General features: G+C 45.5%; 1 pseudogene; it reads left to right on the forward strand.

The window, feature by feature from the left end:
- Nucleotides 1-75,186: 75,186 nt before the first annotated feature.
- Nucleotides 75,187-75,304, forward strand: LOC126475873 (5S ribosomal RNA; annotated as a pseudogene).
- The last annotated feature ends 213,054 nt before the right edge of the window (nt 75,305-288,358 follow it).

Consider the following 288,358-nt stretch of genomic DNA (forward strand, 5'->3'; position numbering starts at 1 on the left):
CATACGAGGCGTGTTTTTTAAGTAAGTACCATTTTGAAATTAAAGAAAGACATGCTATCTCTACCTCACAGGCTTTAATACAGTGGATAAGGGCGAAAAGTGCTATACATGGCAGTAAAATAGAAGTGAAACCGCAGAAGACCAAAAAGGAAGGCACAAGGAAATGTAACATGCTGACCACTTACAAAAAAAAAAAAAAAAACATGGGTGAGCCATGCATCACACATTGGAGGGTCGTCAGGCTGGAGTAAGAATCCATGTGTCATAGAGTTGTGGCCTATGCTAAACTGAGTAAGGAGGGCCTTGTCCCATCAATGTGGATGGATGGAAGTAGGCCGCGCCTTCATTCTGGGCTTCATGAGATGGAGTTTATTGTCTGTCACTTCCAACCACACATCCTCCCATAGGCGCAAGATTCCGTATCTCAACAGCAAGGCTATGGCATGCAGGGGAATGGCATACTGAAATAACTGAAGATCGTGACACACCTCCTTTGCTGCTAGATCCGCAATTTGGTCCCCGTAATACCCATGTTCCCTGGTATCCAGCAGAAAGACACGTCCATCCACAGCCACTGTAGTTGGAGGAGGGTGTCCTGGATATTCTGGATTACTTTATCTGCTGGGTAAAAACATTGTGGAGAGTGAAGGGCACTCAGAGAATTGGTACAGACAAGGAATGTCTCATCTGTTCCAGTGCCCACAAGACCACATATAATTCCTTGTCGAATACAATAAAGTCTTGAGGTAATAGGACCTGGCCGCCGAGTGAGATCACAGGTATTTTCTTCGTCCGCTAAAAGAACTTATTTAAGAAGAAATAGTGTCGAATTTAAATTTTCTTTGTTTCGTATACTTGCTGTAGTGTCCGTTCTTGTCACATAACTGAGAATTAGCGTCCCAGTAAAGCTTGTTCTTGAAAAAACTTCGTGTTCGAAGTCCCGATAATGGAGACATAACCCGATATTTTGCGTGACATAAACAAAAAAATTGTATTCAAGCTTTCTTGATAGTCCAAAATTCGTTAGAAAAAGACAGCTACTAATTTCATCAGTGTCTATTGTCGCAATAAAAATGTAATTAAACGTTTGTAAATCGTTTTTAACTAACACATTTCGTATTGTTTACTAGTTAGATAGATGCGATCTAGGCCTAAATGTTCCAAGTCGTAAACGTTTAAATACCTGACCAAACACGATTGATACGTAAATTCTCTAAAAGCTAAGTAATTAATAATTCATTCTTCTGTCATCGTATCTCTAGATTAGTACAAAAACAACAATCGCACAAAAGACCTTTGTGTCGTTTTTTTGCGTATATACAGCCAATCTCGCTTCCTTGACAAATATAAAACTTTCTTTAAATTTAATTCTTCTTTCGAAACTGACCATGAATGAGAAATGTGGGAGCTGTTATAGGGTAGTAAGTAGAGGGATTTGTTGCCAGTTCTGTAGGGAGAACAGAAGAGGCTCTCTTCTGGAGCTGCAGAGTATGCAGAAGGAACATTCTGATTGGAGAAGAGGAAAGGAAAATCTGTGCCCTTCAGGCACAGTTTGAGGAAGTAAGGAAGGAACTGATAAGGATCAAGGGAGACAGGGGGGTGGAGGGTGGTTGGGAACTGGCAGCTGGTAGGAGGATAGGAAGAAAGAGAACGTGATCTGACAGTTTTATTGTATCTACCAATGCCAGATCTAAGTGGAGAAGAGCATCAGGTAGAACGAAGAGCAGAAAATGTGCAGCACACTTCAACCACGGCCAAGAAGCCTAGGAGTGTACAAAGTGTTAGGAAGAAGAAAGAGCTGCTGCTAGGTAGTAGCTGTGGGCGAGGCATAGGCCCTCAGTTACAGGAAAGTTTAGGGGCAGCGTACCAGGCCACTAGTATCTTCAAGCCAAATGCAGGGCTAAATCATGTGATAGAGGACTTAAGGTCTTTACGCAAGGACCTTACAAACGAGGACCATGTAGTAATAGTGGGTGGAGTGGGAAACAGTTTGGACAGTGATGGGGCATATGACACAGGTGGTGACCTGGACAACATAGCTTCCTTGACTCATGACACCAATGTACACTTTGTTGAGCTGTTCCAGCATCGTGATTGGCCACACCTTGATGGAGCTGTGAGACAAATCAATGTGGAGTTAGGGATGGTTCTGTGGGCAGCCAACTTTGCTCATGTTACTCTGGTGCCCACCGGGACTGTCAACAGATGGGGTTTCACTAGGCATGGCCTACACTTAAACAGGACTGGGGAGGGAAAATTGGTACAGCTGATTCATGAAAGTATAGGGGGTGGAAATTGGGCCACACATGGTCAAATACCTGTTGTCATGGTTAGGTTCCCCTGCCTAAAGAATATCTCTAGCAGTTTAAAAAATACTGAAATAATCACTCACAAAACAGATTTTAACACTCCAAATATCACACGTACCAGATGTCACAAAGAAAAACAAACAATTGGAAAGAGTAACATGGGGCATTTCACAGAATTACCAATCCTCCATCAAAACATGAAATCAATAAAAAACAATATACAAATATTAGAAGTTTTGCTCCAGTCTTTGAACTGCACAGTAGTTTGTGTTACTGGACACTGGTGTAGAGAGACAGAAATCCAACATGTAGTGTTATCATTTATGAAAGGGCAAACTCTTACTGCAGAACTGCCTCAAGTGGTGGAGGATCATGCATTTATATCAGAAAAGGAACACAGTTCAAATCAAGACATGACCTCAGTACAGCAAGTAAAGACAAACACTTTGAAATATCAGCTATTGAATTAACATGGCTTGATATCACCAAGAAATTAATCATTTTATGTTTGTATAGATCTCCCAGTGGTAGTGTGGACACTTTTTCAATAAATTAACAGAAGTCTACTAAAGTCTCAAGTACAAAGGTCAATGTAATTCTGTGTGGGGACATTAAAATCAACACTAATATCATAAATGAATCCAACAGCACCCTCATAAAGATTCTTCAAAGTTTTGGCATGTCCCTATAGGTCAATAGTGGAACAAGGGTTACTACAGTGACTGCATCAGTAATTGACCATGCGGTCACAAATATGGACAAGGAAAAATGTGATGTAGGTGTAAAAGAGCTTGGACTATCAGACCATCTCTGTCAAATAACAACAGTAAAATCAGGCACCGAATCATTCCCTAAACTACAAGCCTACAAATTACATCTACCAGAAATCAAAATAAAAGATTTTTCAAAGTAACTAGCAAAACAAAGCTGGGATGAAGTGTATAAGGAAACCAACATGAATATGAAATTCTCTAAATTCAACACATTATTTAAATTGAACTTTGAAAAGTCATTTCGAAAATATGGATGTCTGTATAAATACCCCACAAAAACAGATGGATAACAGCAGGTATTAAGAAGTCCTCCCAAACACTTAAATACCTCAGTTCCATGAAACAGAGTTGCAATGATCCAGAATTCTTAAATTTCTATCATAGATACAAAAAGGTCTATAAGAAAGTGCTGATTGCTGCAAAAAAGTCATTTAATGACAAAATAATATATAATACAGAGAATAAAAGCAAACCATCTGGGATGTTATAAAAAAGGAAACAGGGAGAGGGAAACAAACTCAGAATAACATACTACTAAGGGAGGGGGATAAGGTAATAAATGATCCACAACACTTAACAAACTATGTACATGAGCATTTTTCAAGTATTGCAGAGAAGTTACAGCAAAAATTCCCCAAAACAAACATAAAACCTGTAAATAATGTTGCACTAAATACAATGATGTTATTCCCAACCACAGAGAATGAAGTCAATAAAACTGATCAAAAACTAAAAAATAAAGTCAGTAGGCTTAGATGAAGTACCAATGTGTGTGCTGAAACAATGCTTAGAAATTATACAAGGCCTTGTAACAAATATAATAAATAAATCCTTCACACCATGGACATTTCCAGAGCAGTTAAAACAGGCAAGAATTGTACCTTTGCTTAAGAAAGGTAATGTAGAAGACATAGAAGATTACTGGCCCATTTCCCTGCTGTCACCATTCTCAAAGATAATAGAAGCAATTATGAAAGACAGATTAAGGTATTACCTGAATAAATACAATCTTTTAAGTGAATCACAGTTTGGTTTCCGAAGTGGGAAAAAGACAGAGTCAGCCATAGTAGAATTCAAAAAGGTTGTACTTGATGCTCCTGACAAAGATGAGTGTGTCACAGGCATATTTTTGGATCTTTCTAAGGCCTTTGGTACAGTTGACCACAAGGTTCTATTAAATAAATTAGAAGCATTAGGAATAAGAGGGATAGCTAATGACTGGTTTCTATCATACCTAGCAGATAGGGTACAAAGAGTAGAGATAACACATACTTCATATAGATCTAAACAATTAATAAAACACTTATCAGAACCAAACCACATTAATATAGGAGTTCCACAAGGTAGCATATTAGGACCAATACTATTCCTGATATACATCAATGACTTTCCCAGTAATGTTACACAGGGTGAAAAATTTCTCTTCGCTGATGACAGCAATATTATAGTCACTGAGAAAACAAGAGAACTCCTTGCAGAGAAAGCAAATGAAGCTCACAAGGAAGTTTACGATTGGTCAATAGACAATAAGCAATAAAGTGATGTTGCACATGAAGAAAAATAATGCCACGAATTTCATTTTAAAGAGGGAAAATTACAATGTTAAATTAAATGAAGATGGCACCTCTATAGACTGTGTAACAAATGCAAAATTTCTAGGAATGAATATTGATTCTCAGTTGAAGTGGTGTGAACACACAAAGGTACTTCAAACAGAATGTCATCAGCATGTTATGTCCTGAAGAATCCTATCATCAGTGTGTAACATGCAGTGTCTTTTAGTTACATACTGTTCATATGTACACTCACTTCTTAGCTATGGCATTCATTTTTGGGGAACAAATGCACAAATTATGAACACAGTTTTCAAACTCCAGAAAAGAGCCATAATAATCATAACCAAAAATGGTAGACGAGCTCAATGCAAAGATCTGTTCAAAATACTAAGGATTTTAACTGATCCTTGTGAATACATTTACCAGTCAGTTATACACATCAAAAATAACATTGGTGATTACTGTACAAATAGTTCTGTCCATGACCATGGAACAAGAGCTAGACTCAACTTACATTTGCCAAGAAAAAATAAACATAATACTCAAAACAGCATTTTCTACCAAGGAATAAAACTGTACAATAAACTACCAAAAGAGATAAAAGAAATTGCAAAAATATACTTATTTAAAAAGGCAGCTAAAAGTATCTGTTATGAAATACATTTTATACATTGTAGGGGTTTCGTAAGGAAAAAAGTTATACAAATAAATAGTATAATGACTATAAAAGATCCAACATTCCACATAACACCTTCACACTATGTTTTTTTCCTGTTCTTTTCCTTCCCTAAGCTATGCATTGCACAATACTAACACCTCTTCCTCTTTCTGAGCTGAACATCTCACTCATCATAGAGGGATGCTGACTCAGTTTTTCAGGATAGCAAATGGGTACAGAAAATGGCTCAGAGATTACCAGTGTGTGTGTGTTTCTGTGTGTGGTGAGTGAATTGTTATGAAGCAATGTGTTTATAGTGTGTGCAGTGACTGATAGTGAGATATGAGTGAACAGTGTGGCATTACATTATTTAATAAGTTATTTGTAAAACAATTATTGTAAATCCAGGAGTAAATCTAATGATTGTCTCTAACTAGAAGTCTGTAAATATATGTGAGCTATGTGACTTGATCAGCAATATTCCCACCACAGGTATGGGCCATCTTTCCAGTAGTGTGTGCAGAGCATGCGGGCTGATTGGGGAGGAAGCGGTAAGCTCTAGCAAGTAGCATGGAATTTTGCTTTGGGACATCTAGTAGTAACGTTGTTTACCGAGTCTGGTGGACTGTACAGGTGCCAGGCAAGGCAACAGGAAGAGCACATCTAAAAGGGACTGTTTACCCGGGTGACGGCACCATAGGAAATATCACTGGCATGGATGCAGTCACGTTACTGGGAAGCCATTGGCGTATTTCACTTTTTATATGTCTCCTTGCACCGGGATCTGTGGTGGATGGCTTCATTGAACAAGCAAAAGGGTAAGGGCCTTGCTTGTACTGTAAATTGTGGCCGGGATCGACTACTGGGTTGTGTGCTGTTGACTTCATTTTCTTGGCCAGCTGTTGCTACTCCTACTGAGTCTGTCCTCGAATGTTTTCATTTCAACTTGCTTAGTACGCAATGTTCTAGTGCGAGCTGTATGTGATGTGATGATTAACATTTACTAGGGCCTGGACTGCTGATACATTCTGTTTGTAGGTTGCTACTGTCAGTGTCTAACCATTAATGAAAACAGTCTGGCTGGTCCTTGTCTAAGTGCCACCTGGTTATTGTACTTATATCACATAATGGTGTTAAGCTGGCCAATTGCTATAGATATACATGGATAAAATTTTCCGTGGATGTATTTTGCCATGAACTACAATAACATTACTGTTACATTTCTACCTGAAGTAATAGTGTGTCTGAGAGACATGTGTCTAATTCTAAATGAGTAGTTTCATAAATTCTTATGAGTTACTGAGAGACCAGTTGTTATTGTGTGTTTAAATAGTTTGAAACTGATCCTATTAATGAAAGTACAAGAATTCTTTCAATGACAGTATGTGGATATTGTATTTAAATCTGATTTAATCACAGATTTAAGTGTGGCTATTTGCTGTAAGTCACTTTGTGTTTAGTGTTGGGGGGGTGGGGAGGGGCAGGACTCAACATAAGAGGTACCGTTAGCCTGCACACTAGTTAATTGCATTTTTATTTTGTTTTATTGGGACTTCTGCTGTATGTCTTGGTAGTAGGTGTGGGGTCCTGGGTTGTGTCCTGCTTGTGCTGTTGTGTATTTTTCACCCCCTTTGCCTGCACATGCCTGCTGGCTGTGTATCTAGTTCGCTTGGGGCTTAATGTTAACTGGTCTTAAGATAATAGATTTGTACTGCTTAGCTGATGTTCATTAAGAGGTTGATTAATTCTACAGATGATGTGCTGTAATTAATTATTGTGTTTCTAGTTACTTAAGGCAGCTGTCAGTCTGTTGTAGGTACCACTAGTTTGGGGATTTTTTGTGCCTATTCATGACTGTTGTTTCCCCTGTTTGGGATTCCATGCTGAGCCTGTATTGGAAACAGCTGGGAAGAGCACACCACAGAACTGCAGAGACGCCTTAACAAATCTGTATTTGCAATTCGAGTGTTAGCAGACATAGGTGACATAAAAATGAAAAAGCTTGCATACTTTGCCTACTTTCATTCCATAATGTCATATGGTATAATATTTTGGGGTAACTCTTCAAGTCAAACAAAAGTTTTCAGAGTCCAAAAGCGTGTAATACGTATTATTTGTGGAGTAAATTCACGGATGTCCTGTAGAAACCTCTTCAAAGAACTGGGTATACTAACTACTGCCTCATTAATGAAATTTGTCCTAAATAATAAATCTCTTTTTCCAACAAACAGCTCAGTTCATACGTACAGTACCAGGAACAAAAATGATCTGCACAAGGACTTAAAAGCACTTACTTTAGTTCAAAAAGGGGTCCACTACTCAGGAACACTCATCTTCAATAATTTGCCAGTAAACATAAAAAATTTAGTTACAAATAAAGATCAGTTTAAAAGGAGCCTGAAAGACTTACTAGCAGCCAACTCCTTCTACTCCATTGACGAATTTTTTAATAGAAACAAATGATGTAGTGTATATATTCGTACTATTAGTATTGTTATTTTAAAAAAAAAAATAAATAAATAAAAAAAGGGAGTAGTTTGTTGAATCCCATGAGATTGCTTGGTCACATGAAATTTTATATTTTATATCATACATTGTAGGGTGCCTGCCATTTATGTAATGTGGTTGTGTGCCATGGTATCTGATTTGTTGTTTCCTGTACTCTGAATTACTTTGGTAATACCAATCACTGCAGTAATGAAAGACTACATTTTCTCATTAAATTTTAGTAAGTTGTTCTCCAGGTTGATCATAGTTTTGAGTAAATAATTTTTAACTCATTTCACTAAATCTGTAACAGGCCATAAGTGCCGTGGTTTATGAATGTTTAAATTTTGAGGTAACCTGCTCTCATATAAATGGTAAATTTAAAGATGTATGGTAATTTTAAAAATGTATTGATGGTTTTAGCTAGATAAATGTTCAGTGCAATTGAAGATGGTGATTGCCTGATGTGTCACATGGTCCAGCCCTACCATCCCACAGCCTATTATGCTGAGCTTGTGTCATTGTATAAAAGGTTGAATTCCATGCTGTGCTGACATATCAGTATGTGCATATGAATTAGCTTATTTTAAACTGGTCTAAGCTTTTAAATACTTTGACATGTCCTATATCCTTGTAAAAAGAGATCTACAGATGAATAAAGCTACTAGCTACTACTACTACTAACTACTAGCTACCTAGGAAAACAACAGAGCAACTGCCAGAGTCCATCTGCTTAGACCCATCTGTATAGCTTTGTAATTGTGGTGCTCATTTAAAATGTCAGAAAATATTGTATTAAAAACAGAAGCAGGAGTGCAGTCTCTCCTGTACTGCACCGAATCTAAAATTACACTGGGCCTCAGCAGTAACCATGGTGGCAGGCAGTTGAAACCCTGGGTTTGGGGTCATACAAGCTTTACACCAAGTGACTCCAGTGCATGCTGCACATGGATCCCAAATAACACTGTTGCTCATGGTCAATTTGAGAAAAGGCATTCCAGAGATGGAGAAGCAACAGTATAGTATGCTTGGGAAATCAGAGCTGCAAGGAATTACATGCCTGATGTACCTTGAGGAGCCACTGTTGGATCTTGAGTTGTGGTTCCCCAGTCTCAAACAGAGACTCAATATGGGTCAGGTCCTGTAAGCACCTGTGGCCAGCCTAATCCCTTCATGGTGGATATTATCAATAATCATCAGGTAAGAAGGCCTTGCTGACCCATACAAGGTGAATCCATAGTCTAGCCATGTACACACTAAATCCCTTTAAAACTGCAGCAGATACACCCTACCTGCTCCCCAAGATCTGTGGCTAAGACTGTTTACAACCACAATAGTTTGGAATAAAAAATGAGACCCAGAAACCTCACTGAGTCTTTAAAATGTAGAATTATGTCCCTCATATACAAGTGAGGTAAATTAGAAATGTGTTGAGAATGATTAAAATGAATACACACACATAAACGCAAATGCTCATACACACTTACCCACAGAAAACTAAAATCCCGTCCTTGGAGCCCGTTCCTCTAACCTTCGCATGGCATGTTACAACTGAGGTGTCACTATTGCAGCACTGGAGGAGGAACAGAAAACAGCAAAATCATTCACAAACAAGAAGCATTGCACAGGGTCCCTTACTGTAGATGTGATACTGTTTATGTCTATGGCAAGGAGGGTAGCATTTAAAACACTGCCTGGTCAGAATGATCTGACAGCACGCCACCAGCTTGAGACCTAAGAAAGTGCATAGACAGGAAGGACTGTATGAAAATGGGGAGGTAGGAATGAATTGGTGGAGTTGCATGAGAATATTGTGTCTCCAATTAGTATAATAATCCTGACTGATATCAAAGAACATACCAAGACAGTGATGTTTATGAAGGAAAGCTTACCGAATAGCCACCTCTAATAGGCTCAGGTTGTTGAGAGTGGACTGAAATCTCCAGAATCCTTACTGAAAATGGCTAAGGAGTTGCCTGGTCTCTAACAGCCAGACCAGGAGACAGTTAACCATGACCTCCAAGGTCTTTCCTACACAGCTTGTTAAGACAATGTTCTGGTAACTACTGGGACATGAGCAGTCCTTTTCTGGTTTGAAGAGAGGTATCAGAGTATCAGAATTGCCTCTCTCCATGAGTTAGTAAAGTTGCCAGTCTGCCATATGAGATTAAACCTTTGAGGATTTCTTTTGGCACTTGTGGCAAATGTCAAAGCATATAGTATTGGATTTGATTGTGACTGCATGCAGTATCATGAGTTTCAGACAGTGCCAATTTCAGCTCCTACATGGAGAAAGGGTAGCTGTACAACTCAGAAATGTGGAATTTGAAATCCATCTTGCCACTCTCTGCAGTCACAAGGTAGAGGCAAAATGCAAAACAATGGGTTCTGTCTGGCATTGGCTCTAATTTGTTGCAAAATGCTCTGCCATCGTGGGAGTGATGTCTCTGGATGTTGTTTGGAGATACCCCTGTTTCAGCACTGCTGGTATTGGTAAATAATTGTGTTTAGCAGAAATCCTCTGGATGGCTTCCAATACTTTTGTAGAATGAGTGGAACATTTGATGGCGTCCAGGAACACTTGCCACGACCTTTTCTTGCTCTCCTTAATTATGCATCGAGTCTTAGTCTTCTGACTGAAAATGCTGTGAGGATGTCTGCTGTCAGGTAGCATTTAATTTGTTGAAGAGCCACAAGCCAGTCCTAGATTGCTGAACAGCACTCATCCGCCTAGCAAGGAACAGGTCACCTCCTATGATGACCTGAAGATTTTGGCATTGACAGGTCAGTGGCATGATGGATCACTTATGTGATGTCATCCAATCATTCCTGGATGTTGTCATGGGTTCAGATACAGGTGTCTGGCTGAAAAACATCCAATTAGCTCTGCTGAGTATCCCTTTCGGTGGATGGTATTAAAAACAATCCTCCACCTGATAGGAAGATCCACAGTGATAAGTGGTCACTGGAATGAAGGTCGTCAGTTGCTTTCCACTGTGCTGAGTCTGCTTGGGGCTGGAGTGTTTGAGAAGTCAATAGCTGAGGGTTACCCAATAACAGCTGAGAAATGAGTGGTACTGCCCCTGTTGAGGATGCACAGCTCCTGAGACATTATGAGGCTCTCCAAGACTTGACCACTAGGGCAAGTATAGTTTGAGCCCCATAATATATCATGGACATTGAAATCATGCAGTAATGGGTTGGGAAGTTGCTCAATGAGGTCTGCAAGAGCCTCAGAGTCTACTGTATCCTCCAAAGATAAATTCAGGCAGCAGATAGTGATCTTCTGACTCACATGAACTTCAACGGCAACACCTGAGAGTACGAAAGTGGTGTGTGTTATTGACAAACACAGCAACATCTCCCTGAGCTCTTTTTCCAGTCAGATCATCTATTTGGTGGAGGGTACAGCCTAGTAGACTGGGGCATCAGTAGCTTTGAAACATGTTTCCTGTGAATACAAGCACAGGTGTTGCATCTGTGCCAGGGATCTCAGTTCTTTCAGGTGAGTCCTAAACCTATTCATGTTCCACTGTAGTATGAGAACCATTTGGCATGGGATTTGCCCTTTCACTCTGTCTTTCCACCAGGGTGGGGAGCCTGCAACAAATGGAGGTTCAGTCTTGGGGCAAGATAGCTACCCCAGGCAGACTTCACATTCTGTCAGCTCTGAAGCAGAATTGCTGAATTGTCAAGTCAAATGACGTCATCAAGGTCTGACTGTCTATTGCCTGTTTACACCTGTAGTGAAAGCTTCCCTCCCTCCCCCCCCCCCCCCTTATTTTTGGCCTGGGAGGGCTTTGTGAGACCTACTGCAGCAGCAATGCAGGCAGTGCTAGATTTTTTTTACCAGGTCTGGCTTTGGAGATACCAGTAGCTCTGCAATGGTGGCATCTGTGGCTTTATATAATGTTCTCAGGAGGGCTATGGACTCTGAAACAGCTGCAGCTTGATGAGTGTACTTACAAATGAAGGTATTAGTGCTGGCATTAGCAACTTCCATATCCATAGAGGTTTGGTTGTTTCAAATAGGCTTTTTAAGGTCTGAATCAAAAAAATGCAGTGAATATGGGAAGTTGCATAGCCATATTATAGATCCTCTTGGCCTCACCAAAAGGATGCATTATCTTCTCTACCTTCCTTTCTTCAAGGAAGACACTGCACTCCCTACTCCAGACATGGTAATCTGCAGAACAGTTTACACACACTGAAGAAACAGAGCAACCAACTCCATTGTCGACACCTTTGCCACATTTGCCAGAAGTGGCTTCCCTCTTACATCCTAAGGTTGTGTGCACAAAGAACTGACATTTAACACAACTCATTGGGTTAGGGACATAGGGCCATACATGTAGCCAAAGGAAACCTACCTTAATATGCTCCAGAAGTTTCATGCTATTGACGGCAAGGACAAATGAGTCAGATTTTAATAGATCCCTTCCACCCTTTCCAATATATTTTGCACATCAATGATTCCTTCTTGAGCCCACTCATCTTTCAGTTCTTCCTTGGGAATGTCTACTAGATCTCTACATGACACAACACCTTTGCTGTAGTTCAAGATGACAAGGAGTTCCATTTCTGTGGCATATTCTCCAAGGCATTTAGCTCTCTGAAGGTTTGCTGCTTGTTGGGAACTAGCATGCCATTATGCAGTCAGTTGACAGATTTCAGCGCACATGCAATAACCTCCAAATCTTTTTGAATATAAAAAGGTGAAAACTTCTAAAAACTATCCTCTTTCCATTCACAATTGCAAACACATTCTGACCAACAGCATGCATTCTGCTACTATTCATGGGCAAATTCTATGTAACCCCTGAGTCTGGATGACTGTCTACATGAGCCCTCTTATTTGATTGGGTATTAGTACCTGCCAGTGGCGCACCCTTTCCACTGGGAAGAGTAGGAGAAAACTTTGAAGGTTCCATTATTGTGCCAGAATGGCTGGGGAAACAAGGGTCCACTCAGACAGAGCCCCATGCGCATGAGTAAGCCTTATGCAACTGAGGTATGGCAGGTTCCCCAGAGGCTGCCCGCTAATGATTGTTCCACCTGTAATCTTACCCTCCCACACATCATTACTAAATTCATTGTCTTAGTATCTTCACTATTTTCAAAAGCTTCAAGAGGTGTAAGATATACAAAATAATAACTTTTCACTTATCTTCATTATTTGTTGTTGTTGATGATGGCTCAAAGTCTTCTCTATGAGTACATTCTCGCAGCTGAAATTTCGATTTCTTAGATTCTTGATGACTAAATAACTGTTCAACATTTGTCTGTGTTATTCTTGAATTTTATTTTATCTTATTCTTCTAAATCACACTGAATCTACAATTTTCACTTCTATCACACCACAAATTACATTGTTGTTGACAAGTTTAGCAAAATACGTGTGTTTCCATCAGAGGCATGCCCACCACTACTTACATTCTGCAGTACTCACAATTTCCAAAGAGTTTACAAATCAAAAGAGTTTACAAACTTTCTTTACCAAAGAAGAATCTTCGCTAAACTATATCATTATTTCATAAATAAATCCAGAAACAAATTTAATAATTAGTGTTAAATTACACAATTAATAATATGAACTTTAAGCATGCCAGATGTTTTGTAATTTCAATTATTCTTAAAAGAAGAGTAATTTTAACTGTTAGTATGTACCAATTGTAAGACATTAATTTCTTTTTATACATTTTAGCCTGAAGTATAATACATCATATACAAAATCATATGAATTCTTTTAGTGAAACGGCTGAGATAATTTTAACCTATGCAAGAATCGATAGTACACATGGTATTGGTTATTTCTATATAAAAAAGTAATGTTAGAAGAGGGTGACTCATTACACGGCTCAATGGCCATGCATGTCATCAGTGGGCAGCACATATTGAGACTGAAGTTTTTTATTTATTTATTTGTTTAATCCTCAAGATCTGGGCCATCAATCCAAAGTCCCTTTTCCTATGACACGCAACATTCCACTGTTGTGCTGTACAGTAGTTGCTGAAGCATGCCCAGAGCTTACGATTACAAGGGACTGGTGGTGCTTAGCAGTCTGCAGCTCAGGAACCCCGGGTCATCATACCCATACTCAGCAGACAAATGCTGAGTCCTGAGGGCAACCTTTGCCAATAAATGTATTATTATGTAATCACATGTTTAACCCTTTACCATCACCATGGCCTACAACTTGAACGTAGTATGGGGTCTTAGTGATAAAAGCCAGCTCACTGCATGAAGTTCTTGAAAGCAGTGAAAATAACCTATTTTCCGCTTCACCTCCATTCATCTAGACATATACCAGCCCGGAGTTACTCTATCCAATCAACCTAAAACATGTAGCTTACAAAAAATACACTCCTGGAAATGGAAAAAAGAACACATTAACACCGGTGTGTCAGACCCACCATACTTGCTCCGGACACTGCGAGAGGGCTGTACAAGCAATGATCACACGCACGGCACAGCGGACACACCAGGAACCGCGGTGTTGGCCGTCGAATGGCGCTAGCTGCGCAGCATTTGTGCACCGCCGCCGTCAGTGTCAGCCAGTTTGCCGTGGCATACGGAGCTCCATCGCAGTCTTTAACACTGGTAGCATGCCGCGACAGCGTGGACGTGAACCGTATGTGCAGTTGACGGACTTTGAGGGAGGGCGTATAGTGGGCATGCGGGAGGCCGGGTGGACGTACCGCCGAATTGCTCAACACGTGGGGCGTGAGGTCTCCACAGTACATCGATTTGTCGCCAGTGGTCGGCGGAAGGTGCACGTGCCCGTCGACCTGGGACCGGACCGCAGCGACGCACGGATGCACGCCAAGACCGTAGGATCCTACGCAGTGCCGTAGGGGACCGCACCGCAACTTCCCAGCAAATTAGGGACAGTGTTGCTCCTGGGGTATCGGCGAGGACCATTCGCAACCGTCTCCCTGAAGCTGGGCGACGGTCCCGCACACCGTTAGGCCGTCTTCCGCTCACACCCCAACATCGTGCAGCCCGCCTCCAGTGGTGTCGCGACAGGCGTGAATGGAGGGACGAATGGAGACGTGTCGTCTTCAGCGATGAGAGTCGCTTCTGCCTTGGTGCCAATGATGGTCGTATGCGTGTTTGGCGCCGTGCAGGTGAGCGCCACAATCAGGACTGCATACGACCGAGGCACACAGGGCCAACACCCGGCATCATGGTGTGGGGAGCGATCTCCTACACTGGCCGTACACCACTGGTGATCGTCGAGGGGACACTGAATAGTGCACGGTACATCCAAACCGTCATCGAACCCGTCGTTCTACCATTCCTAGACCGGCAAGGGAACTTGCTGTTCCAACAGGACAATGCACGTCCGCATGTATCCCGTGCCACCCAACGTGCTCTAGAAGGTGTAAGTCAACTACCCTGGCCAGCAAGATCTCCGGATCTGTCCCCCATTGAGCATGTTTGGGACTGGATGAAGCGTCGTCTCACGCGGTCTGCACGTCCAGCACGAACGCTGGTCCAACTGAGGCGCCAGGTGGAAATGGCATGGCAAGCCGTTCCACAGGACTACATCCAGCATCTCTACGATCGTCTCCATGGGAGAATAGCAGCCTGCATTGCTGCGAAAGGTGGATATACACTGTACTAGTGCCGAAATTGTGCATGCTCTGTTGCCAGTGTCTATGTGCCTGTGGTTCTGTCAGTGTGATCATGTGATGTATCTGACCCCAGGAATGTGTCAATAAAGTTTCCCCTTCCTGGGACAATGAATTCACGGTGTTCTTATTTCAATTTCCAGGAGTGTATTTTTGTCAACTTCAACTGGAAAATATAAATTATGAAAGTAATGAAATAACTCCATTAACACAGTCAAATGCACATTTGTGTTTGAAAACAGTGTCATCAGAGTTGAATAAGTGTTTTTTAAAGTTTATTTCCTGTTGCTCTACATTGAGAGGCTTACTGTGGCATTTTTGTTGGTTATTTTTGTTGAAATTCAACAGTATTTTCTCAGTCATACACTACTTTAAATTTAGGTGCTTAATTTTTCAGTGTCAACCTAATATTAATGGAATATGAAAAATAATTTTGTAAATATTCTCTACATAGATTTTTAACACATCTGATGCCTTGAATCTAACCATATGAAAATGTAATTTTAAGATTGCTGAATCATAAGTGTGGCATCTATGTTCATACAAATTATATTAGGTCCATTTTATATATGCTGTTGAAATATGTTTACCATTTGGATATTAATATAATCTACCTTAAGATTGACAACAATCATTTGTTTGACATAGAATAAGTCCAAATCAGTTACACAAAATGGCAATTTTGGAATATCCCCCCCCCCCCTCCCCTCCCCCTCCCCTCCTCCTTCGAAAATTTTTTGTGCATGTTCATGGTGATAGAACATCTGTTATGACACCAAGAAATGACTTCCATGGTGCTGGGAAGAGTTATACAATGCAAACATTGTAAGAGAGACCACAAAATAGAATATACAAAACAAATTATTTGTATCCTAGGTTCTGTTACTCAGAGATGAAAGAGGTGAAGAAATTTGCACAAGAGAAGAAATCGTGTCAGCCCACATCAAATCAGTTGAATGACCCCCCCTGACATGCTGCAATATCTTGACAGCTTCAAATGATGCCAAAGGTTCTGTGAAAATGGACAGAGCATATAATTTTAAATTATCATTAGAAAAATGTGGTGTGCTTGAATGTTAATATCTCCTGTTGCATTTTTATGCCAGTAAGAATATTTCCATTATTCATTCATTCATTCATAATGTATAAAGTGGTTAATGCACTACAGAAAAAGGGCATAAGGCCTGTGTGATTTGCGAAAAGCATCTGAAGGGGAGTCTAAGGAATAGTCACCCCAAATTTCATTGTATATCAACACAAATAAACACACATTTTCAAGAATTTTCAGAAGTTATCATTGCTCTCCACATAATCCAATTTGTAGTAAGTCAGCATTTTTAATGTAGTAACTGTAGCAGATATTCTAACTAACATACTATATATATTGTATATATTATCTAAATTTGTCATAAGTTAACTCCCTTTTTGAGTTTGCTAATAACAAAAATTAACCTCAAAAGGTTTTAGGAAATTAGTAATTTTAACACAGTTTTCCTGTTGCCTTCACAGAAATCTCATTTTGTGTATTTGCATCAGTTCTCATAGGGAATTAATATTTTTTTTAGCTCTGCAGGCATCAAAGATAATAAGCAGTTTTTGTTAAAAGTTTTTTATTCACTGTCCTTTAACACATTGCACCAGCCAAAATGGAGCCCCGCTGTGAACGGGATGAATTGGTTCACATTCATAAGCAGCTGGAAATCACTCTGCCTACTGTCAAATGATTGACAGCTGCTACAAATCAATATGGTGGAAAAACTCACATTAGAACAAATTATGCAAGTTGCCTGGACTCCAAGGTCACACTTTGATCATGCCAGTGATGGTTGAGAGACGGTTGTGAAGATGAGCCTTGTGCACAGAGTTCCACCAAAGCTCACAATTTGCAGCATTGTCCCCATAGCTGATCATGACTCCTTGGTGGAAGGACTGAACCAGAGACTTTGAAAGTACTGTGACAAAATAGGATGGGACTTTATGGACTTGTGCATATGGTTGAGAACTGTAGCGTGCCCCTAAATAGATCAGATGTGCACCTACTATCTAGGTTGCTGATGGTGTGTGGGGTGCACACAAGGGATTTTTAGATTAGATGACTCTCCACCCAGCCCAGATAATGGTAACTGTATGTAATCCCAAAATATCTGTGTAAGATTCAAAGAAATGCCTCCCACAGATGAGAGTATTAAAACCCTAATAGTAAACTGCCAAAGCATTCGCAACAAAGTGCCAGAATTTGAAGCACTCGTGAAAAGCAGTGAAGCTCACGAATTGCTAGGTGCAGAAAGCTGGTAGGAATCAGAAGTTGATTAGCAGTGAGATCACTGGGGAAAATTTAAGTGTATATTGAAAGGATAGATTAATGAGAAGTGGAAGTGGTGTATTTGTCGCAGTAAACAAGAAACACAGATTCACCAAGATAGAAATTGAAACTGCATGTGAGATTGTTTAGGCAAGTCTTTGTATCATGAGTGGGCATAAAATGATTGTTGGATCCTTCCATCACCCACCAGGTGCATCTCCTAATGCAAATGAAAATTTTAGAGAAAACATCAATACAGTTGTATGTAAGCTCCCCAATCATACTATATTCATTGGTAGAGACTTTAATCATCCAACAATCAATTGGGAAATTTACAGTTTTGTTAGTGGTGGGCATGATAAAACATCCTGTGAAACATTACTAAAAGCCTTCTCTGAAAACTACCTAGAACAGATAGTTAAAAACCCCACTCATTATGGAAATATATTGGAATTAATGGCAATAAATAGACCTGACCTCTTTGACAATGTCCACATCGTAATGGGTATCAGAGACCATGACATAGCCATGGCAACAGTGGTTACCAGAGTACAAAGGACAACTAAAACAAGCAGAAAGATATATATATGTCCAGTAAACAAGATAAGAAATCAGTAGTCTCATTTTTTAATGAACAGCTCAGGTCACACCTGTCCAAAAGAAGGCTAGTAGAAGTGACCCACAAAACTACTACCCAGTAACCTTGACATCAATTTGTTGTACAATCTTTTTATTCTGAGCTCAAACATAATGAGGTATTTGGAAGAGAATGACCTCCTCCATGCGAACCAGCATTGATTCAGAAAACATCGATCATGTGAAACCCAACTCGCACTTTTCTCACTTGACATACTGAAAGCTTTGGATCAAGGCAGTCAGGTATATCCAGTATTTCTTGATTTCCAGAAAGCATTTGACTCAGTAGCACAACTTGTTGTCAAAAGTATGATCATATAGGGTATTAAGTGAAATCTGTGACTGGAATGAAGACCTTTTGGTAGGAAGTATGCAGAATGTTATCTTGGATGGAGAGTCATTGTCAGATATAAAAGTAACTTTGTGTGTACCCCAGGGAGGTGTGTTCAGACCATTGCTGTTCATGCTATATATTAATGACCTTGCAGACAATATTAATAGTAACCTCAGAAATTTTGCAGGTGATGCAGACATCTATAGCAAAGGAAAATTCAGGATGGAATGTAACAATATTGTTATTTATAATAAAGTGATATCTGACATAAGCTGCATAAATACTTACATCTACATCCAAATATAAATTATATCTAAAAACAAAGATGATGTGACTTACCGAACGAAAGTGCTGGCAGGTCAATAGACACACAAACAAACGCAAACATACACACGAAATTCAAGCTTTCACAACAAACTGTTGCTTCATCTTCTTTCCTGATGAAGCAACAGTTTGTTGTGAAAGCTTGAATTTCGTGTGTATGTTTGCATTTGTTTGTGTGTCTATCAACCTGCCAGCACTTTCATTCGGCAAGTCACATCATCTTTGTTTTTCGATATATTTTTCCCACGTGGAATGTTTCCCTCTAATATATTCGTATCTCTAAATATAAATTTACAAATATACACTGCAAACCACCTTGAGGTGCATGGTAGAGGATACATCCCATTGTATCAGCTATTAGGATTTCTTCTCATTCCATTCGCATATGAAATGTTGGAAGATTGATTGTTTGAATGCCTCTGTGCATGCAGTAATTATTCTAATACTATTCTCATATCATTCCCAGAGTGGATCAGGGTCCTTTGGTTTGGAGCTGAGTGGAGGGTCTCAACCAAAGGCTTCGTCGACTCTGTTACAGTCTTGGCTGCAGATTTATAGACTTGCGCTATTGGGTGGGGAATTGTAGGATGCCCCTAGATAGGTCAGGGGTGCACTGCACAAAGGAAGTGGCTACTCGGGTAGCAGAGTACTTGTGGCGTGCACATGGGGGCTTTTTAGGGTAGGCAGTAATGAAAGGTGTCCTGATGAACACTCACCAGTCAACGTGCAGGCAGGGAAATCGGGACATGCTCTGTGTAAAGACACTTCAGCTGTCAAGATATTAGCAGTAAATTTTCAGAGTGTTCTGAATAAAGTTCCTGAATTTACTGCCCTCCAGGAAGCGTGTGGCACACAAATTATTCTCGGGACTGAGACCTGGCTGAAACCTCAGATAGCAAGTTCTGAAATATTTAGTGAGGGTTGGAACATATATCGGAAAGACAGATTAGACACCATAGGAGGTGGTGTCTTCATTGCAGTTGACAAAAATATTGTGTCTACTGAGGTCAAAGTAGAGTGTGATTGTGAAGTTATCTGGACACATTTAACAGGGCTAGGAGAAATAAAGTTAGTTGTTGGGTATTGTTACCAGCCACCAGGTTCCACCGTGACAGTTCTAGAATCATTCAAAGAGTGTCTACTCTGTATCACAGACGTACCCGGATCATGCTATATTAGTCGGAGGTGACTTCAACCTACCTAGTACAGACTGAGATGTCTATGGATTCATTACAAGTGGTACACACAAGCCGTTGTGTGAATTACTTTTGAACACATTATCCGAAAACTGTCTTGAGCAGCTAAATCAACAGCCAACACGTAATGGAAATATTTTGGATCTGGTAGCCATGAACAGACCAGACCTCATCGACGGTGTCAGTGTTGAGACAGGGATTAGCGATCATGATGTTGTCATTATGACTATGGTTATGAAAATTAAAAAGTCAGTCAAGAAGGCTAGGAGAGTATTCTTATTAGAAAGAGCAGATAAGCAGTTGTTAGCATCCCACTTAGCAAATGAATCGACTTCATTTACTTCCAGTATGATGGACATGGAAGAATTAAGGGCAAATTTTAAACACATTGTAAATCACACATTTGACAAGTATGTGCCGAAAAAGTGGGTTACGGACGGAAAAGACCTACCATGGTTTAACAGCACAATTCGGAGAATGCTCAGGAAACAAAGACAGTTGCACTCGTGGTACAAGAAAGATCAGGAGAATGAGGACAGGCAAAAGTTAGTAGAGATTCGTGCTGCTGTAAAAAGAGTGATGTGCAAAGCATATAACCACTACCACCGGCATACCTTAGCAAAAGATCTTTCTGAAAACCCAAGGAAATTCTGGTCTTATGTAAAATTGGTAAGCGGGCACTTCCATTCAGTCACTCACTGATCAGTCCAGTCTGGCAATGGAAGACAGCAAAACGAAAGCTGAAATTTTAAATTTAGCATTTGAGAAAGCTTTCACGCAGGAGGATCATACAAACATACCACTGTTTGAGTCTCGTACATATTCCCGTATGGAGGACATAGTGATAGACATCCCTGGGATTGTGAAGCAGCTGAAGAATTGAAAATAAATAAATCTCAAGGTCCTGATGGGATTCCAATTCAGTTTTACAGAGAGCACTCTACTGCATTGACTCCTTACTTAGCCTGCATTTATCACGCATCTCTTGCCCAACGTAAAGTCCCGAGCGACTGGAAAAAAGCGCAGGGGATGCCTGTATATAAGAAGGGTAGAAGGATGGATCCTCAACATTACAGACCAATATCCTTAACATCGATTTGTTGCAGGATTCTCGAACATATTCTCAGTTCAAATACAATGAATTTCCTTGAGACAGAGAAGTTGCTGTCCATGCATCAGCACGGCTTTAGAAAGCATCGCTCCTACGAAACGCAACTCGCCCTTTTTTCACATGATATCTTGTGAACCATGGATGAAGGGTATTTGACGGATGCCATATTCCTAGACTTCTGGAAAGCATTTGACTCGGTGCCCCACTGCAGGCTCCTAACTAAGGTACAAGCATATGGGATTGGTTCCCAAATATGTGAGTGGCTCGAAGACTTCTTAAGTATAGAACACAGTACGTTGTCCTCGATGGTGAGTGTTCATTGGAGGTGAGGGTATCATCTGGAGTGCCCCAGGGAAGTGTGGTAGGTCTGCTGTTGTTTTCTATCTGCATAAATGATCTTTTGGATAGGGTGGATAGCAATGTGCGGCTGTTTGCTGATGATGCTGTGGTGTACGGGAAGGTGTCGTCGTTGAGTGACTGTAGGAGTATACAAGATGACTTGGACAGAATTTGTGATTGGTGTAAAGAATGGCAGCTAACTCTAAATATAGATAAATGTAAATTAATGCAGATGAATAGGAAAAAGAATCCTGTAATGTTTGAATACTCCATTAGTAGTGTAGCGCTTGACACAGTCACGTCGAATAAATATTTGGGCATAACATTGCAGAGCAATATGAAGTGGGACAAGCATCTAATGGCAGTTGTGGGGAAGGTGGCTTGTCATTTTCGGTTCATTGGTAGAATTTTGGGAAGATGTGGTTCATCTGTAAAGGAGACCGCTTATAAAACACTAATACGACCTATTCTTGAGTACTTCTCAAGCGTTTGGGATCCCTATCAGGTCGGATTGAGGGAAGACATAGAAGCAATTCAGAGGCGAGCTGCTAGATTTGTTACTGGTAGGTTTGATCATCATGTGAGTGTTACGGAAATGCTTCAGGAACTCAGGTGGGAGTCCCTAGAGGAAAGGAGGCATTCTTTTCCTGAATCGCTACTGAGGAAATTTAGAGAACCAGCATTTGAGGCTGGCTGCAGTACAATTTTCCTGCCGCCAACTTATATTTTGCGGAAAGACCACAAAGATAATATAAGAGAGATTAGGGCTCATACAGAGGCATATAGGCAGTAATTTTTCCCTCATTCTGTTTGGGAGTGGAACAGGGAGAGAAGATGCTAGTTGTGGTACGAGGTACCCTCCACCATGCACCGTGTGGTGGATTGAGGAGTATGTATGTAGATGTAGATAATCCCTATTTGAGTGATACAGAGGAGATTAAAGTATATTCCTAGAGTCTTCATTTAAAGCCAGTTTTTGAAATTTTGGTAGTAGATTTTCTCGAGATAGTTTATGTCTATCTTCAAGAGTCTTCCACTTCAGTTCCTTCAGTATCTCTGTGACACTCTCCTATTGAGTAAACAAACCTGTGACCCATTTGTGCTGCCCTACTGTGTATACATTCAATATCTCCTGCAAGTCCTATTTGGTAGCGGTCCCACACAATTGAGCAATATTCTAGAAACGGTTGCATGAGTGGTTTGTAAGCAATCTCCTTTGTAGACTATTCACACTTCCCCAGGATTTTGCCTATAAACTGAAGCCTACCACCTGCTTTACCCACGACTGAACCTATGTGTTTATCCCATTTCATATTCCTACAAAGTGTTACATCCAGGTATCTTAATGACCTGGCTGATTCCAACAGTGACTCATCAATATTATAGTTATAGGATACTATGTTTTTCATTTTGCAAAGTGCACAGTTTTACATTTCTGAAAATGTAAAGGAAATTGCCAATCTTTGCATCACTTTGAAACCTTATCAAGAGCTGACCGAATATTTATAAAGCTTCTTTGAAATAGTACTTCATTAAAGATATTCATCATCTGCAAAAAGTCTGATGTTATTAATAATACTCTCTGCAAGATCATTAATATACAACATGAACAACAAGGGTACGAAAACACTTGCTTGGGACTCACCTGAAATTACTTCTACATCTGGTGATGACTCTCCATCCAAGATAACATGCTGTGTCCTTCCTACCAAAAACTCGTCAGCCTGGTCACAAATTTCACTTTATACCTCACATGATCATACTTTTGATTTTTTTCAGAAACCAAGATATACTGCATCTACCTGACTACCTTGATCCAAAGATTTCAGTACATCATGTGAGAAAAGTATGAGTTGGCTTTACATGATCGATGTTTCCAGAATCCATGCTGGCTGATATTGAGGAGTCATTCTGTTCCAGATACCTCACATTGTTTGAGCTCGGAATATATTCTAAGATTGTACAAGAAATTGATTTCATAGTTATTGCATGGTAGTTTTGTGGATCACTTCTACTAACCTTCTTTTGGACGGGTGTGACCTGAGCTGTTTTCCAATAACTGGGCACAGTTTTTTGTTTGAGGGAACTTTGATAGATTATAGTTAGAAGAAGGGCTAATTCAGCCACAAATTCAGTATAGAATCTGACAGGGATTCCATCAGGTCCTGGAGCTTTGTTCAGTTTTATTGATTTCAGCTGTTTTTCAACACTACTGTCAATAATACTTACTTCATTCGTCTTTTCAGTTGTATGAAGATTAAATTGGGGAAATCTACTGAGTCTTCCTTTGGAAAAGGACATTTGAAAATGGAGTTAAGCATTTCAGCTTTTGCTTTCCTACCCTCAATTTCAGTACCTGCCTCATTTTCTAGGGGCTGTAAACTAACTTTGATGCCACTAACAGCCTTTACTCATGACCAGAATTTCTTTGGGTTTTGTGAAAGATCATCTGACAACATTCTGCTACAGTAGTCATTGCAGCTTCACACATTGTTCTCTTCATTTCATTCAGCATCTCTCTATCTATAATCCTATGCTGTGTTTTACATGTATTATGCAGCTATCTCTGTTTTGGTAGAAGTTTCTTTACATTGGTTGTATACGATGGAGGTTCCCTCCGATTATGAACTGTTCTACTGGATACATATCTATACAGCGCATGGTCAACTATTCTTTTAAAATTAAGCTGTAGTTCCACTACATGCCCCTGCCATGTGTTGAATGTTTCAAGTTCCTCATCAACATATGACACTACTGATTTTTTATCTGGTTGACTGAGCATAAGTATCTTTCTGCTTTTTTTAGTTGTTCTTTGTACATTGGTAATCATTGTTGTGACAACTGCATCATGGTCACTGATACCAGTCTTGATGTGGACATCCTCATAGAGGTCAGAATTGTTTGTTGGCATTAGGCAGTTTTTAGAAAAGGCTTTTAGTAATGTTTCACACAATGTTTATCATATCCACCACTACCAAAACTGTGATTTTCCCAATTAATTTGTTGGATGGTTAAAGTCTCCACCAATGATTATATTATGACTGGGAAACTTATGTACAAGGGAACTGAGGTTTTCTCTAAGATTTGTGGTTATTTGAGAATATGAGTCTGGTGGGCAACAGGAGGACTCAGTTACTATTATATGTACACCCCTGATACAGAGTCTTGCCCAAACAGCCTCACATGCAGCTTCATTCTCTGTCTTAGTCTGTTTGAGTTTCTTGTCCATTGTGTCAAATAATGTTCAGTCAGATGTCAGATCTTGACAAGATTTTAAAGTGGTGCAAAGATTGCAACTTGCTTTAAATGATCAGTGATTTAAAATGGTGCACTACACAAAATGTAAAAAAAAAAACAAAAAAAAGGAAATGTAGTATACTGTGACTACTATAATTTCAATGAGTCACAGTTGGAATCAGCTATCTCATACAAATATTTGATCGTAACACTTTGTAGGGATATGAACTGGAATGATCACATCGACTCACTCATACATAAAGTAGGTGGTAGATTTCACTTTATTGGTAGAATACCAGGGGAGTGCAGTCAATCTACAAAGGATATCTGTTACAAATCATCTATGTGACCCCTTCTAGAATACTGCTCAAGTGTGTTGGACCCATAGCAAATAGGGCCCATGATGCAGTGAATCTGAGGGAAGAAAAGTAGCTGAGTCATGAGGCAATTGACATACACAAATTTGGTTCTGATGGCAGCGCTGCAAATCATCAGGGCCTGCAATCAGATACATATAAGAGCCAATGTGTTCCTGGATCACAGCTCTTTCCCATCATACACAGTTGGCATAAACCCTGAAAAGAACAAGATCAAATGGTGCAAAGTGATACTTGTGGACCATTGGTGGTACCGGATCTGTGGTGGGTGTAGCAAGTGTAGCAGCATCCAATGGCGGCAGCCGTGCAGAAATTCTGCCGCTGATGTTCCGTCTCATGGGTGGGAGTGATAGGAGGTGAGAAAGAGTTGCAGCACCTATTCTCATGTGTGGGTGGTGTGAAGTTTGGCCATCTGTTGCTTGAAAATGCATACGAAGCATTCTGCTTCTCAATTGGACTGCAGGTGAAACAGAGTACTTGTTAGATAATGAATGCCATTGCAGTCACAAAACTGTTCAAAATCATATGAAGTGAACTGTGGTCCATTGTCTGATACAAGTACTTCTGGCAAACCTTCAATGCAAAATATTGGGGACAATGCTTGAATGGTGTTATGTGATGTGGTAGAAGCCATAGGCACTGCAAATGGAAACTTGCTAAAAGAGTCTACCTGTGAGCCAACAAGTGTTCCAAAATGGTCCTGCAAAGTTAATGCGCACCTGTTGCCATGGTGATTGAGTCTTAGGCCAAGCTGAAAATGTCTGTGGTGGAGGGTATTGGTTCTCCACACATGCATGACACTGTGACATCATCTGTTCAATGTGGGCATCCGTGCCGTGCCAAGTACAGTACCGTCATGCTAACTGTTAGTGCAGACAATTCCCCAATGTCCTTAGTGGAGCAATCACAACGCATCCTTTTTCAACACTTTGGGAATAAGCACACAGGATTGTCCACTGTCATTCTGAACTAGAATCACATGCCGTTGAACTGAACGGTTATGCCGATGTGTAAAATATTGCGGCACAACTGAGTTCTGGATACTGTTAAAAAATGAGCAAGGCCAAGACATGTGAATATAAAACAGCAAAATCTTGAGATCTGGGTTTGCTTTCAGGCCTGTGCAATTTTGCTGTAGAACAAGGGAAAATATTCCACCAATTCAGAGTCCTGTGCATCGATTTGGCAACAAGATGCAGCAGGGTCTGGGCCAATTGGAATGTAAGATAGGTCCTCTGCATTGCCATGATTTGCCATAGGTCTGTACACAATTTCATACTGATACTGTGAAAGCAACAAAGCCCATCATTGCAATTTTTGAGCAGTGCATGTAGTAACTGGCTTTGATGGATGAAACAAGGACTGCAAAGGCTTCTGATCTGTCACTAAAAAGAACTTGTGACCATACAAATAGTGATGGAATTTTGTCACACCATACACAATAGTGAGAGCCTCTTTTTCAATTTGAGAGTAATTGCACTGAATCTGAGTTTACAACATTGAGGCAAAAGCAATAGGTCTGTCTTATGCACCAATTCTGTGCAAAAGCACAGTGCCGATTCCGTAGGATGAAGCACCGACTTGCAAAACTACCAGCTCAGGAGGGTCAAAATGCACTAAATGTCTGTCACTAAGCAAGCCATTTTTGAGTTTCTGAAATGCATCTCGACAGTCTTTAGTCCACACAAAAGGTACATTTTTGTGATGCAATTGGGCCGTAATCCGGGTGGCATTCAGTATGAACTAAAATGTAGTATGTCATTTTGCCTAATACTCACTGCAGTTCAGATACATTGAGAGGTTCAGGCAGGTCACAGATTGCAAGCAAATGAGATTCTAAGGGGTGCACACCCTGACTGTTTCTCTCATGACCTAAGTACTGTAGTTCAGTTTGGAAAAAGTCATGCTTTCCGAGATGACACTTGGGAGTCCTGCAACTGGCAACACTCGAAAAAGAGTACGAAAATCGGCAATGTCTTCCTCTGGTGTATGACGTGAGATGACAATATTATCGAGGCAGTTTGAACACAATGGCACTTTTGCAGTCAGCTGTTCCAAGTAACAGTGAAAAATGGTGGGTGTAGAAGCACTGCTGAAGGGAAAATGCAAATACTTGAACAATCCTAAGTGTATATTTACAACAAACACTTCCACTGATTCTTCATCCAATGGAATTTCCAAGTAGGCATCACACAAATCTATCTTAGCAAAGTAACATCCTGCGTCAAGCCTGTCCATGAATTACTCAAGGCAAGGTAACAGATAAATGTCAACTATTTTGTCTGGGGTTGACTGTAGACTTGAAGTCAACACAAATTTGAATGCGGTCAGAAAGCTTAGGCAAGAAAACAAGAGGACTTGTCCACTGATGAGCTTGAATGGGAGTAATTACACCATTATATCGCAATTCTTTAAATGCACTGGCTGCTTTGTCTCTTAAACCAATTGGAATCGGCAGGCCTGAAAAAACTTAGGCTGTGCACTGTCTTTCAATGTAACATGTGCTACAAAGTTATTAGTTTTCCCATTCTTTCTGAAAATAGTTCAGGAAATTCTTTAAGAAATCTAGCTACATTGTCTTTTGGATCACAAGCTGATATGGAAAGTACCTTGTCCTGGATGCCAAGTCCAAACAAATCAAAGTCATCTAAGGCGAAAATGTTCTCACTGTCTCTTGATTGCAACACAGTAAAATTTACAGTCCTAATGTGAGATCTTAAGCAGCAGGTAAACTACACTGTCCAAGCACTGGAATTTCCTGTCCATTGTAAGCAGTGAGTTGCTTGCTAGATTTAGAAGGGTACGGTGAGCCTAACCATTTATTCGTGGCACAATTAAGCAAAGTTACTGAGGCACTTAACTTCAAGTTCATGCAATGGCCAGAAATTCATAATGAGATAAATAGTTTGTTAGAATGATATTGCCCAGCATTAGGATGAGAAGGAGGCACAATTTTAATCTTACTTTTGTCAGAACCTGTTGTAGGTTTGGAAAACACAGCATTCACTGCATGTGCACAAGCCTGTTTTTTCTGGAAGTGGGCAAAATTGGTGTTTTTGTGCCATTTCAAACAAACTGCATGGACATGACATTTTTTGTTTCCACATGTCTAACACATTATGTTACATGTTGGGCAATCTGTGTACGTAGCTGTTCGCATGGCTGTGGACGTGCTCATTGTTGTGGCTGCTTTGGGCTGTCACGAGCAAGCAGCGATTCGACCTGAGGGCCTCGTCAAACTTATTGGCCTCTATGGCACCCGAATCATAATGCTGTAAGATTTGCAACACTTGAGGCTGTCACAAGCAAGGAGCGACTCGACCTGAGGGCCTCGTCAAATTTATTGGCCTCTAAGGGACCCAAATCATATTGCTCTAAGATTTTCAACACTTGAGGAAGTGATGGATCATAGTTCTTTAAGATCTGTTTCCATATTCTACTGTCAGGGACATTGAATGTTATTGCATCCCTGATCATTAAATCGCTGTAAAAGTTGCTACAACTACACTTTAATTTACACTTCCTGGTCTTGCCCATTAATTCTGTAAACCACTGATGGTACATCTGTTCCAGCTTTTCTTCTAGCAAAAGAACTGATATCTGGCTGCCGGTACTTGGACTTGTTGGCCACAGCATTTGGTTAATGCAGCAATCATTTAATCATAACTGAGTTCGTCAGGAGATGCTGTTGGGAATAGCTTTTGTATTAACCTGAACACTGGGGACTCCACAATTGAAAGAAAGTATTGTAGCTTCATACTACCTTGTACACAATGAACTTGACAATGTGTTTGGAACTGTGTCAGATATTCGAGCCATTCCTCTTCTGTGTCGTTAAATTGCTGGAACTGTGGTATGCTGGTTAGCAACACTTCTTGGGCTTGTTGGTCAGTCAGTTGTTGTGTGGCCAATGTAGCTTGTGCAACCAGAAGTTGTTGACCATCATTAGCAAGGTAGCAATTTGTTGGTTCTCAAACTGAAAAAATTGTGCTGGATCCATGACATTGTCTGTCTGCAGCTGAAGTGCAGGGGCAGGGGGTGGAGGTGATGGTGTAGCAATGGTTTACACAAATACGTTACAGCAGAAAGTAAGCAAAGCCTCTCAAAACAGAAATTTGATTAGTTCTGCTAGTCCCCTCCTGGAATACATGCAAAAACACAACAAAAATTTAGCAAATGCTTGAATACAATCACTCCTGTAACTTGAAACACAAGAGAAACAAGAAAAATCTGCACTGAATTATTATCGTCAGTAGTTTTTTGTGCCATCTCATTGTCACTGTAGGGCTGTATCCTGGGAAGCAAGGAGAGGATGTTGTTTGGTGGTTGGTATCCTCTTCTATAACACAAACTGCTTGCATGAATTAACAGGGCTTTTTATTAACATAAACAAAGAACTACTTAACTTAAGCTTTCATGTGGTATGGTACAAGCTCTTTCTTTATTCCACATTAGCCTCACTACTGGTGAAGTACAAGTTTGCTATGTACACTACTTTGGTCACTATGCGTTGTCAGTCTCTGAGCTAGAGGCTGAGCTAACTCTGCTTCTGCAACTCCCACTGGGCTGTGGCCGATTACTCGACTCGTTGACTCACTGGGTGACTGACTAGCACTGACTGGGCCCTTCGTTCTGTGGCGGTGATATAAATACTGACAGCCAAGAGGCTATTGGTGGCACATTTCTTGTGAGTTTGTCTTTGGCCTCTGATCTTCTTGCACCTCTTTGCTGCATGGTGTGCTGTCACCAGCTTATGTCAGAACATGAACAATTTGGTTTCAGGCCCACAAGAATATACAGTGAGCTATAGCCCAGTTTCCCACAGGGTGTCAGGAATGGAGAAAAATTACTATTTGCCGATGACAGCACTGTAGTGATTACAGCAAATATTCAGTGATGCTCTCAGATATGTCCACAACTGATTATTAAAGAATAGATTAACTTTAAATGTGAAAAAGACAAACTGTATTAATTTCTAACTAAAAAAAAAAAAATGATACTATACTGGAAGTAAACAATGATATACTAGATAGTGTAACTGATACCAAATTCTTGAGGAAGAATGTAGAATGTCAGCTGAAATGGGCAGAACATGTGAAAATTTTGGTGAAGAAGCTTTCCTCAGCACGTTATGCCCTGTGAATCCTTGCACCAGTGTGCAGCATTTTATGCCTCAATGTAGCCTACTTTGGATATATGTGTTCATTCCTCAGTTTTGGGATAATGTTTTGGGGAATAAGTGCTTGGAACATGTCTACTATTTTCAAGATACCAAAAAGAACTGTACGAATAGTAACAAATTTTGTAACAGGGCACACTGTAAGGAATTATTCAAAAAGCTAGAAATTCTGACAGTTCCATGTAAATACACCTGTCACAACACAATGTATACAAGACAAAATCTTAATCTGTACACCACAAACAGCACAGTACATGACCACAGAACCAAATCCCAACAGTGTTTACACCCAAACAGAAGAAACAAGACGAAAACTCAAACTAATGTATTAAACTATGAAATAAAATTGTAGAATAGACTGCCACAAGAAATTAAAGATGTGAATGATATCCAAACATTTGGCCAAAGCCTAAAAGAATATTTACTAAGTAATAGCTACTACATTGTAAATGAATTTTTAAAATAATTATAGATTGTAAATGAATATTCATAAACATTGTACTATGTAACAATTTATGATCTCAATAGAAAAGTAGAACTAAGTCTAGAAACTATAAGTATTGTAAGACGAATGTTTATCTTAATAAGAAATATTGTACAAATATTTGATGACATCCATACAATTTATATTGTTTTATAGATGTATGAATGAATGAACGAATCAATCAATCAGTTCCAATATTTAGCAAAACTCTCATTATGAACTGACATCTGAATTACACAATACACATGAACAGGTATAAATAAGTATTTCATGCATCATGTGTTGTAACAAGTGGAAGCATTTATTTTGAGTACAACATGTATGTCTAACATATAGTGATAAACAATATAAATAAAAGGTATATTGCTACTCAGTGTAAAACTGACATGTTGAGTTGCAGATAGACAAAATGTGAAATCTTCCACATTAGCTGTAAGCCAAAGCTAACCTAAGGTGTAAGTGTCTTTTTGTTGTGTTTGTCTGCAACTCAATGTGTCATCTTTACGTTGAGTAGTAGTCTATCTTTTCCTTATATTGTTGAGATTCCAGCCTGGAGTTTCCATTGAAGGGGATAACAATACAGATTGTCATCACAGTCTTTATTTTAAAATAAAGGTAGTAACTAAAAACAGAGAGAAGAACTACAGTCCAAGTAATACTTTTTTTATATTGTCTATCAAGTACATAACAATAATCAGAATGTTCCAGAAATTATTGAAATTTTAACTAAAGATGTTTCAAATTGAACTTTATTATTCAGTGTTTACTTATCAGCTTTCTGATTGTGACAGTACAATTGCTAGTGTTATTAAAACCATTTTGCTTAAATAAATGTGAATTTTCATGTTTGTTACAAACACACGTAAATGTGCCGGCTCTCAGACCCATTACTTTCCTGGATAACATTTACAAGGGATGTGGTCTGTTGCTTGACAGAGGCTGACAGGAACATATTTTAATTGATTAAGTGATGACAGTTCGTCATTTTAACACAAACTGAACATTCATGACAGATGGTGGTTTTCATCAATTGAGGAGGGCTGAGAACTCTGCCTAGCCATGCCAACTGTTACTCTGCAGCTTTCTGTGGCTCCTATATCATTTGCAGTAACATTTATTTACACCAGAAGATGCAACATAAAAAGTTGTGAAACCAGTTGCATGTGTCTCTAATCAACTTAAAAAAAAAAACACACAGCTACACCAGACTACTGGTCTTTTCATTCAGTTTTATATTTTAATAGTTTCAACACCTGGATTTAAACACCTGCTGTATGGTATGAATTGTAAATCAATTATGTATAACTGATTTGGCTGTGGCTGCACCAGTTTTAAAATTATCAGTAAAAACAGGCTAGCACACATACTGAACTAAAGGTTAACATAATGACAGAGATTAACAACATCAGTATCACTGTGCTATCAGACGTGGTAAAAATGTTCATGCATGTATCTCCAAATAGAGCAACCATTTTGAGCACGTTATAAATAATGTGTATGAAATTATGAAATACAATGTAAATGGCTACTTTCTTAAGTGCGTGTCTTTTTGATCAACCTGTAGATTGAGTGCATAAACTTAACTTTGACATTTGTTGTATGTTGTTACATGTGTGAGAAAACAGTGTGTGTTTTTCAATATTTCTGCAGAGCTAATATCTTTTAGGATGAATGTTTTGAAAAAGACCAAATGCAGTTTCTGTTTTATTTCAGTATGTAATGGAAAAGCTAATCAATCTTTAATGTATGACTCCTGTTCCTGATCTAAGAAGCATGAAGGCAGTATTTCTAATTCCATGGTTAGTAAAAACTACACTAGATTATATTAACACTTGTTTCATAGATCATGAATATGACATTTCGTAATGATGTGGAATGTGTCAGTTTAACATTAGTTTTCTTTACACAATATTTTATTATTTTTTTACAGTTATTACATCATATATAAAAATTCATCTATTGAGTAGAAGGAGTTGTCATTCAGAAATTCTTTCAATTTGTTTTTAAATGTTGGTTGGCTATATGATAGACTTTCATTGCTGTTTGACAAATGACCAAAGAGTTTTGTGACAGCATAATTCAGCCCTTTCTGTGTGAAAGTCAGATTTAACCAAGAATAATGAAGATCATCCTTTCTTCTAGTGTTGAAGGTATGCACTTTGCTGTTATTTTTTAACTGCGATGGGTTATTGATAACAAATTTCATAAGTAAATATATGTGTTGCAAAGGAACTGTGAATATCCCAAGCCCCTTAAATAAATGTCTGCAAGGAAATCTTGGGTGGGTTCCAGCTATTACTCTGACTACACATTTTTGTGCAATGAATACTTTTTCTCTTAATGATGAATTACCCCAAAATATGTTGCCATATGAAACCAGTTAACGAAAATAGGTATAGTAGGTTGGTTTACTGATATGTTAATCAATAAAATTTGCATTAAGCCTAACAGTGTAAGTAGCTGAACCTAACTGTTTCAGCAGACCATCATTGTGTCTCTTTCAGTTCAATTTCTCATCAATGCACACACCCAGAAATTTTGAATATTCCACCTTAGCAACATGCTTTGGTTCAAAGTTGATATCCATCAATGGTGTTATGCCATTTACTGTACAGAATTGTCTGTACTGTGTTTTCTCAAAATTTAGTCAGAGTCCATTTGCAGAGAAACACTTAATAATTTTGTGAAAGATGTTATTTACAGTTTCCTCAGTCGATTCTTGTTTGTTGGCTGTGATTACTACACTTGTATCATCAGCAAAAACAACTAGTATCTTCAAATAATAGAAAATCCAGGATGGTGTGTAACAATATTATGAAAAGGAAAGTTGCTACTCACCATATAGTGGAGATGCTAAGTTGCAGATAGGCACAACAAAAAAACTGTCACAAATAAGCTTTTGGCCAGCAAGGCCTTTATAAAAAATAGATGACAGACACACACACACACACACACACACACTCACACACACAAATGCATCTCACATACACATGACTGGCAACTGAAGCCACACTGCATAATTTTTTGCATTTTTTTTCACCACCATGGATTCTTGCTCCTTCCATCTGCATCAATATAGAAAAGTAAAGTTTCCTTATCCCTAGCCAGAACCCAGTCCTACATAGTGTTCCTGTGTTGTTGTTTGGCACATGGAATCCCCCCAAATGGCCTTACCATCAAATTTCCCATCTTTGGATGCCACCCCACCTTCAACAATAACCTCCACCTGTTCAGATTCTGCCAGTCCTTAGCCCTCACCGACATAGTCCTGCAAAACCATCTCAACCAAGTCCTCCTCTCCATCCACAAAATTCTGCTGCTGTGCAATCCCAAATTGCTGGAACCTATGACATGCATTGAAATTCTTGCCCTCCAGGAACTAGAGCAACATGCACAATGCTGCCTCAAAAAACACTCCACCCTGCTCATTTCTTACTCCTGTCTTGAAGTGCCACTGTAAACCACCTCTATAACAACCTTCAAACCTTCAACACATCCCCTCTTAGATGACAAACCCCATCTCAGAGATCCACTACACTTACCCCACCCACCAAAACTCTGTCCCACCACCACACAGAATCCAGAACCTAAACAGACCCAAAACACAGTCATGAACCTTTCCTCCAGAAGGCTTAGCCCAACAGAAATATCAGTCCTTTCCAAAGGCTTTACCTTTTTCCCCAATTCCAAATTCTATCATGCAAGGCTTGTTAAAGATCTTCTCTCCTTCTCCCAGTCCCTGTAGTCAAAACACTTTTTCGCCACCAACCCTACCAATCAGACTCAACCAAAGACCAATGTTAAACACTACTAACTAAGTTCACTCCTCCATCCAACTGTGATCCACCCCCACTGCCAAGTCACCCCTGTTAGCTTTCCAGACTTTCTTAGCCTTGAACCTTGCCTCACCATATTTCTCCAAATTCCTCAACATGCAAACTAACCTTACATCTGCAGAAAGAACTGTAGTCCACCATCTAAAAACTGATAGTGACCTTATAATCCTACCGTAAACCCAACCTCACAGGATGCCCCATTGTGGCTGGTTACCGTGTCCCCACTGAGAATCTCTGCTCTCCTAGACCAACACCTTCAACCTATTACCCAAAATCTACACTCCTATATAAAAGATACTGACTATTCACTCCACTAACTCTCCACAGTTCCTGTCCCTTTACCACATGGTGCCTTGCTCATTACTATTGATGCCACTTCCCTTTACTGTAACATCCCTAATGCCCATAGCCTTATTGCTATTGAAGACTACCTTTCCCAATGCCTGATGGATTCCAAACCAACAACCTCCTTCCTAGTTGCCATGACCACCTATATCCTCACCCACAATTACTTCTCCTTTGAAGGCATTTCCTACAAACAATGCTGGGGTATAGCTATGGGTACCCACATGCACCCTCCTATGCCAACCTATTCATGGGTCATCTAGAGGAATGCTTCCTACACATCCAGAATCCTGAGCCCCTTGTCTGGTTCAGATTCATTGATGACATCTTTGTGATCTGGATAGAGGGAGAGGATACCCTATCCACATTCCTCCTGAACCTCAACAATGTCTCCTCCATTTGCTTCACCTGGTCCTACTCAACCCAGTGAGCCAACTTCCTAGATGTTGACCTCCACCTCAAAGATGGCTACATCAGTACCTCTGTCCATATCAGACCTGCTAACCACCAGCAACACCTCCACTTCAACAGCTGCCACCCATTCAGTATAGCCTAGCCACCCATGGTCTTTGCATCTGCAACGATGAGTGGTCCCTCTTGAAATATACTGAGGGTTTCACTGAGGCCTTCCCAGACCATAATTATGCTCCCAACCTTTTACAAAAACAAATCTCCTGTGCCTTATCTTCCCAGTCTCCCACCATCTCCCAAAGCCTCACCATCTGGCCCCAGAGGAGCATTAACCTTCTAACTCAGTACCACCTTGGACTGGAGCAACTGGATTGTTCTTTGCCAGAGTTTTGACTACCTCTCATCATGCCCTGAAATGAGAATGTCCTGTCCACTATCCTTCCCACATCTCCCACAGTGGTATTCCACCATCCACCTAACCTTTATAATATACTCGTCCATCCTTACACAACCCCTGCTCCCAAGCCCTTACCTCAATGGCTCATATCCTTGTAATAGACCTATATGCAAGACCAGTCCCATACATCCTCCCACCACCACCTACTTCAATCCAGTCACGAACATCACCTATCCCATCAAAGGCAGGGTTACCTGTGAAACCAGTCATCTGATCCACAAGCTAATCTGCAACCACTGTGCTGCATTCTATGTGGGCATGACAACCAACAAGCTGTCTGTCTGCAAGAATGGCCACTGACCAACAAACAGCACTGCGGCCAAGAAGCAATTGGATCACCCTGTTGTTGAGCATACAGGTCAACACAACATCCATCATTTCAGTGACTGCTTCACAGCCTGTGCCATATGGATAGTTTCCACCAACACCAGATTTTCTGAATTGTGCAGGTGGGAACTCTCCCTGCAATATATCCTAGGTTCCTGTAACCATTCTCCACTTTTGTTAGTCATTTTCCTCACCCCTTCTGCCTCTTCCCTGTTCCCATTCCAGCACTACACAGCCCTCATTCCACCAATGGTCACAGTCTTTTTACTTATCTCCTTTTCTGTAATCCCCCCTCATCCCCACCCCTCCACTGCCCTCTGTCTAACCTCCCAACTCACATAGCTACCCTACCCTATCTGCACCTCGTCCCTGTGTGATCCCCAGCAGCACTTCACTGTCTCCAACCCCTACCTTACTAGCCCTCCTCACCCTGCCACAGCCTCCTCCTTACCCCCACCCAGTCGTCACTTCCATCCCATCATGCACTGGTGCTACTGCTCGCAGTGTGGCTTCAGTTGCCAGAGACTGCAGTCATGAGTGTGTGTATGTGAATGGTATTTGTGTGTGTGTCTGTTGGCTATTTTTGATGAAGGCCTTGCTGGCCAAAAGTTTATTTGTGACAGTCTTTTTGTTGTGCCTATCTGCAACTCAGCATTGCTGTTCTATGGTGAGTAGCAACATTCCTTTTCATAATATTGTAGCTTTGTATATTCATGACTACCGAGTGACAAGTCAATAATATTTATTAAGAACAATAAGGGACACAAGACAGAACCCTGTGGAACACCATTCTTGATAAACCCTATTTAGAGGACTCTGCTGATTTTTCCAGACTATCTGTACTATTAATTTCAAAGTTCTGCATTCTTTCAGTGAAATATAAAGTAAACCATTTGTGCACTGTTCCACTCGTGTCAGAATATTTAAGCTTATATAGAAGAATTTCAGTAATGACACGGTTAAAAGCTTTTGAGAAATCACACAGTATCCCAATGGGTGATGTTTTATTAGAACATTTAATATTTGATCAGTGAAAGCATATATAGCATTGTAAGTTGGAAAGCCTTTCTGAAAACCAAATTGACATTTTGTTAGTATTCCATTTTTACAACTATTGATGCTACTCTTGAATACATTACTTTTTCGAGAATTTTGGATAAAGCTGTGAAAAGTGAGACTGGGTGGTAGTTATTAGCATCAGACCTATCCCCTTTTTAATGGAATGGTTTAACAATAGCATATTTCAGTCTATCTGGAAAAAAGCCTTCTTTCAGTGAGCTACTACGTATACAGAGTGGTCCATTGATCATGACTGTGCCAAATATCTCACGAAATAAGCAACAAACGAAAAAACTACGAAGAACAAAAATTGTCTATCTTGAGGGTGGAAACCAGATGGCGCTATGGTTGGCCCGCTAGATGCCGTTGCCATAGGTCAAGTGGATATCAACTGCATTTTTTTAAATAGGAATCCCCATTATTTATTACATATTCGTGTAGTACGTAAAGAAATATGAATGTTTCAGTTGGACCACTTTTTTCATTCTGTGATAGATGCTGCTGTAATAGTCACAAACATATGGCTCACAGTTTTAGACGAACGGTTGGTAACAGGTGGGTTAATTTTGGTTGTTCCAATGTGACACATGTACGTTTGTGAACTTATCATTTCTGAGAACATATTCTGTTACAGCATGATTACCTGTAAATACCACATTAATTCAATAAATGCTCAAAATGATGTCGTCAACCTCAATGCATTTGGCAATACGTGTAACGAGATTCCTCTCAACAGCGAGTAGTTCACCTTCCGTAATGTTTTTCACATACATTGACAATGCACTGACACATGTTGTCAGGCATTGTCGGTGGATCACGATAGCAAATATCCTTCAACTTTCCCCACAGAAAGAAATCCAGGGACGTCACATCCGGTGGGCCATGGAATGGTACTTCGAGACCAATCCACCTGTCATGAAATATGCTATTCAATACTGCTTCAACAGCACATGAGCTATGTGCCAGACATCCATCATGCTGGAAGTACATTGCCATTCTGTCATGCAATGAAACATCTTTTAGTAACATTGGTAGAACATTATGTAGGAAATCAGCATACATTGCGCCATTTACATTGCCATCGATAAAACGGGGGCCAATTATTCTTCCTTCCATAGTGCCGCACTATACATTAACCCACCAAGGTCGCTGATGTTCCACTTGTCACAGCCATCATGGATTTTCCTTTGCCCAATAGTGCATATTACTGCTGTTGGTGAATGATGCTTCATCGCTAAATAGAACGCATGCAAAAAATCTGTCATCGTCCCATAATTTCTCTTGTGCCCAGTGGCAGAACTGTACATGACATTCAAAGTCATTGCCATGCAATTCCTGGTGCATAGAAATATGGTACAGGTGCAATCGATGTTGATGTAGCATTCTCAGCACCAACATTTTTGAGAGTCCCGATTCTTGCGCAATTTGTCTGCTACTGATAAGCGGATTAGCCACGATAGCAAATAAAAACCTACTTGGGCATCATCATTTGTTGCAGGTCATGGTTGATGTTTCACATGTGGCTGAACACTTCCTGTTTCCTTAAATAACGTAACTATCCAGTGAACGGTCCAGACACTTGGATGATGTCATCCAGGATGCCGAGCAGCATACATAGCACATGCCCGTTGGGCATTTTGGTCACAATAGCCATACATTAACACAATATTGACCTTTTCTGCAATTGGTAAACATCCCATTTTAACATGGGTAATATATCATGAAGCAAATACCATCTGCACTGGCGGAATGTTACATGATACCACGTACTTACACGTTTGTGACTATTACAGTGCCATCTATCACAAAGCAAAAAAAGTGGTCCAACTAAAACATTCATATTTCTTTATGTACTACATGAATATGTAATAAAAAATGGGGGTTTCTATAACAAAAAAAAAAAAAAAAAAAAAAAAAAAAAAAAAAAAAAAAAAAAAAAAAAAAAAACGCCGTTGATATCCGTTTGAGCTATGGCAGCGCCATCTAGTGGGCCAACCATAGTGCCATCTGGTTTCCCCCTTCATGCTAGATGAGTTTCATTCTTTGTAGTTTTATCGTTTGATGCTTATTTCATGAGATATTTGGCCCGGTCACTATCAGTGGACCACCCTGTATAGCTGAGACTCCTACTTATCTCTTGGGAACAAGCTTTTAGTACTCTGTTGGAAATGCCATCAATTAGTTTTGAGTGAATTTATTATTTTCATAATTTCAGTAGGAGAGGTGGGTTGAATTTCAGTTTTGTCAAATTGCATTGGTATTGCCTCTCTCATATACTGCCTTGCATTTTCTAATTAAAAGTTGTATCCTGTTTTAACTATAAAACTTAAGACATGATTATTTAAAATGTTTACTTCTTCTGACTTTTTTTTTAGTAAACTTTTCTTTGAGTTTGATAGAAATACACTCTTCCTGAGCTCTGAGTTGCACTGTTTCTCTTTTAACAATATTCCAAATTGTTTTAATTATATTACTAGACAAGCTGATCTCAGGCATAATGTACATACTTCTAGACTTCTTAATAACTGTTCTTAATACAGTGCCGTAGTTTTTGTAATTTTTGACTGTTTCTGGATCATTATGGCTTCTAGCTATAAGATACAGTCTCTTTTTCTGTTTACAAGATATTTTTATCCCTTTAGTAAGCCATGGCTTTTTAGATGGTAAAGTGGACTACAAATACAGCACAGACTAATGGTTTTACTTTCATATGGCCACACTTCAACATCTGACATGGTACTCAGAGAAAATTAAGCATTAATGGCTTGCTCTTGCCTCATTATTGAAATTTTATTATTGAAATATTTTTTGAAATTAATTGTTTATAAGTTTATTTTTGTTACAATTTATATAAAAACTGACTTTTCTCAAAATTGTTATAATTCCAATTATTTTTTACCATTCCACAAAACTAAATGCTATATAATAATCAAAGTTTTTTAAGACCATAAATTTTAATTGCAAATTTAGTTTTGGAGATATTTTAACAATGATATATAATATCAAAATTATTATGATTCTGTTTATATTGGGGGCATAAGTGCCTACTAGGAGAGTTGTTTCTTAGAGTCAATTTTAATGTCCAGAGAGTATTAGTAGAGTGCTGGAAAGGTGTAGAATTCATTGTAAAATTTCAGATCATGTACAAATACTATAAAAATTTCCTTTGAAAAGAGAAAATGTAGGGTATATTGGGCATAAGTGCAGATATTTTTATGTGTGGAACCTTAATATGTGCACACATCTGTGTGTTGGTTGCTTTTTTCTCTGCATCAAACAGTTTTCCTGCAAACACATCACATGACTTACTACCCCATGTTTCCTGCATGGCTGTAACTACACAGCTAAGTGGACTAGAAATGCAGTATAGACTAATGGTTTTGCATCTGCACGTCCACACTCCAACATTTGACATGCTGCTCAGGGAAAAGTAAGCATTAATGTCTTCCTGTCACCACTTGGAGGTACTAATGAACTTAAAAACATACTACTACTAATAGCTATAATTATTAGTTTACAAATGGAGAAAATACTGATGTAGTATTGTTCAGTACATTTTCTTCACTCACCAATAAAAATATCTGCTCTTATATCCATTATACCATAAACAGAATCAAAATGTATATAAAAGAGTCTTAATTGTTTGATGAAATACATGAGCAAGATCTCACATGCACATATATCTCAGTTAACTTTCTGCAGTGAACATCTGTGGTCATCCCATTGTCAACATGAAGGCTACAAGATAATTGTCTGCAATATAACATCCAGTAAAATTTATTTTATGTTCAAAATGTCACAGAAGCAAAGTACAAATTTTTGCCCTTTATTTTATATTGTGGTAAAATTTGTTGGAGATAAATGGTGATGAGCTGGAATCTGCTGAAAATATAGGATCACCATTATAACCAAATTATCTTGATTTAAAAAAGAACACAAACAATCCTGACCACAAAAACATTTATTTTGTGGTAACTGGTTTTGGTCAGCATTTCACCATTTTCAGAGCCTCATCTGGAGATGTTCAAAAACTGACCAAAACTGGGTACCACAAGATGAATGTTTTTGCAGATGAGACTTTCTTCAGTGTTTTCCACAATGAATGTTCTCAAAATTATTTTAACTTTCAGATGGATATCAACAGTGAATTTGACATTTTATTTGCGTGCAGCATTGATACAGAATCAGGCAAATTCACTTTGGCAAACAAATTCATATATGGCCCATCGTAAAGAAGTAGAATGGTCTGGGCCTTCATGACTGAGCAAAACAAAATGTAAAAACTGTATTTTTTTATTGTGATATTTGTGCAGTAACTATAGGACTTGGCCTGTGACAGTTTTCGATAATGTTATTGAACTGGAAGGTCTTAGCAATATGACCAAAAAAGAGCCAGTTTCATAGAAAATGGGGGAAAGCTGATTCAGGTTATGTACAAAGATCTAGTAACTTGTTTACTTTCAGGAAAAAATACATGGACTGAACATTTGCTGAGAGAGGCTGTAATGTACAACCAGGGTGGACCATGTATATTCTCAAATTTACAATCTTCTCCTTTTCTTGATCTTATTGAAATGTTTTAAACTCCAAATGTATAGTAGTATATGCCGTGCTAACACAATTAATCCATGTGAATAAAAAACAAATTTCATAAAATTACTGTACTACAAAAAGATAAATTTTTATTTATGTGTGTGTATATATTATCGTAAATTGTTCTATTGTGCTGCTGGGTGAATTTCATTTTCTGTAAATTATGTTCAATTTCATGTTCTGTGTTTTGATCTTAGTATGACTATATCTTTACTGATGCACTTTAGAAGGATGTTAACTGTGTGCAGGAGTTGTTGTGTGTTTTCTTGTGAGGAAGGAAGGCAGGATGGATGTAAAGTTTTTCTGTTGTGCTCAGTTATTGGACAATGTGTGCAGGAGTTGCTGTGTGATTTCTCGTGAGGAAGGAAGGAAGGATGGATCTAAAGTTTTTCTGTTGTGCTCAGTTGTTGGACAATGTGTGCAGGAGTTGCTGTGTGATTTCTTGTGAGGAAGGAAGGAAGGATTGTTCTCAAGTTTTTCTGTTGTGCTCAGTTATTGGACAAATTGTAATTTCGAGTTGCATACAAATGAAATGTATTTGGCTGAGTGAACATTGTAATTGATGGCAGCAAGGCATCTAGGACTATTAAATATGAAAATTACATTTGGATCAGTTTGTCATCTATGTTATTTTAAAAACGCATCAACCTATTAGGTTTCCAGACCTACAAGAGAATCTGGGTTCCAGACAGAAGAATTCGGGCAACAGATTGAAGGAGATCCTCAAAAAACAAGATGAGTATTTTTTCTTTAAAAACTACTACTAGATCTAGTCAATGTTATTTTTTACTCCATGATAATTTATTACAATTACAGTCACCTAATTGTGCATAACAAAGGAGGTCATTGCAATTTGCAATTAAAATTTGTTGTCTTAAAAAACTTTGATTACTATACAGCATTTTGTTTTATGAAATGGTAAAAAATAATTGGAATTATAAAAAATTTAAGAAAAGTCAGTTTTTATATAAATTATAACAAAAGTAAACTTTTAAACAATTAAATCATATAATATTTCAATAATAAAATTTCAATAATGAGGCAAGAGCAAGCCATTAATGCTTAATTTTTTCTGAGTAGCATATCAGATGTTGAAGTGTGGACGTATGGAAGCAAAGCCATTAGTCTGCACTGCATTTGTAGTCCCCTTAAGCATCTAAAATTTGGTGCCATCATGGCCAGGATACTTGTATGTCTGGATGTTTGACAGTTTTTATGTTTCAGGTGACCAAAGAGCATAAAATTGCATTGCAGAGTAGAATGATTTTAAATCAGATATAATTTGACATAGTACATGTGCAGAAGTTTTGGAATGATGCAACATTATGCATGTACATAGTTGTAAAGGTTGAAGTTAAAAGTTGATTCCACCTACCCAATCCAGGATAAGGTAAGTACCAATTAAAACATTTATTTTTTTATTTGCCCCGTGCAGTGTTGTGAACATTTTTACTTTTTCTCACCATTGATAATTTACAAACAAATCTACAAAAAATAGTTCATGATCGTAACAATCAAATAAATATGCCAAACCTACCAGCTTCGGCTGATGACTTTAGGCGGGATATAGCTGATAAAGACATGTTTCATGATGTATCAGACAATAGTCAACCAAAAAAGTTAAATGAAATCAGTGCAGACTCAGGATTTTTAGACAGTAGCATATTAGATTCGAGTCCAGATCATGTGAAACAAGTACAGTCTCATGTAAGTAAAAGAATGCTAAGTGAAAAACCCAAAATGTTAAATTTACAAGACATATTTACTGCACTGATGTCACAAATGGAAAAACTAGTGAAAAGCATGCAAAACTGTCATCAGTGAAAAAAACTAGTGAAAAACATGAAAAGTCAATAGTCTCGGAATGTAATCTCATTAGAGCAGAGCTTAATGCACAAATTTGAAATGTAAAAAAAGACTTAGTTGATGCTTGTTCTCAAGTGAAAGCTGTAGATGAACTTGTGAAAAAGTACAAGGGAGGGTAGAAGTTTCAGAATCGAAAATACAATCATTAGAGTCAAAACAGGGGAAGTAGACAAGTATCTCAGATCTGAGATAGGTACTGCTTAAGTTAGATGTAAGGACTGTGTTGGAGACATTATTAAACAAGCTGTAACCTTTATAAATAAGTTAAACGAAAATAATATACAGTGTTGCTTCAGATGTAGTGGAAAAAGTTCAGAAGATAGCTGAGATAACAGACTCAAATGTGTCTGACTTATGTAGTGATGTCACTATTATCAAAAAAGCAAGTACAACAGTTACAAGATGGGGTTTATCTAAAAACATTCTGTAATAATGGACACCCAAGCTTTCCTACAAAGCCACTAAAGTGTTTCCCCTGTGACAAGCATTTTCATCCAGTTGATTTTATATATAATTGCCATGATAGTGTGCAACAGCACACAGCAGCAACAGTGGTAATAGGAGCAGTCATCACACCAGAAGAAGGCAGCCACCCTTGAGAAGCCAGGATTTTTGCTGGGGCAAAACAGTGAACAAAGCACATAACAGGTAAATATTTGCAAGCAGAGGAATCTACAACAAGGTATGAAATCTTGTAACGGTGTAAGAGAACATGCATCAACAGAGTGTAAGGTCACAGGTCAGTCAGATTGCTCAAATCAGCTAAGAATTATGAGTCTGAACATTCAGTGTCTTAAAAACAATTACCTTGAACTCGAGGTAGCAGCAGATAGTGACTATATTGATTGTTTATGTGTTATGGAACATTGGTGCAGGGACAGTGAACTAAACAGCATAAACTTAAGCCAATATAAACTTGCCAGTCAGTACTGTAGGCAAAATGCCAAAGGTGGTGGTGTATGCATTTATCTAAATCCCAAGCTTAAACTTAAGTTAAGATACGAGGCTAAACCATTAATCATAGAAAAGGATTTTGAAGCAGTAGCCATTCAGTTATACAGTTTAAAGAAGAAAATAATTGTTGCAGCAATTTACAGATCACCATCTGGAGATACTGAAGTCTTTCTTAAGAATTTGGAAGAAATACTCAACATTTTCTCAAATGAGAACACTACCATAATTCTTTATGGTGACTTTAATATTAATCTATTGGTCCAGAGTTTAGTAAAAAACAAGTTTTTAGACATACTAAAAAGCTTCAACATGTTCCCCCACATATCAGCTCCCACTAGAACAACAGATTCCAGTGAAAGCCTAATAGATAACATCTTCTCAAATGTGGTCACACATGAAGTTGCAGTTACAAATGTGAATATAGGATTATCAGATCATAATGCACTAACCTTTAATCTCACTGCAACTCCCAAGGAGGAGGAAAATAAAAAGGAGTGCAAACGATTTTTCTCTACTGAAAATTGTAATCAGTTCAAAAATAATTTAAAAAATATAGTTTGATCAGAGGTCTTGGCACAGACAAACACAAATGATGCTTACAATACATTTGCTTCCACATTTATGACATACTTTGAAATGTGTTTCCCAAAAAAGCTTTTGAGTTATAGATCATCTGGATCCAAAGGGACCTGGATTACACCCGGAAATAAAAAGTCAAGTGAAACCATGAAATTACTAAGTTTAAAGTTAAAAACATGTCATGATCAGCAGTTTGTTGAGTATGTGAGGACATACAAAAAGACTTACCGCAAAGTAATAGCAAAAGCAAAATTATTAAGTAATGATAGATTAATAAGGCAGGTTAGTAACAAGTCCAGAATGATGTGGAAAATGGTAAAAAAAGAAACTAGGGGTCAAACTAAAGAACAGGAAATGAACCTTAAAAATAATGAAAATATCCCCATAGAGAAAGATCCCATGGCAAACTATGTAAACAATTATTTTGTAAATATTCCCCTCACTTTAAGTAGTAAATTTAAGCAACAACCAACAGTGACGACTCCAATGGTAAATACCAGCATGATGTCAATGTCAACAGATGAGCATGAAGGTCTAAAAGTCATTAAATGCTTGAAATCCAAAATGTCCTCTGGGCTGGATGATGTACCTGTATCAATAATTAAGAAAATTGCTCCATGTGTTGTCAAACCTATAGTGCACATAGCAAACTTGTCTCTTAGTGAAGGGATATTTCCGGATAAACTTAAAATCTCTAAAGTGATACCTCTATACAAAAATGGTGACAGACATAAAATAGAAAATTACCAACATATATCTCTCCTTCCAGCCTTCTCCAAAATACTTGAGGAATTAATGAAAATCAGGATTACAAAATATATAGAAAAAAAATGGCTCTGAGCACTATGGGACTTAACATCTGTGGTTATCAGTCCCCTAGAACTTAGAACTACTTAAACCTAACTAACCTAAGGACATCACACACATCCACACCTCAGGCAGGATTGGAACCTGCGACCATAGTGGGCACGCGGTTCCAGACTGAAGCGCCTAGAACCGCACGGCCACACCGGCCGGCAAAATATCTAGAAAAACATAAACCAATAAATAACAGTCAACATGGTTTTCGAGCAGGGCACAGTACAGAAACAGCTATATTGGACTACACAACAGAAATAGTAAGAAATTTGGACTCAAATAAACAGGTTGTTGGAGTTAATCTAGATTTATCCAAAGCCTTCAATACTGTGAACAACGTAATATTACTAGGGAAACTTGAAGCAATAGGCATCAGGGGTACTGTTAAAAATGGTTTGAATTTTATCTTAAAAACAGGTCACAAGTTGTTGAGCTGAGGTCATCCACCAATCTTCACAATTTTAAACTGATATCTGAACCAAAATAAATTGAAATAGGTGCTCCACAGGGCAGCATCTGGGCCCATTGTTATTCCTAATCTATATCAATGACATACAGGCTCCAGACAGCTCAGCCAAAATTCTACTATTTGCAGATGACACGAGTATCATAATTAGTGATATAAAAGAATCATTGAGTACTACAGCAGAAAAAATGCTCTCATACATACAGTCATGGTTTTATTCAAATAAGCTGTCATTAAATACAAAGAAAACAAACTTTATACAGTATGGAAGCAAGTGTCAAGGGGAAAATATGTGCCTTATGCTGGATAGCAAACAAATAGAAAAAGTGTGCACCACAAAGTTTCTGGGAATGCGAATTGACCAAGATTTAAACTGGAGTGAGCACAGTGTATATCTTACTCAGAAACTTAGCTCAGCATGTTTTACCTTAAGAATAATATCCAAGGTATGTAGCAAGGAATGTATTAGAGTGGTGTACTTTAGTTATTTCCACTCAGTTGCAAGCTATGGCATAAGTTTTTGGGGGAAAACCAGGACAATACTAAATGACATTTTTATCATGCAAAAAAGAGCTATTCGTATCATGACACACAGCCCACCACAAACTCACTGTAGACCCTTATTCAGACGACTAAAGATACTGACAATACCATCAATATATATTTTTAAATGCCTAGAAATGATCAGTAAAAATAACTGCGATCTCCAAACCAACTCAAGCTACCATGATCACAATACAAGGCATTGTAAAGACTTCCACATTCCCTATGTAGCAAAAACTAGAAGTCAGAAACATGTTAGCCACTTAGTAATAAAGATTTTAAATGTACTTCCATCTCAAATTAAAGAATTGAAAGGCAAAAATAATTTCAAGCGTGAAGTAAAAAAATACTTGATGGAAAAATGATACTATAGTGTAAATGAATACCTGTCTCAGACTGTGGATTGAAACCTGTACTTATTTTTTAAAAAAATTTAAACTAATTTAATTATGTTTTCAACTTTGTAATTATGGTACTTATGAAAAATCTGTTAAATATCCGTAATATGTTTTGTGTATAAGGTGTAGCTCATGATCTATAATTGTTTATCATGAGCACATACTTTTGTTTTTGTGTAATAAGTTCTTGTACACTGCTTATGTACTATGTGTATGTAATTTGTTTTGCTGTTTGTATATGTTTGTCCATTTATTATGTGTATGTGTTGTTATGTGTTACATGTAATCAAATGACAAATCCTATATCACATGTGTGATCTATTGGATGCTAAATAAATAAATAAATCCCTAGTATGAGTGATGAATTAAAAATTAAGTTTATTAAAAGGTCATTAGAAGGGGAAGCCTTGTCATGCGCAAACCAACTTGATTGTAGCAGTTTATCCATAGATGAATTTTAAAAGCATTTCTTGGAAAAGTTTTGGTCTGATACTGAACAGGTAAGGATAAAGAGTGAGTTTTTAAATGGCCCAATGTACAGGGAGCAGAGAGGGGGTATGAAAGAGTTTGCTAACACAAAGGTATACTGTTTTGTAGAACCCAAGGAGACTCATGTGTTTGGAAATTATGATGGCCAGAACAATTTATTGAAAACTTAATTAGTTATACTCATGAAAGCTATGGACATTTTGGGGCACAAAAATGTTTACAAAAATGGCAGGAAAACATTAATTTTTATAGTATGTCAAAACATGTTAAGAAAATTATTGTTTGTTGTGACAAATGCCAAAGAGAAAAGATGAGTAACCAAACTAGTTAAGGTTTGATGCAGAATATTTTACCTGAAAAACCATTAAGTCTTGTGGCTGTCAATCTTTATGAACACCTCCACACATCAAAAGGAAGATACAATTACATTATGGTGATGGTAGACATTTTCTCAAAATTTATTAAGCTCTACCCTATTAGAAAAGCCATTAACCACACAATAGCATCAATAGTTGAAAACAAGTATATTGCTGCAGTAGGTAAACCTGAAGCCATCTTATCAGATAATGGGTCACAATTCATTGTAAATAATTGGAGATACATGATTGAAAGAACAAAAACTGAACACATTTTAAATTTCTGCCTATAATCCATCTAGTAACCCAGCAGAGAGAAGCATGCGAGAGATTGGGAGATTGTGTAAAACATACTGTAGTCATAAACATACATCCTCAATTGAACACATTGCAAATTTTGAAAATGTTATAAGTAGTTTACAACACTCAACTACAGTTTTTCCCCCTTTCAAAGCTATGTTTAATAGGAAGCCACCAAATTTCATTAATGAATCCATAGATTTCCCAACTCGTACACCCATTTTGACCCAGGGAAGAGAAAAAAATTGTGCATAATGAAGAAACAAGGTGATGCTAGGAAAAAGAGACATGAAAAAAAAAAAAAAAACCTCTCAGATAAATCTTGGCGACTTGGTCCTTGTTAAGATTCAATAATGATCAAAATTACTCACTTCTGAACTTAAGAAATTCTTCCATATTTACATCAGTCCCTTTGAATTAGTTGAAATCCCCCACCCAAATGCATACAGACTGGTATACCCTAAGTCCAGAAAACTCCTAGGTTTGAGAAATATTACTGCCTTGAAACCTTACATCCAAAAAACTTAGTTTTCAAAATTTGCAAAAGACAAGTAGGAGGTCCCAAGATCTGTCTGGGACACTTTAGTGGTGATGTCACTTACTCTTCTTCCTATCCTGCCATTAGTTTGTAAATAGTTAGGTAGCATCTTCAATTGTCTTAGATTTCAGGTAATGTATGGTTAACATTTTGAGAGAGTGACGTATATTTTGAGCAAAAACATTGATGAACAGTCATTTTTGGACAGTAAAGAGAAACATAAAACTTGTACAACACTGATTATGTAAAATTCAGAAAGTTAACACATATTTAATTATTTTCTGAGTACAAAAGGAATACAGGAGGATGTTTTTCTGCTTGTACTGAAAATAAAGTTTTTCGGTTATACCGAAAAGGTAAGGTAATGGAATTTTACAAAATGCACAAGTATATCAAATTATGTTGAACACCCTGAGTAACCAGTAAACATGAAAGTGTAAAAGATTGTATAATTGAAGGAGTAATGAGATTAGTACACAGTGTATACACAATTTTTAGTAAATTTTTTGAGGAAGTATATGGTATATATAGCTATTAGCAGAAGAGTACATCTGGGATATTTAGTGTCATGCACTAGTTTTCAAAGTGTTTGTATAATGTAACAAGTAAAAGTACAGTTGTGTAGTGAAGTGTATTTGAAAGTAATGAAGTGTTTACAGGGAGTGTTACCTTTCTGAGCCTTAAGTTGAAGTAATATGACTGTATACAGTAATGAGTTGTGCAAGCAATGCAATGATTACATAAAGTAAAGTAATAAAACATGTAAATAGTGTAAAGTCTGTTTCTATTGTTAGAGGGAAAGCTATGCCATTTGTGAGGTCTGCTACTATGTGTTGCTATTTTGTGAGGTTGATATATTGTGTAATATGAAGCAGGTGATTTTACTTAGGTGATTATAATATGCAGTATTTATTGAAGTAATGAGGTGATATTATGAGGATATAAGGTGAAGTTATTAAGTTGATGCAATGAGGAGATATTTGATGTATTTAATGAAGTATTGATGTATTACTGATGAAATGAGGAGAATGATGTTAGGTAGGGACTTTTTAGGGAACCTACCTTTTCTTACTGTGGAGAAAGTTTATGAAAGACACTCATAGTCAGCAAGGTTTGTAATGCAAATGCCACAGCATTAATTATTTCTTTCAGAGTGTGATCTGACTGCATGTCTATAAGTTCAAGCTGCAGCTACTCAGGTGCTATGTCAATATCAGCACTGATTGCATAAGATAGCAGTCTGAACTGAGGATCATTTTTCTTAGTCCTGAAATCTTCTTGTTAAGCCATCTTCCAAACTCTGCAGATGATATCTGATCTTAGCAGAAATACTTTCAGGCACTTTTTATTTTCCTAATATAGGGAAATGACAGAAATGCTTTAAGTCCAGTACAGCTTTACAAAGCTCTCATGATGCACAATGCAATGAAAAGACCAGGTATTTCTTATATCTCGATTTTCCCACTGAAAGCTGTGGCTACAAGTATTGTAATGCTTACAGTTTTGTTCCAGAACAAATGACTTTTGTTCACACAGTCCACAGCACACGCAAGGAAGTCCTGAACAGTGGCTCTATCTTTAATTGCTTCTATGCCAAGTAATACCTCTGTGATGAAATTTTCATTAATTTCATGGATAAAGATGAGTAAATGTGCAGCATCATTGTTATCTGTGCTCTCATCCATTGCCAAGATAAACCAAACAAAATCTTTGTTCACCGTCTTCAGATGTTCTGCGAGTTCATTGCTAGTTAAATCAATGTGCCACACTATAGTCCTTCTTGACAGTGAAATGCTTTCAGATTTGCTACTAACATCAAGACACAAGATGTTTGTACATTCTACCATATGCTAGTCAATAAGCTCACCATCCAAAAAAGGCTTGTTCCATTTAATAAGGTTATAGGCTGCTCTGAAACTTGAGTCTGTAGTGTTTTGTTGAAGTGTTGATTACTTTGTAAATAATGTTTGTTGCTTCTTTAACCTTTTCACACACTCTGCAACTTTTATTTTGCATTTATCCTTGGAAAGTTTTCTGCCAAATTCTGTATGTTTTGTTTCATAATGTCATTTCAGGTTGTATGCCTCAAACAAGTTATTGTTTCATGACACAATAAACACACTGCTTTATTCTCTGTTTCAACAGAGAAATATGTGTTTGTCCATTCTTTATCAAACACACAACATTCATCACTGATTTTACTTTTTTTGAGGGTTCATGATTCCACTAAAGTTGGAAATTTGTGTACTGTTGTATGGACAACATGGATGTAAACTGGATTAACTGGAAAAGCACTGTGCATCATACTATACGTGATTTGTGCAAATGAAGTTGATAGTTGGGAGTGCTCCTATCAGCCACTGTACCAAGTGTCAACTTAGTTTGAATGAAGAGCACATGTATCAACTTGGCCACCCTATTGGAAATCTTTGATCATGCATGGGAAAGAAAATTTAGACTCAAGGTGGACTTTTCTAGTTGTCTTGGCAGGTTGCACAAAAACCATTAGCGTGCCACATGTGGCCTGCATGCCACTACTTGCCAACCACTGGGCTAAATTACAGTGATGGAAATAGGAGTATAAAAAAGTTTCGTGAGACAGTTTGTGAGATTAATTCAATTGGATAGAACTTCATGAGCTCACCCGAACTGATGCCTTAAAAGAAATATTACCTGGAAGAATGCAGCAGTGCTTAGTTTATGGGCCTGATAACTGTAATAAGCATTTGCTATAATATCATGACAAGCTAGACAGAGCCTAAGCGGAAAGCAAAAGGCGAAATTTTAATCCAAATGGTTTTGGTGGTTATCGACATGGGAGCTGGAATCAAAATTATGATGAGGGAAATCATAGGAGAAGGGATGTAGAAAATTATAGAAATGGCTATTAGGGAGGTGGATATTGAAGAGATTTTCATTGGAATGAGAATAGGAATGGGAACAGAGAATTTCCAAACAGAAATAGATCATGGAAGGGAAATAATAGCTTAAAAGATAATGAAAGATCAAATAATGAAGGAAATGTTTTGGACAAGAAATATAAACAAAAATTGGGCTAATAAATACAGGAAATGGTTTCAGAGAAGAACAAATTCAAGCCTCTATGGAAAAAATAACAGGGGAGCATACACTGACTGGCATGAAATATGCTACACGTCAATTTCTTAAAATAATTTTATTTTAAGTTTTTTATTTCAAATTCCATCAACTTTTATGATACTAATCTACTATTTTATGATGAAATATTGTGCTATTGTTCTATGTAGATGTCTAACATTGAAGAAGGTGATTATAAACAAATAAAGCCAGAGATGCAGAAGTAACGCGAATGGACTGACACTTCAAGCAAATTTTGAGAAAGCTTATGAAGGAGATGAACCTCAGTTTTTGTTTTCTACACTATACACTTGACTTCAAAGACCTCTCTTTCACCTTCAAAAGCATGTTTTAAGTCCTCTTGCACAAATCTCTGCATCCAACCTTTGAGGAACGTTCTCGATCAATTTTGAAATGTCTTCTTGTGGAATCATCTCCCATTCTCTCACTGGGACCTCCTGTAGGTTCCGTAGGGTCTATGAATAGTGCTGATGAGCCCTTCTTGTCAGCTGGTCCTACTTAGGTTCAATAATTTTCACCAGGCCTTTTCTGGACCATCTCCCTATCATCAGGTCAAAATGCAAGCATAAGTGAATAACACCTTTCTCCTGTTGTTTTCTCCAGCCACAACATACCTAGTGAAACACAGTCAAGCTATGTAATGTTCTCTGGTGAGTTCTGGGCCTGTTGCTGCTCTTCTGGATTGAAGATTTACTTCCTCCAATCTTCTTTGGACAATTTTCTCACTAACATTGACCCCTTGATTGTGGTGGAGTTGATTTTGTGCTTCAATGGCAGTGTTGCAGCAGTTGTGAAGAACTTTAAGTTCTAAGCAGTGGTCATGTCTTGTTGTGTAGCTTTTCTCAGTATTAATCCTGGTTTTCTTACATAGCATCCATTTCTCCAGTATGTTCTTATACTTCTGGATGTAATTGATGGGTCTGACAGTTACGCACTGGGAGGGCGGTTAAGAGATTTTTTCCTGTTTTATCATGGTGTAACTGATAATGTGGCTGTTAATGAGGACATTAAGATTTTATCAAACACAATGTGTACAAAGAATTGATTCATTAACTAATTTGTATAGTGAGATAATGACACAATTTTTTATTTACATTTGATAATGTGATACATGTTGCAAGGTCCTCCACATCTGGTGCACTGGCCGCTGTTGGTGGGCTGTACTATCCCTTGGTTGAGCATTTTCAGTGATGTAGTCTGTGGCCTGCTTTCTTCATGTACAATTGGCACAACTGAAGTTGGTGTCCTTCCATTTATTGTTTGTCATCACTGGGGTGTTGAGGTGTCCATTATTTATACTCCTTGCTTTTTGCCATCTGTCTTTCAGCAGTCTTGTGCTTCATGGGGTTGCTATCAGGCCTTCAATGAAGAAGGTTGTGCCCTGCCAATATGTAGGTTATTCTGTTTTCCGTATATTTTGTTATTAATAGCATTCTTTTAGTGTATGTTGACTTGACTATGTTGTTTGAGATTTGAGTATGTGAAGTGGCTCCATATGAGTTTTATGCTGTAAAACGCAGTGGGTGCAACCTCTATGTAAAAGAGTCTCAGTGCTCTTCTTGCAGATAGTAGAATCAGTTCATTTATCTTAAAAGTTATCTTCATCACTCTTGCTATTCTGTTTTCATTGTGATTGCAAAATATGTGAACTGTCACCTACAGTGTGATTCCAAGGTATTTGTAGCTTTTAGCTATTCTTGTTCTGTGCAGTTTAATAATTTATTATTATTTAGTTGCTTAAAAATATTATTTATTTATTATTATAAATAAATATTCTTTATGTGTGCTTTTATTTTAATTATTGGTTTAGTTATTGGTTTTATTTTGTGCAAAAAACTATTTGAACATTTACTATATACTGTAATGGCATCTAACAACAATACAATCTCTCTCCTCCTCTCCCATGTCCAATCTCTAAATTTTCTTCACAAAGAGTCCATAAAACAAATCTTTGGTTCAGTGAGACACAGAGATGCATTCGTAGTAGGGAACATCTGATTCCCACAATCGGTATATGCTGTTCACCACAATATCAATTTGTCGCACCCAAAGTTGAGTTTTGCATGCATTGGAACTTGATAGCAGGTGAGTTTGTCATTGTTTGTTATGCCCCTCCTTTCCCGAATCTAATTGCTTTTGTGTTATAATTTCTTATGAGTAGTTAATTTTCCCTGGACCATTCTTCCAGTTCATTAATGGTTCCTTACAAGCATTCTCTTGTTTCTCATAGCAGGATCATATCTCCAGCATAGAGCCACATTTTTACTTCTTCTGATTATATACATTGGATCATATCATGGGTAGGTACACAGAATGGTGTGACTTATAGGGTCTCCATCTAGTACTCCATTCATTTGCTGGATTCCTTGTGACCATGTTAATCCATCATAGATGCAGCTTGTGTTTTCTTGGAGAATGATTACTGTGAACTTGAGGATCTGTCTTCCTGCGCCTAGTATTGGTTGTAGATTTTCCAGAGTCTACTCATGTTCACCTTGTCAAAGGCTTCTTTGTAGCCGACAAACACTGCATATGTCAAACAATGTAAAATTCAGGATGGACTGTAACAATATTATGAAAAGGAAAGTTGCTACTTGCCATATAGCAGAGATGCTGAGTTGCAGATAGGCACACAAATTAACCTTTTGGCCTTCATCAAAAACAGATGACAGACACACACACACACACACACACACACACACACACACACACACACACACACACACACACATACATATAGTCATGCAAATGCAACTCACACATACGACTGCAGTCTCAGGCAACTGAAATGACATTATGAGCAGCAGCACAAGTGCACGCTGCAAGGGGTGACTGGGTGGGGGAAAGGAGGAGGCTGGGGTGTAGAGGGGGAGGGATGGGAGGGTAGGGATGGCAGACAGTGAAGTGCTGCAGTTTTACTGGCATTTATTACTGGTTGTGATGTGAACTGCTGCTTGGCAGAGTTGGTGAGTATTCAAAATCTGCTTGCAATTAATGTTCATTTATCAAAAAGAGCAGTGTTTATCAGAGAAATGCAATATCAATTAAGTTACACAACAGCTGGTAATTTAACTTTTGAAACCGCTGGTTTGTTGGCACTTCTGGAAAAGAACACTCTTATACTCTCACTCAATCAACAAATTCCGTGTAACAGTTTGTACGTGTAATGGGTCTTATTACGTCGCAAATTGTTCTAATGAATGAACTGATTTGCATTACAATGTTGTTAAGCAACATGATCAATAAGGTGGTATGTGTCCTAATGAAAACAGAAGCTCAATATTTTGAATAAATTTTTGGTTCATTTTTATCAAAAATCAGTATTTGTCTCGAAAAGTAAGTGCTTGTGCATTAAGTCCAAGCACATTTGCAATTATTATACATGTTTTAGTGGAAAGCTCAATCACATGTTAGCATGTAACATGTTGCAATTGAACACGCAGGTTTCAATTTTCCCTGATGGGCTAAACAACATTTTGTAATAACGTGATGTGTCTATCTCACGTAAAGTCTAAATGAAACTGTATTTGTCCCTATTCAGCTCAAAATCACAAAATGAAATTCACTGCGCAGGTCAGGGAACTGTACATGCACCCTTTTAGTGCTCTAAGTGGTAACTCATCTAAGAGTAAAAGCCACAAATAAATTCACACATTTAACATGCATACAAAAATCGAAACAGATAAATTATGGCATGCAATTACTAACTAAATATTTCCTATTCTAAATAAACTTCAAGAACTTATATTTCATAATCAATAAAATTTTATCTTGTGAAAGAAACTATTAGTCTGCTAAAACAGATTGAGGTTACTGTCAAGTCGTGTCTGGATGATGACGCCACGAATTGATACTTGCTTGGAATGAACGAAATATCTGTACTAAAAACTACTATCAGTTGAGTAATTTACAGACTTTTGTGACAAATTTGGTACCCCTTGCATCGCTACAAGGGGTTGGGAGCAGGGTCGTATAGGGATGGACAAGTATACTGTGTAAGTTAAGTGGATGGTGGAATACCACAGTGGAAGGGGTGGGAAGGATAGTGAGCAGGACATTTCTTCTTTCAGAGCATGATAAGAGTTAGCCCAAACCCTGGTGAAGAATGTAATTCAGTGGCTAGTTGCTCCAGTCCTGCGCGTTACTGAGTTACGAGGGGAATGTTCCTCTGTAAACAGGGGTGGGACTTTGAGAGGTGGTGGGAGAGTGGAAGGATAAGACACGGGAGATTTGTTTTTGTACAAGGTCAGGAGCATAATTACGGTCTGTGAAGGCTTCAGTGAGACCACCAGTATATTTCGAGAGGGACTGCTCATCACTGCAGATGTGGTGGCCATGGGTGGCTAGACTGTATGGAAGACACTTTTTGCTATGGAACGGGTGGCAGCTGTCAAAGTGGAGGTATTGCTGGTGGTTAGTAGGTTTGATATGGATGGCAGAACTGATGTAGTCATCTTTGAGGTGGAGGTCAACATCTAGGAAGGTGACTTACTGGGTTAAGTAGGACCAGGTGAAGCAAATGGGGGAGAAGTTGTTGAGATCTAGAGGAATGTGGATAGGGTGTCCTCACCCTCAATCCAGATCGCAAAGATATCATCAATAAATCTAAACAAGGTAAGGGGTTTAGGATTCTGAGAGAGTACAAAGGATTCCTCTAGATGGCCCATGAACAGGCTGGAATAGGATGGTGCCATGAGGATGTCCCTAGCCATACCCCGGATTTGATTGTAGGTAATGGCCCACTCCCAAATTCAATCATGAAGGACTTGTTAAAGACCTTCTCTCTTTCTCCCAGTCCCTACAGTCAAAGCACTTTTTCGCCACCAACCCTACCAATCAGACTCAACCAAAGACCAATGTTGAACCCAACCTAACTCAGTTCACGCCTCCCTCCAACTGTGATCTATCCCCATTGCCCCAAGTCACCCCTTGTTAACTTTTCAGAATTTCTTAACCTCGAACGTTCCCTCACCATATTTCTCCAAATTCCTCAACATGTAAACTAAGCTTACATCTGCAGAAAGAACTGCAGTCCACCATCTAAAAACTGATCTTGACCTTATAATTCTACTTGCGGACAAAGGCTCCACCACTGTTGTTTTGAACTGCAAGGATTAGCTGGCAGAAGAACTCCACCAGCTGTCAGATAGATCCACCTACAAAGCTTGAAACAGTGACCCCATTCCAGAAATCCCGCAAGATCTCCAGTCACTCCTCAAATCCTTAGGCCCATTCCAAAACCTCTCCCTGGACTCCATCTTTCTGCTTATCCCTACCACTCCCTGCACTCCTACTTCCTACATGCTACCTGAAGTCCATAAACCCAACCACCCAAGATGCCCCATTGTGGCTGGTTACTGTGTCCCCACTGAGAGAATCTCTGCTCTCGTAGACCAATACCTTCAACCTATTACCCAGAACCTACACTCCTATACAAAAGATACCAACAATTTCCTCCACTGGTTCTCCACAATTCCTGTCCCTTTATGACATCTTGCACTGCTCATCACTACCGATGCCACCTCCCTTTACACTAACATTCCTAATGCTCATGGCATTACTGCCGTTGAACATTACATTTCCCAATGCCTGATGGATTCCAAACCAACAACCTCTTTACTATACACCATGACCAACTATATCCTCACTCAAAATTACTTCTCCTTTGAAGGCATTTCCTACGAACAAATCCAGGTTATGACTATGGGCACCCTCATGACACCATCCTATGCCAACCTATTAGGCCATCTAGAGGAAAGCGACCTAACTCCCAGAATCCTAAAGCCCTTGTCTGGTTCAGAATCATAGCTGACATCTTTGCAATCTGTATTGAGAGTGAGGACATCATTACCTTACCATGGTTTTGTTTACGGACCTTGGTCCAATATTTTACATGCTGTTTCCCAAGCCAGTTCCGTAGTTCTAGTTTGATCATAGCTTTGGTGATTGTCAGGACAGGTTCCGGTCCAATAAATGGAGTCATTGCCCCCATCCTGACCAATCTGTCAGCTTGTTCATTGTCACAGATCCCTGAGTGGCCAGGGATCCTCACTAGATTTACCCTATTGCTTCTCCCCTAGCTCCACCAGAGCCCTGTGGCACTTTGCAACAACCTTATGTCTCGTTGCAGGAGCTGCAGGTGATTTCAGGGCATCCTGGCTGTCTGAATAGATGTAGATGCTACAGTCGTAGTAGCACCTTAGCGTATTCTCCCCCACACGTGCCCTGATTGCAGTAACATCAATTTTCCAAGAGAGATAATGACCTCCAGTCTTGGCTGAATCTTGTATACCCCTGCCCCAATGCCTTGGTCTGATTTCGACTCATCGGTGAACCAAACAACGTGCCCCGTACAGTGTTGAATCGCTATACATAGGTGGACCAGGGCCATGCTTAGTGGAAGGAAGGTGGAGGGTATGACGAATGAAAAGATGGTAATTAACACCACTAGAGATTGCCAATGAGGAGGCGTTCTGTCCCCTATATTGTGGAATTTAGTGGTGAACTTGTCATAGTAATACTGACACAGTTAGAAATATGGCACAAGGTGCATTGGACATTATACAAGAATGGTGCATTAAACAGGATCTAAGTGTTAATCCTAAGAAGACTATTGTGGTGCCCTTCACGGAGAGGAGTATCCTGTTGTGGTACCATTCATGAAGAGGCCTATCCAATACTCAAGTTGGAATCTAAAGCTCTTCGATGAAACTCTATCTGTGAAGGGGATAGCGAAATGTCTAGGAGTAACCTTAGATGAGAAACTCACATTAAGAGCATCTGCTCCAAGGTGAAAGGTACTCTAGTGAGTACAGAACGGCTTGTGGTAAAAACTGGGGCCTAAGCCCCAGAGGTACGCACTGGATAAACACCATGGTGGTTAGACCTAAGATTTCCTATGGGGCCATGGTGTGGTGGAAGAACATTGAACAGTGGGTTGCAGCTAAGGAGCTTGCTAAGGTGTAGAGACTGGCCTGCTTAGCCATAACAGGTGGAATTAGCAGATCACCAACCGCTGGGATGGAAGCCATGCTGGACATGCCTCCACTACACCTTTGGGTCAAGATGGAGGCAGCAGTTGAGGCACACAGATTTAAAACTGGTAAAAACTGGGTCTCATTGGGATATACAGAATCACACACTAAGATAGTGGGTGAGGTAAATATAGGAATTGCTGCGGAAATGCCGGCCAACTATGTAATAACTCCCAACTGCTTCAACAAACCTTACAATATAATAATTGATAGCAGGGAACAATGGGAAAAAACAGTTCGACACTGTATGCGGGACATTGCTTCGTTCACCGATGGGTCGAAATCAGACCAAGACATTGGGGTAGGGGTGTACAGGGTCATGCACCTCTGCTGCCCTTAACCATGGAATCGAAGTTCGTTTTACTGAAGGCCCCCTCGATGTCCAGGAAGATGCAGAGGGCTATTTCTTGGAAGTGAAGTGTTTTCTCCACCTTCCAACGAGGTGATGGAGAGCTGTCTCACATGATTTACCTGGTTGATATGCATGTTGTTTTGAATGTAGAAGGGCCCTAATTAGCCTCCTCTCCCCAACGGTATACATTAACCAGTTTTTCCAATGTTTTGAGAATGAAGGAGAACAGACTGATTGGTCTCATACCCTTGGCCTTGGTATGATAATTCTCCCTGGCTTTGAAGTGGTCTTCACTGCCCTCCAAGCATTGTGAACGATTCTTACTGCTAGGCTAACCCTGAATAACCTGCATAGGACTCTTATGGGATTCTCTCCTGCCTGTTGCAGGAGAGCTGGAAAAATTCCATCTGGGTCAGGTGAGTTGAACGGTTGGAATGTTCCGACCGCCCATTAGATTTTATTGAAGTCCACACACTCCTTGACCGATTCCCAGTCCGCTCTTCGATCCTGAGAACCATCGTGTCGTAGGACCGTTGCTATTCACAACATACATAAATGACCTTGTGGATGACATCGGAAGTTCACTGAGGCTTTTTGCGGATGACGCTGTGGTATATCGAGAGGTTGTAACAATGGAAAATTGTACTGAAATGCCGGAGGATCTGCAGCGAAATGACGCATGTTGCAGGGAATGGCAATTGAATCTCAATGTAGACAAGTGTAATGTTCTGCGAATACATAGAAAGAAAGATCCCATATCATTTAGCTACAATATAGAAGGTCAGCAACTGGAAGCAGTTAATTCCATAAATTATCTGGGAGTACGCATTAGGAGTGATTTAAAATGGAATGATCATATAAAGTTGATCGTAGGTAAAGCAGATGCCAGACTGAGATTCATTGGAAGAATCCTAAGGAAATGCAATCCGAAACAAAGGAAGTAGGTTACAGTACGCTTGTTCGCCCACTGCTTGAATACTGCTCAGCAGTGTGGGATCTGTACCAGATAGAGTTGATAGAAGAGACAGAGAAGATCCAACGGAGAGCAGCGCGCTTCGTTACAGGATCATTTAGTAATCGCGAAAGCGTTACGGAGATGATAGATAAACTCCAGCGGAAGACTCTGCAGGAGAGACGTTCAGTAGCTCGGTATGGGCTTTTGTTGAAGTTTCGAGAACATACCTTCACCGAGGAGTCAAGCAGTATATTGCTCCCTCCTACGTACATCTCGCGAAGAGACCATGAGGATAAAATCAGAGAGATTAGAGCCCACACAGAGGCATACCGACAATCCTTCTTTCCACGAACAATACGAGACTGGAATAGAAGGGAGAACCGATAGAGGTACTCATGGCACCCTCCGCCACACACCGTCAGGTGGCTTGCGGAGTATGGATGTAGATGTAGATCCACTGCATTCACCCGATATGAGTCTGTACGGTAATGACCTATTCGCCAAAATGAAGGAAACTCTTCGTGGCATGCTCTACAACACAAGAGAAGACACCATCCATGCCATAGGTTGCTCCTTGTGATACATCAACAGAGATGGACAGGCGGATAATGTACGACGCATCATTGTGGAGGAAGCCGATCAAGACGCGTGGTGATTATGTTGAGGGCTCATAGTGCCGCGAACGTCTGTTAATAAAGTCTGGTGTGAACTATAACAGTGTAACCACTACCTTTTATCCATCCACGTATACAGAGAAGTCGCAATGTTGGAAAATTATAATGAATAGCAGGAAAGTCTACAGAGGATCGATGCTTGGTGCAGTGAGTGGTAATTGACCCTCAACATAAACAAATGTAACGTACTACGAACACATTGGCAGAAAGATCCTTTACATTACGATTAAACGTTTGCAAAACAATCAGTGGAAGCAGTTACTTCCACAAAATCTGTAGTGGTATCTGTACGGAGCGATTTGAAGTGGAAGGACCACATAAAATTAATCGCGGGTAAGGCAGATGCCACACTGATAATCGTTTGAAGATTTCTCAGGAAATGTAACCAACCAAAAAAGGAAGCAGGTTACCGAACACTCGTTCGATCAATAACTGAATACCACTCACCAGTCTGGGATATGCACCAGATGGGATTGACAGAGGAAACATAAAAGATCCACAAGAGAGCAGCACGTATCATTACAGGTTCATCTAGAAAGCGGGGAAGTCTCACGGATGCAATACCAGTGGCAGACGCTGCAAGAGAGGCGATCTTCGGCACTGTATGGTCTACTGTTAAGATTCCGAGTGTGTAAATTCCTAGAAGAGTCAACCGATATATTGTTTCCTCCAACATACATAACGCGAAATGGCCATGAAGATAAAACGAGAGAGAGTCGAGCATATACGGTGGCTTACCAGCAATCGATCTTTCCGTAAACCATATGTGACTGGAACAGGAATAGGGAGAAGTGACAGTGACAAAGCACCCTCCTCCACATTTCGTAAGGTTGTTGCGGGGTATGGATAGAGATGTAGATAAGAAAAAGGAAAAAAAAAACAAAAGCAGCATTTTATCCTCCGAAATATAATTAACAAGATCTCTCGAAGCTTATAACAGAAAGGGATTTTTTAAGGAATGAGAATATACGAGAAGAAATTAGAAATATTTAATTTACGCGACAAGGTGGAAGAATATGGGTATAAATGGATGAAGACAGAATTCCAGTCATTATAAACGAGCACAAGCCCTTAGGACGAAAGAGACGTCGGAAAATTGAGAAAGAGCCGGTCTTAGAGAATGTGATGGTGGAACAGGTATATCGTGTGGTTATAATTAAAGTACAGCTACTCAGAGAGGCCCAATCTGGGCTGTAATTACTATCGTATGACAGCGAAACTTGGTAGATGGATGATGCATTAGTGCAGAACCAATGTATGCTGAAAAAAATTAGATACAATTTTGGTCACTAGGTGCAGATTTGGTGCTGTGAATACAACAAAGACATACAGAAATGTTTCCATGTGAAATGGATTAGGAATGGGACATGGGCAGAAAAGGACAAACATGTGACAAAAGAATAATGTTCGTTTTATTATTAACCATCACTTCCACAATTTGTTCAATATGGGCACTGGAAACGTCGACGACATGCTGCATCTGTAAAGCGATGTGATGAAAAGTTACTCGCAGCAGCTCCAGTGGGACATGCGCAACGTGATCCTGTATAGTGGCCTTCAGATATGCAGCGTGTCCCTGATAAACGCGTTCTATTAGATATCTCCGCAGCAAAAAGTCACATGGATTCAGATCAGGCCACCTTGCAGGCCATGCTTAAGGAAATCCTCTGGAGATAACACATTCGTGGAAGGTAGTATTCAACAGATCTTTCACTGGGCGAGCACATCCGGAGTTGCCCCATCTTGCATGAAAGCAGTGGTTTCCATACTGTTGCGCTACACCTGTCAGGCCCTCTGGGGTATTCTCTTCCGAGAAGAACGGATTGAGAGTAAAGGTACTTGTGAATCCACACCACACAGTCACATACAGCGAGTGCAACAGCTCTTTGTTCAAAACAGTATACCAAATTCGGCAGTTCTGGGAGTTCCCAGTATCCTGTAGTGTAAAATGCGCCTTATCCCTCCATAGCATTTTGTCGAGCCACATGTCATCAACTTCGAACCATGCCAGAAATCGACGAGCAAATTAAGAACGTTAGTGCGCATGGTGAAGTTTCAGTTGCTGCACTATGTGGATTTGTTACAGGTACAAGCGCAATATAGACCGCAAAACTTTCCGTACTGTTGACCGTAGGATGGACAATTCTCGTGACACTGCACTAGCACTACGTGAGGCACATGCAGCCTCGTCAATAACTTTCACCAGGATAGGACGCCTTCCTCCTCCAGGTGCCACACGAAGCTCTCTTGTGTTTTCGAATTTCGTTATCATCTTCTTTCAACTATTTAATGACATCGGGTCTCTCCACGAACCTTTCAGTCGGCGATACTCTCAATGCAGCACTGTATTTGCTGCTGTTCACATAAAAGCAATTTCACCAACAGTGCATAGTCTCTCTTCTCGGTAGCCATACTGTAGACTCACGTTGCGGCTTGTCAAATGACAGCGTGGATGTCATACTGTCATACAAACAGTGTACAGAGTCAGATTTGCAACTGGTGGTCACAAGCTGAACTAACGTTTTGCAGCATAAATCGGTTCTGCATAAACCCATCAATACATCTATCAAGTTTCACTACCGTACGATAATTATGGCCCACACTGGACATGTCCGAAAGAACAGATACGATTTTCATCCAGGAGGCACTATGAATACACATATGATTTACAGAGATTGACTGAGGGTGGGCATTGATTTAAATCAATGGGGAATGGTGAAAATTTGTGCCACAACAGGATTCGATAAAATGTCCCAGGTAACGAGGATAATGAGCAAAGTGCTCTATTTGTAGTGTGTGGATACGTTGTGAGTTGGGTCCAAGGGGAAGTGTGCTATGGCAGACCAAGCAGTTGCGATGACCACTCTGTCCAGACGGTGCAGTGGACAGAGAATCTGCCTAGTAAGCAGGAGACCTGTGTTCAAATCCTGGTCCAGAACAAATTTTAGCTTTCCACATTGATTTAAATCAATAACCCGTCGCAACCAGTGCTTGTAATGCCCTTGTGTCTTAAGAAAACTTAGACAAACACACACACACACACACACACACACACACACACACAGTACTTATGTGGGTGATGGGATGTGCTTGGGTACTCGAACGCCTCACACAAAGAATCTGTCCTCAACGGTCTCTAAAGCCCCTTGGGATAGTTCCCTTACATATTCTCTGTAACATGAAAAAAAAAAACATCATTAGATTAGAATGTGTGTAAATACACATACGTGTTCCAAAAAGTTTCAGTATTTATGTTAGGGTATTGGGAGTGACAACTCTGATGCCAAGCGCTACAGCATTTCATAATGATCTATGAGCTATTATTGATCATCAATGATCTGCTGCAGCCTGAAATACAGTACATTGTTTCAGCCACTGGAGCTGCTGCTCATCATTGATGTACTGTGGCCTGAAATGCAGCACATCATTTAAATATTCTAGCTGATGCTGACCAAACACTCTTGGTGGTGGTGAATGCAGTGGTGGGAGGTGCTGCCCAGCTCCGTCCAAATCAACTGCAAATACTAACAGTCATGAATACATGCAACCACTCAGCCACCAAAACATCCAAAATCCACATACCAACCCAACCACCTCTCTCTCTCTCTCTCTCTCTCTCTCTCTCTCTCTCTCTCACACACACACACACACACACACACACACACACACACACACGCAGAGAGAGAGAGAGAGAGAGAGAGAGAGCGAGAGAGAGAGAAACTGAACTTAGAAAAGTGTTTCAGTATTTACATCTAATAACTGATCTCGTGACCACAACGGTTTGGTCAATATGGTATGCGCTAGACTCTGCGTCTTGTTCTATGAAATGAGGACAGTGGCTGCTGCTGTCAGCTTCCACGATCGTGATGCTGTTGCGATGCTGGAGATCTGAAACCACCCTGCAGACCTCAGTATTTATAGAGAATAAGTAGAAGGTATCTAGTTTTTTATTAATACAGGAACACGCTAGCTGCAGTCAGAGGAGTAATTTCTCTATTGACAACGTCCACCTTATACCAACGAAGCCATTAGAAGCCTTAGAACCAGACCGAGATATTTGATGATAAGCGTATGGCAAACACTGCATTCAGCAAGATAACATTCTCCACCAGATGTACACTGCCTGACAAAGAAATTGGAGCAAACAGAAGACAGGTTCAGATGTCAATGTGACTTCATGTATGAACACACTACTGGTGATAGTGTTGTTCATGTTTAGTGTTGTCACCAGGACAGATAGGGTACATAAAGGGCGTGAACAGAGTCAAATGTTGAGTGATCACTGTGAAGGACACTGAGACACTACGTACTCATGTGAGACAGCATTATTAGCACCTGTCAGAGATTGAAACGGGACTCATTGTGGCTCTCCATTAGGCTGGGTGATCAAATCGTGCAATATCCAGATCTGTGGAGCATTCGGATGAGACTGTGGTCTGATGTTGCTCTGTGTGGGAAGGTGAGGGCAGGCATTCTCATCGCAAGGTTCTGGTCGACCACATGTAACCACCAGAAGGGAAGATACACATATTGTGCACCAGGACCATCGTAACCTCTTCACATTTACACCTGCCATACGAGCTCAAGAAATATGATCAATGAAACATTCTGTGTCATCCTGCACCATTGGTTGGGGATAGCAGCAGCCGGATTTGGGCATTACGTTTCCACGTGTAGGCTGCCATTCATTGACACCACAACACAAACGGCTGCCTTTGGAATGGTGCCACGACCTGGTAGCATGGACTGCTGATGAATGGTGCCGCATTGTGCGCATCCATAAATCGTGGTTCCGCACTACCAGAGATGAACACTGGCCGCAAGTATGGTGTCAACCAGGGGAGAGCTCTCATTCTTCCATTGTTTTGGAGAGGCACAACAGTGTTACTCCTGGCGCTTTGCTGTGGGGAACCTTTTATGACTTCAGGGCAGGGCTGGTATTACCTGAGGGAACTCTGACAGCATAATCATATGTTACGTATACCCTGCATCATCATGTGTTAGCTCTCATGTGACAACATCGTGGTGCCATTTTTCAACTGGATAACTCTCGTCTACACATGAACTGCTTGTGTCTTGGTGAGGTACTCCTGAAGTCAGCAAGATCGCCAGATATATCCCCGATAAAACATGTATTGTACCAACTCGGATGACACGTCTGTCCAATTGCCAGCATCTGGGATATCAAGGACCAGTTACAACAGTTGTAGCTCAGCTTGAGTTCGGCGAGGATACAACGGCTTTACGCCACCCTTTCCAACCAGATCAGTGAATCCATCCAGGCCAGAGGAGGTGCAACGTCATACTGACAAGTATGCTCGTACTGCATGTTCATTTAGATTCGATTTGGTAATCACTGAAATAGCATCGTATACCCTTTCAACCCGTGAATTTTGTCTCCTTCTCCTGCTCTGGGTACTTCACTTTCCTCGTTAGGTGGTGTATGAACACTATTTTCAAATGTTCTACAGGCCACTTCCCTTCCACCATACAACTATTAGCAGCGTTAGAAAAGGAGGTAGTTTAGAAAAGGAGATAGCCATTAGACGATAAACAAATCAACTTCGACCGCGGCGGTATATCTGGATATCCAGACAAGTTTTCCATCTCTTTATGTAATCCACTAATCCAAAGTCAGCGCCAGGACATTTTTCCAGGCAAGAATACGAAGTTCTAATAGCGTAGATACATAAGTGTAAACTGACGGGAATGCGATGGCTGTATTTTCGTACGATAATAACTGACAGGGTGTTACAAAATGGTATGGCCAAACTTTCAGGAAACATTCCTCAAACACAAATAAAGAAAAGATGTTATGTGGACATGTGTCCGGAAACGCTTAATTTCCATGGTAGAGCTCATTTTAGTTTCGTCAGTATGTACTGTACTTCCTCGATTCACCGCCAGTTGGCCCAATTGAAGGAAGGTAATGCTGACTTCAGTGCTTGTGTTGACATGCGACTCTTTGCTCTACAGTACTAGCATCAAGCACATCCGTACGTAGCATCAACAGGTTAGTGTTCATCACGAACTTGGTTTTGCAGTCAGTGCAATGTTTACAAATGTGGAGTTAGCAGATGCCCATTTGATGTATGGATTAGCACGGGGCAATAGACGTGGCGCGGTACGTTTGTATCGAGACAGATTTCCAGAACGAAGGTGTCCCGACAGGAAGACGTTCGAAGCAATTGATCGGCGTCTTATGGAGCACGGAACATTCCAGCCTATGACTCGCGAATGGGGAAGACCTAGAACGACGAGGACACCTGCAATGGACGAGGTAATTCTTCGTGCAGTTGACGATAACCCTAATGTCAGCGTCAGAGAAGTTGCCGCTGTACAAGGTAACGTTGACCACGTCACTGTATGGAGAGTGCTACGGGAGAACAAGTTGTTTGCGTACGATGTACAGCGTGTGCAGGCACTATCAGCAGCTAATTGACCTTCACGGGTACACTTCTGCGAATGGTTCATCCAACAATGTGTCAATCCTCATTTCAGTGCAAATGTTCTCTTTACGGATGAGGATTCATTCCAACGTGATCAAATTGTAAATTTTCACAGTCAACATGTGTGGGCTGACGAGAATCCGCACGCAATTGTGCAATCGCGTCATCAACACAGATTTTCTGTGAACGTTTGGGCAGGCATTGTTGGTGATGTCTTGATTCGGCCCCATGTTCTTCCACCTACGCTCAATGGAGCACGTTATCAAGATTGCATACGGGATACTCTAACTGTGCTGCTAGAACATGTGCCTTTACAAGTACGACACAATATGTGGTTCATGCACGATGGAGCTCCTGCACATTTCAGTCGAAGTGTTCGTACGCTTCTCAACAACAGATTCGGTGACCGATGTATTGGTAGAGGCGGACCAATTCCATGGCCTCCACGCTCTCCTGACCTCAACCCTCTTGACTTTCATTTATGGGAGCATTTGAAAGCTCTTGTCTACGCAACCCCGGTACCAAATGTAGAGACTCTTCGTGCTCGTATTGTGGACGGCTGTGATACAATAGGCCATTCTCCAGGGCTGCATCAGCGCATCAGGGATTCCATGCGACGGAGGGTGGATGCATGTATCCTCGCTAACGGAGGTCATTTTGAACATTTCCTGTAACAAAGTGTTTGAAGTCACGCTGGTACGTTCTGTTGCTGTGTGTTTCCACTCCATGATTAATATGATTTGAAGAGAAGTAATAAAATGAGCTCTAACATGGAAAGTAAGCTTTTCCGGACACATGTCCACACAACATATTTTCTTTCTTTGTGTGTGAGGAATGTTTCCTGAAAGTTTGGCCGTACCTTTTTGTAACACCCTGTAATAATACTAGTTGTTTGTTAATTTGCTATTCTTCCATTTCATGATTAATCTTGCAAAGTTTTAACGAACCCACCTCTGATTGGTTATAATGGTTTTATTTTCTGTCTAAACAATGTGATATTGCAAATACGACATATAATCTGGGAGTGGGTAAGGACGGACTACCAGTAAGGACATAGCACATGTATTTCTCACGCAGTGCATCGAAAAACCTGGAGCCATCACTGGTCATTGTGGAACAATGTAGAGGATTATACAGATGAGATGGCAATACACTGACGTGCAAAACTTAAGGGCGAAAGTAAGTTTAGCACGACGTAACATTGCCGAGTAACATAGCTCAATGCAATTAGGGCCTTACCTAAAGAGAACTGCTACAGTGTAATACAGAAGATAACTGAAAGAAATACGCAATAAGAGGAACAGAAATGACATTTTTATTGAAAGGCAACAATTGCACTGAAGTTACCATATTTCATGATGCTGCGCTGGACATTACAAAAAGCGGGACATGGTTCTTCAAAGGATGTGTGATCGCCACAGGCGACGATGCGTGCTCTGCAACATGCTCCCGTATTGGTTACAAGCTTGTTAAGGAGTTCTTGTGGTACGCCATTTCATTCCTTCGCCAGTATGGTTGAAAACTTCTGAATGGTCGTTAGTGCATGCCATACATATTCCTCTCTCTCGACGTATGAGGATATGTAATACACCCACGAACATTGTTGAACATGCTCGTTTTGGTGTTTCAGGCGTTATGGTGCAGAGAGGAATGATATTACGTGGGCGCGCACTGATCTGCAAATCTTTGAACACGGTTCACTCACCGGTGAGTGTTACTGTGACACTGTACTCCTTCCCCATGAGCGCCATTTCAAGGGTGAATTCGGCTCGGACTTCATTTGTATGGATGACAATGCGCGACCGCATCGAACCACACAGGTGGAGGAGCTGTTGGGACAAGAGGATATCTGGCGATAGACTGGCGTGCCCGTTCCAACGACTTAACTCCCATCGAGCACATGTGGGATGCTATGTGGAAGTAATTTCAGCACATTCACATGCATGATGCTGGCGACTGGTCTAGTAGCGGAATGTGGCAACCCCAGCTTAACGTCTTCAACGCCATGCTGTTTCAATGAAAACGTCGTATAAGACATCTCTCAAGCCTAAACTTGAACACAAGACCAATTTGTTTAAATAAATACGTTGAAACGGTGGAGCAGCGAGAGTTGCCGTAATTATTGATGGTTGGTCACTTGCGTTGCAAGTGTTTAAATGATAAAAGTATTGAAGCAATGAGAAAATCAAATATGACTCCACAACCTTCAACGATATTAACTTAAGACAAGTGGGCTAGAATTAGTCATCTTGGATTGGGGAATGGAGAAAATCCTTTGTCTGAGGCAGAACCATGTGGGGTATGGGGGAGGGAGAGGGCTAGCAAAATCTGGTGAAAAAAGGTCAGCCACCATGATACGTAGACAGTCTCTAAATTGCACTCATAGGTCCATATCCTCTCTACTTTCGCACGTGTACAGACGATTATCTGGTATGTGAATTACTGGAGTAGCAATTCTCTGTGGCTGGTGGAATGGGCAATAAATTGCGTTGGTGTTGTTTGTGTTTAATGTTGTTATCAGGTCTGTGGTATATAAGGGGTGTGAACAGCATCAGACGTTGAATAGTCTCTATGAAGGACATGGAGATGTTGCGTACTGATGTGAGACAGTGTTATCAGCATCTGACAGAGTTTGTAAGGGGCCTTATTGTGGGTGTCCATTAGGCCTGATGGTCGAATCGTGGAATATCCATACTTGTGGGGCATTCGGACTTGATAGTAGCCAAATATTTGACTGAGTAGGCATATGCGTCGCAAGGTTCCGGCCAACCACGTCAGCACACCAACAAGGGAGGTCTTTTGTGTAACTTATTCACATCTGTACCTGCCATCCAAGAATAAGTAATGGACCCCCAGCAACAGTCTGTGTCATCCTGCACCAGTACCAGCGGCAGCCAGACTACGGAAGCATACAGATGGAGAAGCTCCTGGAACGAGAGGATATTCGGCGATAGACTGGCCTGTCTGTTCCACTGACTTCATTCCCATCGAACGCGTATGAGACGCGTTGTGGAGTTGTACTGCAGCATGTCCATCTGCACTCCTATACTGCCATGAACACCACAACACAAACGCCTGTGGCTGGAGTAGTACAGTAACCAGGGAGCATGGTCTGCTGACGAATGGCATTGCATTGTGTCGAGAGATGAATCGCGGTTCCAGACTATGGCGGATGATCATCGCCGATGGGTATGATGGTGGCTCTGGGGAAAGGTCGATTTTTTCGAATATTTTGGAGAGGCACAGTGATGCGCCCCTGGCACTACAGCGTGGGAAGCCATTGGGTATGATTTCAAATAATGGCTGGTAGTGTTTGAGGGAACTCAGGCTCATAAAGTACGCCACGAAGGTCCTGTGTCTTCATGTGTGTTCACGCAAAAGTGGTGCTGCTTTTCAACAGTACGATGCTCGTCCACACATGTCACTTGTCTCTATGAACTGTGTGTGTGATGTTGAGGTATTCCCGTGGCCACCACGACCCCAGATCAGTCCCCTATAGAACACGTAAGGGACCAGCTCGGACGTCACGTCGTCCCCATCTCAGTGCCAGTATCGAGGATATCAAGGACAAGTTGCAATAGTTGTGGGCCACCTTACCTCAGGAGAGGATACAATGGATTTATGACACGCCTACCAACTGATGCATTGCATGCATTCATTCCAGAGGGGGTGCAACGTCATAATGATAAGTGGACCCACACTGCCAAGTTCTCTATATTTTTAACTCTATTTTGTACTCAGGGAAATACTATCATATATCCTCTCAACTTGCGAAGTTTAATTCCGTTCACTCTTATGCTTCAGAGTGTTTCACTTTATTTGTCATGCAGTATTTTTCATTTTTTACTCTATGTAACGTAACCTGGAACTGTTATAGCAGATCCAGATTTCTACTCTTATCCTGAACGTGCCAAATAATGAGTTCTTCCTCAGTTCTCAAGAAAGGGTGGTGAGTTTCATAGACAATGACTAGCTAAGAACAACCTTTTGAAAATAACAAGCCGCTAAACGTCCTGTGTTCCTTGTACCTCTACTTTAAGACCTTCCAGTCTGACCGATATAGTTGATATTTGAACTCTTAGACTTAATTTGGAAGATAACTGCTTTATCATATTTATTAACTTCCTGCTTTAAATTATTCCCTAATTTGCATCGTAGCATGTTGTTGTTTAAATACGACTTTAAAATGTTAGCTACTTCCTGAGATAAATTACCGTAGTACTGTTTCGTGAGACTCCTAACATTCAGCGTGACATTCCCATTTACCGCAGTGCACTATTTCTTAAGTGTTCCTCCGTCTAGCTGCTTATATATTCATCTCAGATGTTCAGTCTTGTTTACTCACCAGAACATTAAATACCGTCTATACTAAAAACGGAAGGGCATAAGATTTTTGACCGTTTGGATGACCAGAGTTACGACATATCAAAATATCTGTGGTTGCCGGCTTTCTGTACACTTTGAAGGCATACCTAACGTATTACTTCATGATATTTAGATCAAGAAATTCACTATTTTTTCTTGTTTGTCGGTGAATTCAATTAAATTCTAAGACAAAAAAAGAACGACGCACTGCGAAGGTATTATCCGATTAGAAAGGAAATCGGTAGATGTGATGTACGTGTACAAACAAATGATTACAATTTCAAAAGAAATGGATTACTTATTCGAGAGAAAGAGCTTCACAAATTGAGCAAGACCGTAAGCATTGGTCCACCTCTGTCCCTTATGCAAACAGTTATTCGGCTTGGCATTGACTGACAGAGTTGTTGGATATCTTCCTGAGGAATATCATGAAAATTCTGTCCAACTGGCCTGTTAGATCGTCAAAATCCCGAGCTGTTTGGAAGGTCATGTCCGCAATGCTCCAAACATCCTCAGTTGGGAAGAGATCCAGCTACTTTGCTGGCCAACACGAAAACAAGCAAAACTCTGGCCGCATGTGAGCCGGCATTACCTTGCTCCAATGCAAGCCCAGGATGGCGTCTCCAGACACGTCTTCAGTCGGGAATGTCATTGACTGGAGTAGAATTGTCTTCAGTGATGAGTCCCGCTTCGAACTGAATCCAGATGAACAGCGAAGACGAGTCTGGAGACGCCCTGGACAGCGGTGAGGTACCAACCTGATTGACGACCGCCATACGGCCCGACAACTAGGACAGATGGTCTGGAGTGCCATTTCTTTTCATAGCAGGAGCCCTTTGGCTGTCATCTGCGGCATCCTTACAGCACAGCGGTACGTCGACGATATTCTACGCCCCGTTTAGGTGCCCTCCATTGCAAGCCATCCTGTGCTTGCATTTCAGCAAGATGTCCTCTCGCATGTGGGGAGAGTTTCTACTGCTTGTCTTCGTGCTGGTCACCGGATCTCTCCCCCGTTGAGAATGTTTCGTGGATTAAGGGCAGAACCTCCCAGCCAGCTCATGATTCTGGCGATCTAACACGCCAGCTGGAACAGTGTGTGGCACGATATCCCTCAGGACATACATCAACCCTTATTGATAATCGATAATTAGTGCCGAGCCAAGTAACTGCTTGCATAAAGGCCAGAGGTGGACCAACGCTTTATTGCTCAGTTTCTAAAGCTCTTTCTCTTGAATAAGTCATCCATTTTTCTTGAAATTGTTATCATTTGTTTGCCTGTACATGTGTATCACATCTACTGACTTTCATTCCATTCGGATAATTCCTTCGTAGTGTTTCCTTTTTTGTCTTAGAGTGTATATTGTGAAAATAACGAAATTTATTTACAGTTTACGAAACCTGATTTTTTTCCTCCATCTGTCAAAAGCAGCGTATTGTTCAAATAGCGCTTATAGTACAAGATTTTATAGACGATGTACTGCATATCAGTGAAGGTTCTCTTTTTCAGAAGACTAATAAATATGTCTGCTGTAGTTCTCGAAATGCTTGAGCCTAAGCCCAACTGCACTATTTTTTTAAGTAAAGTTTGTTGTTAAGCCAGAAACAGTTACGAGGGGCGTTCAATAAGTAATGCAACACTTTTCTTTCTAAAAGCGTGTTGGTTTTATTCAACATTCCAGTACACCATATTATTCCCCACTCTTTGGGCTACAAAACTATATTTTTCAACATAACCTCCGTTCTATGCCACGGTCTTACGCCACCTTACTGAGACGACCTATATGCCAGCATGGTACCACGCCATTGGTCGACTCGGAGTCAATGTATTGCTGTAGTAATAATCTCCTCACCACTCACGTACTACTTCCTGCAGAATGCATCCTTCAGTGACGAAACAGACAGAATCTGGGAAGTGAGATCTGGGCTGCAGGGTGGCTGAGTAAGAGCAGTCCAAGGAAGTTTTGTGAGCTCCTCTCAGGTACGCAGGCTTGTGTGTGGCCTTGCGTTGCCATGGAGAATGAGAAGGAGATGGTCCTTCGTTGCTCTTTACGATCTGTTAGGCGGCGAGGAAGAGAACGGGCACATAGTTTTGAGTACCCGAACTGGTGGACGGATATGTGAGCACTACAAACAGACGTCCAGTTGAGCAGCGAGGTGTTTGATTGCGATCCGTCAACCATCTCGAATGAGAGTGTCTACACATTCCAAAATTGCAGGAGTCACAGTTATGTGCCTCCGGCCGGCAAGTGGGTGATCGGACAGGTTCGCGCGACCTTGTTGCGAAGTTTATAGACGCTTCGCCCAAGGACTCACCGTGCTTTTGTTCACTGCCGGGTCTTCGTAGACATTCTGCAACAGCCTATGAATGTCTCGATGCTCTGGTTTTCCGTCAAAAGGAACTCAACGACAGCTCTCTGCTTGGAACGCACCCCTGGCCGCCACCAATCGTAGCTTGATGAAACTGTAGGGACTGATGTGGGAATATTCTACGATGGCCCACAAGAAATTCCACATTTTTTTTCAGCCGAAATTTGTCGAGAAAAATGAGTTGCATTAGTTATTGAACGCTCCTCGTATATTTAAGAACAAACTGCAAAAGCTCAATAAATTCAACAACTTCTTGTTGATGTGAGCTTTTGTACTTCGGCAACGAGGTCGTTAGAGGTGGAGCACAAGCTTGGATTATGGAAGGACAGAGAAGGAAATCAGTCGTGCCCTTTCAAAGGCACCATTCCAGCATTTGTCTAAAAGAACACATTTTGGGAAATCACGGAAGAACTGACCGGCGGAGAATATGAATCGTCATTCTCTCGAAAGCGAGTCCAGTGTGCCAACCACTGCTCCACCACGTGAGTAAGTTGTCACTGCTCATTTAAATGGTTATTTATCGAGTGTCATGTTTTATTTGTTGTTCACTGTTGCTGTTTGGACAACGGCCTTTCCGCAGTGGTAACACCGGTTCCCGTCAGATCACCGAAGTTAAGCGCTGTCGGGCTGGGCTAGCACTTGGATGGGTGACCTTCCGGTCTGCCGAGTGCTGTTGGCGAGCGGCGTACACTCAGCCCTTGTGAGGCAAACTGAGGAGCTCCTAGATTGAGAAGTAGCAGCTCCGGTCTCGTAAACTGAGATACGGCCGGGAGAGCGGTGTGCTGACCACATACCCCTCCATCTCCGCATCCAGTGGCGCTTGTGGGCTGAGGATGACACGGTGGCCGGTCGGTACCGTTGGAACTTCCAAGGCCTGTTGGGACAGAGAGTTAGTTTCTGTTTGAGTTTACATATTATCATTTTGCAATTTGGAGATAGTGAGTGGAGCTGTGGACGCTAGAAAATGGAGTGCCAAGTGGAGAAATCGGAAATTTTCCAGCATATTCTTCTATTTGAGTCCAGTAGAGGGTTGACAGCAGCGGGGTCAGCCACAAACATTTTCCCCGTGTGTGGCAATAATACCATTGGACAGATCACGGTAAGAAAATGATTTTCCCCATGTAAGGAGGATCGTTTCGACATTAGTGACTCTCCACGTTCAGGACGACTTTCGGGGATTAATCCACAATGAACCACATCAGTGCACTCGAGAACTGGCAAATGTGATGAACCTGCGATCATTTCACCATCTTGTGACATTGGCATGCAACGGAGGAAGCTCAAACTCGGGTATGTGGGCACCGCATGCTTACTTGTCATCGATACACTCATGAACAACAGCGACCATTCCTATCGTCACTGGTGACGAGAAATGGTGTCTTTGTGCTAGCATAAGGTAAAGGACGGAATGGTTGAGCCCAAACAAAGCAGAAAATCCCCGTTGAAAGACTTGCGCGTATCCACAAAACCGGCCGCTGTGGTCGAGTGGTTCTAAGCGCTTCAGTCCGGAACCGCGCGGCTGCTACGGTCGCAGGTTCGAATCCTGTCTCGAGCATGGATGTGTGTGATGTTCTTTGGTTAGTTCGGTTTAAGTAGTTCTAACCCTAAGGGACTGATGAGCTCAGATGTTAAGTTCCATAGTGCTTAGAGCCATTTGAACCATCCACAAAAAATAACGTTATGCTTCTGGTGGAACAGCGACTGTGTGGTGTACTACGAATTGCTTCCCCGAGGTGGAACCATCACTGCTGACATCTGTTGTCAACAACTGAGACGTCTTTCAGTCGCATTCCAAGAACAACGACTACGAAGACTGCTCGAAGTGATGCTAAACTGACAAAAACACTGTACAGGAGTTTGATTTGAAAGTCGTTCCGCACCCACCTTATTCACCTGATCTTGTGCCTATATATTTTCGCTCTGTCCGCTCTGTATTGATCAACTTTCAAGGAGCTTCCTTTCCGGATTGAAATGCGCTCCGGACATGGCTCGACGAGTTCTTCGTCTCAAAACCACGTGATTTCTACAGTCGCAGAATCGAAAAGTTATCCCAGCGTTGGCGGACTGTTTTGAATAGCGCAGGAGAAGATGTTATTGTTGACTAAAGCCTTTGTTGTGTGTATCTGTTGAGTTTATTAAATTTATCGAAAGACTCTACGAACTTATGTACCAGCCTAAACCTTTATCGAGCATTTTAGCAATTTTCTACAACGGACTGTGTACTGATATACAACTGATTTAAAGGGATTATTAATTTTGTTGATTTTTAATTGGGACCTAAGCCATGGAGCGTCAGATTGATGACAGAAAATCGTACCTTTGTCCTTTAGTCAATAATTAAAAAAAACCATTGCAATTTTTTTTTACTTTGTTCGTACCTTTTTCGTCAGATATGTAGCGATTTCCGTAAAATCATTTTGCTGAAATAACATAAATGTCTTGTTAACACACTGATTTCCGCTAAAACCAATAACATCTCATTTATCAGCCTTTGTAACGACTGCTGTAATAGTACTAATCTCACCGTTAATAGAAGTAACATTCTTTACTTCCATAATGAATTTTCACTCTGCAGAGAACTGTGCACTTATTTGAAACTTGCTGATAGATTAAAACTTTGTGCCAGATGGGGACTCGAATCAGGGACATTTGCTTTCAATGGACAAGGGCTTTAGCGACTGGGCTATGCAAGCAAGACTCACGTGCCGTTCTCACAGCTCCACTTCTGGCAGTACCTCATCTCTCGTCTTCCAAACTTCACAGAAGTTCTTCTGCATAACTTGCTGGACTTGCACTTCCAAAAGAAATCTTTACGATCTTCACTGTTACGTCGACTCTTATTCGAATATGAATCTGTTTCAGCCATAAGGACGTCACCTACTTTATGTCACTCGGGCTTATTTTCATTTGCATTTAATTTAGCATCTACCTATACTTTAGTCGCTACAAAAATTCTCTGATTTTTTTAAAACTTAAAACACGTTGTAAATCAAATTTAAAATCTTTACTAAGCAAATTTAACTCCTCGTCTTTAAATGTGATGCCGGTTTCATTAAAGACTGTGGGGCATAACTGAAAACTGTTTACTTGTTCTTTCTCCATCCTACAATCACTGTGCTGCCGCAACAGCCAATCTAAGTCCGCAGCTCGTGGTCGTGCGGTAGCGTTCTCGCTTCCCGCGCCCGGGTCCCCAGATTCGATTCCCGGCGGAGTCAGGGATTTTCTCTGCCTCGTGATGACTGGGTGTTGTGTGCTGTCCTTATGTTAGTTAGGTTTAAGTAGTTCTAAGTTCTAGGGGACTGATGACCATAGATGTTAAGTCCCATAGTGCTCAGAGCCATTTGAACCATTTGAGAGCCAATCTAATTTCTCATCTTGCCTGTTTCTTATTTCGTTGGAATTGATCCCGCAACACTTCGTCCAGTTCATCTTTACCATTGCGCCATGTGGTACTGTGTAGCGTATTCGCTGCCTCTAAACGAGTCTTAAGTAACCGCTCGTTAATTAAATAATTTTTCTTATGAAGGAATTTAATTTCGGCTACAAGCAGAAAGTTCTACGTTTTGTCGGTCACCATTCAACCTACACAAAAAAGGTACCCTATTACATCGACTGTAAACCCAATAAATAGCCTATCCGTATAAAATTACGAAAATGCTGGATGAAGTGTTGAAGGAGCTTTACGTCTTTGGGGTAGTTTTTCAGTTAAGAAAATAATTCTGCGTTGTTTAATGAGATCAAGGATAAACCTATTACTGCATTTACCGCATTCTATTACTGGACGTTAAAAACTTTTATTCGAAGAATATAGGTGTTGATGATGTCGGTGATATAGCCAGAGCCAAGTTACTGAAGCGCAAGAGATTACCTCAATAAAATATTGTGGATTAAATGGAACCTTGGTAGTTTTTTCTTAAATATAACTACTTTTTAACAACAAATTTTACATGTTAGAAGACGAACTGGCTATGGGCTTCAGCATCTCCGGGACTATAGTGGACATTTTTACCATCATCTGGAAAAGAAAATCTTCACTGATGTGCAGCATCCCCCTCTATAAAATCTTGTACTATGTTATAAAATGGAGGTAACGGGAGATGTAAGTAAATTTAATGATTTGCTCGGTAAATTGAATTCACCCCCTAAAAGGAAAAAAAAAGACGGTGAACTGCATTTCCTTGATCTAAATATCATGAAGCAAGATGGTAGGCATGACTTAAAGGTGTGCAGGATGCAGAAACGGATATTTTGATACATAAAATGTCTTGTCGTTCAAATAAACTTTTCGCCTTTCGCTGTTTGGGATATAGTGTGTCTGAAGTGTCGATAAAGGAACAGGATAGAATGCCTGAGCTGAATAAATGGATACGTAAGCAACGGCACATGGAGGTAAATGGGAATGTCACACGAATTATTAACAATTTCACGATTCTGTATTTAGGTAATTTTGACCCAGAAAGTAGCTAACATTTTTGAGCCGTTTAAAATTGAAGCCGCATTTACAACCAACGTGCGATGTGAATTAAGCAATAATGTAAAACAATATGTTGATTAATAGCTGGTATCTTACACATTCGGTGTAACAGTTACAATGCGAACTACGTCAGTCAGACTGGTAGATCCTCTAAGTTTAGGTAGATATGTAGGAACACAGGGACGCTTTTCAGTTTAACAATTTACGAAATCCAGAATGAGGTTTTCACTCTGCAGCGGAGTGTGCGCTGATATGAAACTTCCTGGCAGATTAAAACTGTGTGCCGGACCGAGACTTGAACTCGGAACCTTTGCCTTTTGCGGGCAAGTGCTCTACCACCTGAGCTACCCAAGCACGACTCACGCCCCGTTCTCTGGCAGAAGCAAAGCTGTGAGAACGGGGCGTGAGTCGTGCTTGGGTAGCTCAGCTGGTAGAGCACTTGCCCACGAAAGGCAAAGGTCCCGAGTTCGAGTCTCGGTCCGGCACACAGTTTTAATCTACCAGGAAGTTTCAATTTACGAAATGTCAGCCGTAGCCATGCACATCAACGAAATGGGCCTCCCTTAATTGGAAACTGAAGACGACCTTACATTTTAACACGTACGTGATAAAGGTAGAAAACTAGTTCTACTGGAATAGTTTGAGACAACGATAAGTAGCCTGAAAAATGGAAGTATATTAAACGGAAAGATTACGGAAGACGTAAAAAACTAATTTATAACTATGTGGAACTGGTATCATATCAGTATTTGGTCAGCTACTCTAATTACAAGAATACTGTTGATATGCTGTGCGTGACTGACGAGATTGGAAGTCCCGACAAATCAGTAATGGTGTGCATTATCTTTGGTCACTGGGGTCTCTCTGATTTCCTGTTTACGCACACGAAGTGCTCAATCGCTCTACTTACGTGTTTGCAGTGCGCGCGTGTGTTTCCTTGAGGTATCTGACTCTCCGTGAATAGCTGTTTCTCTTACGCTGCCGATACGCACAGACGCTATAAGCCGATTCTTCTTTACTTTATCTACTGAAAGAACGATGCTGATGTACACTTTGGGAAGACGCGATTATAAGGTAAGTGACCACGACTTTTTTACTTGTGTTTATATCTTAACAAGATTTGTGTAAAATCTGAAGACAAGTTTGCTGTTCCGAAACGCATAAATTTTAGTGATTTTTGCAATGTGAAAGGCGGCTTAGCCTATTTTTAACAATGATAGTAATTACCACGACCACTTACCCATTATGCATAAAGTCAATTGGGTTTGAATGAGGGATCTACAGATCAACGGTATAAATGGCAAAGTTCTTCCACAGACCGCGAATGACGTATTGTCCGAAAATTATAAATAATGCCGCACTTTCGTTAATGGGAAAATAAGTCAGATACAGCCATTGACTTCGGATCTGACAACGTTAAAGGCTTTCACATGTACATATCGTACGATTATGCAGACCTCAAAAAGAAATTCGCAACGTTTTAAAAATATTTAATGTAGTGGGTGTAAAAGATCACTTTAACAAGAAGTGATAAAAAGACAATTGCAAGACTATTGCAAAGAATACCGTTTTTTACTAAACGTGATAAACTTAATTTATTCAATCTTGGACATAGTGCTCGTAAATAATTTTAAGAATTGGTTATTGTTTTTGATTCACAAAACTATATTTTCTTCCAAAAACATGACTCCTTGTGATGAAAATGTCTTTAGATGTACAAAGAAAAGTGCTTCAGTTAATTAGCACACGATAAAAAGTGGCAATGGTCTAGTAGATCAGGGGTCGAGAAGGCAAATGCATTTTTAAAAGCAATTGATCTTTGTGGCCCTTTCAAAATTAGCTAGAGGTATGAAAATTTAGCCATGGACCGTATCTTCAAAGGCACTCACATGTAAAAAATGCGAATGATATTAAATCAGGCGGCAGAAGAACTGTTGACGCAAGCCTAGTCGCGACTACTTATGTTGTGTAAATGCCTTCTAAATCGAAGTAAGAGATGACGTCAGCTGCGTTTGCAAAAACATGCTTGCGAAAGTCTCATGTCCACTTTTATCTCCTCCCAGCAGTGCTGCAAAGTATTTTAATATAACCATATACTTTCAATTTCTACGTAACAGAATTTTACTCTGAGCAGGCAAATTTGGTTGTTACTCATTAGCAAGCATACCGACCAACTTAAAGGCTCTGGGTTAGCCTCTATCCATTGAAATTTCGCTCCAAGACCTATGGTGTGGCTTATAGTGCACATAACAAATTTTTTCTAATCGTAGTGGCAATAGTAATTCTTCTGTGATACTGAAAATCGGTACGAGGGACAGAATTTGGGACCTACATTTGCAGCCTAATGCTCTAAGGCCTTTTTTCTTCTACTGTACCCGTACTTAGACATTTAGCGTTTGGTAAAAATAGTAATTCAGATCACCAATGCTATTCATGTAAGTATCCAACAGTGTTAAATAAGATTTTCAAAATTTTGTCATATTTTTATTGTAACCCGAATACATTAACTCTGCCGTATTCCAGTTTCACGTATGTATCAGAGCAAATTGCGTTATCAGGACCTGAGTTGTTCATAACGCGATTTAAGTAATTTCCTATAATCCAACAGATTGCGCTCTTTTGTTAGTGGGTAATTTATATTGGTGGCCTTTACAGTAATACTGTAATAATCAGTTGGTCTTGCCCAGAGTGCTAGAATGCCTCCTATTCAGTGCCAAATATTTGTGTACGCCGCATATTTACCTGTGTGACAATGTAAAACATATTGCAGTGCAAAAATACCATGATTTGAGTTAAGCTGAAAGCACATAAACTTAAATTAGTACTGACGTTGTTAACTGACTTGTACCAAGCGGCTATGACGTTCGAAATGGGACATACGGAACTGACGTTTTCCTGTACTGCATCCCAGTCTTAATTCAAATAATTGTTTATGTAATGCTCAATGAATTTTTGAGTTTGCTATTCATGTAACTCACTTAAACGCAGAAGTATGTTATTAATTTCTTTTTCCACTACCGGTGGCTGCAGGCTGGTTTTACGCACACGATCAATTTGGTTGTAATGTTCTCTGGGCTAACTATAAACATATTAGTTGGACATTTTAGAAAGAACGCAGGTAGTTTGTATGCGTGTATCAACTAGAGCCAGATACGCATTTTGGGTTTGTGTCGTTCTATGAAGATCCACTCGAAAGTCAATTTTTTCTAGCTGTCAGCCTAGGTATGGGAAACACTTCGTCAATGTAGGCCTTAGAGAGAATGCAAGAGTTGATGCATTTAACTCTGAACTTGGTCCGTAAATAATTGTTATTGCATCTGAATTTTTGATAAAGCCTCTTTCCAGTCGTCAGCTGTCACCGTGTAGTGCGTCAGGATTGTCCATAGTGTTTTGTGTAGTACGACTTCGGCCAGTCTATCTACTCGGTCAAGACCCCTCAGATCTAAAATTTTGATTTCATTCACTTGGGCTACAGATGAGCTGCAGTACTTTCAATGAGACCTCCTGAAGTAATTAAATGTATCTTACGGCAATCACTACGCCTTCCACAGTTTTTTTTTTTTTTTTTACCAGATAATGCGTGGCCCCTAAATTTATGAACATTGGGTAAAACGGGCTCCAACGAAATCAGTGTAAGCAGACTACCTTGAGCATGCTTCGCTATATTTGTATTTGCCTATATGTTTATTACTATTTAGGCGTTCAAACCAGTCACATTTATTATAGTAATAGTTTTTTCCAGGAACTCATGTTCTATCTCTAGAAGGAAATTGAGGTTCCCGCGGTGAGACAGCTATGAAACGAACACCAGAATGCTGTGTGTCCTAGGTACTGATGTTACGGCGATGTCCTTGTACTCACCGACAATTCTAAAACTAATGCTGTTCGTCGTGCACGGCTGATCGTGACTAATCAGTTTGTTGGTGAGGACGAAGTCTCTTCTCAGAATTACACATGCAATTCCACAATCTATGTTTAGGTGTGAAACAGAGGAAGTTACGTAATTTTTAAAAATAGAGTGGAAGGGTGGACTGGGGAAGTAGTAAACTGCTGCTGTTTAAAAGTGCTAGGTATCATTTTCTCATTAAAAACGTTTGCAAAGAAAGTAAACATGGCAACAATTCAAAATCAGTATCGCATGTAAAATTATATCTGCAATCGATTTTATCGGAGAGTTGCACATTGTTCCTTGCACCTCTTTCCTAACTTCGGAGAGGATTTCTTCCCTAATAGCTTCGGATAGGTCAGGTGTTCGGATGTTGATCTCTTCTAGAGCTCCAACCCCCCCCCCCTCCCCCCTCCCTACCATATGGACAGAGTGGGCTGTCAGCGAATAATATCCGCCGCACTTCAGCCACACGAATATTGTGTAAGTTAAATTATAAAATTTCATTTCAAATGATAGAGCACAGTGATCAGCCGTCCTCTTCTTGGAGATTTTTATTCGGCAAATCTAGATTTTGGCTAGTGTCTAGTAATTATCGATGCACCATTTCATAATATCGATGCATGCTCCAGTACGTCAGTCCCCTGTATGGACGTCTGCCACAGCTCTTTCGAGACTACTCTGCCCTGTTATTTGAAAGTAACATCGCAATCGTTGACTGCAACCACGTTCCTAATGGAAGGTAACCTGATAAAATATGAAAAGTTGATTTGGTGATTAATTAAAATGTAGACACAAATGAATGGAATAGAAGTGACTAACAATAATGTATAAAAACACACACATACCTTGCTTAACGTAATAGGAAAGGCCGATATGTTGACTGATGGAAATAGATACATAAATGAGTGGATGTACACTGCCAGGGGTAACGGTATCATGGGAACGGAGCATTTATAGTGCGTAGGAGTGGGTTTGCGTTGGTGATTGCTGGGAGGAAGGATGGAGGAACAGAGGGGGAGGGATTGAAATTCCGAACAAAGATTTAGGTAGTGGGTGGAGAGAGAGTGAGGCCTGACAATGGGAGAGGGCTAGAGATCTCCTAGATACGGTACGATTTTTTGTCATGTTGTGCCCAAGTGTACCCGCCTTTTGCGGCTTCTACTTGTTTTTATGTAGTGAGGAAGGGTAGGTTTTCTCGATCTTTATTAGCACTTTCAGAAGGACTTTGGCTATCCTAAGTGTCCTTTGTTATTGTTAATTTTCGTTTTGTCATTCTATTTGTAGTCACCACCTAAAATATAAAGGTGCATGACATGAGTGCTTATGAGAACAAATGTATTACGTTATTTAAATGTCACGTTCAGCCAGAAGCACTAAGAAAACAAACTTTGGAATATTTCCTGCGAAACACATTGTATACTCACTCAAGAAATTGCCTCAAGTGCAACTTGCATGGGAAATTTTGAACTGTTAGAATAAAAATGCAAGGGCCTTAAAACTATCGATACGATTTCAGAAATCTCATAGTAACAATTATATGAAAAACCTGTTATATAAATGAATCGGTGTAGCAGATAAGTACCGTTGCAGAATCTTTAGTATGTATGTCGAGACATATTTCATGGACTGAGCAAAATTATTTACATCGTGTATACTAAGCATTATATTGTTAACCGATGTAATATAATGTCGAATTTCAAATGTAGTATCTTAGTGCGTGAAGTAGAAAAATATAGGAAAATATATCTAAGTCGTTAATGTAAGACAGTGTTCACAATTGCAACATGTGACAAACATGGAGAAACGCCACCATTAAATTGCGGGCCAAACTTATCAGGTGTGACAAATAACCACGCCCGTACAGAAAATAATTAAGATGAAATAGTAACAGTAGACGTAAGGTGAAAACAAAATTGTCAATATTTATACGATGTCGTACATGAAATAAATGTTTCACTGTACAGAACGTGTCTATCGGCTTGCGTTTAACTACTCGTGGTGGTTGATGGCACAGCACAACAGACTTTTTTAGTGTAACCATTATTTGAAAAATTATAGTTGGAACAAAGAAAGAAGGTGATCCTTACCATAGAACACTCATCAATTTTGTAAAAATCGGTCGACCTGCCAAATAGATTTAATATGAAATAAACGAATTTTGTATTGATCAGTAGCATAAAATTTTACTGGTATAAAAATGAAATTATAAAATTACATACTGTGGCAGAGAATAATATAGTATTAGTATAAAATGAAAAGATTAAATGAAGCAGGGTGGCAGGATAAAACTTAAGACACGATGTTACGCAGCTTACATATGATGGCTTCGAACACATTAGTATAGGGCACAGTGGATAAAATGAAAATATGCCCCATCATATGCGGCGTCATAGCGCAAATAAAAAATTCAGTCCATGGTTCTAAGACTCTTCTGTTCTCCAGTTCTGTTTGTTCATTGAGGATCTTGTCAGGATCCTAACAAAAATGACTGTAGATCTCTATTTCAAGTATATCATTACTCTGCACTTAATGAGCTCGTGTAGAACCATGCATATTGCACACTTTCATGTCGTACAACTTCACATTCTAGATGGGAAAGTTTGACATTTACGCATTGCACAAGATTTGTAAATTAATGACGTCGATGTCGCCACGTTGTAATGGTCCGTCCAATGTAGTTACAAGATTAGTGTTTAGCTGTCTTCTGTTATGGTGTCTTGCTATCTTTCGACATACTTAAGAATGGGCAGTGGCCAAAATCGGTAATGTGAAAAATAAAAAAAATACTTTCTCGTGGAAAGTCATTCTTCAAATTTATTGAGGTTGTAAGGCGCACCCAGAAAAAATGATCAAAGCAGAAGAGGCACTGGGCAAAAATTCGCTCTGCTCATTGAGAACTCTATCTCCAGGTTTCAGCTTTATAAATTTCTAGCACTTCTAACGAAGAGATACCTGTCTTTTTGCGCCCTGTGGAGAAAACGCATACTACTCTTACGGCGGGTTTCTGCTAAACGCAATTCCAAGCCAGTTTCGTTACGTGGATGTAAATGTGCCTTTAAACCTTCCATTAAAAGGGCGGCCGATTCGGCCAATATATTTATCACAAGTATTACGAATGATTTGCAAAGTTTCATGCAGTGGAATGTCAGTGTAAGAATTGGTCATGTCAAAGGAAGGAATCTTCTGACACACTGCAATTCTTAATTAATGCTGCTATTTCGTAACTGTTGTTAACAGACTACATGTCAGAAAAACGAAAGCTTCTTTACGTTTGGCATAACAAAAACTGTTTATTAAAAAATTGGGGCTTTGGCATCCACTAAAGAAGTCTTGCAGGATGATCTTGTTAACTGTTTTACGGTATGTTGTGTAACTTCCTCGATCCCCCCAGGGGGTCCACAACTCTTTCGTGGATACGTGCGTAGCGAGCACAGAACCCCGAGCTAATGTGGCCCTCCTTCCTTTCCAGGCTGCATACCTTACTTTACCGCATCCTTCCCTATCCCCCATCTTCGCGCCCCTCCCCTCACCTCTGGCTCTTTCCTTCCCTTTCTCCCCCTCTGGGAGTATGGTTTGTGCCTACGTCCGGAGACGGACGCTCGTAAATGTAACGCATTCTTAGCCTTTTCTGCTTGTCTGTCTTCATCCTTCCTTTGTCCTTCTCTTTTCCTTACCGCTTCTCTTTACCCTTTTCTCTGCTGCGGCGTTTGAGACCTCTCTTCTTTCCTTTCCCTTTCTTTGTTTTTCCCTTTCTCTTTCTTCCTCCCTGTGCATGTCTGAAGGCCGACCCACGCATTTTTGTGCGTAGCCGGTGATGGGGTAACGAGTAATTCCCCGCCCCAGGTAGACAGGTAGGACACGTACATAACCCCTGGTAACGGCCAGGCCCAGGGAGGGGTGATTACCCGAGCTGATACCTTCCGAAAGTGCCGATAGGTCCCTCCGTCAGTTTGTCGGGAGGCGTGACCTGAGGCGTGACCTGAGGCGTGACCTGAGGCGTGACCTGAGGCGTGACCTGAGGCGTGACCTGAGGCGTGACCTGAGGCGTGACCTGAGGCGTGACCTGAGGCGTGACCTGAGGCGTGACCTGAGGCGTGACCTGAGGCGTGACCTGAGGCGTGACCTGAGGCGTGACCTGAGGCGTGACCTGAGGCGTGACCTGAGGCGTGACCTGAGGCGTGACCTGAGGCGTGACCTGAGGCGTGACCTGAGGCGTGACCTGAGGCGTGACCTGAGGCGTGACCTGAGGCGTGACCTGAGGCGTGACCTGAGGCGTGACCTGAGGCGTGACCTGAGGCGTGACCTGAGGCGTGACCTGAGGCGTGACCTGAGGCGTGACCTGAGGCGTGACCTGAGGCGTGACCTGAGGCGTGACCTGAGGCGTGACCTGAGGCGTGACCTGAGGCGTGACCTATCACCTAAGGCGGGAGTGCCCTCAGAGAGGGCCCCCACAAGGGAGGAGCGCGCCATTGGAGATGCCGGTAATCATGAGGGATTCTTCCACAATGATTTCCTCACCTTCCACTATGTCTGCTCACAAACGTAAGTTCACTGAGTCTCAGCCAGACAGCTCTTCCATCGTTGCCACAGTTCCTTGTTGTTTCTCAGTCTGACAAAGGTCACGACTTCTCCACGGTCAACCCTTCCATTATTCAGAAAGGTGTCGATGCAATTGCAGGTCCTGTAAAGTCTTGTTCCAGATTACGGAATGGCACCTTGTCGTTAGAAACACAGTGCCCTCCAGGCACAAAAATTGCTGCGTACTTCACTGCTCCACACCTTCCCAGTCTGGGTGAAAGCGCACCGCACTTTAAATTCCTCGCATGGAGTCGTTTATACACGCTCCCTCGATGGATTGTCTGACGAAGAAATTCAGCACTACCTATCTGACCAGGGCATAACGGCAGTTCATAGAGTTAGGAAAAGGGTTGACACGAACATCATTCCAACACGCACTGTCTTCTTGACATTTGACAAAGTTCAACTCCCATCGAAAATCAAAGCAGGCTATGAGAATTTCCGTTCGCCCTTACGTCCCAAACCCTACGCGTTGCTGTCGGTGTCAGCAGTTCAATCACGCCAGCCAGTCCTGTTCCAATCTGGCCAAATGTGTTACGTGTGGCAAGGATGCCCATGAGGCTGCTTGTCCACCTCCATCCTCTCGCTGCATCAACTGTATGGGTGACCACGTTGCTTCCTCTCGAGATTGCCCCGTTTTTAAAGACGAAAAGCTCATCCAGGAAATCAGAGTGAAGGAAAAGGTGTGTACCTTCGCTGCTCGAAAATTATTCGCCAGTCGACAGCCCACCGTGCCTCTGACAAAAAATAAACAGCACTGTCCTTGCTTCTCCTCGGCCAACAAAGGAAGCGGCCACGCATACTAGCGACCTCACCTTTAGTGCCACGGTCGTCAGATCGGCCAGTGCAAACATCGCCCGTTATGGCTCACCCTTCATCGGTTTCTGCTAAATCTCGAGCCCAAAAGTCAGACACCCGGACTTCCAAAAAAGAGCACACTCACGAAGATTTTTTACGTGCCCCAACTTCGTAACCATCGGTTCCTCCTCCATCTAATCATCATATTTCCAAGAAGGCTACAAAGAAACCTAGTTCATCTCCTTCTCCGCCAAGGCATTTCCCATCTACAGCACCAACTGGCGGAAATCGCCCTCGGCCATCTTCTGTGTCGCCGAGGCGCACTGCTGGCGGCCGATCAACCGGACGATCGCTAGTGGCAGGAGCTGCTCCTGAACAACCTATGGATCAGGATCTTCTGCCTTCGTGTGAATGCCATTCCATGCTGTCGGTCGCAAGCTCTGAGCAGTCGATGAGTTGACACCAATCTTGGTCACATTCCTCCATTTTCTGTTCACCCTATGTCCATTATCCACTGGAATACCGGCGGCATTCGAGCCAATCGGGATGAATTGTCGATCCTCTTACGATCCTACTCGCCGGTCATCTTCTGTCTTCAGGAAACAAAGCTGCGTCCCCATGACCGCTTTGTTCTCCCCCATTTTCAGTCCGATTTGATCTCCCTTCTGTTGAAGGCACTCCAGCCCATGGAGGACTCACGATTCTTCTCCACGATACTCTCCATTATCACCCAATCCCCTTAAACACATCTTCCAAGCTGTCGCTGTCCGTCTTTCCCTTTCTGGATATACCTTTCCTCTTTGTACTGTATACATTCTATCGTCCACACCAATGGCACGAGCTGATCTCCTTCATCTTCTTGGTCAGCTTCCACCCCCCTATTTGCTGGTTGGGGACTTCAATGCCCACCACCCGCTTTGGGGATCTCCACATCCTTGTCCACGTGGCTCACTATTGCTAGACGTCTTCCACCAAGCGGATCTAGTTTGCCTCAACACTGGGGTCCCTACATTTTTGTCTGCCTCCACAACAAATTTCTCTCACTTGGACCTTTCGGTCGGTACTGTTCCGCTAGCTCGGCGCTTCGAATGGTTCGCCCTTGACGATACACACTCGAGTGACCACTTTCCATGTGTCCTTAGACTGCAGCCTCAACTGCCATATATGCACCCGCGCCGCTGGAAGTTTGCCCAAGCCGATTGGACACTTTTTTCGCCTCTAGAGACATTTGATGACCGTCACTTTCCCAGCGTCGACGATGAGGTCACACATATTACCGACGTTATTCTTACAGCTGCGGAACGTTCAATACCTCGCACCTCCGAATTGCCCCGGTGCACCCCAGTTCCTTGGTGGAACGAGGCGTGCCGTGACGCAATACGTAAGCGGCGACGTGCTCTTCGCGTTTTCCGCCACCGTCCTACTTTGGCCAACTGTATCCGCTATAAGCAGTTCCGTGCGCGATGCCGTCGCAGCATCCGTGATAGCAAGAAGGCAAGCTGGGACTTCTTTACCAGCTCATTTAACACCTTCACTCCCTCCTCGGAAGTTTGGAGTCGGCTTCGGCGGTTATCAGGCGCACCTATTTTCTCCCCGGTCTCTGGGCTCACCGTCGCGCATGATACATTAGTGGACCCCGTCGCAATTTCTAACTCATTGGGTCAACACTTTGCTGAGATTTCGAGCTCTTCCAATTACCCGCCAGCGTTTCTACCGAAGAAACGTGCAGCGGAAGTGCGACCTCTTGCTTTCTCCTCTCAAAATCGCGAAAGCTACAATACTGTTTTCTCCATGCGGGAACTCCAACATGCACTCCCTTCTCGCTCCTCCGCCCCAGGACCGGATGGTATCCACGTCCAAATGTTGCTGCATTTATCAACCCATAGTCTGCGTTACCTCCTTCGCCTTTATAATCGAATTTGGACCGACAGTACTTTTGCCAGATGATGGCGGGAAGCTATCGTCGTTCCTGTTCCGAAACCTGGAAAGGACAAACATCTCCTCTCTAGCTATCGCCCCATTTCTCTCACGAGTAGTGTAAGTAAGGTTTTGGAGCGTATGGTGAATTGCCGTTTAGCTTGGTGGCTGGAGTCTCGCAGTCTTTTAACACCTGCCCAATGCGGATTCCGAAAGCATCGTTCTGCAGTCGACCATCTTGTTGCTCTCTCCACTTATATCATGAACAATTTTCTCCGGAAACGCTAAACAGTAGCAATATTATTTGATCTGGAGAAAGCATACGATACCTGTTGGAGGACAGGCATCCTCCGCACACTGTTCTCTTGGGGCTTTCGAGGTCGGCTGCCCCTTTTTCTTCGCGAATTTATGTCAGAGCGCACATTTAGAGTGCGGGTGAACACTACTCTCTCCCGTACTTTCTCCCAAGAAAACGGGGTACCCCAGGGCTCCGTGCTGAGTGTTGTACTGTTTGCCATTGCCATACATCCAATTATGGATTGTCTCCTTCCTGATGTCTCGGGCTCCCTCTTTGTGGACGATTTTGCGATCTACTACAGCTCTCAACGGACCAGCCTTCTTGAACGACGTCTTCAAGGATGTCTCGATCGCCTCCACTCTTTGAGCATCGAAACCGGCTTCCGTTTTTCTCCCAGTAAGACCGTTTGTGTTAATTTTTGGCGACGTACGGAGTTTCTTCCACCCTCCTTACATCTAGGACCTGTCAACCTTCCGTTTTCGGACGTCGCTAAATTCTTGGGTCTTATGTTTGACAGAAAACTGTGCTGGTCCTCCCACGTTTCCTATCTTTCGGCTCGCTGTCTGCGATCCCTCAACACCCTCCGTGTCCTGAATGGTACCTCCTGGGGAGAGGACCGAGTGGTTCTTCTCCGCCTCTATCGCGCCTTAGTGCGCTCGAAATTGGGCTATGGAAGCATAGTCTCCTCCTCTGCTCGGCCGTCTATTCTTCGGCGTCTCGACTCTATCCACCACCGTGGATTACGTTTAGTGTCTGGAGCTTTTTACACCAGCCCTGTGGAAAGCCTTTATGCTGGAACTGCTGAACCTCCGCTGTCCAATCGGCGAGCAGTCCTTCTGAGTCGTTGTGCTAGCCATCTGTCTTCCATGCCTGCTAATCCAGCCCATGACATTTTTTTCGACGCCTCCTTGGGTGTAGGGTATGATGGCCGCCCCTCCTCCCTACTACCACCGGGAGTCCGCTTCCGTCAACTGCTCCATTCTCTTTCCTTCCGCTTTCCTGAAACCTTCTTGACAACTTAGGGTACAGCACCGCCTTGGCTCCGTCCCCGGACCTGCCTGCTCCGTGACCTTTGTCAGTTTCCCAAGGATGGTACCCCCTTCACTTGATTATCGTCGGGCATTTTCTGCTCTATGTGCACAAATGACGGAAGCCACATTTATTTACACTGATGGCTCAAAAACATCGTTCGGTGTAGGGAGTGCCTATATTGTTGGCGACACCCCAAATCAATTTCGGCTTCCCGACCAATGTTCGGTTTATACTGCGGAGCTTTACGCTGTTCTCCAGGCTGTCCACTACATCCGCCGCCATCAGCAGATACAGTATGTTATCTGCTCAGATTCTCTCACTCCCCTCAGTCTCCAAGCTCTTTATCCTGTGCACCCTCTGGTCCACCGGATTCAGGACTGTCTGCGCTTGCTCCACCTGGGGGGCGTCTCGGTGGCGTTCCTCTGGCTCCCGGGACACGTTGGTATATGTGGAAATAAGGCGGCCGATATAGCGGCCAAGGCTGCAGTCTCTTTCTTCGGCCAGCTATTCAATCGATTCCCTTCGCCGATCTACGGAGCGTTTTATGTCGACGTGTTGTTCTTTTATGGCACGCACATTGGTCGACACTTCCCCATAATAAATTGCGGGACGTCAGAGCTCTTCCTTGTGCTTGGACCTCTTCCTCCCGAACGCGTCGTCGGGAGGAGGTAATTTTGACTCCAGATAGGGCAGTGTCTTTTTAGCCATCGACATCTTTTAAGCGGCGATCCTCCCCCACTCTGTCCCCACTGCTCTCAGCTGTGGACGGTAAGACACCTTTTAATTGAGTGACCCTATTTTACTCCGTTACGCGCCCGTCTACAGCTGTCGCCTGATATATCGTCAATTTTAGCAGATGACAAGCTCTCGGCCGATCGCGTTCTCGAGTTCATTAGTGCCAGTGAAATGACGTCAGTCATTTGAAGCTTTTTTGGGGACAACCAACCCCTCTCTGTAGTGGATTTTTAAGCCTTCCTTCTGCTTTTAGTTTCTCCAATTTTTTGAGTTTCGTTCCCATTGCTGCTGGTTTCCATTTTCGGTTTTTTACTGTTTCCTAAGTCACGGACCGGGCGCTAATGACCATAGCAGTTTTGCGCCCTAAAACCAAAACAAAAAAAACTTCCTCGCTTTGTTACCTTCCTGAAAGTTAAGTTTTATATTCAACGATGTTTAAGTATTAAAATTTATCATTCTGTTTTCACTGCTATGCGACACCAACTTTATACGCCTTACAGCCCTCTGATAGCGCATATTGTCGATCTAGACAGCGTGATGTAGTCCTGAAAATCGCCTATTACAACTGTATCAGTTAAAACAGGTCTTCATGCATCTGAATACCTAAATGATGGCGTGTGTCGGCTCTCATTACGACTAAACTATGTAATGCTTATACTCTTGTCATGTTGCTCTGTTTACCTTTGTATGTTTTCTGTCATTAGTGTTTTGGTTTTCGGACTATCTGATGATGGGTATCTCCCATAACGCGTCTAATAAAGTACTGGGTTTTTCAACGTGTAAAGTTTCATTTAGCAGCCAATTAAGCAATTTTGGTGCACTCGTATTGCTTTGCAGTATTGTTATTCTTCCTGCGTGACTTAGTCACATTTACAATTAGGAGAGAAAGGGTCAAGGGGAGGGGAGTGCTTGGCGCTTAAAGTGCTGCTAACAACGTTTATTCGCTAAGGCGTCAACCGATTTCCTCGGGTGAGCGTGCGGATATCTGAGAGTTAGGACTGTCTTGTCTAGATGGTATGCCACTTCACTGAATGATTCTTTAGTGTCAGCCATTAGATTGGAGATGATGAAACATTTATTGGGCAAATTTCTCTGCAATGCCTGGGAGAGATGGTCTGGTCAGTGCTGGGACAGCATCTCACGTCTTTGTGTCTATTTGCTTTTAGTACCGCGGGCGGGAGAGCTCTCGGGCAGAAATGATGCAGTGGTACTACCTTCGGTCAGCCACTAGGCCGGAGAGGATTACATGGCAACTTTCTCGGCCATTGGTGGTTTGCAGGTGGGAAAGATATTCGTGGCGACAACCTACATGTCGGATTCTGAGGGGGTTTGGCTATCTTGCGGGCGACATGCTTCATCTGCACCAAGCCTTGGAAATTAAAAAAAAAAAAAAAAACTGAATCAATATACATACACTTTCTGGAATAACAAAAATCCGATTTTTTTGTAGCAGTGTAGTCTTGGAAATCTCTAAATTTAATCGTCGTTGATCAAAATGACTTGGCTTCCTTAGTTTTTCTCCCCCTTTCTCCACATTTCCATGTTACAGTGATGCTGCAGATATTACGATAGAGTGATCAATGTTGTCGTGCGCGCATGTGCAGCTCATTTTTGAAGGACGCAGGTGATATGTCCGTATGACGTCTCTGGGGGGCGTTTCTTGAAGCTTCTATGCGCGCGCATCTCACTGTTGCACACGGCACTACAGCGCTAGCGCTGGCCTTTACAGTCTGGTCGGCTGGCTGCTCAGTGTTCGGGTGGCGCCCGCTTGTATCGTTAGTGTGTGGAAGTGCGGTGAGCAAGCGGTGCTCAAACGTGCTTGCGTTCGCTTTCGTAGGCTCTTTCGTGTCGTTTGCATTATTTTGCGTATTTTGAAAAAAGTGGAATCGGAAAGTCGAGAAAATTGCATTGTGTGCCTGTAACAAGAACGTGACTAAGCCGCTCCGCGTTTGAAATTCGTTCTTGGATCTAGGATGAACTGAAACTACAGAAGAATTTTGTATTAGGTCTCAAACTGGACGCTTTCGTAAGCTGGTTTCTGAAACTTGGTACTCCTGAAGTTTGTGAAGCCCTGGTAAATGTTTGCGGCGGTAAATTCAAATATTTCTACGGAAAGGTGGGCACTGTGGCTGTCCTGTTCAGGTTACGGTGTGCTTAACGTTCACATATTTAGCCTGCCTTTCAAACACGAAATCATTTAACATTGTCTAATGCTGTATGACAGGGTAAAATTGGTGACGAAATGAACATTATTACATTCATAATGATGACAATAAGCATTCGAAATGTGAGAATGCTGGTACGGAAACATATTGTCATTCCCTGTAATCGCCTGACACCGGGCATTTATCTTGCACGGCGACCAGCCAGTCTTGATCCTACTGTAATGAGACGAACCATTTGCGGGAGAATCGTCTGGAGAATTTCGCGCTCAGGAAGGCAGCCAGGCTGGCCCATGGAATAAGCGGCGGTCTCGCTGGGCACGCCCCATTCGAATGCGTGACAGAAAACAATCAACCGACTGCGGCCGAGCAGTGGCAGTCATGCCTGCCGCGCCTCAGGCTGCAGCAGTATCTGAAACGATAGCGTTCTTACACTGTTAATGTCGATGCAACACAGTTGATGGTTCCGCAGTGCTGTCAGTAGCACAGCTCATTACTGATAATGGTACACCGGTCGTATTACCAGCAGTTATGGCATGCGAAACGCGATCGTTCTCTCGTGAATTGCGAAGTCAGTTCCCAGAATGGACCGGGAGACGTATAAGCAACCCCTGTTCTGATTCTATATCTACGTGACTACTCTACAATTCATTAAGTGCGAGGCAGCTGAAAGCTATTTCACTGCTGTTCCACTCTCGAACAGTGTGTGGAAAAAACGAACTCTTAAATCTTTCTTTGCAAACTGTGATAAAATTTATCACATTCTCTCCTTATGTAGGCGGGCGCCAGCAAAATACTTCCACACTGAGGAGAAAGTTGGTGATACAAATTTCATGAGATCCTGTCACGACAAAAAGCACCTTTGTTTTAATAAATGCTACTGCAATTCACATATCATTGGCGGCGCTGTCGCACCTGTTTGGCGATAATACGAAACGAGTTGTCGTTTTCGGAACTTTTTAATGTCCTCCGCCGATCATATCTGATGCGAGTCCCATACCGCACAGCAATGCTCCAGAAGAGAACGTACAGTCTCTTTTGTAGACATGTATTTTCTCTCTGTTTTGGCAATACACACTTCGGTTTGCTTTACCCACATTATCTATGGGTTGGGTTTCTTTGGGGGAGGAGATCAGACAGCAAGGTCATCAGTCTCATCGGATTAGGCAAGGACGGGGAAGGAAGTCGGCCGTGCCCTTTCAAAGGAACAATCCCTGCATTTGCCTGGAGTGATTTAGGGAAATCACGGAAAACCTAAATCAGGATGGACGGACGCGAGATCGAACCGTCGTCCTCCCGAATGCGAGTCCAGTGTGCTAACCACTGTGCCACCTCGTTCGGTCATTGTATAGTGATGGTTCAAATTTAAATTATTCCTACTTACAATCGCTAAGTATTCAGTCGAATTTACAGCCTATATATCTGTATGATTTATCGTGTGACCGATATTTAGCGGGTTCCTTTCGAAACTCATGTGGAAGACTTAACGCTCTCATTATTTACAGTTGTCAGTTTTTGCACCATACAGCTATCTTTTCGAAATCATTTTGCAAATTGTTTTGAACATCCGATAACTTTACATGACGGTAAATAACAGCAACGTCTGCAAACAATGAGTGCTACTCTGATTCTCCTAAATCGTTTATGTATATCAGGAAGAGCAGAGGGCCTACAATACTTGCTTGGGAACGCCAGATTACTTCCGTGTTCCGGTTTACTCGTTGACTTCAACGACTACGAAGTCACCTTTCTGAAAGGAAATCACGAATGCGATCGCGCAACTGATAGGATATTCCATAGACACCAATTTGATTAGAAACCATTTCTCAAGAATAGCGTCAAAGGCCTTCTGGAAATGTAGAAATATGGAATCAGACATCCCCTGTAGAGAGCACTCATTACCATGAGAGAATAGAGCGAATTGTTTCACAAGAACGATGTTTCCAAATCCTGTTGGTTATTTGTCAATAAATCATTTTCTTCGTGATAACTCACAATACTTCACGATCATACTGCAAATCGTCATTAGCAATGTTGGTCTGTTATTTAGCGGATTACTCTTACTTCCTTTCTTGGGTACTGATGTGTCATGTACAGTTTTCGCCGGCATCTGTGACCGAGCGGTTCTAGGTGCTTCACTCCGGAACCGCGCTGCTGCTGCCATAGCAGGTTCGAATCGTGCCTCGGCCATGGATGTGTGAGATGTCGTTAGGTTAGGTTTAAGTAGTTTAAAGTCTAGGGGACTAATGACCTCAGATGTTAAGTCCCATAGTGCTTAGAGCTATTTTGTGCGGTTTTCCGCCCCTCGGGACGGATCGTTCAAAGTGCGATCGGTTGTATATGATTGCTAAACGTGGAGCTACTGTACCAGTAGACTGAGAGAATGCTGACTAGAGTACAATCATGACCGTAGGGCTTACCTTCATTGATTAAAACTGCCTTACTACACCGGGGATATCTGAGTTACTAATGTTGACAGTTGTTCATAGTTCGAATTCTAGAATGTGTACTTCGCCCTCTTTGGTGGTTGCGGAAAACCGTATTTAGTAACTATACTTACGTGGCACTGTCATCGGTAACATCACCGTGGTCATAGCATTGTGAAGGTATTACCTCTTTACGTTGGTATACATTTGCTTCGGATTTCTTGCCAGATTGCGAGATAATTTCGTTGTGGAAAGTGTTAAAAGCATCTTGCAGTGAAGTTCGCACTACATTTCGAATTTGTGTAAAACTTCACCAGTCTCGAAGGTTTTGCGTTCTTTTAAATTTGGCATACTTTCTTCGTTCCTTCTGGAACAGTGTTCTGACCTGTTTAGTCTACCAATGGGTATCAGTACCACCTGTTAATAATTTGATACATACGTCTCAACAGCCGTTCAAACAATGTAAGTTTAAACTGCATGCGATCTACGCTTACACACTGTATTTAGATTAGAAGGAATGGAGACTGTCTGTTAGGAAGGCCTTAAGCGCATTTTGATCTGATTTTTTAAATGTATTTTGCGTTTATTTTTGGTGGGTTTGGATGTTATGGTATTCAGTCTACCAACAACCACTCTGTGGTCTCTAATTCTTGTATCCATCATGATGCTCCCTATTTGCTCAGGATTATTTGTTGCTAAAAAGTAAACTACGTTTTCGCAACCATTCACATTTCGACTGGCCTTCTGAATTCATTGTTCAAAAGAATTTTCTGAGGACGCCTTCACAGATTTCGGTTACTTGTTATACCTACCTCCCACTTCACACGTTTCCGCCAACACATCGAGGATAGACTGAAGTTATGAGCAACTATAAATATGGAATGAGGCTGACGTTTTCTTTCAACTGTTAAGTAAATGTATCACAAGAGTCGGAGAGAGAGGGGGGGGGGGGGGTCGCTGAAAGGAACCACAACCAATTTTTAACGAGTCTGTGGTACAAAGTTCGTCAGGCCTAGTTGCTACTGTTAATATAAACAAACTTGCGTCAAATGTGAAGTTTTTAACCTAGCGGAAATCGTCAACCGTATTAGAACAGTAGTAGCATTTTTGCACGGCATGGAAATTTTAGTTGAAACAGGGCATGAAGTTAGTAACGTTGCGACCCTAACGGACAATAAACACTATTAGATATGTCAGTACATACGAGGGAAAGCCGTTCAGACGTGGTTTCTTTTTGTAGTAATGATGACTGTCACCTTTTCCACTCAAACGACCTGCAACTTTTGGAGATTTTAACTGAGAATGGAGCCGCGACGGAACAAATGTTTCGAACTGCAGAGCCCTTTCAGGACTTAGATTTGACTGATAAAGTTAGACATTTACACCCATATGAACCGTGATTCACGTATTTCCATTCAACAGGCAAAAAACGCATTTTTGAGCGTTTAACACGAGCCACATTTCTGAAGCCAACATGGTCGGCTTTTGTAGTGTGTGGAATCTGGTTCTGTAGTCAAACCAGTGGTGCGCAAGACCATTCAGGAATATTGTTTTGGAACAGATAACTCTTTTGAGAACTGCTTACAGGTTGCAATAAGCTGGCAAACGGACAATCACGTTCTTAGGGTGGCACATGTTTAGGAAGTTAAAGCAAGCTCATGCGAAAGAAGAAAGCGGAGTTCTGTAGGTAGATTGTGTAGACAAGCTCCAAGGCAGATTGTAATCGAAGAACCATGTTCAATCAACAATTACCTGAACGTAGGCGCGCTGTTGGACGCATCACCAAGTTCCATACAGCGGATAACATCAGACTCCGCACCCAAGCGGGAATTCTGGCGTACGCCACTACTTTGTGAAGTTATTGGTAACACAGAAACAGACAACGAAGCCAACTTAGATCTTTTGCAGGAGGTTCCTCATATTTTAGCAATCAACGATCGTCGCGACCTTTATGATCCACCGGCCGGGTGCGTTGAAAACTTTCTGCAAAAATGAGTCTCCAGATGGGGGCAGACTGCCAAAGGAATTCTGCCTTCAGTGATGGTACATGTCGGGTTCAACAATGGCACACATTTTCAGTGCTGTTCTTAATTGTGCAGTGGTTCTTCCGTCCTTTCTCTAAGGGGTTAAAACTTTATCCCCAAAACCAAACAAAACAACAAAACGTCCAATCTTAAACCCATTACTCTCCTTAACGAAGATTAAACTGTTTCACAAGTGTGTTACCTTGAGACCGTCATGCAAAAAACCATTAGCCAATTTCGACACTGTACAGTGCCAAACAGAACTAAGGTCTACAAACAACATACTGCGGCACTATGCTTACGCCAACGAAAAGAAAACCCCCACTTCTTATTTTGCCCATAAACTCGGCCACATCATTTGGTAGTTTCCTAGTTACCTAAGGAATGTCTTAAATTTAAGTTTTACATCAAGTTCAGAATAATGAATTTAACATTTCAGTAACTCGCTGGCATGAGTCTGTGTAAAGGAATTTTATCTTAACGAATTAATATTCAGTGTTCAGTGAAACAAAGACGTGCCGTGTCGACGGCGCTTTTCTGCTTCCCTTTGTTCTCTTTTCCGAAAATTGGTTGGTACTGCAGGTGACATTAATCTGAGTTACGAAGAAAGTTCGTAGTCTCAGCCGACGATCTGTCTCCTCGTATCTTCGCCCACTGATACAAACGCCGTATAATTCCTGTGTGCGTCCTTCTCATGCAATGTTCCGATATCCGTTAGACGATCCTCCTCATTCCTAATAAGTAGCCTTTGTACAACATTAAAAATGAAAATAAGATTCTACGTGTGGGATTTCAATCAAATCTTTTGAAAACGGCTGTCTCACACTGGAACTGCTCTATATGGAGTGCTAGCTGTGGTCCACACGAACGCTATTCACATCCTGACACTGAAGCATGATTTTTTTATAAATAATTTCCTCTAAGCCAAACACGGTACCTCACACATACTCCAGCTTCCGAAAGAGCTGAGACTACCTGTAACATGGGCTCGATATTGGCTCCTATGGTGGGCGATATATTCAAAGTAGCATACGTATCCTGTACGTCACCACATGAAGGGGTCTCGCTGAACAAAGTAGAGCAGTTGAAACGTCCCCTTAGAAAACTTACTGAATTACTATGCAGATAAACCTCTTACATTATTTGATTTTCAAACAGCTGAGCAGAACTGAACGTACTCACATTTCGCTCTTTACCTATTCTGATCAACACTAAACTGACACACAATATTTTTAGCGCAACGCAATCTGACTTTGAAAAATCCCTACCCTGACTAAGAATAACCTATACCTTTCATGAATCACTTATCTCACAAAAATCTTCGTTACTCGAACTACTGCAATACAGCGAGCGCCACTACTGCCAGCTAAATAAAAGATTCTAACTACTGAAGGCAATAACTACTGATAGCCATAGTGAGCAAATGAAAGATTTGGATAGAGAACAGTGTTTTTACCTTAATAGTGTTCAAAAGTCATAATATATGTAGCAGTTCATGATATCCAGTATTATTAATTTATTCTTTCTGGCGGACACACGTCCAGATCATCCGCTCTTAAAATTCTGCCATCTCTCCTCACATCTACCACTGCTGGCGGCTCACCTCCAACTGCGCAACGCTACGCGCTGTTAACAGCCAACTGCCCAACACTACAATGGCGAATATTACTCCAGCAATGCAAACCAACCACAGCCTTCTACAGCAGTCAGTGATTTTCATATATTCTATGTTCCTTGATATAGAGCGCTACATGGCGTTACCAACATAGAAACGTAAACAGCCTACTTTCACAGTGGTTAGCACAATGGACTCGCATTCGGGAAGAGGGTTCAAACCCGCTCCCAGCCATACAGACTCAGGTTTACCGTGATTGCCCCAAATCGCCTAAGGCAGATGCTGGGATGGTTCCTTGAAAGGGCACGGCCGATGTCCTCCGTCCTTCCCTGCTTCAAGCGTTTGCTCCGTCTCTAGTCACCTCGTTGCCGACGGGGCTTAAAACATTGAGAAATCAGTCCCATCAATTTTCCCACCAAATCTGCAGCACTAGTACCATAATACAGATTTACCCATCAAGTCGAAATGATTTTCTGTTCGACATTCACTGCCCCCAATCGGGGTCAGCACAACTTAAACTCAACGGTTGAAGTATACTAGAGTGCTACATACAGAAATATTACCTCGCCGTCTAAGACCTAGACCTACGTTGAAGAATAGCTAAGGGAGAACAGCAGGCTGTGACAGGGCACCCAGCAAGAACAAAACAGAGGCCGGATAATTTTGTACATGGCTGCACGTTCAGAGACCGTGAATAGTTACAATTTAAAGAAAACAGCCTTCGGTAACTATTTTTAACAAATTAACCGGGTTTCAACATTGCTAGGATTGTCTTCCTCCGAATTTAAATCAAAGAATGATCTATAACATAGTCACAGAATTATGACTAAAAACGTATAAGTATAGAATCATCGTGAAAGACTGGCAGTACTTATATCGTTTATAAAATAATAAACATGCCAAAAGGGCATAAACAAAGATACTTAAGGTAAAAAATTGTGATGGCGAGCCACTAAGGGCTGCTCGTTACTTACGCGGTTACAGGTTGCAAACAGACTGAGGCGCCCGCGTTAACAAATGCGGCCAGGTGAACATGGCACTGCAACGAACGCGCCATCTAGTAGCCGTAGATACATTTAGGCTACTTCACATTGGAATATAGGCAGAAATGATTGTAAATGAGCAGTATTTGGTACCTAATGGAAAGCGATGTTTGTTTGATAGTAGCATACAACATAACATTTTGTCTATATCGAAGCTTACAACAGTAAGATAAAACATGAAAACATCGTTATGAAAATGTAAATAGGACTGAATAACAACTTGTAGAAAATAATATTGTCGTGAAATACAGCCAAGAAATATTTGATAATGAGAAAACATAGGATTACCTTAGAAGGAAAACATTTCGGTAACCTGCACACGGAGACCCGAAGTCAGATATCGAGTAACGGCTTTACACCGTTGAAAAAAATTTGTTACGTAGCTGTTCGTTAAGAATGAGGCTATCGTTTCGAGCAAGATGTTTGAAAATCTCTAATTCTTCTAGAATATCTAGTCTACGTCCTTCCTTTTCAGTGTGCAAAAGGTTGCTATCGCAGTCGTGAATGACCTGTAATTAGATGATGGTCGGCAAAAGACGAATTTTGGAGGATAGTGCCATTTTTTCTTAGCAAGTGTTCTTTATATCTGGTAGTGAAGGCACGTCTAGTTTGTCCTATATAGTGAGAGGACCAAGTATCGCAGACAATTTTGTAGACACCAGAATTTTCAAAAGGGGAACGAATAGAATGTAAATTATGAAGTTTTTTCAAATTATCAGTAGAAAAAGCGTCGTTGCAATCGTATTTCTTTCGAAGAATGTGTTGGATCTGATAGGAGATAGGCCCCCACGAAAGGAATAGAGAAATATTTTTTCGAGTTAGACTCGATAACAGAAGTTCCTAGCGTAGTAGTGCTTTTAGTAGTGTTCTTCTTAAGGACATCTACTATGTTATGTTTATACTCGTTGTTAACTGCTATTGTTTTAAATAAATTGATTTCGTCGTTGAACTTTTCTTTAGAAAGTGGGATGGAAATGGCTACGTGAACAGCAGAATGAAAGAAGGCTTTTTTATGCGATTGTGGATCAGTAGAAGATGCAGGAACGATCTGGTCAGTATGTTTCTTTCCGTAAAATATTGAAAGAAATTTTGTTTCTATGGTAAGCGTCAAGTCAAGGAAGTTCAGTTGACGGGCCTCATTTTCAAATTCGATAGTGAAAAATTTTCTCATGAAGATCATTGAATAGGTTAAAGATACGATCAACACGGTCAGCGGGTCTTTTGTAGATGATTAGAATATCGTCAACGTATCTGGAATAAGAAAGAATGTCTAGTAACGCAGCTGGAAAACAATTCAAAAATTTTTCTTCTAAGGAGTCGACGAAAATATCAGCAAGGATATGAGCTAAGGGATTTCCCATAGCGAGACCGTCGGATTGCTGGTATAAATGTCCATTAAATTCGAAATAGTTGTACTTGACTGAGATGAGATTCATGAAGTCTGTGATTCGTTCATCTGAAATATCGTTTTTGAACCGAAGTAATTTTTTTCTAAAATTGTAAGCGTTTCCTGTTCGGGGACATTAGTATAAAGATTTTTGATATCGAAAGAAACTAACTTGGTGTCTGAACTGCATTCTACATCTTTTAGTTTTTGGACTAAGGTGTGACTATTTGGGACGGAAAAACTATTCACAAAACGAATGATTTTCTGAGAGTTTCATGTAGAAATTTGACCAGATCATGGTATGCACTATTTATACTATTAGATATCGGGTGTATCGGAGGATTAGGTTTGTGGATTTTAAATTGAGACCGAAGTTTTGGGGACTGAGGGTTCATATTAATGAGCATTTTCTTCTGAAACGGTTTGAGTAGGAAATTTGCGCTGTTGGTTGCTGTCCTGACCTCTTTTTGTAAAACTGGAGTCGGATCTTCGTGTAGTTCCGAAATATTTTCGTTAAAGAAATCTAAGGTTTTGGAAATATATTAAGAGTTACAAGCACCCTTTGTCTTAGTAATTCGGGCTTCTGCCTCTTTAAGTTTATTAATGGAAACGACCAATTTTGTATCATTATGCGTAACGTTATGAATAGGGGCTGTATTTTTCATGAAAATGTTAGCTACGTCATAAGCAATAAGTTGACAAGTATTACCTATTTTTTTTTACTATCGAGACCAACTTTAAGATCTACAAGCACTTTTTCAATCACATTTCTGACAAGTTGGGCTAGACATTATACTTCAGCCCTTTTTTCCAGCAGGACAGTTTCATTCTGTGTAAAAATGTTTTGTTCAGAATTCTTTTGTAAAAAGTATGACTGCTTTTCTTAAACGTACTCTGAGGACACTTTTCACTAGGAAACAGACAGAAAAGCTTGCTGGGTTTTTCATGCTTCGGTATTATGCCTAGTTTCCAAGTTTCTAAATATTAATTATCGTCCAGAGATCGTCAATACTAAAATTGTAATTAATACGGAAAATATTTGTCAGTTCTAAGTTCAGGTAATAAACTAATTCGTTAAGATCTTTTTTAGCGTATAGCCTTTTAATTCTATGAGAAATGAGATGTTTCATGAAAGGTCTGAAGGATTTAGGATTTTTCTTACAAACAGCAAAGATAATATAAGCTTTCGCGTAGGTAGGGACTAATCTCCTTGTTTCACATTGTTTATTAAAATTAATAGCCATATTTGTATTTAGTATTTTCTTTTTTAAAACTTTATATTTGGTGGCAGCCTTGGATGCTTGGGCAGACAAGAATCGCAAAATTTTGTGCATGGCTGCACGTTCAGAGACCGTGAATAGTTTAAATTGAAAGGAAACAGCCCTCGGTCACTATTTTTAACGAATTAACCGGGTTTCAACACTGCTAGGAGTGTCTTCCTCAGAATTTAAATAGTTCCACACGTCTACTGCAGAAAATATTTCACCGTATGACTACACTGGGGTTCAGCACTCCGGTTCATAATGGAATTCAGTATGTTAATGTAGGCCTCTCCCTTCAGAATACCCTGTATCCTCCAGAGAGGACCTGCCACATGAGCAGAGATATAGCTCCATACAGCTATAAAGAACGGTCCACTGCTTTGTCTTTCGTTAAGATACAATGGCTGGAAGCGTTGTCCTCGTGGGCGGTATACCTAACGCAAGAAACATTTGCGTGTTAATGGAAATATTCATAAATTCAGGGGTCAGATTTATCAGAGCAGGGATTAACTACCAAAATCATGATATATGGAAATATTTACATTTGTAGTAGGCACAAAATAGTTACTAACAGGATAAACTAATAAATTTATGGGGAAAATTTCCTGTCTTATCTGAACAGGGGCGTCGCTACAGGAAGAAAATATTTTTCACCCGAAAAGATTACTCCAGTCAGTCGATATATTCTGCTGCAAACGCCATACAGTCAATCCTCTGGTAGTCAGAAATAATCGGGCGTCTTTAAGTCTCCTCATAACAGTCGCTCCGCTGCCGGGAAACTGAAACCTCTTTAAGAGCACGGCAACTGGAATAGATAAGCGCGTATATTCTCTAAAACACGTTGATCTGCTGCAGTACACACACGGGGCCGGCCACTTCCTCTTTTCCGCCCTTTATAGTCGCTTTCCTGGTATTCTTTCCACCAGCGTCTAACTATTATTGCCGGTACTCCACACTTTCCTCCAGCCTCTGATGCCATGCTCCCCCCCTGAGGGTTCGGGGTTTAGAATAGACCGGCGGTATTCCTGCCTGTCGTAAGAGGCGACTAACAGGAGTCTGATCCAGGGATTTATTTTCCATAGGGACCTACTTCTGCAGTGTGATGATGAGCTGCGCGCCAGCTTAGAGCGTCGAGGTGTTCATTTCGTCCTGCGCGTTCATTGGGGTCCGAAGGATAAGAAGATTGCTGCCGGTGCCTTCACCTTGGCCTTTCAGGGTGATACATTACCGGAGAAGGCCAAGGTGATGGTCTACCATTGCTATGTCAAGCCCTGTATCCCTCCCCCGATGTGGTGCTTTAGGTGCTGGAAATTCGGCTGTATGGCTTCCTGCTGTACTTCCAGCCTCACATGTCGAGATTGCGGACGCCCATCACATCCCAATACTCAATGTGCCCCGCCTCCCATCTGTCAACTGCGGAGAGCTTATTCACCTTCCTCGCCAGACTGCAGGATCTTACAGAAACAGCGGAAAATCATGGAATATAAGACCCTGGACCGACTGACCTATATTAAGGCTGAGGAAATAAGAACGACTCCAGCTTGCTCACGACTTCGTCATATGCCGCCGCTACGACAACCGTGATAGCCCCATCTGTTCAGCGAATTCCAGTCGGCTCACAGTGGCACAACTCCACATGCCCCCTTGCCCATGGGGGGCACTACCCACTCCGTTGCTCCTGTGCCACCTACCTAAGGAGCAACCCCCCACCCATCGGGGATGTCCATCCCTGCTTCTAAGCTGGACAAGTGTCCAACTTCTTCGGCTCCTCTAATTCGCAAGGGGTCCGTTGGGTACCTCCCTTCCCAGGTTACCACAAGGGGGAAGGATGACGCCCACCAGTGGCATAAGTGCTCACAAGTAGCTGGCCATAGGGCTTCGCGATCCTCCTCCGTGAGGAGTGAAGCCCTCCCAGGCAGTGAACCCCAGGAGCAGCGAGAAAAGTCCAAGAAGACCTCTTAGACGAAGGAACTTGGGGTGGCACCCATCCCACCGCAGCTTACAAGCTCTGCATCTGAGGGCGAGGTACAGATACTGGCGTCCGCTGAGGACCTAGATCTCGCTCGACTCTGACACAATGGATGTCACTTGCACAGGTATTCAATCGGTGGTTAGCAGGTGACCCAGTGGCTTAATCTGCCTCCTCGGTCTGTTCACACCTTTCTTGCCCATTGACAATGTTATTCTCCAGTGGAACTGCAGTAGTTTTTTCCACCATCTTGTTGAGCTCCAACTACTTCTCAGCCTTCACCCTTTCTTCTGCATAGAAGATGTCGTAGCCGGATCTGTCAAGTCTTGTACCAGGTTGCGTAATGGTACCTTGTTACTAGAAACTGAGAGCGCCTTTCTGGCACAAAAACTGCTTCGGGCCACACTCCTGTACACGTTCCCTGTCCGGGTGGAGGCTCACCGCACTTTGAATTCGTCTCGTGGTGTGGTATATACTCGATCACTCGACGGATTGACTGACGAGGCGATTCAATCTTTCCTCGCTGAGCAGGGAGTGACGGCTGTCCATAGGGTCATGAAAAAGGTCAACAATGTCCTTGTACCGACCCAGACACTTTTCTTGACCTTCGATAGGGTTCAGCTGCCGTCGCGCATCAAAGCGGGCTACGAGGTTTTCTGTTCGCCCCTATGTCCCGACACCTACGTGCTGCTACCAGTGTCAGCGTTTTAATTACACTCGCCAGTCTTGATCTAATGCGGCTAAATGAGTCACTTGTGGCAGGGATGCCCGTGAGGGTGAACTGTCCACCTCCGTCTCCTCTTAGTGTGAACTGTCAGGGTGACCATGCAGCGTCCTCCCGCGACTGTCCCATCTACAAGGAAGAACGCTGTATACAGGAAATTCGGGTCAAAGAGAAAGTGTCCATCTCGGCTGCTCGCAAGCTATTTGCTAGTAGGAAGCCCACACTGCTCCCAGCGCGGAAATATAGTACTGTCCTCGCTTCGCCTCTCCTCGGACTACCAGGGAGGTGGCGACGCAGACATGCGATCTGACCTTCAGCACTACGGTCGTCCGTTCGGCCAGTGCTAAGATCCCCCGGTCGACGTCTCCTCTTCCTCCTGTCACCCCTCAGACACAAGCACCTTCATCAGCTTCTGCCAAGACTAAGACCCAGAAGTCAGGTGCACAGGCCTTCAAGAAGGAACCGTCCCGTGCAGACTTCTACGTACCTCGAACTCCCAGCCATCGACCAGTACTTCCACTAAACTACCTTCCAACAAGGCTCATAGGAAGCAGAGTTCTCCTTCTCCGCCACGGCGCATTTCTTCTCCTGCGCCACCCAGCGGTTGCTGCCGCAGGCGGTCATCCGTTCTGCCTGGCAGCACCGCTGGTAGCCGAACATCTGGCCGTTCACCGGCGGAGGAAGCTCCCCCTCCCGGCCATCTTAACAAGATGGCCGATGAACCTATAGAACCAATTGACGATGACTGTCCGCCTATTGATAGCGGCGGCAGTGCTCGCTCGAAGCCAGGCCCTCAGCGGCCTTCGAGGTGACCCCTTCTTGCTTCTCCTTTTTTTCTTCTCACGATGGCAGTTCTTCATTGGAATATTCGCGGCATTCGCTCCAACCGAGAGTACTTACAGTTGCTGCTACACTTGCACTGTGAGCTCGTCGTAGCTCTCCAGGAAACGAAGCTACGCCCATGCGATCAAATCGACTTCGCACACTATGCCTCTGTGCATTTTGACCTACCCCCTGTGGCAGGTATTCCGGCTCATGGAGGGGTTATGTTGCTGGTCCGGGATGATATTTACTGCGATACCATCACATTACACACTGACCTGCAGGCAGTTGCCATCTGAATTACTCTCCCCACTTTTACATTTTCCATTTGTACCGTTTACACTACGTCGTCGTCTGCCGTTACCAGGGCATACATGATGCAAATTATTGCTCAGCTACCTGCACCATTTTTGTTAACTGGAGACTTAAATGCTCACCATCCTCTTTGGGGCTCTCCAGCATTCTGCCCAAGAGGCTCCCTGTTACCATACCTTTTCAACCAGCTCAATCTTGCCTGCCTCAATACTGGCGTCCCTACTTTTCTTTCGTACACAACTCTCACCTATTCCCATTTAGACGTCTCTATATGCACTACCCAACTTGCACGCCGGTTTGAGTGGTACGCACTTTCTGATACGTATTAGAGCAACCACTTCCCTTGTGTTATCCATCTCCTGCATCATACCCCCTCTCCATGCTCAACTAGTTGGAACACCTCCAAAGCAGACTGGGGGCTCTTCTCTTCCAGGGCGACCTTTCAGGATCAAACCTCCGCAAGCTGCGACAGTCAGGTCGCACACCTCACGGAAGTCATTCTCACTGCTGCTGATTATTACATACCTCACACTACTTCTTCTCCACGTCGCGTACCGGTCCCCAGGTGGACCGCAGCACGTAGAGACGCTTTACGTGCTCGTCGACGTGCTTTACGCACCTTTAAACGCCACCCTACGATGGCGAATTGTATCAATTATAAAAGATTACGTGCGCAGCTTGGCTGCTTTCACAAGCACCAGTTTTACTCCTTCTGTTGTCTGGGGCAGCCTGCGCCGAATATGTGTCACTAAGGTCCACTCACCAGTTTCTGGCTTGACGGTCGCGAATGACGTCCGTGTGGCCCCTGAGGATGTCTCCATTGCCTTCGGCCGCTTTTTTGCAAAGGTTTGGAGCTCTGCTCATTACCACCCTGCCTTCCTCCGCCGAAAACAAGCAGAGGAGGCTAGGCCACTTAACTTCCACTCCCCGAATCGTGAAAGTTATAATGCCCGGTCACGGTCCTCTGCTCCGGGGCCTGATTCTATTCATATTCAGATGCTGAACTTCTCTCCTGCGGGTAAAGCTTTTCTTCTTCGTACTTACAATAGCATCTGGATTGAGGGTCATGTTCCCACATGCTGGCGCGAGTCTATTGTCCCGATTCCTAAGCCGGGGAAGGACAAGCACTTGCCTTAGTTATCGACCCATCTCTCTTCCCAGCTGTCTGTAGGGTGATGGAACGAATGGTTAACTTTCGTTTGGTTTGGCTGCTCGAATCTTGACGCCTACTTACCGATGTACAATGTGGATTTCGTAGGCGCCGCTCTGCTGTTGACCATCTGGTTACCTTGTCGACCTTCATTATGAATAACTTCTTGCGGAAGCGCCCGACCGTGGATGTCTTTGATTTGGAGAAGGCTTACGACACCTGTTGGAGGGCGGGCATTCTCCGCACCATGCATACATGGGTTCTTCGCGGTCGCCTCCCTCATTTTATTCGTGCATTTGAAATGGATCGACAGTTCAGGGTACGTGTGGGTTCTGCCCTGTCCGACGCCTATCGTCAGGAGAATGGGGTGCCACAGGGCTCAGTTTTGAGCGTCGCTCTCTTCGCCATAGTGATCAATCTAATAATGGATCGCCTCCCAGTTGATGTACCAGGCTCCCTTCTCGTGGACGATTTTACCATCTATTGCATCGCGCAGCGTACATGTTTCCTGGAGCGCTGTCTTCAGCGTTGTCTTGACCGTCTTTACGCCTGGAGTGTCGCCAATGGCTTCAGTTTTTCTGCCGAGAAGACGGTCTATATTAACTCCTGGTGCTAAAAAGTGTTTCCCCCACCGTCCGTACAACTCGGTCCCGTTTCTCTCCCAATCGTGGAGACAAAATTTTTAGGTCTTACATTTGACAGGAAACTTAGCTGGTCTCCACATGTCATATTTGGCTTCCCGTTGTACCCGTTCTCTAAATGTCCTCCGTGTTCTCAGCGGTATGTCGTGGGGAGCGGATCGAACCGTCCTACTTCGCCTATATCGGTCGATCGTCCGCTCAAAGCTGGATCATGGAAGCTATGTATACTCCTCTGCACGGCCGTCCATCTTACGCCGCCTCAACTCTATACAACATCGGGGGTTACGTCTTACGATCGAAGCGTTCTATACTAGTCCCGTCGAGAGTCTTCATGCTGAAGCCGGTGAATTGCAACTAACCTACCGGCGCGATATACTGCTTTGTCGGTATGCCTGTCGGCTATTGTCAATGCCCGACCACCCGTCTTATCGTTCTTTTGACGACTCTCTCGACCATCAATACGGTTGTATGCTTCTGCTCTGCTACCCCCTGGAGTTCGCTTTCGTCGCCTCCTTCAGCACCTTGATTTTCACTCTCTGCAGCCTTTCGAGTGGGCGAGAGCCAAACGCCACCTTGGCTCCAGGCTCAGGTTCGCGTTCACCTTGACCTCAGCTCGCTCCCAAAGGTTACCCCAGCTTCGGTATACCGCTCCCGTTTTGTCGAACTTCGTTTGAAGTTCATTAATATGATCTTCATTTATACAGATGGCTCTAAGACCAATGCCAGTGTCGGGTGTTTTTATTGTCAGGGCACACAGTTTCCAATACCGGCTCCATGGCCATTGTTCGGTCTTCACAGCTGAGCTCTTTGCCCTCTACCAGGCTGTTCTTTACATCTGCCGCCACCGACATTCTGCTTATGTCATCTGCTCCGATTCCCTGAGCGCCATCCAGAGCCTCAGTGATCCGTATCTGTTTCACCCTTTCGTGCACCGGATCCAACGCCCTCTTCAGCAGCTGGCGGACGACAGTTCTCAGGTTACCTTTATGTGGGTTCCTGGCCATGTCGGTATCCCTGGGAACGAAGCTGCAGATGCCGTGGCCAAGGCTGCGGTCCTCCAGCCTCGGACAGCTTCTTGTGTCCCTTCATCAGATTGTAGCAGGGTCATTTGTCGGCGCACTTTATCGCTGTGGCATGCCGATTGGGCTACACTTACGGACAAGCAGCTTCGGGCCTTGAAACCTCTTCCCACGGTTTGGACGACCTCTTCACGCCCTTCTCGGCGGGAGGAGGTCGTTTTGGCGAGGTTACGTATTGGACACTGCCGGTTCAGCCATCGTCATCTGCTGACGGCTGCGCCGGCGCCGTTCTGCCCGTGTGGGCAATTGCTGACGGTACGCCACATTTTAACGTCCTGTCTGAATTTTAATACACTGCGCTTTGATCTTGGCCTGCCATGTACTCTGGATGCCATTTTAGCAGATGAGCCAGGAGCAGCTGCTCGCGTTCTTCGTTTTATCCACTTGACAGACCTATCTAAGGACATTTGATTATGCTGTTTTTTTTTAATCCTATGCCTGTTAACGTCTTTTCTAGTGTTGTCCCTTTTAGTTGCTGTTTTAACCTCGTGCCTCGCGGTGCATTCCTAACTTAGTCGGGGCGCTAATGACCATTATAGTTGTGCGCCCTAAAAGCACAAAAAACACAATACTGTTAACAATCGCATGAACACTGGGGGGTTTCACCATACATCTACCCACTTTTGAGTATAACCAGTCTCTCTTAATACGACTCGTAGCAATATAATATCAAAAACTTTTATTACTGGGTAAACAGTCACTACGTGATTTGACAGCTGACATTAAATCCCGCTCACGTCAGGAAAAGCACCAATACGGGAAGAGTAGCTTTTACGTTATTGGTCAGAACGCAAGCAATTATGGCGGTCGCCGTAATTTTCGCGCGAAGCCATATTTCGCGGCAAAATACTCTTAGTCACTGTCATACATCTAGTCTCATAACAATACATAAAACTACATAAAATAACCACAATTTTGACATGCAAGGAGAATTAGTCCTAATGAGAGGAAGAAGTTTATATTTACTGGTGTCTCAACAATGACTACCTGGATACTTTTAATTCACTGATTGTAATTTTATTTTCGTTAGCAGAAAGCAAACAAACTAAACAAAGAATTTAATTAAATAGTCTGTAATTCTTACACTTTTAATAGAGAAAGTTTCTAGGTCAGGGGATAGCGTTCGGCGAAATCCCTTAACTTTTTTTTTGCATACGAAGCGTTGCTTTAGGCAGCACGGTGTCGGCGGGTTAAAATGATGAGAGCAGGGTACACACAGTTCCGCTGGTTAATCTTCTCCGGCGAAACGCAAATAAAGTTCCGGCACAGCTGTATCATTAACCCCGTGGTGATTAACAAACCACAAGACGCCAGTATACGAACGTTGTTGACATGTCCTCTCTTTCAAAGTACATGACGTAGAAATCGTTCGTTTTTACACTTTATGCACTGTCCGTGACGCTATCGTCCATAATTACACGGTTCGTCACATTCATAGTCTTAGCCACAAATACAGTTCATAGAATTGTTCTTGTGTGTGAAGCACACCGTAAACAATGTCCACCCTGTTCTCGCATTTCAAGCTTCGACATAGTCACTGAAAGCCGTTTATATTGCATAGTTAATTAGTCTTCACCTTCACGGCTTGATAGAATGTGATAAACAAGTTCCACCACCCAAATTACATAAACCTTTATAAATGTTATTGACAGCATTTTTCACAATTAATAATATTCCAAAAGAGAAATTTACAAACTTTACCGCAGGTACAAAGCAAGAAACATAATAATCACAATTACATCTTTACATTTAAAAACCGCAGTAGAATGTTATATAATCACAATTAGAAATGCCCATATGAACAAAAGAAAAAGAATAGAAATCTAAAGAAAATCACGAAAAAAAATTTTATATGCGTAATTAGCAATGCCTTCACAAGGAGTCCCTCCATACTCTTGCCCGTTGCGGCCGCTCTGTGGTCTTCATGTGGACCCCTGGTCATGTCGGCATCCCGGGTAATGAACGTGTTGACAAGCTGTCGGTGCACCAGCCTTGGAGACTGGCTTTTCGGAGAGTGACCTCAGGTCAGTATTGCGGCAGAAGGTACTTCGCATCTGGGGTGAACAATGGCGCACCCTTCCTTTACCCAACAAGCTTCGGGCCATCAAGGAGGCTACCTGTGCGTGGCGCTCCTCCTTGCGGGTCTCTCGCAAGGACTCTGTTGTCCTCTGCCGGCTGCGCATTGGCCACACCTGGGTAACGCACAGCTATTTATTGACCTGAGGGTCAGCTTTGACTGTGGTCCACATCTGGTTGGACATCTTGTTGGACTGCCCGCTTTTAACTCCGCTCAGGCAGACGTTTGAGTTGCCTGATACGCTTCCTGCACTTTTATCAGATGTCGTTGCGATGGTAGATTTAGTTTTGAGTTTTATTCGTGCAGGGGGAATTCATCGCTTGATCTAAGTGTTCGTCCTTTTTTTGTGTTGAGTCTGGCCTGTGGCCTAAGATTTTAGACTGGAGTTTCTAGTGCGTTTCTTGGTGGTTGGCTTTTCCTTTTTTGTTTCTATGGTCGGTTAGTCACACTCAGTGCGATTTTAATTAATTTTGTCTCTGTCTGTCTGTCTGTCTGTCTTTCTTGTCCTGTGTCGTCTGTCATCTCCACTGTTCGTTTTAATTTCTTGTGGGGGTCTAAAGTTCATGGAAAAAGGGACCGATGGCCCTAGTAGTCTGATCCCTTCAATCCCACAAACCAACCAACCAAGTTGCCATGCTCAATCAGTGCAACCACACGCATTCTACTCTCTCGATTCCACTGCGACTGTCGCCCTTGTAACGTTCCCACGCATTATATAAAGAGAACCATTTAAAACCCAGTGGGGAAACGAAGACTGACGAAAGAAAACCCTTTTTCAGTTATCTGACACAAAAATAGCAACTTAAAGTGCTTTATCAAGAATCGCTATTAAGAAAGAAGAGGCAAGCATTAGGCAAGATATTAAACGATGGTGTTGTTCATTTAATTCGGAGGACAAATAAGTAATAAAAGGTAAATTAAGGTTTCTGTCCCACTTGTAATATTATGTAATCCGTTTGACTTGTTACTTGAGTAACATGTTGAAAAACACTCTGCCCTCCAGGCACTGCCATTCACAGCATGTGACTTGATAAGCAGTGTGCCCAGTCACGTGGTGTTTGTGTTGACGAATCAGGAACGCTGTGGCAGCCACTGTGATGTAGAAATAGCAGTCGGTCTTGACCATGATCACATCACTCGACTACCCAAAAACTGACTCCCATTGTCAAATCCAACGGAACTAGCAAAATTGCGTTGCCTGACTTTTTATCACCACAAAACTCTTCCCATACGCTACCAGACTCGAAATGATTCATGAAATGAGTTTTTGGAAACGCATATAAATCACTTCTGCATCTTGTGACGTAAAACATGGGCATTGTTACTGCCCACAGTGTTGTATCCAAGGACTTGCTGCCAGCAGGCTCTTATTCAGAAGTGGACCTATGTATTTTCGAATCACTCCTCAAATGATTTGATTATCTACAGCAAGTCAGAGCTTTATGGGTGTCTCACTTACGGTGTGACTAACACACGATATATAACGCTTTAAGAAATGAGGTGGAGAGCAGTGGGTTCAAAAATGGTTCAAATGGCTCTGAGCACTATGGGACTTAACTTCTGAGGTCATCAGTCCCCGAGTACTTCAAACTACTTAAATCTAACTAAGGACATCACACACATCCATTCCCGAGGCAGGATTCGAACCTGATACCGTTGCAGTCGCGCATTTCCGGACTGAAGCGCCTAGAACCGCTCGGCCACGCGGCTGGTGAAGCAATGGGGAAAGTTCGAAAACATTTCAGTGCATCAAGAAGGAATGGACTGAAATTAAAATTAGTGATGGCCGCAAGCGAACACGACCTGACCGTTGGAAGTAGTTCCAATATCAGTACACTGATGCTTTTGTATCAAGATCACATTTTGGTCTATCAGGAATTAAATTCGACGGAAACTGGTCAAACTTCACGGCACTACATCAAACCCTCCCCACGCTCGCTATGGTCAATTTGCGCCCCTTAGTATTTTCTTTCATTAGGTCTGGAGTGCGCTGCCAATTGAAAAGCTCGTTCAGCGGTTCTGAGCGCTTTTATGAGCACAATTTCCTGATTGCATCAAGGTAAACATTACATGTAGATGTTACTTCTTTCCTTGGTGTATATTTATTTATTTTAATTATTTATTGAACCTGATCAGATTAGGGCCACCAGGCCCTCTCTTGCATCGGACCAGTGGTCCACACATGCAGCATTTCACACATCAGAGTTACATCATGACCATAGTTTAAATGAGACAATTAGCTTACTCTAGTGACAATATGAATAAAGAGTAGTGACTAAGACCTAATAAAGTAAATGCTCAGTATTTTTACAACAGGTGCTATACATACAGATTATGATAAAAGCAATAATAATAACAGTAAAAAAATCAAATGACAAACATGAGAAAGATTGGCAATAGTAATGAAAGTTTGTGCAGATGTACATTAATATCTTGGTGTGTAAAGTAGATGTTTACTAGTATAGCGAGTTTTGGGGAAGAGAGATTTAATGAGGGGGAAAGAGGGAAGTAATTAGGTGAAGTGCATTCATTTACAGAGGAAGGCATTACTGTTGCTTAAGTAGATACGTCATTAACTGTTTTTTGAAGCCGGACATGTTTTTAAGTTCTGTAACATAACGAGGGAGGTTATTCGAGAGTCGGGTTCCCGCTACTGTAAAGGATTTGGAGAAGAACGGAGAGTGGAACGGAGAGGATTTTATTATAATGGGAAGGTGTGTTTCTGTCATGTTGTTCCGTCATGAGCGTTAGGGACGAGGAGAGATGAGGGACAGTGTACATTTATAAGGCAGTAGATGAGACAGTGTGTATGGAAATCTCTGCGTTTGTCTGCACGCAGCCAGGACAATTTTGCTTATGCTGGTGAAATGTGATCAAAAAATCGAATGTCATAGATACATCGGACGCAGGCATTCATGACCAGTTCTAGACGTCGGGAATTTTCCTGAGAGAGGCCTTGTTGGATAATATCGCTGTAGTCAATGATTGGGAGTATAAGCGTTTGTACTAATTTTTCTCAGATCGAAAGGGAAGAGTTTTTTATATTTTTGTAGGACATGAAGGGATGCTGATGCTTTTTTGCACACTGCAATTACGTGCTCTGTCCAATTTAGATTTTCGTCTATTATTACTCCCAATCTCTTTGCTGAGGGAGAGAAGTTAATATTTGTTCCATTTAGGGTAAGAGGTGGTACGGTATAGTCTGTAATAAAAGGGTAATGAGCAGTAGTAAAATTAAGGCTATGCACAAGGTATTAGGTCAGGAAATGAGACGATGGTAGTCGTTGGCGTGGTTTCCCATGAGGGCAGTAAAATAACTGCTGCGGCAGAAGTAAGGATGATACGAATTGTTGTTTGGAAATAGAAAAGACAGCTTTATTGAAAAAGAAAACTTGCTACATCTGAAAATGAATTCAAATATCAAGGCGTCTACTCCGAAAGTCTCTCTCCGTTCCTGCTGTTACTTGATGTAGGTAATAGTGGGTAAACAATGAACAATGGTAATAAATGGGCTTAAACCATGATGCGAGTCACAGACATCGGAATATTACTCAGAGGGTTAACAATTCCGTTTTCTGCTCCTTTTAGACATGTAGACATACCGCCCTATGTCATTCGGATTCCATTGTATCCGCATCCGTTCGTGAAGAATTGCTGATAAGAAAACGGAATCTTCTTGCCACTAACGTAGTCAAGGACTCACAATGTCATACGCCTTATTTGGCAACTGCACTGATACGAGAATGATTTGCGGCTATGGGACTGTATTAACTACATCCATTTAATATTTGTCGTCTCGATCAGATATTGCGAGTAATTGCCACAGATCGAGTGGTTTTGAGTTAGGAAACGTATTTCAGTTCAAAATCGTCGCTTCATGCAAAAGGTGACCTAATCTCATGTTGCACGTTAGCTAAGATTGTGGTAAGGGCAGTGTTTACTACCGTGCGAACAAGGCACTGATACAGTAAAGTGCTCAATTTATGTAACTGCAGGTGTTTTCTTTTCATTAGTTCCAGTTTTTCTGCAAAAGCTTTCTTATAAATCCCTTCCGCTACTGCTATTCCTAAAGTTCTAATGCTAAGGGACCAAACTGCTAGGAATATCAGTCCCTAGATGTAGAAACTACTTACACTAACTTTAACTTACTCTAAAGACAACACACACAAATGACCGGGGGAGGACTAGAACCTCCGGCGGGAGCGACCGCGAAATCAGACACGGCGTCCTGGACCGCGCGGCCACCCTGCGCGGCAACTGCTGTTCTAAAGGTCACAACTAAGACTATTCTTAACCCTCCGTATCATGTGTGTTCTGGAAATCTCTCAAGATTTGCGACAGTAGTATACCAATTTACATCAACAACAAAACAAGACTAAGTCCCTGAAGAGACTAGAATTAACTGGCAGTGACACAAATGTGTCGTCTACATCACTTTGGTGAAAAAAAGACGGTAACGGCAACTGAAGCAATAAACGAGGTTCCTATTGATGTGTTAACTATGGCAGCTATGAAGATAGAAACGCATGAAAATGCACATCACCGCATTTTCCCATTGTTTCCTTTCTTCAGTAGCCTCACATTACATTTTTCTTTGTAAATCCACAATATGAATTGGATGTTTTGGACTATTATCCAAAATAGCACCTGATATTCTAGTCATGTATAACAAATTTCACTGAAGCTGATCAGTGTAAGTACACAATTCATTTGTAGATTTCAGTGGTGTAATGTGCTATCGGGTTAGCGTCTGGCAGCGCAGCTCCACTAGGGCTGAAAGAAACACTGTGGATAGCAGTGAGGCCTTTCTGATCTGTCCAATGCTTTCTTCATACTGCTGCTGTCTTCGAGACTTGGCAGACGTTTTGAGTGTTTGGCACACCTGTGGTCATTCACTCTGTCAGGACTGGTGCTGAGGGACCAAGCTCAATTCCCTTAGTACTGTCCTTTTATTGGCGAGTAATCTGGATAGAGTAACAAAATGCTAAGAAAATTGCATTGTGCCAGCTCAACAATCAACCTGTTTTTAGTTTCACAGCCGTTTTCGTTCTGCATTGCAATAAGCGTCATTATTTTTTGTTACGATTACTACTGTCATTCTCACTCGCAAAAGTTACATCATCCTTGTTTGGTATCTATGCACATGAAGAGTGGTAATGAAAGAAGGGAATACTGAATGTTACGTCATGCAGAATACACTCATTTACTTCGGCATCTCGTGATCAACGCTACAGGAGAAGTGAGATACATAAAGTTGACAATGGGAGGACATATATGCTGGCACAACTCTGCAACTACTCCTGTTGATGTAGCACAGTGTTACCAGATAATCTGGTGCTGCGGAATCGAAAATGAAGTACGGACTTTGCCACAGTAGCAGAGAGCTGCTAATTTCAGACAATGACAGTGGATTACCCTTGGGTCAGCTGCTGGTTAATGTTGCAACTGTAGATGGAAGGCTTTGTTTGATAGTCTTCTGCTGATACTGTCCGAATAAATGATGCCAGTGGATAAAGGTTTAGTTTTGTGACCTAACCCTTGAGGGGGGAGGGGGCACAGCGGTTTGCTTCATGAATTCCAAGCAAAAAACACAAACAACGCAGGAAGGGTTCGAACAATTACAACCTGTTTGATTCGCACGCAATTTGAAGGTGTACTCAATCGCTCCCACATCATTGCCCGCGTTGTCCCCTCGGGAGGAATGCAATGTCCGAAACTGTGATGTGCTGCTAGCTGAACCTGGCCCGCTGGTACGGTGGGCCGGTAGGTCGTCAGGTTGGTGCGGAGCTGGAGTTTCAGGGCAACTACTTCCCTGGACCAGAGCTGTGTTGGTCGACCCATCAGTGCTGGCTGCTGTGACTTCAGTACTGAATGTTGGACTATACCATCGGTGGGTAACGACTGCTGAACTTTTAGTAAGGCAGCAAGAGTAAGATCAACACTAACCACCTCACAATGTTGATACCATACCACGAATAGGGAATGAAGTTTGAACGACATGAACGCCGTCGATCCTACAGATAGTGCTCCAAACTCGTGGAGATGAAGTATTTGTCTTCAAGGAGAGGCTCCGCTCAATGACGTCATTCCTAATGGGTAATTGGTTCTGCTCTTCAAGAGTAGTAGTGATCTTCAGTAGCGTTACTTTTGCTTAACAAATTTGCTAGTGTCTTTACTGCCTAGTCAAACATCTGCCAGGTGGTGACGCGTCGTACATAGTCTCTTCCATAGCGTTAAGAGTACAGCGAAGGCAGTTCGGTCAGCACTCGCTTAACGATTTTCTGCTGAGCGCGCTCGCAGTCTCGCTCAAGTGTGTTGAGGTTGCTGTGTTGCTAAACAAGTAACGATGTCAAAACGATTACGCTTCCCGTATCACTTTTCATTTCAAATATTGCGTGCGTGGTATATCTCAGCAGCCACAGTTACATTACTCTTGTCGTGGGAGGGGCTTCATGGCCAGTATCATCGCTCTCCCAAGAAAGGACGGCTCTTCTACTGTTGACGGGTTAAGTTCAGAAGTGAGAGTATATTGCAGCACATGTTCCATGAGACGGGTGTTACGATTAATCAAGGAAAACCCTCAGTTGGGAAACGGGGCTAAAATTAGTTGGTTGCTGTCGAGTTGCAATTTAAATTTATTGATTACTTCAACTACTAAGTCATTTCTTTATCATTTGACCAGGAACAGATCCAAAAAGCTAGTAGGCATGAGTGCCTTTTCAAAAAAATTTACTTTAGAGTTAACGGCCAAGCCATTTTACTTAAAACCGACTTTGATAAAACATTTGATAACAAATCAAAATTTTCCAAGTAATGAAATTAAAAACTTTATTTTACGGTTAATAGCCAAGCCATTTTACTTAAAACAGACTTTGATATAGCCTTTAATAACAAAATTAAAACTTTCCAAGTAATGAAACAAAAAAACCAATTTGCATACAATTTCGCTACCGAACATGTAGGGAGCCAACTTCTTTTAAACTTTGGCACAACAAGATATTAAGTTACAAAGGCTCGCTAACAGGGAGGCAGAACTAGCATTTTCAAAGGATGCCAAGTAGATTAAAACAAAGTAAAGATACAGTCATTCACCTTTTACAATAACTAACAATTTTAAAGCCACCTAACTTAAAAAACGCACCAATGAAAGGCAAACTTAACCTTTTAAACAGTGGCCAAAAAACAGGGTAAAATACAACCATTTAACATTCTACAATAACTAACAACTTTAATACCATGTCCTGGGATAGAAATAATTAACCGACCGGGTGTAAGGGTGGCCACAATTGTCTCCCGAAGGATGCTCAGGCTAGAAGCGGACTAACATGCCCACAACGCCTCACATTCAGCAATCACATCGACCTCACGCGAGGCCAGGGGAGGAGGAGGAATCAAGTCAGGGACCATAATCCCTGCCAAAAAATACACTTCCTCCTAGGCAGTACTAATAAGAAGCCAAAAGATCACTGTCTATAAATACACCGGCGACAGGGACAGGAATTTCGAATGCAGGAGGCCACAAGGCAGAAAAGACACTGGTTGCACAAACCAAAATACTTCAATTAACGTCCAAACCTTTAACATACTTAACTTGCAGTTATCAGAGAAACAGCAAGTGAACTCGGGTGCAAAGGTTCCTCACACCCGACCGTGTACACGTCGCCAGCGTACCCAACTGGGCAGTCATGCAGCCACGCGCTCTGTCACCGGAGCCCTCGTCTTCTCTGCACCCACGGCGGCGAAATACCACTCCTCAGGTTAGGCGAGTTACTACTCCCTCATTCCCGCCTCCAGACGGAAAATTTAAAGACATCCGTTGCCGCTCCCACCAAGTAGTGACTCTGAACCATAGCCGTGGCCCCAGGGTGCTCACAGCAAGAGCTTAGAGCCTTGTCCCATCAGCTCGCCCCACTTGTCTCGCACCGCCAGGATAGACGACGCGGCTTTTCGGAACAACGGCCAATTCTCCACCGCAACGCCACACTGCGGTCTCATCGTACGACACTCTAATACCCTATTTTAAAAAGCGACCCACCGACTCGTCACCGCTAGGCAATCAACCGGCCATCCCCCCCAAAGATCTTATTCCCATACACAAGGCTAACAGGAAGCAACGAATCGAAGATCGATAAGACCAGACACGTTGCCAGAGGGGAATCTCAACAGAATCGTACGCAGCATAACGATAAATATGAAAGAATCAATTAACGATGGAATGGAAGGATTCAGAACAATCTTTACAGCGGCTCATTCCACATGTCTCTCGTAGTTCTACCGTGAAATTTAGCGCTCTAGCATAACCGGTTGTTTGCAAACTTCACACTTCGCTGACGCAAGTGTGTCATGGACGTCAGACGTTCATTCTTGGACACAGGTTGGTATCCTTGTTCTAAACAATGCGAACATCAGGTGATGCTAAGTTGTTGTTAATGTTCAGCCAAACAACTTCCCAGTTGTTAAAAGAATATTTTAGTGGCAAGGTATTCAGTGTTCCTATTCCCCTCCTTTCTTTGTAAAAGCGCTATGTCGACCACTTCTTAGGACATCTAGCAACTGAGACATGGTAGCTTCTTGATAAGAAATAATTCAAGAAAGCGAGTTCGAGGGGTAGCGAAACCTTCCTCAGCTGAAAGTTGTGAACTGAGTCGTAAATTGCTGCAACGAGACAGGTCGCTCTTCAGGATTCATAGCTCAATTAAAAGTTACGCAATAGATTAACGCTGTAAACAAATGTTGGACCTTAGCATTGTACCCCGAGGGGGGGGGGGTGGTGTGTGTTCACACAGTCATTTGTTAACACAGTCATTCTAAGCGACTGGCTGACAAATAATTTAGACCCTGAAATCAAAAGTGGTTGTATTATACACACTGAAGAGCCAAACAAAGTGTTTCACAATTTCGTGTAGTGCTCCCGCGAGCACGCAGAAGTGGCGCAACACGACGTGGCATGGACTCTCCCCCTGCGGGTCCGGGGATTAGAATAGGCCCGCGGTATTCCTGCCTGTCGTAAGAGGCGACTAAAAGGAGTCCATCCCCCTCATGGGGGTAGTTAGCGCCTGCGTCCGGAGACGGACGGTTCCACGACCTATAATCGTGGTCTTTTTGGTTTTTCACTTCTCGTTTCTTCCTTCCTTTTGTTGGTTCCTTTCTTTGCTCTTCTCCACCTCACTGTCTTCCTTACTCTTTCCCTTGACTTCTCCATGCCTTCTCATTGCCTTTTTCTCCTTGCCTTCTCATTGCCTTTTTCTCCTTGCCTTCTCATTGCCTTTTTCTCCTTGCCTTCTCATTGCCTTTTTCTCCTTGCCTTCTCATTGCCTTCTTCTCCTTGCCTTCTCATTGCCTTCTTCTCCTTGCCTTCTCATTGCCTTTTTCTCCTTGCCTTCTCATTGCCTTTTTCTCCTTGCCTTCTCATTGCCTTCTTCTCCTTGCCTTCTCTGGTCTCCGCCTCGGCGTTTGAGACAGTCTGTCCTCTTTCTCCCTCTCTTCTTTTTCCTCTTCTTCCTTCCTCCCTGTGCGTGCCTGAAGGCCGACCCACGCGTTCGCACACGTAGCCGGTGATGGGGTAACGCGTAAGTCCCCGCCCTGGGTAGACATGTAAGGCACGCGCGTACCCCCTGGTAAAGGCCAGGCCCGGGGAGGGGTGATTGCCTGAGCTGATACCTTCTGACCATGCCGATTGGTCCCTCCGTCTGTTTCTCGGGAGGTGTGACCTGAGGTGTAAACATTCACCTAAGGCGGGAGTGCCCTCTGAGAGGGTCCCCACAAGGAAGGGGACGCTGGCAATCATGGGGGATTCCTCCGCAATGGATTCTACTCCATCTCTCTCGACTTCGACCCAAAAACGGAAACGTGACCAGCCAACAGTGACAAAAGTACTACCGCCTGCCCCACAGTTCCTCGTAGTTTCTCGATCTGAGGACGGAAAGGATTTTTCCTCTGTCAACCCTTTCGTTATTCAGAAGGGCGTAGATGCCATAGCCGGATCTGTCAAATCTTGTACCAGGTTGCGTAACGGCACCTTATTACTAGAAACTGAGAGTGCCTTTCAGGCACAAAAACTGCTTCGGGCCACCCTCCTGTACACGTTCCCTGTCCGGGTGGAGGCCCACCGAACTTTGAATTCGTCTTGTGGTGTAGTCTATACTAGCTCCCTCGACGGATTGACTGACGAGGAGCTTCAATCTTTCCTCGCTGAGCAGGGCGTGACGGCTGTCCATAGGGTCATGAAAAAGGTCAACAATGACCTTGTACAGACCCGGACACTTTTCTTGACCTTCGATAGTGTTAAGCTGCCATCGCGCATCAAGGCGGGCTACGAGGTTATTTCTGTTCGCCCCTATGTCCCGACACCTACGCGCTGCTACCAGTGTCAGCGTTTCAATCACACTCGACAGTCTTGTTCCAATGCGGCTAAATGTGTCACTTGTGGCAGGGATGCCCATGAGGGTGACTGTCCACCTCCGTCTCCTCGTTGCGTGAACTGTCAGGGTGACCATGCCGCATCCTCCCGCGACTGTCCTGTCTATAAGGAAGAACGCTGTATCCAAGAAATTCGGGTCAAAGAGAAAGTGTCCACCTCGGCTGCTCGCAAGCTATTGGCTAGTAGGAAGCCCACGCTGCTCCCAGCGGGGAAATACAGTACTGTCCTCGCCTCTCCTCGGACTACCCGGGAGGTAGCAACCCAGACATGCGATCTGACCTTCAGCACCACGGTCGTGCGTTCGGCCAGTGCTAAGATCGCGCGGTCGACGTCTCCTCTTCCTCCCATCACCCCACAGACACCAGCCCCTTCCTCAGCTTCTGCTAAGACGAAGACATCGAAGTCAGATGCACGGGCCTTCAAGAAGGAACCATCCCGTGCAGACTTCCTCCGTACCTCGACCTCCCAGCCTTCGACCGGTACTTCCACCAAACGTCCTTCCAAAAAGGCGCATAGGAAGCACAGTTCTCCTTCTCCGCCACGGCGCATTTCTTCTCCTGCGCCACCCAGCGGTTGCCGCCCCAGGCCGTCATCCGTTTCGCCTGGCCGCACCGCTGGTAGCCGTACATCTGGCCGTTCACCGGCGGAGGAAGCTCCCCCTCCCGGCCATCCTCCCGAGATGGCCGATGACCCTATAGACCCAATGGACGATGACTGTCCGCCTACTGATAGCGGCGGCAGTGCTCGCTCGAAGCCAGGCCCTAAGCGGCCTTCGAGGTGACCACTTCTATCATCTTCCTTTTCTTACGATGGCACTTATTCACTGGAATATTCGCAGCATTCGCTCCAACCGAGAGGACTTGAAGTTGCTGCTCCGCTTGCACCGTCCGCTCGTCGTAGCCCTCCAGGAAACGAAGCTACGCCCATGCTATCAAATTGCCTTGGCACACTACACCTCTGTGCGTTTTGACCTATTCCCTGTGGTAGGTATCCCAGCTCATGGAGGGGTTATGTTGCTGGTCCGGGATGATATTTACTACGATCCCATCACGTTGCACACCGGCCTGCAGGCAGTTGCCATCCGCATTACTCTCCCCACTTTTACGTTTTCCTTTTGTACCGTTTACACTCCATCGTCATCTGCCGTTACCAGGGCAGACGTGATGCAACTTACTGCTCAGCTACCTGCACCATTTTTGTTAACTGGAGACTTCAATGCCCACCATCCCCTTTGGGGCTCTCCAGCATCCTGCCCGAGGGGCTCCTTGTTAGCAGACGTTTTCAACCAGCTCGATCTTGTCTGCCTCAATACTGGCGCCCCTACTTTTCTTTCGGACACATCTCACACCTATTCCCATTTAGACCTCTCTATATGTACTCCCCAACTTGCACGCCGGTTTGAGTGGTATGCACTTTCTGATACATATTCGAGCGACCACTTCCCGTGTGTTATCCATCTCCTGCAGCATACCCCCTCTCCGTGCTTCTCTAATTGGACCATCTCCAATGCAGACTGGGGGCTCTTCTCTTCCAGGGCGACCTTTCAGGATCAAACCTTCACAAGCTGCGATCGTCAGGTCGCACACTTCACGGAAGTCATTCTCGCTGCTGCTGAATATTCCATCCCTCACCGTACTTCTTCTCCACGTCGCGTACCGGTCCCCTGGTGGATCGCAGCATGTAGAGACGCTTTACGTGCTCGTCGACGTGCTTTACGCACATTTGAACGCCACCCTACAGTGGCGAATTGTATCAATTATAAACGATTACGTGCTCAGTGTCGTCGTATTATCAAAGAAAGCAAGAAAGCCAGCTGGGCTGCTTTCACAAGCACCTTCAACAGTTTTACTCCTTCTTCTGTTGTCTGGGGTAGCCTGCGCCGGCTATCTGGCACTAAGGTCCACTCACCAGTTTCTGGCTTGAAGGTCGCGCATGACGTCCTTGTGGCCCCTGAGGCTGTCTCCAATGCCTTCGGCCGCTTTTTCGCCGAGGTTTCGAGCTCCGCTCATTACCACCCTCCCTTCCTCCCCCGCAAACAGGCAGAGGAGGCTAGGCCACCTAACTTCCGCTCCTCGAATTGTGAAAGTTATAATGCCCCATTCACCATGCGGGAACTCGAAAACGCACTTGGCCGATCACGGTCCTCCGCTCCAGGGCCAGATTCTATTCATATTCAGATGCTGAAGAACCTTTCTCCTGCGGGTAAAGGTTTTCTTCTTCGTACATACAATCGCATCTGGATTGAGGGGCATGTTCCCGCATGCTGGCGCGAGTCTATTGTTGTCCCGATTCCTAAGCCGGGGAAGGACAAGCACTTGCCTTCCAGTTATCGACCCATCTCGCTTACCAGCTGTGTCTGTAAAGTGATGGAGCGAATGGTTAACTCTCGATTGGTTTGGCTGCTCGAGTCTCGACGCCTACTTACAATGTACAATGTGGATTTCGTAGGCGCCGCTCTGCTGTTGACCATCTGGTTACCTTGTCGACCTTCATTATGAATAACTTCTTGCGGAAGCGCCCGACCGCGGCTGTGTTCTTTGATTTGGAGAAGGCTTACGACACCTGTTGGAGGGGGGCATTCTCCGCACCATGCATACATGGGGCCTTCGCGGTCGCCTCCCTCTTTTTATTCGTTCCTTTTTAATGGATCGACAGTTCAGGGTACGTGTGGGTTCTGTCCTGTCCGACACCTTTCGCCAGGAGAATGGGGTGCCACAGGGCTCAGTTTTGAGCGTCGCTCTCTGCGCCATCGCGATCAATCCAATAATGGATTGCCTCCCAGCTGATGTATCAGGCTCCCTTTTCGTGGACGATTTTACCATCTATTGCAGTGCGCAGTGTACACGTGTCCTGGAGCGCTGTCTTCAGCGCTCTCTTGACCGTCTTTACTCCTGGAGTGTCGCCAATGGCTTCCGTTTTTCTGCCGAGAAGACGGTCTGTATTAACTTCTGGCGCTACAAAGAGCTTCTCCCACCGTCCTTACGACTCGGTCCTGTTGCTCTCCCAATCGTGGAGACAACCAAATTTTTAGGCCTTACATTTGACAGGAAACTTAGCTGGTCTCCACATGTGTCCTATTTGGCCGTCCGTTGTACCCGTTCTTTAAATGTACTCCGTGTTCTCAGTGGTATGTCGTGGGGAGCGGATCGAACCGTCCTACTTCGTCTATATCGGTCGATCGTCCGCTCCAAGCTGGATTATGGGAGCTTCGTATACTCCTCTGCATGGCCATCCATCTTACGCTGCCTCAACTCCATACAACATCGGGGTTTACGACTTGCGATCGGAGCATTTTATACCAGTCCCGTAGAGTGTCTTCATGCTGACGCTGGCGAATTGCCACTCACCTACCGGCGCGATATACTGCTTTGTCGGTATGCCTGTCGGCTACTGTCAATGCCCGACCATCCGTCTTATCGTTCCTTTTTTGACGACTCTCTTGACCGTCAATACGGGTTGTATGTCTCTGCCCTGCTACCCCCTGGAGTTCGCTTTCGTCGCCTCCTTCAACACCTTAATTTTTCACTCCCTGCCACCTTTCGAGTGGGCGAGAGCCGCACGCCACCTTGGCTCCAGGCTCAGGTCCACGTTGACCTTGATCTCAGCTCGCTCCCAAAAGAGGTCACCCCCGGTTCGGTCTACCACTCCCGTTTTTTGGAACTTCGTTCGAAGTTCATCAACATGACTTTCATTTATACAGATGGCTCTAAGACCAATGACGGGGTCGGGTGTTCCTTTGTCGGGGCACAAAGTTTCAAATACCGGCTCCATGGCCATTGTTCGGTCTTCACAGCTGAGCTCTTTGCCCTCTACCAGGCTGTTCTTTACATCTGCCGCCACCGACATTCTGCTTATGTCATCTGCTCAGATTCCCTGAGCGCCATCCAGAGCCTCAGTGATCCGTACCCGGTTCACCCTTTCGTACACCGGATCCAACGCTCTCTTCAGCAGCTGGTGGACGTCGGTTCTCCAGTTAGCTTTATGTGGGTTCCTGGCCATGTTGGGATCCCTGGGAACGAAGCTGCAGATGCCGTGGCCAAGGCTGCGGTCCTCCAGCCTCGGACAGCTTCTTGTTGTGTTCCTTCGTCCGATTTTAGCAGGGTCATTTGTCGGCGCATCTTATCGCTGTGGCATGCCGATTGGGCTGCACTTACTGACAACAAGCTTCGGGCCTTAAAACCTCTTCCCGTGGCTTGGACGTCCTCCTCACGCCCTTCTCGGCGGGAGGAGGTCGTTTTAGCCCGGTTAAGAATTGGACACTGCCGGTTCAGCCATCGCCATCTGCTGACGGCTGCGCCGGCGCCGTTCTGCCCATGTGGGCACTTGCTGACGGTTAGACACATTTTAATGTCCTGTCCAGATCTTAACACACTGCGCCTCGATCTTAACCCGCCAAATACTTTCGATGCCATTTTAGCGGATGACCCACGAGCAGCTGCTCGTGTTCTTCGTTTTATCAATTTGACAAACCTCGCAAAGGACATTTGATGATGCTGTTTTTTAATCCTATGCCTGTCAGTCTGTCTTTTCTCGTGTTTTCCCTTTTAGTTGTTGTGGTCAACTTGTGCCTCGCGGTGCATTCTTAGAGTAGTCAGGGCGCTAATGACGATTGAAGTTGTGCGCCCTAAAACCACAAAAAAAAAAAAAAAGTGGCATGGACTCACACTTACGTGAAGTAGTGCTGGAGGGAATTGAAGCCATAAATTCTGCAGAGCTGTCCATAAATAAGAATACAAGGGGCTGGAGATCGTTTCTGAATATCACCTTGGAGCATCCCAGATATGCTCATTAATCACGTCTGCGGAGTTTGGGGGCCAGAGGAAGTGATTTAATTGGAGATTGTTTTCTGGAGCCACTCCGTAGCAGTTCTGAACGTGTGGGGTGTCATTGTCCTGGAATTGCTGAAGTCCATCAGAGTTCACAAAGGACATCAATGGATGCAGATGAGCAGATGGGATGCTTACGTACGTGACACCTGTCAGTCATATCTAGACGTATAAAGGGTGCCATATGACTCCAACTGCACACGCCCCACGCCATTAAAGAGCCCTCACCACCTTTAACAGTCCCCTGCTGACATGCAGGATCCATGGATTCATGAGGTTGTCTCCATACCATTACACGTCCATCCGCTCGATACAATTTGAAACGAGACTTGTCCGACCAGGCAACATGTTTCCACTCAACAGTCCAATTCCGGAGTTGATGGGCCCAAGCGAGGCGTAAAACTTTGTCTAATGCAGTCATCACGGGTATAAGAGTGGGCCTTCCGCTCCGAAAGCCCATATCGATGTTTCTTTGAATGGTTCGCACTCTGACACTTCATGGCCCAACATTGATATCTGCAGCAATTTGCGGAATGGTTGCACTTACGTCACGAGTGAAAGATTGTTTTCAGTAGTCGTTGATCCCCTCCTTGCAACATTTTCCAGCCTCACCGATGTCTGAGATGAGATGTTTTACCTGATTCCTGGTATTCACGGTACACTCGTGAAATGGTCGTATGGGAAAACACCCACTTCATCGCTACCTCGAAGATATGTCACATCGCTCGTGCGCCGACCGTAACACCACGTTCAAACACGCTTAAACTTTGATTACTTGCCACTGTAACACGTGTAACCAATCTAACAACTGCACCACACACTTGCCTTATGTAGGCGTTGCCGACCGCAGCACCGTGTCCTGCCTGTTTACATATCTCTGTATTTAAATACTCGTGCGCTTCAGTGTTCAATGTGCAAAGTTAAAAGAACAAAACATTGCGTGAAAATGATGTATACACGAAAAGACATTAAATCCAACAAAATTAAGTTATGACAGGCGCTGATCGGCGAAGTCAGCAGATAGGGAAGTCGAAATTTAACATAAGCTCCCTAGCATAATTAAATGCAAGAGAGCCAGGGTTCGGTAACAGAGACTTCATGTCTGAAGCGCCAAGTACTGCTCGGTCACCACGGACGGCTCGCAAATCGTATTAATGAAGTTTATTACAGTAATATAAACAATACTTAACCTATTCGCAATGGTGTGTCGCAAGCAAATGGCGACATGCTAATAATAAATATCCTTCAGTATATAAAATTGCAATGCAAGCACAACAGTATAGTTCATGTCACTGCTATAGCATTCGGGAAACGGCTCGTCCTCAACTGAGGGCGCGGCTAGGTGGAGCGGTGCTTACGTCATCTTCGTGTAGAGGCTGCTCCTGTCTCAGGTCGTCCCAGAGAAGGGTCGTCCCATAGCCCTCTCTGCTGTGACGCTCCATGCCGACGTGCTGGCGCTTGACGTTGGGCTGGAACATGATCAATTCCTGAGGACATTAATAAACATTCCATGGGAGCGTATATACGAAAAAAGTGGAAAACGATAATTAGGGTTTATCTTCTCACAGTCTCTTCAGAAATCAATTGGCAGGAACGCCGCTGCCGTCTCTACGACAGCCGCAGAAGAAACGACATTCCTTTGCGTACCCCCTGCGGGTCTGGGGGTCAGAATAGGCATGAGGTATTGCTGTCTGTCGTAAGAGGCGACTAAAAGGAGCCTCACCTTTCGGCCTTCGTGATGGTCCCCTGTAGGGTTTGACCTCCATTCTTCCAAATTTTCCCGAAGAGCGAACCAATTGGGGAAGGGCGCGTTACGTGGTGCATTGTGTCCATCGTGCAGTGGGACCTTCAGCATTCTTCATCGTCGTGGCTTTGCAGTTCCGCTCATTCGCCATCTGTTGGACGATGACACCTTCTTGGGTGCGTTTTCCTCCATCCAAACATCCACTGTGCAATGTCGTTACCTGCCCCGACGATGATCATGGACCTCATGTCCAGTGTGGTAGCCAGTCAGTTGTCGTGGGGCCGCTATGTACCCTTTTGCTTGTAGCCCCCGCCCTGACTATACAGGGATCGTTCTGCTAATGACTATGCCGTTAACTTCCCACGTATGTCAAGGAGCAGATGCCAGCAATAGCCATCCTGCCAGACGGTGATGGTGGGTAGCGCCTGTGGGAGGGTCCCTGATCAGAGTGGGTGGCATCAGGGTGGATGACAAACCATGAAGCGTACTTCGCCATCACTTGCTTGTGGTCAAACACCAGCACACTGTCAGCGCTCCAGGTCTCAGTTTAATGCAAGGAAGTAAGACTCAAAATTGTTCCCCTCCTTGGCCACACCAAAGGAGCACCAGGCTAATGATGGCAGTGAATCTTTACCCTGGTACCTCGTATGTATGAGAACTGATTAGGAATCATTTGTGTCGATGTAGCCTCAGTTTTTTGTACAGCATTAAGGACAAGTTTGGGGTGCTGGAGAGATTGTCCAAAGTGCGATCTGGGTGAGTCTCGCTAAAAACTGCATCGTCTGCCCAATCACAGGCATTACGCGCCTGTGACAAGCTGGGGATGTCTTTGTCACACCTCATCGGAGATAAAATAAGGTCCAGGGTATTATACTACACAGGGAATTTCTTCAGCAGTAAAATGACGAGCTGCCCGCAAGGGTGCCACCAGTGCCTTCATTTTGGCTTTCGAGGGACACACATTACCTGAGGTCAAGGTGATGGTCTGCCACTGTGATGTCAAGCCATATATCCCTCTACCAATGCAGTGCTTTAAGCACTGGAAGTTCAGGCATATGTCTTCCTGTTGTACTTCCAGCGTCGCCTATCGAGAATGTGGACATCCTTCACATCCCAATACTCGATGTGCCCCACCTCCCATCTGAGTCAACTGTGGAGAGCACCATTTCCCTTTGCTCGCCATACTGCAGGATTCTACAGAAAGAAAGAAAAATAATGGAAAAATGTGAGAGGCTACATCCTGTGTAGATCACATCAACCTACGCCATCGCTACGACAACGGTTCTGGCCCCATCGGTTCCGCAATTCGTCAGCTCTGAGCTATGACATCTGCCCCCTTGATGGTGGGGGGCGGGGGGGGGGGGGGCACTTCCCTCCCTGTTGCTCCAACACCAACTCCCGGGAGAGCAATGCCCCCAACACCAGGGACAGCAGTTCCCACTTTCCAGCTGGAGAAGCGTCAGTCTTCTTTGGCTCCTCTCGCTAGGAAGAGGTCCATGGGGTCGCTCCCTTCCCAGGTTCATAAGTGGTCGAGTAGCAAACGACAGTGACTGAAGCGCCCACAGGCAGCTGGTTACAGGACTTAGATGCTCAGTCGCAGAGACTGAATCACTGAATCACTGAACCACCCCCACCCCCCCCCCCCCCGCCCCCCACCCCCAGCCAGAAAAAAACCCAAGGAGGAGCGAGAGGAATAAAGACACCCAAGAACAAGGAAATTATGGTGGCACCTACACCACCACTGTCTACAAGCTCTGCCTCTGAGGATAAGGTGGAGATTCTGGCATCTGCTGAGGACCTAGATCTCACTGGACCCTCAGATGCAATGTACCGGGTGATCAAAAAGTCAGTATAAATTTGAAAACTTAATAAACCACGGAATAATGTAGATCGAGAGGTAAAAATTGACACACATTCTTGAAATGACATGGCGTTTTATTAGAACAAAAAAAGTATTGCTAGACAGGTGAAATATCAGTTGCGCGCATAGTTTGGTGATGATCGTATGCTCAGCCGCCACTTTTGTCATGCTGGGCCTCCCAGGTCCCCAGACCTCAGTCAGTGCGATTATTGGCTTTTGTATCGTGATCGACCGACATCTCTAAGGATGCTAAAAGACATCAGACACCAATGCCTCACCATAACTACGGACATGCTTTACAGTGCTGTTCACAACGTTATTCCTCGAGTACAGCTATTGTTGAGGAATGAAGGTGGACATATTGAGAATTTCCTGTAAAGAACATCATGTTTGCTTTGTCTTACTTGGTTATGCTAATTATTGCTATTCTGATCAGATGAAGCGCCATCTGTCGGACATTTTATGAACGTTTTTTTTTTGTTCTAATGAAACCCCATGTCATTCCAAGCGTGTGTGTCAATTTGTACCTCTCTATCTAAATTATTCCGTAATTTATCCAGTTTTCAAAGTTATACTGACTTTTTGATCACCCTATATATATATATACTGCTCAGGTGCTGAGTCGGTGGCAGCAGGTGACCCTGAGGAATAAACTGCCTCCTTCCTCGCTTCATGCCTTCCAGCCACACGACGTCGTCATCCTCCAATGGAATTGTGGCAGTGTTTTCCACCACGTGGCTGAGCTATAACAACTGATAAGCTTCACAGTTGCTTCCTACATTGCCCTCCAGGAAACCTGGTTTCCAGCAGTGCAGCCCCTGCCCTTCACAGCTATTCGAAATATTGGAAGAACTGTAGTGAATATAATGTCAGGTGGGGTATGCGTCTATTTCCTGAATTCCGTATGTAGTGAACCTCTGCCCCTTCAAACTCCTTTTCAGCTTATCCCTGTCATCATAAGAATGACTCAGGAAATAACTGTCGGCAGCGTATATTTACCTCCAAATGGTTCAGTACCCCTGAATGTATTGGCTGCACTGATTCAACAACTCCCTTAACCCTTCCTGCTTTCGGAAGATTTTAACGCCCATAACCCCTTGGGGGTGACACCTTGCTTACTAGTCGAGGCAGATATGTTGAAGCTTAACTGGGTCAGTTCGACCTCTGCCTCTTAAACACTGGGGCTGCCACACATTTCAGTGTAGCTCGAGGTAGTTACTTGGCCATTGATTCATCAATCTGCAGCCCATGACTTCTCCCATCTGTCCACTGGAGAGCACATGACTACCTGTGTGGTAGTGACCACTTCCCAATCCTCCTGTCACTGGCCTGGTGTCATGCCCATGGACGTGTACCCAGATAGGCTTTAAGCAAGCCAGACTGGGAACAATTCATCTCTGCCCTCACCGATGAATCTCCCCCACACGCTAACATAGATCTGATGGTTGAGCGAGTCTCCAAGACTGTCGTTTCTGCGGCGGAAAGCGCGATTCCTTGCTCCTTAAGGTGCCCCCCGGTGAGAGACAGTACCTTGGTGGAGGCCGGAAATCGCTGAAGTAATTAAGGAGCATTGGCGAGTTCTACAGCGACATAAACGGTACACTTCCCTGGATCACCTAATAGCTTTCAAACAGCTCCGTGCCCGTGTTCTCCAGCCGATAAGAAGACAGAAACAGGAGTGTTTGGAGAGGTACATCTCTACCATTGGGTGCCATACGCCAGGTTCCCAAGTCTGGACGAAGATCAGACGTCTTTTTGGTTATCAGACCCCAACAGGTGTCACTAGCGTTAACATCACTGGCGTGTTACCTACCGACGCAAACGCAATTGCTGAGCTCTTTGCTGAACACTACGCTTGAGCCTCTGTGGCGGAGAATTATCCCCCCAGCCTTTCACACCCTCAAACGGCGCATGTAAGGGAATCTCCTATCGTTCACTAAACATCACAGTGAACGCTATAACGCTCCGTTTACAGAGTGGGAGCTCCTCAGCAACATTACACATTGCCCCAGTAATCTACAACTCCTGGGCCAGTTCAGACCCACAGTTAGATGATCAAATACCTCTCGTCAGACTACAAGCGACATCTAATCTTCAATCGGATCTGGTGCGATGGATCTTTCCATCGCAATGGCGGGAGAGCAACAGCATTCCAGTTCCCAAACCCAGTAAAAACCCATGTGATGTGGATAGCTGTTGGCCCATCAGCCTCACCAACGTTCGTTGTTAAATGCTTGAATATGTGGTGAGTTTGCCGCTCTACCACTGATAATCTTGTGTCCCTGGAGTCTACTATCTGAACAGCATTTTCCAGACGCCAAAACGTGGTTGCTGTTTTCTTTGATTTACGAAAAGTTTGACACGACCTGGCGACATCATATCCTGGTAACATTGAGAGTTGGGTCTCTGGGGCCCGCTCCTAATTTTTATCCAAAATTGCCTTTCGCTCCATACTTTCCATGTCCAAGTTGGTGCTTCCCATAGTTCCCCACTTATCAAGGAGAATGGAGTCCTGCAGGACTCTGCATTAAGTCTCTATTTTTAATGGCCATTAACGGTCTAGTAGCTGCTGTAGGGCTGTTCGTATCACCTCTGTATGCAGGCGACTTTCGAATTTCCAACTGCTCCTCCAGTACTGGTGTTGGTGAGCGTCGCCTACAGGGAGCCATCCACAAGCACAGTCATGAGCTGTAGCCCACAGCTTCGTTTTCAGCTGTGAAGTCGTGTGTTGTGCACTTCCGTCGGCGTCGTACTATTCTTCCGCGACGAGAACTTCACCTTAACGATGATCCACTCACTGTAGTGGAGACATCGATACTTAGGACTGGTTTTCGACACCTGATTGACTTTGCTTCCACACCTTCGTCAGCTTAAGCGGAAGCGCTGGCAGCATCACAATGCCCTCTGCTGCTTGAGCAACACCAACAGGGGTGCAGATCTCTCTACGCCACTGCAGCTTTTAGAACGGAGCTGGAGCTTTTAGAACGAGTATGGTGACCAGTGTACTGATAGAGGCTAGAGTCCCTCCATTGCAGATCAGACATGCACAACTGCTCGCCAGTTACGTTGCACACCTTCATAGCCCTGCCGAGCATCCGAATTACGGCATACTTTCTTTGTGTTAGCAGAAGAGCCAACACCGTGTTAAGAGTGGAGGCAGAATTGCACGCGTTTTAGCTCACGCAGGCTGGCGTGAGAAGGGAAGAACTATACTGACGTGAGGTCTGGAACATGACAAGGAATGAGAATTCAGAAAGCGGACGTAATTAGTTTGATACTTAACTTTAATCCATTAATTATGAACGTCGCTCTTGACGGTACATGATTCACAATATCTGTTCAGAATACATTCTTGAAGATAGTAATTATAGTAACTGAATATGGCGCCTTGCTAGGTCGTAGCAAAGGACGTAGCTGAAGGCTATGCTAAACTGTCGTCTCTGCAAATGAGAGCGTATGTAGACAGTGAACCATCGCTAGCAAAGTCGGCTGTAAAACTGGGGAGAGTGCTAGGGCGTCTCTCTAGACTAGACCTGCCGTGTGGCGACACGCGGGTCCGACGTATACTAACGGACCGCGGCCGCTTTAAAGGCTACCACCTAGCAAGTGCGGTGTCTGGCGGTGACACCACATTCCTCCCACGCAAATCGGCGTACGGTTGTGGTATAAGGCCTCCGCCCGCCGTGGGGAGGACCCCATATTGACGTATGCGACGAGGTGGGGAGCCTAACAACAGGCGAGGCTGTGCCACCCGCACTCTGCCATTCGGACCGCAGGGAGCTAGGGAACGCCTGAAAACCTACTCCAGGATGCACGCCAACATGCGGTGTATGTGCGCCCGTAGAGAGACAGGAGGGGCCGAAGGGTCGACCTCCATCGGGCCGGGGCACCCGACAGGCGAAGACGACATAGGGTCCGGAGTGGACAACACTTCCATGTCGGAGGACAATTGGTCACGGGGAGCGATCGGCGGCGCGTGACCCAGGGGGGCGCCCGGCGGCTGCAGCGATGTGTCCACTGCGGGCGTCGCCGGCGGGAGAACAGGCGGCGGCGGCGCGTCGCCATGGGGCAAAATGGAAGGCAGCGTCGCTGGAAGCAGACGGCAAAAAGCGGCAGATCCCTTGCGGCGACAGAGGCGCAGCTGATTGAGATGCCGGCGCACCTCACCAGAGGCCCCCAAAACCAGATATGTAGCGCGTCCGAGGCAGCGAAGACTGCGCCTTTCGAGCCAACGCCGTGAACCTCGATAGGGGCGGTAGCAGACAACGTCACCTGGGGCAAAAGCAGGTATCTGCCGCTGCACAGGAACCTAATGAGGCGGATGTAGCAAAGACATCAAGGTTCGATGACGGCGACCGTGGAGCAACTACGCCGGCGATCGATCATGTCGGGGCTGAGAGCGATGCGATGACACAAAGAGCAATAACGCGTCCTCCCGAGAATGCGACTCTTTCAACTTCAACATCTGTGACTTGAAAGTCCTGACCAATCGTTCAGCGGCACCGTTTGACTGTGGCGAAATGGTGCGGACGTCAGATGTTGAATATCATTGGTCTTGCAGAATGACTGAAATTCTGCAGACATTAATTGTGTGCCATTGTCGGAAAAAATTGTCTGTGGAAGACCTTCAATGCAAAAGACAGCAGATAACGCTTGGATGGTGGCATATTATGTCGTGGAAGACATCCGGACAACAAAAGGAAAATTACTGAATGAATCTATCACCACCAACCATCGAGCATTCTAGAATGGACCAGCAAAATCGATGTGTAAGCGTTGCCAAGGGAAATTGGCTTTTGGCCATGCAAAGAATTTCCGCGGTGGTGCTGATTGTCGTTCGGCAAACACCATGCAAGAAGAGCACATATTCGTAGTCGCGGCGTCGATTCCGAACCAAGTACAGTGCTGACGAGCAAGTTGTTTCCTTCTCACTATATACCAATGTCCTTGGTGGAGAAGCTTTAAGACACAGGACTGTAACGAACGTGGGACCACGACCCTGGACTGATCATTATCAGAACGCAACAGTAAAACACCACGTCGAACAAAAAGTCTCTCCTTGTGAGCAAAAAATCGGCGAACCAACGGGTCCCCGATCCGTGACTGACAAGTGCCGTTGCGTAGCAACAAAATGCAGAACGGTAGCAAGGACAGGGTCGGCAGTTGTGGCTGTAGCTACACGACGAAAATCAATCGGAAACGATTCGACCACGTAAACGGTTTCTCAATCAATGAACATGCAAGTAGGGAGGAATCGAATGCCCTATCCTCAGCAACAGGCAAACGGGACAACGCATTGGCGTTTCCGTGCTTAGCAGTGGACCGGCAAGATATCGTTGCGGTACTGCGAGAGGAAAATAGACCAGCGAATGAATTTCTGCGCTGTACGTGGAGGTACAGGCTTGTTCGGATGAAAAAGCGATGTCAATTGTTTGTGGTCTGTGATTATGGTAAAGTGACGACCATACAAGTCGTCATGAAACTTTGTAACACCAAATACGAGAGCCAATACTTCTTCCTCGATCTGTGAATTTCTTTGTGCAGGCGAGAGCAATTTGGGCGCAAAGGCAATAGGGCGATCGTGCAAGCCATCTTTGTGCGGAAGCACAGCACCTATCCCGAAATACGATGCATCCACCATCAACAAAAGGGGCTACTGGGGACCGAATGGCGTAAGGCAGGTATTGGAAAGCAACGCCGATTTCAACCAAGTCTACAAAAGTTTTTCCTGCTGACAACAGCGACTGTCTAGTGTAACGTGAACTGACACTGGCACAAAATCACTTGAGACTTCACGGGAGTTCCGGCGATGTCGACGCACACTATTCGTGGGACGAACACAGTCATTGTTACAGAGTGGCACTGGGTGGAGTGGAATGAACGACATAAATTTCCATGGACGAAGTTTCGCGAGCCTGATTATCCTAGGTTCGATTCCGATTCCGGCGCGAAGCAAAGGGCCTGGAATGGTTTTGAGTTTCAGATCTGAGCTTTTTCTGGCAAACGCTCTGAACATGTCCATTTATTTATTTATTTATTTATTTATTTATTTATTTATTTATTTATTTATTTATTTATTTATTGTTCCGTGGGACCAAATTAAGGAGAAGTCTCCATGGTCATGGAACGAGTAAATACATGAAATTATAACACGATATTAGAAATGGATAAAATGAAATATAAAAAAACATGTTCAGGTGACAAGTCGTAAGTTTAAATGAGTAAAATCAACAATTTAACACTGGAATTTGCTTAATATTTTAGCTCTTCCAGGAGACAGAATAAGAGTGAGCCATTGGGAAACTCTTTAGTTTGGACTTAAGAGTTTGGGCTACTGCTAAGATTTTTGAGTTCTTGTGGTAGCTTATTGAAAATGGATGCAGCAGAATACTGCACTCCTTTCTGCACAAGAGTCAAGGAAGTGCATTCTACATGCAGATTTGATTTCTGCATAGTATTAACTGAGTGAAAGCTGCTAACTCTTGGGAATAGGCTAATATTGCTAACAACAAACGACATTAAAGAAAATATATACTGTGAGGGCAACGTCAGAATTCCCCTGATTTTTGAATAGGGGTCGACAAGAGGTTCTCGAACTTACACCACATATAGCTCGAACAGCACGTTTTTGAGCCAAAAATACCCTTTTTGAATCAGAAGAATTATCCCAAAAAATACCATACGACATACGCGTATGAAAATATGCGAAGTAGACTACTTCTCGTGTTGAAGTGTCACTTATTTCAGATACTGTTCTAATAGTAAATTAAGCAGCATTTAGCTTCTGAACAAGATCCTGGACATGGGCTTTCCACAACAGCTTACCATCTATCCTAACGCCTAGGAACTTTAACTGTTCCGTCTCGCTTATAATATGCCTATTCTGTCTGATCAAAATATCGGTTCTTGTTGAATTGAGAGTTAGAAAGTGTAAAAACTGAGTTTTACTGTGATTTAGCATCAAATTATTTTCCACAAGCCACGAACTTATTTCATGAACATTATTTGTTACTGTTTCAATATTACACACAAGATCCTTCACTATCAAGCTGGTGTCATCAGCAAACAAATATTTTTGAATCACCTGTAATACTAGAAGGTATATCATTTATATAAATAAGAAACAGCAGTGGCCCCAGCACCGACCCTTGGGGAACGCCCCACTTGAGTGTCCCACTGGGACTGAACATCACTACCACTCTCAATATTTGGGAGAATTACCCTCTGCTTTCTGTTCTTAAAGTAAGAGGCGAACCAATTGTAAGCTACTCCCCTTACTCCATAATGGTCCAACTTCTGCAGTAATATTTTGTGGTCAGCACAGTCAAAAGCGTTCGTTAACTCAAAGAAAACGCCTAGCGTTCGCAACCTTTTATTTAATCCATCCAAAACCTCACAGAGAAAAGAGAATATGGAATTTTCAGTTGTTAAACCATTTCTTAAACCAAACTGAACATTTGACAGCAAATTATGTGAATTTAAATGCTCCAATAACCTTGTACATACAACCTTCTCAATAACTTTAGCAAACACCGATGGCATAGAAATAGGTCTAAAATTGTCAAAATTATCAAAGTCTCCCTTTTTATAAAGTGGCTTCACTACCGAGTACTTTAATCGGTCAGGAAACCGACCACTCCTAAAGGAAAAGTTACAGATATGGCTGAGAACTGGGCTAACATACATAGAACAATACTTCAGTATTCTGCTAGATACCCTGTCATATCCATGAGAGTTCTTGGTCTTGAGTGATTTAATTATTAACTCAATCTTCCTCGTCAGTATCATGGAGGAGCATTTCAGGTAAGTCACGGAACACTTTTTTCTAAGAGCGCTATATGATTCCCTGGTGGGACTAGGTTTCTACACTCCTGGAAATTGAAATAAGAACACCGTGAATTCATTGTCCCAGGAAGGGGAAACTTTATTGACACATTCCTGGGGTCAGATACATCACATGATCACACTGACAGAACCACAGGCACATAGACACAGGCAACAGAGCATGCACAATGTCGGCACTAGTACAGTGTATATCCACCTTTCGCAGCAATGCAGGCTGCCATACTCCCATGGAGACGATCGTAGAGATGCTGGATGTAGTACTGTGGAACAGCTTGCCATGCCATTTCCACCTGGCGCCTCAGTTGGACCAGCGTTCGTGCTGGACGTGCAGACCGCGTGAGACGACGCTTCATCCAGTCCCAAACATGCTCAATGGGGGACAGATCCGGAGATCTTGCTGGCCAGGGTAGTTGACTTATACCTTCTAGAGCACGTTGGGTGGCACGGGATACATGCGGACGTGCATTGTCCTGTTGGAACAGCAAGTTCCCTTGCCGGTCTAGGAATGGTAGAACGATGGGTTCGATGACGGTTTGGATGTACCGTGCACTATTCAGTGTCCCCTCGACGATCACCAGTGGTGTACGGCCAGTGTAGGAGATCGCTCCCCACACCATGATGCCGGGTGTTGGCCCTGTGTGCCTCGGTCGTATGCAGTCCTGATTGTGGCGCTCACCTGCACGGCGCCAAACACGCATACGACCATCATTGGCACCAATGCAGAAGCGACTCTCATCGCTGAAGACGACACGTCTCCATTCGTCCCTCCATTCACGCCTCCCCCCAGGGGGTCCACAACTCTTTCGTGGATACGTGCGTGGCGAGCATGGGGCCCCGAGCCATTGCAGCCTTCTTTCTCTCCCGGGCTGCATTTCCTTTCCCTTCCCCTCCTTTCCCCTCCATACCCCTTTCCCCTCGCCCTCTCCTCTCCCTCTATTGGTGTCCTTGCTTATGTTGGCCCCCGCTATCCTCCTGGTTCTGTTGGTTTTACACTCTGGCTTTGTTGCGTAATCATCTCCTCCTTTTGGCATTCCTTGGTCCCCCTCTGGGGTTTGACCTCCATTCCAAAATTTCTCTTTCCGTAGTGTGAGCCATTTGGGGAAGAGCACCTTACCTAGTGTCTCCGACGTGTGCCCTCCTAGTATATTCCACCTTTTCTTCTACGTCGTTGTCTGATGCTAGGGTGCATAGCCAGCACGGTAGCCAGCCCGTGTGGTGGGGTCGCTATGTACCCTTTTGGTTGAGCCCCCTGAACACACAGGGATCACACTTCTGATACCTGAGCTGTGACCTCCTCATGCATGCCTTGGAGTGGTTGCTCGTCATCCTGGAGCATCGGAACTCCCGGCAATGGCCGCCGTGCCAGACGGCCCTTGCTGTGGCTGGGTGGCGCCCGTGAGGAGAGCCCCTGATCGGAGTGGGTGGTATCAGGGCGGACGCTATGCAGATGAAACGCATAAGGGTCCAAACCTCTGGCCGCTCTTCTGCGGCCGTCTCTCTGCGTGGTACTGATTCCTCAAGTGCTGCTTCTCTTGCCCCTTCAGCCTTCCCTTCCGTGGCTACCCCCTGGGAGGAGGGTCAGGCCCGTCGTCTAGGGGCAAAACCTTTCCCCCGTTATCTAGTTTGCACCAGGACTGATGGAGATACTTTCACCAGTGTCAAACCTTTATTCTTTGTGGAACACATTGAAGACAAGTTCGGCGAAGTGGACTCCCTGAGCAAGATGCGGTCGGGTTCATTACTGATAAAAACTGCTTCGGCTGCCCAATCTGCGGCCCTTCGTGCCTGTACCCATCTTGGCACAATTCCCGTGTCCATTACCCCTCACCAGTCTCTAAATATGGTACAAGGTGTAATTTTTCACAGAGACCTCATCCTTCAAACTGATGAGGAACTTCGGGACAATCTCGGACGGCGGGGGGTTCACTTTGTTCGGCGTGTTCAGAAGGGTCCTAAAGATAATCGTATTGATACTGGTGCCTTTATCCTGGCCTTTGAAGGGGATACCCTTCCTGAGAAAGTTAAGATTATGGTCTATCGCTGTGATGTGAAGCCGTACATCCCACCTCCTATGCGGTGTTTTAAGTGCTTGCGTTTTGGCCACATGTCTTCTCGCTGTACCCAGGACCCTCTCTGTGGTGACTGTGGACGTCCACTCCATGAGGGGAGTGCCTGTGTTCCCCCTCCTGTATGTGTAAATTGTCATGGTAGTCATTCTCCACGTTCAGCAGATTGCCCAGTCTATAAGAAAGAAAAAAAGATACAGGAGTATAAGTCTCTTGATCGTTTAAGCTACACAGAGGCCCGTAAGAAATATGCACGATTGCACCCTGTGTCCATGACATCTAGTTACGCCTTGGTTACATCTTCATCCCTTCCTCCCCCTTCCTTACCCCCGTCCCGGACCCCTCTCCTTCCCCCCTCCCCTGCGGCTCCCACACCTTCTCCTCTGGGCGCCGCTCCCCCTCCCCAGCCGGAGAAGTGTCCCACTCCTTCGGCGTCTGCCGGTCAAGGGCGCCTCTCCCGGGATGCCCCTTCCCGGCACCTTCCAGGTCAAAGGTCTGCTGCAGCGCGGCGACCGCGAGAGCCGCGGTCTATCGGCCCCCAGGTCGCCCGGTCTCTTTCTGTTCCTGATCTTGCTGCAGCTGGCTCCATTATGCCACACAGCCCTCCTCGATCTCAGCCTGAAAAGAAGAAGAAACATAAGTCCCGGGACAAAGAGCCTCTGGTGTCACCGGAGGTCCCTTCCCCGGCTTCACAACCGGATTCTGACCTGTCGTTTATGGATGTCGCCCCCTCCTTGTCGGTGACGGGTGGGGACCCGGCGGTATGACTGGATTTAGCGTGTTCAGCCCTCATTTAAACCATCGTTCTGTGGTTCTCCAATGGAATTGTAATGGCTACTATCGTCACCTTCCGGAATTGAAATCCCTTCTTTCGTCCTACTCAGCAGCTTGTGTGGTTCTCCAGGAATCTCATTTTACTGATGCTCACTCACCGACCCTCCGTGGGTTCCGTGTTTTCTGTCGAAATCGGGTCGGACCCTTGCGGGCTTCTGGTGGCGTTTGTACGTTGGTCCGTACAGACATTGCTAGCACGTGGATTCCTCTCCAAACTACATTGGAAGCAGTTGCTGTTAGGGTCCACTTAGACTCTGCAGTCACAGTATGCAATCTTTATCTCCCTCCTGACAGGACTCTTACACCTGCTGCCTTAACCACCCTTCTTCAGCAACTTCCTCCTCCCTTCCTCCTCCTTGGGGATTTTAATGCTCATCATCCTTTGTGGGGCAGTGCCTTTCCATCTAGACGAGGTCTTCTTATCGACCAATTTATTGCAGACCACGACCTGTGCCTTCTTAATGATGGCTCCCCTACTCATTTCAGTGCTGGTCATGGTACCTTTTCTGCCATTGATCTTTCTCTTTCTTCTCCCTCTCTCCTCCCTTCATTACACTGGTCGCCACACGACGACCTTTGTGATAGTGACCATTTCCCGTTGATTATCACGCTCCCTTCCCGCTCCCCGATGGAGAGGTTACCTCGTTGGTCTTTCCACCGCGCCGATTGGCCTCTATATACTGCACAGGTCGAGTTTTCTCCCTCTTTGTCGGGTTGTATTGATGACGTCCTACGTGACGTGTCTGACGCGATTGTTCGCGCTGCTAGCGTTGCTGTCCCGCGCTCATCTGGACAATTTCGTCGTCGGCAAGTCCCGTGGTGGAGTACGGCCATTGCCATTGCCATCCGTGATCGCCGTCGAGCTTTGCAACACTTTAAGAGGCACCCATCTGTAGCCAGCCTTTCTACCTTTAAGCGCCTTCGCGCTAAAGCCCGTTATTTAATCAAACAGAGCAAGCGGATATGTTGGGAACGATTCGTTTCTTCCCTTGGTTCCACTGTCCCTCTGTCACGGGTATGGGCTACACTTCGCTCTCTCCAAGGTTGCCATCGGCAGTCCACCCTCCCAGGCCTTCACCTCCCAGATGGCATTTGTACGGACCCATTAGTTCTCGCAGGACATCTTGCGACCCATTTTGCAGTGGCATCAGCGTCGGCCTCCTATCCAGCTGCTTTCCTTCATCAAAAACAGCAGGCTGAAGCTGTCACCTTATGTTTCACCACTTGTGAGTCAGAATCTTACAACGACCCTTTCACTGAATGGGAATTTCTTTCTGCTCTATCTGCTTCTCATGATACGGCTCCTGGCCCAGATTCCATTCATAACCAGCTGCTTCAACATCTCAGTGCTCCACAACGGCACCATCTTCTTCGGGTGTTTAACCGTATCTGGCTCCAGGGTGACTTCCCTTCTCAGTGGAGGGATAGCATTGTGGTTCCTGTCCTTAAGCCTGGTCAGAACCCCCTATCTGTTGATAGCTATCGGCCAATTAGTTTGACCAATGTTGGTTGTAAGTTACTTGAACGGCTGGTAGCCCGTCGGCTCACTTGGGTCCTCGAATCTCGGGATCTATTGTCCCCTTACCAGTGTGGCTTTCGAGAGGGACGATCTCCAATCTATCATTTGCTTCGCTTGGAATCCGCAGTTCGGCAGGCTTTTTCCCAGCGCCGCCATTTGGTTGCAGTGTTTTTTGACCTTCGCAAGGCCTATGACACGGCCTGGCGCCATCACATCTTACTAACCCTTCATCAGTGGGGTCTTCGGGGCCCACTCCCGATTTTTATCCGCCAGTTCCTGATCCATCGGTCATTCAGAGTTAGAGTTGGTACTGCTTTTAGTTCTCCACGGACCCAGGAGACGGGCATCCCACAGGGTTCTGTCTTGAGTGTCCTTTTTTTCCTCATTGCTATCGATGGACTTGTGGCCTCTGTCGGTCCCTTGGTCGCCCCTGCCCTGTATGTGGATGATTTCTGCATTTGGGTTAGTTCCTCCTCGATGCCATCTGCAGAACGGCAGCTCCAGGTGGCTATACGGCGTGCCTCTGCATGGACCCTCTCCCACGGGTTTCAATTCTCTCCTTTAAAATCGCGGGTGGTCCACTTCTGTCGCCGTACTACGGTCCACCCTGATCCAGAGCTCTATCTCGCTGCACAAAGATTGCCTGTGGTTCCACAGTTTCGTTTCCTAGGTCTTCTTTTCGACAACAAGCTCACTTGGCTGCCCCATATCAGACTCCTGAAGGTAGGATGTTTCCGTAAACTCAATGTCCTTCGCTTCCTTGCCCACTCCTCCTGGGGTGCGGACCGTTCCCTCCTCCTCCGTCTTTATCGTGCTCTAGTTCTGTCACGTTTGGACTATGGTTGTCAAGTTTATGGTTCAGCTGCTCCTTCCACGCTGCACGTGCTGGATCCAGTCCACCATCGTGGTATCCGTTTGGCCACCGGTGCCTTCCCTACTAGCCCTGTTAATAGTCTCCTGGTTGAAGCTGGGATCCCCCCCTTTCTGTTCGGCGGTCCCAGCTTCTGGTGTCTTATGCCCTTACTATCCGTTCTTCTCCCGCTCATCCTTCCTATTCTATCCTATTCCCAGACCATGGGCGTCGCCCGCCTGACTCCCGCCCTCGGGCGGGTTTACCGGTTGGGCTGCGCCTTGCGTCTCTTACCCGTGATTTTCGGCTTCCTTCTTTGTCCTGTCTTCCTCGCTCCCTCCCCTCCAGCCCTCCTTGGTTAGTTCCTCGGCCTCGAATTCGGATGGATCTCCGCCGCGGTCCGAAACATTCCATCCCCCCAGTGGTGTTCCGTTCCTTTTTCCGCCAAATTTTATGGGAGTTTCGGGATGCTGTTGTTTTTTACACTGATGGTTCTAAATCTGCTGATCATGTTGGGTATGCCTTCACGTCCTTTGTTGGAACGGAAAATCATCTACTGCCACCCTCACATGGGGTGTTTACTGCGGAATTGATGGCAATTTCCCGGGCCCTTACCTTTATTAAACAATCCCAACACAACCGCGTTTTGTTATGTACGGACTCGATGAGTGGCCTTCTTGCTATTGACCGGTGTTTTTCGCGCCATCCCTTGGTCTCTGCCATCCATGACCTTCTCGCTGATCTTCACCGTGCTGCTTGTTCCATTGACTTCCTATGGGTCCCGGGCCATGTGGGTATCCCGGGTAATGAGCTCGCTGATCGTTTGGCTGGGGGAGCAGTTACTTACCCCCCATTTTCTGTAACCCCTCCTGCAGCGGATTTACGGCTTCACATCAAATCCCACTTTGCACAGTCATGGGCCAATTCTTGGGAGGCTACTCCACTGTCTAATAAACTTCGTGCCATTAAGGTGAATACAGGCCCATGGCGTTCTTCCTTTAGCCTCTCCCGCAAGGACTCGACCACACTGTGTCGTCTCCGCATTGGCCATACCAGGCTGACACATGGTTTCCTTTTGCGTGATGAGCCACCCCCGCTATGTGGTTGTGGAGCCTTCCAGTCAGTGGCCCACATTTTGGTTGAATGCCCCCTTCTTTTGGCTCTGCGTGCTAAGTACAGACTCCCCCACACTTTACCTTTGATGTTGGCTGACGATTCCCGGATGGTCTCTCTGGTTCTATGTTTCCTCCGGGAGAGTGGTTTTTATTCTCAGTTTTAAAGTTTTTAATCTCCCTCTGGTGTTGGGGCAGGGCGGTGAGTGTTTGGGTGTCTCCCACTGTAGGCAGTGTTCAGAGATTCCCGATTCACCTCCCTGACCGGAATCCTCTTTTCTTTCCCTTTTACTCTGTTTTTACCCCTTCTTTTTAAGGCTTGGTTAGTTTTTCTATTCCCATACGTACTTTCTGCATTATAGCAGTTGTACCTTTTAAGTCACAGGTGGTCTTGCCTATGCTGTTTCAGCATAGTGTTGGGTTCGTTCTCTTGCCAACTTCCCTCATTTGTTTTTACTAATGACAACGTGACTGCCCTTTTACGTTTCCCCTTTATCCGTTTTATTTTCTGACTATACTGAGATGTCCCGTTAGCAGAATGGAGTCTATTTGAAACAAGGGACTGATGACCTTGCTGTTTGGTCCCTTTAACCTCAAACAACCAACCAACCAATCCATTCACGCCTGTCGCGACACCACTGGAGGCGGGCTGCACGATGTTGGGGCGTGAGCGGAAGACGGCCTAACGGTGTGCGGGACCGTAGCCCAGCTTCATGGAGACGGTTGCGAATGGTCCTCGCCGATACCCCAGGAGCAACAGTGTCCCTAATTTGCTGGGAAGTGGCGGTGCGGTCCCCTACGGCACTGCGTAGGATCCTACAGTCTTGGCGTGCATCCGTGCGTCGCTGCGGTCCGGTCCCAGGTCGACGGGCACGTGCACCTTCCGCCGACCACTGGCGACAACATCGATGTACTGTGGAGACCTCACGCCCCCACGTGTTGAGCAATTCGGCGGTACGTCCACCCGGCCTCCCGCATGCCCACTATACGCCCTCGCTCAAAGTCCGTCAACTGCACATACGGTTCACGTCCACGCTGTCGCGGCATGCTACCAGTGTTAAAGACTGCGATGGAGCTCCGTATGCCACGGCAAACTGGCTGACACTGACGGCGGCGGTGCACAAATGCTGCGCAGCTAGCGCCATTCGACGGCCAACACCGCGGTTCCTGGTGTGTCCGCTGTGCTGTGCATGTGATCATTGCTTGTACGGCCCTCTCGCAGTGTCCGGAGCAAGTATGTTGGGTCTGACACACCGGTGTCAATGTGTTTTTTTTTTTTTCCATTTCCAGGAGTGTATTTAGTTCACCTGCTATATTCAGAAAGTGATTATTAAATACTGTACATATATGCGACTTAACAGTAACACGGACATTTCCACTACACACTGATTCTATATCCTCGACCTGTCTCTGCAGACCAGCAACTTCCTTTAAGACTGACCATATGGTTTTAATTTTATCCTGAGACTTAGCTATTCTATCTGCATACCACATACTTTTTGCCTCCCTAATAACTTCTTTAAGCACCTTACAATACTGTTTGTAATGGGCTACTGGGTTTAGATTGTGACTGTTTCTAACGTTTTGATATAATGGCCACTTTGTTCTACAAGACATTATTATACCGATAGTCAGCCACCCAGGCTGCCTGTTTGTGCTAATACCCTGTTTTGAACGTTCTAACGGAAAGCAACTTTCAAAGAGCACGAGAAAAGTCTTGCGGAAAGCATTATATTTATCGTCTACTGTATCAGCACTATAAACATCTTGCCACTCTTGTTCCTTGATAAGGTTTACAAAAGTCTCTACAGCAACTGGATCAGTTTTCCTAAAAAGTTGGTAACTATATTTAACATGTGTTGCAGCAAAAAAATCTTTTAGACTTAAAATTTGTGCATCATGATCTGAAAGGCCATTCACCTTTTTGCTAACAGAATGCCCTTCTAGTAATGAGAAATGAACAAAAATGTTGTCTATGGTTGTTCTACTGTTCCCTTGCACTCTCGTTGGAAAGAATACGGTTTGCATAAGATTATATGAATTAGAGGTCTACCAGCATCCTCTTCCTTGCACAATCACTTATACAATTACTATTGAAGTCACCACATATAACTAACTCTTCGTATTTCCTATAAAGTGAACCAAGAACCTCCTCTAGCTTTAGCAAAAATGTTGTGAAATCGGAGTCTGGGTATCTATAAATAACAACAGTTACAAGTTTAGCTCCGTTAAATTTAACCACACCTGCACAACATTCAAACACCTTTTCAGTGCAGTACTTTGAAACATCAATTGACTCAAATAGGATGCCGTTTTTCACATACATGGCTACTCCCCCACACCGCAAAGAGTTCCTCGAAAAGCTGCCATCCAACCTGTAGCCTGGTAAAGGAAGCCTCTGAATTATCTCCTTATATAAGAAGTGTTCAGATATACCAATAATTTGAGTCAACATCTATAAGCAGTTCACTAACTTTATCTCTAATACCTTGAATATTTTGATGAAATATTCTAATTCCCTCATTACTCGGATACCTAAGCTTTGTCAAAAGTGATTCCCTTGTTATAGAGACGTCCCTTAAGCAGGAATACCTGTCAGCTGACTTCAATCTAAAAAAGGTGCAGCTCTAACACCCACTACTGCAGGAATTTTCCCATGAGTGATCCCACCAACCCCACCTATGCTGTCACCTATAAGCTTTGCCAACCTCCCCTTCCCATACTTGTTGAGGTGCAGGCCATGTCTAGTGAAACCCGTCCTGCTAATAGACTCCACCGACACCACTGAAATGTGACCTATGCTTTCCGTCATCAGCGCACCCCCAAGTCTCATGTTATTACGCCTGACGGCTGTATTAAGATGAGGCCGATCGTGATGCTGAGACAGTTCCACGAAATGCACATTCGTGTTGCCAGTCTGAGTGGGTATCTTTTCCAGGTCACCATCTATGTTATACTCCCAATCCCTATCAATACTATTACCAGCCCCACCCACAATCACTACCTGATCCTCTTTAGTAAAATCCCTACATAATCCCCCTATGTTAAGTCACCTGAGCCAACCCTGCATTAGGCTTCACAATGCTGGTGACCTGGTACTCACTCCCCAGCACTTCCTGCAACTGCTGGCCTGCACCTCTGCCGTGAGAACTACCTAACAGCAGAACCTTCTTCTTCCTCTTCGACTTTGCAACTGTTCTAGGCACAGTAACTACTGAGGTCTGCTGCATACTTCCTATATCTACAGCTACTAGAGATTCCTCTCCACTAGACTCTGGCAGTTGGTCATATCTATTGTAAACACCAATAGTAAAACTATCTGAAAATCTTCTCCTAGCAGATTTCTTGCCAACAGCCAGCTCCCATTCCCCAACCCCCTTCTCCCTCCTCATCCTATCTAGCTCCTCCTGTGCGTTTAACTGCACCTGAAGGGCACAGATCTTATGCTCCTGCTCCTCTATCAACTTACTCTTGCTATGTAACCTGCAGTTCCAGGAGAGGATCTCACCAGAATGCCCACTGGCTTCCCCACTGCATTCCCCCCAGTGAAAATACTTCGAACAAGTCTCACACCGCAATCCACTACTCACGAACCTATGGCAAAGCCCACACTTCTCACTCATGGTAAAATTTTACTTTTTCTAAGTTCCGCTACTACAATAAGATGTTAAAAACCTGACTACAATAATCACAAACTTACTCTACAAGAGAAGTAATTACTATTATTAACAGTATTAATAAACAACAAATGTTAATATAACAAAAGACTAATACAGAAAGAGAATCAAACGTCTAATGACACAGTAACGAAGCTGAAAACAGTTCCCAAAAGGTTCTTCTGAAATTATTTCACTAGAAAAACAAAGAACACCGGTTGAAGACTACTAAAGTTCCTAAATAAACCACTATACACAAACAATTAATAAGTACTTAGCTTTCGATGCGCCGCTACAGCTGCAACTGGTCAGCACAGAATGTAAACACAGCCAAGAGGTTAAGTTGCTCGATACGAAACTCTCACAAATATCAGGTCACAACACAAGAAAGGCAGAGGTGAATGAAGAAACCACTAATATGTCACTTATATAGTAAATATTATCACAAAAACCGTTAAAATACGTATCTGAAACCTAAAAATACGAAAACTTAGAGCGATCTCACATGCAGTCACTCTCTTATGAAGTCACACCAAAGATCTGCGCCAGAAGCTTTTTTGTGACAGTAAAAGCAAATAGCTTGGCGTGACGGGTAATTCTCATGCGAATGTCAACGGCACACGTGGCTGAGTGCCTGGCGGCAGCGGCGCGGCTGGGCATGAGGGCTGTTAACTGCTCCGTGCAGCTCTCCCAGCGGGTCGATTAACCTGACACGGCTGGCGAAGTTTCAAATGATTACTGAGCAAATTCAAGTGTGTCCTGCCGATTCAATATGTCCATTACTTGTTGAAGGGAGGGATTGACTAGTTTCAAAATCCCTTCCCTTATAGGGACATTAGAAACATTCTGTGCAATCGCATCACGTACCATAGTATCTGAATATGGGAGTCCACATTGACACTCAAAATCACAATCTCTAGTAAGGCCTTGCAAGGTTGCAACCCACTGCCGATTAGTCTGACCTGCCATACGTTTTGTACGAAAGAAGGTATACCGTTTCACAACTACATTGACTAATTGTTTGAAATATGCATCTAATGCAGACAAAATTTCTTCGTAGGACAGAGTTGATACGTCGCGTCGGGGAAATAATTTGACTATCACACGGTAGGTTTGCACACTGACAGACCACAAAAGAAAAGGCTTCCACTCGTTACCTCGAATTCTGTAGGTGGCGAAATGGAATCCAAACTGGTGTGGCCACTCAGTCCAGCTTTCCAGTGGAGCATCAAAAGGTCTGAAGGTCAGTGCAACTGTGTGTTGTGGCTGCGTTAGCGGTGGAGCGGCGGCTGCCGCATCGTTTTGAATTGCACGTTGACCCTGGACGAACTGTCCAGTAATTCCTGCGTCTACTGATTCTGTAAGCGATAAAATTCGGACATAACATCTGGAGATTGTGGCGAAGCCATTACACAATGAAATCAGGGCAGTCTGAACGACATGTCAGTATAGTTAAGAACACCGTTTTTACTCCTCGTCACCAATTTTGTTAGCAGAAGAGCCAACACTGTGTTAAGAGTGGAGGCCAAAATGCACGCGTTTTAGCTCACGCAGGCTGGCGTGAGAAGGGAAGAACTATACTGACGTGAGGTCCGGAACATGACAAGGAATGAGAATTCAGAAAGTGGACGTAATTAGTTTGATACTTAACTTTAATGCATTAATGATGAACGTCGCTCTTGACGTTACATGATTCAAAATATTATCTGTTCAGAATACATTCTTGAAGATAGTAATTATAGTAACTGAATATGGCGCCTTGCTAGGTCGTAGCAAAGGATGTAGCTGAAGGCTATGCTAAACTGTCGTCTCTGCAAATGAGAGCGTATGTAGACAGTGAACCATCGCTAGCAAAGTCGGCTGTACAACTGGGGCGAGTGCTAGGGAGTCGCTCTAGACTAAATTTGCCGTGTGGCGGCGCTCGGTCTTCAATCGCTGATAGTGGCGACACGCGGGTCCGACGTATACTAACGTACTGCGGCCGATTTAAAGGCTACCATCTGTGAAAAGTGTGGTGTCACTGTCAGACGACACACTTGATTAGTGTGGTGTCTGGCGGTGACACCACACTTTTCACACCCACAGTGGTTCATCTCCCACATCGGCAGCCAAGGTCAGGGGTCACAATTGCAGTTTGCGTCTGATCCCTTCAGTCTGGAGTTCTTCCCTTTACGGGCTTGGCGACCCTGGTGTCCCTCAGCTGGGGACTGGGAAGCGCCACCAGTCCTAAATACTGTAAGCTCTGGACGTGCTTCAACGACCACCGTAAGCCGCGATTGTGGGACATTGTATGGTGCAGAGCCCGGGGATCTTGGCTTACCTGCCTGAGTCATGAGGATGGCCTAAACCTCTACAATAAACCCCTCAATCTCAAGTTGTGCTGCGCGCCGAGGAGAAGCATGGCTGTTGAGGTAGATTAGTTGCTAGTGGGCGACCACTGAGGAACCTGCTGCCCCCGGTTGTATTAGGCTTACCCAGGCAAGCGGGGTTCTGTCTGGGGCGACATTCCTTTCCCTAGCTGCTCGTGGGACCACCATGAAAAGAAATACGAATAGTGCACGAGTCTCTTCAAGAAAGAAAAGTTCAATGCTTTACAGTATGACCCCCCAGTCATTCCCTTCCCTGTCCACACCAGGGGAGGAATGGCGGTCTAAATTACCTGGTGAGACGTATTCTCCTCGATTTCTTGGTTTGCAGCTGAATAGGTGGGGACTCATTTCTGACCAAAAAGCCTCAGTTTTTTGTGGAAAATTTAGAGGACAAGTTTGGAGAAGTTGAGGGCATGTCTAAAATGAGGTCTGGAGCAGTCCTCATACAGACAGCATCCCCAGCACAGTCACAGGCATTGCATGCTTGTGACAAGCTCGGTGATGTTGCAGTCTCAATTACGCCCATAAGAGCCTCAGTATAGTTCAGGGACTTATTTTTCATCATGACCTGTTGTTGCAGTCTGATGACGAGTTCCGTGCAAATTTGGAACGCCGTGGAGTCCACTTTGTATGATGTGTCGTCAGAGGACCTAAAGATGGTAGGATCGCCACCGGCACCTTCATCTTGGCTTTCGAGGGAGACAACCTGCCCGAGGTGGTCAAGGTGATGGTATATAAATGTGCTGTTAAGCCTTACGTCCTTCCTTCCCATGCGCTGCTTTAAACGCTGGCGGTTTGGGCATATATCACGGAGATATGACGCCAACCCTACCTGTCGGGATTGTGGATGTGCCTCACACCCCAACGTCCCGTGTTCGCCGCCTCCTGTTTGTGTCAAATGCGGACAGAAACATTAACCTTGCTCGTCAGACTGTGCGGTCTATCAAAAGGAATGGAAGATCATGAAGACCTTGGACAGGCTCACATACACAGAGGCTAAACGCAAGTATGACAGACTTCACCCTGTGTGCATTTCATCGACGTTTGCTGAAGCAGCTTCGATGTCGCCATCCCTGGCGACAAGCCCCCCAAGCTCAGCCACTTTTTGTGGGCCCTTCAGCCCGGCTGTCTATTCCTGCCCCCCAGGTACTTGGGGAACACCCTCTTCCATTGCTCCTCTGTTTTCAACATCGGGAGTAACAACCCCTCCTCCTTTAGGGACTTCAGTCCCCCACCTTTGAGCTGAAGTGCCCGCCTCCTCCAGCTCCCCTCGCGCAGAAGGGAACGCTTGGCGCCCTCCCTTCCACGGTTACTGCCCCTCCAGATGTCAGCCAGTGGCTGAAAAAGCCACCACCTGAGGGCTGTAGGGCTTCCAAGTCTTAATCAGTCCATGAGACTGGGTTGGGAAAGCCCACCCAGCCTGATAAACCGAAGGACAAACGGGACCCTACCAAAAAGAAGAAAAAGCAAAAGGATATAGAGACAGAAAAGAGTTCACCACTGCACCTGAAGATGCTGTGGAGCATCTAGCGTCCACTCAGGAGCTAGATGTTGCTCGACCCGCAGCTCCTATGGAAGTTGATCAGGCTACTTCACAATTGGTGGCAGTGAGCGCTTCTAAGGTGTGACCTATACCCACCCAGGTTCTTTCATGTCTTCACAGTTGGATACAATTATTCTTCAATGGAATTGCCGTGGTTTTTTCCACCACCTTGCTGAGTTGAAACAGGTTGTGTGCCGCTTCCCTGCCACTTGTCTGGCCCTCCATGAAACCTGGTTTCCTGTTCGGCGGACCCCCTCTCTCTGTGGCTACCGGGGTTTCTATAAGAACTATGTAGAATACGACAGGGTGTCTGGTGGTGTCTGTGTTCATGTTCTTGCCACTGTTTCTAGTGCCCCAGTGCCCCTTCACATGGCTCTCGAGGCTGTTATAATCCAGGCAGGAATGGAGCTTACCATCTACCTTCCCCCAGATGAGGTTGTCCCTCATGCTGACCTGGCTGCCTTGTTCGCCCAGCTCCCCCCACCATTCCTCCTTTTGGGGGACTTTAATGCCCACCACCCTCTATGAGGTGGGGCCCAGATCTCGTGCCAGGGTAGGAATGTTGAGGCTCTCTTGGCATAGCAGGACATTTGCCTCCTTAACACTAGCGCTCCTACATATTTTAGCTTGACTCGTGGCACATATCCGGCCATTGACCTCTCTCTTAGTAGCCCAGGTCTTCTTCCACTTCTCAGTTGGAGGGTCCATGACGACCTCTGTGATATTGACCACTTTCCTATCCTGGTTTCTCTTCTTCAATCCCAACCCCCTGACCAGCTGCCACAATGGTCTCTTCGTGGAGCCTATTGGGCAGTCTACACCTCAGTTACTATGGCCGTTGCTCCGCTTCCTGGTGACATGGATTTGGCAGTGGATGTCACTATAGCCATTGTTTCTGCTGCCGAGGCAACTGTCCCCTGCTCTTCAAATACCCTAAGGCGTAAGTCAGTCCCTTGGTGGGCACCAGAGATTGGAGAAGCTATCTGGGACCGCCGGCGAGCTCTGAAACGACACCCACGGCTGCAGGCCCGGGCTCAGTGGTTAATCCAGCGGAGCAAACACTACTGCTGGGAACGATACGTTGCCACCATAGGTTCTCGCACCTCCCCATCTGAGGTGTGGTCGCAGGTTCAGCATATTTTTGGCTTTCGCTCTCATGCGTCTGTCCATGCTTTTCTCTTCGGGGTACAGTTCGTACTGACCCAATCGCCATCGCCGAACATCTGGCAGAGTACTTCGCTCGTAGTTCCACGACAGCAGGCTACAGCACAGAATTCCGCACCATTAAAGAGCAAGCTGAGTGTACGCAGTTGTCGTCTTGCACGCACTGTTGGGAATGATAAAACGCCCCATTCAGTGAATGGGAGTTCCAAAGTGCCCTTACAGCTTGGCCCGATACCTCTTCAGGTCCAGACCAAATTCACAACCAGTTCCTTCGCCATCTCTCGGCGCACTTTCAGGGTGAATTACTCGCCCTGTTTAACCGCATCTGGATGGAGGGCGTTTTCCCAACTCGTTGGCAGGATAGCATTACCATCCCAGTGCTGAAACCTGGTGCAGATCCAATGGTGGTTGATAGCTATCGCCCTATCAGTCTTACCGACGTTATGTGCAAACTCCTGGAACGGATGGTGAGTCGACAGCTCATGTGGATCCTTGAAGCTTGGGGCCTCCTAGCAAGCAACAGGGGGACTTCCATCAGGGCCGCTCAGCGACTGACAATTTAGTCTCACTAGAGTCGGCTATTCGTACAGCTTTTAATCGGCGAGAACATCTAGTTGCTGTTTTCTTTGATCTTTGGAAGGCGTACAATACCACCTGGCGCCATCATATCCTTGCTATGCTGCACGAATGGGGCTTACAGGGTCCACTTCCGATTTTTCTATGGAATTTTCTCCCCAATCGCTCATTTTGGGTTAGAGTTGAAACATAATTTAGCTCTGCTCATATTCAGGAGAACGGTGTCCTGCAGGGTTCGGTTCTGAGTAGTCCCCTCTTTTTGGTGGCGATTAATGGTCGTGCATCTGCGGTGGGCTCATCAGTCTGTTCCTATCTACGAGGGCAGTTCAATAAGTAATGCAACACATATTTTTTCTGAAACAGGGGTTGTTTTATTCAGCATTGAAATACACCAGGTCATTCCCCAATCTTTTAGCTACACAACACTATTTTTCAACGTAATCTCCATTCAATGCTACGGCCTTACGCCACCTTGAAATGAGGGCCTGTATGCCTGCACGGTACCATTCCACTGGTCGATGTCGGAGCCAACGTCGTACTGCATCAATAACTTCTGCATCATCCTCGTAGTGCCTCCCACGGATTGCGTCCTTCATTGGGCCAAACATATGGAAATCCGACGGTGCGAGATCGGGGCTGTAGGGTGCATGAGGAAGAACAGTCCACTGAAGTTTTGTGAGCTCCTCTCGGGTGCGAAGACTTGTGTGAGGTCTTGCGTTGTCATGAAGAAGAAGTTCGTTCAGATTTTTGTGCCTACGAACACGCTGAAGTCGTTTCTTCAATTTCTGGAGAGTAGCACAATACACTTCAGAGTTGATCGTTTGACCATGGGGAAGGATATCGAACAGAATAACCCCTTCAGCGTGCCAGAAGACTGTAACCATGACTTTACCGGCTGAGGGTATGGCTTTAAACTTTTCCTTGGTAGGGGAGTGGGTGTGGCGCCACTCCATTGATTGCCGTTTTGTTTCACGTTCGAAGTGATGAACCCATGTTTCATCGCCTGTAACAATCTTTGACAAGAAATTGTCACCCTCAGCCACATGACGAGCAAGCAATTCCGCACAGATGGTTCTCCTTTGCTCTTTATGGTGTTCGGTTAGACAACGAGGGACCCAGCGGGAACAAACCTTTGAATATCCCAACTGGTGAACAATTGTGACAGCACTACCAACAGAAATGTCAAGTTGAGCACTGAGTTGTTTGATGGTGATCCGTCGATCATCTCGAACGAGTGTGTTCGCACGCTCCGCCATTGCAGGAGTCACAGCTGTGCACGGCCGGCCCGCACGCGGGAGATGAGACAGTCTTGCTTGACCTTGCGGCGATGATGACACACGCTTTGCCCAACGACTCACCGTGCTTTTGTCCACTGCCAGATCACCGTAGACATTCTGCAAGCGCCTATGAATATCTGAGATGCCCTGGTTTTCCGCCAAAAGAAACTCGATCACTGCCCGTTGTTTGCAATGCACATCCGTTACAGACGCCATTTTAACAGCTCCGTACAGCGCTGCCACCTGTCGGAAGTCAATGAAACTATACGAGACGAAGCGGGAATGTTTGAAAATATTCCACAAGAAATTTCCGGTTTTTTCAACCAAAATTGGCCGAGAAAAAAAATGTGTTGCATTACTTATTGAACTGCCCTCGTATATGCCAATGCCTTTTGTCTTTATTACTTCGCCAAGCATCAGTGTCGCTGAACGGCGGCTGCAGGGAGCTATCCGTAAGGAAGATTTTTGGGCATCCAACCAAGGTTTTCAGTTCTCAGCCTCTAAGACCTGAGTGATGTATTTCTGTCGTCGAACGGTCCACCTCCATCTAGAGCTCTACCTTGCCAATGAAATCATTCGTATTGAGGAGACGCATCGCTTTCTTGGCATGCTGTTTGATGCTCAGCTCACTTAGACACCTCATCTTCATGAGCTTAAACAACGGTGCTGGCGGCGGGGCTGCACGAACAACCCTTCTACAGCTCTATAAGGCCTTAGTCCAGTCCTGTCTCGACTATGGGAGCGTGGTGTACGACTCGGCAGCACCTTAAACGTTGCAGATCCTCGACCTGATTCTCCATTGTAGCGTCAGACTGGTGACACGTGCCTTTCGCACTAGTCCCGTGACTAGCCTTCTTGTAGAAGCTGGAATGCCTCCCCTACGATTCTGCCAACAACAGTTCCTTGCGTCATACATCGCCCACGTCCATACCTCGCCCGACCACCCAAACCACGGGCTCCTTTTTCCATCTTCTGCACTCCCCTCCCCACGACGGCGACATGGGTCGGGTCTCCTGATCGTGGTCCACGTTCGTTCCCTTCTCTCGTCACTTGAGTCCTTTCCCCTTCCTCCATCCTTCTGGCCTTCTTCTTCTACCCTTCATTGGTCTCTCCCTCCCCTCCCTCACTTCGGCTTTGCTCGGATTTGTCCTGCGACTCAGTCCTCCATTCCACCTGCCAGTCATCGTCAGCAATTCCTAGCTTTTCTTGCCTCGCTACGCGATGCAGATGTAGTCTACACCGATGGTTCTGTGCTTGATGGATGCATTGGGTTTGCTTTCATCCATGGCGACTATGTTGAGCAGCATTCCCTATCTTGTGCGAGAAGTGTTTTCACTGCAGAGCTGGCAGCCATATCTTATGTTCTTCAGCACATGGGCTCATGCGCTGGCGAGTCGTTTCTTCTCTGTACTGACTCCTTGAGCAGCCTACAAGCTATCGACCAGTGATCCCCTTGCCATCCTTTGTTTGCGACCTTCCAGGAGTCCATCTATGCCCTGGGATGATCTAGCCTTTCAGCGGTGTTTGTCTGGACACCAGGAGACGTTGGCATCCCAGGCAACAAACTAGCTGACAGGCTGGCCAAACAGGCTACACGGAAACGGCCTATGGATATCGGCATACTTGTTCATCATTACGCCGCAAAGTTTTCAGTCTTCGGGAGACAGAATGGCTTAACCTCGGTATGCAAAGAACTGTGTGTCATTAAGGAGACTACGAATTTGTGGAAGACTTCTATGTGGGCCTCTCGGTGGGACTCTGTTTCTCTGCCGATTCCGCATTGGCCACGCTTGGGTGACACAGTTATCGCCTGCGCCATGAAGACCCACCTCAGTGTCGTCGCGGCGCCCGGTTGAGTGGCCAATACTCTGTTGTGCTGTCCTGCTTTGTCTGCCCTGCGACATTTTCGGTTACCGGACTCATTGCCATTCATTTTCGCAGACAACGCCTCATCGGCTGATGTGCTTTTGCGTTTTCTCTGTGAGAGTGGTTTTTATAATTCCATGTAAGTTTTAGCGCATGTGCTTTGTCGCCCTGTGTCTTTCACGCTAGTGCTTTTAGGCTGGAGGTTTTAATGTGAGCCAGCCACGGTCATCTGCTGTCTTGCTCTAACCCCTTCTACCTGTTCATTGCGTATCTGTGGTTTTCTTGTCCTATATTGTCCATTGTAGTGTTTGTTGCCCTTCTGTCATTATTGTGATTTCTCTCATTCTCCAAGTTTTGTGTTTTAAGTCTTTTTTTTTTATTCTCACATTTGTGGTATTGTTTTAATAGGAAAAAGGGACCAATGACATAGTATTTTGGTTCCTTCCCCCTCTTCAAACAAACCAACCAACCAATCCTTTGCGTAGTCTCAGCGTCAAGGACAGGGCATATCTGGTACGGGCTGATTATTTTCTCCATTACGGTCTTCGGCTTACAGGCGATGTATCTACAAAACAGTTTATAATCCTGTTCAGCAGGGTCACTGGGCTATTATCGCCCTCCGTGCTCATAGGGATGAGGACAATTACGCCCTCCAGGAATTCTCCCAGACATTTGCCTCTCAGTTCGATGGGGCTGATTTTCTCAGGACAGGTTCCAAAATATCCCACAATTCTAGTGGGATGCCGTTTGGCCCTGGGGACTTGTTTTTAGCTAAAGAGCGTAGGGCGTCATTCATGTCACTTGTGTAGAGTTCAGAGAGATGGTTGTCTTCGTTCTCGCTTGTGAGCATATTTTTCATTTCACTCGTTAATGAATTCGTCGGACATGTAACAAACTCCCATACTATATCATTCGTTGATATTTGCATGGTTATCCCATGTAGTTCTTGATGTTGAAAAAAAACTTAGAAGTAAGTGAAAATACACGTACGTATGTTTGCTCATCGCTGAGTCTCACCCTGGCCTCAAATTTAACACCCTTGATTTGTCAGAAGCCCGTCTCAGTTTTCTTTTAATGCGGTGAATGGTCTGTGGCACATCAATAGTTTCTATACTGCAGCTCCTAAGTAAAGAACCTTTAAGACCTTTGTCTGAACTTGGAGAACGTGAACTTAAATAGCTGTAATTTATATCAAAAATTCTAGACTGTTATGGTCGATATAGAGATGGCCTCTTTTAAAACCTGATAAAAAAATCCTCTCTCGGTTTTTCTAGAGTATAGCCACGGTACTGAAACAGTTTAAAACATCTCGGACGAACGGCTTCGAGATACACCCATCAGCTGAGAAGAGAGCTGTAGTTCGCCACGTGTTCGTTGCAGAACGTTCGTGGGTCTGGAATCTGCACATGGAGTGATCATAAATGTGGGTTGCGTTAATCTTCTACACAAGAGACTTTCACAGTTGGCGTAATTGGGGCGTTCGAAGGGTGCAAATAAAAGCGCGATGGTACGGAAAGGTGCAAATAAAAGCGCCGTTATACGGGAAACAGTCTGAAGTGACTACTTCTTGGAAGGCGATCTATTATTTGCTTGGACACGTACAGCCTGCCCATTCTGGTAGCGTAGTTACGATGACACTGCGTAAAAGCCTGCTGTTGTGGAAGGAAAACACGCCACAAATCGACCAACACCAAAACTTCCAAAAAAATAGCAATGTTTGTCACACTTCTTAGCTGTGGAAAACTTGTCTGACTTCAGCTATGTAATTAATAGTGCCGCCTGGCACCACAGACACATTTGAGTTGCCTATAAGGGTTGGCACAACATTGGTCAAAAAACTCGCCCCCCCCCCCCATCTTCTGAAATCGGTACATGTTAAATAACTGCAGTCAACCTACCTCCCCAAGATTCCTCTGCCATTTGGGAGGGATTTCACGTGCGTCGGTTACGCGATAGATTTATATAAAACAGCAGTGCCACACCGAGCTTCCGGCTTTAAATTATAAATCAGAGTACCCCGTTAGATAAGAGAGACAACGCTTACTTCCTGCAACAAGACTAAATCGTATGACTGGTTTTTGTAAAATTCGCTAAAACTCGCAGTTTCTGGTAGCCAGCAATGGAATTGTCAGTGGATAACAATTTAAATATGCCACGTAGTGTGCTATGAGCCACTGTGACCGTCACACAGGGAGACGGTAGACAGGGCGCTGTGTCTGCTGCGCTTCCATGTCGTCCGCCGAAGAGAGCGGCGTGCTGTTGACAGTGTCGTCGCCAGACAGGTTGTTGTTGTTTTTGTTGTTGTTCCGTCGTTATCTTCCTGCTTCTGTAGCTTGGGCTGGTTACGGATTTAGTCTTCATTGTGGTAATCACCCGGCAACCAGTGGCTTTTCCCAGCATTCCTATAAATTCTTGGTTTTGTTCCTGCACGTGCTTGTCCATTTGAGACGTATAGTCGGAATCATGCAGTTTGTTTTTTTTTTTTTTTTTTTCGCCAGGTGCACGGAAGCAATGTTCCCCCCTGCGGGTCCGGGATAAGAATAGGTCCGAGGTATTCCTGCCTGTCGTAAGAGGCGACTAAAAGGAGTGTCAACCATTTCGGCCTTCAATGTGATGGTCCCCATTGGGGATTGACCTCCATTTTTCAAAATTCTACAAAAGTACGAGCCTTTTGGGGAAGGACGCCTTACGTGGTGTCTCACTGGTCCTCAGTGCACTAAGACGTTGGCACTCATCATCGTAACGGCGTCGTAACTGCACCCACTGTTAATCAATTTGGGCCTAAACACCTGATAGGTTGCACAAGTTACGCCCATAGTGCGTCCCCATCTGCACCTATGATCATGATGGACTTCCCATGGCATCCGAAATCCAGCACGGTAGCCAGCGCGTTGTGGTGGGGTCGTCATGTACCCTCTAGGTTGTAGCCCCCTGACAACACAGGGTTCGTACTGCCGATACCTGAGCTGCACCCTCCCCACGTCAGCCAAGGAGTAGATGCACGTCTACCTGGGGCATCAGGACTCCTGGCAACGGTCATCCTGCCAGGTGGCCCTTGCTGAGGCTGGGTAGCGCCCGTGGGGAGAGCCCCTGGTCGGAGTGGGTGGTATCAAGGCGGACGTTTCGCAGATGAAACATCAACATGCATCAGGTTGCTCTGCGGCCGCGTCTTCTTAGAGGAAAGGTTCTGTCTCTGTCTCTGGTTCTGGTACTTCTGCCTTTTCCTCCTCGGCCACTCCCTGGGAGGAAGGACAGGCTCGCCGGCTTGGGGCGAAATACTTGCCCTGCTATTTAGTATATTCTCGGACCGAAGCCCATGTTCTTTGTACAGCATATTGAGGATATCTTTGGAGAAATCAAGGCTCTTAGTAAAAGGCTCTCATAAAGACCACCTCCGCTACACAATCGGCGGCGCTCCAGGCATGCGACTGACTAGGAGACATCCCAGTGTCCGTTGTCCCACATCTGGCGCTCAATATAGGACGCAGGGTATGATATTCCATTGGGGCCTCCTGCTGCAACTTGATGAGCCCAGGGCCAACCTGGAGCGCTGTGTCGTGCATTTCGTCTGGTGAGTCCAGCGCAGCCCCAAAGGCCGTTCACGTCGACAATGGGGCCTTCATCCTCAGCTTCGAGGGGGATGTCCTCCCGGAGAAGGTAAAGGTGATGTGCTACCGGTGCGACGTGCGACCTTACGTCCCGCCTCCTATGCGATGCTTTAGATTTTTGTACTTCGGGCACATGTCGTCACGGTGTGAAGCTGAGCCCCTTTGTGGCGATTGTGGACATCCTCTTCGTGAGGGACACACATGCACCCCACCACCTTGGTGTGTCAGTTGTCCTGGCCTCCACCCACCTAGATCTTTCGACTGCCCCACATATCAGAAGAAGAAGATCAAAGAATTGAAAACCTTGGACCGTCTGTCTTATTCTGAGGCCAGGAAGAAATATGATCACCTACATCCCGTGATGTTGACAACATCATTTGCTTTGGTCATGTCCACTCCTTCTGCAATATCCTCACCCCATCTGAGGTCTATGCCTCTGCCTCCCAAATCCTCCCTCGCAGCCCCTGCCCCCTCTGCCCCAGGGGCCACCCCTTCTCCTCCGCCGCCGCCGCCGCCGCCGCCGCCGCAGAAGCGATCCTCTTCTCAGACGTCCATTGGGGAAACGTCACAGACCCCAGCTTCCGAGGTCTGGCGTTCAAAAAAGGACCCCGAGCGTGAGGACTTCCTTCGGGTCCAGCACCCACAGCCCACCATCCCTGTGACTCATCGGTCTTGCAAGAAGGCCTCAAAGAAGTCTTTATCCCGTTCTCCATCCCGGCGCGTTTCGTCTGAAGCTCCATCCGACAGTCGTTGCTCCCAGCCATCGTCAGTCCTGGACACTCTGCTGCCAGGCGCTCAGCTGGCCTGTCGTCGGCAGACGATGCTGCCCCTCCTGCGCAACCCAGGAATGTGGCCGCAGCTGGCGACGACTCGATGGAACAGGATCTGCCTCCCGACGGTTGTAGCGATGTTCCCTCGAAACCTGGCCCTCTGCAACCGTCGAGGTGACCAGCTCTTCACCTGCTTCATTCCCCCTTTCTCTGATTCACGATGGCTCTGTTACATTGGAACATAAGAGGTATTCGATCTAATTGGGAGGAATTAAAACAGCTCGTCCACCTGCACTGTCCGCTCGTCATTGGTTTCCAGGAAATGAAGTTAGGCCCAACTGACCATATTGCTTTTACCCACCATACCTCCGAGCGATCTGACCTAACCCCTGTGGACGGTATTCCAGCTCATTGTGGGGTCATGTTGCTCGTTCAGGACGATGTCTATTACCATCCCATCCCATCCCATTGACCACCCTACTCCAAGCAATAGCTGTCCATACTACTCTTTCTGCCTTTACTGACATGATGCACCTAATTGCTCAGCTTCCTATGCCGTTTTTATTGTTTGGCGACTTCAATGCTCATCATCCCCTTTGGGGTTCTCATGCATCCTGTCAGAGGCTCCCTCTTGGTGGATGTTTTCAGCCATCTCAATCTTGTCTGCCTCAACTCATACCTACTCCCACTTGGACCTCTCGATCTGTTCTACCACTCTTGCCCGTCAGAGTGGTATGTCCTTCCTGACACTTATTCGAACGACCATTTCCCCTGTGTCGTTCGTCTACTGCACCATACCCCATTCCCACGTCCCTCAAGCTGGAACATACCGAAAGCGGACTGGGGACTTTACTCCTCCCTGGCGACCTTTCCGGACAAAGATTTTCTCAGCTGTGACATTCAGGTCGAATACCTCATGGCTGTTATCATCAATGCTGCCGAACGTTCTATTCTCTGTACTACCTCTTCTTCACGTAGCGTTTCAGTCCCCTGGTGGAATGACGCTTGCAGAAACGCTGTCCGTGCTCGACGACATGATTTACGCACCTTTCGCCGCCATCCTACGCTGACGAATTGTATTGATTACAAACAACTCTGAGCGCAATGTCGAGTCATCAAAGACAGCAACAATGCTTGTTTGGCCTGTTTCACAGGCTCCTTTAACAGTTTTCCTCCATCTCCTGTCGTCTGGGGTGGCCTGCGCCGGCTGTCGGGAATTAAGGCCCACTCCTCGATACCTGGCCTGACTTACGATACTGAGGTACTTGTGGACCCTGTGGATGTCTCCAACACCTTCAGCCGCTTTTTCGCGGAGGTTTCAAGCTCCGCCCATTACCACCATACCTTCCTAGGCAGAAGAGGCTCAGCGAACTTCCTTCCACTCGCTGAATCTGGAAGATCGTATTTCCCCCTTCACCATGTGGGAACTAGAAACTAGAACGTTCACTTGGACTTTCCCGGTCTTCTGCTCCGGGACCAGACGCCATTCACGTTCAGATGCTGACACACCTTTCTCCGGCAGGCAAATGCTTTCTTTTTCATACCTGGGCTGAAGGTCAGGTCCCCATGCATTGGCGTGAGACCGTCATTGTTCCCATACCCAAACCCGGGAAGGATAGACACCTTCCTTCTAGTTACGGCCCCATTCCTCTTACAAGCTGTGTCTGTAAGGTGATGGAGTGCATGGTTAACGCTTGGTTGGTTTGGATTCTTGAATCTCGACGGCTACTTACCAAAATTCAATGCAGCTTTCGTCGACGCCGCTCCGCTGTTGACCACCATGTGACCTTGTGACCTTGACGACGTTCATCATGAACAACTTTTTGCGAAAGTGCCGAACGATAGCTGTGTTCGTCGATTTGGAGAAGGCTTCAGATACCTGTTAAAGAGGAGGTATCCTTCACACTACGCACAGGTGGGGCCTACGTGGTCGCCTGCCCCCTTTTTATTGATTCATTTTTAACAGATCGAATGTTTAGGGTATGTGTGAGTTCCGTATTGTCTGACGGTTTCCTCCAGGAGAACAGAGTGCCTCAGGGCTCTGATTTGAGCGTAGCCCTTTTTGCCATAGCGATCAATCCAATTATGGATTGCATTCCACCTGACCTCTTATTTGGATGCCCATCGTACACGTTCCCTTAATGTCCTCCATGTTCTTAGTGGTCCATCTTGGGGAGCGGATCACACTGTCCTGCTTCGCTTATCAGTCCATAGGCCGATCAAAGCTGGATTATTGGAGCCTTGTCTACTATTCTGCTCGGCCATCCCTCTTGCGCCATCTCAACTCCATCCATCATCGGGTGTTACGTCTTGCGACCGGAGCATTCTATACTAGTCCCGTCGAGTCTTCATGCTGAAGCTGCCGAATTACCATTGACCTACCGGCGTGACGTACTGCTTTGTCGGTATGCCTGCCGGCTGTTGCCAATGCCCGACCACCCCTCTTATCTGTCCTCCTTCGCCGATTCTCTAGACTGTCAGTATGGGTTGTATGTGTCTGCCCTGCTGCCCCCTGGAGTCCGATTTCGTCGCCTGCTTCGACAATTGGATTTTGCCCTCCCTACCACCTTCAGAGAGGGTGAGAGCCCAACACCACCTTGGCTTGAGGCTCCAGTTCACATCTTGACCTCACCTCGCTCCCGAAGGAGGGTACTCCGGATGCAGTGTATTGCTCACGGTTTGTCGAACTTGCCAGTTAACACCTTTATTTACACTGATGGCTCTAAAACTGACGATGGTGTCGGCTGTGCCTTTGTCATCGGGGACGTCACCTTTAAATACCGGCTCCTCGACCAGTGTTCCAGCTTAATGGCCGACCTTTTTGCTCTCAATCAGGCCATTCAGTATGTCTGCCGCCACCACCATTCTCCGTATGTCCTCTGCTCTGATTCACTCAGTACTCTTCAGAGCCTTGAAGCTCCATATCCGGTCCATCCCTTGGTGCAACGGATCCAGCAATCCTTCCATTCTTTTGCTGATGATGGATCTTCTGTTAGCTTTATGTGGGTTCCAGGCCATGTATGAGGGCCTGGGAATGAGGCTGCTGATGCAGTCGTCCTGCCTCGGCCAGTCGCCCTTTGTGTCCCATCGTCTGACATTAGTGGGGTTGTTTGTAAGAGGCTTGTCATTATGGTGGGATACTTGGTCGTCACTTTAAGAAAATAAGCTCTGGACCATAAAACCGTTCCCAACAGGTTGGACAACCTCCTCCCGACCATCTTGGCAAGAGGAGGTCCTTTTGGCCAGGTTGCGGATTGGGCATTGCTGGTTTAGCCACCGCTACCTGCTATCTGGTGACCCCGCCCTGAAGTGCCCTTGTGGTCATGCATTGACAGTGTGCCATGTTTTATTGTCGTCTCTGTTTTAATCAATCTCGTGTTGTCGTGTCTCTGCCGTCTACTTCACAGGAAATTTTAGCTGATGACGCTCGAGCAGCTGCTCGTGTTCTTTGTTTTATTACTTTGACGGACTTGTCCAAAGACATCTCTTTTAATTATTTTAACTGCGTCTTTGTAAGAACTTTCTGGTGCCTCTCCTTTAGTTTTACCAGATTATATGTGCACTTACATTTGTGAGTGGGGGCTAATGACCTCAGTAGTTGAGCGCCCTAAAACCCCACAAAAAAAGGAAGCAGTGTCCATTTGTAAAGCGTCATTCCGGATGTTCGAGGCGTACAAAGGTTTCATTAGCGGATGCGCTACACGGATGTGCGTTCGAATGACGATGTAGGAATCCTCAGAGTTATCAGCTAATTTTCCTTTCGTGAATTCCCGTTACCGTTCCCGGAGGTGTACACATTCCGCTTCTAATCTGCCCATGCCTGACAGGCCTGTTAGCTAGGCAGGCAAGCTGCAGCACGTTATCAGCAGAACGGGAAGGCAGCCTTTTGCCCAAGCAGGCTAATGGAGTCTGGCGTGCCTGCCCGTCTTCCCACAGTGCTACGCTTCATAGAAGTTGAGGCTCCACGCTTTCATTAGTAGTATTCGAAAAATTTTTACCAAAGTGTGGCAAGATGAGTCCCAATGTAATACATATTCATTTTGTGCCATTATAGCCCTGAGGAGTGTGGATTTTATTTACCCTTTCTTTCCTTTTCGGCGTATTTCTCGCTTATTTCGATGTGAGCGGTTTTCTCAGCAACTTCACCCTTTCACGATTAGTACTGGCTATTCTCATTCGGAACCATCATCAGGTCACCTCTAGTATTTACTTCCTGTAGTAAGCAGAACCATCTCTGAATAGAGAGACAATGCAACGCCAACTAAAGTATGATTTTGGAAGTACACCTTCGGTAACTTGAGTGTGTTTCAGCCAAATATGAAGCAGTTTACACGAATATTTATAACTTTTGCAGAATGTGTATTGGGGATTTGCTGAATTCTAAGCAGCCACAATAGGTGATTCTAAATTCCGCTTACGTATTTTAGCAAATACGAAGTTCGTGTTGAGAGGTTGAAAGGTTTATTCATGAAGGAACTCGCCCCTATTATTTTGTGCTTAGTGCCACTATTGACGATATAGTACGGCAATGTAAAAGTTTTGGAGTTTTAATTTTTTTAAGTCGTTCAGTGTTAACGTGTACGGAAGTACCATTCCGGTTGCTAGTCGTAATTACACCCTGTTAGATGTTATATGCTTAGTGTATTATTATATTACATGTGAAGGCATGGAGCACATGACCATGCACCGCCCCCTGCAGAGGGCGCTTGGCTGCTAGTTGACTTGTTCACCGTCAGTATACGCTCTGCTTAAAGATGACTTGTATCGCAGTTACAGTCATATGTTGTTGGACACTTTGAGTTGACAAGGTTGTACGCCTGGTTGGTTAGGAAGCAGTTGAAGTTTGTGGTATGTAACTCAAATAACCCGATGTCATTTCTGTGCCGTTCAGATGTGTTGAGTGCGCTGTTCACTTACGTTTTGTACTTCTTCGTAACAGATGTCTGAAGAACGGTGTAATCCCGAAACGCGTAACATGATCTAATAAGTCAGTTGAACATCTCACGACTGCATTGCGATTGTACAGCATTGGTCGCCAACTATTAACATTAAAATGATTGCAGGCCCCCAGGCGGGATTTTATGCCCTGTATATCAACCAGAATGTAGTTTTTAATAGCTACTGAGACATAATGTTGTATTATTTCAATCAACGTTTGCCCTAAATTGAGAGAGAATATATAATAAATAGCCTAAATAACTGAGACCCAGTAGGTAGTCGGAGAGCGCACAGGATAAGGTTAAGGTTGTGGATGGGGCCGTAAACAGTTACTGTGCAACTCACAATCAAACGCACAACTTTATTTTTTTAAGAACCACTTATTTAAACATTGGCAAAGATCACAACACGGCAGAAGGCCTAGTCTAAGAAAACTTGATACGCTTTCTAGCCTGAAGGCCCAAAACCACACAGCAAACACAAGAACGGCTGAAGGCCTGGCTTAGAAATCAAAAGCAAGTAAAACAGAAGATAAATTTTTCAAAAAACAGGCAGTGAAAACAATTCACGGCTGAAGGCCTACACCACACGTCTAAAGGACAACTATAATTAAAGCACATCAATAAACAATTCTTTTAGGCAAGAAAATTTCCTTTTGAACTTAAAACAGAATGGCCGAAACATGATTAACTCACTACACGACTGAAGGCCACAAACAAATCTGAAACAACGGCTTAAGGCCTGAACAACAAGTCAGATAAATAATTTAGAGTAAACAGTTTGCTTCTTACAAAAAAAATTACCTTTAGAGAATACACACGGCTGAAGGCCACACGTATCACATGGAACAACTATCGGCTTAGGGCCTGGATTACAATCAATTTAAGATAGAACACTTTCTAAGAATAAAAAAAATTATCTAAAAATCAATGACTAAAATATTAATTTATGTAAAATAAAAAAATGAAGTAACACGTGGCTAAAGGCCTCGCACAATACTCCAACTAAAATGAAAATCACAATTTAAATAAAAAAATGGTGCTCAGAAGTGTTCAAAGGGTCGGCCTGGGAAGGTAGCTCAAACGTAAGGTCAGGTGATAGGGGCAGCAAAGAGTCGAAGTTGCGTAATCGGATGGCAACCCAAACTAGGGACGGCCCAAGGACCGACCAACAATTTAACCAATTCCCTTCCGTTCGACCAATGGCACGACGCTGTAGGCTATTGGCTGGGGACGAAAATGGCTCCAGAAATTGGCGTCTATAAACAGCTAGGGGAACAATAACCATTTCAAGCAAATATGAACCAAACAACTTAAAAGGCTGTCGAACTACGAGCTGTGCAGGACAGCAACAACACAAGGAAAAGGCACACTGCCTACAAACTACGCTAACGACCAGGGCAGGTAACTGGACCGTTAACGGCCACAGGGCAGAAATATGCTAGCGCACTACACTGATAAGTAACCGTCAAATTAATAATTAATCACAACATAGGAAGACTGCTGCAAGATTTCGCCGACTCGAACCCATCATACGATGCTGCTAGCCCAAACAGCCAAGGGGGAAACAAACCACAAATGAACAAAGAGACGTCACAATAGTTCAGGTTTCCTAAGATTAACTGATCACTAAACATAAACGTCCAGGTTCGGTGGGCAACGAACTTGTCGCTCTTGCAGCTAGCGCCTCACGATCAGACAGCGCGTGCATGCTCCCAACAGCCCCAGTCTGGCCTCGCACTGTTGAGACTTGCTTGCTGCTCTGTCCAAACAGACCCACTGCATCCACCACACATAAAGCGTTAAAATAACTGGTCGGTCAAAACCACAAGCTACACACGGTTCCGCGGAAACACTTCCACAAACAACTCGAACAATACTAAAATGGTCACTGTGTAAAAAGGACGAATCACACCCCCCTGCGGGTTCGGGGGTTAGAATAGGCCCACGGTATTCCTGCCTGTCGTAAGAGGCGACTAAAAGGAGTCTCAAATGTTTCGGCCTTACGTGATGGTCCCCTCTCGGGTTTGACCTCCATCTTTCTAAATTATTCCGAAGAGCGAGCCAATTGGGGAAGGGCGCCTTACATGGTGCACTGTATCTGTGGTGCATTGAGACCTTTAGCCGGCTTTCTCGTCGTTGCAATGGTGTCCAGCTCGTTCTCCATCTCTTGGGCGAGGAATCGTCCATGGGTGCGATTTCCACGCTGCACTGTGCAGTGTTGCTTTTCGCTGCGACGACGACATCATACATTTTTGCACCTAAGATCCAGCACAGTAGCCAATCCGTTGTGGTGGGGCAGCCATGTACTCTGTTGGTTGTAGCCCCCTGACAACACAGGGATCACTCTACTGATGCCTGCGCCGTTTACTCCCCATGTATGCCAGGGAGTAGATGACCATCTCCATGGGGCATCAGGACTCCCGGCAATGGCCATCCTGCCATGTGGCCCTTGCTGTGGCTGGGTGGCGCCCATGGGGAGGGCCCTTGGTCGGAGTAAGTGGCATCAGGGTGGATGACACGCAATGAAGCGTGGCACATCATCTCTTGCTGGTGGCCAGCCACCAGCAGTCTCTAAGCGTTCGAGGGCTCATTTTAAAGGTAAAGTTTATGACCCCAAATCGTTCCCATCCCTGGCCACACCATGGGAGGAACGAAAGGCAATGAATGACAGTGACACGTATTCGCCCCGGTATCTCGTCTGTACCAGAGTTGATGGGGAATCCTTTGTCTCCGTGAAGCCTCAGTTCTTTGTAGAGCATTTAGAGGACAAGTTCGGGGAGGTGGAGGGCTTGTCCAAAATGCGCTCTGGGTCCGTTTTGATAAAAACGGCATCGTCCGCCCAGTCACGCAGGTTACTTGCTTGTGACAAGTTGCGGGATGTGAACGTTACCATCGCACCATATAAGAGTTTAAATATGGTCCAGGGTGTTACATTCCACAGGGACCTACTTTTGCAGTCCGATGACGAGCTGCGCGCCAATTTAGAGCGTACAGGTGTTCATTTTGTCCGGCGCGTTCATCGGGGTCCGAGGGACAATCAGGTTGCTATCGGTGCCTTCATCTTGGCCTTTGAGGGTGATACATTACCGGAGAAGGTCAAGGTGATGGTCTACCATTGTGACGTCAAGCCCTATATCCCTCCCCCGATGCGGTGCTTAAAGTGCTGGAAGTTCGGCCATATGTCTTCCCGCTGCACTTCGAGCCTCACATGTCGAGATTGCGGACGCCCGTCTCATACCGATACTCCATGTGCTCCGCCTCCCATCTGTGTCAACTGTGGAGAGCCTCATTCACCTTGCTCGCCAGACTGCAGGATCTTACAGAAAGAACGCAAAATCATGGAATATAAGACCCTGGACCGACTGACTTACACGGAGGGTAAGCGGAAATTTGAACGGCTACATCCTGTGCGCATGATGGGATCTTATGCCTGAACTGTCACTCCTGCTCCAGCTCCTTCAGCTGCACCAAAAACAGTCAGCTCTCAGCCAGAGGACCTCACCTGCCCCCTTGATGGTGGGGGACCCCTTCTCTCGCTGTTGCTCCCACACCATCTACCTCAAAAGCAGCATCCACTAAACAACCGGAGATACCAGTCCCCACTTCTAAGCCGGAGAAGCGTGTGTCTTCTTCGGCTTCTCTCGCTCGGAAGTGATCCCTTGGGTCACTCCCTTCCCAGGTTCCTACCAGCGGCACAGCAGACACCAACCAGAGGCTGAAGAAGCCACAGGTCGCTGGTCGTCGAGCTTCGCGATCATCTTCAGTCCCGGAGACTGACTCCAATAAGCCCTCTCAACAACGACAACCAAAGGAACAGAGAGAGAAAACGACATCGAAGACCCGTTAGACCAAGGCACCTGCGGTGGCACCTACTCCACCGCTACCTAAAAGCTCCGCGTCTGAGAATGCGGTGGAGATTCTTGGGTGCGCTGAGGACCTCGATCTCACCAGTCCCTCAGACGCAATGGATATCACTTGCACGGGTGCTCCATTGGAGGCAGCAGGTGACCCAGAAGCGTAATCTGCCTTCCCAGTCCCGTCGCGCCTTTCTCAGCCATCGACTATTCCATCCTCCAGTGGAACTGCAGCGGTTTCTTCCACCATCTAGCTGAGCTCCGACAACTTATCAGCCTTCACCCTTTCGGAGCTGTTCCTGAACAACCTATGGATCAGGATCTTCTGCCTTCGGCTGTATGCCATTCCATGCTGTTGGTCGCAAGCTCTGAGCAGTCGATGAGTTGACAGCAACCTTGGTCACATTCCTCCATTTTCTGTTCACCCTATGTCCATTATCCACTGGAATATCGGCGGCATTCAAGCCAATCGGGATGAATTGTCGATCCTCTTACGATCCTACTCGCCACTCATCTTCAGTCTTCAGGAAACAAAGCTGCGTCCCCATGACCGCTTTATTCTCCCTCATTTTCAGTCCATCCGATTTGGTCTCCCTTCTGTTGAAGGCACTCCAGCCCATTGAGGACTGATGAGTCTTCTCCATAATACTCTCCAATATCACCCAATCCCCTTAAACACTTCCTTCCAAGCTGTAGCTGTCAGTCTTTCCCTTTCTGGATATACCTTTTCTCTTTGTACTGTATACATTCCATCATCCACACCAGTGGCACGAGCTGATCTCCTTCATCTTCGTGGTCAGCTTCCACCCCCATATTTGCTGGTTAAAGACTTCAATGCCCACCAGCCGCTTTGGGGATCTCCACATCCTTGTCCGCGTGGCTCACCATTGCTAGACGTCTTCCACCAAGCGGATCTAGTTTGCCTCAACACTGGGGTCCCTACATTTTTGTCTGCCTCCACGACAAATTTGTCTCACTTGGACCTTTCGGTCGGTACTGTTCCGCTAGCTCGGCGCTTCGAATGGTTCGCCATTGACGATACACACTCGAGTGACCACTTTCCATGTGTACTTAGACTGCAGCCTCAACTGCCATGTATGCGCCCACGAAGCTGGAAGTTTGCCCAAGCCGATTGGACATTTATTTCGTCTCTAGCGACATTTGATGACCGTCACTTTCCCAGCGTCGACGATGAGGTCACACATATTACCGACGTTATTCTTACAGCTGCGGAACGTTCAATGCCACGCACCTCCGAATTGCCCCAGCGTCCCCCAGTTCCTTGGTGGAACGACGCGTGCCGTGACGCAATACGTGAGCGGCGACGTGCTCTTCGCGTTTTCCGCCACCATCCTACTTTGGCCAACTGTATCCGTTATAAGCAGTTCCGTGCGCGATGCCGTCGCGTCATCCGCGATAGCAAGAAGGCAAGCTGGAAATTCTGTATTAGCTTATTTAACACGTTCACTCCCTCCTCTGAAGTTTGGAGTCGGCTTCGGCGGTTATCAGGCGCGCCTAGTTTCTCCCCGGTCTCTGGGCTCACCGTCGCGCATGATACATTAGTGGACCCCGTCGCAATTTCTAACTCATTGGGTCAACACTTTGCTGAGATTTCGAGCTCTTCAAATTACCCGCCAGCGTTTCTCCCGAAGAAACGTGCAGCGGAAGTGCGACCTCTTGCTTTCTCCTCTCAAAATCGCGAAAGCTACAATACTGTTTTCCCCATGCGGGAACTCCAACATGCACTCTCTTCTTCTCGCTCCTCCGCCCCAGGACCGGATGGTATCCACGTCCAAATGTTGCTGCATTTACCAACCCATAGTATGCGTTACCTCCTTCGCCTTTATAATCGAATTTGGACAGACAGTACTTTTCCCAGACGATGGCGGGAAGCTATCGTCGTTCCTGTTCCGAAACCTGGAAAGGACAAACATCTCCCCTCTAGCTATCGCCCCATTTCTCTCACGAGTAGTGTATGTAAGGTTTTGGAGCGTATGGTGAATTGCCGTTTAGCTTGGTGGCTGGAGTCTCGCAGTCTTTTAACACCTGCCCAATGCGGATTCCGAAAGCATCGTTCTGCAGTCGACCATCTTGTTGCTCTCTCCACTTATATCATGAACAATTTTCTCCGGAAACGCCAAACAGTAGCAATATTTTTTGATCTGGAGAGAGCATACCTGTTGGAGGACAGGCATCCTCTGCACACTGTTCTCTTAGGGCTTTCGAGGTCGGCTGCCCCTTTTTCTTTGCGAATTTATGGCAGAGCGCACATTTAGAGTGCGGGTGAACACTACTCTCTCCCGTACTTTCTCCCAAGAAATCGGGGTACCCCAGGGCTCCGTGCTGAGTGTTGTACTGTTTGCCATTGCCATAAATCCAATTATGGATTGTCTCCTTCTTGATGTCTTGGGCTCCCTCTTTGTGGACGATTTTGCGATCTACTACAGCTCTCAACGGACCAGCCTTCTTGAACGACGTCTTCAAGGATGTCTCGATCGCCTCCACTCTTTGAGCATCGAAACCGGCTTCCGTTTTTCTCCCAGTAAGACCGTTTGTGTTAATTTTTGGCGACGTACGGAGTTTCTTCCACCCTCCTTACATCTAGGACCTGTCAACCTTCCGTTTTCGGACGTCGCTAAATTCTTGGGTTTTACATTTGACAGAAAACTGTGCTGGTCCTCCCACGTTTCCTATCTTTTGGCTCGCTGTCTGCGATCCCTCAACAGCCCTGTGGGAAGCCTTTATGCTGAGACTGCTAAACCTCTGCTGTCCAATCGGCGAGCAGTCCTTCTGAGTCGTTATGCTAGCCATCTGTCTTCCATGCCTGCTAATCCAGCCCATGACATTTTTTTCGACGCCTCCTGCGATGTAGGGTATGCAGGCCGCCCCTCCTCCCTACTATCACCGGGAGTCCGCTTCCGTGAACTGCTCCATTCTTTCCTTTCACTTTCCTGAAACCACATTGACAACTTGGGGTACAGCACCGCCATGGCTCCGTCCCCGGATCTGCCTGCTCCGTGACCTTTGTCAGTTTCCCAAGGATGGTACCCCCTTCACTTGTTTATCGTCGGGCATTTTCTGCTCTACGTTCACAAATGACGGAAGCCACATTTATTTACACTGATCGCTCGAAAACATCGTTAGGTGTAGAGAGTGCCTATATTGTTGGCGACACCCCAAATCGATTTCGGCTTCCCGACCAGTGTTCGGTTTATACTGCGGAGCTTTACGCGTTTCTCCAGGCTGTCCACTACATCTGCCGCCATCAGCAGATACAGTATGTTATATGCTCAGATTCTCTCAGCTCTCTCCTCAGTCTCAGAGCTTTTCACCCCGTCCACCCTTTGGTCCACCGGATTCAGGACCGTCTGCGCTTGATCCACCTGGGGGGCGTCTCGGTGGCGTTCCTCTGGCTCCCGGGACACGTTGGTATATGTGGAAATAAGGCGGCCGATATAGCGGCCAAGGCTACAGTCTCTCTTCCTCGGCCAACTATTCAATCGATTCCCTTTACCGATCTACGGAGCGTTTTATGTCGTAGAGTTGTTCATTTATGGCACGCGCATTGGTCGATACTTCCCCATAATAAATTGCGGGACGTGAAAGCTCTTCCTCTTCCTTGTGCTTGGACCTCTTCCTCCCGAACGCGTCGTCGGGAGGAGGTAATTTTAACTAGACTCTGGATAGGGCACTGTCTTTTTAGCCATCGACATCCTTTAAGCGGCGATCCTCCCCCAATCTGTCCCCACTGCTCTCAGCTGTGGACGGTAAGACACCTTTTAATTGAGTGCCCCTATTTTACTCCGTTACGCGCCCGTCTACAGCTGATGACGCGCGCTCGGCCGATCGCGTTCTCGAGTTTATTAGTGCCAGTGAAATGACGTCAGTCATTTGAAGCTTTTCTTGGGGACAACCAACCGCTTTCTGTAGTGGATTTTTAAGCCTGCCTTCTGCTTCTAGTTTCTCCAATTTTTTGAGTTTCGTCCCCATTGCTGCTGATTTCCATTTTCGATTTTTTCCTTTTTCCTAAGTCACGGACCGGGCGCTAATGACCATAGCAGTTTTGCGCCCTAAAACCAAAACAAAAAAAAAAAAAAACAACAGCGAGTGTACCCCTCTACAAACAGCTTTAGAGGCTGTCGCTGTTCGGGTGTGGACGCCACAGGCTGTTACCGTCCGCAGTCTTTACCGTCCACCGGATGGTGATGTCGCGCAGCATGTCCTGGCTGCGCTGATAGCCCAATTGCCGCCACCTTTCGTATTAACTGGCGACTTCAACGCCCATAATCCTCTGTGGGGTGGGTCAGTGGCGACAGGTCGAGGCGCCACCATTGAGCATTTATTGGCACAGCTCGATCTTTCGCTGTTAAATGATGGTTCCTTCACACACTTCAGTGTGGTGCATGGCACGTACTCCGCCATTGACCTTTCTATCTGCCGCCCTAGCCTCTTACCATCTGTCCAATGGAGTGTGCATGACGACCTGTGTGGTAGTGACCACATTCTGATCTTTCTGTCACTGCCACAGCGTCAGTCTTCTGGGCGCCCTTGCAGGTGGGCCATGCCGCTATTGAGCCACTCTCTAATGATGGCATTGATACGGTGGTTCAATCGGTCGCCACGGGCATCGTTACTGCCGCCGAATCTTCCATTCCCAGTTCTTCTGGGTCCCCTCGGTGGCGGACTCTGCCTTGGTGGTCGCCTGAGATCGCTGAAGCGATTAAAGATCGCCGGCGGGCGCACCAGCGTCACAAGCGACATCCCTGCATTGAACACCTCATTACCTTCAAACGTCTGCGTGCGCGGGCCCGCCGTATTATACGCCAACGCAAGCAGGAGTGCTGGGAGCGGTATTGGCCACCATGTCTCTCCATCGCAGGTCTGGGCCAAGATCCGACGCCTCTATGGCTATCGGACCCCTGTCAGCGTCCCTGCGCCCTCACTGAATGGAGCAGTTCATTGTGAGTGGGAATTTCACAGTGCTCTTGCCGCTTGCCCTGATACCGCCCCTGGGCCAGATCCGCATCCACTGTCAGATGCTGAAATACCTTTCAGTGGACTGCAAGCGACGCCTCCTCGACCTTTACAACCGTCTCTGGGTCGAGGGTGAGTTTCTGTCGCAATGGCGGGAAAGCAGTGTCATCCCTGTTTTGAAACCGGCCAAGAACCCTTTGGAGGTGGACAGTTACCGCCCCATTAGCCTCACCAATGTTCTTCGGATGGATCTCGAACGGATGGTGAGCCGGCGCTTGAATTGGGGACTGGAGTCTCGGGGCCTTCTGGCTCCGTCTCAGGGTGGGTTCCGTAGAGGCCGCTCCGCCACCGACAATCTGGTGAGTCTGGAGTCGGCCATCCGTACTGCCTTTGCCCGCTGTCAGCACCTGGTCGCTGTCTTTTTCGACATGCGGAAGGCGTACGATACGACATGGCGTTACCACATCTTTTCTATGCTTCATGGATGGGGTCTTTGGGGTCCTCTGCCGACTTTTATCCACAATTTTCTGTCGTATCGTACCTTCCGCGTGCAAGTCGCGGCCTCCCATAGTTCCTCCAGAGTCCAGGAGAACGGAGTACCACAGGGATCTGTCCACAGTGTCTGCCTGTTTTTAATTGCAATAAACGGGTTCGCTGCGGCGGTGGGAAATTCTGTCTCCGCTTCCCTGTATGCTGACGATTTCTGCCTTTAAAACCGCTCTACTGGCATTGCAGCTGTTGAACGTCAACTACAGGGCACTATCCGCAAGGCGCAGCCTTGGGCTGTAGCGCATGGTTTTCAGTTTTCGGCTGCCAAGACCCACGTTATGCATTTATCTTCCCGACGAACTCCTTGCTGTGGTGGAGACCCACAGGTTTTTGGGTGTAGTTTTTGATGCCCTGCTGACTTGGCTGCCTCATATTCGGCAGCTTAAACAGGCCTGTTGGCGGCATCTAAATGCTCAGAGATGCTTGAGCCACACCCGACGGGGCGCCAACTGATCTACCCTGTTACGGCTCTACCAGGCGTTAATCCAGTCTCGTCTGGATTATGGTAGCCTGGCTTATGGCTCAGCATCCCCATCTGTGCTGCGGGCACTGGACCCAATCCTACACAGCGGAATACGCCTTGACACTAGTGCTTTCCGGACCAGCCCAGTGGACAGCATACTTGCGGAGGCAGGTGTCCCTCCATTGCGGTTCAGGAGGCAAAATTTACTGGCCGCTTATGCTGCCCATGTTTTTAGCTTGCCTGGGCATCCAAACTATCGTCTCCTGTTCCCGCGATTGGTCGTCCATCTGCCAGAACATCAGCCCCGGTCAGGTTGTACGATCGCGGTCCGCGTCAAAGAGCTTCTCTCTGGACTTAGGGTTTTCACTGTTCCACCTCCTTTTCAGGCCACTTTGCGTACACCCCTATGGTGTGTTCATCGCCCTTGCCTTCGGCTCGACTTGGCACAGGGCCCGAAGGACTCAGTCCCTCCAGAGGCCTTCCGCCGCCGCTTTTATTCCATCCTGGCCACATATCAGGGCTCTGACGTTGTTTACACTGGCAGTTCAATGGTTGCTGGTAATGTCGGTTATGCACTAACTCTAGGGGACTATTCCGAACAACGCTCCTTGCCGGCTGGCTGCAGCGTTTACACTGCTGAGCTGGTCGCCATCTTTCGAGCTCTAGAGTATATCTGCTCCTGCTCAGGCGAGTCCTTCGTGATCTGTAGCGATTCCCTGAGCGGTTTACGAGCTCTCGACCAGTATTTACCTCGTTCTCGTCTGGTGATTGCTATCCAGGAATCCCTGCATACTCTTGCCCGTTGCGGCTGCTCTGTGGTCTTCGTGTGGACCCCCGGTCATGTCGGTATTGCGGGCAATGAACATGTTGACCGCCTGGCGAAAGAGGCCACCAGGCAACCATCTCTGGATGTTTGCCTCACAGAGACTGATTTGCGAGCAGTCCTCCGCCGAAAAGTTTTTGCGCTTCGGGACGCTGAATGGCGCGATCGGATCACGCCCAATAAACTCGGTGCCATTAAGGAGACGACGACTGTATGGCAGTCATCCATGCGAGCCATCACAGGGACTCAGTCGTCCTTCGTCGGCTCCGCATTGGCCACTCCCGGCTGACACAGTTACTTACTGCGTCGGGAGGACCCTCCTCTGTGTCGCTGTGGGGCGGCTTTGACAGTGGCCCACATTTTGTTGGCCTGCCCCTTTTAGCTGTGGTCAGGCGGACATTTGCGCTGCCTGATACGCTCCCTGCCCTTTTAACTGATGACCCTGCTATGGCTGGCTTAGTTTTAAGTTTTATTCGGGCAGGGGGTTTTTATCATTTAATATGAGTGTTTGTTTTATTTTGTTTTGTGTTGATTCTGGCCTTTGGCCTACGGGTTTAAAATGCGTTTTTCATGTGTTCTCGGTGGTTGGCTTTTCCTTTTTTATTCTATGGTCGGCCAACCACTTCCACACTCCGTGTGATTTTAATTTGTTATTCCTTTTCTTTGTCTGAGTTTTTCTTGTCCTGTGTTGGCTGTTCTCTCTTATCCGTTTTTTTACTCTGTGTGGTAGTTTCCAAGTTTTGGAACAAGGGACCGATGACCGTTGCAGTCTGGTCCCTTTAATCCCACAAACCAACCAACCGACGAATCACAGTAGACACAGAGAACCCAGAAGGGGTTGGCGACCAAATACACGTTGTCCGAATAAAAGCGCGGTCTTTCACGTAGCCCCACAGATACGTCAAAAGATGCGTTGCGAACCTTACACGTACAACGTGAAAAAAAAATCCCTTCTCCTGGATTAAAATTAAGTTTGTTCTACATATGAATTAAATTTAAATAGACACGCCGTTCGTTAAAGAAAGAATGTTTTCTTCATATATTCGTTAGAACCAAATAAATGACTCTTCCCTGTCAGCAAAAGCAGATGATGATTCTGCAGACAGAAACTACGAACTTAAATGGTAACGTAAAGTAAATGCATACTGAGTCTTTTTTTCACCTGGCTCAGATGGCTGTGATCCATTTTGTGGTCGAGATATCTCATGATTTTGTTTCTCCAGAAGTTGGCAAATACCTACTTGCCTTAATGATATTGTGGTGTTGGATGTTAAGGTATATGCAAAAATCATCCTTGCTTTCGTCATCCTTCGTCAAGACGCGACATATTTTGCGTCCTTCAAGCAAGCTGACTGCATTTCCTTTTTGTGGGTGAATACAGCACATAATTGAGATTTAAAAAAAAAAAAATCTCGCACTGGTATTGGGGGCTATTTGGGTTATATTGACAGGTCTCTGCCTGATGAGCTGCCTGATTTCCTTGACATTACTGCACACTAATCCATGTTCCTCACAATCAACTAGTGCACGACGAACAATTTGGCGAGTCTGTCAGGTGTATGACGTGGAGCTTGGAATGGGCCACTACCTCCCTACTGACGGTTTTGTACCACGTAGCACTGATGTTCGTAGGTAGACGACGGATGCTGATCCTTCTCCAGATTAGGTCCCAATCGTGATCGGGGTATTTTTGTTCATTAACCATGTACATTCTTTGCACCTATGCCGGTTTGAAAGTAGCTAAGATACACAAAAAACTTGTATGAGATAACAAAACCCAATAGGGATACAGATAATACAGCGCGAGCAATAGTGACCGCAAAATTTTCCAGTACTGGTCCTTCCATACACGGAAACGGTGGGGCAAAAGTACAAGTGTCCAGGTCCTCACAGTATGTATAAATAGGGAAGTGTAAATCCACAGAAGGTGGAAACAGTCCATACAACAGTGCGATTGAGACTACCCAAATGAGTGGCAAATTAACCTCGGCACGAAAAAAACTAACGGCTGAAGCAACCTTTATGCGCGAAAACTCATGATTGATACCCTTACGCTGCACCCCTCCTGCCCGTTTTCCCTCTTGCAACTCACTGACGGCTTATTTCAGACACTCTGAGCCAGCGATCAACTACGAAAACTGACATAAATTCGCACTGCCTATGGGAGCGCCAGTGAAAGAAGGCATAGGGAAGGCGCCACGGATCAGTAGCAATATTTTAATTGTTACTGTCTTTGCCGTAGCCATAAACAATATACAGTCTACGGCACGGAGTCTTCTGCGGTGCTCCTTACTTGGACTATTGCCTGTTCATCTTCCAGTGTTCCAGAAACAACCAAAGACGTGATTTTTGGAGAAGTTGTGTGTGTGTGTGTGTGTGTGTGTGTGTGTGTGTGTGTGTGTGTGTCTTGTCGTATTTTTAACTTACTTGACTGGCATATGATGGACAGCATTCTACAATTTTGAGACTCGGCGCGGTTTATGGGCCTTACTTTTAACTTCCAATTATTGTAGTGGCTGCCAAACGTGAAAGTGGGGACCCTGAAAGTCCTCAGTATCATACAGTGCTTTAGCCACGGGTTTTGTGGAGCCGACAGGACGCATCTTAACATACGGAGAAACAAACATGGCGTCAGTACATTTGAAAAATCGCGCATTCATAAACGACAAAAACTGCAACCAAGAGCACTCCGGCCTTCCATCGAACTACTGACAAGAAGCTATATTGCTTAACTATATTGACGGACAGAGGACCGGTGTGTTCAACATGGACGTTGCCAAGTGAATGCTAGGCCGTGTCCCTATCAGTCGCTTCTGATCCTTTTTTGACTTTGCCACGAAATAATGATTTCCTGACTTCGGCATGGTAGCTGCTTTCCAACTGGCAACACTGCAGGAGGACCGACGCTTGTAAAGTAGGTAAGTAAACCACGAGGTTTGCAAGAAATTTGACTGAAGTCAAAATACGGCACAGTGACAGCAGAAAAATTGTTTCGGTACCATAATCGAACCCGAGCCTCCTAGGTGAAAGCGGGTATCGTGGCCACCGTTTCAAAAATTTGTCATTTATTCAAAACAATTTCCAGAGGTGCTGATTGTAGTTGAAAGGTGGTATTAATAAGAGTGCTAAAACTAATTTCTCAGACCAACACACAAACCAGTGAGTGAGTGATTGATTACAAAACAACCTGATTCCTGGAAGATGGCAGTGATCTTCATAACCTCTGCTATCCAATTTTCTCTCTAAAAGTTTATATACAGCAGGACAAATAAACTGCACACACCAACTCCCTAGCAAAAGTATTCTTCTCACTATGACTCACTTCCGTTACACACAGAACCAGATGTAGTCTTAAACACACACATTTCGTGCATGTACATACAGGGTGTCCAGAAAAGGGCTCCCTGATTTCAAAATTAAATATCCCGAAAACAAAGATCGATAGAGGAATGCAGTAAACGGTATGTTTATTGTGAAAGCTGTAAGAAGTTTATACAGCAGGTTCAAATAAGTTACAAAAGCTGCTAACAGATGGCGCTGTACGCTGTACAGCTCATCTAAGCATACATAAGTGAAATAATCGTATGAAAACAATCTTTGTAAACAATCACATCTCAATGTATTCAAAATGTTCATCGTTGGCACAACAGAGGTGGCGCAAACGAAGAATGAAATTCGCCATCACATTTCGTAGTGTCTCAACCGATATGGATTCACATGCCACAGAGATCGTCGATTCAAGCTCGTCCAGCGTGGCAGGATGCTTCGGGTAGACCATGTCTTTCACTATGCGCCACAAAAAAAGTCACAGGGAGTCAAATCCGGCGAATATGGAGGCCAATCCATGCCTGCACCAGTAAATTTGGGATATTCCAAAGCAATGACTCGATTCCCGGAGTATTCCTCAAAAAAGCGAAACACTTGTTCGGTCCGATGTGGTCGGGCTCCATCTTCCATAAACCATTCAGTACCTAGCCGATCCTCTAACGCTTGCTGTGTGGCGACAAATCGCTCCAAAGTTGCAACGTAACGTGCACCAGTGACCGTTTCTCGAATGAAAAAAGGGCCAATAATGCCTCTGCTGCATACTGCAGCCCACACAGTAACTTCAGGAGAATACAGGGGTTTCGCTTCACACCAATATGGCTTTTCGGAACCCCAAAATTGCCAGTTCTGCTTATTCACGTACCCATTCAGGTGGAAGTGTGCTTCATCTGTAAACCAGATGCAGCCAACATCAAATCCTTCATCAATCATTGTGAGCATCTGATTAGCAAAGGCAACCCTTTGTTGCACAACTCGTACGGGTATGGCCTGGTGCGTTTGAATTTTGAATGGAAACGTGTAGGCTCTTTCTCAGTATTTTCTGCGTGCTGGAACGCTTCAAACCAGTCTTAGATGCAATTCTACGGACGGATGACATTAGATTTCGCTGAACAATTCCAGAAACTGTGGCGGTATTTTCAGGCGTAACTGAGGTTTGCTTTCGGCCAACATGCCCCACTTGATCATCAGTTACGCTGCCTGTTCGTTGAAATTTTGCGAAGAGCGTACGAATGGTTTTCGCATCGGGTCCTTTTGGAATATTAAAACGTGCTTCAAAACTTCGCCTTGTTGCCGTAGGACTCTCTTCTAAGCTGTGGTACTCTAGCACCAGAAAAACGCGTTGTTCATTGGAGTACATGGTTTTAATCTCTTCCTTCGGTACGCTAACCTCCTTTCACGTTTCAATAGTGGAACTGATCGCTCTGGGCTTCGGATCACTATTTATACTAGGCATTACGTATGGCGATTACAGCGCCATCTGTTAGCAGCTTTTTTAACTATTATTTCAAACTGCTGTATAAACTAGTTACAGCTTTCACAATAAACATACCGTTTACTGCATTCCTCTATCGATCTTTGTTTCGAGATATTTAATTTTGAAATCAGGGAGTCCTTTTCTGGACACCCTGTAGAACTTAAATTAATGAGTTTCCTTTATTGTGTTTTTCATTATTGTGCCAACTGATGTAGTTGATGGTACTGAAGTTGTAAATGAGACGTTGAACAAGCATTGTTGTACATCGGTGTAAGTTAGCGTCAAAAATCGAATCCAGTTCTGACTGATAGGGCACTTTGTGGACATCCCCGTGCCTATTCATAACTTCTATGTACAACTTTTTTTTTTTCTCCAGACCTCCGATTTTAGACAGACCTCTTGCGTTCTCCAGTTTGGCCTCCATTGATAAGCTTCTAAACTTCACTAAAGAGCCAAATAAACTGATACACATGCCTAAGATCGTATAGGGCCTCCGCTAGCATGCAGAAGTGGCGCAACACGACGTGACATGGGTTTGACTAATACCTGAAGTAGTGCTGGAGGGAACTGACACCATGAATCCTGCGGGGCTGTCCATAAAGAGTACGAGGAGGTGGAGATTTCATCTGAACAGCACGTTGCAAGGCATCCCAGATATGCTCAATGTTCTTGTCTGGGCAGTTTGGTGGCCAGCAGAAGAGTGATCCTGGAGTCACTCCGTAGCAATTCTCGACGTGTGGGATGTCCTGCTGGAGTTGCCCAAGTTCGTCAGAGTGCACAATGGACATAAATGGATGCAGCTGATAAGACAGGATGCTTGCGTACGGGCCACCTGTCTGAGTCGTATCTACACGTACCAAGAGTCCCATATCACTCCAACTGCACACGCTCCACAGCCTTATAGAGCCTCCCCCAGCTTGAACAGTCCCCTGCTGACATGGAGGGTCCATAGATTCGTGAGGTTGCCTCCATACCCGTACACGTCCATCCTCTCGATACAATTTGAAATGAGACCCGCCCGACCGGGTTACACGTTTCCAGTTACCAACAATCCAATGTCGGTGTTGAAGGGCCCAAATGAGCCGTAAAGCTTTGTCATGCAGTCGCCAAGGGTACATGAGTGGGCCTTAGGCTCCGAAAGCCCATATCGATGATGTTTCATTGAATGGTTCACACGCTGACACTTGATGGACCGACACTGAAATTTGCAGCAATCTACGGAAGGGTTGCAATTGTCGCGCTAAAAGATTCTCGTCAGTCATCTGTTCGTTCTTGCATGATCTTCTTCCGGCCTCAGCGATGTCGGAGGTGTAATGTCGGATTCCTGATATTCACTGTATACTCGTGAAATGGTCGTACGGGAAAATGCACGTTTCATCGCTACTTCGGAGATGCTGTCCCCTCGCTCGTTCGCCGACTATAACACCACGTTTAAACTCACTTAAACCTCCGTAACCTGCCATTGTAGCAGCAGTAACCGATCTAACAACTGCGTTGAAAACTCGTCGTCTTACATAGGTGATAGCGACCTCACCGTCGTGTTCTTCCTGTTTACATAACTCTGTATTTGAGTACGCATGCCTATACCAATTTCTTTGGCACTTCATTGCAGATTTTTAAACAAATTCCGTATTTCCTTCAGCGTGGTAAGTCATGTCTCCTTCGTTGTATTTTTAGTTTTGCGGTAGATACTAGGGGAAGTCGATGAATGTTTCTTGTAGCTGCTGAAATTTCACATCTTAGTTAAAATAACTTTGTAGAAGCCGGCCGTTGTGGCCGAGCGGTTCTAGGCGCTTCAGTCTGGAACCGCGCGACCGCTACGGTCACAGGTTCGAATCCTGCCTAGAGCATGGATGTGTGTGATGTCCTTAGGTTAGTTAGGTTTAAGTAGTTCTAGGGGACTGATGACTACAGATGTTAAGTCCCATAGTGCTCAGAGCCACTTCAACCATTTCTTAACAGAAAACAAATGAAGTATATTTCATCTCATAAAACAGATATATAATCTAATGTCTTTTATGAAACAAGTGTATTCTTCTGATAAAATCGATAAAACTTTGAAAAGGAACAAACATCAGAAATGCGTAGTAGGTATTCAAACGTATTATAAAATTTCTTTCCTTCAGTACTTGTAGTCCCTGTGCGCAGGAGTGTCTATTGTAAAAAATCCATCATGTCAAACCTAATTTTTAACGCGTTTCCATACTACTTGTGATCTGTGTGTTTCCTGATTTTATCAAATTCACGCAACATGTGTACTTTAAAGTCTGTGATGTCATGACCTAAACTGATGACATAGGTGCCCATTAGCCAATGAATAGTTGTTTCTTCTCGCCGCATAGTACATCGTTTGCGGTCTGTAGAGTATTTATGAAGCTACATACACAGCGGATGATCGGTACAGACGGGCCACACACCCCTTGCTCCAGTTCCACTTACCTATGTGGCCCCCACAGGTGGATCTGTGTAGTACAGCGTGAGAAAGTTCGCACATGGAACAAAGGTTGGTTTTACTGATTCCCTCTACAGAAACTCTTTCATCAGTGCTGATGGTATTCTTGACTACTTTGTACCAGGCAATACCACATTTGGAGAAAAGCAATTGACACGGATGTTTCTCCATTGGCTTCCCAGTTCACATTTGCGCATTTATTTACAGCTTTACAGCTTTATATCTTACGTCGATTTCCTTTTTTTTCTCATATTATAGCGCTTTCTGTCACAATGTCAGAATTAGTGATGCCATCACTGAGGTAGCTAGCTTCTGTGTATGATGCTTTCATGTGTCGAAGCCGGAGGTTTATTGTTTTCACGTCTACTGGTGGTTGAAGACTTGGGGTTTGACACATTTGAAGATCTCAGTTGTGACGCTGCCTGAATGAACGTTGTCTGGGAGTTCACTGTCAAACTTACGAACAGCGTGGAAGCTTTATTTATGTCGATGAGGCAGTCGTATATTTTCGTGGGTATAATAAAACTGTTTCGGCATGTACTCTCAATTTCTGTTTTGCATGTGAAATTTGTTGCAATTGACTTCATTTATCCTTGTTACTTTCGATGATAGGTCCTTGGATTTTCGCTAGAACGTATTCCCAGTTATCAGCACTCATTTTCATAGCGCAAACTGTAAGGACTGTCGCTCATATTTGATGTTTTACGACTTGTTTTTCCCATTGTTTTTATTTGGTCAAGACCCAGTAAGTTAAAAGTTTGCTTTCGTTGCGCCAGACCCAATTTAGTGATTTTTAGGAGTTCATTCTAAAACAGTTACATCTTCGCTGTTCTTAAATACCTCACATCGTCAGTGTAGGCTCGTATTGCTGTTCTTTGTCCGAATAATATCCCAGTAAGGTTGGGATGAGCATGTTGTAAGAATGGCTCCAAGGACAGAATAAAGGGAACGTGGAGAGCGGGCTGCCTCGTGGAACACTTCGCCCTATCCTTTGTTGCTTACCAGGGAACCTTCCCATCGCACCCCCCTCAGGGCCTATCCACTGTGCCAACTTATAACTAAATCTGAGGGGGGTGCGATGGGGAGGTTCCCTTGTTAGTATTGTGACAGTTAACCATTATATTTGCCTGTATAACAGTCGCAGTATGGATCGTTGATGGAAACCCGTTTTCTTCATTGTTTCGAATAGTTATGTGATTTATACGATCAGAGGTTTCGCGGAAATCGACGAAAATCGGAGCATCTTTCACGTTGCTTACAGCCGTTACTGTGGTGATGTCCCTGTATTCAGAAGTAAATTGAAATATCTGTGATGGTCACTTGCAGTGTCTGACCTCCATTCATCAATTTTTCCGATGAGCAAGCCAACTGAGGAAGGGCGCGTTACGCAGTGCATCATGTTCATTGTGCACTGAGATCTCTAGTTTACTTTACCATCGTGTATTTGTACTTCCGCTCATTTTCCAGCTGTTTGGCGAGGGCACCTTCCTGGGCCCGTTTTCCTCCATCAACTGTGCGGTGTCGTTTTCTGTACCAACAATGATAATGGACTTGTTTATGTGGTTGCACCTGATACCCCAGACTACACAGGGATCGTTCTGCTGATGCTTGCGCCATTAATTTCCCACATATTCCAAGGAGTATACGCCCATACCCCAGGGCATCTGGACTCCCAGCAATGGCTATCTTGCTAGGTGGCCTTCTGCTGACGCTGGGTGGTGCCTGTGGGGAGGATCCCTGGTCAGAGTGGGGGAATCTGAGTGGATGATATGCCATTAAGCGGACGATGTAACCTCTCGCTGGTGGTTAAATACCAGCGGTCTCTAAGTATTCGAGTTCCCCTACCTGGCCACACCATGGGAGGAACACGAGGCTAAGGATGGAAGTGAACATTGTTTGCCCCAGTATCTAGTATGTATGAGCACAGTTGAGGAATCCATCATTTCGACAAAGCCTCAGTTTTTTGTGGAGCATTTACAGAAAAAGCTTAGGGAGGTGGAGGGATTGTCCAAAAGGCGACCTGGATCAGTTCAGATAAAGTATCCTCTGCCCTGTCATGGCCATTACTCATTGAGCAAGTAACAAGAACGATCGTTTCTACGGCGGAAAACGCGATCCTTTTTTTTTTTTCGACCCTAGCGAAAGACATTGCCTTGATGGCCGCACCTATCACTGGAACACACAATAGCTTTTAAACAACTCTGTGACCATATTCGCCAGCTAAAAAAAGGTGTTGGGCAAGGCACATCTCTAATTGGTTAGCCTATGTCACCTTCACAAGTCTGGATGAAGGTCAGACGTGTCTTTGGGTACCAGACCTCAACAGATGTCCCTGGCATTTCCATCAATGGAGCGTTATCTATCGTCGAAAACTTAGTTGCTGAGCACTGTGCTATAGCCTATGGATCGGAGAATTACCCCCCTCCCCAGCATCTCGTACCCTAAAACGGCGGGTAGAAGGGAGATACTTCTCGTTCACTACACACCACAGTGACCCCCCAGGGGGTCCACAACTCTTTCGTGGACACGTGCGTAGCGAGCACGGGACCCCGAGCTAATGTGGCCCTCCTTCCTTTCCGGGCTGCATACCTTCCCTTCCCTTTCCGCATCCCTCCCCGTCCCCCATCTTCACCCCCCCCCCTCACCTCTGGCTCTTTCCTTCCCTTTCTCCCCCTCTGGGAGTATGGTTTGTGCCTACGTCCGGAGACGGACGCTCGAAACTGTTCCAAATTCCTTGCTTTTACACTTGCAAGTCCTCGTCCATCCTCTGTCCTATTTTCCTTCCCTCTTCTCCTTGCCCTTTTCTCCGCTGCGGCGTTTGAGACTTCCTTTCCTTTCCTTTCCCTTTCTCTTTTTTCCTCCCTGTGTGTGTCTGAAGGCCGACCCACGCACTTCCATGCGTAGCCGGTGACGGGGTAACGCGTAATTCCCCGCCCCGGGTAGACAGGTAGGACACGTACGTACCCCCTGGTAACGGCCAGGCCCAGGGAGAGGTGATTACCCGAGCTGATACCTTCCGAAAGTGCCGATTGGTCCCTCCGTCCGTTTGTCGGGAGGTGTGACCTGAGGTGTGAACAATCACCTAAGGCAGGTGTGCCCTCGGTGAGGGCCCCCACAAGGGAGGAGCGCGCCATCGGAGACGCCGGTAATCATGGGGGATTCTTCCGCAATGGTTTCCTCACCTTCCACTATGTCTGCTCACAAACGTAAGTTCACTGAGTCTCAGCCACAGACGTTTCTTCCATCGTTGCCACAGTTCCTTGTTGTTTCTCGGTCTGACGGTCACGACTTTTCCACGGTCAACCCTTTCATTATTCAGAGAGGTGTCGACGCAATAGCGGGTCCTGTAAAGTCTTGTTCCAGATTACGGAATGGCACCCTGTTGTTAGAAACACACAGTGCCCTCCAGGCTCAAAAATTGCTGCGTACTTCTCTGCTCCACACCTTCCCTGTCCAGGTGGAACCGCACCGTACCTTAAATTCCTCGCGTGGAGTCGTTTATACACGCTCCCTCGATGGATTGTCTGACGAAGAAATTCAGCACTACCTGTCTGACCAGGGCGTCAGGGCTGTTCATCGGGTTATGAAAAGGGTTGACTCGAACATCATTCCAACCCGCACTGTCTTCTTGACATTTAACAAAGTTCAACTCCCATCAAAAATCAAAGCAGGCTATGAGATAATTTCCGTTCGCCTTATGTCCCAAATCCTACGCGTTGCTATCGATGTCAGCGGTTCAATCACACCAGCCAGTCCTGTTCCAATGTGTTACATGTGGCAAGGATGCCCATGAGGGTGCTTGTCCACCTCCATCCCCTCGCTGCATCAACTGTATGGGTGACCACGCTGCTTCCTCTCGAGATTACCCCGTTTTTAAGGACGAAAAGGTCATCCAGGAAATAAGAGTGAAGGAAAAGGTGTCGACCTTTGCTGCTCGAAAGTTACTCGCCAGTCGACAGCCCACCGTGCCTCAGAAAGGAAAATACAGCACTGTCCTTGCTTCTCCTTGGCCAACAAAGGAGGCGGCCACGCAGACTTGCGACCTCACATTTAGTACCACGGTCGTCAGATCGGCCAGCGCAAAGATCGCCCGTTCAACCTCACCTCTTTCGCCTGCCCACTCTATGGCTCACCCTTCGTCGGGTTCTGCTAAATCTCGAGCCCAAAAGTCAGACGCCAAGTCTTCAAAAAAAGAGCATTCTCGTGAAGAGTTTTTACGTACTGCAACTTCACAACCATCGGTTCCTCCTCCATCTAAATATACCTCCAAGAAGGCTACGAAGAAACACAGTTCCTCTCCTTCTCCGCCAAGGCGTGTCCCATCTACAGCGCCACCTGGCGGAAATCGCCCTCGGCCATCTTCTGTGTCGCCGAGGCGCACTGCTGGTGGCCGGTCAACTGGCCGCTCGTTGGTGGCAGGAGCTGCTCCTGACCAACCTATGGATCAGGATCTTCTGCCTTCGACTGAATGCCATTCCATGCTGTCGGTCGCAAGCTCTGAGCAGTCGTTGAGTTGACAGCACCCTTGGTCACGTTCCTCCATTTGCTGTTCACCCTATGTCCATTATTCACTGGAATATCCGTGGCATTCGCGCCAATCTGGAGGAGTTGTCGATCCTCTTACGATCCTACTCGCCGGTCATCTTCTGTCTTCAGGAAACAAAGCTGCGTCCCCAAGACCGCTTTGTTCTCCCTCATTTTCAGTCCGTCCGATATGACCTCCCCTCTGTTGAAGGCACTCCAGCCCATGGAGGACTCATGATTCTGCTCCATGATACTCTCCATTATCACCCAATCCCCTTAAACACTTCCTTCCAAGCTGTCGCCGTCCGTCTTTCCCTTTCTGGTTACACGTTCTCTCTTTGTACGGTATACATTCCTTCGTCTACACCAATGGTACGAGCTGATCTCCTTCATCTTCTTGATCAGCTTCCACCCCCCTATTTGCTGGTTGGGGACTTCAATGCCCACCACCCGCTTTGGGGATCTCCACATCCTTGTCCACGTGGCTCACTATTGCTAGACGTCTTCCACCAAGCGGATCTAGTCTGCCTCAACACTGGGGTCCCCACATTTTTGTCTGCCTCCATGGCAAATTTATCCCATTTGGACCTTGCGGTCGGTACTGTTCCGCTAGCTCGGCGCTTCGAATGGTTCGCCCTTGATGATACACACTGGAGTGACCACTTTCCATGTGTTCTTCGACTGCAGCCTCAACTGCCATATATGCTCTCGCGACGCTGGAAGTTTGCCCAAGCCGATTGGACACTTTTTTCGTCTCTAGCGACATTCGATGACCGTCGCTTTCCCAGCGTCGACGATGAGGTCACACATTTTACCGACGTTATTCTCACAGCTGCGGAACGTTCAATACCACGCACCTCCGAATTGCCCCGGCGCCCTCCAGTTCCTTGGTGGAACGAGGCATGCCGTGACGCAATACGTGAGCGGCGACGTGCTCTTCGCATTTTCCGTCACCATCCAACTTTGTCCAACTGTATCCGATATAAGCAGCTCCGTGCGCGATGCCGTCGCGTCATCCGCGATAGCAAGAAGGCAAGCTGGAAATTCTTTACTAGCTCATTTAACAACTTCACTCCCTCCTCGGAAGTTTGGAGTCGGCTTCGACGGTTCTCAGGCGCGCCTAGTTTCTCCCCGGTCTCTGGGCTCACTGTCGCGCATGATACCTTAGTGGACCCCGTCGCAATTTCTAACTCATTGGGTCAGCACTTTGCTGAGTTTTCGAGCTCTTCAAATTACCCGCCAGCGTTTCTCCCGAAGAAACGTGCAGCGGAAGTGCGACATCTTGCTTTCTCCTCTCAAAATCGCGAAAGCTACAATACTGTTTTCTCCATGCGCGAACTCCAACATGCACTCTCTTCTTCTCGCTCCTGCGCCCCAGGACCGGATGGTATCCATGTCCAAATGTTGCTGCATTTATCAACCCATAGCCTGCGTTACCTCCTTCGCCTTTATAATCGAATTTGGACCGACAGTACCTTTCCCAGGCGATGGCGGGAAGCTATCGTCGTTCCCGTTCCGAAACCTGGAAAGGACAAACATCTCCCCTCTAGCTATCGCCCCATTTCTCTCACGAGTAGTGTCTGTAAGGTTTTGGAGCGTATGGTGAATTACCGTTTAGCTTGGTGGCTGGAGTCCCGCAGTCTTTTAACACCAGCCCAATGCGGATTCCGAAAGCATCGTTCTGCTGTTGACCATCTTGTTGCTCTCTCCACTTATATCATGAACAATTTTCTCCGGAAACGCCAAACGGTAGCAATATTTTTTGATCTGGAGAGAGCGTACGATACCTGTTGGAGGACAGGCATCCTCCGCACACTGTTCTCTTGGGGCTTTCGAGGCCGGCTGCCCCTTTTTCTTCGCGAATTTATGGCAGAGCGCACATTTAGGGTGCGGGTGAACACTACTCTCTCCCGTACTTTCTCCCAAGAAAACGGGGTACCCCAGGGCTCCGTGCTGAGTGTTGTACTGTTTGCCATCGCCATTAATCCAATTATGGATTGTCTCCTTCCTGATGTCTCGGGCTCCCTCTTTGTGGACGATTTTGCGATCTACTACAGCTCTCAACAGACCAGCCTTCTTGAAAGACGTCTTCAAGAATGTCTCGATCGCCTCCACTCGTGGAGCATCGAAACCGGCTTCCGTTTCTCACCCAGTAAGACCGTTTGTGTTAATTTTTGGCGACATAAGGAGTTTCTTCCGCCCTCCTTACATCTAGGTCCTGTCAACCTTCCGTTTCCCGACGTCGCTAAATTCTTGGGTCTTATGTTTGACAGAAAACTGTGCTGGTCCTCCCACGTTTCCTATCTTTCGGCTCGCTGTCTGCGTTCCCTTAACACCCTCCGTGTCCTGAATGGTACCTCTTGGGGAGCGGACCGAGTGGTCCTTCTCCGCCTCTATCGCGCCTTAGTGCGCTCGAAATTGGATTATGGAAGCATAGTCTACTCCTCTGCTCGGCCGTCTATTCTTCGGCGTCTCGACTCTATCCACCACCGTGGATTACGTTTAGTGTCTGGAGCTTTTTACACCAGCCCTGTGGAAAGCCTTTATGTTGAGACTGCTGAACCTCCGCTGTCCAATCGGCGGGCAGTCCTTCTGAGTCGTTACGCTAGCCATCTGTCTTCCATGCCTGCTAATCCAGCCCATGACCTTTTTTTCGACGCCTCCTTTGATGTCGGGTATGCAGGCCGCTCCTCCTCCCTACTACCCCCGGGAGTCCGCTTCCTTCAACTGCTCCATTCTCTTTCCTTCCGCTTTCCTAAAACCTTCTTGACAACTTGGGGTACAGCACAGCCTTGGCTCCGTCCCCGGATCGACTTGCTCAGAGACCTATGTCAATTTCCGAAGGATGGTACCCCTACACTTGTTTACCGTCGGGCATTTGCTGCTCTATGTGCACAAATGACGGAAGCCACATTTATTTACACCGATGGCTCGAAAACATCGTTAGGTGTAGGGAGTGCCTATATTGTTGGCGACACCCCAAATCACTTTCGGCTTCCCGACCAGTGTTCGGTTTATACTGCGGAGCTTTACGCTGTTCTCCAGGCTGTCCACTACATCCGCCGCCATCAGCGGATACAGTACGTAATCTGCTCAGATTCTCTCAGCTCTCTCCTAAGTCTCCAAGCTCTTTACCCTGTGCACCCTCTGGTCCACCGGATTCAGGACTGTCTGCGCTTGCTCCACCTGGGGGGCGTCTCAGTGGCGTTCCTCTGGCTCCCGGGACACGCTGGTATCTGTGGAAATGAGGCGGCCGATATAGCGGCCAAGGGTGCAGTCTCTCTTACTCGGGCAGCTATTCAGTCTCTTCCGTTTACCGATCTACGGAGCGGTTTATGTCGCCAAGTTGCTCGTTTATGGCATGCGCATTGGTCAACACTTCCCCACAATAAATTGCGGGAAGTGAAAGCCCTTCCTTGCGCTTGGACCTCTTCCTCCCGAACGCGTCGTCGGAAGGAGGTAATTTTAGCTCGACTCCGGATAGGGCACTGTTTTTTTAGTCATCGACATCTTTTAAGCGGTGATCCTCCCCCACTCTGTCCCCACTGCTCTCAGCTGTGGACGGTCAGACACCTTTTAATTGAATGCCCCTATTTTAATCCGTTACGCTCCCGTCTACAGCTATCGCCTGATCTATCGTCGCTTTTAGCAGATGACACGCGCTCAGCTGACCGCGTTCTACGGTTTATTAGTGACAGTGAAATGACGTCAGTCATTTGAAGCTTTTTTTTGGGGGACAACCAACCCCTTTCTATAGTGGATTTTTAAGCATTCCTTCTGCCTTTAGTTTCTCAAATTTTGACTTTGTTCCCATTGCTGCTGATTTTAAATTTCGTTTTTTTCCTGTTTTCAACGTCACGGGCTGGGCGCTAATGACCATAGAAGCTTTGCGCCCTAAAAACCACAAACAAAAAAAAACCCCACAGTGAACCTGTTTACTGAGTGGGTGTTCCTCAGCGTACTTGCACAGTGCACTGACACAACTCCTGGGCCAGATTGCATCCACCCTCACTTGATTAAACATCTCTTGTCGAGCTACCAGCGACACGTCCTAGTCATCTTCAACGGTGTCTTTAATGATGGCCTATTCCTGTGGGAGAGCACCATCGTTCCAGTGCTTAAACCTGGTAAAAACCCGCTTGGTGTGGGTAGCTATCTGCTCATCAACCTCACCAATGTTCTTTGGAATCAGCTAGAACATATGGTGAGTTGGCGTTGGTGTTGGCCCCTGAAGTCATGGGGTCTACTGGCTCCATGCCAGGGCTGTTTCCGCCAGTGTCGCCCTACTGCTGATAATGTAGTGTCCCTCAAGTCTGCTATCCAAACAGCCTTTTCCAGACGCTTACACCGGTTGCAATCTTTTTTGAAATAAGAAATCTTACGACGTGACCAGGCGACATCATATCGTTGACACACATGAGTGTGGTCTCCAGGGCCTGCTCCCGATTTTTATCCAAAAGCTTCTGTTGCTCCATACTTTCCATGTCGAAGTTGGTGTCTCCCATACTTCTCCTCCCCCCCCCCCCCCCGCCCTCTTCGCACGTCCAAGGAATGGGGTACCGCAGCTGTTGGGCCATCTGTCTCATCTTCTGTATATGCAGATGACTTCTAGGTTTCTTACTGATCCTCCTGCACTGGTGTTGCTGTGCGCCATCTACAGGGAGCCATGAACAAGGTGCAGTCATGGGCACTAGCCCATGGCTTCCAGTTTTCAGCCACAAAGTTTTGCGTCAATCACTTCTGTCAGTGTCGTACCATTCATCCAGAACCAGAACTTTACCTTGATGATACTGCAGTGGTGCCATGTCGATTCTTGGGACTAGTTACCAATGCCTGATCGACTTGGCTTCCTCCTCTTCAACTGCTTAAGTGGAGGTGCTGGCAGCACCTCAATGCTTTCCATTGCCTGGGCAACATCAACTGGGGTGCAGATGGCTCTACACTGTTGCGGCTCTACAAATCCCTCGTTACATACCGCCTTAACTATGGGAATCTGGTTTATGGATTGGCGGCGCCCTCAGCGTCGCAGTTGCTAGACCCAGTGCATCACTGTTGAGTTCGACCAGCGATGGGAGGTTTTAGGACGAGTCAAGTGACCAGAGTACTGATGGAGGCTTGAGTCTCCCCCTCCTCCTTCCCCCAATGTGCGCACAACTGCTCGCTAGTTATGTCGCACACATTCCTGTCCCTCCTGGGCATCCAAATTACCATCTACTTTTCGCAACCACTGTGGTTCATCTCCCACATCAGTGGCCCAGGTCAGGGATTACGATAGCGATTCGTGTCTGCTCCCTTCTGTCTGAACTGGGGTCCTTTCCTTTCTCACCTCTCCCCCAGTCCCATTCACATACACCTCCATGGTGTGCCGCAGCTTTGTGCGGAACTTCTGTATGGCCCTAAGGACTTATTTCCTCCTAAGGCTCTCTGCTGTCACCTTCTCTCGATTCTTAATGCGTTCCTGGGCTCCGAAGTATACACAGACTGCTGGATGGCTGATGGTCACCTGGCTTTGCCTATGTTCACAGGGGATATATTGAACGGGGCTCCTTGCCAAATGGCTGCAATGTTTACACAGCTGGTGGCCATATCTCATTCTCTTAAGCATATCATTTCGTGCTCTGGCTGGTCCTTCCTTGTCTGTAGTGACTCCTTGAGCAGCTTACAAGCCATTGACCAGTGCTACCCTCGCCTTCTTCCAGTAACGACCATCCAGGAGTCCCTCTATGCCCTGGAACGGTCAGGTCGTCCGGTGGTGTTTCTGGACCTCAGGACACGTCGGAATCCCCGACAGTGAACTTGCCGACAGGCTACGTGGAAACCGCTTCTGGAGATCGCCACCTCTGAAACTGACTTGCCGCTAGGTTTTTCGGCTTTGAGATATTTAATGGCATAACCTTGGTACGCGCAATAAACTGCATGTCATAAAGAAGACTACGAATGTGTGGAATTCCTCCATGCAGGCCTCTCGCAGGGACTCCGTGGTCCTCTGCCGGCTCTGCATCGGCCACTCTCGGGTGACCCACGGCTATCTCCTGCGCCATGAAGACCCACCTCAGGGTCGGTACGGTGGCCAGTTGCTACTTCTGTTTTTTCTGTGCCTGATAAGATGGTACAAGGCATGAGTCTCTTCTTCTTTCAGTGATTTCACTTTGAGTCGTATCTTAAGTTACTCTAGTTCTAAATAGTTCAAGCTCACTAATTTGGTTTTTATTTGTTTAATATCTTTAACTCGTGGTGTCACTGCTCCCGCCTGGTGGTAAAGATCGCATAGCGCACTAAAGTGAAAGCCTTCGGTGTTTCTCCATTCCCCGACCTTGTCTGTATTGAAGGATATTAAAGCTTACCTGAACTTCGCTTTCCCTCGTCTGGTCCACCATTCGATCGCGCTTCGAAAGTTGAGTGAACGTATGCACAGTATCCAAGCATCAGTTAGTGCGTATTCTATATCCGATAATCAGGAAATATTTATATTATTGACTTTGTACTTGGAAAGAGGGTTGCAGTGTGAGATTTACACACGCTAACAGTGCACTGCGGTCGGGAAATGTGACAGGAAAAGTTTCAACGTTCAACACTTTGCTTTATAGATCTTCAGACACACAAATTACGTCAACCCTACAACAGGAGTTTGTACTGATGTGTGAATTTCAGTTCGAGGTCAGCACTGGAGAAACTAAAATGAAGAGCCTGATCTTTTCGCTTCAGGACACGAAGTAGGAGTTGAGAAGGATTTCTCTCAGAGGTAAATTATAGCTTCTTTAAAGAACGTGGCTCTTGCTGTTCGGAGAGTACTACCAGAGGGGTATATCATTAGCAAAGGTATCACCAGCGATGGTGTTTCCAGTCCCTGTCTCGGAGTCTAATTCACGAATATTTTGTACTGGAATGCCTTCTGTAACTAAAATGGTCGTACCCACTTTCGCTTCAGGTCAAACATTGTAAAACCCTGCAGAACTAGAAAGGTTATGGTGTGGTGATAGAACTGCTTGTGGAAGAACTATGTCCGTTGCTGAGTCATTTAAAAACTGTTAGGGGATTTACTTTTAAATCCGACTGGATCCTGTTAATGTTTAACGTGGCAATTAGATAGGGGTGTAGCATAAGATTTCTACTACATGTGTCTAGTTATGTCATTTCGTCATTCCTCGCCAGAACATTCATGAGAATCCGACTTCGAATTTGCGTCATTTTTTTCGTTGGATTCATTCTTTTTGTTTTTTTGCAAACAGCATTGACATTTGGTTGCACTGAGTGTCGGTGTAATCTACCCGCTGAGGGCGGGGAGGGAGAATCTGAGCTGACGTCCGTCGCCAGCCTCCCTTCCGCCGTTAGCGGCCTTTGCTTAGACTTCCTCATGCGTCCGGGCTCTTCTACGTTCACTTTCGTTCGCTGTTTTTGTCCACGCTCGAGTCTTCTGCTTGTTTGTCGTCGGGCTGAGGTGGTGAAGTTTCCGGCTGTTTACGGAAACTGTTTCCTCATATTTACTTGCGGAATGAAGCCCCGCCTGGTCTGTCTGCACTGGTTGACGTCACATCGGCCTGCTCGTTTGCTGGTGGTGTATTTGAGTTACTTATTGGCACATTTGAAACTGAGCTAAAAATTAAATTACATGTTTCGAAACCGCAGCCGCTGACATTGGTTTCTGAATGCCATCTAAGACTTTCCTAGGTACGTTAATTTCTTCTTCTTCTTCTTCTTCTTCTTCTTCTTCTTCTGCTTCTTCCGCCTCCTCCTCTTTTGCGCTTCGGCCGTCGTGAGTTCCGTCTCTCTTGTTAGTAACTACCCAACTCTCAACAATGGAATTGTCTAAATACTCCTTTTTAGCTAACGGCAGGAATTCAACAACACGATTCTGCATCCTGTCCCCAACTTATTCCTTGATGGGGAACTTGTTTGTTATTGAATTCTCAGTCGCAAGGTAGGCCAGGGTTAACCGTAGGCTCTGTTGTAAGTTGTTTTGCAACACGAATACGCTTTTCGGGCAGTCCTGCCTCAGGTGCCCACGCTCATTACATATGACAGGTCAGAATCTGCCCATTCTACAAAACATGTCCATTGTAACCGCAAACTAGAATATAAGACGGAATATTTTGTTAGACGTGGATGTCGACCGCTAAAAAATTGCAATCGTTGTTGGGCTGACCACAGTTCATTCCTAATTTTCTGGCTGTCACGATACTAAAATAAAACGTCTTTTAAATAAGTTACCTGCCTCAGGCGCCTAGTCAATATTCTGACATGTTTGATATCAACATCAACATGCGAAACTTGTACTCGCCGAATTATCGGAGTAACAGAGTTCAACTTGTCCTTCAAAATAATACGTAAAATCCGTTTCAGCACCACAAAGGAGGAGAGAGCATTCACGCGCGCGCGCGTAGCCTCGTCAAATCCAAATAGCAAAGTTAGTTTTCTGGGCACCATTGCAGCCATAGCCGCAGTTAAATAGCGGCCGAAACCACTCTCGGCAAAGAAATGAAAGAAACGTGGACACAGTAAGCACAAAGACACAAAACACTTAAACGCATAGAACGAATAGGAACAATTAGTAGTAGAGACTTCGAAACACAGCAGTAAAGCTGTGCCATAATCACGTCCTCCCAGCACGGCGTCTGAAACGGAACTAAGTCTTACTTTTTTTTTGTTTTGAGATATTCACCTTACACCCACCAACACGTAAAAAATTTTCTATCGTGAGTTGCGAAATAAATTGATTTAAATGAAACTTACCTTGTGTTCTCTTACTAGCGTAAAAATAAGGAACATTACTTTTTGCGTATGTCGTAAGCGATAGATTCCAGAATGAGAAGAGAGTAAGATACATTTCTGGTTTTGAAAGTATTGCGTGACCTTTTCTTGTCTTCTTCTTAATTTAATAGGTCAGCAACTGTGAAAACTGCTTGAACTGAAATGACTCTGACTAGAGAAACTATAATCTCTTAACTTTAATATCCTTGTGAAACAAAAATTCTTGAAATTTTCTTTTACAATACGTTCTTCCAGTTAAATTCCTTCTTCCGGTCCTCCCGCTATCGTATACGATCCTTTCCGAATTTTTCCAAATTTATGTTTTATGTTTCCACGCCGTTTCAACTTCCAATACTCTGTAAGCATGTAATCTTGGAAATCTGACTTGTTGTCAGCATCCTCTTGTTAACTGTGTAGGTGAGATATTTTCCCAACAGCCGCATCACGGAATTGTTTTTGATAATTGGGTAGTATTGCTTTTGAGGCAAAAACGAAACACTTCTTGGTGTGTCTTCTGCGCTTCTTCAGACAAACGTCCTCCCATTCCTTAACCATTTCCAGTTGAGATGGTTTACGCTGCAGGAAAAATCGATGCACCCGTCAGGGGCTCAGCATTTGTTTCCTTGGCGACGTCAGGGTTACTGAGCTGGGGAATGGTAAGCGCAAACAGCAATCTAAGCTCTGGGCATGCTTAATCGACCACGCTGCACTTCCTAGAAGGAACCGTAGCTTACATGCAAGGGACAGCTACTACGACAATATGGGTGGAAACAATGAAAAATCTGAAAGCACTTAGAGATGCAAATCATTTGACACATCTTTATATACATCATTATCCTCATCAATGTATTTACAGAGAAAGTGTGAGGCTAGGCGCTACGGGGGCAAAGAGGAATCTCTTCTTCAAGGACGACATGATCAGAACAAAATGCAACAATAATATTGGGAACATCAAGAGACCACCAAACGACGGAATATAACGATTTCTTCTATAAATTATAGGCCATAGGAAGAGAGTGAATCAGCATTTGCAAATTATGAAACGGCTTTCATGCCACTTGCTGTTCATACCTGCAGGAAATATGTCTCCTTCAGGATACAGCAGCTCAGCGCTTGACTTCGTTATATGTTCTAAAATGTTGACATACGCCTCCCCGTTGATGTTCCCCTCAATATTCAATACGGGCCTTGCTCCCCGAGCCGAGATGTAGCCCCAAACGCCAACAGAAAAGCGTCCACTTTTCTCTCTTTCCACGAGATACTACGGACTGAAACATACTCCCCGTGGCCGGTACACATAAAATATCAAAAATGTCAATAAAAACGCTGACGAATTAAACACAACCACGTATGTAACAAAGGCGATACCAAACGAATTTAACGAAATAACAAAAGTATTTTACAACTACAATTCTGCATTACAATATCACAGTCACTTCCATCGACCACAGTCTCATTTACGATGCTATACACAATAACTTTATTGATATCTCACCTGAACCGGAGCATTGGTAACGGAAGAAAATATTTTCTCGTCGGCTAATATGATTCTGCTCCAGTCAAAATCGATATACTATTCCGCAAAAGCCATATGGTCGATCTTCTGGTATCTGTAAAGCGCTGCTTTAGAGCACTTCTTCGGCATACGGGTCCGTGATCTTTGTCTCCTCTTCACAGTTCTTGCACTACTAGGAAACTGAGAAATCTCTCCCAGTTGACGGCAACTGAAGAATGGATTGGTGTGTGTATTGTAGAACAGACATCGGTCGTCCCTCTCATTGGACACATGGGGTTGCCCACTCACACATTTCCCCTCTACACGGCTTGTTTCGATGTACTATAGTTACTCCACCATCGCCTAGCCGTCCTCTTAGGTAGGGGCCAACTAATGTCCTGCACTTCATGTTAAGAAAAATGTATTTACCCCAAAATATAGTTAACAGAGACGGTGCGCTCTTGTTCTCGCGGCTCGCGACAAATGCAGCGATTAGCAATGCACGATGCTGCAGCGATTTCTTTGTTGGCTGAGCGTTGAAGCTGCAGCAGACGCTTCGCCATAAACAGAATGAAATCGCCTTTGCTCTGACTGCAGGTAGCAGACATAACTGCATGCATGTTCTTGCAGTAACTAACGTTACTCTCTCCTCTCAGGTGCTAAGGAGCAATTGGAACAGGTATCGTGTCATTAGTCCTCAGAATATTAAGTGATTAAATGTCCACTCTGTTTTAATCCCAAGAAAATAGGAACCTTCTCACTAAGTAATGTAAGGTGACAACAAATTTATCCAACATATAAAAATTAACTGCAGAGCTTTCACTCACGCAGTAGTAGCACACAAGAAAGTACTAAATTTTGGAAGCGTGTACTCCATTCCCTCCTCTAATATCAACGTCCTTGTTTTAGTATAAAGTGAGAAAATAAACTCTAAAGACGAAAATTACCGAGAAGCATATGTCATTTCCTCTTCACATATCATAGCTTTTGTTTTAGTACGAAGTGAAAAAATAATCGGTTTAGGGTTCTGAAGCGTAATATGACACCAGAGTCTTCTCGAAGGCGCTATCGGAAACGCAGAAACCAGGGACCTCTCCATTCTCTCGTCCAACAGACTTTCCTTTCATGCATTACTCTAACGCTCGCAGATTTTTAAGGACTTCCGGTCATAAAGTTCTTCAGCAGAATGACCCTTACGGTACTGTGTTAACTATGGTATGGAAAAACGCAACAAAGATAAGTTCCCCCTAGAGCAGTGAAAATATTTGCACACGTCTGTATTCAGCAATGACTGCCAGGTGCCACAACACTTACCAGAATTCATACAGCAGGCAACACAACTGTGAGTGCACTTCAGATTTCATTCAGTAAGTTGTCAGGAGACGGACGGAAATGTCTAACGTCGCTTTACGAGCCATATTCAATCCAGAATGAGGCGTTCTTGAGCTGCTTGAGTGTTCCAGCAATTATCCTTCGATAATTTCCATATGAAACCATCGCGAACTACATTAATATGAAACTGCAAGAACTCGAGACAACACGTGGACTCGTCCCTTCGCTGGGTAACCTCTTATTGTTGTTTGATTATCTCTGTATTGGCATAACGCAAATGAAACTTCACATTCGTGAGGTGGTTTCCTCTATGCTTGACAAACATCAGCAACTTGTAATCATTGCGAGTAGCAACTATGTGATAACTGTACAGCTTGTCAGTGGATTTGGTGGTGTTACACTGTCAAACTGCTTACAGTAACGTTAATGGTGGCGCACAAAATCTAGCGCTGATTATCTACGTAGAGATAGTGTGGGGGCGTCGTCGCTTCCCTTTATTTGGCGTCAGCTTGAGTAATCTGATTTAACGAACATAGTACCCCATTCACGAGCTGCTAAATACGCAGTATGACTAAAGGGATCATTGTGCAGGTATTATATAAGTTCTTCAGTGAATTGCTTGACAAATATTACCGTCGGTTGTGAAGCTGAAATGACTCACTGCACAGGTACTCTACCTTGCACTTGTTCAAGTGATCAGTTCACTGCAATCCTGCTTCTGCTGTTCGTAAATACTTACATGCTGACCATTCGTTATTTGAATAATTATGCGCTACAATCTGATTCGCAGTTTGATGACATGGGTTAGCGCCATCACAAAGCAATGACTAAGGAACAGATGCCTTTAAAGTCCTCTTACATCGATGGCGGGACAAATGTTCGCAAATCACCTATATTGCCTCAAAACAACGTCCACACTGTCACAAGGCGCTGAAATGCAGCAACGGCGGCAGATGAAAATTTGTGCCCGACCGGGATTCGAATCTGGACCTCCTGCTTACTAGACAGACGCGCTGACCATTACACTATCGGGACACTACGGCCAACCCTTCTGCAGGACCTATCTACACACGCTCCTCGTCACACGCAAATTCCCGTCTTTGCCGCACACCACATACGCGCTACCTTGCCGTCCATTATTCCACTCGCTCGCAGCCACACTGTCTTCCCGCAAGGGTTAGGACGATGATGTGCGTCTAGCACTGAAATCTTTCGATGGCTCGTAGAGACCTGAATAATCATACAGGATATTTCAGGAGGAATGGTCAATATTGTAGGAGGTGGTAGTATAGACAAATTGCAGAACAAATGCCATATAACAAGTGTCCAATTTTTATCGAGTACACACAGCTGCGTTCCAGGAATTTTAGTTTTTGTTTATTGGTCCTTACAGGGCCCCACTGTGTACACTTAATTGAAAATGAACTTCCAGTATTATTGGAAGAGGTTCCTTTGGCTACAAGAATGCGTATCTTCGACCAGCATGACGGGGCTCCTGCACATTCCAGTCATCAGGAGACACATCATCCAAATCTAATGTCCCGGAAGGTGGATCAGTAGATATGGGCACTTTCCTTGGCCATCAAGGTTCCCGGATCTTATCCCTTCGGATTTTGGCCTGTGGGGATGATTGAAAGGTGAAGTCTACAAAGAAACGGAAACCAAAGAGCCGATTTGATCGTTCGGATTATGAGTAGTTAAGCCCTCAAAAGAACGCAGAGACGGCCTCAGACGATCTAAAAGTGGTGTTAACAAAAGGAATCAATAGTGCGTTGAAGTTGGTGGGGGAATTTTTGACAACTTCGAACGTCCTCATTCGCCTTCGCTTTTGAGTTCGTTGGCGTTACGTTCCATCAGCTGTATCTCTCTGTTCAATAAAAGGTGGTCACATTTATATTGAATTTTTTATGCAATTCATCTATGCCACCACCTGCTAAAGTATCTACTATTCATCCTGAAACACCCTGTATATGCAGAAATGTTTCGTGTCTGTTCTTTAGGACATATCCGAAAGAACACACGCGCGCGACACACTTCTATTTCAAGTGCTACTCGGAAAATGTTCGGCAACTCAGTGATGCCGACGGACTGCAGCTGCATTAACCTACTCATTTCATTATAGTTGCAATTTTCTAAACAATTCGTGATTAATAAGTGACATCGATTTGGAAAATTCACGTTTGCGAGATGGTTACTTCATGAGTTAATTACAGTTTCTCTCACAGTTTACTTTGTGAGGAAACCTGCTTCTTTCTGCCCTAGCCTGTACTACAGCAATGATAGAATAATTATTCATACCTCAGTGGATGTGCTACTGCAACTGTAGCCAAAGATTAAAGCCCCGCTGGAAAAGTATATTTAAACTCCGATGGTTTTGCCCCTCCTTTACTGCCATTGAAAACGCTCACAACGAAATTAAGTATAGGAATCCTACGAAACCTTGGAGTTAATACTGCGGTGCTGTGCAGATAATGGTTTTTTCACAATTATCAGATGACAGATGGAGTTTGTCAGATTCCACTAATTGTGACTGCATTATTAATTGTTGGTTCACAGGCGCTTTTCGGCCTCTTATTATAACATTTTTTGTATGTTAAAGCTGGAAGAATAGAAACACCAGATTTCCGCCATATGAAATATTCGAATTCACCTTAAGTCTTCAGTTTCGAGCAGTAGCAGAATATCCGTCAGAAAAGTTGACAAGAAGCCAGGTCAATCCTGTCTTCTGCTGGGTGTGCCAATGACAGTGATCTCAATAACAATACTGTATAGCAAAGATACGTTGCCAACTCAACCACTGGAGAAACTCCAAAATTGTGCATTGCTTCTGATGAAAACGCTTTCAAGGTTTCGATCCGATTCAGACAGTAAAACAAAAAAATTGTCGCAGTTGTTGATTAATGACGTTTCGTTTGCACTCAGTGCATCGATGTTTCGCAAGTAATTACACGCTAGCCCCTAAACCTAATTACAGAAATGCGAATAAGACTCGTGGACATAAGAGATTCCGGCCCTTGCCACCAGCAACTTTGAGACGATGCTATAGTCACTTCAGAGGTCACTCACAGAACGCGTCAGCTGGTATCCTGTCTGGTAGTATAACTGAAACGAGGCAACAACGCGGAATATGTTGGGCAACTCGGTGACCGACCAGTTAATTCCTTGATGGCACAAAACTATCCTTCTAAAGTAACATGATATCTTCGTGTCATTTCAACTGAATAATGTGAGGATTTTATCTTGATGTCATATAAGGATATCAGTTAACGCTTTGGAGTCCACGAAAGTCATTCCACACGGGAAATGAAACCACACTAGTCTCTTACGTTGCGATTTATGTCATAGCGGTACTGGGCCAGTATGTAAGACACATATACCGCACCTCTTCCCTAGCTCCGAGGTACTGCTTGCCTGCCGTTACAAGCTGCTTTCCTTCGCCTCTAGAGATTCGCTGAAAGCCAGATTTTTAATTCTTCGTAGCATAGCTACAAGCGGGCAGATAGAAACTCAATAAGGGAATCGTAAGACAGCGCTCGAGCAAAATTCATCTTGTTACTTTCAGTAGTCCATAGTGTCAGAGCGAAATCTTTATGGTACTGCAAAATTCATAATTCCACTTCAGTTTTATGCCGACATACCCTTTGTCGTTGTGCATACGCAATTTTATCTATGTACTGCCACATTTTCATAATACTTCAGCATGATACAGGAAATGAAGTAAACACAGACCTTTTAGAGGTCAAAAGTCGGTAATATCTTATTAATTCGTGTTAAAATAGGCACAGTCGTCTTAGACACATCATACTTTAAGATGGACTGCCGTCGTAACGTTTATGTGGTAAGTTGAATTTAATTTGTATTAGTACCGTGAATATTTTGAGTTTTCCACTATTTTATTGGACACAACAGTAATCATCCAAGAGAAATTAATCAGCAATAGTATATTCTTTCACAATATGACAATACTAAGGTAGATCACAGTTTCTACGCCTGTAGATACCTACAGGTTCTAACGATGTCATTAAACCAGAGTAGTTGGAAGAGCATTTTCGTCTAGAAATAAATTGCCTTGACGGTTGATCGAAGAAGAGCGGGAAACGCAAAATTTTATGAGTATACGATCTGAGGACCAAGTGCCTGAAAGATTTCTCCATCAATCTCCTGGATAGTTTTATTTCCCAAATCAACAGAGTGAGTTGTCATGCGGTAGCAAACGTGATGTAGTTTTGTCGGTCGATTATTTTACACTGCGACAGACACGTGTCTGAATTGCTGACAGCAATTTCCAGCCATGATGGACACTCCCTTGGGGAACAAATCGTAGTGCAAAACGCTTTTGGAGCTATCAGATGGGGAAATATTATGTTCACACTGCTCTTTGTTAGAGTTCGTCTTTTGGTATGGCTCAGTCTTTCATTACTTCTCAGGAAGTTAACGATAAAGGCATATAACAAGTCACCAGTAACAGTATTCCATAGGAATGCTCAGTGAGCGACCTGATTACGTTCAAGCAAAACTGCACTAATAGTCAGTTCGTTGATTTTTGTTGCTTGGATTAGAGCATGCAGTACTCATATTCCAGACTTACGAGCCTTGACTGTTCAATGCAAACGCCATATGACGGTTAAATGGTAATCCATCACTTATATCAGTAGTCGAGACTTCCTTAACGTGGAAAAATCATTCATGCCAGAACGATCTTAGTTCAAACAAAAAAATCTGTTTCTGGCGGATCTTTCCCAATAGCACTCGTTCAATACATAGTTCAAATCTTTCGAGCTGCCTCTTCTGCATTAGCCCTCCTATTATACGAGTAGTAAATATTGTGTTGCAGATGTTACACCTTTTTCCATTTGCGACCTAATTTTACAACGCTTAACTGTAGTTCCTGATTTCGAAATATGTAAACTCCAGTGCTTAGCTGCAAGATGAAAACTAGACCTTCAAATTCGAAGATGACAGTTGGTACATACACTGACAGCGTCGCGCCGCTTTCGCCGCAGCGGCGCCCGACTTCAGGCCGCGGGTGGCGTCTGCAGTTGCCGGTAGCCGCTGCAGCGCGAGGAAACGCTCGAGCGTAACCTCTAATGATACAGACGCAGCCACGAGCTGTCCTGCAGAATCGTTTCTGGAAGTGTTCGTTATTACTGGTGGGTATAATGTGAAGCGAATTACCTTCGATGTTCAATCAGACTCATAACATTAGACGAGGGCGACATGTGATTAAAAAAATACTGTTGGACGGGAACCCGCGAGAAGTAGTTAAGAATGCACGTTGATTACCACTAGACCAAGGGCTCACAATACACATCATCTCGGAAGTAGACAACACTTTATCCTGGCACTTCTGAATCTTAGTGTTGCAAGACCGTGAAGATGGTCGAGATTGCCGGACTTAGCGTTGTCAGGGACAGTCGGTTTTATAAGCCATTGGGATAATGTATGGCAGAACACTAGTAATAAAGTTTCAACTAATGCAGTACGGTCAACATGGTGTCAGGTGGTTCTCACTGACTCTCATTTCGTGCCAACGATGCGGATTTCTTGACAAGACAGTCCACAGATCCACGTGCTTAGGCTATGAAGACCTATGGGCTAAAATAAGTGTGTTGCATTTCTGAGAGGACGTTAGGGTAGATTTGTCACCACAAATGAACGGCCCCGGACAAAGACAAATTTTCCATGATAAAATATAACACCATATTGTCGCTATGCAGTAACTTTTTCATTATGTCATGCAAAAAAAAACTCCGATAGCACTGAGGACTAACAATGCTACAAGACGGAATGTCATCAGCAGTTGACGAACAGGAACCACAAGAAGAGTTTTTGAAATATGTTAAAAAGGGTATTTCAAAAGGAAGCCATAGGGTGGGTTGGTGGTTGGAATTCGTGTGAACAGGGACTTACTTTAGACCTCTGACCATTGTGTGTACACATAATCTTCAGTTTACGTTGTTATTGCTAATTTTTATCTGTTGTTGTTCAGAAGATTTCGTTGATGTACATTTGAAGAAACGTCAATAGCGCATTTTCTGACAGTTACTTCGGAACAACAAAATTTGCTTCTCATTACAAAGAATGGTTCGAATTTTCTTACCTGCAGAGGTCCATTTCAATTGGCTACAGTACTGAAGCTCGCTGAAATACGTTGAGCCATAGGATGAGCCGTAGGGGGTGATGGGAGGCTCGAAAAAGAAGGGGAGAAAAGTGGTGGTGTCGGCTTCGCATGCAGAAAGTCCTGGGTACAAATCCCAGTTCGTCGAACTTCCGTTTCTTCAGGCTCGAGTGCATGCTTACCAATATATTCTAGAAAATGCCATGTACAAGACACTTCCCACCCCCCAAGCAAGCAGATTTCGTGCTGTTAGATCTCTTACAGAGACGACGACGACGACGACGACGACGACGACGACGACGACGACGACCACCACCACCACCTTACACGACCCTCGGGTGCGATGCCCCCATACAAATGTTCCTCCAAAGCCTTCGGTACGGCGTGAGTAGTACATGAGAAACATTCATTTGCAATTGGTAGCGACAATCGTCATTCTTTTTTCGAAGAACTGAGAAATGAAAGGGCACCCGTATTGAAACGGGAACCTGTCGATCTGCAGTCGAATGTTCTACGACTGAGCTATACTACCTTTCTCATCTGTTTGTATTTCGAGAACATAGCAAAAGATTATATGTCGAATCGAGCAAAATACTGCATAATCGGTATCTCTGTTGATGTTAGAATAGATGATTAAACTACAAAAACACGAGGCGCTTCGTGCCTGGAGAAAGTGCGAGTTTGCGCCTTCACCTTGCCTTCAGAACGCGAAAATTGCAGTAGAAGCCTTTCAAGCAGGATCTGACAGTCCGATCAGTGTAATAGATTGATATCTGATTAGATTGACATACTCGGCTATGGCTTGCGTGAACGAAAATTTCATTATGAACCCGACGTAATGTAAAGACAAAACTTTCCAACATGGTGTCACAGGTGCTACCATTGCGCTACTTTCTTTTGTACTACTATCGTTATTTCTGGTTTCTGGCGCCACTAACGCCGGTAGCAGCCCAATTCCGTATCCCCGTCTCTTCTTCCTCTATCCCGGTACTGACAGTAATTTCATCAAATGCCCGCTTTTGTTGATAATGTTGGGCTGACGATTGGGAAGAACGACGAAAGATGCCAGTTCGAAGGGCCAAAACTGGTAGCGCTGTGTGCGTAAAAAAAAATTGTTTCGGTACAGGGAATCGAACGCGGGTCTAATGGCTAAAAGCCAGGTATCATAGGCGCTTTTTATTTTTTATTTCTTCGTATGATTTACTATATCGTGTGATAAACCAGTACGGCGTAACAAGCTTTTAAGTAAAAAGAAATTGTTGTTCCGTATGTGCCTCGTGGGTGAAATTATGGCCAGGGACGCACCGCGAAGACAGTGGAGCCTCTTCGCGTCACTGAGACTGCTTCACGACCTAAATCCCTCTCCCACAACTAAATTTTCATTTGTTTATATGTGACATACTATTTCCTCCTCTAATAAAACTAAATATGTGTAAACTGTATTTGGCAGTTCACCTGCAGGTTGTAAATTCGTCATAAACATTAAATCCACAATATTCTTAATGTGATGCAAATTGTGGTAAATAAACTTTAGCGTTTCATAATTTTTAACATTTTTATGCAGCGACAGCAACTGATATTGTTTATATAAGAATGTACAGCCTACAGTTGCAGGTTAACTTTATCGTTTACCTGGGTTTCAACGTTACTAATAACGTCTTCTTCAGAACCTGCAAAAAGTTAATACTATAATGTGCTACTAAATTATATTAGATATGGTCATCCCCACAGGATGCAACGTGTAGTATTTATTTAAAATATTATTTAAATGTTTGCCTAAAACAAGCCATGTCCTAAGTCAACTTTATAAAACTTTAGCCATAACCATAAGTTTTTTTCACTTCTATTAAACAAGCTGTAGCAAATTCACTTTAAGCCCGTTGTATGGGCCTCGTCGTGTGACTAGACTGCGGACCACGAGGGCTTCGCGGTCTGCCTCACAGAGGGCAGTGCGCATGCGCCAGACGTATAGAATCAAACTCTTATTACGCACGTGTCGGATAACATTTTTGCTATGAATTAATTTTAAACTTTACTATTTTAAGTTAATTGTAGTATCGAGCATGACTACGTTTTACATTCTACTACAGAGCCTTATAAACTGACCAACAAATCTCATATAAACATCTGTAGTAAAGGTTCTATTATTACAGAAACTCCAATGGCCACATGCATTGTAAATTATTGTAAACCTAATATAGGCTGGAAACCTTCGAAATATGCCCTATTTTTTTAGATACAGTTGATCGTTCAGTAAATTGCCTCTATCTGTAATTAGTTGTGCATAAATTTGTAGTTCCTCAAGCGTGTCGAGTCTATATCCCTTAACTTCATGATGTTGTAGCTCTGTCACGTAGAGGTTTAGGTGTGTGAGCCATTTGCACCAGATGTTGCCCAAAGGCTGACCCCGTCTTCCTACGCCCTCTATTGGAAGATGTTCTTTAAACCTTATTGCTATAGATCTGCCTGTTTGACCTATCTAATAACATGGGCAATCATCACACACAATCTTACTTACGCCTGATTTCGCTGACTTATCACAGTCTTTCTCAAGGGAGTGAACCAAATTTTGCTTTAAACTATTACTCGTCAACACGTTGTAAATAAAACATATCATTTTCACAGACGACGAAAATAAAGTAACGGCTTCAAATATAATATAGAACCTAGTTTGACCCCTCAAAATCTTCGGAAGTTGGTAGTGGATCTTAAGGTTGGCCTTGATAGCGGTAAAGAAGATAAAAGTATCCAAACGAGGCTTGTTTTCGATACTTGTAAAATAATACAAAGAGTGTCTAGGTAGTAATATGGTCACGAAAGATATGTGCAATGTTAAAAACATTAACGAAAAACTAAGAAATAATGAATCCCTAATAACTAAGGCCGATAAGGGAACACGATTATCATTCCTACAAAAAAGAATATATTCAGAAAACAAATCTTCTTTGAAGATAATGGCATCGAACCACTAGAGGTAGACCCAACGCCCGCCATACAGAGGGATATTAGAGCGAGTCTTAGCAGTACTAAGAAGTTGATCGGAGAATTTAGAAAAAAAGGCATTGATAAACATTAACCCCAAGCCCCCGACGCTAAGGAGTCAATTTAAGCTCCACAAAATTTCCCATCCGATCCCCCATATTGTGGATAGCACCAATAGTGCTTATCATAAATTAGCGAGACACTTACATTATAAAATTAAAGAATATTTCGGGTTTCAAAATAATTTTTCGATTAAAAATTGAGTGGACCTAGCAAACAGACTTAAAACCGTAACATGTTCCGAAAACACCAAATTGGTGTCATTTGACACAAACGTAGCAGTTGATCAGACCTTGAACATTATAGAACAAAACTTAAGGTACCACAAAAAATTATCCACCATAGAAATTGATGAGCTAATGTTACTTCTTAGAACGACCCTTAAATACAATTTTCATTCAATAAAAAATTATATTCACAGCCATGTGGCTTAGCTATGGGGAGTCCACTTGCATGTAGCATGTCTGAAATTTTTGTAAATTCTCTGGAACTGGTTTTTTTCCGAAATTTCCCGGAACTAGTGAACATAACCATATTTTATGCGAGATACGCGGATGACATTCTTCTACTAGTTAACAATTCTCCAGAAAGAATAAAGCAAATTTTCGCAACGTTTAACAGTCTACATGAAAAAATAAAATTCACACAAGAATTGGAATCAGCTGATAGATCACTAAATTATCTTGATTTAACGTTGACTATTAAAGATGCTAAAATAGAGTTAAACATATTCCGGAAGGCAACATTTTCAGACATCCCGGCCGATTCAACCCACCTCCAAGCGCATAAAATGGCGTTTTTCTATTCTATTATCCATCGGACGATTTCTATTCCGTTGTCATATGTCAACTTCGAAAAAGAATTACAAATTCTCGAGAGTACTGCACAGAATAATGGCTATGATCCAAAGATAGTGAGGCAGTTATATCATAAGAAAAGGCGAAAAAGGACGACGACTTCAGTAAACACAAATACTCAAACCCAAGATCAGACCAAGAAATGGTTGTCGGTTCCTTATATAGGTAATGTCCCCTACAAGATAGGGCGCCTGTTGAAAAATTCAGGTTTTAAAATTTCCTTCTCGAGAATAATAGTTTAAAGCAAAATTTGGTTCATTCCCTTGAGAAAGACTGTAATAAGTCAGCGAAATCAGGTGTATATAAGATTGTGTGATGATTGCGCATGTTATTACATATGTCACAGGCAGAGCTATAGCAATAAGGTTTAAAGAACACCTTCCAATAGAGGGCGTAGGAACACGGGGTCAGCCTTTGCGGAACATCTGGTGCAAATGACTCATTCACCTAAACCTTTACGTGACATAGAGCTACAACATCACGAAGTTAAGGGATATAGACTCGATGCGCTTGAGGAACTACAAATTTATGCACACCTAATTACAGATAGAGGCAATTTACTGAACGATCAACTGTATCGAAAATATTAAGCATACTTCGGAGGCTTCCAGCCTATATTAGGTTTACAATAATTCACAATGCATGTGACCATTGGAGTTTCTGTAATAATAGAACCTTTACTACAGATGTTCATATGAGATTTGTTGGTCAGTTTATAAGGCTCTGTAGTAGAAGGTAAAACGTAGTCATGCTCGATACTGCAATTAACTTAAAATAGTAAAGTTTAAAATTAATTCATAGGCAAAATATCTGACGGGTGCGTAATAAGAGTTCGATTCAATACGTCTCGAGCATGTGCGCCGCCCTCAGTGAGGCAGACAGCGAAGCCCTCGCGGTCCGCAGTCTCTAGTCACACGACGAGGCCCATGCAACGGGCTTAAAGTGAATTTGCTACAGCTTGTTTAATAGAAGTGACAAAACCTTATAGTTATGCAAAAAGTTTTATAAAGTTGAATTAGGACATGGCTTGTTTTAGGCAAACATTTAAACACTATTTTATGTAAGTACTACACGTTGCATCCTGTAGGATGACCATATCTAATATAATTTACTAGCACATTATAATATTAACTCTCTCCATGTTCTGAAGATGTTATTACTAACGTTGAAACCTAGGTAAACGATAAAGTTAATCGGCACCTGTAGGCTGTATATTCTTGTATAAACTTTTGTGTTCCTTCTGCGGAAGGGAAAATGCATTTCTGCATATTCCATATGTTTCAAATGTCATATCCAACATATTGTCGAATTATTTTTTCATATTGGAGATGTGTTTCGTCTTCCAGCAGACGATTTCCATGCAATTAATGAAGCTGACGAAACCGTCATGTACTCTGACATTAATTACGTAGTTACCGTAATTTCCCAGTACCCACATAACTATGTTGTCTTTAGTGGCCGGCTGAGGTGGCCGAGCGGTTCTAGGCGCTACAGTCTGGAACCGCGCGACCGCTACGGTCACAGGTTTGAATCCTGCCTCGGGCATGGATGTGTGTGATGTCCTTAGGTTAGTTAGGTTTAATTAGTTCTAAGTTCTAGGTGACTGATGACCTCAGAAGTTAAGTCGCATAGTGCTCAGAGCCATTTGAACCATTTTGTTTTTCGTGGCTGGGTAGAATTTGCTGTCGGGCCTCGGGGACGTACCTATCGTGTTGTTTGCTTCTGGACTCTGTGACAACAGCGCTATCCTATTCCTGACCCATTGTCAGGTGCATTCGTGACCACTAAAAGTGAATCGACGAATCCACAAATGAGGCATTGATCTGTGTCGCTCAAACTTACTGCGTTAAGTTTGTCTTTTGTTGCGATCGTATTGTTCGCTATCCTGTACGAGGTTGATGCATCATCAGAAGTATGTACTTTTATGCTGACATTGGCCCACGACGTTTTACGGTTAGCGAGGGGATACGTGGTTTCTATAACGTATGGCGTTTCCGTCCCTGTCCACTCACGCAGCAAATCTCGATTAGAGGGGGTGGGGTTCATCGTAGAACTCCCACATATATGTAGCTGATAGGGAGGAAGAACTCCCAAATACACCTTAGTTTATAATTTATTTTTCCTGCTTCTATTGGACGACGCATACTTGCTGGACGCAGTGTGCTGAAAAACGTTTCCGCGATGTTCATACGACTTGTCGTTCATAAAGTTTGTGACCCGCTTGACATACAGAGCCATTGATTTTCCCTTGATGGCAACTAGTTAGTCCCCTAGCGTTCCTCGGTTTGGCTCACTTGTCGTATGAGAGTTCAAAAATATTTCCTTCCAGAGATACTTGTTCGTAGTTCGCATGATTCTGATGGGCTGTAGTTTCGGTGTTGGGAAAAACTGTGCTACGTAATATGCCTTCCAGAACGCAATAGGTATTCATTACTTAGCAGCTTCTGTGATGTTCGTAGCTTGCCAGTTACACTACACTACGGCTCCTTGCTTTTTGTACCTCACCGCTCTCTAATTACCACTAGTCTTTTTGAGTGGACATTTGTTAGATTCCTAGCATTCTATGAGTCTCCACCACTTGTGCCAGTGGAACAGTTACTCTGTCTAAACGTCTGATGTTGAATAATGTACAGTTCGGTCACTCAGTTTTGCCCCAGACGCTGCTGTATATATAGCGATCTCAAGTTTCACGGTTTATGCTCCCTCGTCACTCCTTGTTAGTACGGCGACGTCGTCAGCGCACTTTCTGACTACGAAAGTGTGATCAGTCATGGAAAATGCTGATAACTTTTCGCTGAGGAATCGCAGCAAGGGCTCTAGTAACAGCACGAAAAGCATTAGGGGCAGCGTGCTGCTCTGGGGTGCACCCCGCTCAATGGAGGTCAATGGCGACAGTTTCCATTGACCTGAACCCTCGCAGATATGCCGTAACTATACTGCAGAGGCCATTGTAAATTTGTCCTCCAGTCCCACTTTTTCCATTATTCGCATTATGTACAGACTGTTACCATGGCGAAAAGCTTCATGGAATTCAGAAAGAATAGGGCACAACTGAAGCAGTGACTGAAGCAACAGAGATAACGTTTCTGATTTCGAAGAGCACTGTCATAACATTCCTTCCTGGTATGCCGCTCTGCTGTTGTTGAAAGATTTTTTTTGAATCAACGGAGTCATCCGGATGTTGAGAGCTCTGGAGATTTTCATAATCAGAACTGAGCATGGTGGTTGTCCGCAAATTGTCCAGGCATTCTGTCCCTCTGTTTTTTAGATCGATGACAACATTATCTTCTTTATTCCATGAGGCGCAGTCGCATCAAGAAATAGTTCATTCAAAATTTCCGTAAAAAATACGACCAGTAACATCCCATAATCTGAGATAAAAGGCTTTTGAACGCCCGTCAGGGCTTGGGTATTCGTTGACTAGTGCATTGGAAATTAATTCGAAGGCCTCCTCGACGGTAAAATCAGTTAAAAACTCAGGGTTCTCATCTTAAGTGACTTCTCTGTTAAGCGCCGTTTTCAAAGTATAGGGTGCAGTAATGCCTATGTATCTCAGCGATATTTTCATAATGACGAGTTAAAGTTTCTCCATTACCAGTTTTCAGTTCGTCAATGAAAGTGCGTCTGTGGTTGGTCATACGCTTCAGAAGATATTACATAGAAATAATCTAGGTTTCAACGGTGTGTATATATATATATATATATATATATATATATATATACGCCTATTGGATTTTTCACACGACTCCCTTCAAAAGATTTCCTAAAATCCTGTGGTCCTGTTGCCGTCTCGAGTTTTCTCAGTTGTGTGAGACATTAAACGGCGTCTTCATCTATGCATTGCAAAATTCGTTCACCACTCAACTTCGGTGCCGTATCAGTTGTTGAACCGGAAAGAGAGACCACGTTGACATAAGTTCATGGAGATCCCGATCGTTGAAGCGGGAAATACTGAGCTTCCACTGACCTCAAAATCGTTTAGTAGGTTCATTTTCTAGTTTCACTGTGGAGGCGTAGGAGCAGTGATCGGTGCAGGGTGCAGGAATATCATCTGCATCCACCAAACGGTCGCTTGACTTAAATGATACATAAACCCTGCCTATATGTCTACTTGCATTGGCGATTCAGTAAGTAAATCCCACGTACCTTCAAGCCAATGTTTCGAAACTAGATAATGTAGTTCCTCACAGTAACGAAAATGAGGCCTTTGACCTTTCTGCGAAACAGTGAGTTAAAATTCCCACCTATGAGAAGGGTCGGTGGATTTTTTCTAAGCAGTTACGTAATGTCTTCCTCAAAGAAGGTGGACCTTGCTAACATGTAACTGCTTCCTGACGCGCATATAAACTGACAACCGTAACGCCGTAAATATTGCACTCAACCCCGCGTGCAGATTCTAGCTTCTCGACATCCGGTGTGGGGAGGACATAACGCACTGAGAGTGGCGCAACTGTGCTAAGTTCGGGGCCAACATTTTCAATACCCCTCAAAAGGGGAAAAAGCAGGCTTGAGGTTGTAACTTCTTGTAATGGTAAAATGCCGGCCTCAGAATCATGTATGAACTACCATAAGGAAGCAATTTTCAGACCAGACGTGGTTTTATTCACATGAGTGCTCAGATCCCGGTAGGCTGGCGCCATGTAGATCAGTAACGTACATTGGGCAGTTAGGACCGTTACCATCTTCAAATCAATCTATTTGTACATCGGCCTGTGGAAATTATTCAGGACAACTGTTACTATCCGTAAGGCCTATATTTTTATTCTTGTGTCGTGGGATATTCAATTTAGACGGCACTTTTTTTTTCGCCTGCTGCTCGCTACTTATTCTGCAGGAGGAGCCGTCGTGGTATCTAGACTGGGATTCGTGGTTGCAACTTCTTGCATTCGCGTTTCGGCGAACATTTTGTCCTGACAGGCTCTGATTCCGTGTTTACTCATACGGCTTTGTTTGGAAACACTTTGGCTTGCGGGTTCTTAAGACACACCGACAAGCAATGTTGTGTTCGTACACACCATTCGTCATGTTTGGCCGTGAAACCGTGTTGCCGTAATACAAGACGTAGATATTTCCACATCTCGTTCACTGCACTGTTCTCACTGTGCTCTGGTTCCTAATCAGCTTGTTCTACAACCTGACCAAGTGAAGTGGATTGCATTGAAGTCCCTACCAGGGGTGTTGCATTCCTGTTAGTCAACAAAACATGTTCCAAAATCTGGGTGTGCTTGCACCGCGATGTGGGTGGAGTCAACGTCATCCATAAGTGGCCGTGATGCGGTCTTCGAAACATGCTGCGTGGCAGTGAATCCTTCGTCAGAGTGAAATCTATCAAATGTCCGGCGCCTCTTCGTTGCTACTACAGCTAGGGGGGGAGGGGATGGCGGAAGCTATAGCGAGATGGGAAGGGGCTGTGATACCCGTCCTTAGCACTAGTGAATGGTGGAAATTATTGTTCATGAGGTTTCTCTCTTTCGTTAATGGTTTCTAAGACTGTCAGCCTCTTGCGTTGCTACGATGACTTTGAGCACAATTACCGTGTTCGGGCAATTCTAAAGTGACAGGCTTCTTCACAGATAAAAAAAGTGAAAATTAGCCTGAATTGGTAAACTGCGCCTTGCAGCCGCATACCAAGATACGGGATGGAATATTTAACTTAAATTCAAGCAGCCACTAAAATACTGCAGCTTGTGGAACTATGACCGCATTTCATGTATAAGACTCGTGACTTCACGGTATTTTGTTAATAGAACTTCCAAAAAGCAGTTTTGAACTTCAGGGGGGAGAATTAGGACACGTACAATCTTGAATTTTGCATCAGCATTACGGGATTGAACAGTACAGTGCTGTCGCAGCGCCGGAATTTGACGCCCCCTCGGTGTTTATGTAGAAGTCGTTTCATGGAAACGAGATGACACAATTTTACGAAAAAGTAGTACAGATCCTGAGCGTAGTATGCGGTGTGCACTTCATCCGTCGTTAGGCCGATGGTCCACAATCCAGTCACGTACTTCTAATGAACTTGCTTGTACAGACCTTGTATCCTTATCAGACTCCAGTTACAAAGTATTTTTTCTTGGTATCATGCAGACCATATTGCAAATTAATCCGGATAAGGAGTACAATCGACGCTGTTAACGTCTTTGCATGAATAGCATCCTCAAACACATACTGTACCGTTCGAGACAAAGATTGAGCGGAGTCTACTAGAAACTAATACACTCGTAGATTGTTGCACATGCCCGGGTGGGGGCGTAACTCAGTGTAACAGTGTCAGCTTCACATGCATAAATTCCCCTGCGCGTCTGAGGGCCACAAATGTCCGGAGGTATTCCGGCCTGTTTTAAGATGAGACTATAAGGAGTGTCCTCTTTTCGGCCTAATATATTATGGTCCCCGTTTAGGGTTTGACCTCCACATATCCTAAATTTTTCGCAGTGCAGGTCATTTGGGTAAGGATACCTTCTGTGGTGCAGCATATCTCTCTCGAGAATTATCATCCATGGCACCTATTATTGTCATGGGACTGCAACTCCCCCCCCCCCTCCCCCCCCCCCCACACACAGTCCAGCTATTTGGGCGAGGATATCTTTCAGATGCATCGACTGTCTGATGTCCCCTTTTGCCCCCATGACAATAAGGGATTTCCTTGCACCCACTACCCAGCACAGTAGGCAGTCGGTCGTGATGGGGCCGTCATGTACCCAGTTGCTCATAGACCACTGATAACACAGGGATCTCACAGCTGATGCCTGAGCTGTGAACTCCCCATGTAAGCCAAGGAGTAGATGACCATCTTCTTGGGGCATCGGGATTCTCGGCAACGGCCATCACGCTAGGTGGCCTTGGCTGTGGATGGGTGGAGCATGTGGGAAGAGCCCATAATCAGAGTGGGTGGCATCAGGGTGGATGACCTGCAGTGAAACGGACCAAGTCATCTTTCGCTGGGAACCAAATGGCCCTAGCAGTGCCTAATTGAAGGATGGTTGAATATAATGCAGTGATGTATGACCCAAAGTCATTACACTCCCTAACCACCCTACGGGAGGAATGCATGGCTACAGAAAGAAGAGAGCCATATTTGTATCTCACAGAATGCATTCTGCATTAGAACTGACAGGAACTGCTTTCAGGTTACCAAGCCACTTCCTTCATAGAGCACATGGAGGATGGGTTTGGGGACGTGGTTGCACTGTCCAAAATGCGAAGTTGGTCAGTCCTGATTCTGATGGTATCCCAAGCCCAGTCACGAGTGCTACTAACATGTGACATGCCAAATTATATTCCTGTTTCGTTCACCCCCCACTCCCCAAGCCTCAACATGGTCCAGGGGACTACTTTCCATCACGACCTCCTGTTGCAGTCCGACTATGAGCTACGCGCCAATTTAGAATGTAAGGGTGTTCAATTCGTCTGGTGCATCTATAGGGCGCCTAAAGACAACAGGGTCTCTACCCATGCCTTCATCTTGGTCTTTGAGAGTGATTCATTACCTGACAAAATCAAGATGATGGTCAGCCAAGGTGATGTCAAACCATGTCCCTATCCCAACGTGGTGCTGTAAGTGCTGGAAATATCGTAACATGTCTTCCCAGTGCCATTCCTGCGTCACATGTCGAGGTTGTGGACGTCAACTGCATTCAAATACTTAATGTGCACTTTCTCCTACCAGAATAAACTGTGTAGAGCACCACTCTGCTTGCTCGCTGGACGCAAAGTACTTGAAAGGAGAGGAAAATTAGGGAGTACAGTACCCTTGACAGGATACCTTGGAGAGACACTAAACAGAAATTTGCACCCCGTTCACTTGCTGTCTACTTACGCTGCTGCCACAATATCTCACTCATTAGCTACTACATTCTCCCCATCTAAGCCTTCTACAGTAGGCCTTGAGGACCAACCATCTCCATCCCCCCTCCTGGTGCCTAGGGCACATCTTGTGTTGCTCCCAAAGCTTTTCATTTGGAAGCGCCAACATCCCAAACGCAGGGGAAGTCGGTCTCCTGCCCCCCAGCTGGAGAAGAAACAGCCTCCTCTAACTCATCTCGCTCGGAAGGAATCCCCTGGGACTTCTGATATAAACGCCAGCGAAAATGTGGACATCAGCCAGTGGCTGAAGGAGCCAATACACACTGCTGGTTTAAGGGCTTCATGGTCTTCATCCATACCTGAAGCTGCTTCTGAAAAAGCTTCCCAGTAAGCTAAAGAGCAGTAAGAGGTTAAAGAAGTAGTGTTCAGAAAAGTCTGACTGCAGTGGCCCTTGCACAACCACTCCCAAACAGTTCTGTTTCTGGGGATGAGGTGGAGAATCTAGTGTCCTCTGCGGATATAGGTCTCAGCGAAAATTCAGGCGCAATGCTTCAGGATACCAGTACTCAACCAGTGTCGAGAGGTGACATCACATAAGAAAATAGAGGTGTAAACAGCCTTCTTGATCTCTTCATGCCTTCCTAGACGAATGACAGTGTCATCTTCCAGTGTAACAGCGGCGATTTTTTTCTTCCACCTGGCTGAGTTATGATCACTTCCAAGCATTACACTTGGTTTTTGCGCTGCCCTTCAGGAAACCTGGATTCCCACAAAGCAGACTCCTGGGGTTCGTGGCTACTGGGGTACTACAAAAACCTCACTGCCTGGTACAGAATGTCAGGTGACATCTCTATCAATGTCCTTGCCTCAATCTGCAGCTCACCTGTGCCCTTTCAAACACATTTCGAAGCTGTGGCTGTCAGGGTGTGCACAACACAGGAAATTAGAATATGTAACATTATTTTCCTCCAGATGATGAAGTGCTACACCATGTATCAGGTGTACTAATTCCCCAACCCAACCCCCCCCCCCCCCTTTCCTACTTCTGGGTGATATTAATGCCCATAACCATTTGTAGGGTGGAACCAAGGTTACTGATTATGGTAAAGATGTCGAGGACCTCCTAACTCAACTCAAACTTTGCCTCATAAATACAGATGCCCCCACTCATTTCACTGGCACATACCACATACTCGACCATTGATCTCTCGGTCTGCAGTCCTGGCCTTCTCCTGTCTACTACTCGTATGTACCACTCTCCATCCTTCCTACCCTCCCCCAGCGTCCGTCACCTGGACAATTGCCAATGTGGGCTCTTACCAAGGCTGACTGGGACACTTCCACCTCAGCTGCCACTGCTGGATCTCGTTATTTAGTTTGCAGCAGAACCAATGGGAAGCCATTTCTTCACATGAAGCCTCTGGCCTCTGTCGAGGACCTGGAGGATAAGTTGGTGAAAGTGACAGTGCTGTCCAAAATGTGGAATGGGTGAGTCTTGATTCAGATGGCATCCCTTGCCCAGTCCTGGGCATTACTCACCTGTGACAAGCTGGGTAATATTACTCTCTCGCTCACCCCCCATAAAAGCCTCATGGTCTGAGGAATTAATTTTCATCGTGACCTAATGATGCAGTAAGACGAGCTACTCGCAAAGTTAAAACGACAGGGCTTTCACTTCGTCTGGCGTGTCTGTAGGAGGCCTAAAGACAATAGGGCTGCCATAGGTGCTTTCATCTCGGCCACTGAGCGCGATTCGTTAACTGAAATGGTCATGATGATAACATAACGATGTGACGTAAAACTACACGTCCCTCCCCATATGCAGTGCTTAAACTGCTGGAAATTCGAGCACACGACCTCCTGCTAAAATTCCAATGCAACACGTAGAGATTGTGGACGTCCACTGCATCCAAATGCGCTGTGTCCACCTCCTCCCGCTACAGTAACTGCAGAGAGCGAGGCTTTCCTACTTGTCACACTGCACAGTACTCAGACGAGCGTAAATTATGCAGTAAAATATTCTGGACCACCTGAGCTAAAAAGTGGCTAAACGTAAATCCGAATGGTTCCACCCATTCGCTTGACATCTATACATGCTACATCATCCTCACTTACGAAGGTAGTTCAGAAATCACTGCTGAGTACAGTGGGCCCTCAGGGCTGCCAGAACAAACCTGACCATTGGTGGTTGGGGGCACCTTTTTTTACATTGCTCCCAAAGCAACTACTTCAGGAGAAATATCCCTCGAAACACTGAGGACATCAGTCCCCTCCCCAAAGGCGGATAGGCCACAACCATTTTCGGCTTGCCTCACATGGAAGGGGTCCCTTGGGACTGTCCCTCCCAAGCTCTCCATTAATGTCACAGTGGATGCTTGCCAATAGCTTGAAGGGGCAGCAAGCTGATGGAAAAAGGTCTTCAGTTTTCCTCTGAACCAGAAACTATCTTACAGAAGTCACGCTGGCCGAAATGGCCGTGCGGTTCTAGGCGCTGCAGTGTGGAACCGCGAGACCGTTACGGTCGTAGGTTCGAATCCTGCCTCGGGCATGGATGTGTGTCATGTCCTTAGGTTAGTTAGGTTTAACCAGTTCTAAGTTCTAGGGAACTAATGACCTCAGAAGTTGAGTCCCATAGTGCTCAGAGCCATTTGAACAGAAGTCATCCCAGCAAGCCCCTAAAGAAAAGCGAGAGGGCAATAAGGTGTAGTCCGCTAGGAAACAAGACCCTGCAGTGATTCCAATATCAACCACTCCAAAGAGTTCTGCATCTTTTGCTTGCTTGCTTGGATTAAAAAGGGGGGGGGGAGTGAGAAGGGATCCAAACTGTCATTGTTCCGATTAAAACCAGAAAGAAGTGTAAGAACAAAACAAATGAAACTTACAACACAAGTTGGGGAGCAAAAGAACGACAAAAGGGCAGCAAGCGCTAAAACAAGAAACCCACAGACATAAGCAAGAAATAGAAGGAATTAAAACAGAGCAGATGACCATGGCTGGGTGAGCATGACAATAAAAAGAACAAGCCAGCCATTCTGCAACACATCAAAACCTCCAGCCTGAAAGTACTGGCGTGAAAGACACAGAGACAAAGAACATTAGCTAAGACTGACAGGGAAATACAGAACCCACTCTGCTGGAGAAAATATAAAACCAAATCAGCCAGTGAGGTGTTGTCTGCTAAAATGAAGAGTCCAGTAATCAAAGATTGTCTCGCAGTGTGGACAAAGCAAGACAGCACAATAGAATGGGGGTCACTGTTAACCAGGCGCCACACTGAGACTGAGGGGTCTTCACAGTGCAGGAGATAGCCATGGGTCAAGTGTGGCCAATGCAGAGCTGGCAGAGAACCACAAACTATGGGTGAGAAGCCCACATAGAGGACTTACACACACTGATAGTCTCCATAATGGCACGCAGTTTGTTGTGCATACTGAGACTATGCCATTCAATCTCCCAAAGCCGAAAAACCTTGCGGCATAAGACTGAATGCAGATCAGTTTCAAGGATGTCAGTCTCCAGAAGTGGTTCTGTGTAACGTGCTTGGCCAGCCTGTCAGCAAGTTCATTGCCTGGGATTCCAACATTTCCAACATGTCCTTGTCCATGTCCATGTCCAGGGAATAGACGTTCTTGATGGCCACAACCAATGGATGGCGAGGATAACACTGGTAGATAGCTTGTAGGCTGCTCAAAGAGTCAGTACACAGAAAAAACGACTCTTCAGGGCATGAACGGATGTGCTCAAGAGCACAAGATTTAGCCACCAGCTCTCTGCAGTGAAAACACTGCAGCCATTCGGCAAGGAATGCTCTTCAATATGGTCTCTGTGAAGGTAGGCGAAGTCAATGTGACCATCAGCCATGGAGACGTCGGTCTAAACCACTTCAGAGTCCCGGAAAACGTAAAGAATCTAGAGGAAGTGACAGTGGAGAGCCACATAAGTAACTGAGGCCTTCGGGCCATGCAAAAGGTCCAGACGAAGCTTTGGCCTAGGTTTACACCATGGAGGTGTACGCGGAAGTATCTCCAGTAGAGATATTAGAAGGAAGGACTCCTGTTCAGGCAGAGGGGATTGGACATGAACTGCAATCGCAAGCCCTGACCTGCGCTGCCAATACCGGAGATGAACTGCCGTGGTTGGGAAAACGAGACAGTAATTAGATGCTCAGGAGAACTACGAATATGTGCAGCATAAATTGCGAGCAGTTGTGTACGTCTAACCTTCAATGGGGGGAAGCTGGCCTCCACCAGGACGCTGATCACCTGACTGGTCCAAATTCTCCCATTCCTAGTCGAACTCTGTAGTGGTGCATGGGTAGAGTAAACGTAACGCTGAGGGCGCCACAGAACCATAAACCACACTCCCATAATCAAGGCGAGATTGAAAAGGGTTCTGTAGAGCTGCAACAGCGTAAAGCGATCTGCACCACAGTTGATGTTGCTCAGTGTGTGAAGGGCCTTGAGATGCTGCCAGAAAGTCTGCTTAAGCTGATGATGAGGAAGCAAAGTCAATCGAGCGTCGAAAACCAGTCATAAGAATCGATAGGTCTCCTATACGGTGTGTGGAATGTCATGAAGGTAAAGTTCTGGTTCCAGGTGAAGGCTACTACGTGGGCAGAAGTGTATGACACACGACCTTCGTGTCTGAAAACTGGAGTCCATGGGCTAGAGCCCGTGACTGCACCTTGTGGATGGCTCCCTGTAGGCGCCGGATATACGGCCTTAGAGCTGCTGCTAGAGCGTTAACGATCACTAAAAAAAGATGCACTCAATACAGGGTCCTGCAGGGTTCCATTCTCCTGGATATGGTGGGAGGAGGAACTATGTGAGGCACCAACATGGACATGGAAAAGTACGGAGCGACAAGAAATTTCGGATAAAAATGGGGAGTGGGCCCCCAGAGGCCACACTCATTATGTGGCAAGGATATGATGTCGCCAGGTCGTGTCGTATGCTTTGCATAAATCAAAAAAGATGGCAACCAGGTGTTAGCGTCTGGAGGAAGCTGTTCAGATGGCACACTCGAGGGACACAAGATAATCTGTGGTAGAGCGACTCTGGTGTAAGCAATCCTGGCTTGGAGCCAGTAGGTCCTGTAACTCCAGGACCCAACCCAACTGCAGACACACCATACATTCTAGCAGCTTACAAAGGACGTTGGTGAGGCTTAGGGGCCGATAGCTATCTACATCAGGTGGTTTTTTTTATCGCTTTTGAGCACTGGAATGATGATCTCCCACCATTGCGATGGGAAGACGCAGTTGCGCCAGATCCGGTTGAAGACGATGAAGAAATGTGGCTCGTAGCGGGACGAGAGATGTTTAGCCATCTGACTGTGAATCTGACCTAGCCCAGGAGCTGTGTTGCGGCAATGTGCAAAGGCGCTGGTGTGTTCCCACTCTGTAAATGGCGTGTTATAAGTTTCACTGTGGTGTATAGTGAATGGGAGGTCTTTGCTTTTCATCCACCATTTGAGGGTGGGAAAGGATGGTGGGTAATACTCAAAAGCAGAGTCTTGAGCATAGTGCTCAGCAAAGTGTTAAGCAATCGCGCCTGCATCGGTAGGTGACACGCCATAGATGCTAACGCCAAAGCAACTGTTGGTGTTTGGTACCCAAACACATGTCTGATCATCATCCATACTAGGAAAGGTGACACATGGCATGCAGTGGTCGAGACGTACCTCTCCCAACACTCCTGTTTCCGTCATTTTATAAGCTTGCAAACGCGGGTGCAGAGCCGTTTCAAATCTACTAGATACTCCAGGGAAGCATGCCGCTTACGTCACTGTAGATCCTTCCTACGCTCTGCAATGGATTCAGATATTTCCGGCGACCACCAAGATACTGTCTTTCGCCAGGATCACCCTAAGGAACAAGGGATGGCGTTTTCCAAAGCAGAAACAATCGTTCTAGTGACACATTGAACCACCACATCGATGGTACTGTGTGGGAGAGATTGTGATGACAGCAGAGGTGAAAGTTGCCCAGTCTGCCCATCTGGGTAGGCATCCATGGGCATGACGCCAGGGGAGTGATAGGAAGGTAAGGAAGCGGTCAATACCACACATCATTGTGCGCTATCCAGTGGACAGATGGGAGAAGTCATGGGCTGCAAAAAGATAAATCAGTGGCTGAGTAAGTACCATGAGCCACACTGAAATGTGTGATGGCCCCAGTATTTAGGAGGCAGAGGTCAAGCTGAGACAGTAAATTTTCGACATTCCTACCTCAGCCAGTAAGCATGGTGCCACCCCACAAGGGGTTATGGGCATTTAAAATCTCCCAAAAGTAGGAAGGGTTTAGGAAGTTGATGAATCAGTGTAGCCATTGCGTTCAGGGATACTGCACTGTCTGGAGGAAGATGTACAATGCAGTTGGTTATTTCGTATGTTGTCCTTATCCTGACAGCCACAGCTTCAAGACGAGTTTGAAGCGGCACAGGTTAACTACACAGTCAGGACACAGACGCAAACACTACCTGCCACAATATTATATTCACTATAATCGTGGAGGGCAGGGGTCTGCATTGCCGAAACCATGTTTCCTGGAGAGCAATGCAGAAAGCAGGTGTAAAGCCTAAAAGTTGTCATAGCTCAGCCAGGTGCTGGAAAAAACTGCTGCAATTCCACTGGAGGATGAAATGACGGTGAGGCTGGGATGGTATGAATGCTCAAGAAGGCATTTTACGCCTCAGGGTAACCTGCTGCCACAGACTTCGTACCTGAGCAGTCTATATGCATTGTGTCTGAGTGTCTGGCGAGATCTAGGTCCTCAGTGGACACCAGAATCTCCACCTCATCCTCTGACAGAGATTTTAGATAGCGGTGGTGTGGGTGCCACTGCAATTCCCTTGGTCTCGGGGTCTTTTTGGATTGCTCTCGCTCATCCTTAGGTTTCTCTGTCTGGGAGGGCTTCACCGATTCATTTTCCAGGACTGAGGAGGATCGTGAATCTGTATGACCAGCTGCTTTTGCGTACCTCAGCCACTGGTGGATGTCTTCTTTCTGGGACCCAAGGGACCCCTTCCTAGCGAGAGGAGCAGAAAGACTTTCGCTTCTACAGCTTAGAATAGGGGACTGGTGTTCCCCGTGGTTGGGGGGCAGCTCTCCTGAGTTAGGTGGGGCAGGAGCAACAGGGAGGGAAGTGCCCCCCACCATCAAGGGGCAGATGCAGTAGTCTTCTGGCTCTGAAAGATGGAGTTGACAGAACTGATTGGGCTACAACTGTTGTAATGGCAGCATACGAAGGTGTCGTATGCACAGTACGTAGGCTTCAAATTTCCTCTTAGCCTCAGTGTAGTTCAGTGGGTCTAGGTCTTGTATTCCATGATTTTCCTTTCTCTCTGTAAAATCCTGCAGTCCGGCGAGCAAGGGGAATGATGCTCTCCAAAGTTGACATAAATGGGAGGCAGGGCACATACATAGAATATTGGGATGTGATGGACATCCACAATCTCAGCAGGTATGCTAGAACTAATGCAGGAAGACATATGCGCAGACTTCTGGTACTTAAAGCATCGCATCAGGTGAGGAATATATGGCTTGGCTTCACAGCAGTAAACCATCACCTTGACCTTTCTGGGTAATGTCCCCCTCAAAGGCCAAGATGAAAGCACTGGTGGCTACCTGATCATCACTTGGACCCTGATGGACGTGCTGGACGAAATTAACACATCGCCACACCAAATTGGGGCGCAGATCGTCGTCAGCCTGCAGGTGGTGGTCCCTGTGAAATGATACCCTGGACAATATTTAAGCTCTTATTGGGCGTGATAACAGAAACATACCCCAGTTTGTCACCAGCGAGTGATACCCATGACAGAGAAGAGGATGCTGTTTTTATCAAGACTGACCCAGATGACATGATCGACAGTCCCTCCATCTCCCCAAACTTGTCCTCCAAATGATATACAAAAAACTGAGGCTTCATAGACGTGAAAGATTCACCATCAGCTCTGGTACATAATAGGTATCGGGGCGAGTAAGATATGCTGTCATTCTTAGCCTGGTGTTCCTCCCATGGTGTAGCCAGGGAGGGGAACGATTTGGGGTTGTACTTCCTTGCATTGAACTGAGACTAGAGCAGTTAGACTGCTGGTGTCTGACCACCAGCAAGTGATGTGGTATGCCTCATGGCGTGTCATCTGCCATGATGATGCTACCCACTCTGACCAGGGGCCCTCTGGACAGGCGCCACCCAGTTGCAGCAAAGGCCACCTGTAAGGTGATGTGCATCTACTCCTTGGCACACATGGGGAGTTAATGGCGCAGGCATCAAGAGAGTGATCCCTGTGTTGTCAGTGGGTTACAACCAACAGGGTACATGGTGGCTCCACAACTGAATGGCTACTGTTACCATTGATGCCATAGCTGACTTGGCAGTCCCTTGTTCCTCAGGTTGCCCCCCAGCAGAAGGCAGTGGCTTGGTGTCCGCTGGAAACTGCTGTGTCTATTAGAGACCATAGCCAGGCCCTCCAGTGACACAAGCGCCACCTGTGCCTGGTGAACCTCATGCCCCTCAAGCAGCTCCATGCCCAGATCCGCCTAATCAACAAACGATGGGAGCAGTAGAGTTGAGAGTGCTATGTCTCAACCACTGGAATGTGAACCTCTCCTTCCCAGGTTTTGACCAAGTTCTGACGACTCTACAGCTATCAAACCCCTGCAAGTGTATCTGGAATTTCTGCATGTGGAGCTATATCTGCTGACCCAGTAATAGCAGAGCATCTTGCTGAGAATTATGCTAGCCCCTCTGTTTCAGAATTACTGCACAGCATTTCGTCTTCTCAAACAGGGGGTAGAATACAACCACCTTTCTTTTGCTCCACGCTGCCCTGAGCTATGAAATGCTGCCTTCAAGGAGTGGGAATTTCTCACTGCCCTTGCCAACTTTCATGACACATACCCTGGCCCAGACCATATCTATTCCAAAATGATTAAACATCTGTCAGCGGATTTCCAGCGCCACCACCTTGCCGTCTTCAACAGTATCCGGAGTGATAGCGAGTTCCTGTTGCAATGGCTTGAATGTATAATCGTTCCAGTGCCAAAGGTTGGTAATAACCCGCTAGATTAGGATAGTCTCGCACTAGGGTTTCCAGTCTCTCCATTCCTTTATGATAACTTTTGTATTTCATTCTGCACCTCTTCTGTTGGTGAGGCTGAACGTAGACTAGAGGGAGCTACACAGAATGCGCAGTCATGAACCCTCAGGTTTCAGCTGCCAAGACTTGAATCATGCAAATCTGGCGTCGTCATACGATGCACCCCCATTCAGAGCTTTATATCGATGACCAACTACTCAATGTAGTGGAGACTTAACTCCCTTTGGGACTGGTCTTCCACACCTGCTTGACTTAGCTTCCCTATTTTCTTCAGCTTTAGGAAAAGTGTTGGTTGCATCTAAATACTATTCGATGCCTGAGCCATACCGACTGGGGTGCTTATCGCCCTACACTGCTGCAGCTGAACAGTGGCTTATGCAGTCTGGTCTTGACTGGGAGCCTTTTGTATGGTACAGCATAGCTATCAGTGTTGCTACAGCTGGACCCTACACACCACTGTGGAGTTAGACTTAAGACAGGATATTTCCGAACGATACCTGTAGGGGGCATTCTTGTGGAAGTTGGCTTTGCTCAAGTGTGGATCAGGTGACAACTGCCTGCGAATTATACCACCCATATCCATAGTATTCCTTTCACCATCCGAATTAACAATTTGTTTTTCGTAATGTGGCAATAGATTTCCCACAACCACGGACCAGATGGGGATTCCAGTAGCAGTCCGTGTATGGTCGCTTTGTACAGAACGTGACACTTTGCCTATACATTTCCTGTGGGTCTACTTGAGTACATGGTCCATGCCTCAGGCACAGCTTCCTCTGGACCTATTACTAGACCCAAAAGCTCAGTTACACCTGAGGCCGCCCTCTGGAAATGTTTAACTATTCTCAGTGAGTTCCAGGGCTCATAAATGGTCTATACCGATAGCTCTATGGTCATGTTGGCTTCACTTAGACTGACACTGGGCGTACTGAACAGCACTTCTTTTTGAATAGTTGCAGAGTTTTCACTACAGAGTTCGTGATCTTCTCACGTAATGACTTACTCAGGTGAGTCCTTCATCTGTAGTTACTTTTTAAGCAGCTTAAAAGCTCTCGACCAGGGCTTCGCTCACAGTACTTCAGTAACGATTATCAGGGGGTCTCTTTATGACCTGAGAAACAACAGTCGTTTAGTGTCCTTCATTTGCTCCTCAGGACATGTACGATATTGGGCAATGAACTTCCTGAGAGGTTCACAGAGGGTTCTCGCAAACATACTCTGGAGATGAGCCCTCTGGAGACTCATCTCCGATCGGTCTTACGCCATAAAGTTTTTGGGATCTGGGATACCGAATTGCTCACCCTAAGAACCCCAAATAACCTTTGTGTTATCAAGGAGACGAGTGTGTGGTGGTGATCAATGCAAGCCACTCACAGGGACTCCATTGTCCTTCGTCAGCTCTGCTTTGGCCATAGTTGACTGATCCATGGTCAGCATCTATGTCGCCCAGACCCACGTCAGTGTCACTGTGGCTCCCATATTACTGTTGTCCACATCTTGTTGGACGCCAAATTTTACCCGTTCTGTGTCGGTGTTTTAACCTTCCTGCTACACTGCTAATAGTGTTGATATATCATGCCTCCATGGCTGATACAATTTTATGTTTTATTCGTGAGAGGGGATTATCACACAATCTAAGGGTAGGCGTCTTGCCATCTCTCTCAGCTATCGACCCTCCCTCCATTTTCACTCTTCCTCACTCTTTCTTTGCTGTTAGTTCGCCTTGGTGTTCCTTTCCGTATCTGTGTACCTATAGCCTTCTCTTTTGGGCTGGATATTGTAGTGTGTTGTAGAGTGGCTGGCCCATCCTTTTTCGTTCTTGTGATCAGCCAGCCCAGGCCATCTGCTATATTATTTTAATACATTTCCCCCACTTTTCCTTTTAGTGTACATTTCCCCCTTTCGGTTGGCTAGTTTAGTTTTCTATCAGAGTGGTTCCCAGTTTTACGCCTTTTTCCTTTTCCCCAACTCCTTTTGGTAATAGTCTTAACCTGAGACTTGTTTGCATGAGCCAAAGGGGACTGATGACCATGCAGTTTGGTCCTTTTACTTCCCTACCACCCAGCCAACCAACAAAATTGAATCTCATCAATGACAGACTTTCAATTAAGAGTCTCCATTTTTAGGGGACACCGATCAACGGTAATTTCCAATGATGTATGACAGTCGACAAGGGTGGCCCAAGGAAAGTATCAGATATACACCCTGTCGACGGCTATGGCTCTAGAAATATATTGAGAGGCACCCACATGCCTTGCTCATACTGTGGCATCGAGCAGTCAGGCCTGCAAGATGAGTGGTCTGCCAAGCGAGTGGATTCATTCTTATTTATCGAGTAACATGAACTCTCGTACTCACAATTAAGTTACAAATTATCCTCCTGTATGAATAATACGCAACGGAAACGCACATCTGACTATCAGTAATTTACAGAACTGACTGTTCACTAAGCACTGGCAAAACCACATTTTCTTTTATTTTTATTTTTTTTTATTTAACGGCTTTTATCAACACGTGGCCATCGCACTGAATATGAATGGCGCACACATTATAAGTTCTGGATATCATGACAACATACAATTCGAAGGAAAAGGCCACCAATCTTTTTGTTTTCACTATCTTATTTATTACGATAAATTCTATAACCTAAACACACAAATTCTATAACCTACAACAATAACACATGAGAAATTCCGCCCAGTGGGCATGGCTTTACATTGGTGATTCTCTATCTTATGGTCTCGTAATTATTTAACGCTACAGTGCACTTTCTGGATAGGATGGTGGATCTTTTATTATATCTCACACTTCGACTCTCACAATCATCATCACGAAACTTTCCTCCAGATCGAGCGGTACAGAAGGAACAAGCATAACCCACTACCTCTGAAACTACCTTGCTACTCTCCCATGCAAACCACACATACCCAAATTACATGACATATCCCACACTACGACATGGAATACAACACAATAAATAGTCACAACACTATCACTTCCAGCTTTCCCACTTCAATTAGTATTTATCCCAGTTTCACACGACACTGCCCCACTTCGTAATTCTTCTTTTCTACTATGAACTCTGGAGATATATGCACGTCTTCCTGTGCAATGCAAGCCAAGTGGCGTTGCTGGATAGACGGCTGACTCACCTTGCTTCTCTCTGAGTATTATAGTTGGAATCAAGCGTCACACGGAAACATAACGTGCAAAGTAATATTCATCACACACGCGGGTCCTCAACTGATACCATGGACGAGTACTTCTCTTTATCCTTTGTCTCATACACAGATTGAGACTCACACAGTACTCACCACATGGAAGTACTCGTCTCTAATTTCAAGTCCTGCACACGCCATTCCTTAAATATTTTAACTTACAGTACACACGCTAGTAATTCAGCTTAACTTAAGCGCACGGAAGTATTCCAACTTATTGCTACACATGGTTTCATTGTGACCGTTGGTCACTTCCGAAGATCACTACGATCCCATTAATATTACCTGCCTGACATTTAATTCTCCCCACAAAAGTTCCTGAAATAGAGAAATTATTTCAAACTACTCTTAAATATTCCACATGCATACCACGTCTCCACTCTTTTGTCTTTACGGAGCACACCTAAGACAGGTCTTAACAGCACAAGTTCCAGCGGCAGAGTGCTGAAACATCGCCGTTCTTCAGGTTCTCTCGCACCTCTGCCCAAGTGGGGGAGCACCTTGCTACCGTATTCGTCAGCCACATTTCAGGCGCTCAAAGCTCAGGTAAATTTCATCTCTTCGGTCCCACCAAAGGTGGCCAAAGGATCGTCTCAAAGATGATCATATATTCACATTCACTATCTGCGGTTAGCAGACGACCATACATTCATTCATTTCACAGATCTCACCAAACTGGATGTAGGGATTTATTTTGTGGGAGTGCACATGTGATCAATTAAATAAATAAATTGTCCTTCTTTCCCACACTGGTATCCGGCTTCGCTGTATTAATTGAAATTGAGTTATTTTACAAAAAAAAGTGTTGTTCTGACAAAAATAATGAAGTATGTTGTACCTATTTTCCATGTCGGGCGGTACTGTACCCTTTCAATATATATCAGTACCACTCTTACGAACATACTCTTTCCTTTGCTATCGCAGTACTCGAAGTGTCCAGATCCCGTATGTCAAGGAACTTAAATTTGCCCTGATTGAGACGCGCTGTGGAGAACAACCAAATCATTCTTGTACACCATAGCAGCAAGGCTCCCACCAGAAAGGGCAATACCTTGAAACTGGATTTAAACATCCCGAAGCAGCGGTTCAAGGGACAAAATGAATAAAGATAGAAATCGGGCTGCCCTGAGGCACTCCTCGACGGATAGTAATGGGGAATGTTAGCTTTCCATTGACAGACACAGTGGCAGTGATCCCGTTGAACAAATTCCAATGAACACAACGTTATGAAGCAGTAAAATCGGTTTTATCCAACAAACGATTCAAGAAAGCGTCGGTGACTTGATAAAGGGCCTTACAGAAACCTAGGAAAGCAAAGGTAAAACGGTATTACTAACGGCATCAACCAAGACCACTTCCCAGTATTCTGCTGCTGGGGATAAAATAGAACGACCTGGAAAGCAACAGTGATGCGCACCAATTACTACTCCAGGTAGAGGAGGGGCGGAGATGGTCAACAGCCGAATGACTAGAGGTTTTCGGAGTTAAAACAATTTTCCCCACTTTAAACGATGCAGGCACAGCTGCCCCCTTCACAACCTTATTTATAGTGCGCGTAAAGGTACTGCCCAAAAGAGACCAAAAATGAAGATAAAATTCTTTTGATAGCGTATCCGGACCTGGCGATTTACGGGCCAGAAATAAAGCAATGAAATCAAAAACATAATCGACCTGAAATTCCTCGAGAAAGTCCCAGCTCTGGACTGACGTAATCCTCGCATCCCCCGAAAATGTCTTGTAGAATCATTTGCAGAATGTAGATGCCCATAACACCGATGGACAGCACGAATTATTTCATCTTTTGCAGTCAGCTGGCCCCCATCATCCACTGTAAGAGCAGAAATAAAGGAGAGATGCGACGAGTTTGATGTCGTAGTGGGTGGTAAAAGGATGTCGGTTCGCCTTCAACAAGAGACCGAGCATTAGAATTAATTCGCAAACCTTTCATCTATTGTCGCTTAATGTTCAATAATTTGGCTTTAATACGGCAGACATTGTTGATCGGCAGAGTAGTGGCACCCACCCTGCAGTAGAGTGTAACAAAATTTGTGTGTGTTCTTAAAATCTCACGCCCTTTCGGGACAGCAAAAAAATCACTCTGATGAATCTTTGGCTTGGCAAAAGCAGTCCTCCAATCTAACAAGGTAGGGTAACGCGGAACAGAGCGCAGACATTGCTCCCACACGTTACCAACGACGTCTTCAATGAAATTATTGTCAAGGAGGCACACATTTAATGTCCATTGGGAGAGTTAAAGTTTAACGGGTTGGCAACAAAGATCAGCAGAGGCAGCAAAAGAACGGTGGTCCGAAAAACACAGGGATGACTTCGACAGTAAGAATTCGGTCTCGTAAAAAATCAGATAAGTAGAATGTGGAGTGTCTGTTACAGGAGAGCGTGGTAAAAAAACATGAACTTAACCAACGTCGGATATTTATGTTCCCAAAAGTCTCTCAGGTGCATCTACCAAACCAGTTCATATATATCATGGCAATAATTAAAATTGGGTGCAGGCCTTGAGGGCGTAAAACAGAAAACAATACTGGGTACATAAGTACAGTGTCCGCACAGGAGCCATAAACAAACTGCTGCAAGGAGGCAAGACGAAAGGCAGACCAATACGCCTCTGCACGATGTCAGGAATCGTCTGGAAGCGCTCGTGACGCCAAGAAAACGTGATTATTCAGTGAACCGTTTATTGTGGCAATTTTACAAAGGGTGATTCACTGTTATCCATAGTTGCCTCCCGTCCTGGTCACGGACAGACTGTCTGTATCGGACGCTGCGCCGTCCTTGCCCCCTGCGTCCTAGCGAGACGACGTACCTCTAACGTCGATACGAATGCTTAGCCCAGCCTGGTAAAGCATTGATAGTTGCTACCGGCTGAGGAAGTGAACTCGAACCCACTCCGTACCTCTTCTGCCTTGGACCACCCCATCCGCGGTGTGGTGTAGGTGGCAGGCGTTGAATCCAGTACTGACGGCCTGGTCGTCTTCCGTCCCACACTCAGAGCACCGGTGCTGCACTGCGGCTGGTAGTTCATCAGCTCTCCAATCAGTAGTGGTTGGTGTGACTCAACATGAAGTTCGCCATGGGAGTTCTGCTCTGCGGCACTTCACGGCTGGCTGGCTGGCTGGCTGGCTGGCTGGCTGGCTGGTACTGCCGTTGATTGATCTGAGACAAGACGTACTAAAACAACATGGTCATGGAACGGAATGTCGACGACACGGACCACATCGTTCCCATTGACCTGAACGATTCTCCCCACTTGGAGTTGGGGCTCCGTTATTTAGAGGTCTCCATGGTTCTTTGACGTGCGGTTCACCAGCTATGACCGCATGTGGCCTGGTTATTCTGCTACCCTTGCTTTAATTCTCACTTGGCAGCTAGTTAAAAGGGTCTGAGTGAGTGTTTTCCTTAGCCATGACTATTGCTTTTTGCGGCATTCCGCCACGCGAACGAAATTGCTTGTTACTTTCCTTTCCTTCTGTTCTCCCACTGCGTGTGCTCTCTCACTCAGCTACTGCAGAGTTGCAGACTGTGCTGCCCGTCTGTCTCGTAACGTTCTTCCTGGTCCGCCGCTAATAGTAGCGTAACCAGCATATCTTACGTTAAAGTGGTTGAACTCCTTTAAAAGTAGTATAACGCGGAACCCGTAGTACTGAGTGCTGTACCAAAGATATACGCTTGAACCATGGCGGGGGAGGAAGAAACAAAGAACGAACAAACTATTTACTCCATCGCTTCAACGTCACATTCCATAGCAGTGTACAAGTACTAGTCCGAGGGAGAGGGACTAGTCCCCTGTTCCGCCGAACCCTTACGCTTAGTTTTTTCTAGTATTTTCTTTATTTAAAAAAAATTGACGTTCAGCCAGAAGCGTAACTTGACTCGGCTGGCGGGCAAAGAAGCCTCAGCCTCCGGCAATGTGGGAGGACCATGTTCCACGTCTGATACTACCCGCGCTGTTCCGCAGTCGGGATCCGGAGTCACGGGGGAGAAATCCGGTGGAGCAGAATTGCTGACATCAGGACTAACATTCGGCAAACTTGAATCACGCGGAGCTGGAACCTGTGCGGTAATGTTTGAAGCCGGACACAAAGGAAGCGGGGCAGCTCCACAGACACAGGGGTGGAAGGCAGCAAAACAGGAACTTCATGTGACGCCACTTGTTGTGACAGAAAAGTCTGCGAGGAAGACGACGGTGACAGGCCAAACTGCCTATGCGGCTCGAGGGAAGCTGCGTCGGTGACTTGGGTGACATCGACATCCCTGCCTCAGAAGTGTAGGGAGCATCTACGCAGCACGGTAGTTCAAAGATGCCGGTCGCTGGGAACGGGGCAACTCTGGGTGGTCCTCACCTGTAGTATGTCCATTTTGGGGGCGGTGTCTTTCTTGTTCGAAATCGGAGCGTCAGCCATAGGGGCTGCCTTAACATGATCCGCCTTAGCGCATGAATGAGCAAACACTCTCAGCGATTTGCAAATCCAGCTACTGGTTTCTACTAGTGGTGGGCTGCCCTACACTAAGATCAGAACCATCCGTAACGAGGTCAGCAACCGTTAATTTAAGGCACTGCTCGAGAGAACTTATTGTTTTTAAAAACTCTCCGTGGACAGCTAGTATGAAGATGGCCATTCTCATTGCACAAAAAACACGTCCCATCCTGACCACTACACGTGACACGCACACGATAGCCACACGTGCATTTCGATAGAACGAATTCCAATATAACACTGTAGTCGACGTCGGCTGGGCCTGCGTTAGAGGCGAATGCTCTTATCACCATCATCATCATACTTAACAATCCTTCCCTAAGAGCCGGCCGCGGTGGTCGTGCGGTTCTAGGCGCTCCAGTCCGGAGCCGCGCTGCTGCTACGGTCGCAGGTTCGAATCCTGCCTCGGGTATGGGTGTGTGTGACGTCCTTAGGTTAGTTAGGTTTAAGTAGTTCTAAGTTCTAGGGGACTGATGACCACAGCAGTTGAGTCCCATAGTGCTCAGAGCCATTTGAACCTTCCCTAAGGCAGGAGTTGTCAGCTTCCAGCAGAAGGTTGTAAACACGAATATTTCTGTGTTCAGTTGAAAGCAGCACGGTTCTGAGAAAACTACCCCGATGCCGAAAGAGAACCTGACTACAAAATTTGAGAGGCAATCAACCTGAAGGGTGTTCACATATTTAACAAAGGGTACACACAGGTCTCTATCATAACAAGCAGTATGCACCTGATCCGAATTAAATCCAAAGGTATTGCCGACCAGTCATAGATTTCAAGGAATCTAGATTGCAAGTGGCACGTTGCTTTTCGAAATCAAAACTAACAGTAGCTTGGCATTGAATAACCCGAGACGATATAATTACAAGGATACGACTGGACACGACGCGCACCACACACTTCAATGAACACTGAAGTTGACACAAAGAACGATGCAACGAAGCAGAAATGCTTACAGAAGACGCAAGACATCACGTAAAGAAACGAAATTCCACTACACTCAAGGCGGCGGCGGAGCAGAAGACTAATCACGTTCACACAGAACCGCGGAACTGCGATTGAGTTATGTCCCTTTCCAAATTGTTTGTATTCCGATAACATAGCGAAAAATACTCAGCCTTGACAAAGATGTGGAATCGAGGAAAATAATGCATAATCAGTACCTCTCGGTTAGACGTTAGCGTTAATCAATATAAACAAACACGAGGTGCTTCGCTCCTGAAGAAAGTAAGAGTCGGTGCTTGCACCTTAGCCCCTGAATGTGAAAACAGCTTTATTAGCCTGTTTCAAGCGGGATATGTTCGTTTGTTCTGTGTAATCGTTTGATATCTGAGTGAACTGACATCTCGACTTTGGATTATGTAAACAAAAATTCCATTGTCACTCCTACGTCGTTTGAACATTCAACCTTCTGATCTGGAGGAAGACGCGCCAACTTTGCGCCACGGAGTCAGCGCCGTTTAGGTCTTAGCATGAACAGGTTCCTCAAACAACTAATGTATCGTTACAAACTGAGAAATAATGAGAGCAGTTTGTACGACAGCTTGGTCCCAGTTGTACTTGCTTGGGCGTGGGTGCAACTGAGTGGCACTGTGTCTGCTTCGCATGCGGAAAGTCCTGGGTTCAAATCCCAGCTCCTCCAATTTTTGTTTCTCTATGCAGCAGTACATGAAAACTTAAGTTCATAATCATTTTCTATAAATTGGGTTACATGATTCTTCTCCCAGAAAGCGGAATTTATACTGTTCGACGCACTAGCAAGAGGACAACGACTTTCGCGACCCTGGGCTGCGATGCCCCCATTGAAATGTTGTTCCAAGGCCTTCGGTATGGAATGCGGAGTGCATCATTAACATTTATTTGCAGTTCGCAGCGACAATAATTTCTTTTCGAGGTACTGAAAAATTGAGTTCCCGGGATTGAACCGCGGACCTCTCGATCTGCCGTCTCGCTCTGACCTATTTTCTTCAGAAGCAGCTTATCTGTATGAGGCAGGAGGGGACAAAGAGGGTAGGGGTGAAAGATTTCGCGGGCTGGCCACTATGCTCACCCTCCGCTCCCATAATTCTAACCAAATTGCTCCTTCCTCGTAGGCTTCACTGTTGATTACTCCATCATGGGCTTTACTGGATATTAAGCTTTTATAAAAGGGTTTTCCACTGTGTAGCTGGGTGAAATTTATACTGACTTCGTTAATCTATAGCCGTGTATACACTTCACGCATTTTTTTACCCAATACCAAATTTTTCGAATAAAATTTTCATGTTTTTACATTGTTTTCTGTGATCTGTATAGTGTTTCACTTTTTTGTATTCCATTTTCATAAAAAGTTGGAATTTTTAGTTTTCACCACCTAATTTGTTGATAACACAAAGTACATACTGTTCCATTAGCCAGTGTACGGCATTATTTTTAGTTTGTCAGTAGTACTTTGTTTCAGGCTAGAGCAGTAGTAAGTAGTCGTAAGTCGGTGATCTTCTTTTCAGAAGCGCAGTGCTGTTCCTCGTACAATGCCAATTGTTGTTTCCGCCACTTAACCTATGGAGCATGCTGTCAAGCAATTTACTCGGCTGACGTATGGTGGTTTCAGGTTTCCCGATACCGTGATGCCGTTCATTGGTGATGACAAAGTTGTTAATAGACCTGTACCATGCTGAGATAAAGTGTGAGCTGTAACCGTTATAACCGATGCCTTCCCAGATGGCATTCCAGTTGTAAATCATGTATGCTGTTCCGATTTTATTTTTGCCCTAATTTTTCTGTCTCTCACTATATCTCTTGCTGTAATGTTTGGTGAATTTCTGATTTTGCAGTTAACTTAGCTCACTTCTGTGTAGAAGATCCCGACATTCTGCTGTCAACAGCTTTTCGTATGTTGCCGTTGGCTGGAGACTTTACTGTTTGATACGTCCAAACAGTTTGGTAGTAATTCCATCTGGGTTGAGTTTAAATATGAAGAACGCAGAAGCTTTATTGCATAAGTTTACTAGTCCGAGGCCTCAGATTCTAGAGTGTAATGTAACAATTCTAGGGTTCACTCTGAGGATTTCTTCCTGCCATAAAAAGTTAGCACTCTAGAAATTTTCTGAGCTATAAACTCAAAGGGAAAACTTGTGCAATATACAATGCCTTCGAGAGTATGCGTAAGTCAGCAAACTCCTCCGTACCTGGTACACAAGGCTTTGTGAGTTAGCAGTTAGTCCCCCTTGAATCTTCACTGAAATCTCTCTCCTCATTGAGCATGTCATGAGGATTGTGCCCAGGGTCTTACGGGTAGTAACTGATTTCGATCAATCTGTTTATCCGGTCGAAACCTCTGAGTTACACTTTAATTTTCATTCATACTCTGTCCCGACGCACAGCAGTAGCTTCGAAGGACGGCCCCTAATCTGACTACGTCATCTTGGGCTCTTATGACCCCCCACATCGTCAGCATAAACTCTTATTACAGTTGTCGTACCAGATAATGTTGTGCCCATTAAACTGTCATGAACCTTCCGTAAAAAGGGCTGTAATGAAACAAAAATAAAAACACAGACAAGGAACTTCCTTGGGAGACGCCGCGTCGTATTTGTATCTGCCGAGTCAGTTGACAGTTGAATAGCATTTTGGCGTGTAAACCAGTAAAAACACTAACGGTTCTTTGGACGAACCCCATTTTTTTTTAGTGCGTCAAATTGGAAATCATTCAATCAAAAGCCCGGTGAAAACCAACAAGAAGCACAGCATATTTTATCCTTGTAACTGATGCTGTTACGATTCTAAAAATACTTCTGTACGCTGCACACGACTGACGTTGACTAAGTAGTTTGTTGATGATCGGGGCAAGTCTCCTTTTTAAAATCATGCATAATAGTTAATAGTCACAATTTAAAAGCGAAATGGGGCGGTAATTGTTAAAACTTTTTATTCCTCTATCTTTCGGGATAAGTAAAATTTATGTATTTAAAATATTCAGGTATCATCTTACCGTTAAAAACCCCTTTCCAATGCATGTAAACATGTCAACAATTAAAGAGCAAAATTTTGTACAGATCTCGACGAGCAGTCCTTCGGGTCCAGGCAATTTGTTTAACGGGAGCTTGGTCGCTGTCTCATAAATCTCTTCGCTACGGACTGCAGAGAGCAGTTCTTCGTTATCAGTTCCGGTTAGTTGTGGTGATAAAACAGTGATGACGTCGTCCAGAGACCCTTCCTGAGATTGTCTGGGAGAATATAGTTAATCATAGCACTTCTAAACTTCATTTAAAATCTCCTGAGATTTAAGTGTTCATCGATCGGACGTTTGGATTTCGCTGATAACAGATCATCAATTTTTCATGTGCCTAAGCAAACAGTATGAGGACATTGTTTCATCGCCTAAGACCGACTTCGGCTTTGATTTGAGTTCTAAACCTTGATTTTACCCTTTTTTAATAGCGAGTAGTTTGGTTTTAGTCTTTTGTATGTCCTTTAAACGAAGGTTTGACACTTCGCCTGTTCGCAGAAGTCCCTTAACAATTTGTAATGAAATTCATTACTGTTCTTAAACTCCCTCGCTCATTGTATACTGTATCTTATGCACACTTTTCACAATGCCGGAACACGTCTGATCCTTGTCCAGAATTGGGAAGGTGACGTATGGCTCCCAATGGTAGAGACGTACCTCCCACATCACTCCCGTTTCCGTCTTTTTATAAGCTGGCGAACGCGGGAACAGACCCGTTTAAGACCTATTAAGTGCTACGGAGAAAGGTGCCGCCTATGTCGCTGTAGAGCCCGCCAACGCTCTTTGATGGCCTCAGCGATTTCTGGCTCCTCTCGTGCGGAAGGGGTTCCTTCAGACCCTTTCCCCCAAATCTCCACTGTCACAGCGGACACTCGCCAGTGGCTAACGAAGCCAAAAGCTGATAGACGAAGAGCTTAACAGTCTTCCTCCAAGCCTGAAGCTACTTCAGAGAAGTCCTCCCAGCATGCCCCTAAAGAGAAGCAAAAGGGTAAACAAATGAAGATGAAGATGACGATGAAGAAGAAGAAGAAGAAGAAGAAGAAGAAGAAGAAGAAGAAGAAAATTGCTAACAGGATCCTTTGGTGGCCCGAACACCACCGCACTCTACCAATTATGCATCATCCCCTGAACAGCTACATTTTACTGATATCTCATGCATAATGGGAACAAATATAAATACTCAATCGATGGCGCCAGGTGACACTGACGGAAAACATGCCGCCTTTGCTCGCTTCATGCCTTCCCAGTCTGATGATAACGTCACCCTCTAGTGGAATTGTTGCAGTTTTATCCACTACCAGGCTGAGCTACAGCAACTGTTAAGCTTTATACCTGCTTTCTGCATTGCCCTCCAGGAAACCTGGCTCCCGGCAATGCAGACCCGTGCCCTGTGGGTCTAGAGTGGATATCAAAAGAACTGTAGCGACTATAATAGTGTCCAGGGGGAGTATGCGTCTATGTCCTGAACTCTGTATATAGTGAACATGTGCCCCTTCAAACCCCTCTTGAAGTTATGGCTGTCAGAATGACGGCGCTGGAAATAACTGTCTGCAATGTATGTCTTCCTCCAAATGATGCAGTACCCCTGAACGTATTGGCTGCACTGATTGATCAACTCCCTAAACCTTTTCTACTTTTGGGAGATTTTAATGCCCATAACCCTTTATGGGGTGGCACTTTGCTTCCTCGCCGAGGTAGAGGTGTCAAAACTTTACTGCCTCAACTCGACCTCTGCCTCTTAAATACTGGGACCCCCACACATTTCAGTGTGGCTCGTGATACTTACTCAGCCAATGATTTATCCCTCTGCAGCCCAAGACTTCGCCCATCTGTCCACTGGAGAGCCCACGATGACTCGTGTGGTAGTGACCACGTCCCCATCTTTCTGTCACTACCCCAGCGCCATTTCTACGGACGTCTACCCGGACGGGCTTTAAACAAGGCAGACTGAGAAGCTTTCACCTCTGCTGTCACTGCTCAATCTCCCTGACATGGTACCATCGATGTGGTGGTTGAGGTGGTCACTAGAACGATCGTTTCTGCGGCGGAAAACGTGATACCTTGTTCTTTAGGCTATTGCTTCTCCAACTGGGGAGGCGATCGATATCCCCTGAGTTTGGGGGAGAGGAGGGGGTTATTTCTCCATAAGTAGGTGTTTTTGGAGCAACAAAAGATTATTTTCCCCCTACCAACAAGAGGTCCGATGAATTCTGGTGGCCTGGAGAGGCCGCTGTTTGTGGCACAGGGTATGGAAGGCCTGGCACATGTGACGGCCATGTTGAAGTAGCTGCAGCGTTTGTGGACGTCAACCGAATGGGGTGTATTCGTTCGAATTCACATTCAGCTTCTTGGTAAGGCAACCGGTCCAGGATCGTGTAATCAATGATTTTCCGCTCCTTTCGGAGTACTGTGCAGTCTGTCGAGCAGGGGGAGTGGTGCTATCCACAGTTGATACAAGTGGGAGGAGGCGCACATGAAGTATCTGGATGCAGTGAACGTCCACAGTCTCGACATGTGGTGCCGGGAGTGCAGCAGGAAGACAAGTGCCAAAATTCCAGCACTTTAAGCACTGCGTAGTGGATGGGACGTATGGTTTAACGTCATAGCGGTAAACCATCACCTTGACCTTTTCAGGCAATGAATCACCCTGAGACGCCAAGATGAAGGCACCAATAGCATCCTTATTGTCTTTGGGTTTCCTGTAAAAGCGCTGAATGAAATGAATACCCTGGCATTCTAAATTGGCGCGGAGCGCGTCGTCAGACTGTAAGAGGAGGTCGCGATGGAAAATAATTCCCTGGACCATATTGAGGCCTTTGTGGGAAATCGCCGAAACAGGAATATAACCCAGCTTGTCACAGTCGGGTCACACCCAGGGCTGGGGTGGGCATGCCGTCTGAATAGAAAGCGACCTGTTGCGCATTTCCTCTAGATGCTGAACAAAAACAGAGTCTCCGTTTCCAGAAAGGAGCACCTATCAGTTCTTCTGCACACAAACTAACGTGGCGAATATAGATCCTGTCGCTCTGAAGCCCTATGTTCTTTCCAAGGTCTTGCTAGTGACTGGAACGATTTAGTCATACCTGTCAGCATTGAAATCAACCTTTCCTTTCTTACAAACTATTGGGGCCTTTCAGTCCCCAGCAAAAGATAACTTAGTCCGCTTCATCGCTGGTCATCCGCCCTGATGCCACCGATTAGGGGCTCTCTCCACGGGCGCCACGCAGCCCTAGCAAATGCCACCTGGCATGATGGCCATTGCGGGGAGTCCTGATGCTCCAAAAAGATGGGCATCTACTCCTTTGCATATTGGGAAATTTACAGGTGAGGCATCAGCAGTGCGATCCCTATGTTGTCAATGGGCTACCACCAAATCGGTACATGACGGTCCCACCACAACGAGCTGGCTACTGTGCTGGATATTGGACGCAGAGAATTACAGTAATGTCATGGAGGGGGGGGGGGAAGTAGACAGACAACGGAAGAAGACGACGTACCCCGGGAAGTGTCCATGCCCAAATAGTGTAAATGCAGGAGGAGATGCAAAGCCATGACAAGAGGTTCAGGAGAACGAATCTAAGGGCACTACGGATAACTCCTGGACCTCGTAAGTCGTCCTTCCAAATATGGTACGCCCTTCTGTAGAATGTAGAATGTGGAAAGTGGCAGGTCAAACAAAAAATGTGACCTGAAGTTATAGGGCCAAAATGTGGGAGATTAGAAGTAATCACCTCTTATGATAGGCAGGAGTACCTCTGGCCAATACTAACCGCGGGACCCGCAGGGGTAGCAGATTTAGAGACAGCCTTTTTAGCAAGAAAAGGCATCACACCATCAGAAGTGGAAAAAATTACCTAACAGCAGGGTGATCGTTCTCACTATCAACTGCAGACGAATAGTTAAGGTGTACGCTCCATAGGGCAATAGCAATAGGCGAGACAGGGCAGAGTTTTCTTGAAAGTAGTAGCCTCGATTTTTGGCAGACATGATCATACAGTTTTAGTACGTGATTTCAATTGAGTGATACACCCAAAAAGATTAGATGCCAAACTTAGTCAGAACTGGAACGCATTGTACACGCCATCCCATTGATACTTGAAAACACACACACAAATTGTGAGCCGCTCCACCAGCAGGCTAGACAGAATTTATATCTCTCAACTAGCATCGGAAGTCCTATACTAAGCGCAGGCGCGCTCGCAGATTCAATGGCTGGCCACTTACGTAAAATACGTGCGAAGCAGTCACCCTGTGAAAAAAGTAAAACCATCTCGCTAAGATCTTGGTAGAAACATTGGACAATTCACAAAACTTTCTAACTGTAATCAAATTCGTTGGACTATTACCTAAGAGACTGCAGATCAGCTGGCAATTCAGCCGCGGGCCGCTGGCTACAAAATAAAACGCAGTCCAATAAAACGTGGCACACAGTGATCTGTACAACCACCACACATCGGAGAGTCCTCTCGCTGGCGCAAGAAGCTATGCATCATTGGGCTGTGGCGTATGCAAAGCAGAGTGAGGAGCACATCATCCCATATGCGTGGCTGGGAGGAAGTACACCTAACCCGTGTTGCTGGCTTTACTAAACAGAGCTTAGTGTTGGTCGCTTCCAGCCACTCACTCCCACTGACGCAACACTCACGAGCCCAACAGCGAGGTGATAGCGTAGGAGGTGTGTCTCGATCCACAGGTATCTCAGTGTGACATCCCCGTGCATGCTGATAGATCTGCCCTTTCGTTCCAAGCAATGCCGATATGACCTGGTACCCAGCAGAAAGGCACCTCCTTTCCCCGTCGTTGATGTAGGAAGAGGGCATTCTGGATGGTCTGGGATATTTAATATGCACGATACAAATGTGTGAACGACTAAAGGGCACTTAGATAATCGGAACAGACAAATTTAGCATTGGAAGAACGTCTCAGTTGCTCCAGTGCCTGTAAGCTTGCACAAAATTCTGCATCAAAGACAGTAAACATTTGCACCACTCGGACATTGAGACACCGTCTCGGAAATAACGTAACCAACAGAATCCCGCTGTTTCGACCCATCCGTAAAAATTGCTACTTAATTGTGCTGCTCAGATAAAAGGTCAGAAAATGTCTCATTAAAAACGGAAGCAGGAGTGCAGTCTCTCTTGTACCACACCAAATCTAAAAACACACTGGGCCTCTCCAGTAACCCGGGCGGCAGGCGATTAGAGCCCTGGATTTGGGGGCGTACTGACTACACATTGAGGGATTCCAGCATACGTAGCACGTGGATCCCAGACGGCATCGTGGCTCGCAGACGGTTGGAAAAAAGACATTCTAGAGGCTGATTAGCAACAGTAGGGTGTGTGGGTGAAGTCGGAGCTGCGAAAAACTTGCACGTCCCATGCGTAACGAGCAACTGCCGCCAGATGGAAAGTGGTGGTTCCCCAGTCTCAGCACAGAGGCTGAGTATGGGACTGGTCCTACAAGCACCTGTGGGCAGCTGGAGCCCCTCGTCATAGCATCAACGACCTTCAAATATAAAGGCATCGCCGATCCATACACCTTGCGCCCCTAAAAACTGGAGCAGACGCGACCTGTCCACTCCACAAGACCTATGGCTTTCGGCACTTCAAGATATTTAGTGTCCTTAGAGATCTGGCTTTCAGGACTCTCAGGTGCGGCAACCACGAGAATCTGAAATAAAAAAGAGAACGATTAAAATGAACTCTCTCTCTCTCTCTCTCTCTCTCTCTCTCTCTCTCTCTCTCTCTCTCTCTCTGCAGAAAACTGAAAACCCGTTTTTGCAGTCAACTCCTATAACAGCTACACAGGAAGTTGCAACTGATGTCTCGCTAATGCAACACTGGAGGAGGAACAGAAAATAGCAAAATCGGCCACAAATAATGAGCACTGTACGGGAGTTCTTACCATAGACGTGAGTCTGTTCAAGGCTATGGAAGAAATGGTAATACTTAAAACACTGCCCTGAGGGACACCATTCCCCTACTCATAACGATCTCACAGCGAGTTGCTATTTAGGCAGTTCAGCAGGAATGCAGTGTCGCCAAGTAGTATCGTACGCCTTACTGATATCTATAAGGATTCCAATGCAGTGCCGGCTATGTAGGGAAGCTTGCTGAATAGCCGCCTCTAGCAGAATCAGGTTGTCGACAGTGGACCGAAATCTCACGAATCCACACTGAGAGCGGCTAAGGAGTTGCCTGGTCTTTAACAACCAGACCAGACGACGGTTAACCATTCGCTCCAGGGTCTTCCCTACACTGCTCGTTAAGACGTTACTCCGATAATTACTGGGACACGTGCAGTCCTTTCTCGTTTAAGGAGAGTCATCAGAATTGCCTGTCTGAGTCCAGTAAGTCACTCGTCTGCCATATAAAATTGACATTTAACAAGGATTTCTTTCGACACTGCTGTCGAATATCTAAGCATGCTGCCCTGACTAGATGGAGTGTCACGGGTCTGACAGGGCTGATTCCAGTTCCCACAAAAAGAAGAGTTGTAACTTTAGAAATTGTTGGAACGAAAGTCCAATCCAATCTTCCCTTCTCTTCGGTCACTCGGTACAACGCCAGATCCTGGCTGGCATTTGCAGCAGTTTGCACAAAATGCTCTGCCAGCGTCTGAACGATGTCTCCGGGAGCTGTTAAGGGAGATCATCGTGTCAGCAATGCGACTATTGGTGAAAGACTGCGCTTAACAGAAATCCTCCTGATGGTTTCCCATACTTTCGTAGAACAAGTCGTACGATTGATGGCATCCAAAAACTCTTGCTATGATCCTCTCTCGCTCTCCTTTATCACATGCCGGGCATTTGCTCTCACAACTCGGAAAGCTATAAGGTTGTCTGCTGTAGGGCGGCTTTTAAATCGTCGAAGAGCTGCATGCCTCTTCCGAATGGCTGAACGGCATTCATCCGTCCACCAAGGCACAGATTGCCTCCAAAGAGGACCTGAGGCCTTTGGGATGGATAAGTCAGCGACATGCTGGATCACTTGGGTGATGTAGTACACCCATTCCTAGACGCTGTCGCAAACACAGACTTCTGGCTGAACTTCGCCCAGTTATCCCTGCTGACCGTTCATGTCAATGGCTTCTCTTCACTTAGTGCTCCATGAAGTAACTGAGTGTGGAGTGGTAAGTGATCACGGGAATGGAGGTCGTCAATGACCTCCCATCTGAACAGTCGGCGAGGGCTGGGAGAGGTCGATGGCTTAGGAGGAGCCAGTAGCAGTGCAAGAGTGAGTGTGAATACCTGTGTTTAGGACGCACAGCTTGTGAGACGTCACGCACCTCTCAAAACCTCGACACCGAGGGCAAGTACAGGTCGAGCCCCACAAAGCATGATGAGCATTGAAGTGTCGCAGTAGAAGGAAAGGCCGTGGGAGCTGTTCCACAGGATCTATGAGAGCCTCAGAGTCGATCACATCTTACGGAGGAAGATACAGTGAGCAATCGGTGATCCTCTGACACCCAATCATTTCGACAGCAGCTGCTTGCAGATCGGTAGCAAGGAGAGCAGAGGAGTGATACACGTTATTGACACACACAGCAACGCCCCCTGGCGCTGTCCATGGTCAGGTTATCCTACCCATGAAGGGTATAGCCTCGTAGCGCGAAGTGTTGGTAGCTTTAAAATGTGTTTCTTGTCAACACAGGCACAGAGGGCGTTCCTCTCCTATGAGTTTTTCTCGGTCTGTGTCTTAAATCCATTAATGTTCCACGGTAATACAGAAGGCATCTATCATGGGGGTTGCACTTTCGTCCTGTCTTCACACCCGGCAGTGGAGCACATAATGGGCGGGGCCTCAGTCTTAGGGTGAGGATGATTGCCCCTGTCTAACACAAAGCTCCATTTGTTCTACCGATGAGTCAAGAGAGATGTGAGATAGTAGGATGTCCACAGCTTCAGACTGTTTACTTGCAGACTTCGTCGGTGGTGGACGCTAGACGTTTGAGTTTTTGCCCTGGGTACGCTGTGGGGACAATACTGTGGTAGTGGCACTGCTGGACGGTGGATCACACTGAACCTTTTGAGGAGCAGGGAGCTCTGCCACGTTAGCAGCAACAGACCTGTCTGATGTTTAGGGAGTGAGCTTCGAAGGAATTGCAGTGGCACAAGTGCACTGGCAAACGGAGGTTCTAGTGCTGGCACAAGCAACTTCCATATGGGTAGCAGCATCGGTCTTCACATCTGGTTGTTCAAGAGGGACACACAGGAGGTAGTAAACGTTCAGCTCTGGAACCGCAGGGTCGCGAATCCCGTACACAGCAAACGAATGTTGAGCCCCTGACAGGTCCTACACTCAAACGTTTGGGCGACAATTTTAATGGATCATGCCACATATATTTATACTTCCACCTGTGGAGACTAGGAAGATTTCTCGCCAAAGACACATAGAAACTTAACAAAAGCCATATTCAGGACGTGGAATGTCGGCAAGCCTTTAATGGTTGTGTGGGGGGGGGGGGGGGGGAGGAGGAGGAGGGAGAGAGATGGCAGCCCAGGGTCGTTCGTGTAGGTCATATTCTCGCTAAGAGGTCGAACTGTACTAAATCCGCTTCTTGCTGGAAGAATCTTGTACACTGAATTTTGGATATTATAAAATGTGATAACAAGCTAAAGTTTTAATGTACTGTTGCATGGAGAAACAAGCATTAGAGGAGCAGGGATCTGAACCCAGGACTCCCTGCATGCGAAGCAGACATACTACCACTTACTTTTTCTTTCCTTTCCACCATGGCGCGTCCATAACTCACGCCGAATTGCTCCTTCATCGTATTCAGCACTACATATCAGCAAATGTAATTCACTGTGTTGATATGTATAATTTGCTACTCTCTTTCGTAAAGGAAACACTCTGCTTGTTAGTCATAAAGTAAATGCAAGTAAACGTAACAGTGTTGCTTCTGTGGAAACTTGGGACGAAAATTTCCTTTGTCTTTTACTAGTTTAGGTTTTGGCAATGAAAAACAAATAAGGAAAGTATGGTATCGAATCAACTAGACTGCCGCGCGGGATTAGCCGGGCGGTCTCGGGGTCTGCAGTCATGGACTGTGCGGCTGGTCCCGACGGAGGTTCGAGTCCTCCCTCGTGTGACTATCCGATTTCTTGTTTTTTCAAATAAAGTTGTGAAGCGATTCCTATGCGAGAACACTGTTGCTATGTACTGTTGAAATGTGAGGGTGTTGCTAACCCCATGCCTATTTATGACGTAATTAACAAAATGACCGCAGCCACATCATATTATCGTTGATTGGTAGAACTTAGATTCAGGCCTTACCAGTAGATCGCTGGTAAGGTTATTTTCAGAACTCCTTGCGAATAGCGCTAATTTCTGCCTTATAAATGTCCAGTTCGTCAGCTGGCGGGAACACGTTAACCTGTGTCGGAGGGTGTCTATTAAGCCACATTTTACACATGTATGGCTATCACTGAGCCCACTGTGCTTCAGATTTTCATTGGTTTGAACTAGATCGTTCACATCTTTATAGCACGTGGAAGCCATCGCTGAAGTATGAATAGCCAACCTGATATTTTCCCACACTGTTTTCCATTGACATTGGGATACTTCAGTTGAATGGGATTCTGCCATTCACCAGTCAAAATATTTGTCGTTAAAGCAGATTTTGTTACTAATATCTTAACCTAAATAGCTCACGTCAAGGTAAAAATCACTAATATCTTTCAGTTGGTAGTGGAGTCTACCAGCGTCAATTGGTGGTACCGTACTTGCTGGACGTACGATTTGGATCAGCTTTGATGATGTCATAGTATGTGGGTAGTTACTGATGGTCTCGATGGTTCTTCTTACATAGTGATTTTGCTGTCCTATTTATGTCCCTCAGTGTCAAATCCCCTGTAGGTCTTGATAATGCGATGGTACTACATTCTAACTTGAAGATGTAACACTACCACAAACATCTGCTAGATAGTTGCATGATCTTTTTAGCTTGCACTTTCGGGATGGGGAAACCGTGAGGCGCATGATAGTATGTATTTGTTCAGAATTCTGATATTTCTCCCCCCCCCCCCCCCACTTCGATGACACTGATGTCCCGCCAGTTACTTTCAAGTATAGCTCATTGTACCTTGCTCATTGTCAGCTTCCAGTTTTGAGCTAGCATTCTCAATGAGAACTTATCACAATTGTTGCCCACGCTATGCTGAAACTATCGAACCAACTGATATTTACAAGTTGACATTCCCCCCCCCCCCACTTAGTTGCAGTCGTGAAGCTTTTCCGTATGTCTCAATCGCGGTTTTAACTGGGACATCAGTGTCGCGTCATAAGAGAACATCATCTACATACTCCCTTAGTTAGGTTCTCATGTAACACCGTCAGTCCATTTAGGTTTTCGTTCAGTCACCACAATAGTGGCTCCACGGATAGAACAAAAAGTGACGTTGAAAGCGGGCTGCCTTGTGGTACAAACTGTTGGATGCTGACGGCTGTTGTCCGCAGTCCATTGAATGATAATCTTGTCATGGATCTCGATGAACATGTTCCGTATTTCAGCGATGATTCGGTTGTGCAGTCCTGTTTCTCTCAATATCTGTAACAAGGCATTCTATCGTATTAGTTCACATTATCTGTTATAGTCCACAAACAGCAAGGAACGTCGTACATAAATCACTGCAGCGACTGAGATTACATGACGGTATTCCTCAATTGGTGTCGTCATCGATCTCCCTGGCATGCAAGGTTGATGCGGTTTTATTAATTTCTGAAGAAGCGGCGTCAGTCTGCTGTTAATGGCTCTGGCTATCGCCTTGAAATCGAAATTCATTACAGTAATAGGATGTAAATCTACTGAATCGGATACTCCTAACATTTTCATTCAGAATCTCAGTAAACCTACCACCTAAGATGTCAGAATGTAATATAATACTGTTTCGGCAGACCATCAGGACCAAGTGATTTCTTGGATGGCTTTTTTATGAGTAATTCGAAAACGGTTTGTGCAGTAAAATCCAATACAGTTCTCCATTATCAGAGTGACGCCTGTATAAAAAAACTCGTTCCATGTCGGCTATAGACTCATTTGTTTCGTCAAGATAGTACAGTTGTTCAAAATATCGTTGGATTTTCTAAAGAATATCCCTCTGAATTCAGAGTAATCCCTTGCCTTCATCTGTCAATAAACGTGGACCTGCAACGCGACTGGTGCTGCATCAAGTGATATATACTTGTCTGAATCAAAACCCAAATCTGTCATAGAAGAGCAATCTCTGCATCTTCCATTTTCTCCGCTCTGTAGTTACACCTTCACTCGCTTAATTGCTAGTTGCTAGAAAGTTGTTAGTGGGACCGGAGTTACCGTACAATTCTCACAATACTGTGTAGTAGAACTCAAAGGTCCACTTTGTGTCCTTTGCTATCATTAGTAATAAATTAAAATTTTTCCCAGTTTTGGTTTTACTACATTTATCGACCAGAAAACTTTAGAGGGAAAATCATCGATCGAGCATAAACAATTATTCCACGCAGTCCTGATTACAATGTCTGTTTCACCGTATCCCGTATGGGAAAGTTTCAAATTCCTTGAGGATCGGTATATTCTTGTCGAGTATTTAAGTTACAAGTGCAACATGATCAGGAAAACAAGTCCAAGTAGCATCAGCTGCAAGAAGTCTCCAACTTAGGCTTTCAGAGATATACATTGTCTCGCTGGCTACAGGAAGTGGAGATGAAAACGTGAATTTCAGTGAGGTGGGATATTTAAGCGCCCAAGCGTCTTTCAGACGATCATTCCTAACAAGCTCGTTTAGCTTTTTACACGAAGTGAAATTATGAATCTGGTGTCCTTTATGGAGCTCGCAGTTATAATCGCCCCAATTAAAATGCTTCGGGGCATCTTAAGAGATAAATAACCTTCTCCTTAAAAAAAAAAATCGTGATCTTGCTGACTTCTTGTTGCCTAACGATGCATATAAGTTAGAGATAATGACTCATAGATTAACAGCTAACCCCCTCGACTGGAATATGGAAGTTCGATCTCAAGAACTGAAATGCCTTCCCGTAGCAAAATAGCGGTTCGTGTGCGTTCTTTATGAGCCACATTCTGTATAGCCTTTAAAACAGGTATTGTATGTAGGATATAAACTTCTTGTAGCAAAGCAATATCTGCTTAACACTCATACAAAAATTGTTGAAGGGCTGCTACTTTTAATTCAGATGTTATCTTGCTGATATTCAGAGAAATTTTCATACGCTTCAGTCATTAACACAATGATACACTTCCGAACTGACTAAACGAACTCGCTTTAATTCGAATTCCATTGTACATTAGACTGGACCCCCTGTGGGTCCAGAGGTTACAATTGGCCCGAGGGTTAGAATTGGCCAGAGACATACCTGCCTGTGTAAGAGGCGACTAAAAGTAAAGTAATCTCCCACTTTTCGGCCCTGTGAGTTCAGATCCCATTTTATGGTTTGACCTGCCACTTGCCAAATTCTAAAGTAGAGCGGGCCATATGGGGAAGGACGCCTTACGTGATGCACCAGTTACCCATAGCACCATTAGATTCGATCTCCTGAACCTGTTCTCGTCATGGCTTTGCATCTCCACCTGCAGTTCCACTATTTGGGCGAGGACACTTTCCTGGGTACGTCTTCTTCCATTGTCTCCTGTCCTCTTTTTCTCCCATGGCAATACTGGATTCCTCTGCGCCCAATACCCAGCACGGTAGACAGCCTGTTCTGGTGGGGCCGTCATGTACCCATTTGGTGGCAGCCCCCCCCCCCCCCTCCTGACAACACAGGAATCGCACTGCTGAGGGCATATGTGGGGAGCTTACAGCTCAGACAAGGAGTAGATGCCCGTTTCCTTTGGGGCATCAGGACTCATGGCAACGGCCATCATGCCTAATGGCCTTGGCTGTGACTGGGTGGCGCCCATGGGGAGAGCTCCTGATCGGAGTGGGTGGCAATGGGGTGGATGACGAGCAGTGAAGTGGGCCAAGTCACATTTTGCTACTGACACAACGGCGCCAGCAGTCTCTAAGAAGGGAATGATCGACAACAAAGCTCACAGGTATGACCCTAAATCGTTTGTCTCCCTCGGTACACAATGGGAGGATCGTAGGACGATGGAAAGCAGAGCGCAATATTTGCTTCGGTATTCACTCTGTAGCAGAATGGATGGGGACTCCTTTCTACCTTTCGAAGCTTCAATTTTCTGTTGAACATCTCGAGGATAAGTTAGGGGAAATGGTAGCGCTGTCCAAGGTGAGAAACGGTGCAGTCTTGACTCACACAGCATCCCCAGACCAGTCCTGGGCCTTACTCGCCTGTGAGAAACTGGGTGATATTCCTGTTTCCGTCAGTCCCCATAAAAATCCTCAACATGGTCCAGGAGATTATTTTCCGTCGCGACCTCCTCTTGCAATCTGATGACGAGCTCCGCGCCAATTTACAGTAGAACGGCGGACTACTCATTTCATCCAGCGCGTTTACAGGGGACCCAACGACAAAAGGGTTCCTACTGGTGCCTTCAACTTGGCCTCAGAGGGTGATTCACTGCCTGAAAGGGTCAAGGTGACGATGTTAAAGCATACATCACTTCCCGTACGCAGTGCTTAAAGTGCTGGAAATTTGGGCACACGTCATCCAACTGCACTTCCAGCACCACATGTCGATACTGCAGACGTTCACTGCATCCAAATACTCCATATGCGCGTCCTCCCACTTGTATCAACTGTGGATAGCACCACTTCTCCTGTTCACCACAGTGCTCAGTACACCAAAAGGAGAAGAAAATCATGGAGTACACGACCCTGGACCGGTTCCCTTACCAAGAGGCTAAATGTAAGTTCGAACGAATACACCTTATTCAGTTGACATCCACATATACTGCAGCTACTTCAACATCGCCGTCACAAGTGACAGTAATTCCACACTCTGTGCCACGAACAGTGGGCCCTCTTGGTCACCTGAATACATGTGCGCCCTTGGTGGTAAAGGGCATATCTTCCATTGTTTCCATAGCACCTACTTTGGGACAAATATACCCCACCCCCCTCAAATGCAGGGGACTTCAGTCCCCTCCCTCCACCCAGCCAGAGAAGTAGCAGCCTCACCCAGCTCCTTTCGTGCTGAAGGGGTCCCTTAGGACTCTATTCCCAGGTCTCCAATAATGTCACAGCGGACACTCGCCGGTGACTAAAGGAGAAAAGAGCTGCAGGACGAAGAGCTTTACAGTCTTCCTCCATGCCTGTGGCTATTTCAAAGAAGTCCTCCCAGCAAGTCCCTAAAGAAAAGTGAGGGGGCAAGCAAACTAAGACGAAACTGGACCCTCCATTGGCCCCCAACACCACCACTCCCTCCCAATTCTGTATCTGAGGATGAGGTGAAGATTTTAGTGTCCCCTGAGGACCTGGCTCACACTGATGCCTTATCTGCAACATAAACAGAACCCTTTCATAGAGCACCTAATAGCTTTTAAAAGAATCTGTGTCCATGTTCTCCAGCTTATAAGAAGACGGAAACAGGAGTGTTGGGAGATGTATGTCTCGACCGTTGGGTGCTATGCGTCACCTTCCCAAGTCTGGATGAAGATCAGACGTCTTTCTAGGTACCAGACCCTGACAGACGTCCCTGGCTTTCACATCAATGGCGTGTCGTCTACCGACGCAAATGCGATTGCCGAGCACTTTCCTGAGCACTACGCTCGAGCCCCTGCATCAGAGAATTACCCCCCCCCCCCCCCCCCATGCATTTCACATCCTCAAATGGCGCATGTAAGGGAAAGTCCTCTTTCTCTGAACATGACAGTGAACCCTATAATCCATTTACAGAGAAGGGAGCCTTTCAGCGCCCTTTCCAACTGCCCTGACACAGCTCCTGCGCCAAATCGGACCACAGTCAGATGATCAAACATCTCTCGTCCGACTAAAAGCGACGTCTGATCTTCAACCAGATCTGGTGCGATAGCGTTTTTCCACTTCAACGGTGGGAGAGCACCACCATTGCAGTGCTAAAATCCGGTAAATACCCGCTAGATTTGTATAGCTATCAGCCCATCAGCTTCACCAACATCCTTAGTGAGCTGTTGGAACGTATGATAAGTCAGCGAGTGTGTTGGCTCCTGGAGTCCGGGGCCCACTGGCTCTATGCCAGGGCAGTTTTCGCCATGGTCGCTCTCCCACTGATAACATTGTGTCCCTCGAGTCTGGCGTCTGAACAGCCTTTTCCAGACACCAACACCTTGTTGCCGTCTTTCATGATCTACATAAAGCTTATGACACGACCTGGCGCCATCATATCCTTGCCACATTGTTAGTGTAGTCTTCAGGGTCCACTACTGATTTTTACTGTTGCTCTGTATGTCGCGTGTTCAAGTTTGTGCCTACCATAGTTCCCCCGTATTCATTAGAGTTGAGTCCCACAGGGCTCTGTATTAAGTGTATCTATATAGTTAGTGGCCATTAACGGTCTAGCAGTAGCTGTAGGGCCATCTCACCTTCTCTGTATGCAGACGAGTTTTGCATTTCCTACTGCTCCTCCATTCCTGGTGTTGCTGAGCGGCATCTACAGGGAGCCATCAACAATGTGCAGTCATGGACCCTACCCCACTGCTTCCAGTTTTCAGCTGCGAAGTCGTGTTTGTGCACTTTCATCGGCGTCTTACCATTAATCGGAACCAGAACCTTATCTTAATGAAGAACCACTCACGGTAGTGGAGACACATCAATCCTTAAGACGGTTTTCGACGCTCGATGCACTTACGTTCCTCATCTTGGTCAGCTTAAGCGGAAGTGCTGGCAGCACCTCAATGCCCTCAACTGCATGAACAACATCTGGCGTGCAGATCGCTCTACCTTGCTGCAGCTATATGGAGTCCTTGTTCAATCCCGCCTTGACTATGGGAGTCAGGTTTATGGTTTGTCGGGGTCCTCGGTGTTGCATTTATTCGACCAACTACACTACTGTGGCGTTCGACTGGTGACATGTGCATTTAGGGCGTGACCAGCGTCTTGGTGGAGGCCGGAGTCTGTCCATTGAAGGTTAGGCGTGCACTAACGCTCGCCAGTTACATAGCACACATCTGTAGACTTCTTTCAGAATCCGAATTACTGTCACCTTTCACCACCAAAAGCAGTTCATTTCCGGCGTCGGCGGCGCAGGTCATGGCTTAAGATTGCGGTTCGTGTCCCATTCCCTCTGTCTGAACTGGAGTCCTTCCCTTTACTGCTCAGTATGCCCAACAAATTGTGTGCCATTAAGGAGACTACAAATGTGTGTTAGTCTTCCTTGAGGGCCTTCCGCGGGGACTCTGGTTCTCTGCCGGCTTTGCATTGGCCACTTTTGGGTCACCCACGCCCATCTCCTGCTTCATAAAGACCCACCTCGATGTTGAAGTGGCGCCTGGGTGACAGTTGCCCATATTCTATTGCACTGTCCTGGTTTGGCTGCCCTGTCAGATCTTCACTTACCAGACACATCATCATTAATTTTAGCAGACAACACCTCATTGGCTGATTCGGTTTTACTTTTTGTATATCAGGTTGGGTTTCGTCATAAGATATAAGTTTTAGTGCATGTCCTTCGTTCCTCTGTGTCCTCCACCATAGTGCTTTTTGGCTAGAGGTTTTAATATGTTGCAGAGGGCTGGATTCTCCTTTCTTATTCTCTTGGTCAGCCAGCTGTGGTAATCTCTCATGATACAGCCTCTCCTACCTGTTCGTTGCGTGTCTCTGTTGTTTACTTGTCCTGTTCTCTTCCTTGCTCGTGCTTGTTTTCCCTCGTCTCGGCGCTGTGCTGTACATCTCGTTTGATTTATTATTTCCCTTTTAGAATTGTTTCGATAGGAACAAGGGACCGATCACCAAGCAGTTTGGTCCCTTCCCCCTCCCCCTTTTAAACAAACCAGCCAACCTAAATGTACTCCATTTCCCGGATTAGTGATAGCGTTGTGTGTAAGGGTTATGTCAAAGTTCGATGTTAGCTACTTCTGTAATAGTAGGATATCTATATCTGAGGCATATAACAGGTCTTGGAGAATGCACAGTCGCAGACGAGACTGGATCTTATTTATATTTGAAGTAGCTATTTCATTTGCCTGTGTCTCGTGCATAAGTTAGAAGTGCATTCTGATGGTTACTGTTCGCTGTTGGTTGCAAAATCGGTGTGTCCGTAATGGTCCCCTGTTTAGTTGTGTACTGCTGTTTTGGACAAGAATGAGTCAGTCTCCATTTTCTGAGTCGCGGCCGTATCATCGTTCTCCACCACTTCTGTGGCCTGTCAGTGTGGTGGGGTAAAAGATTTTTGATTGATTGAGAGAGTATGGGACCAAACGGCGAGGTCATCAGTCCCTCAATTCCAAAGGGGTTACATAAGAAAGAGTGTCTGTTATGGACAGATTCAGTCAAAGGAGTCAAATTACAAAAGAATGAACATTAAACACACACAGTATAAGCATAAAAGGTGAGACCAAATCTAAAAACTGGAAAAAGAGGGGGCGGTCATGGGATCACAGACCGTGAAGACTGCAAAAAGGAGTCCCAATCACAACCAACTTGTCCCTACTACAAGACGAAAGGAGAACCTTAAATATGGAAATAAAAACCACTTTCATGGAGCATCCCAGGGGCTCGCCACTCTTTAGCGAGTTCGTGCTCGGCTACCACAGGGCCCCAGCCTTAGCAGCACTTTTTCCCTTCCGTGCTGCATGTCTATCCACTTGCTATTCTTTTTTTCCCCTCAGAACATTCCGGAGTATTATTGGGAATGTTCTGCATTCTGTTGCTGACCTGCGAACAGTCTCAACCTGTTTTGGCTGCTTTTTCCTTTCTTCGTTTCCATTCTCCTCTCGTTCCTCCACTTTGGCGTTTGAGGATCCTCTTCTTTCTTCTTCCTTCCTGTGCGCACCTGAAGGCCAGCCCACGTGTCTGACATGTAAAAGGTGACTGGGTAACGCGTAATTCCCAGCCGTGGGTCGACAGCTACGGTTTGCATGTACCCCTGGTACAGGCCAGGCCCAGGGAGGGGTGACTGCCTGAGCTGAGCTGTAAACTGCCCAGATTGCCCATTCGTCACTCCGTCAGGTGTTCGGGAGGTGTGATGTGAAGTGTGAACAATCACCTAAGGCAGGTGTGCCCCCTTGTGCAGGGGGCCCGCAGATGGAAGGAGCGCTCCATCAGATACTGGCAATCACAGGGATTTCCTCATGATGAGTCACTCATCTCTCCCCTCCCCCTCCCCCACCCCACTGCGGGTCCAGGGGTTAGAATAGGCCCGAGGTATTCATGCCTGTCGTAAGAGGCAACTAAAAGGAGTCCCTCCCCCTCAAGGGGGTAGTTTGCGCCCGCGTCTGGAGACGGACGGTTCCACGACTTCTCTTTGTGGTCATTTTGGTTTTTCGCTTCTTCTGGTTTCTTCCTCACTTCTATGCCTTTCTTTGTCTTTCTCCCTCTCACTGTCTTCCTTGCCTCCTCCTCCTCCTTGCCTCCTCCTCCTCCTTGCCTCCTCCTCCTCCTTGCCTCCTCCTCCTCCTCCTCCTCCTCCTTGCCTCCTCCTCCTCCTCCTCCTCCTTGCCTCCTCCTCCTCCTCCTCCTCCTCCTCCTTGCCTCGTCCTCCTCCTCCTTGCCTCCTCCTCCTCCTCCTCGCCTCCTCCTCCTCCTCCTCGCCTCCTCCTCCTCCTCCTCGCCTCCTCCTCCTCCTCCTTGCCTCCTCCTCCTCCTCCTTGCCTCCTCCTCCTCCTCCTTGCCTCCTCCTCCTCCTCCTTGCCTCCTCCTCCTCCTCCTTGCCTCCTCCTCCTCCTCCTTGCCTCCTCCTCCTCCTCCTTGCCTCCTCCTCCTCCTCCTTGCCTCCTCCTCCTCCTCCTCGCCTCCTCCTCCTCCTCCTTGCCTCCTCCTCCTCCTCCTTGCCTCCTCCTCCTCCTCCTTGCCTCCTCCTCCTCCTCCTTGCCTCCTCCTCCTCCTTGCCTCCTCCTCCTCCTTGCCTCCTCCTCCTCCTTGCCTCCTCCTCCTCCTTGCCTCCTCCTCCTCCTTGCCTCCTCCTCCTCCTTGCCTCCTCCTCCTCCTTGCCTCCTCCTCCTCCTTGCCTCCTCCTCCTTGCCTCCTCCTCCTCCTTGCCTCCTCCTCCTCCTTGCCTCCTCCTCCTCCTTGCCTCCTCCTCCTCCTCCTCCTTGCCTCCTCCTCCTCCTCCTCCTTGCCTCCTCCTCCTCCTCCTCCTCCTTGCCTCCTCCTCCTCCTCCTCCTCCTCCTTGCCTCCTCCTCCTCCTCCTCCTCCTCCTTGCCTCCTCCTCCTCCTCCTCCTCCTCCTTGCCTCCTCCTCCTCCTCCTCCTCCTCCTTGCCTCCTCCTCCTCCTCCTCCTCCTCCTTGCCTCCTCCTCCTCCTCCTCCTCCTCCTTGCCTCCTCCTCCTCCTCCTCCTCCTCCTTGCCTCCTCCTCCTCCTCCTCCTCCTCCTCCTCGTTGCCTCCTCCTCCACCCTCTGGTCTCTGCCTCAGCGTTTCATACAGCCTGTCCTCTCTCTCTCTCTCTCTCTCTCTCTCTCTCTCTCTCTCTCTCTTATATATATTAATATATATATATATATAAAATCATCTCTCTTCCTCTTTTTTTCCTCCCTGTGCGTGCCTGAAGGCCGACTCACGCGTTCGCATGCGTAGCTGGTAACAGGGTAAAGCGTAATTTCCCACCCTGGGTAGATAAGTAAGGCACCCACGTACCCCCTGGTAAAGGCCAGGCCCAGAGAGGGGTGATTGACTGAGCTGACACCTTCCGACCATGCCGATTGGTCCCTCCGTCCGTTTCTAAGGAGGTGTGACCTGAGGTGTAAACATTCACCTAAGGCGGGAGTGCCCTCTGAGAGGGTCCCCTTAAGGAAGGAGCGCGCCATCGGAGACGCTGGCAATCGTGGGGGATTCCTCCGCAATGGATTTCTCTTCTTCCCTCTCGACTTCTGCCCACAAACGGAAACATGACCAGCCCCCAGTGACGAAAGTACTACCGCCTTCCCCAAAATTCCTCGTAGTATCACGATCTGAGGACGGAAAGGATTTTTCCTCTGTCAACCCTTTAGTTATTCAGATGGGCGTAGATGCCATAGCCGGATCTGTCAAGTCTTGTACCTGGATGCGTAATGGTACCTTGTTGTAAGAAACTGAGAACGCCTTTCAGGCACAAAAACTGCTTCGGGCCACACTCCTGTACACGTTTCCTGTCCGGGTGGAGGCTCACCGCACTTTGAATTCGTCGCGTGGTGTGGTCTACACTAGATCACTCGACTGCTTGACTGATGAAGAGATTGTCTTTCCTCGCTGAGCAGGGCGTGACGGCTGTCCATAGGGTCATGAAAAAGGTCAACAATGACCTTGTACCGACCCGGACACTTTTCTTGACCTTTGATAGTGTTAAGCTGCCGTCGCGCATCAAAGCAGGCTAGGAGGTTATTTCTGTTAGCCCCTATGTCCCGATACCTACGCGCTGCTACCAGTGTCAGCATTTTAATCATACCCGCCAGTCTTGATCTAATGCGGCTAAATGCGTCACTTGTGGCAGGGACGCCCATGAGGGTGACTGTCCACCTCGTCTCCTCGTTGTGTGAACTGTCGGGGTGACCATGCAGCGCCCTCCGTCAACTGTCCCATCTACGAGAATGAACGCTGTACACAGGAAATTCGGGTCAAAGAGAAAGTGTCCACATCGGGTGCTCGCAAGCTATTCGCTAGTAGGAAGCCCACGCTGCTCCCAGCGGGGAAATACAGTACTGTCCTTGCCTCTCCTCGGACTACCAGGGAGGTGTCGAAGCAGACATGCGATCTGACCTTCAGCACTACGGTCTTCCGTTGGGCCAGTGCTAAGATCACCCGGTCAACGTCTCCGCTTCCTCCCGTCACCCCTAAGACACAAGCACCTTCATCAGCTTCTGCCAAGTCTATGACCCAGAAATCAGTTACACAGGTCTTCAAGAAGGAACCGTCCCATGAAGACATCCTACATCGAACTCCCAGCCATCGACCAGTACTTCCACTAAAAGACCTTCCAAGAAGGCTCATAGGAAGCAGAGTTCTCCTTCTCCGCCACGGCGCGTTTCTTCCCCTGCGCCACCCAACAGTTGCCGCCTCAGGCCGTCATCCGTTTTGCCTGGCCGCACCGCTGGTAGCCGAACATCTGGCCGTTCACCGGCGGAGGAAGCTCCCCCTCCCGGCCATCTCAACAAGATGGCCGACGAACCTATTGAACAAATGGACGATGACTATCCGCCTATTGATAGCGGTGGCAGTGCTCGCCCGAAGCCAGGCCCTCAGCGGCCTTCGAGGTGACCCCTTCTTGCTTCTCCTTTTTCTTTTTCTTCTCACGATGGCACTTCTTCATTGGAATATTCGCGGCATTCGCTCCAACCGAGAGGACTTACAGTTGCTGCTACACTTGCACTGTGAGCTCGTCGTAGCTCTCCAGGAAACGAAGCTACGCCCATGCAATCAAATCGACTTCGCACACTATGCCTCTGTGCATTTTGACCTACCCCCTGTGCAGGTATTACGGCTCATGGAGGGGTTATGTTGCTGGTCCGGGATGATATTTACTACAATCCCATCACATTGCACACAGACCTGCAGGCCGTTCCCGTCCGAATTACTCTCCCAACTTTTACATTTTCCTTCTGTACCGTTTACACTCCATCGTCGTCCGCTATTACCGGGGCAGACATGATGCAAATTATTGCTCAGCTACCTGCTCCATTTCTGTTGACTGGAGACTTCATCGCCCACCATCCCCTTTGGGGCTCTCCAGCATCCTGCCCGAGAGGCTCTCTGTTAGCAGACCTTTTCAACCACCTCAATCTTGCCTGCCTCAATACTGGCGCCCCTACTTCCCTTTCGTACACAACTCACACCTATTCCCATTTAGACCTCTACATGTACTACTCAACTTGATCGACGGTTTGAATGGTACGCATTTTCTGATACGTATTCGAGCAACCACTTCCCTTGTGTCATCCATCTCCTGCATCATACCCCATCTCTATGCTCAACTAGTTGGAACATCTCGAAAGCAGACTGGGGGCTCTTCTCTTCCAGGGCGACCTTTCAGGATCAAACGTTCGCAAGCTGCGACAGTCAGGTCGCACACCTCATGGAAGTCATTCTCACTGCTGTTGATTATTCCATCCCTCAAACTACTTCTTCTCCACGTCGCGTACCGGTCCCCAGGTGGACCACAGCATGTAGAGACGATTTACATGCTCGTCGACGTGCTTTACACACATTTAAACGCCACCCTACGATGGCGTATTGTATCAATTATAAACGGTTACGTGCGCAGTGTCCAAGAAAGCCAGCTTGGACTGCTTTCACAAGCACCTTAAACAGTTTCACTCCTTCTGTTGTCTGGGGTAGCCTGCGCCGGATATCTGGCACTATGGTCTACTCACCATTTTCTGGCTTGACGGTCGCGAATGACGTCCTTGTGGCCCCTGAGGATGTCTCCAATGCCTTAGGCAGCTTTTTCGCAGAGCTTTCAAGCTCCGCTCATTACCACCCTGCCTTCCTCCCCCGAAAACAGGCGGTGGAGGCTAGGCCACCTAACTTCCGCTCCTCAAATCGTGAAAGTTATAATGCCCCATTCACCATGCGGGAACTCGAAAATGCACTTGACCGGTCACGGTCCTCCGCTCCAGGGCCTGATTGTATTCATATTCAGATGCTGAAGAACCTTTCTCCTGCGGGTAAACGCTTCCTTCTTCGTACTTACAATCGCATCTGGATTGAGGGACATGTTCCCGCATGCTGGCGCGAATCTATTGTTGTACCGATTCCTAAGCTGGGAAAAGGACAAGCACTTGCCTTCCAGTTATGGACCCATCTCGCTTACCAGCTGTGTCTGTAAGGTGATGGAGCGAATGGTTAACTCTAGTTTGGTTTGGCTGCTCGAGTCTCGACGCCTACTTACCAATGTACAATGTGGATTTCGTAGGCGCCGCTCTGCTGTTGACCATCTGGTTACCTTGTCGGCCTTCATTATGAATAACTTCTTTCGGAAGCGCCCGACCGTGGCTGTGTTCTTTGACTTAGAGGAGGCTTACGGCACCTGTCAGATGGCGGGCATTCTCTGCACCATGCATACATGGGGCATTCGCGGTAGCCTCATTCTTTTTATTCGTGCATTTGTAATGGATCGACAGTTTAGGATATGTGTGGGTTCTGTCCTGTCCAACGCCTTTCGCCAGGAGAATGGGGTGCCACAGGGCTCAGTTTTGAGCGTCGCTCTCTTCGCCATAGCGGTCAATCCAATAATGGTATGCCTCCCAGCTGATGTATCAGGCTCCCTTTTCGTGGGCGATTTTGCCATCTATTACAGCGCGCAGCGTCCATGTTTCCTGGAGCGCTGTCTTCAGCGTTGTCTTGACCGTCTTTACGCCTGGAGTGTCGCCAATGGCTTCAGTTTTTCTGCCGAGAAGACGCTCTGCATTAACTTGTGGCGCTACAAAGAGTTTCTCCCACCGTCCTTACGTCTCGGACCCGTTGCTCTCCCATTCGTGGAGACAACAAAATTTTTAGGTCTTACATTTGACAGGAAACTCAGCTGGTCTCCACATGTCATATTTGGCTTCCCGTTGTACCAGTTCTCTAAATGTCCTCCGTGTTCTCAGCGGTATGTCGTGGGGAGCGGATCGAACCGTCCTACTTCGCCTATATCGGTCGATCGTCCGCTCAAAGCTGGATTATGGAAGCTATGTATACTCCTCTGCACGGCCGTCCATCTTACGCCGCCTCAACTCTATACAACATCGGGGGTTACGTCTTGCGATCGAAGCGTTCTATACTAGTCCCGTCGAGTGTCTTCATGCTGAAGCTGGTGAATTGCCACTAACCTACCGGCGCGATATACTGATTTGTCGGTATGCCTGTCGGCTATTGTCAATGCCCAACCACCCGTCTTATCGTTCCTTTTGTGACGACTGTCTCGACCGTCAATACGGATTGTATGTATCTGCCCTGCTACCCCCCTCCCCCCCCCCCCCTGCGGGTCCGGGGTAAGAATAGGCCCGAGATATCCCTGCCTGTCATGAGAGGCGACTAAAAGGAGTTTCAACCATTTCGGCCTCTCATGTGATGGTCCCCCATGGGGTTTGACCTCCATTTTTCAAAATTCTACAGAAGTACGAGCCTTTTGGGGAAGGACGCCTTATGTGGTGTATCACTGGTCCTCAGTGCACTAAGACCTTGGCACTCAGCATTGTAACGGCGTTGTAACCATACCCACTATTCCTCAAATTGGGCCTAAATGCCTGATGGGTTGTACAAGTTACGCCCATAGTGCGTCCCCATCTGCACCCGAAATCCAGCACGGTAGCCAGCCCGTTTTGGTGGGGTCATCTTGTACCCTCCAGGTTGTAGCCCCCTGACAACATAGGGATCGTACTGCCGATACCCGAGCTGCACCCTCCCCACGTCAGCCAAGGAGTAGATGCCCGTCTCCTTGGGGCATCAGGACTCCCGGCAACGGTCATCCTGCGAAGTAGCCCTTGCTGAGGCTGGGTGGCGCCCGTGGGGAGAGCCCCTGGTCGGAGTGGGTGGTATCGGGGCGGACGTTTCGCAGATGAAACGTCAGCATGTATCAGGTCGCTCTGTGGCCGAGTCTTTTAAAAAGAAAGGTACTGTCTCTGGTTCTGGTTCTCCTGCCCTTTCCCCCTTGGCCACTCCCTGGGAGGAAGGACAGGCCCGCCGGCTTGGGGCGAAGTACTTCCGCCACTATTTAGTCTGTTCTCGGACCGATTGGGGGACGTTCGCCACCTCCTTGTTCTTTGTCCAGCACATCGAGGACATCTTTGGGGAAATCCAGGCTCTCAGTAAAATGCATTCGGGGTCCGTTCTTATAAAGACCACCTCCGCCACACAGTCGGCGGACCTCCAGGCGTGCGACCGACTAGGGGACATCCCAGTGTCCATTGTCCCGCATCTGGCACTGAATAGGACGCAGGGGGTTATTTTTCATCGGGACCTCCTGCTGCAATCTCATGAGGAGCTCAGGGACAACCTGGAGCGCCGAGGCGTGCATTTCGTCCGGCGAGTCCAGCGTGGCCCCAAAGACCGTCGCATCGACAAAGGGGGCCTTTATCCTCGCCTTCGAGGGGGACTTTCTCCCGGAGAAGGTAAAGGTGATGTGCTACCGGTGCGACGTGCAACCTTACGTCCCGCCTCCTATGCACTGCTTTCGGTGTTTGCGCTTTGGGCACATGTCGTAACGGTGTGAGGCTGAGCCCCTTTGTGGCGATTGTGGACGTCCTCTTCGTGAGGAACATACATGCACCCCACCACCTCAGTGTGTTAATTGTCCTGGCATCCACTCGCCTAGATCTTTAGACTGCCCCGCGTATCATTAGGAGAAGATGATTCAAGAACTCAAAACTATGGATCGTCTCTCTTATTCTGAGACTGGGAAGAAGTATGACCGCCTCCATCCCGTGACGTTGACAACTTTGTTTGCCTCAGTCGTGTCCACTCCTTCCACAGTATACTCACCCCTATCCTGTCCCCCCTCCACCTCCTCTCCCCATCCGGGGTCTATGCCTCCACCTCCCAAATCCCTCCCTTCCAACTCCTCCTCCCTCGCGGCCCCCGCCCCCTCTGCCCCAGGGGCCACCCTTCCTCCTCCTCCCCCCCCCCCCCCGCCGCCTGAGAAACGATCCTCTCCTCAGGCGTCCATCAGGGAAACGTTCTGGACCCCAGCTTCCGAGGTCCGGCGTTCCAAAACTGACCCCGCACGTGAGGACCTTCTTCGGGTCCAGCCCACCATCCCCGTGCCTCCTTGGACTTCCAAGAAGTAGTCTTTATCCCCCTCTCCACCCCGGCGCGTTTCGTCTGACGCTCCATCCGTGAGTCGCAGCTACCGGCCATCCCCAGTTTCGCCGGGACGCTCTGCTGCCAGGCGCTCAGCTGGCCTCTCATTGGCAAATGATGCTGCCCCTCCTACACAGCCCGGGACAGCGGCCGCAGCTGACGACGGCTCGATGGAACAGGATCCGCCTCCCGCCGGTTGTAGCGTTGTTCCCTCGAAACCTGGCCCTCCGCAGACATCGAGGTGACCAGCTGTTCACCCGTTTCGTTCCCCCTTTTTTTCTGACTAGCGATGGCTTTGTTACATTGGAACATAGGAGATATTCGATCTAATCGGGAGGAATTGCAACTGCTCCTCCACCTGCACTGTCCGCTCGCCCTTGGTCTCCAGGAAACCAAGTTGCGCCCAACTGACCGTATTGCTTTTACCCACTACACCTCGGAGCGGTATGACCTCACCCCTGTGGACGGTATTCCAGCTCATGGTGGGGTCATGTTGCTCGTTCGGGTCGATGTCTATTACCATCCCATCCCATTGACAACCCCACTCCAAGCAATAGCTGTCCGTATTACTCTCTCTGCCTTTACTTTTTCTGTTTGTGCCGTCTACACTCCATCGTCATTCGCAGTTAGTCGGGCTGACATGATGCACTTGATTGTTCAGCTTCCTCCGCCGTTTTTATTGTTTGGCGACTTCAATGCCCATCATCCCCTTTGGGGCTCTCCTGCATCCTGTCAGAGGCTCCCTCTTGGCGGATGTCTTCAACCATCTGCCTCAATACTGGCGCCCCGACTTTGCTCTCGGACTCCATTCATACCTACTCTCACTTGGACCTCTCGATCTGTTCTACCACTCTTGCCCGTCGGTTCGAGTGGTATGTCCTTTCTGACACCTATTCCGGCGACCACTTCCCCTGTGTCGTTCGTCTCCTACACCACACCCCGTCCCCACGTCCTTCGAGCTGGAACATACCGAAAGCTGACTGGGGACTTTACTCCTCCCTGGCGACCTTTCCGGACCACGATTTTCTCAGTTGTGACAGTCAGATCTAGTACCTCACGGCTGTTATCAATGCTGCCGAACGTTCCATTCCTTGTACTACCTCCTCTTCACGTCGCGTTTCCGTCCCCTGGTGGAATGAGGCTTGTAGAGACGCTATCCGTGCTCGACGACGTGCTTTACGCACCTTTCGCCGCCATCCTACGTTGGCGAATTGTATTGGATACAAACGACTCCGAGCGCAATGCCGTAGAGTCATCAAAGAGAGCAAAAAAGTTTGTTAGGCCTCTTTCACCAGCTCCTTTAAACAGTTTCACTCCCTCTTCTGTCGTCTGGGGTGGCCTGCGCCGGCTGTCGGGCATTAAGGCCCACTCCTCGGTACCTGGCCTGACTTGAGGTGATGAGGTCCATGTTGATCCTGTGGATGTCTCCAACGCCTTCGGCCGCTATTTCGCGGAGGTTCAAGCTCCGCCCATTACCACCCTGCCTTCCTTCCCAGGAAAGATGCAGAAGAGGCTCAGCGACCCTCCTTCCACTCGCTGAATCCGGAAACTTACAATGCCCCCTTTACTATGTGGAAACTCGAACATGCACTCGCACTGTCCCGGTCCTCTGCTCCGGAGCCAGATGCCATTCACGTTCAGATGCTGGCACACCTTTCTCTGGCAGGCAAAAGCTTCCTTCTTCATACCTACAATCGGTCAGGTCCCCATGCGTTGGCGTGACGCTGTCGTTGTTCCTATACCCAAACCTGGGAAGGATAGACACCTTCCTTCTAGTTACCGCCCCATTTCTCTTACAAGCTGTGTCTGTAAGGTGATGGAGCGCATGGTTAACGCTTGGTTAGTCTGGATTTTTGAATCTCGATGGCTACTTACCAATGTTCGATGCGGCTTTCGTCGCCGCCACTCCACTGTTGACCACCTTGTGACCTTGTCGACGTTCATCATGAACAACTTCTTGCGAAAGCGCCAAACGGTAGCCGTGTTCTTCGATTTGGAGAAGGCTTATGATACCTGTTGGAGAGGAGGTATCCTCTGCACTATGCACAGGTGGGGTCTACGCGGTCGCCTGCCCCCTTTCTATTGATTCCTTTTTAACAGATCGAAAGTTTAGGGTACGTGTGGGTTCTGTATTGTCCGACGTCTTCCTCCAGGAGAACAGAGTGCCTCAGGGCCCCATCTTGAGGGTAGCCCTTTTTGCCATCGCGATCAATCCTATTATGGATTGCATTCCACCTAATGTCTCAGGCTCTCTCTTTGTCGATGACTTCGCGATCTACTGCAGTGCCCAGAGAACATGCCTCCTGGAGCGCTGCCTTCAGCATTGTCTAGACAGCCTATACTCATGGAGTGTGGCAAATGGCTTCCGGTTCTCTGAAGACAAGACGGTTTGCATCAACTTTTGGCGATATAAAGCGTTCCTTCCGCTATCCTTACATCTCGGTCCCGTTGTTCTGCCATTCGTGGAAACAACTAAGTTTCTAGGGCTCACATTGGACAGGAAACTTTGTTGCTCTCCGCACATCTCTTATTTGGTTACCCGTTGTACACGTTCCCTAAATGTCCTCAGAGTTCTTAGTGGTTCATCTTGGGGAGCGGATCGCACTGTCCTGCTTCGCTTGTATTGGTCCATAGTCCGATCGAAGCTGGATTATGGGAGCCTTGTCTACTCGGCTGCTCGGCCATCCCTCTTATTCCGTCTCAACTCCATCCACCATAGGGGGTTATGTCTTGCGACCGGAGCCTTCTACACTAGTCCCATGGAGAGTCTTTATGCTGAAGCTGCCGAATTACCATTGACCTACCGGCGCGACGTACTGCTGTGTCGGTATGCCTGCCGGCTGTTGTCAATGCCCGACCACCCCTCTTATCAGTCCTTCTTCGCCGATTCTCTCGACCATCAGTATGGGTTGTATGTGTCTGCCCTGCTGCCCCCTGGAGTCGGCTTTCGTCGCCTGCTTCGACAATTGGATTTTGCCCTCCCTACCACCTTTAGAGAGGGCGAGAGCCTGACACCACCTGGGCTACAGGCTCCGGTTCATATTTATCTCGACCTCAGCTCACTCCCAAAGGAGGGTACTCCGGCTGCAGTGTATTGCTCACGGTTTGTCGAACTTCGTGCACGACTTCCCAGTCACACCTTTATTTACACCGATGGCTCCAAAACTGACGATGGTGTCGGCTGTGCCTTTGTCGTCGGAGCCGTCACCTTTACATACCGGCTCCTCGACCAATGTTCCAGCTTTACGGTCGAGCTTTTTGCTCTCCATCAGGCCGTTCAGTATGCCCGCCACCACCGCCATTCATCGTATGTACTCTGCTCGGATTCACTCAGTGCTCTTCAGAGCCTTGGAGCTCCCTATCCAGTCCATCCCTTGGTGCAACGGATCCAGCAGTCCCTCCATTCTTTTGCTGATGGTGGCTCTCCTGTCAGCTTTCTGTGGGTTCCCGGACATGTAGGAGTGCCTGGGAATGAGGCTGCTGATGCTGCAGCCAAGGCTGCAGTCCTCCTGCCTCGGCCAGCCTCCCATTGTGTCCCGTCATCTGACGTTAGTGGGGTTGTTCTGGTGGGATACTTGGTCATCACTTCAAGCTCCGGGCAGTAAAACCATTCCCAACTGCTTGGACAACCTCCTCCCGACCACCTCGGCGAGAAGAGGTCCTTGTGACCAGGTTGCGGATTGGGCATTGCCGGTTTAGCCACCGCTACCTGCTCTCTGGTGACCCAGCCCCGCAGTGGCCTTGTGGTCCAGCATTAACAGTGCGCCATATTTTATTGTCGTGTCCCCGCTTTAGTCAATCTCGTGTTGTCCTGTCTCTGCCATCTACTTTACCGGATATTTTAGCTGATGACGCTCGAGCAGCTGCTCGTGTTCTTCGTTTCATAACTTTGGCTGGCTTGTCCAAAGACATCTCTTTCACTCATTTCATCTGCATCTTTGTAAGGACTTTCTGGTGTCCCCCCCCCCCTCCCCTTGAGTTTTACTAGATTCTATGTGCTCTAACAATTGTGACTGGGCGCTAATGACCTCAGTAGTTGAGCGCCCTTAAACCCCAAACAAACAAACAAACAAATGCCCTGCTACCCCCTGGAGTACGCTTCTGTCGCCTCCTTCAGCACCTTGATTTTTCACTCATTGCAACCTTTAGTGTGGGCGAGAGCCAAACGCCACCTTATCTCCAGGCTCAGGTTCGCATTCACCTTGACCTCAGCTCGCTCACAAAGGAGGTTACCCTAGCTTTGGTATACCACTCCCGGTTTGTTGAACTTTGTTCGACGTTCATGTGATCTTCATTTATACAGATGGCTCTAAGATAAATGACGGTGTCGGGTGTTCTTTTATTGTCGGGGCACACAGTTTCAAATACCAGCTGCGTAGCTCAGCTGTGATGACCGAACAATGGCCATTTGCCCTCTACCAGGCTGTTCTTTTCATCTGCCGGCACTGATTTTCTGCTTACGTCATCCGTTCTGATTCCCTGAGCGCCATCCAAAACGTCAGTGTTCCGTATCCGGTTCACCCTTTCGTGCACCGGATTCAACGCTCTCTTCAGCAGCTGGCGGACGACGGTTCTTCGCTTACTTTTATGTGGGTTCCTGGTCATGTCTGTATCCCTGGGAACGAAGCTGCAGATGCCGCGGCCAAGGCTGCGGTCCTCCAGCCTCGGACAGCTTCTTTTTGTGTGCCTCCATCTGATTTTTAGCAGGGTCATTTGTCAGCGCATTTTATCGCTGTGGCATGCCGATTGGGCTACACTTAATGACAACAGGCTTCGGGCCTTGAAACCTCTTCCCACGGCTTGGACGACCTCTTCACGCCCTTCTCGGCGGGAGGAGGTCGTTTTGGCCCGGTTACGAATTGGACACTGCCGGTTCAGCCACCGCCATCTGCAGACGGCTGTGACGGCGCCGTTCTGCCCATGTGGGCAGTTACTGACGGTACGCCACATTTTGACGTCCTGCCCGAATTTTAATACAGTGCGCGTTGATCTTGGCCTGCCATGTACTCTGGATGCCATTTCAGCGGATGACCCAGGAGCAGCTGCTCGCGTTCTTCGTTTTATCCACTTGACAAACCTGTATAATGACATTTGATTATGCTGTTTTCTTTTAATCCCTTGCCTGTTAATGTTTTTTTTATAGTGTTGTCCCTTTTAGTTGCTGTTTTAACATTGTGCCTCGCAGTGCATTCCTAACTTAGTCTGGGCGTTAATGACCATTGTAGTTGTGCGACCTAAAGCCACAAAAAACCTAAGTGCCATGCCGCAATAAAAACTCAGAATCATGTGCGTAACCTTATGGCGAGATCCCATCGCAACTATCACTCTCCCTAAAAAGATATGACCGACCCTGTCAAACGCGTTCCGAAAATCGACTATCATTATAGCCGCCGATCATATCCCGCTGCTAGGTACAAAACCGATGCAATCTCCATAGGCCAGGACGGCGTCGATGTTAGACACGCACAACACACATCTGATGTTCACTTACAACACAAGGTATGACGTGGACATTCAGTGCGCCACACACCTTGCCGTGATCTTATAATGGGCGTTCAACAACGTTGTTGGGCGAACAGTATTGATGTTCTGCGACGCATTCGTTTTCGGAGTCACCGTTATGCATCTCATCCGGTGGTGTAGGAGGGCCGTTACGAATTCCATTGGCGATCGCGATTAATGTGTCGTTCAAAAGGTGAAAAAACTGCATATAAAGCTCAGCGGGAATGCCGTCCATTCCGGGAGATATCCCCCTAGGGCTCTACTTGTAGCTGCATCCAAGTCGTCGTACGTAAAACTCAGATGTGAACGCAGTCTGTGCGTCTTAAAACACAACGAATCCTCTGTAAAAGACGGCGCAGCGCAAGGGGATAAACATCCACATCATGGAACAGACGCAAAATGCGCGTGAATTTCCCTCTCAATTGCAACCCTGTACGATCCCGTGTGATCCACGCATCGATGGCCAATCTCTCGGGCATCTTTCGCTCTCTGTTAACGCGATAAAGAGAGAGCGGCTCCCCGTCCACAGCACCCACAGGGTGGCTCCGTGTAACCTGCCGTCTACTCTTCCGCCGCAGGTCATTTAAAAGGTCGGCGTTAATCTGTCAAAAAACCGGAAGCAGCTGTGACTGGGGCGTGACATCCCTGGCGAGGTACCTTCAGACAGGTCTGATAAAACAGCGCCGTCCACAGACATCGGTGCGCTGCTTCGCGGCTAAAAGTGATTAAAAAGGTATTGTAGGTTTGGCAGTGCCAACCCACCATTCGAGGACGCTACGGTCATCTTCCTCGGCCCGCAAGAGCTTGTGCCACATGAGTAGAAAATTGCGTAAAATGATTATCATCTAGCAGGCTCCAGTTAGAAACATTCTAGCGGCGGCAAGGCCGAACATGGGAAAGAAGAAACGGACAAAAAACCGCAGTGAGAAGAAAGATCGGTTTGACCTCGGACCTGGTAAATGGGTCTACTAGTAACGATGACACATTCTATTGAGACGGCTATGTCCTAGGGCTTAAAAGTATGTAAACTGCTTTCCAACTTGGTGGAGCACTCGCCACATACACTATGTGGTTAAAAGGATCCGGACAACCCCAAAAACCTACGTTTTTCATAATAGGTGCATTGTGCTGCCAGGTACTCCGCATCAGCGACCTAAGTAGTCATTAGACATCGTGAGAGAACAGAATGGGGCGCTCCGCGGAACTCACGGACTTCGAACGTGGTCAAGTGATAAGGTGCCACTTCGGTAATGAGTCTGTACGCGAGATTTCCACACCCCTAAACATCCCCACATCCACGATTTCCGATGTGATAGTGAAGTGGAAACGTGAAGGGACACGAACAGCAGAAAAGCGTACAGGCCGACGTTGTCTGTTGACTGAGAGACCGACGACAGTTGAAGATGGTCGTAATCCGTAGTTGCCAGACATCTGTCCAGACCATCACACAGGAATCCCAAATTGCATCAGGATCCACTGTAAGTACTATGTAAGCTAGGCATGAGGTGAGAAAACTTGGATTTCATGGTCGAGCGGCTGCTCAAAAGCCACACATCACGCCGATAAACGCCAAACGACGCCTCGCTTGGTGTAAAGAGCGTAAACATTGAACGATTGAGCGGTGAAAAAACGTTGGTGGTGCGATTAATCACGGTACACAGTGTGGCGATCCGAAGGCAGGGTATGGATATGGCGAATGCCCGGTGAGCGTAATCTGCCAGCGTGTGTAATGCCAACAGTAAAATTCGGAGGCGGTGGTCTTATAGTGTGGTCGCGTTTTTCATGGAGGGGGGCTTGCACCCCTTGTTTCGCGTGGCACTATTACAGGAAAGGCCTGCATTGATGTCTTAAGCACCTTGTTGATTCCCACTATTGAAGAGCAATTCGGCGATGATGACTGCATCTTTGAACACGGTCAAGCTCCTGTCCATGATGCATGGCCTGTGGCGGAGTGGTTGCACGGTATCATTATCCTTGTAATGGACTGGCCTGCACAGAGTACTGATTTGAACCCTGTAGAACAGCTTTGGGATGCTTTGGAACGCCGACTTTGTGCCAGGCATCACCGACCGATATCGGTATCTCTCCTCAGTGCAGCGCTCCGTGAAGAATGGACTGCCATTCCTCAAGAAACCTTCCAGCACCTGATCGAAAGTATGACCGTGAGAGTGGAAGAGGCCAAGGGTGGGCTAACATCATACTGAATTACAGCGTTACAGATGGAGGGCGCCACGAACTTGTCATTTTCAGTCAGGTGTGCGGATACTTTTCATCATATAGTGTATCTTTACGCCGAAAACTATTAACGAACGTACGAAGTTCGCGACCAGGAGCCGCGCCCGAACAGGTATCCGATCATAGACGACAGCATTAATATCTCCACCAATAATTAAATTAGCACAGTTCCGATGTAAAATCTGACAAAGCTCCTGGCTATAAAAAAGCAGTCTCGCCGCTCTGATGCTGCCTGAAGGATCATAAACATTGACAAAAACAACGCCTTCAATAGTGCATTCTGTTGCGCTGCTAATAGGTAAACATTGTTTGTCACAGTTAGTCCCGGGCAGACCAAAATATCAGTGCCAGTGTCGTCTTCTGACACTACGTTATCGACAATAATAAAACCACTAAAATCGGTCTAGGCGCGCAGTCCGGAACCGCGCGACTGCTACGGTCGCAGGTTCGAATCCTGCCTCGGGCGTGGATGTGTGTGATGTCCTTAGGTTAGTTTAAGTAGTTCTAAGTTCTAGGGGACTGATGACCACAGCTGTTAAGTCCCATAGTGCTCAGAGCCATTTGAACCATTTGAACTAAAATCGGTGAGAACCATCAACGCCTCACGTGTCACTTCTTGGAGAAAAGCATGGGAAAAAGAGTTTCACATAAAGTTTTTAAGGCTAACATCTCATGTGGGCTACGTATTTTGTTGATACTGATAATTAAAATGTTCCACCGACGAGCGTCAGACACCACACACAGACAAAATACACAATAACTGTGCTAAACAGCGAATGCAGTGGAGCTGCTAATAACTCAGCATTAACAGCTAAAATTCCTAGTCCAATACGCAATAAATAAATTTGCACTGTGATGTATTAAAGTGCGCTCCCACAGACAGAAATTTTTTGGGAGGGGGTCCGTGAATGGTGAAATGTTTCTCCAACGGAAGTCTGAAACATACATATTTAACATACCAAGAAAGTATGTGAACAACAAGGATGCCATTCGCGCTGCCAAGACCACGCATTGTGGTGACACTAATGGTTAAAACGTGCCACCAACGTGTCAGATACCATACACAGAACACGGAATAAAGAAATGTGCACAACGATGAATGCATGTGCGTTGCCAAAACTACCCAGTTTGTTGGAATTAACGACTAAAATATACTACCTACGGCTATCAACAGCATACAAATATAAAATATACAATAAACAAATGTGCACAACGACGGGTGTGGTTGCGCTGCCAAGACTACACTTCTGAGTGACAGAAACGGTTAAAATGTTCAACCGACGGGCGTCACAAAATACACAGCTAAAAGTCAAAAGAAACAATTTTGTACAACGATGGATGGATCGGCGGTGCCAATTAATGACGAAAGTCACATTTTACGTACCGGTTCCAGTCCCACCATGCGCCTCCACGTCCGTCGCCCAGTCTCACATTTCACTAGAAAACACGGGTGAGTGGGTCACGTCCATGGCCGTACGAAGAGCAGCATCCGAAGGAGTCTCCTTGGTAGGTACAGCGTCGGCGGGGTAATGCGATCCGGAATCCTGAGATTGTGGGCGGATGTGTCGGCTGTGGGAGTACTCTGATTTACGTTTACCCGCCGACTGTGCGGGTGACACGTCCGAAGTAACGTCCTTGCCGTATCGCCTTCCGCGACAGGATCCTTTTGAGTGAGGATGACCTAGAGCTGACGAACTACCGCGTCCCGCCTGAGTCTCCGCGGAACTCAGCGATGCCTCAGGCTGACTGAGAGGGAAGGCCGCTGCCGGCGGCGATCGGAAACTGACGCCTGTTGGGATTCAACGTCCGCTCGTTGCGAGGCCTGTTGCAGTTTCTTTTGTTTCGACATGAACTTGCAGGATGGGGCACACTTAATTGCAGGGGACGGATTTCCCCCCCTTCCTGGTGCTGCGGAATCGTGGTCGCTGTCAGTCCTCTAAGTCGGCGTTTACCGACGCGGTTTAGGGTCCACGGAGGCATCATTACTCTCACTACGGTCGACAATAACAGGAGCAGCAGTGGACGCACTAACGGGCAAAACAGCCTCCGGAACGGGTTTTCATTCCGTCTGTCACGGCTACCGGCGCGGGTTCAGAAACCACCGATGGCGCAACAGTAGCGACAGCCTGCGGTTCAGTCACCGGTGCTCTTACGTTCGCAGGCAGAGAGATCACCGGCATCACTGGTGGAGATAAGTCGCAAGAACCGGGGTATAATGTCCATGGCAGCGGCTTCGGTCGCAATCTTATGGTCAGACACGCTACATGCACGTGAGGGGGAAGCACCCAGGACGACCGCCGCCCACGTCACCACGTCCTAACTGTCTCCTCGCGGTAATTGCACTGGGCGGCTACGCATGGGACAGTCTTGCCGAAAATATCCGGTGGCATTAAAGAAAGAACATGACGCCGATTGGCCGCTGTAAGTGATAATGGTCCGCTGGCAATAACGTAAACAAAGGACGGTATGTGTTTCCTGATAATTATTCGGACATTTCCAACACCATTTTAAACTTGATAATAATAATACGCAGATAAACATTTCTCTTTCGTGACCGAAACCACAGTTATGTACGGTATTAAAATGCAAGAAATAGTTTCGTTCCGCACTTCAAAAGAAAAGTTAAATACACGAACAGTACGGATACCATAAATCGCGTTTGACAGAGCAATATCACTTACAGTTTCGTCAAGATGCTTAATTTTTTCGGACGTTAACTAACGCTCCACATATATCGGATGAGAACAATTTCAGGCAAAACGAATTGAAGAACGCGTCAAGTTGAACACCACTTTTCGGTAATTGCAAGTCATATTTAAACCATTCCTGAACATCGAAAGCAGTCGGCCTACGCACGGACCTGTCAAAGGCGATCTAAATATTGTTCTGACGATTTTCAGAATGATCGCGATCCATACAACTCGCTAAAGATATCAGAGAGATGAACTGGCGCCTCGAAGAACACGCCGCTGGCCGCGCAGCACTTGAAAACTGCCCGGCACGCCGCGCGATGTGCATGGGCCCAAGACTCCGAAGAGACCGGTGCATCAGAACAGCCCCTCACCCCCCTGCGGGTTCGGGGGTTAGAATAGGCCCGTGGTATTCCTGCCTGTCGTAAGAGGCGACTAAAAGGAGTCTCACATGTTTCGGCCTTATGTGATGGTCCCCTCTCGGGTTTGACCTCCATCTTTCTAAATTATTCCGAAGAGCGAGCCAATTGGGGAAGGGCGCCTTACATGGTGCACTGTATCCGTCGTGCAATTAGACCTTTAGCCGTCTTTCTCGTCGTTGCAAAGGTGTCCCGCTCGTTTTTGATCTCTTGGGCGATTACCACGCTGCACTCTGCAGTGTTTCTTTTAACTGCGACGACGTCCTTGGCCATTTATGCACCTAACATCCAGCACGGTAGCCAGTCCATTGTGGTGGGGCCGCCATGTACCCTCTTGGTTGTAGCCCCCTGACAACACAGGGATTGCTCTACTGATGCCTGCGCCGTTAACTCCCCACGTATGCCAAGGAGTAGATGCCCATCTCCTTGGGGCATCAGGACTCCCGGCAATGGCCATCCTGCCAGGTGGCCTTTGCTGTGGCTGGGTGGCGCCCGTGGGGAGGGCCCTTGGTCGGAGTAGGTGGCATCAGGGCGGATGACCCGCAATGAAGCGTGGTACATCATCTCTCGCTGGCGGCCAGCCGTCAGCAGTCTCTAAGCGTTCCAAAGCTCACTTCAAGGCTAATGTGTACGACCCCAAATCGTTCCCCTCGCTGGCCACACCATGGGAGGAACGAAGGGCTATGAATGAGAGCGAACGATACTCGCCCCGGTATCTCGTCTGTACCAGAGCTGACGGGGAATCTTTTATGTCCGTGAAGCCTCAGTTCTTTGTAGAGCATTTAGAGGACAAGTTTGGGGAGGTGGAGGGCTTGTCCAAGATGCGGTCCGGATCGGTGTTGATCAAAACGGCATCCTCCGCCCAGTCGCGGGCCTTGCTCGCTTGTACTAAGCTGGGGGATATCTCTGTCACTATCATGCCCCATAAGAGTCTGAACATGGTCCAGGGCATTATCTTTCACAGGGATCTCCTTTTACGGTCCGACGACGAGCTGCGCGCCAACTTGGAAAGCCGAGGTGTCCATTTCGTCCGGCGCGTCCACCGGGGTCCGAGGGATCGTCAAGTTGCCACCGGTGCCTTCATCTTGGCCTTCGATGGTGACACGTTACCTGAGAAGGTCAAGGTGATGGTGTACCGTTGTGATGTCAAGCCGTATATCCCTCCCCCGATGCAGTGCTTCAAGTGTTGGAAGTTCGGCCACATGTCTTCACGCTGTGCGTCTGATCTCGTCTGTCGCGATTGCAGTCGATCTTCCCATCCTGATCATCCCTGTGCGCCGCCTCCAATCTGTGTGAACTGTGGTGCGCAGCATCCGCCTTGCTCGCCAGACTGTCCGATCCTGCAGAAGGAGCGGAAGATCATGGAAATAAAGACTCTCGACCGCCTGACGTACACTGAGGCGAAGCGGAAATATGATCGGCTTCATCCGGTGCGCATGACAGCTTCTTATGCCGCAACTGTCACTCCTTCTACAATTCCATCCGCTCCAGTCAGCTCTCAGAGTCGAAGTCCCACACCTGCCCCCTTGATGGTGAGGGGCACTAAACCTCCTGTTGCTCCTGCTCCATCTACTTCAGGAGTAACACCCCCCCCCCAACCATCGGGGACATCATTCCCCCCTTCCCGGCCGGAGAAGCGTAAGACTTCTTCGGCTACTCTCATAAGGAAGGGGTCCCTTGGGGACCTTCCTTCGCATGCTCCGACCGGTTCCAAAGCCGACGGCCACAAGTGGCTCAACCAACCGCCAGTCCCTGGTCGTCGGGACACACGGTCATCGTCTGTCCCTGAGACTGACCCGGTGACGCCCTCCCAGCCTGAACCACCCAAGGCGCAGCGCGAGAAGCAGAAGAAGAAGAAACTCCCCAAGGCTATCGACATTGCGGTGGCACCCATTCCACCGCTTCCTACAACCTCTGCGTCTGAGGATGAGGTGGAGATTCTGGCGTCCGCTGAGGACATGGATCTCGCCGGTCCCTCGGATGCAGTAGCTGGCTGTTGTCCAGGTGGTGACTCAGTAGCAGCAGGGGCCCCGGAGGCGTAATCTGCCTTCCCAATCCCTTCACGCCTTTCCCATCCATGGCTAATACCATCCGCCAGTGGAACTGCAGCGGTTTTTTCCACCATCTAGCTGAGCTCCGCCAACTTACCAGCCGTCATCCTTTCCTTTGCATTGCTCTGCAGGAAACTTGGTTTCCAGCAATGCGAACCCCTGCCCTCCGTGGCTATCGGGGTTATTTTAAGAACCGGGCAGCTTATGAAAGGGTGTCTGGTGGCGTCTGCATATATGTCCTTAACTCTCTTCACAGCGAGTTTGTACCTCTACAAACAGCTTTAGAGGCTGTCGCTGTTCGGGTGTGGACGCCACAGGCTATCACCGTCTGCAGTATCTACCTTCCACCTGATGGTACTGTCGCGCAGCATGTCCTGGCTGCTCTGATAGCACAACTGCCGCCACCTTTTTTGCTGCTGGGCGATTTCAATGCCCACAACCCTCTATGGGGTGGGACTGTCTCCGATGATCGTGGTCGGGCCGTGGAGCATGTGTTGGCTCAGCTCGACCTTAGCCTTTTGAACACCGGTGCTCCCACGCATTTCAGTGTGGCCCATGGCTCGTTCTCGGCCATCGATCTCTCTATTTGCAGCCCTGGACTTGTCTCATCCCTCCACTGGAGGGTGCATCCTGACATGTGTGTTAGTGACCATTTTCCCATCTATTTGTCACTGCCACAGTGTCATTCTTCTAGGCGCTTGCCCCGCTGGGCTCTCCACAGGGCTGACTGGCCAGCTTTTACTTCCGCTGTAACCATTGCGTCTCCCCCACAGGGTGACATTGACGAGGTGGTCCGTGTTTTCACCACGTCCATCATTTCAGCGGCCGAGGCTGCCATCCCCCGTTCCTCTGGCCTCCCTCGGCGGAAAGCTGTCCCCTGGTGGTCGCCGGAGATTGCCGAGGCTATTCGCGACCGTAGGCGGGCTCTCCAGCGTCATAGGTGGCACCCGTCTCTGGAGACCCTCATCGCCTTTAAGAGGCTCCGTGCCTTCGCCCGTCGTCTTGTTGCACGGCGTAATCAGGAGTGCTGGGAGAGGTATGTCTCCTCCCTGAGCTCCCGTGTCTCGTCCTCGCTCGTGTGGTCCCGGATCCGGCGGATTTATGAATCCCAGACCCCTATGGGTGTCCCTGGGCTCTCCTTGGACGGCGCTGTCTGCACGGACGCAGCCGCCATTGCTGAACGGCTAGCCGCGCAATTTGCTCAGAGCTCTGCGACTGCATCCTATCCCCCCCGCCTTTCGCTCTCTAAAGGAGCGAGCCGAGCGGACGCCGTTCTCATTCCACACGCGTCATTCTGAAAACTACAATGCTCCGTTCAGCGAGAGGGAATTCCTCGCTGCCCTCGCCGATTGCCCTGATACAGCACCAGGCCCAGACTGCATTCACGCGCAGATGCTGAAGCATCTCTCCAGGGACTGCCAGAGACACATTCTCGCGATATTTAATCGCATTTGGAGCGAAGGCGTGTTCCCGTCGCAATGGCGAGAGGGTGTTATTGTCCCCATCTTGAAGCCCGGTGCGGACCCCCTGGCGGTGGACACCTATCGTCCCATTACCCTCACCAACGTTTTGTGCAAATTGCTCGAACGTATGGTGGGGCGGCGTTTGTGTTGGGTCCTTGAGTCGCGCGGTCTCCTCGCTCCATCCCAGGGTGGCTTCCGTCGGGGCCGGTCTGCAGTGGACAATTTGGTGCGGCTGGAATCTGCTGTCTGTACGGCCTTTGCCCGACGTCAGCATCACGTTGCTGTCTTTTTCGATCTGCGGAAGGCGTATGACACCACATGGAGGCATCACATCCTCGCCACTTTGCATGAGTGGGGTCTTCGTGGTCGGCTCCCGGCTTTTCTTCAAAGCTTTTTATTGCGCCGCTCTTTCCGGGTGCAAGTCGGTGCCACCTCTAGTTCCTCTTATATACAGGAAAATGGGGTCCCGCAGGGCTCGGTGTTGAGCGTCTCCTTATTCCTAGTGGCCATTAATGGTCTGGCAGCAGCAGTGGGGTCGTCGGTGTCTCCTTCTTTGTATGCCGACGACTTCTGCATCTCATTTAGCTCCACGACTACGGGAGTCGCCGAACGCAGGCTGCAAGTCGCCGTTCGCAAGGCAGCATCATGGGCTGTGACTCACGGTTTTCAGTTCTCTGCAACCAAGACTCGAGTTATGCACTTCTGCAGGCGTCAGACAGTCCACCCTCATCCTGGACTTTACCTCGACGGCCACCTGCTTGAAGTGGTGGACACTTGCCTCTTCTTGGGACTCGTGTTTGATGCCCGGCTCACATGGGTTCCTCATGTTACTCAGCTGAAGCAAAAATGCTGGCGGCACCTCAACGCCCTCCGCTGCCTTAGCCACACGTCTTGGGGAGCAGATCGCTGCACGCTACTGCGATTGTACAGAGCCCTTGTGCAGTCCCGGCTTGATTATGGGAGCCTGGCATATGGGTCTGCGTCACCCTCAGTGTTGAAGTTGTTAGACCCCATACACCACTGTGGGGTTCGGCTTGCCACTGGCGCTTTTCGCACTAGTCCCGTGGATAGTCTACTGGTGGAGGCTGGGGTTCTTCCGCTGCGGATTCGCCGCCATCGTCTGCTTGCCGACTATGCTGTCCACGTCCATTGCTCGCCAGGCCATCCCAATCGTCGCCTGATTTTCCCTGCCATGGTCCTCCGTCTGCCCAAACGGCGACCTAGGTCTGGGCTTTCCGTAGCTATCCGTGTCCAGTCCCTGCTGTCAGAACTGGGGTCATTCCCTCTTCTGCCTCCCTTCCGGGTCCGTACACCTACGCCTCCCTGGTGTTTGTCCCGGCCGTCTGTCCGTCTGGATTTGGCACAGGGCCCTAAGGACTCGGTTCCGCCTGTGGCCCTCCGTCGCCGTTTTCTTGCGCTCCTCGAATCATTTCTGGGCTGTGAGCCTGTCTACACTGATGGTTCCCTGGTTGATGGTCGCACTGCCTACGTCTTTGCTCACTCTGCCCATGTTGAGCAACGCTCCTTGCCGGCTGGCTGCAGTATTTTTACTGCAGAGCTGGTGGCCATCTTGCGCGCTCTTGAGCATATGCGTTTCTGCTCAGGTAGGTCCATCGTCATCTGCAGTGACTCCCTGAGCAGCCTTCAGGCCATCGACTGCTGCTATCCCTCCTCTCCTCTGGTGTCCTCCATTCAGGAGTCTGTTTCCGCCATTGCCCGTTCTGGTCGTTCAGTGGTCTTGGTTTGGACGCCCGGTCATGTTGGCATCCCAGGGAACGAACGTGTAGACAGGCTGGCCAAAGGGGCGATCGACGCCCCGGCTTTGGAGGTCGGCCTTACGGCTCGCGACCAGCAGATGGTGTTGCGCCGTAAGCTGATTGGGATGTGGGCTGCTGAGTGGCGTGGCATGACAGCCCTGAATAAACTGCGGGCTGTCAAGGGGACGACCGATGTGTGGCGTTCCTCCCTGCGGGCTTCTCGCAGGGACTCGGTAGTCCTGTCGGTTGCGCATCGGCCATACATACCTGACGCACGGCCATCTGTTGCGTCAGGAGGATCCCCCCTTGTGTCAGTGTGGGTCCCGGCTGACGGTCGGCCACATTTTGCTGGAGTGTCCTCGACTGCGCACACTCCGGCAATCTTTTAATCTCCCGGGCACTTTGGCTTTGGTTTTATCCGACGATGCCTCCATGGCTGACAATGTTTTACATTTTATCCGTAGTAGTCGTTTTTATGGTTCGATTTAGGGAGGTCCTGCGCCTTTCCCTTTCTGTGTCTTTTGTCCTTGTGTCTGTTGCTGTTCTGGTGTGCCGTCAGATGGTTGACTCTTTCCCCTTTTTTTTCCTCATGGTCAGTCAACCAGTCTCCGGCCATCCTCCTTTCTTCTGTTTCTTTCTGTCTGGTGTTCCTCTGTCCTGTTCTTGTCTGTAGTGTTTGTTGCTGCATTTGTGTTCTTTTAGCGCCTGGGGGGACGTCTCCTCCCCCTTTGGTTTTTATCTGCTCCGTAGATTTTCGGCTCGCCTGATTTTGGAATGGGGGACTGATGACCTTCGCTGTTTAGTCCCCCTTAAACATCCCAACAACAACCACCACCACCACAGCCCCTCAGATAGCTCCGCCACCTTGTCTACACAACACACACGTCACACGAGCTGCATTCTACCCCCACGAAAACATACAACAATGGCGCAAAAAAGACGGCAAATTTGGTAACGGTGGGATTGGAACTCACGCTTCCGCAGAGACTGGTGCCTAAAACAAGCTACTTCGACCGCTTGGCCACGTTACCGTTGGAACGACGAAGGCAAGAAATCGCTTTCCTACTACAAAGAGCGCTTCGAGAAGGAAGCATCTTGGCAATAGCCATGTCATGCATTTCCCCTGCTCTCCCATGGGAAGCGTCGCCTTAGGCCTGCCACAACCAGAAAATGCTGTGCCGCCGTATGATAGTGACGCCACGTGGCTGTAGCTGTGGGAATGAGAAGAAATAGGGTCAAAACACGTTTTCGCACCGTGGTTAGGATTCGAACGCGGGCGGTGTCGTACCCATTTACATATCATAGCTGTACCTGGCTGCCGGAGCCAGAGTGCTCCACCTAACAAACACAAGTCTCTTCTAGGACGTAACACATGAAGAAAAAGCACCAGTTGAGCGGGGTTGCAGCAAAACTGCACACTGCTGGCAGTTTTTTTCCCTACGGGCCTCCCTTCTCCCCTTACAGCCCGGCCTTGAGCTCTCCATAAACCCCTTAAACGGTGAGCTGCTTTGGGGCTTTAAAAGAAAGCGTTTCTTCTTCCGTACAAAAACGAGATAGAGAAGCACTGTGCAACAAGTGGAAAAAAAACATAACTTGGTTGTACAGGTCGACGTCCTTCCGTTGCAGGAGTAAAAATGAAAAATTAAAGATGGATCTTGATGGTGACGATGGAAGACCGTAATCGTAGAGCCACGACGCAGCTAGAGTTCATTGCAGGAAAAGAAGATACTGAATCCGTGAAATGAATATCCGCTGGGTGTAGTCCGTTGCAAACGTAGCATCGACAGAGAAACGAAAATCCTCTTCAAGTAAAATTAAAAGACGATAATTATAGTGGCGCTTTACGCCGTAAACAAGAAATTTTGAAATCCAGTAAGAAATTAGTTACGGCCCGCTGAAGCTCTCGCAGGCACTGGGAAGAACACTCTCCTTCTGTTCCATGGAACCTTTTTCAAAATGCTTCGTCGTGGCAATTACGACTGTTCAGCAAACAATAATAGAAATTAAGAGTCCAGTCAAATGAATGAACATACGCTCGACCATCACTGTCAGTCGTTGAAGTAAAAAGAATACACAAATCTTCGTTAAGCGTTAAGAGTAAAAACCAAAAATAACACTACTTAAAAGCTGCAGATTACGGTTGGCATTGTCTTTCGCGACTAATCAGTGAATAGACGCCGAATACGCAGGAACCAAACGTTGAAAAGAAAGCACTAAACACATTCTACTGACTAAGAACAATCACACTAACACACAACAATATTTGAATCATTTCTCGAAGTTTCAAGTTGCAGTCCTGCAAAAGAGGAAGGGATGCAAGTGTACAGTGTTCACCCATTCTTCATTTACCATTTTTTTCGTTCCCGGTGACACATCACAACACAGAAAATAGAGGAATGTTGGAGCAGTTAATTCCACATTATAACAGTCTGTTAGACGCAAATGAGGGAGCAGTTAATAGAAGATTAGAAAACGACTACGTGATCTTTACTGGCCATAGTTATGGCATGCTGCGTAGATAAATAGAAGAAACAGGGGTAATCGTCTGACAGCCGCAAATGCAGGATGGCGAAGACAGTGTCTGCCACGTGTCTGGCGGCACGTTTCGTAGTCGGATACAGTTTAAGGTCGGGGATCAAAGCTGTACCCGCAGAAAAACTGGCAGCGCTATTGCGGTTGATAAGAGCGAGCATATGGACTGCAATTTTCCAAATCGACTGTGACCTCGGGCACACGAAACGATGTTTCAACATGTCATCCTGTCGACAGTCGTCACACAAGTTTGACGGTTGTAAATGGACGCGGCTCAGTTTTTCATTGCTGGGTTGAAGTCTGGTAATGGCTCTGTACCAAAGGCTGCTGACGTGAAGGAGTGTGAACGTGGGCCCACGCCGTCCTCGGGTAGAGCGCCACCAGTTCGTTGCTCACTGGCCGTCTTCGTAGTCCGTGGTAGACACCCTTCACAGTCCGCGATCTAGGGTCGAGCTCTTCAGCGGCGAGGTAAATTTTCTGGATGAAGTATTCCCGAACATACTTCAGCTGAAATGGTACTGCAGTCGCGTCGAGAGGGACCGTTTCAGACAAAGGGCGATGAATATTGAACAGAAAAGCCGTTGGGCTCGACGGGTTGTATTCAATGGTGACGTTTGTCGGATGGATAAGCAACGCAGCAGCTTTCGTGGCAAAGTGAATGACGCAGAGTCCTCCCTGTTCGCGCGGCAACGTACAAGTGGTGTAAGCCACCTTGAAAATGTCTCCCCTCCACAGAAGCCAATAGACAGCCTGTTATTGCTCTGCCCAAATCCTTTGGTACCTGAAATAGCTGGGTAAGATACCAGGCTTCGGTTCACAGTAAACCACAGGCGTTTGAAGCCTCGTGTTGCCGCATAAATTGGCAAAAAGACCGTTTCCCTACAGAGACACATTCATATTGGGTGAGAACAGCACGTATTTTGTCGAAGTCGGTGGCCGAGAACCCAAAGAGGCCAAGGACATCGGAATAAGCGCTATAAACCTGCTTTGCATCCCCAATACTTATTCCCTTGCAGAAATTGTGCAAATTACGCAACAAACTATCGAATGAAATTGCGTAAAGTGACATTGACAAAGGGTATCCTTGTTTCACAGAACAGCGGAGTGGAACAGGCTCAGATAAAAAACCGTTGATCGTAATCGTTTATGTGGACTCCGTAAAAAGGTTAAAAATCGTAGTAATAAACCTCGCACCAAAATAAAATTTCTGAAGCACTCGCCGAAAATATTTATGGCTAACTCTGTCAAATCCCATGGCGAAATCGATGGATAAAGTAACGAAACTAATTCTGTTCGTTGTAGCATATGCAATGGCGTCTCGATACGTCGATTCAGTACCATAGAAAGTGCGTTGCGGCACTGCACAGAATTGAAAAGGGTTAGTTTTGGCATAACCAGCTTCAAGCGGGACGATCGACATTTAGTAAAGAGCTTATAATCACCACTGAGAATAGTGATTCGTCGAAGACTGCACAGTTTCCTGTTAACTGTAACATTGGTTCCACTGTCAGAACACCCTCAAGAAAGGTCGCAGGGACAGTCATTGCATTTAAAATTTCGTTAAATACGTCAGTTAGTATTGAACCAAAAAAATGCCAAAAATGCAGATCAAATTTCTGAGGAAGCCAGTCAGCACCAGGTGGTTTATTCGTGGAACATATTTTTAGGACATCACGCACGTTGGTTTTAATGAGGGAGCGGGGGGGGGGGGGGGGCTGAAGGGACCAAACTGCGAGGTCATCGGTACCTTGTTAAACAAACAAGGAGCAGAAGGAAAGGATATGCACAGGACAATAACAGGAGAATGGAAGAACGACAGGACAACCAAAACTGCTATGGACAAAACAGAAAAAGAAGCAAGAAACAGGCAGAAGGAATAAAAATAAGAGAGCAGATGACCGTGGCTGGCTGACCACGAGAATAAAAACGAAAAGCCAGCTACTCTGCGACACATAAAACATCCACCCTAAAAGCATTAGAGTGGAGAACACAAAGGGACAAAGGACATGTGCTAAAGCTTATACAGAACGATAAAACACACCGTCACGTATAAAAGGTAAAACTAAATTAGCCGATGAGGCGTTGTCAGCTAAAATTAATGTTAACAAGTCCGGTAACTGAAGAGTCCGTCGGAGGGCAGCCAAAGGACGACAGCTCACAAAGATATGGGCCACTGTCAGCCGCACCGACACTCATCATGGTGAAGGACGTAGCCGTGTATCACCCAAGCGTGGCCAATGCGGAGCCGATAGAGAACCACAGAATCCCTGCGAGACGCCCGCGTGGAAGTCTTCCACACATTCGTGGGCTCATTAATGGCACGCTGTTTGTTGCGCATACATAGGGTATGCTATTCCGTCTCCCAAAGCCACAAAACCTTGGTGCGTAGTACTAAACGCACGTTAATTGCAGAGAAGCGGTTTCCGAGTAGTTTGTTTGGCCAGCCTGTCAGCAAGTTCGTTGCCTGGAATTCCGACGTGACCTGGGGTCCAAACAAACACCACTTAACGACTGGACTGCTCCACGGCATAGATGGACTGTGGGATGCTCGCTACCAAAGGATGACGAGCGTAGCACTGGTCTACAGCTTGAAGGCTGCTCAAGGATTCAGTACACAGAAGGAACGACTCCCCAGGGCAAGAACGGATGTGCTCAAGAGCACGAGATACAGCCACCAGTTCGGCAGTGGAAACACTGCAGCCACTGGGCAAGGAATGCTGTTCAATATGTTCTCCATGGACATAGGCGAAGCCGACGTGATCATTAGCCATTGAGCCGTCTGTGTAAATCACTTCATGGCCTCGGTACATAACAAGAATCAAGAGGAAGTGGCATTGGAGAGCTGTGGGGTTAACTGAGTCATTAGAGCCATGCGAAACTTCCAGGTGAGGCCGCAGCTTGGTTGTACACCATAGAGGTGAACGTGAATGGACCTCAAGTATAGGTGCTAAAGGCAAGAGCTCCATTTCTGAAGGACGGGATCGGACACGAATTGCAATTGGAGGCCCTGACCTGGGCCACTGAGGAGGGAGATAAACCGCTGTGTGTGTAAAAAAAAAAAAAAAAAAAAAAAAAAAAAAAAAAAAGAGGAGACGGTAATCCGGCTGCGCAGCAGAACTACTAACGTGTGCAACGTAAATGGGCAGCAGTTGTGTGCGCCTGATGGAGGGACGCCAGCCTCCACCAGTACACTGCATTTAGTAAATGCTGCAATCACTAGACGAACACAGCAGTGGTGCACTGGGTCGAGTAATCGAAAGGCTGTGATGGCTGCTGAACCATAAGCCAGACTCCCATAGTCAAGGTGGGAGTGAACAAGGCCTCGGTAGAGTTGTAGCAGTGTTGAGCCATCTCCACCCCAGTGGGAGTTGCTCATGCAGCGGAGTGCATTGA

Source organism: Schistocerca serialis, chromosome 4, assembly GCF_023864345.2.
Source record: "Schistocerca serialis cubense isolate TAMUIC-IGC-003099 chromosome 4, iqSchSeri2.2, whole genome shotgun sequence".
In the NCBI taxonomy this organism is placed as follows: domain Eukaryota; kingdom Metazoa; phylum Arthropoda; class Insecta; order Orthoptera; family Acrididae; genus Schistocerca; species Schistocerca serialis.